The following is a 259,801-nucleotide window of genomic DNA, read 5'->3' as shown; positions in this document are numbered from 1 at the left end:
TAATGCTGATGCCCAACCCCATTCTGAATAGGTTGAAAAGTTATTACTGCTTTACTGTCTCCCATTCAGTTATCATTTTATAAAATCAAGGTAGTAGGAATGAGGAATAATTACTGTCCTATGTTAACACTGTTTCTTTCATGTACATTCTTCAGGGCCTCTCTATAGTTGCCCATTGTCCAAGAAGACCATTTCATCAGGACTGTGCCGGGCCGGGTAGCTGAGAGCAGACTGGAGCGGAGAATTCACTCAGATGGAGGTGGCATCCTGAAGAGGGTGGGAAGTGTTGCAGAAGCAGCTTTGCCCCCTACTTTAGTCCATCCTGCCCCAGCTTTGTGGGAAAGATGTGGAAAACAGCCGCATCAGGGAGCACTGTGCTCTTTCCTCGCTAAGGGACACGCCATACTTCTACAAGTACTTACAGGATCATTTCTCTCTTGAGAATAAGGGGGAGAGGCCAGCTGAAAGAAGAGAGGAAAAGCTAACACTTGTGTGTGAGGACAGGAAAGTGAAGACACCTTGGGGACATTTTGTAGGCTCACAAGGGTCTCCTCACCCACAAGGGGAGCTGGAGAGGTGGTGTACATTACCACAAGAGCCTGTGGGGTCAGGCAGTGACTCTCCACAGTTGTGAACGGTATCTGGCACTTGTGATTTTTCTGAGAAAAACCAACAGATTTCAAAAGATTCTCATGGAATTCATGATTCATATTCATCCTGTCTCTCTGTCTTTCTCTCTTTCCCTCTCTTCCTCTCTCTCCCCCCTCTGACTTTCTAGGGTCTTATGTAACCCAGGCTGATTTTAAATTTACAAAGTGCCCAAGGATGACCTTACACTTCGAATCCCCCTGCCTCCTGTCCCCTGAGAGGTAGGATTACAGACACATGCTACCATGTCCACTTTACATGATTCTGAAGATTCAACTTGGGACTTCCTGCATACGAGGCAAGCACCCTACCAAAAGTAGCAACACCATCAGCTTCGGCACCCTTTTCGCCCTTTTCGCTTATGATGGGCTCCAACTTGTTCCCAGAGTGAATCTTCAGAGTTCTAAGCTTCGAGCCAGTTTATATCAAGTGCAAGCTACACAATTCAGAGAGTCAGCAATCACTTAGAGTCACTTTCTACAAGAGGCAAAAGAGACAACGGCTACCATCAACCCTCCTTTTCTACACACACTAGCCGAGCGGCACTAAAATCACGTGACTCCTCTTAAGGCCCAGCAGTTTGAAAGCTGAGTCCATCTGAGAACCCAAGCCTCCTGATCCTCCGAGGGCAGGTCTGCACAGGGAGAGGCCACTGCTAGCCAGCAATTGCCTGGGAAAAGCAAGACATTTGCAGCTACAGCGTCAAGAGCTCGGCTGGTTATTTCTAGCTTGCTGAATGTCAAAAATCCAGGCTGTTCCTCAAAGCAGCCTCCACTTGTCAGACCCAATCAAGGCATCAGAGCATCAAGCAGCCAAATCAGCTGCCCCAAGCGCCAGCCTGCAGGCGCCAGTCCAGCCTCTTGCAGTGCACCTGACCCGGGCCCCCGCGGTGCACCTGACTTAATGGAGCTCGCTGCCCAGTTTGCTGTGAGCCCTCTGCCCACGCTCTTGGGGCGCGGCTCCCACCTGCAGCGGGGCGCCTGGTGCTTGAGCAGGCTCAAGTGAAGTCTTGTGCAGCTGTCTGGGTTTCCCCGTGTTGGGGCCAGCTGGAAGTCAGCCCGGAGAGAATGTGACCAGGGGAGCTGGGCTCTGATGCTGAGCCCTGACCCCAGTGAACAGATTACCCTGTCTTTCCTCTGGTCTCTTTTGGAATCGCTTGGCACCTTCCTTTGCTTTGCTTTGTTTTCTTAGAATTGCTCTCATCCCGGACCTCAACCCCCTCAGCTCAAGTTCTTCCCCAGCTCTAAATCACCCAGAATGTTTGTTTCTCCGTACAAATAAAAGCAATACCAAGAGCCACCGAAACCGGAACACTACAAGCTGACTGATACCCTCAGGAGGCTGATAGGTTCCTGGGTGAAGGGCAGACCATGTTTTCCTGTGTTCATTCGCTAATTCGATGGTCATGTTGGACTTTGCTAGGTAATATGGAGTTTCCCTGGGTCGGTCAGCGAATGAATTTTGCAGGTGGAGGGCGATGAGGTTTTCAGGAGAAACACAGCATCTTGTAAGGCCTGCAAGAAGGCAGGGAGGTCAGTGCAAGAGATGAGCTGAGGAGGAGGCCAAGGGGAGTACTTGAGCCAGAGGCAGTGTTGACTGATCCGAAGTGATGCAGGGCTTAGAAGGGAAGCAAGCCACTGGGTATACTTTTCTAGAAGGGACTGGAGGTAGAAGTCCAGGAGGTCCTAGCAGAGAGGCGCCCACTCACTGCTGCAAGCCACCTTCACAAGGGCATGTGCTCTGTTGTCCAGTGACGATTCAAACCATCCGGTTCCCTTTGGCTCACTCCCGTCCTTGTCCTGCTGCCTGATTAGGACTCTTCACCTGGCTGCTCTTGGTTTGGCCTGTGGCGTTGCGTTGGTCTTTGCAAGCTTGCAGGTAGCAGGCAAGGTTGACTGCACTTTCAAGAATTCATTTGCCCATTGACTCAATAAATATTTATGAAGTGTTTGTGTAGAGCCAGGTGGTGTGCTAGTCATCCTAGGCTTACAAATGGGAGCACACACGTGCTTCCTGTTCCCAGTATTTGTGTCTGGCAGTTCCCAACTTAATATTGCATGAAAATTATCAGGAAAGGTTTTTTTGTTTTTGTTTTTAAATATAGCCGACTGGGCTATCCCCCAGTCTGACCGAATCTGAACATTTGACAGTATGCTATTTGAAACTTTACACTGTATCATTAAAACTCTGCCCCAGGTAATTTTATTGGGTCAGAACCACCCATCTTTAGAGGAGTGCTGTTTACTTTCCTGTTGCAGAACAGATAAAGGAGAACAAACCCAGGGTCTGGCCACCCTCTGAGGGACCCCAGGCAGGGTCAGTCCTCCATACCTGGAGGTCTTCCTGGAGTTTGAGGATTCCCATTTCAGTTCCTTGTTAAAGACTATTCCTCCAAATTTGATCAAGTATTTATCAGATAAGAATGAGATGAGCTATACAGGCCAGTACTGTTGACACACACACACACACACACACACACACACACACACACACACACTCTTCAGGCAGTACCTGATCTGAAGAAGCCCAGGTTAGATCTACCCATATAGTTGAGCATATTCAGCAAGGAGAATAATTAGGCAGTCTGAGCTAAATGAAGCCCTTAGACTAGGGCTAATCAACCTCAGAGGCTTAACATTTTTCAGCATGTTCCTCTTGTAGAGTAGGAAGTAGAGAGTCCATGACCTAAGTGACTTGACAGGGGTGTATGTGCAGAGGTGACCACACCACTGCCTCCTCTAGTTTTCCTGGCATGGCCATGGTAGAGCTAAGGAGAAAGTCAGGATTCTGTGAAGTCCACAGGCTGACTGGCCGAGGGGCAGCAGGGGGTTCTCGAACCCTTTAGCTGCCAACACAACTGCTTGGAGGTCAAGGCAAGCAGGGACCGGCTGGTCCCAGTCCCGAGGTACTGCCTGAGTAGGCTAGAATGGAGTCTGACCGTTTACAGTTCTAATGTTTCCAGGTCTGGCTGATGAGGGATGCTGAGTGGGCCTCACCTCAACAGCCAAAAGTAGACGAGGATATGCAGTGAGCACAGGCAGGCTGGAGGGAGGGCAAGGTTCAGGACAGTGGTTCTCAACCTTCCATCTGCTGCGACCCTTTAGTACAGTTCCTCATACTGGGGTGACCCCCAACCATAAAGGTTTCTTTATTGCTACTCCATAGCTGTCATTTTGCTACTGTTACAAGTCATAATGTAAATATCTGTGTTTACCCGTGGTCTTAGGTGACTCCTGCAAAAGGACAGGTTGACCCCAAAGGGGTCACGATCTACAGGTTGAGAACAGCCGGTTAACGGTGACACTGGTGTAGGCTCTTCAGAGGTTCTTTTTCCTCTACTTCCATCTCCTCTAACCTTGGGCTTCTTAGATGGTTCCTCGTACCATTTATATTCTTACGTTTTCTGGGGAAATGCGGGTTCTGACCCATAGCTCAGGCCAAAGTTAGCGGTTTCAGGGTCTTCTCTGGGTCTGACATTAAGAGGAAGCCAGAGTCAGTCCCTCTTGCTCGTGCTCTTGGTCTGTGTGTCCCTTGTTCAGACTGCAGCAGGACATGTAGAGCAGGCCAGCAGTTCCAGGGGAACACAAATGGCTACCTCATCAGGAGACCAACTTAAAGGCGTCTCAGACCTTTCTGGCTCTGCAGGTACAGGGTGGAGTCACAGTGAACCTAGTACCAATGTTGCTCTCTCATCTGTGGAGACTTCCATCTGTTTTTACTGTTTCAACCTCCAGACAAGGGAGTTACCAACCCCATGATTTTCTCTATCAAAAGCTGGAAAATATTTCTAAGAGCCCCAGGTGGAGCCTGAAACCTAGAGGCTCCTCCTTCCGATCCCTTTCCTGCTCCCTAGTTGTGGGCTTAGAATATCTGCAAGGAGTCTCTGCATCCCTTCCAGTAAAGCCTGTACGTGGCTGGCACATGGACCTCTCCCTGGAGAGGACATGGGTGAGGCCGTGGACACGCTTCCTGAAGCCACAAGAAAGAGAAGGCTGCTGATTCATCAGCAGCTGCTTCCTGGAATTACAATGCCAGGCTGCACTGAATAGTATTTTTCCAAAGTGATGTGAGCTGTTGCAACATTCCTGCTGGTCCCCATTGGACCTTCCTGTAACTCAAACCAGAGAGTTACCCAAGCCAGAATTCCTGAGCAGCAGAGCACAGGACTCCTGACACGATGTTTCCAGCCTTCAGATTCCTCTTGGGAGCAGGAGTTCATCTCTTCCAGAGCCTCTGCATATCATCGTCCAGGGCCAGGCGTTTGTCTGGTAGGCCACAGAGTCATGAGGAAGTGGTATGAGGCATGGAGACGGCTGGGACACTGGCCTTTGCAGATTCTCTTAACAGAAGGGTCAGCTGAGGAAGGAGCAAGCCCCACGTGTCACAAAGATGCTTTCTCAGTTCCTATCCTACTCTTGACTCTCGTCTGACACAGAAAGCTACCGTGACCTACACTGAACCAGTCCGGGCTCTTCTCCGAGATATGGCCCTGGTTTGGAAATGCCTCTGTTTTATCTTGGTATCTATGTATCTCCATGCAGAGCCTGCTGCCTCTGTGGGATAGTGGTTTTCATTAAAACCTCATGGATGGCAGTGAGAAGTGTGCAGGGAGCAAGAACGAATTCCAGATTTTTCCTGATGCCCCTCCCATACAAAAATGAGCATAAAAAGAAAACAGACACATAAAAGAGGTTCTAAAATGCTTTTGTTTTTTGAGACATGTTCTCAGATAGCCCAGGCTAGCCTTGGGCTGATTATTTGGTCAAGGATGATCATCCTGCCTCCACTCCTGGAGGGCTGGAATTATAGGTATGCATTACAGCACCCAGTTTTATACTGTGCTGGGATAAAAAAAAAAAAAAAAAAACAAGGGTTTTTGTTTGTAATAGACAACTAGGCTACCCCACAGTTCCTGGTTTTTCATACATTATTCTTTTCTAGCAAGTAAAAAAATTAATGGGAGTAGAGGATTCTGGGAATAAAGCAGATGGAACCAAGAGATGGGGCCTGCTCTTAGAAGCACTGATTAGACTCTGCCCTAATCTAATGATAAAGAAAAATTACCACCCCTTCCCTTTCTCCTTCCCTCTCTTCCTCCTTCCTTGATTGATGCTTTTAGTTTCTTCAGACAGAGAAACACTAAGCTGAGGCCCTGCTTTGGGAGATACCAAGAAGGCTCATTGGGTAAAGGCCTTGTCTTCAAGCCTGAAGACCTGAGTTTGATACTTGGTATCCACATGGTAAAATGAGATAACAGATTTCTGCAAGAGGCCTTCTCACCTTCTCACATGAGCAAGCAATGACATGTATACACACACACACACACACACACACACACACACTTTTTTAAGAAATAAAACTTCTAAAAAATCCTTCATGCAAAAATTAACTACAATTTGTAATGAGAGTTAGAGGTTTACAACCTCTAACAGTCTTATCGTCTTCAGTCTTATTTTTCCTCTTCACAGTCTTATCAGGTGGTTGATAATATCCCCACTCCCTGGACATTAAGTACTGTTGGCCTCATGGATTTTGTGTAAGAAACATTCAATCTATTTTATCATTTAAATGATGAGGGTAAAGGTTAGGATACAGCAGGGCAAAAGCACAGTGAGGTTTTATACCTATGTCTCCTGACTCTCAAGTTCATATTCTTTAGAGCCCATAGCATGCACTTGGCAGCTGCCCCTGGCAGTCCCTGAAATCAAGGCCATCTCCAGAAGCAAGCCCTTGGAATTCCGATTGCACACTAGCATTCTGAGAAGGCAGTGAGCCAGCAGAGAGGTCTGTTGTGCCCGTGACTCTGCAGAGCTTATCTGCAGCACATGATGCTCCTCACAGGGCCTGGTCTGGTGCTTTAATGGGGTGCAAGATGAAGAGAGAAGCTCCCTTAGGCCATGTCTTACCTTGAGGTGGGTGGTGAAATCTTTAACTCTCTCCTTCCCACCCTTTACTTCAGAACAATTTCCTCAATGCTTCATCCAAGACCTCATCCCAAACAGCTGGGTGTCTTACCTCTAAGAACACCCCCTTTTTAATTTTAGTTGTGTTGAGAATTTCTTCTGTAAGTACTATATTTACATCTTCCTCCCCTCCCTCTCCTCCTGCCAACTTGTTCTGTGTCCCCACCCCAGTTCATAATCTCTTCTTCTATAACTATTATTACTACACACACACACACACACACACACACACACACACTTTACTGAGTCCATTTAGTGTTACTCTTACATATGTGTATGTTTAGGGTTGACCACTTGAAATTGGAAAACCCACTTCCAGGAGCTTGTCCCTGGAGAAACCTCTTTCATCTTCTCTTAGAAGACATTGGTTGCCTGTAACTCTTCATCTTGTGGTGATGCCTTGTAAAATTTACCTCATCCCCACTGGCATCTCCACTGAGATTGTCAACATGTAGGTATTCAAGGCAGCCATTAGTATTGGGACTCCATGACTATCCCTGTCATGTTTAAAAGACCCAGTCTAGCAGAGGACTTTCTGGTCCCTGTGGTTCTTAGAATCGTTTTGTTCCCTCCTCTGCAATGTCTCTGGAGTCTCGGGTACAGGATTGCATTGTAGATATACTTATTGGGCAAGGCACCCCCTAAGGCCACTGATTCTCTGCATTTGACCAGTGTGCATCTTTGTAATGGTCGACATTGGCTGCAAGAGAAAGCTTCTTCAGTGAGGCTGGGAGGCACACATATCATGCCACCAACTCTGCAGCAAGTCTAACTAGTAGCTGCAAATGTAGACCATGGGCAATGCTCCTGACACGGTTCCGTCATCTCTTCACACTCTGCCATCTTTGACTTGGTTCCATCCTTGTTCTCTGGAAGAAAGAGCCCCTGGAGCCAGCTCCAGGAAGCTAAGCCATAATTTATCCAAGATTTAGTCTTGAAGTCTCCAGTTCTAGGTTGTGGCTGCACACTGGAACCATTTGGAGAACTTTCGTAATCTCACATTCCGGGTCAGGAGCTCCCTGAAATGCTATGACTTGCTCTCATTTTTTCTGTCTAATAATTAGTGTTAGGTAGGTCTTGTGGTGATAAACTGGCCATGGGCCATGAGGACAAAGCAGGAAGATGTGTGATTCAAAAGGAATGCTCTTTGCCTCTGGTACTTGTTGAAATGTGTACCCAGGAGAGGGAGTTTAGTTCAGTAAGTAATGAAGGCATTATCTCATTTGGTCCTCACAGTATCCTCTCAGGAGATTAGTACTTTCATTTTATAAACAAGGAAACAAAGGTCCCCAGTGGTTTCCATATCTAGTCTCTGCCAGGCCCACTGGCAACAGCTGGTAAAGTGGAGCCAGGCTAAACCCAGTTCTGCCTGGGATGTAAATGCCTTTTATTTGACCATAGTGCCTCTGTTCATTGCTGCTTACCAGAGCATAATTTTCTCACTACTTGATTTCCAGAGATGTGCTGTTGGGCTTTCTCAAGCTAGAGTGGGGCAAGTGCACACCCCGGACCTTTAATGCTAAAATCCATGTTTTCCTTCAGTCCCAGAAAAGGATTTTCTTCCAACATACACCTCCTCAAACGGATCTTTACCCTGGAGTTCTGCACCGGCTGGAAGGTGCTTAACTCTTATTCCTAGAAGTCAGACAAGCACCATAATCAACAAACAAATGGGTGTGGACCTCAGGAGTTTCCTAACATCCATAGAAGGCTAATTCTGTGAACAGAATCCCAGGAGACACCTCGTTCACTCTGGGGGCTGGGAGCCCTTGCTGTGTGCTTGATTTCTTTGCTGAGAATTTCATATACACTTGCTGAGCTCCTTCACAGTGCTGAGTCTGGACTCATGACTTGTGGTACAGTGTAGCAGCAGGGTTTGGACACACGGCCAGCGAAAACATGATGTAGAGCCAATTCCAGGCTCGCCTGGGTAGACAGTGCAGTTGTGGTGTGTTTGCAAAGCCTATTTCAGACTGTGGCATGCTAGTTTCTAAGAGACTGGGAAAGTGTTCCTGTCTGTCATTGTCATCCAGGACACAGACTGCACATGCCTACTGATGACAAACTCCTTATCTCAGAAGGATGCCCATCAGACATTTGGGCATCTCTTTGTGAAAACACTCACTTTTTGTATGAATGCAAACTCCATCACCCTTATTGTATCCTAATGTGCTCCAGTTCTAAGTCCAGGGTTTATATCATTAAGCCAGTCTCTTTTGTGTGTCAATCATCTTTCTGTTGACATGACGAAAACCCTGAGATAAATCAAAGTCCTAAAGAGGAAAAGTTTGTTTTTATTCATATTTTCAGAAGTTCCGATCCATGGTCTCTCGGCCTGCTGCTCTGCTTGGTATATCACAGCCAAAGTCCATGGTAGACGAGTCCTGGAAGCAAGGAACAAAGAGAGGTGGGAAGGAACTAGGGTCCCAATGCTCACATTAAGAGCATATTATCAATAATCTAACTTCCTTTCATGGGCCTCACCTCCTCATGTCCCAACAGCACCAACTTGGGGACAGATCGTGGGAAAACCACAGAGCCAGGCTGAGCGTCCCATGAATGCAGTACCAGCATCTCAAGAGGAAAGGTAAGAGGATCCTAATCTTGGGCTACCTAGTAAGACACTGTCAGAAATAGCCAAAACACAGCGGGCAGATAACGTTATAGAAACAAAAGCTGGTCATAGTCTCTGTAGCATTAAAAAAATTAGTAACAACAATAGCAATTATTCCTAGCTTACTGAAAATACACTTCAAGGGGTGTCTGTGAGCTCATGCTAATCACCCAGGAGTCTGTCATCTACTGTCATTAACACTCACTGGGGAAAAGGACCTGCTGCCAGCACAGAAGCTGTTCCTGCTTGCAAGCATTTTAACACCATTGTGCTCTCTGGTCCTGGTCTCTTAAGGACTCTCCTGAAACTTTCCCCATCCAGATGGTCCTGAGTCCCCAAAGGGGTCACTTGAGATTTTAGGCCTTAAGGTGGTAGGGAAATGATACCCACACAACAGAAACTGTAACTGGACTTTTGAATTTTAGTCCTTTCACAAGCATGTAGCACATTTTCATCTGACTCTGAGCCATGGCAGTGAGCCGCACTTGTCAGCCGTGTGGCCAGCCAGTGCAGAGTGTGAAGCTGTGACGTTTGGGAGGTTAGGTGGCTTAAATGCCCTTCGGACTTAGAGTATTTTCAATCTATAATGGACTTATTCGTGACCAGCCCCTTCCTAAGTCAAGCATTTGTATGTGGTTGTGACATCAGCCTGTCCCTCTTCTGAGGCTATCCCTAGAAAGTGCTCACTTAGGTTTTGTGCCCTTTGCTCCTGCCTTCAACCAGATCACTTTCCTGGATCATGATGCAGCTTCTTCCTCCACTATGGTACCTCGTGTGGAATTCACATTCCTCGACATAGTCAAACCAAAGCAACGCTCAGTGGGCTCTGCCTTCGGGTTCACTTGAGACACGATACTTGCCCCTCAGGAGGATGGCGTGCTAGTCTTTAGCTGGTACCCACAGACTCCTGTTGCATTTTTATTAGGACTCACATTTGTAGTAACAATGACTATCTTTCCCTTGCTGTGTCCCTATAATTTAGAAAGAGGTAAATATTAGTAATATCTGACGAATATATTTTTGTTCCGACTAATTATCTTGTCTGTTCTTTCAAGCCTTAGAGTTACCATCTTCTCCTAACACAAGGAACTGTCTCTGATCCAAATGTCATTTGCTTACTAGTTAGATTTTTCCCAGCACAGATGATAACCTGCATTTGTATCTGAAAAAGCTTATTAGATAAGGACAAGGTGGAAGCAATAATCTTAACAAAGATGCCTTGCTGTCCAGTAGGCTTGGGTAGAAAATATAAATTAGAAGCTGAAGGCCTGACTCAGTGGGAAAAGCACACGCTGCTTTTACTGTTGGAACTGTTCAGTTCCCCACACCCATATTAGGTGGCTTACAGGTAACTCCAGCTCCTGGGAAATGCATTGCTCTCTTCTGGCCTCTGTGGATAGCTGCACACATGTGCACATAAATACATGCAGACATGTGCCTATAAAGGAAAAGAATATAAAATCTTAAAAATATTATGTTATATCCAGGACATTCCAGGAATACAGGATTTATTTACTTACCTTACTTAGAGTCATTCAAAGTCTTCCAAGAACTAGAATATGTCTGGGATATAGTAATTACTCAGTGAATCCCAGTTAAATGCTACACTCTCCTTCAGGATGCCCATGGTAAGGAGGCTCCATGACCCTCTGGGCTCACTGGCTCTTATTTATATTATGTTTAGTTATTGTTAGAACTTAAAGTGGCACGTGTCTGGAAAGGGTCTGCCATGAGATTACTCCCCAGAGGTGCTTTACTGGAATAAAGAGCCTCATGACACTGACTTGGGGGATCATTAAAAACACAGGGCATTGTGCCATAGGCCACACGATCGGGCCTTTATCAGAAAGAGAGTGCACTCCTTTCAGTTTCCCAGAAGGAACCTCCTTACCACGGGCATCCTGAAGCAGAGCATAGCATGACAGGCATCCCGAAGGAACAGGTTTCCAAATCCCTGGGACAAGGTGGGTTTCGTTTCCCGACTGAGAGGCGGACAGCCTTCCCATCGCATCCAGCCTAACTTGTCTTACCAGCATGGACTATAAACTTATCTGCAAGGGGGAAGGGCTGTAAACCAGAGCTCAACATGTCTTTTTTTTTGGCATCAACACTATCTGTGTTCTGAGGGAGGGAGGGAGGGAGGAAGGAAGAGAGAGAGAGAGAGAGAGAGAGAGAGAGAGAGAGAGAGAGAGAGAGAGAGAAAGATTGTAATTTAACAGATCTAACAGTCATGATATTGAAAGCGTGAAGTCTCAAGTAGGATTAAAGGGAGGATTAAAATTTGTTTTAATCCAAGGATGGCAGCGCTATCTCAGGCCTAAAGGCTCACTGTCATAAACTGATCTTAACCTGTTAACTGCCACACCCTGGTACCGTTGCTCTTTTAACCCACGTTTACCACAAAGAAATGAGTTGAGACTTGGTTATTTATGTTATTAAAATTCACCTACAGAAAGCATACCATCCATCCTTGACAAACCAGTCCAGGGATCATCAAAGAAAAACAGAAATGAGATTAGGATCAGGGGCATGTCCCAGTGGTTTCAAATGTCTGGTGCCAGTCCTGATGAGTCTGATCCTCAGAGCCCACATGGTGGAAGGAGAGAACCAACCTCCCCAAGCTGTCCTCAGATCTCCACACTTGAACCATGGAAAGCATCAGACCCACCTCTCCACCACAATGATGAAATATGTAAATGTAGCTTTTGAAATCCTACTGATCAAGATCTCTTCCAGCTTTTCAGTAACATTGATGAAATAATTCTTATCTTTCGAATTCTTAGCAACATTCATCTGAATGCCTCCTAGCACCCTGTCCCTGGGCTACAGGTCACCTTATCAACGGATACCTCACCTTAGAGCTGTAGTTCTCTACCTTCCTAAAGCTGCAACCCTTTAACACAGTCCATCAATGCGGTGACCCCCAACCATAAGTTATTTTTGTTGCTACTCCGTTATCTTGATTTTGCTACTGTGATGGACTATAATGGAAGCATCTGCTATGCAGGATATCTGACCTGTGACCCCTGTGAAAGGGTCGTTTGAGAACTGCTGTCGGAGAGGAAGGGCAGGCACACTGGAGTCCCTGCTCTCCTGGCAACCACTCCGCTTGTATCTGCTCCTGAGAGAGCTTGGGTTTGTTGTGATCATCTTAAGCCTGTCAGTCCCCTTTCCCTTCTGTGCATGGGGGATCCTGAGGAATAGAAAAAGCAGCTATGAGCTTCTGGTGAGTGTGTGGCTAAGGGAATGAGTGATTTGTGTGTGTCTAAAAAAGAACCTTGAGACCAGGAGAGCACAGAGTGCATGTGGAGACAAGATAAGGCACAATGATTGCCCAGAGGTGGACAAAGAGCAAATCTGAGCGGGGGTTCAACCTGTGACAGGGACATTATCAGTAAGGGTAGAGAGGTTCATTGAGCACAGCCACCTGCTTACTCTTAGCCAGCAGAGCACAAGGCTGGAAGACCTTGAGAGCTCATTCAGGGTATTTTTGGCACTGTCCGGTCAAATGACTACTAGACTGTCCCTGGTTTCTAAATTTGAAATGCCTCTAAAGATTGTTTCCCTTTTGGCAACCCACTCGAACACGTCCACACTTGGTACTGACACAACTTTCCCTTTGTCTCACCCAAATTCTTCTTCTAGCTGCGGCTCAAGCCACAGGAAGAATAAAGTCTCTGTCAGGTAATAACTGCCTTGGTGGCAGAAGGCAGGCAACTGTAGGGATGTGGAATAGCTGTGGCATGTGGTAGGGACACCCAGGGCTGTATAAAGAATCTCCAGAGAGCCTGCTTTAAAGAGAAGTGGGTATAGGTACTGCCATTGGCTTCAGGCCCCTGGATATGTCAAGAGTTACCGAGCATCTTGGATATCTGGGCTTCTGGACACTGGTTGCACATCATGCTGAATGACCATCATAGGGTGCCCAGTCAGTACCAAGGATGAGTGTGGTCCTCATGCTAATTGGTCAGAAGTGAACGAAATGAAATCTTGTAGCTAAGCCTCAAGGACAAATGAATTCCTATCATGTTGGAGAGAAAGGCCACTTAGAAAAACCATGGGAATTTTTTGTTCTGGTTGTTTTAGAGTGAGCTGTGTTTCAAACTTAATAGTAATCCTGCTTGGCAACTGGGCTTGACTCAAAACTCCCCAGAAGGCTTAGTCAATTGAGGAGGCTCTGGAGCCAAGAAAAAGGCATTGGAGGTGGCTCAGCATCCTTGAGATGGGCATCAAGTCTGTGGCCATCTCTCTTGACCATTGTCTGGACCAGCTGGCAGTGACCATAGCCAGCACTGAGCACACTGATGCTTTAATCTGCCCCTGAGGCACTAACACAGGGCAGGCAGCCATTGTCATCCCGACTTCACTGACAAGAACACAAAACTGGGAAACAACTCCCTCTGCTTATGAACACTGAGTGAGTATGGGCTCACCCCATATGTCTGTTCCCCACTAAGCATGCCCTCTTAACTCGGGGGCCTTTTGCCTCACACAGCAGAGAGAAGTGGCTATTCGATGTGTGGGCAGGAGCCCGCCCATAGGGCAATAATGGAAGCAGAAATACGTGGGTAAGGTGGCTGACTTTTCTGAGCCTCAAAGGAAACTCCAGAATAAACACAATGATTTTAAGTCATTTTGATTGGAAAACTGCTCTGAAAACCAAGTTGGGGGAGGCAGAGGAGATAGGAAATGAGAAAGACAGCTGACCAGGAGTAGGAACAGGACAAAAATAGGACGAAACCCAGGGGCACCCTCAGCTTTGGTTTGAAGACAACAGAGTTCTGTTCATAGCTGTGCTCTGGTTTGTACCAGTAAACCTGCTACCCTGCCCAGAGGAACCTGTGACCACAGGGCTCATTTCCAGAAGAACCTATGATGAGTAGACTCATTTCCTGCACAAATGTCTGAGGCTGAATCACACTCTTATCTTCAGATGATATAAAAGGAGGAATATATAACCCAGTGTGCCCATAAAGCCAGGGCATCACAGCCGCTGGTTGCTGTAGGTCAACATTACCAGATGAAGCAATCCAGATAGCCAAGACAAAGAAAGGGGAAAGGTCTTGGGCAGTTGGCTTGGGACGTGGTGAAGAACAAATGTGTAACTGGAATACTGAAGGCACTGCACACCCAATGAAAAGCCACATGTGGCAGACAGTGTTTCAATCCCTACTCTTCTCCTTGCAGGAAAGTCACACTGGATTTGTGGCTATAATTGTGCAGCTGATGCCACCGGCTGCCTGCTGGCTGTACACACCTACCTGCTTCCCACTGCAGCTGTGGCTTTTGCCCCAGCCCATTCAGTGAGAAGGAGGCTGGGAGTTACCAAAAGACAGACCTCCAGGAGGAGGAAACGATTGAAAACTAAAGCTCAGAGGTGAGCCCCAGGAGTTTGAGTGGAGTTTATGGGACCCAATGTGACCCAGACTATTTTCTCTTTCTCCCCTTTTCTGAAAGATGAGGAAACTGAAGTCACTATTGCGTCACCTGGGCCTGCCCCAGTTCCCTGAATCAGGGGTGAGAAGCACCGCCTTTGATTGCAGATTGAGCCATCTCTCCAGGCAGATCTATAGTTCTTCACAGGGGTGAGGATGACGGGGTAAGGATGACTAAGGCCTTCCTGCAGACTGGCAGCTTATTTCCTGCTCCTGTGAACCCCGGACTACACCCTTTTAACTGCTCTCAGAACCCCACAAAGGTAGGGAAATAGAATTCATTAGGGCTAAAAGCAAAGACTCTGGAAATAAAATACTTGGTTCCTATCTCAGCCCTAATGCTTTTATTGTGTAACTTTGGACAAACTATTAAAAAAATGCTTCAGTTTCTCCATCTCTACAACGAACATTGGAGAACTTGATTCATAGGAGCATTGAATAAATAAATGTGCTTAAAATTTGTACAACTGATTTTTACATAAAACAAGCATAAAGACCAAGAAGCCCCACGTCAGAAAGGATTTCCCCCTTTCCCAGCAGACTCTGGGATTAGAATGTGTAGCTTCAGACTTTATACCTAGGTCTGCCCCTTATCCAGGTCAAGACTTTTGGAAACAAATAACTTCAAGTTCTCGGAGCATTTCTGATCTCTGCTGTAGCATTTACTCCAGCTTGCCACACAGACATGGCATGAAGAGCTCCTGAAATGTGCTTAAAAGACCTGCAGGAAGGCTTATAGCTTTTCTATTAACTTAAAGGTGTATTTTTCAACTTTGAACACCCCCAAAGAACTGATGCTGGAGACTGCTACTGCTCAGCTGTCTTCTAATTCCCCTGGGCTGTCTGCATCTTTAGGGATGCCACGATCTGGCCAATCAAATGGCAAGAGAGGTTGCACGTGTTCCTCCGAGGACATGATTAAGAAGCAAACAAGTACCTCCTCTGGCTCTCTTCTTGCTCCATGCACCTTAGGAGTTCTACTTTATAGATGGCACAATTATCAATTATCAATTATCACACAGAAGGCCACAGATATGCACTGTATGTGAAAGATCAATGAATGTTTTGAAGATCTGTTAAGGACCGGCCTGCTACAGCAATACCCAGAAGTCACTGCTCCGATTCAGGGTAAAAGTATGGATCAATGAGGCTGACCACACCCTCCTCAGGGATACAAAGACTTATGCCAACCCTCCTCCTCTCAGGAGTCTGCCTGCAGTTCTGAGTTCTAATAACTGTGAAAAAAGTGTTTCAGTGTGATTAGAAATCTATCCCCTGAGTTGGGCAAGAGAACAAATCATTCTTTTCACAAAAATCTCCTTTTGCTACAAAATGCCTTTATTTCCAGCCAGATAAAATTTTTCAACTGTATATATGGTTACACATGAAAAGGTACACCTTTGTCGTCGGCCTTGTTTAGAAGACCCGTTGTTAATTATTAATGTGTGTATTAAACAACCTTCTTTGTCTCTGGAAACATAAATAGACTGCCAGTGGATCAGCCACACACGTGTTCTCGGATGGGAATGGCGTGGTGTTCTTCACCAAGGAGTCAGCCTGGGATGAAGAATGTGGAGGTGACTCGATTCCACCGGTCAGCAGGTGGCATGCAACGGAAGCCTGCCTGCTGGCTGCACTGCTGTGGTGGTGGCCCTTCTATGAATAGGAGACAAAGAAGGCAGCCCTAGGCCATGTGGAGAGGTCTTTCACAGAATGCAAACGCCACTGGGTGGACCCCAGAGTAAGAGCATCATGGAGGTGACTGTACTGTGTACACTACTCAAGATTATGGCACCTTTTCATTTGACACTCAATAAATATCTAGTTACTGAAAGAAAGAGGAAGAGAGCGGACACTGTCATGGCGTCCAACCTCTGTTCTCAACACTGGGTTTAGGTTGGGAGCTTGAAGGATGCCCACTGTCATCCCTCGAAGCCAGTCAGTCTACTAACAATGCCATTCGTTTCCCTAGAGAGACCTGTAACTTCTTCATCAGCATTTAATCTTTTGCAGACTGCAGTGTTGGCTTAAAGAAGAGTGTAGAGTGCTCTACAGAAAGTCTAGATTTGTCTCTTGAAGTTTAAAAAAAAAAGAAGGCCGTTTGGCTCATAATCTCTAGGACCTCCTGTATTATTCCCAGCATCTCTTCTTTTGGCTTCTGACCTTGACTCCAAGCCTGAATGAGCTGTGGAGACTCGTGGGTTGAGCAGTGCACATCTTTGTAACATTTCATCTCAGTGCCGACGACTGAAATGTACCATGGCTCCCCAGGATTGAGGGGGGCATGAATCTCCTGAGGCTCTGCCCTTCACAGAGTTGTGAACATCTGCTCCGTAAAGGTGGAGGTGCTGTTCTAAGGCCGGTCCTAGGGAATTCCCATAGAAGAAATTTCTGGAAAAAAGAAATCCACCTTCCCCTTTGATTCTCGCTCCCCATAAGGCTATGGTTGCAATTCCGGTGACACATAGGAAAAGTTTCTAAACTCATCCTGGTTAATCATAGGAAGATGTCCCTCATCAATCGGAGTTAAAACTGGCTCTTCTTTTATGAAGTCTGGGTCAAAATTGCTGACATCTTCTCGGGATTTCTGTTAAAGAAAAATGGAAACTGTGGTCAACTTGCATGTACTTGGGGCTTTGGACTCTGGCATGGGACTCAGCCCAGTCTCAAGAGTTCAGAGATCTGCCCTGTAGCCTTGGTCAGTAGCAGCATCTCTGATTCTGATCCCGGCGATTAAGCGATACTTCCTGGCCACTCCACCACGTGTATTATTATGGCCTTTGCCAACTGCCAAGTCACTCATCCCGTGCCCTGCCCTCTAGTCACTGTGTCCTGGAAGTGGGACAGCCTTGGACTGTGAGGCTAAAGAATTAATGTGGCCACCCAGACTTACTTATTACTCACTTGCCCATTAGCCTCCATTTCACTGAGCTGCGGTTTCCCAGCAGGCCTTGCTGAGGGGCAAGCCCACTCACATCTGGCCAGAGGTCGAGTAAACTCATGCTCAGCTCACTTAGTGTTTGCACACATTCTGCACATGTGAGAAGAGGTTCCTGAGTCATTTTCCGGTGTCGTGGGGCTTAGAGCTAAAGTACATAACCTGTTACTGGTCAGAAGCAATGCACCCCACTGGGCTGGAGCTGGTGGGATTCCCTCTGGCTGCAGGACATCCAAGGTCTTACAGGCTGCCAAAGACTAGGCTCCCTCTGTTCGAAAGAGCTGTGTAAACAAAGTCTTTACAAACATACTAAAGAGTTCCTCTGATCTACTTTTAGCCTGCCTTCTTTGTCCTTCTGCTCTGGATCCATTGATGCTCAAAGTCTGTGAGCCGGGCCACTCTCAGGCTTGGTGGCTTAGATTGCTACCGTTGCTGTCCTCTGCACTTCTCCAAAGGGCCTGAGTCCTCTGTCACCGTAGCTATGCCAAGATGTGTAGGACAAAAAGCCAGGCTCAGTGAAGGAGCACCTGGCATCTTCTCTACTATCTTAGGGTGTGGGAGAGGCACAAATGGTGCCCCCAAGAATATGGGAAAACTGAGAGGGATAATGACATCATTTATTAGAATCTTCTAGGGAAACTTAAAGCAGATTAGGTGTATTAGATGCTGGGGTATTTTTATTATTCAGTTTCAGGGAGGGCAGAGCTAGCACAAGTGAGAGGGAAAAAACTTTGTGATAAATAGTCAACACATGGAGAGACACTGTCTCGGGTCCAACCTGCCCAGTCTCACTCTGCAGCAGGGGCTGGCCAACCTTCACTCGGACATTGCATAGGAGATACCAGCTTTCCTATGGACTTTGGTCATCTGGAGAAAGGGGAGAGTCTGTTACAGTAATCGTGTTCCACTTACGATTCTGGGTCGGAACGGTGGTTCTAGCTGGCGATGGTTCAGCTGGACCCAGTCGATCTCCTTAAAGAAAGGATGTCTCAAGATCTCCTTCTCGCCTCCCTGAGTCAGGCTGCCCAAGCGCATGGTGGGGTTCTTGGTCATAAACTGTGAGAGTGGAGGAGAGAGAGAGACCATTATTCATCCATCCATCTATCCATCCATTCTTTCTCTCTCTCTCATTCATTCATTCATTCATTCATTCATATACAGCTGTCTCCCAGGACAGCAGGCACCAGCCCTGGCAAAGACCCTTCTGGGAGGTTTTTTGGCTGATCTTGCTTCACACGCTGGATTTTCCATCCTGGGCAGTGTGAATCATGCCTTAACACAGACTGACTGGGTGGATTTTTGGCCTTCCTCACTGCCATTTCAGGAACGGCCACTAAAGGAGGCTGAAGGGTCCAATTTTCTTTTCTGTAAATTGATATTTTTCTTTCCTCTCCAGAGAAAGGAACTGGTGTGCCTTTCCCCAGCACGGCAGCTGTGGACAGCAAGCAGACTGACTAGGGGCTGCTTTGGGGAACAGCTGCACCATTGTTCCAGCTGCGCAGCTGGCCAGGGTTCCTGCGTGCTCCTAAGACCACAGACAAGAGAGAGTCGTTGTCCAGAGCTCTATAAAATGTCAGCAGGGTGAAAAACTCTAGAAACTTTGGTGTCCTGTTCCAGGAAAAATGAAAGTTGGTTGCTTGTCTTTCTATGGCTACAATATTAGAGTTCATGATGAACCTTTTCTGCCTTCAAGATGCCCTTCTTCCATTTTGGAACCGGCTCCTGGGGTGAGAATGTGTGTCCACACAGACCAGAGCTAAAACAAAATGCTGACATTCAAGTGCTGTTCGTACACAAATATTCCATCTTCATATAAATCGGAAGACATTCTTTGTGCTCAGCTCCTAGGCATTTCGGGCTAACTCCCCTTATTACAAGCAGTCTCAATGTTTTAATTATTTACTAATGGAGGACCCAGGATATTTCACTTTTCAGAGCCAGAATATCATTTTAATTTCAAGTGATTTTTCATTTTTTCAAAGAGCTAAGTATGAATAAAGAGATTTGTTTGGATTGGGCAGAGTAGTAGCCCAACCATAATGTCTATAATCCCTTTGAAGCTGAGGCAGGAGGATGGTGGATTCTAAGTCAGCCTGGGCTATAATAATGTAAGGCCTTGTCTCAAAAACAAAGCAATAAAACAGGCAGCTTTGCTACAGTTTAGAGAGAGTGCTTACCTAGCACAAAGGGGTGCTGAATTTTACCCCAGAATCATGTGAAACCAACAAAGCAAAAAGGTTGTTGTGTACTTTTAAAAAAATATTTATTTTATGTACATGAATACCCTGTAGTTTTTTCAGAGACACCAGAAGAAGGCATCGGATCCCATTACAGATGGTTGTGAACCACCATGTGGTTGCTGGGAATTGAACTCAGGACCTTTGGAAGAGCCGTTGGTGCTCTTAACCACTGAGCCATCTCTCCAGCCTGCTTGTTGTGGTTTTAATTAAACCAAGTTACTTTTAAGTTTCTTTGTGCATTTCCAAGCTCAATGTCCAGTGCTGGGGATTAAACCCAGGGCCTTGTGGGCGAGAGGTGAGTACCACACCTCTGAGCCACACCTCTGGACTCTAAATCAAGTCATCTGTAAAGAGACCAATGACAACTTTTGACAGTCACCAAATATCTTTTTCAAGTTGTGACTTGTGAGCATAAAACAAAAGTAATTTTGCATTTATAGAAACTGTTTGGAGCTGAATTTACTGAGAAAATTTAATGATTTTTTTTTTTTCAAAGACAATCTTGTTGCTGATGAAGACGCAGAAGGACAGTGACACCTGGGTCATTCCAGGAAGCCAGAGGTATGACGGTCCCAGCGTTGGTTCAATAGGGCTCAAAATAAAACAAGCATTTGAAGAGGCACAGGTCCAACACAGCCGTAGGATACAATCCCTGATTGACAGGTATCTGCGATTTGAAGGGCTCATTAAGAATTAATAATGAAATTAAAAAAAAAAAAACTTGAGAAAGAAGGACCACAGAAAAAGACCCAGGTGGCTTGTGGGAAACTCCCACACCTACCTGCCAGTGAGGAGAGCAGACACTCTCTTGTGAATGTGTAGGTACCACTTGCTCTCGTAGGAAAGAGGGACAGTGCGGAACTTCAGATGCCAGTGTGGCAGAGGCACTCTTGTCTGACTTTGCTCCGTTTTCCCTGCTCCTGCCACTAACAGTGAGCCTCTCTGGGGCAGAAGCACCATCTAAGGAGGAGCCACCAAAAGTCACAGCAGTGACCTTTCTGAAGAGCACACTTCTAGAACTGGGTCAGGATGAACCGTGGTTGGTAGATACCGTCTTTTGAGGTTCTGATCAAGCCTTTTGAATAATCTTGATTTAATGTTTTAAAAGATTTATTTTATCTTTAATTATGTGCATGTGTGTTTATCTCTGTGTACCTAAGTGTACATAAATTGAGGTGCCAATAGAGGTCAGAGGCATCAGATGCCCCGGAGCTGCAGTTACAGGTGTTGTTGGCTGCCTACATGGGTGCTGGGAACACTCTTAACTGCTGAGCCATCTCTCCAGCACCATAACCCTGTGGGTTTTTTTTAACACCTTGACTGAAGTACCACAACTGTGACAGAAGACTCTGCTACAATCACATTTCTTTGCACACATGCCACCACAACCTTACTCAGAAAACACTTCTGCAACGCTGTCTGCCCAACAAGTGCCTAGTTTTGTTAACACCCTTGTTATTGATTATAAAGCCTGGGATTATGGTTTCTGGAACGCTCCTCATTTGGCCTTTAAGGATTCCCCCAGTGTCAACCTCCCACCATATGCTCATGGTTTACATCCTGGCATGCATGATACCACTGCCATGCCAGATTCTGACTAAGCGCAGGAATCTTTGGAGAGCATCTGTTTATTGTTTGGTTTAATTAAGGGCTTTAGCATCTTGCCAAATCTGGGTGGTTGACATGCTCAGTTTTGTATATGAGATATAAAGCACCCACTCAGGAACAACTAAGCATGTCTACATGGGGTACAAGCTGGGGTTAGATCTCTCAGTGATATGTGAGGGTAAAGAGCTGAAGCTGGGAAGGCAGGCAAGACTGAAGAAAGAGGAAGAGGGAGAGAGAGAGAGAGAGAGAGAGAGAGAGAGAGAGAGAGAGAGAGAGAGAGAGAGAGAGAGAGAGAGAGAGAGAGAGAGAGAGAGAGAGAGAGAGAGAGAGAGAGAGAAGGGGAGGTGGAATGAAAATAACTGAGACCATTTTTCTTAACCCACATTGTGTGGTTGAAAACAATTTCAATTATTTATCACTTAAAATGATAAATAATTCATTTAATTTATCCACTTAAAATGCTGAATTACATGACAGTTACGTTTGGATATGGGACACCTTCCACATTGAGCTTCGACTCTTTCAGAGGAGTGACCTGGGTTTGACTAGTGATGGGCATGGGATTCCCAGGTGGCCATATATACTGCCACCCCCTATTGTCTCATACAGGGCTGGTGTCACTTGCCAACTTTCATGACTTCTGACCTCTGGAACAGAGGAAGAAAGAAGTTCTACCTGGGCATGATGACCAATACCAATAATTCTTAGCATTCAGGAGGCCTAGGCAGTGTGTGTGTGTGTGTGTGTGTGTGTGTGTGTGTGTGTGATATCTAAGATAACTGGAGACATAAATGGGACACAAAGAAACCAGAAACTCTAGAGGGCTGACTATTAAGGCAGGCACCACTGTAAGGAGGGGGTAAGGGGTGTGACTAAGAGTAAGACTTTTTCGGGGAGTAGATCACACTCCTCATATAACTACTCTCTCCAGACATGCAGAGATAAGAGCTAAGAAGATGTTATCAGGCTTCCAGTTTCTGCCTGCTCCAGAGGCTGACCACTCTACCCAGACCACACTGAAAGAGAGTTGGTCTCATGTGAGCGCTGACACATCAGAGAGCAGAGGAGGGTGAAGCCACTGTCAGAATCACCAACACCAGCTAAAACCAGAGATAAGCACACGGCGAGAGGTAAGTCCAAGAACCTAAGCAACAGAAATCAAAGCCACTTGGCATCATCAGAACCTAATTCCCCCACCACAGCAAGTCAGTCCTGGATACACCAACACACTGGAAAAGCAAGATTCTGATTTAAAATCAGAACTCATGATGATGTTAGGGGACTTTAAGAAGGTCATAAATAATTTCCTTAAAGAAATAAAGGACAATACAGGTAAACAGGTAGAAGAGGCCCTTAAAAGGGAAACACGAAAGACAAGAAAACTGGTGAAGAAATTGAACAAAGCCATCCAGGATCTAAATATAAAAATAGAAACAATAAAGAAATAAAAAGGAAGACAACCCTAGAGATAGAAAACTTAGGAAAGAGATCAAGAGTCATAGACACAAGCATCACCAACAGAATACAAGAGATCGAAGAGAGAATCTTGGGCGTAGAAGATACCATAGAAAACACTGACACAACAGTCAAAGAAAATGCAAAATGCAAAAAGCTTCCAACCTAAAACATTCAGAAAATCCAGGACACAATGAGATCAAACCTGATGATAATAGGCATAGAAGAGAGTGAAGATTCCCAACCTAAAGGGCCAGTAAATATCTTCAACAGAAATATAGAAGAAAACTTCCCTAACTTAATGAAAGAGATGCCCGTAAACATACAAGAAGCCTGCAGAACTCCAAATAGATTGTTCCAAATAGATTGCAAGAATTCCAAATAAATTACTCCCATCACATAATAGTCAAAACACCAAATGCACAAAATAAAGAATATTGAAAGCAGTAAGAGAAAAAGGTAAAGTAACCCATGAAGGCTGGCCTATCAGTATCACACCAGACTTCTCAACAGGAACTATGAAAGCTAGATGATGCTGGGCATATGTCATACAGATCCTAAGAGAACACAAATGACAGCCCAGGCTACTGTATCCAGCAAACCTCTCAATTAACATAGATGGAAAAACCAAGATATTCCGTGACAAAACCAAATTTACACAATATCTTTCCACAAATCCTGTACTACAAAGGATATTAAATAGAAAACTCTAACATAAGGAGGAAACTTACACCCTAGGAAAAGCAAGAAAGTAGTCTTCTTTCATCTAGCCCAAAAGAAGATAGCCACACAAACATAATTTCACTTAAAACAATACAAATAACAGGAAACAACAATCATTGGTCCCTAGTATCTCTCAACATCAACAGAGCCAATTACCCAATAAAAAGACATAGACTAACAGGCTGGATATGTAAAGAGGACCCAGCATTTTGATTCATACAAGAAACATACCTCAGTGATAAAGATAGACACTACATCAGAGTAGAAGGCAGGAAAACAATTTTCCAAGCAAATGGTCCCAAGAAACAAGCTGAATAAAATAGATTTTTCAACCAAAAGTTATTAAAAACGATAAGAAAGGACACTTCATACTTGTCAAAGGAAAAATCCACCAAGATGAACTTTCAATTTTGAATATCTATGCTCCCATTGCAAGGGCACCTACATTCATGAAAGAAACCTTACTAAAGCTCAGAGCACACATTGCACTTCACACAATAATAGTGGAAAACTCCAAAACTGCACTCTCATCAATGAACAGATCATGGAAACAGAAATTAAACAGAGACACAGTGAAACTAACAGAAGTTATGAACCAAATGGATTTAACAGACATCTATAGAACATTTCATCCTAAAAGAAAAGCATATACCTTCTTCTCAGCACCTCATAGTATGTTCTCCAAAATTGACCATATAATCAGTCACAAAACAGGCCTCAACAGATACAAGAAGACTAAAACAATCTCATGCATCCTATCAGATCACCATGGACTAAGGCCGGTTTTCAATAACAAAAACGACAGAACGCCCACATACAAATGGAAGCTGAACAACACTCTACTCAACAATAACTTGGTTAAGGAAGAAATAAAGAAAGAAATTGAAGACTTTTTAGAATTTAATGAAAATGAAGGCACAGCATACCCAAACTTATGGGATACAATGAAAACAGTACTAAGAGAAAAACTCGTATCTCTGAGTGCCTCCAAAAAGAAACTGGAGAGAGCATAAAGAAACAGCTTGACAGCACAGCTGAAAGCTCTAGGACAAAAAGAAGCAGATACATCCAAGAGGAGTAGACAGCAGGAAATAAGCAAACTGAGGGCAGAAACTAACCAAGTAGAAACAAAAAGAACTATACAAAGAATCAACAAAACCAGGAGTTGATTCTTTGAGAAAATCAACAAGATAGATAAACCCTTAGCCAGACTAGCTAGAGGGTACAGAGAGAGTATCCAAATTAACAAAATCAGAAATAAAAGAGAGAGATAGTAACAGAAACTGAGGAAATTCAAGAAATCATCAGATCCTACTACAAAGGAGCCTATACTCAACAAAACTGGAAAATCTGGATAAAATGGACAATTTTCTAGACAGATACCAGGTACCAAAGTTAAAATAGGATCAGATAAACTGTCTAAACAGTCCTATAACCCCTAAAGAAATAAAAGCAGTCATTAAAAGCCTCCCAACCAACAAAAGCCCAGAACCAGATGGGTTTAGTGCAGAATTCTATCAGACCTTCATAGAAGACCTAATATCAATGCTCTCCAAACTATTCTACAAAATAGAAAAAAAGGAACACTACCCAATTCCTTCTATGAAGCCACAATTATGCTTCTACCTAAAACACACAAAGACAGAACATAGAAAGAAAACTTCAGATCAATTTCTCTTATGAATATCAATACAAAAATACTCAATAAAATTCTCGAAAACCGAATCTAAGAACACATCAAAATGATCATCCATCACGGTCAAGTAGGCTTTATCCTAGGGATACAGGGATGGTTCAATATACGAAAATCCATCAATGTAATCCACTACATAAACAAACTCCAAGGGGGGGGAACATTATCATCTCATTAGATGCTGAGAAAGTGTTTGACAAAATTTGACACCCCTTCATGTTAAAAGTCTTGGAAAGATTAGGAATTCAAGCCCCAGACCTAAACATAGTAAAAGCATTATACAGCAAACCAGTAGCCAAGATCAAACTAAATGTCATTAAAATCAGGGACTAGAAAAAGATGCCTACTCTCTCCCTACCTATTCAATATAGTACTTGAAGTTCTAGCCAGAGCAATTAGACAACGAAAGTCAGTCAAAGAGGCACAAATTTGAAAGGAAGAAGTCAAACTATCAGTATTTGCAAATGATATGATAATATACTTATATGACCCCAAAAACTCCACCAGAGAACTCCTACAGCTGTTAAACATATTCAGCAAAGTGGCTGGTTATAAAATTAACTCAAACAAATCAGTAGACTTCCTCTATTCAAAGGATAAACAGGCTGAGAAAGAAATTAGGGAATTGACACCCTTCAGAATAGTCCTAAATAATATAAACTATCTTGGTGTGACTTTGACCAAGCAAGTGAAAGATCTGTCTGACAAGAACTTCAAGTGTCTTAAGAAAGAAATTGAAAAAGATCTCAGAAGATGGAAAGATCTCCCATGCTCATGGATTGGAAGAATCAACATTGTAAAAATGGCCATCTTGCCAAAAGCAATCTACAGATTTAATACAATCTTCATCAAAATTTTAATTCAATTCTTCATAGAGTTAGAAAGAGCAATTTGCAAATTCATTTGGAATAACAAAACTCATGACATCGAAAACTATTCTCAACAAAGAACTTCTGGAGGAATCACCATTCCTGGTCTCAAGCTGTGTTACAGAGCAATAGTCATAAAAACTGTTTGGTATTGGTACAGAGACAGGAAGGTAGATCAATGAAATAGAACTGAATATCCAGAAATGAACCCACACACTATGTCAGAAATGACACTATGGTCACTCTATCTTTGACAAAGGAGCTGAAATAATCCAGTGGGGAAAAAAAGAGCATTTTCAACAAATGATGCTGGTCCAAACTGTGATCAGTATGTAGAAGAATGCAAATCAATTCATACGTATCTCCCTGTACAAAGATCAAGTCCAAATAGATCAAGGATCTCCACATAAAACCAGATACACTCAAACTAACAGAAGAAAAAGTGGGGAAGAGCCTTGAATACATTGGCACTGGAGAAAATTTCCTGAACCAAACACCAATGGCTTATGCTCTAAGATCAAGAATTGACAAATGGGACCTCATAAAATTGCAAAGCTCTGTAAGGCAAAGGACATTGTCATTAGGACAAAACAGCAACCAATAAATTTTGAAAAGATCCAGAGATTGCCACCAAACCCAGACAAAATTGCTGATGTCAAGAAGTGCATGCTGACAGGAGCCTAATAAAACTGGCTCCTGAGAGGCTCTGCCAGATCCTGACAAATACAGAGGCAGATGCTTGCAACCAACCAATGAACTGAAAACAGGGTCCTTAATGAAAAAGTTAGAGAAAGAATGGAAGGAGTTGAAGGAGTTTGCAACCCCATATGAACCAAAATATCACCAACTAGAGCTCCCAGGGACTAAAACGCTATTCAAAGAGTACACATGGACAGACCCATGGCTCCAGCTGCACATGTAGCAGAGGATGGCCTTGTTGGGCACGATGAGAGGAGAAGCCCTTGGTCTTGCCAAGGCTCGATGCCCCAGTGTAGAAGAATGTGAGGACAGGGTGATGGGAGGGGGTGGGAAGGTGGTGAACAGGGGAAGGGGGATTCGATAGGGGGTATGGAAGGGAATCCGAGAAAGGGGTAACATCTGAAATGTAAATAAAATATAGCCAATAAGAAAATAAAAAGAAAGAAAAAGAAAAAATGTTATCAGTCTTAGGCCTGACATTGTTCCTAGCACACATCCTACAGGAGGCAGAGCTGGAAGCTTCAGGGAATTGCTATCCCAGACTGCAAACAGCTCTCTCTGTTTCAACTGGTCCTCTCCTCTAAATCATGGCCCAAATGCTTTTGCAGAAAATGTCCTCAATGTGTTCATGTCTCTAATGGACTCAGATGTTAACTCAAGTTAACAGTTCACATCTAAGGTCATTCTTAAAATATACTTACCTCCACGAACCTCTCTGACGAAGGTCCACATGGGAAAGCAAGTCAAGAAGGGAAAGCATGTGCCTGCAGGAGACTGAACACATCCATCAAAGGAAGGAGATGGTTCACAGGGCCAACAAAAGCACTTGATAAAATGGGGAGAGTAAGTGAGTGGCCTTGGAGACCTGGTTCCATCCCAAATGTAAATCTCACTAGAGAGTGGGGGTTGGGGAGCAGGAGAGAGAGAGGCTGGTGTCTCAGATCCGTTCTGCATCTCCCTAAGGAAAGTGGAGCTCACATAGAGAATGCTGAAGGAGAGGCCCACCTGCCTTTGAGATTGGGAAGATCCAAGGCCACCAACAAAGTCTACAGAGAGAACAGTTCCATGGTGAGGAGCAGTGGACAATGCTGGCCGTGTTTGTTAAGGCGTGTCCTGAGAGCACGCCTGCAGAACGGGAAGGATACTTGAAGTAGGTTGGATCCATACACATATGTGGAGGTGTGAGTGTGGGGCTGTTCTACAGAAGAGTCTGAACTTCCCCAGTATAACGTTGAGTCCTAAGACAACAGGATTCAACTCTACTCTGAAATTTAAACAGTGTCAAGAATTTGAAAGAATCCTCTTCTAAAACGCCCGATTTCTTAGGACGAGGACTAGTTCCGTAAACTGGACAATTAGACAATAACGTTTTCTCCCGGGAGTCAGAAAACACTGTGTGTTCTAGTTAATAGTTGGATTTGGCTGTTGGGCAAACAGAATGACCTTCTCCTTTCATTTCATTTCAGACCTTAAACAAAAGGCAGACAGACTTGGCAGCTCTTGCTGCCAGGCCAGAAAGGAAGGAAATCTAGCCACAAGACTCTCCCATTAGTGTTCCAGGGAGCCACTCCAAAACAGGAGGAAGGCATTTCATGGCTCTAAAGAGAGTTCTAGGGAAGGAAGACGGAGGAAGATCACAGAATTTAAAACAGTGCTGGCTCCCTGCCATGATGCCCACCTCATTATGGACACATAGCATGAAGGTCACCAAGAGGCTGACAAAATGTGCCCCGTGTGTATACACTGCAGGCACCAACCTTCTGCTTCTGGCCCTACAAGAGTCTGACCCAGTTGAGAAGTTATGGCTGCCAACTTTGACCTTTCACTTCCCTTCATGGTGGGGAAGCTTGGGGACACACAACTTGGAATGACCCGTGCCCAAAGCACTCTCCACTTCAGAGCTGTGGTCACAGAGGAACAGGCTGTGTGTGCGAGTTTGCTGACGAGGAGGTAGGAGGGAGAACAGACACGAAGGTGACCTGGTTTTGATGGTAGTTTTGTACAGGACAAGGCAGAGGCAGATGTTCGCCCAAGATGATGGTGAAGTACAGAGAAGGAAGAGGGCAGCGGGATGGAGAGAACGCAGAGTGGACCCTCACGATGTCTCTGGGGAAGCTGGTGCAGAAGGGAGTCACTCTGGCTTGCTTACCTTGGACCTGCATGGGTTTTACTGATAAGGCTGAGACTAGTAATCCACAGACGGCAAAGGACAACCCTGCCAGATGTCCATGCTTGCTTAGGAAAGGGCAGCTGAAGGAGGGGGGAGCATGGAGAAAAGAGAGTAGAGTCGCTGCCTTGCTCTTGCTTACTGAATAGCAGACATTTTTATACGGGCATGCTACCATTTTTACTGCACTTGGCAGTGAGGTAAATGCTTCAAGTTCATAGCTTCAAGTCCATAACCCCTAGAACACCCACAGTTATCCCTATCTTATGGATCGTTGTAGAGAAAATCTTTTATATACTGTATAGTTGCACTTGTCAATAAAGAACAAACAAACCTTTGGCCTATAGGAAACGGTAGAATAGAAGGTGGGACATCTGGTAGGCAGAAGGTTCTGGGAATCACCAGGCAACACGGAGGACAGAAGCAGGAGAGCTGAGCAGAGGTAACCAGACCAGTGCAGAGCTTAGAATAGGATGACAGGATGAGGAACAGTCAAAGCTACGGCCAAGGTATTTGTAAATACAGTTTGAATCTTGAAGTCATTATTTTGGGAGCCTGGTGATGAGAGGGAAAAGTCCCACTTCTACAATTGTAAAACTGAGCAAGAGGCTCATTTGTAATCTATTCAAAGCCATATGGTTTGGAAGTGGTAGAGCTGGGATTCGAACCCAGGCACACGTGACACTGGAAACCTTTGCTCTGGATCACCGTGTCCCCTCATCTGGAGGCAAAACAGCATGTCTCCCTTGGATTCTGGATTGGAGAGGAGTATGGGGACTAGTAGGATTCAAGGCCTTGAACTTCACTGAATGCAAATAGACAATGCCTGGTATGTGTCCTGTCTGGGTCCATATGACACTCTTGCTGCCACCAATGATGTGTGTGTGTGTGTGTGTGTGTATGTGTGTATCTGTGTGTACAGTACTGGATAGGAAACAAGGCTTGTATCCTATGGTTGGTATCAATAATAAAGTCTATAATCTTCACCTTTCTCTCTTTTCTTCTTACATTTGTCATTGGCATTCTGGAAGAAAGAAGCTGGCACTGTGAACATGACTATAGGGTGGGACCTTTATTTTATCAAACAGAGAGGGGGGAGGAATGGAGGGAGGGGGAGAGAGAGAAAAGAAAAAGAATAGAAAAAAGAAAAAAATTCTGATTCAGCAAAATTCTCCAATCTTGCTGTTGAAGGCGAGGGCACCCCCAGGTAACACCTCACCTGGCGGATTACAACTGACTGGCCTACCAGGATTTTGTGAACTCTCCCCAGAGGCACAGTACACTCTGTTTCATTTTTCTGTTATCAAAATCCAGTACAATCAGTGCCCTGTGTTCTTCCCGTCCCCACAATGGGGCAGGAATTGTGCTAGATCTGCAGCAGAAGGCTGGCTGTGCCTCCAGCCCTCGATCACCATCAGAACCCAGTAGCCTCTGCCTACACACTTACAATATATATTGAACTGCAAAAAAATTAGATCTTTGGTAGGTGGCAAGGAATATACACAGGAGAAAAATCCTGCTTATGCTCAGGATTTTCCCAGCTAAGACAGTACTTGTGGTGCACAGAGGCTGGCTCACGAAAGTCACATATCGTCTTTACTCTCATGTCCTGGAACATTTGATTAGCTCTATTTTTCTAGTCAGAGAGCTGGAGGTGGAGATTAAAGAGACTTGTGGTGTGAAAAGTCCTGCTGAAAACAAACAAAAAAAAGGGGGGGGGGACAGGAAATCCTTCACACCACTTCCTGTAAATAAAATCCAAGAGGCCCTGCTCTCAGGAAATGAATGTTCTATGAAGTAGTAGGAAGGTGAGAAAAAACAGCTTTAATAAAACAAAGGCTAAAAACTCATCAAATACCAAGTGTCTGGGAAGATGTGTACTTTTCTGTTGCCTCCCATGCTATCCTTGATGTGAGCCAATGGGTTGCTTCTAGAAGGCGTTGATCCCACCAGAAGCTTCCATGAGAGGCTGCAGACATTTCATTTCCTCATTTAGGAACTCCAGTCCTGAAAAAGAGCTTGTCTGGCTTCATGCTCTCTTTTTGGACAGCCATTATTTTTGGGACATTCCCCATAGCAGTATTTGAAAACTAAACCTGGCCTAGAGTCCCTGTAAGCCTTCAGCCCCACCTTCTTTCTTTCCCTCTCTTAGCTGATCCCCTTTTAGCCACCCCCTTGAGCTGAGGTGTCCAACCTCCATCAAGAGAGGCATGGGAAAGGGAGAAGGTAACTGTTCCTGCTCCCCACACAGCTTCCTGACCACAGACAGGGTTTCACTCATTGCTGGGGAGGGTACCAGAATTCACCGTGGCTCTCCTCTTTGTAGCAGGGATTCTGTACACAATGCTCAGGTGGTGAAACCTGATCATTTCAGTGACAGATAAGCCCACAAGCGTGCATACGCTGTAATTTCTGCAAAGCTTGGGAACAAAAGCACTTTATAAGCTCCTGTTGATGCCAAGACTATGATGCCTCCAGAACTGGCAAGAGGTGACTCAGGAGACGCTAAGTCCTTTCAGCACTTAGCAAACACCTGTGTGAGCTCAGTGGCAAGATGCTGACCTCATCTGAGTTCGTTAGCATGCCACCAGGGGATCCCTTGCAGGTGCTGACTCGGTACCTCTGAGCTGGGCATCCTCCCTTCTAAGTTCTGGGACTCCTTGAGGATGTCCTTAAGCCTTCCTTTCTAGAGGTAAACACCCAAAGCTCAGGCGAACCTTCAGCGTTCAATGCAAACAATGCATCTTTTGTTTGCATCATGTCTATTAGCGTTTTGGCACAAATCAGAGTGAGTGTAGGGAACTTGGTAACATGGTGGCCATGATACTTATTTCAAAAGCAAGGGCAAACTTCAACAGCAGCAGCATTCTGGAAAGCCTCTATTTTTCTTATAAAAATGAGAATTGTTGAATATCTCCTGTTAACTTTGGGAGCTACTGCCAGTGTAACAATCTATTTGTTAAGGAAGGGGGGTGGAATGAGATGTTTGGAGCATGAATGTGTATTTAACAGATACGTTTTTAATTTACTACATTTACTTAATTGTGCATGTATGTATATAAGCACTTGTGTATATCATGGTGGTATGTATAGCAATCAGAGGACAACTTATGGGACATGGTTCTATCTTTCCACTGTGTGGGTCCTGGGGTGTTGAACTCAAGTCATCAGGTTTGGAGGTCTCTACTGGCTAAGTCATCTCACAAGCCCAATGGGTACAGTTTAGACAAAATGAAACCAAATGAGAAGGGCAAGAAAGAGAATTGTGTGCCCATAAGGTATTTTCAACGCAGAGATCGGTGGTCTTTTTCTCTTTTCTTCTCGAGTAGATTGTCCGGCTACACTTTGTGTCTTCTACAAGAGATGTTCCGGCAGAGAGGTGTGCTGTCCTAGTCCCTTGTCTGTATTATACTTTTAGATGACATACACAAGGGTTTCAAATGTCCACCATTTGATGGTGGCCAAGGTTAGGAGGGAGTCGAAGAGGCAACAGTGAGAAGAGAAGGGGCAGGAAGTGGTGTTGGGTTACAAGCCATAAGAGGCTGAGACAAGTTCTGCCAACATTCAGTCTCAAAGGGACAATGAGCCAGGACTGCCCCTTCTCCACTGGTAAAGCGTTAGAGTCCCTGACTCTAATATGCAGATAAAACACTGGCTGAAGTCCTTAACAATTTTCTGGAAGCTACACAAATGAGACTCGAAGTTTGGATAATACTAATGATACCTTTCACTTTTAAAAGAGGGAATTCAGATAGCCTTTTATTTTGAAGTAAATTTATTTAGTGGCAAGCAAAAATATTTAGTGGACACTAATTCCAGGAACAGCCCTCTTTTAAAAAAAAATGAAAGAAAAGAAAAGGAAAGAAATCATCAGGGAATCTCGGGAAGCCATAAAAAGTTTGACCTTCAATATGATGCGAAATGTTCTAAAGAGACTCACATCTCTCAATCTGGCTATCAGAGTATAGAAACAATGCACTCCCAAAGAAATGGGGATTTCCCTAACAATGTCACAATGGAAGAAGGAAAGGGCACCAGACAGAGCATGTGTTGTATGGTGGTAACAGCTTGTCAGACCAACGTAGAGAATGAAGCCTGAACAGTGGTAGGTCAGTGGTCGGCAGAACCATACCTTCAGCTGGGACTATTTAGATGTTTTGACCCTCTGTTTAAATTCTAAACTCACTTCAGGACCCTGAAGACAGATTTGGGGGCATTTACTTGGTCACCTGTCATCTTCCCAATGTGCCTACACTGAAGAAGTGACCTTGATCCTGAGCCCCTGGGAAAGGGGCATGAGGGCTGTCTTGGAGATCATCCTATCTCTCCAGCAGGACAAGCTGGCCTAGCTGGGCAGAAAGGACTTCACGGCAGCAGGGAAGTGCAGTGTGTCCCTGCACTCTCCACTGATCTCTCTTCAGTTGCTGAAAAGGCTTCTTGGGGGCGTAGGGAGTTGACTTTGGGCTGAGCACTTCTTGAGACGGCGAGACAATTTTTAAGAAATGTGAAAGAAGCGAATGAGTATCTTATATGCATCAGAAAACACGATGGAGTGATGCTGAGTCCAAGACTAGGGTCCTTTGACTCTTGCTTGGACTAGGGATGGGGTTTAGTGGTGCTCACATTGTATGCTATTTCTGTAGATTTATGAGTTGAAACCTCTTTCCTTCACTCTTTCATGAAGGCTGAGTTCATTTCTCTCACATAGACACCCACAGAGATTGCAGAAGACTCTCATTCACATGTTCTACGTTAGGAACTTTCAGATATATAATTGGGGGGGGGGCAATGAAATTGCCTTGATCAGCCCAGCACTCAGACTTGACTGATGTGTGCCTGCCTTTGTTTTCTCCTCTATCCTGAATTGGTTTGAAAGGGATCTTTTTGTGTACAGATGTTCTGCCGGTTGGTCCACTCTTCAGCACTACCACAGCCTGGGTCATCTTTTAAACATAAGACATGATGTGGTCATGCATGCTTGTCTGAAATGCTTCAGACTCAGCTTGGCATTTCAAATTCCAAACACCTTTCTCAGCTCACCATGTCCCCTGGGCTTTTAATGCATTTTCAAGCCTTTCTTTTGCATCCCTCATTGTCTTGCCCTTGGTTTAAGATACCCCAGCTACCTGCCAGTTAGTTACTCAAAGGGGCTTCTTTTTCTCAGGATCTTTAACATACTTTAAGCCTGATTCCATAAGGTAGAAAACACAAAATGAGTAAGTAGCATCTTGCTCAGATGCCAAGCATACAGACATACATACATCCATATACAAATACAGGCAGCACACATACATGCATACACACACATGTGCAAACACACACACATTTCACATACATCTATTTGGCATATATAGTACAATACCTATTTGGCTCTTTGAACCCTACCTATGTGTCTTTAGTTTAGACTCGATGGTATTAGACAAACAAACCCACACAATTCTTTCAAAAAGAAAAATCACCTCGCATAGACTCATTTGTCACTAAGTACTTAATATCACAAGGATGTTTCTAGGCTGCTCAGGAATGGGATGAGGGTAATGACGCCTTAACTGCATTGTGGAACTACTACTTATAACTTACCAATGCTAATAACTTGCTTTCTGTTGGGTGTGACACTTTGGGAACACTTCCATTCGTGTTGCCTCATTGAGACGAACAACATAGCCATCACTGACGCTTCCCAGTTACAATGGGAAAATAGTCACAGAGCAGGTCTCCAGACTCTACGGTTGGAGTGCGCTCACATCGTTCTAACATAGGACATCCCAGGAACTTGGAGAAACCTGCTCTAAAGGATCTTCATCCCTGAACCTCTGTGTTTATATTTCTGGTAATTGCAGTGTTTTATGACATGAAAAGCAAAGAAGACTGGATACCGTTCAAACCTTAGCACTCATATTATGCCTACTGCTTTTAGGACCATGCAGGACACCATCCAATAGATCTGATCATTTAGCACTGGGAGCTCTTGAAGTCACCATCCTCCTATGAGGCCTAATCATGGGTTTCAAGAGTTCATCAATCAGGAGACCAGAACTTCACCTGGAGACAAAAATCTTGTTCTGTCCTAAAACTGTTTCATCTTAATTAACTGCCAACACAGATTCATTCCTTCATATCAGGTTACTAGATATGTATTGCCAGCACCTTCCAGCAGGCACCAGCTTCTAACTGGTTATTTCAGTAGACATTGCAGCTGTTCATGCTTATGCGGTCTGAAGTCTCCTTTCCCAGCTTCCTTACTGTATCTTCTTCAATGCCTTGGGGCCACCCCCTCCCCATCCCTCCTCAGTTCTTTATTTCTCTCCAGTTCAGCACCTATCCTGCTTAGAGTTTATACTGAGAATCTCTAACCAAGTATGCTGAGGTCCAGAGGCATGTGACACTCACAGCCGAGTTTTCAAACATCTCCTGGACCCACCAAAGTCTGCACAGCATCTCCTCAGAATCCTGATGCTCTATACTCCGCACATGCCGCTCCAATGGCAAAGAACTAGTAACTACCGTTCCTGGAGCATCCTCTCTGCTTCCTGCCTGAGGCTTTGCACACACTGTTTCCTTTACCTTTACCTTCTTCTCACTCTGTCCACTCGAGTAAACCCCATTTGTCACTCCATCTTATTTTTTTGTCACCGCCCCTCCTTGCCTCAAGAGAGGAAATGCCCTCAAAGATGATTCCCCTTGATAATGAATGAATGATGTGAAGCGCTTGCTGACCTGTTCCCAACTCCTCCTTGATGACGGGTGACAGAAAGAGGTCAGGTCTTGTCACCTTCACATCCCTAGCACTTCACACTACGCATGCAAAGGGATAACCTGACAGGGATTGCTGAATTGAACTGAACACGAATTTTGATTGGCTAACAGATAGGCTTCTCCTTTCAGGGTGTTAAATACTCTCCTCGGCAGACTGGTCCCCATGTCTGTTATCATGGCAGTGTTCAGATTCGCAGTCTAAGGAACTCTTACTGATTCCTACCCTCTGTGTTATGGTATTACTTTACAGAGAAGTGAGGAGAAGCAGGGTTCGTGCTTATGTGAGTACCAACTACACCCTGACATGTCTTCCAGTGGCGTACGTTCCTGGTAAAGCTTGACAAGAATGCTATCAGGTAGTAATTTGGTGCTGGAATCAAGGGACTCTAAGAGGAGAAGATAATCATTAATAGGAAATAGAAAAAATAGGCACGAACAGATGTGCTCTGGGTTGATGTCTTAGAATAACGGGAATTAGAAAAATCTGGATGCTGAGTCTAGACGTTTGTGTATTTCTCCTCAGATTTTGAGAACTGCAACAAATAGATCTAACCTCAAACCTAGCATTTTAGCTATTGCTCAGTGAAAAAGTCAGTGTAGTTAAGCATGTTTACATTCACATCATGTTACAGCCTTCTCCCAAATGCCTACTTCTCAGAAACACCGGTAACATCTCTCCGTGAGTCGCCCACCCTTCCTTCCTCAACTCCTTGGGACCATCACCTCCCTGCTCCTTCTGTGACCTGTGCTATATTAGGAGCCTTGTGTCAATGGAGCTTCATAATCTTTGTCCTTTCATTTTGGGCTTATCTCACTCATCGTAATTTATTCAAGACTTTTTCCAGGTTACAGAATGTATCAAACATCAGTTTTTAAGTGAATAATATTCCACTGCATGGATATACTGCATTTTTATTGTCTACTGATGAACATCTGGGCTCGCTTAACTTTTTACTATTGTGATTATTGCTGCCATGAAGAAGTCCCAGCGTCCAGTGCTTTTGGGTATGTGCTCAGAAGGCCGATCTCTGAATCAAATGTTAATTCTACCTTGACATTTTTTGAGGAACTGCCTACCATTATTTTGACAATGGCTGTCTCTCTTTATACCCTCATCTGCAATCCAGAAAGGTTTCATCTTATGTGAGTGATGTGCTTTGTGGCATCTAGTGGAGTGGATTTCTCTGGGATTCTCTCTCTTATCAACAAAATAAGGCACCAGAACGTGACAATCTCTAAAGTTCTGTCCAGCAATCAAAGAGCTATCTTGGCTGAATTAAATCAAGATGTGACACAAGTCAAAAAGCTGTTGAGATGGTTTCTGGCATTTCAGTTGATTCTCAGGCAGGTTCTTCTATTGCAGCAAAGTTGTAGCCTTTCCAAAGTCTAAAATCATTTTGTGGATGCACTGGTCAAAAGAGTGGAGATCGTTTCCTGGGCACACCTTCTGCTGAGCACGATCCAAGCATCCCCACAGGATCTTAGAGGGCAAAGTTCCCAGGTCTCATGATCTTAGAGGACAAACACCCCAATGTCACAGGTGGGGAAACTGAGGACCTACAGTTATACCCTTTGCCCAAGGTTACACAGCAGTCATGAGAAGAGCCCAGATCTGCCCTCAGACAGACCTCTCCTTTTTCCTTCCTCTTCCTCCCCCTCTTTTAATTTTTCAACAGGATATCTCTATGAAACCTAGAAAACATATAAATCAACCTGGCCTTGACCTTTACAGTGATCCTCCTGCCTCTGCCTCCAGAATGCTAGGATTACAGGTATGGGTGCTCTGTCCAGCTTTCATGATTAGCATTTCCCAATTTGTTGGTTACTTTTCCCATCTAAACACTTCAGCTCTCTGTAAAGTCTACCTCAGTGTGGTGGTTTGAATGTTCTTGGACCAGAGAGTGACACTATCACGAGGTATGGCCTTGTTGGAGAAGGTGTGGCCTTGGTGTGTCACTGTCAGGGTGGACTTTGAGACCCTCTTCCTTGCTGCCTGAGGACAGTCTGCTCTGGCTTCCTTTGGATAAGGAGATAGAACTCTCAGCTTCTCCAGTGCCATGCCTGCCTGGATGCCACCTTGTTCCCGCCTTGATAATAATGGACTGAATTTCTGAACCTATAAGCCAGCCACAATTAAATGTTTTTTATAAGAGCTATCTGGTTCATGTTATCTGTTCACAGCAGTAACACCTAACTAAGACACCCAGTATTCTCAACTATAGCATTTATGTTTCACACTTTCAGGCAGGAAGACTAAAATATGCAAAACTGCCCCAGAAATTCTCCCAGGGAATTTTTTATAGTAATTTTTGTCTGGCAACTTTCAAGTGTTTTCGCAGTTATTTTGACGTCAGATTCTTTGAAGGTATGACTAGGAGGATGCCCGCTGTGTGCCTGGAAGTTTTCCATATAGTACAGAAGTCAACCCTAGCAGAAACCCCAGGGCTCTAATTCATCAGTTCTTACACCTATGGGATCAGAGACCACAAAAGGAAAGAGATTCCCCAAAGTCACATCACCCCAAGGAAACAGTGGGGAAGCATGCCCGCCACTGTCACTCTGGAAGCCTGCTCCTTCCTATAGAGATGACACCCCAGCGAGGGAATAGATTTGGTCTAAGGTGCTGCTTATAGCCAAAGGAGTAGCTGGTGTTAGAGTGAAACCAAGGAGAAGGAGTGACAAGGCACACAGTCTTGTGGGCTATAGCTCTGCATAGAGCAGGGACACCCCAGTCTTCACTGAAGCTGGTCACATGATCACTGGGGGTCTTCTGTTTCCTTTCAGAAGGACTCTGTGGAGATCTTCCTGCATGGCAAAGGCTTGTTACTGAAAACATTTGCTATCTACTTGTATTGAGATTTTCTTCTTAAGGAGAAACTGTCTTAATAATTCCACAGGACTCTTAGCCTCACTCAGTGAGGGGTCTCCAGATGCCCCTGGTCATGTGACTTTTGTCTCCTTCCTTTGGTGGTAGCACAGTGGTCTTTATAGCTTGCACTTGTAATTTGTTGCATTACAAATGCTGAGATATTTCTTTTATTAAGTAGAAGTGTCAACGCAGATGCAGTAATCGGACATGACGCCTGCTCCGTGAAAAGCCATTAGGATGTCGATGGTAGCTATAGGTCACCCGACACAGAATGTCTTGCACAGAAAGCTGACATGGTAGCCCAGAGGCCTAGCAAGGTTTTGAAGAGCTCTCTCCTCTTTCAGTACTGAGAGGAAGTCTACTCTGTCTTGCTCCTTGGACATCGTCAACAGAAACAAAATGTTATCACAAGCGGTGACTGACTCTTGCTTGACCTGTGTGTGGCCTGGCTACACAAAGGGAACGTCTTATCTCACTGAGAGCCATCTGTACGTGCTAGGAGTGCCTGACTTTTCGCAGTGACTCCCCTATTGCCAGCTGATATGAAAGGTGTCCCAGAAATGACAATGGTGAAGGAGGAAAACAGCCTAGGATAAATCCTTGATTCTTCAGACTGAAACACAAATTTTAGTTGCTGGTGGCAACCATACTAACAGAAGACATTTTAAAACAAAGACACAAGAGGCCTATGAGGCAAGCTTATTTGTAACAGGTTGGGGGCAGGTTGGGTAAGTCAGACTTACAGATTTGAGGATCCCTGTGGCATCTTCGTGGAGCCAGGTAGGGTAGACAACCTCATCATTCAGTATGGCCTCAAAAAGGTCATCTTCATTCTCAGCCTCAAAGGGCGCATGTCCGCACAGCATCTCATAAAGTAAGACGCCCATGGCCCACCAGTCTACTGCAGGTCCATACAACATCTCCTGAAGGATCTGTACAAAGGGGCGGTGTGAGAGACGCCTCGAGTATATGCTTAGCAAAAATGTTCTTCATGACTAGGGATCAGGAGACAGCAAAACTAGAAAGCACAAGTCCCTCTTGGTGAAATGTATGTTTCATTCATCTCTACAGAGCATGTGCTTAGGTGCCTTCTCTGCTAAGTGGTGCAGCATTAGGTCATTGCTTAGGCCAATACAATGATAAACATATTGAAACAGGAATGGCTTGGAAATATCTAATGTGGAAGGGGAAGCACACTGGGTTCTTTCATCCATAGGGAAGAGATCTGATTACTTTGTTTAGATTTGCTACAGGGGCTAGAATTAAATCACCAAGTAGAGATTAAAGGAGAATGACCCTGGAGTGAACAAGTCACACACTGTGATGTCTCTTAACCTCTGATTTAGACAGATTCTCGGCATTCATTCATTACCAATCATTCAGCGAGCTATATGTGAGTCTGGAAGTGTTGGTGTGGGTGGAGCCCATAGAGCCCGTAATGAGACCTGGCTGTGTTTTCATTCGGGGCTAAGCAGAGCTCAGCTTTAAAAGCCACACCTAGCAGGTTCACTCACCTCTGGGGCAATGTAGTCGGGGGTGCCGCAGAAGGTGGCTGTGGTGACTCCATTACAAATTCCCTCCTTGCACATTCCAAAGTCTGCCAGTTTACAGTGACCTTCGTGGTCCAATAGTACGTTGTCCAGCTTCAGGTCTCTGAAAGAAACCGGGAACAGCATGTGATAGGCAGTCAGATCACAGTGGTGACATGGGCTTTCTAGATATACTCTGCACAAACTTCTTTGAGCTACTGGGATTAAAACACAAATAGTGTACACCAGCTCTCAGAACTTGCTCCAGGGACCATGAAGATGAGTGGGCTAACCACATAAAGAAAGAGGTTCTCAGTACAAGAGCAAGCTGTGACTTCTCTAGACTTTCCAGGTACTTTGTACCCATCTGAAACCCACCTACCAACACTCTATTTTCCACATTAGTACCCATGTCTGCCCATCAGGGTCCACTCAGTGAACAAGCAGCAGCCATTTAGAGTTTGGACGATCATAGCCAGGTGTGGTGACTGCCTGGCATGCCTGTACTCTGAAGGAAAGGCAGAACAGTTCTGAGTTTGACGCCAGGTTAGGTAATGTAGTGAATTCACTGTCAGCCTGGGTTACAGAGTGAGAACACGGATGTCTCAAAGGAAATGTTCTCAAGGAGCTCCCACCGTAACAGGAGCACAAATATGTGACTGACCTTCAGACAGGAAGCTGGCTATCTTGGTTTACTATTATGCCTAGCACTGGGTCCTTAATAAACATATCAAAGTAGGGGAGAGAGGGAGGGAGGGAAAAGAGGTGGAGCACGGGAGAGAGGAAGAGGAAGAGGAAGGGACAGAGAGGGCATATCACTTGCTTTGTAATATCAGGGACACAACAGAATTAAAAGCTCAGTATTGTGAGAGAAACAAGTCAGAAAATGAATTTCTTCCAACAGGGGGAGAGAGGGAAAGCTTCTCTGTGGAAGGAACTGAGCCAGGGTCCCCAGCTAAGACGAGGATGTGAGAAGATGGATCGAACAGGAGCCCCAAGGCAGGCAAAGAGGTATGGATGTGCAGGTGGACTCAGACCGCACACCGGAGTGGAGCCGGCACAGGAGCACAGAGCTGTGAAGAAAACACGGGGCCAGAGAGAGAAGCAGGGTCTTTGAAGCTATGGATGGCAGCCTAGTGCCACACAACGGGATTTTGGTATTTAATTCCTATCTCAGAGGGAAGCAGCAGCCTAGTTAGAGCAAACCATGTTCCCTGCAGAAGACGGACATCAGTGAGGGGCACTGGGTGAGTGTGGACAAGGTCTGTGTGAGTATGCTCCAGGCCGCTGAAGGTCTAGGGACTTGGCATCTCAGACAAGGCTCTTTCGACCCCTCTCCCAACACCTTAGAGAAGCTACTGGCAGGATGAGGATTCTTCAGTAAAACAAAACAGGACTCCTCAGTGCAGGCAGGCACACATCTCATCTGCAGATTGACAACAGTTATCAGCAAGCCAAAGGCAATAGTGTTCGAACACAACTTCTGGTATAAGTTCTAGCGTCCAGCTGCCAATCACTAGCCACAGCCTGGACACTGTTACAAAGGAAGGCTGCAATGAGCTCAGGGTTGGAAGGAGTCCTGTCAGTCACCATGGGTTCCACCCATACAGGCATGGCAGAGAGCATTCGGGAGACGTCTCTGCTTCACTTGTTAAAGGAATGATGTGCTCAGAGGCAAACCACAGTCCTATCGATAGGTAGTGCGCCATGTAGGGATGCTGGGTGACCCAGAGATTCCCAACAGCTGCAGAAAGGTAGCTAACTGCCAATCAGAGCAACTTCTCTAGCTTTGGGCCACTTAGTTGGAAGCCTTGGTGTCCCCCTTACTGTAGTATGTTAAGTATATGGTGCTGGTGGCTGGTCAAAGTACTCATGGGCCTGTTTTTCTAGCCCTGGTCTAAGAATAAACGGCGGCCACTGGGCTGTGAGGACCAAGGGAGAGGCTGTTTCTGTCCAGCTAAGATCATGCTGTGGCTGAGGATGGAGGGAATTCAGAAGTGCCATGGCCAACCATGAGAAGTTGGGACAACCCAGTTGCTAGGTCTCACAACAGTGGTTACTGGATAATGCCCAGAAATGAAAATGAAGCCCCATTTTCCAAAAATGCTTTGTGGGCATGTGTAGTGGAACTTGCTTGGCACAGGCTTTCTTCCGCTCCTGGGTTCTTGATGGCTGTCTCGAGGGTCGGGGACGTGAGATCCAGGTGAGTTGACTACCTGGTGCTCACCTTAGCAAGGCGGGCTTCCTCCGTCTCTCAGCCAGGACCACTCCTGTTCCCGCTAACAACCCCTTCCACAGAAGCCACTGTTTTCAGTGGGCTGTGCTTATGAATGCCATCTCCTCCCTGTCCCCTCCCCCACCTCCAAAGCCCTAAGACATGAGCACAGAAAACTGCATAGAGAACTCACAGGAGCCCTAATGGGGCATGAGGAATGAGGCTGATTACTTTCGTCACACGGAAGGTCTCTCTAATACCTGTCACTTGGCTCCTGCGGGATCAATGACAAAATTCTAGGAAGGCGTGCACTGGCTAATGGGAGATCTGAGAGGACCCGCAAGGCTAGCCTTAGCCATGGCCTGGCCCAGCTGTGTGGCCCAACAGTGCGGGCCTGTTTGGGCCTGAGCTCAGAACACCCTGGCATTCCCAAACAAGGTTACTGGGTTTCTGAACTCTGCTGAAGCCGTTATGCCTGCTCAAGTCTCAGAAAGGATCTTGGGCAACAGCAACAAGCACCAACATAGCCCCACAACGGTCTTTGCAGCTCCCCGGTTGCTCAAGAGGGCTAGTGACTAGCGTACCAGGTAGGAGGAGGCTTCTCCATTATTACTCAGCAGCTGCCGTGGGGAGCAGGATTGTTTAAGGAGAGAAAAGTGCTTTGTCATCAGTTTGCCAGCCCTCAATGGCAATATCCTCTGCACAGCAAAGTCTTGGGACAGCTCTTGGGCGGCACACCTGAGCAGCACAGAGGATGTGACTCATTCTGGTCATAGGATACCTGAGGCCACAAAGGCAGGTTCCACAGCTTGAACTTGACTTTTCAGTCTAATTTTAGGCCTTCTCAGAACCGTGTGAGTCCGGGGGTGGGGGAGAAGGCTGTAGTGGTTTTCTCTATCAGATGCTAATAATGCAAAGGCCTCGCACTGGGATTCTAAGACCATTCAATGAATAGCATAATACAAAACCAGGCTATCAGCTCTGCTCTGATCTTAAACACCTCACGTCTCCACTCTGAAGTCTGTGTTGGTACCCTAAATCAGACACCCTAGTGTTAACTCTGTCTGCCTTTAGAACACCCAGTTCAGACTTTCGTGGTAGCATCCCTGCACTGGCTTCTGGAAGGCTCTGGCATGCACCCCCCTTTCCTTCAACAAGACCTGAACTGCAGCCTTGGCTGCAGGTGTCCAGAGAGAAACGGATAGATTTTGGATGTCTAACGCTGGCTGTCCTGAACAGTTCAGAGCCCAAGTTATTTTTAGGAGAAGAAAAGATGGTTCACAAAACTCACTGAAACCCTTGTTCTGAAGTGACCCAGCTACGTGGCCGTGTATCACACACCTTGAGGTAAATAAGAAACCTGAAAGGGAAGTTCAAATTCTTAGCTTGAGTGAAACTGGAGAAAGGAAATTGATCGGGAAGGGGAATCTCAGGACCAGGAGGCCAAGCAAATCCATTGTCTCTCCGCTGGCTCCCATCCAGAAGGAAGAGTTGACCGTAAGAAGGCAGACAAACAAACCCACCACAGCCAGCTTCAACACCGGGGGAGGGTCAACCATGAGGGGACCAAATGTAGAAAAACACTAGTCTATATTTTCTGACTTACACTTGTAACCTACAGAGGTCAGGGTTTTGCCTCTGTACCTTCCTCTGCTCCGTAAGGCAACACGTAACACAACAGTCAAATGAAACACAGCTACACAGTGCAGATCACAAGTTCACACACGACAGAGGCTGAGATCCTAAGATGCCAAACACAATGCCAGCTCACCAGTCACTAGCTCATTGAGCACTGGCATTTAATAGCTAAAGCCTTTGTCTGGCCTGCAAAAGCAGAGAGGCAGAGTTATTTTATCCCCTCAGCTTGCCTGAAAGGTACATTGTTCTTGCTGGGTGAGCGGAGTTACTTAAAATGCCCACAGTAGTTTCAGAGAGAATTCCCAAGCGGTCGAGGACAAAGAAGATTCAGAAATTGGATTTATTTTGTTTCCACCCGAGGTGTCCCCAGAGAAATAAAACAGAATGGTGCTGAGTCCTTAGTTCACTAAATTCAGTTGTTCCTCCAAAAGAAATAAAGGGGGTGAAATGGGAACGGGCTCCTGAATAAGACTGGATCTAGCAAGCTAGTCACAGACAATGTACACTCATGACCTATTATTTATTGATGAAATTGTCAAGTACAGTCAAAAATACAGGGGATAACATAAGCCCAGCCTCCTCGTTTGCCAGCAGCTGCTCTTGGTGGCACGTCCCTTCTTGTCCTGTCTACATATCTTCCCACTACCCTGCTGACCCATCACTTTTCATATTATTTTGAATGAAATCCAACACATGAACGCAGCTCATCTGCACTCTATTATGTCAATCCAACAGATGATTATTTAATAAAATAAAGCATTGAGGCCAGTTATCAACTATTAAAATAGTTGATAATGAACCATTGAGAGAGAGAGAGAGAGAGAGAGAGAGAGAGAGAGAGAGAGAGAGAGAGAGAGTTCCTGAAAAGGTGTTTTGTGGATAATCAAAATAACAGTGTTGTCAGTAAGAACATAAATGTTCATCAAATGTTATATATTTTATATTCCTAACTAACTTTATCCTCAAAACTACCTTTTGAATTGCCTCATAGTAGTTTTACCCCATAGTAGTTCCTCTAGCTAGCCAGTGTCAAGGGCAGGACTAGACCTCAGGATCACCCCTTCTGTGCAGTGGGGCTGCTGGTCTCCTCCTGGGTGATGTTCCTCGAGACTTCGAGTATTGAAATTAAGAGCCTTCTGAGGGAGTCGGTCAACATCCTGAGTTAACAGAGGCTGTTTTATTTACACTAGTGTAAAATGTGCCATTAACACTTCTGCCTTTGGCTTTGCACTGGGAAAGAACTCAATGGGTTTCAGGTCATCCAAGCTTGAGGATGCACAGCAGTATCTCCTTACTGTTCAATATTCAGAAGACGATCCGGTATCGTCTTCTGAGGAGGAGAGGTTGACATGCAGATGTTAACAGATGGTGTTTGCCAAGAGCGTAATTTTGGATTCTTATTTTAATTTCAAAACAAAGTTAGGGTGGCTGAGGTTTGAGTGTCTGGCTTTATATTTGAAAAAAAAAATTTCAGACAGATTATTGTGCTAACTTGGCGAGTGCTTTTCAAAATGTCACTAAAATGGCAAAAGAGCAAATCTTTGTTTCATCTTGCATTAGATAGGCATGTCTGAGCACTGGCCAGAAGTCAAGCGCTCTGCAAGGGGCTCTGAAGACAGGAACAAGCAAAGAGCGCTGCAGGAGGAGAGAGGCAGGCCGTCAGATAACCAGCAGCAAAGATTCTAATTGTGAAGTGTCATGTGAGCCGAGAACCGAGGAGTGTGGAAGGGGAGGAACGGAGCGCTGGGCAGAGCTGTGACAGTTTCTCAACAAGCAAGGAGAGAGGCAGGGCAAGGGAGGAGCTCCATATAGTCAGAGAAAGATGGGTGGGCCTGGAGTCTTGGGAAGGGCCTGGGAGAGAAGGAACGAAGAGGTTCAGGAGCCAGATGAGGTAGGGTCCAGAGAGGGTTTGACTCTTCACCCAAGAGAGAAGAGAGACTGCACAAAGCCTGACACTGAACTCGGGGGAGGGGTGGGGGGTGCAGGAGGGAAGGAGTGGGATTGGTGATGTTACAATCTCAAATTTGGATTACAGTCTCAAGTGTAGATTGGGAGCAGGGGAGCAAACTTGAAGAGATCGAGAAGAAAGGGTCGGGGTGTCAAAAGGAAGAAAAGTAATGATGGTGCAGGTTACGATCGGGGTATTGGGCACAGAGAGCTGAGTGAGCTTCAAACACCCGGGTACGTCGAAGAGAAGTGGGGTCCGCACTGCACTAGAGTTAAAGGCAGAGAGGTGGTACAACTTCTGACTCACAGACTTTGTTTTGGAAATGGTTACTATTTCATTTTTAGACCCAAAAGTTGAAATGTTTAATGGCATCTGAATACACATGGCTAACAGCTGGAGGAAAGAGTTTGCCACTGTCTCTAAGGGAGCTGATGGAGTCAGGAAAGGGGGGGGGGAGGGAAGGAGAGAAGGAGGAAGTGAGGGAGGGAAAGAGGGAGGGAGGGAGGGAGAGAGGGAAGGAGATGGGGGGTAAGAGGACATAGGAGAACTACAGAAAACACTCTCAGTGGGAATGCCCACCCTCTTACACTGAGATCACTAATACTAGTGAAATGTTAGGGCTAGTGGGAGGACATGGGAGTGTGGGGCCCAAGTCTCTGCCTCTATGCAGCTGTTTAAAGTCCTGTTAGGATGCCAGCAGGCTTGGTGGCACACATCTATAATCCTCTCACTTGGGCTGTGATGGCAAGAATGTCTGGAATTTGAAGCTGGCCTCAAAAAACAATAGCAAAAAGTCAAAACAAAACCAAAACACACAAAATGAACAAATGAAGACAAACAACAAGATTTATAGATCTACATTCGCAGTCAAGCCGGCTCCAGCAAGTTCTCAGTCGTACTGTATGCTTTGCCTGCTCAGCGAAACCACAAACCAACAGACTTGATTTTTCAAAAATGTTTGCTACTCCATCTTGTACGATAACGATGCTCAGGGAAAAAAAGCTAATTTATTGTATACCATTAGTAGAATGGCTAAATTATATTTTTATTACATAATTTAGTGAAAATTAACAAAGTGTTACAAGACTAAAAATGTAGAGAAATACTTGTAGTAGAATTTCTATGCCCTTTGAAAATGTTTATGATTATGAAATATTTCTATTCCTGAAAAATCATGGGGGAAGGATGATGGCTTCATAGTTCTGCAGTCTCTTCCTTCCCAGGCTTCCTTAATGTGGTACCATGAAGTGGCCTGTTTTCCCATCAGCAACGTCTGGGAGGGAGTCACACAGCCCTGGGTTTGCCTCATGATCCATGATAGGTTACCATTATCTCTTCTACAGAGAAACCACAGTGCAACTTGTCTCTTCTCTCTACAAGTTTGAACTGTTTAAATTTTATTCTGTTTATTTTGCTTCTGGAAACTGTGGTGCTAAGGACATCACTTATACACTTACAGAGTATTTAAAATAATGCTTTCTGACAGAGATGATATGTTCAGGTACAAAAGTTTAGATGGGCATCTAACGGGTGCTCATGGTTTTCCCACTTATCCACGTTCTACTTATTTTAGAACTTGGGCTATTTATCTTTTGAATTATTTCAAGATGCTGTTTACATATTGTGGATAGTGATAATGGGTTACACAGTGTTAGATACCATTGTCTAGTTTGTCTTTAGGTTTATGCATAACTTTCCCGTCTCTCTCTCTCTCTCTCTCTCTCTCTCTCTCTCTCTCTCTCTCTCTCTGTGTGTGTGTGTGTGTGTGTGTGTGTGTGTGTGTAGATCTATGAGCGTCTCATTCGTAGCTTCTGGGCTCTATAAAATGTTTACATTCTGATGTAAGTGTGAGAGCAGGACATAAAATTACACTTTCAACAACCTCTTAATTATGTTATGATGTGGGCGTTAAAGGAAGGAAGGAGAGAGAGGCAGGGACAACGAAAGAGAAGGGTTAAGACCTACTCCCTATATGCTCAAGAATGTGTGCTTTCCTGTATTCTGGGTTCTGTATCACGGCCACAGCATATTCTGTCCTTCATCTTCTTCCCTCCCCTCTGTGCCACTGAGGGCAGTATTTCTAGTACAGAAGTAAAGGGAAAATAACTCCCACCAGGGAGTTAAGGGTCTCTCTGGGAAAAGAATGCAAATGAATATGTGAGAAAATTGTTATTTCCTTAGAGGACATGAAGCCTCGTGGTTCTCAGAATTCGGAACCTCCTGTCCTAGATTCATTCTTTTACCACTGGCACTGCCTGGTGCCTTCAGTCATCACGGGTGCTGATATTTTCAATAACTCCTCAATGTGTCTGTGCAGCCTGAACTAAATAAAAGGCGAGGACTGAGGCCCCTCAGGATCAACAGTCCTACTCACAAGGGCCCATGCTAATCCTGGCGTTTTTAGGCTCCATCTAGGGAACATCTCCTGAAAGAGAGCCTGAGATCTGAGCAAGCATCACTATGAATGCAAAGCTCTTTTTCTAGTGAATGACTTTAGACGCTACACCAGCTCTGTTCTCTTCCTCCTGCCCCTTCCCACCTCCATCCAACAGCTGCACGGGATGGGAACTTATCAAAGTGACTTCTGTGTGAGTCGGGTTTCTACACCCTCCTTTAAACAGGGTCAGGGATTCAAAATGATTTCCCAGAGACTCAGTACTGGTCTCCATCCGGTCCAGAGAGCCTAGCATTGCTGACAGGTAGGCGTCGTGTCACCACCTTTACCGCTGTGCCCACAGGGAACCGACTTTAAACTTGATCGTAAGATGGAGAAGTTTCTCCCACGCCTTATCCCGAAGTAGGAAAAAGGCAACCACCAAAACAAATACAAAAGGACATGAGCGTTATGAACATGTACAGACACAGATTTTCTCAGGTTAGAGAGTGAAGGAGCCATCAGGCAGACAGTTGAGACACAGAAAATGTTTTTAGCGTTCAACATTCCTCCACACCTCCAAGTCCCCTAGGGCTGAACCAACACGAATTTATTTAGTAGCTCTACAGCACTAGTATTTTGGACTTGCCAGAAAACCTCCTTCTCCACTCTCCTTGCCAAGATGCCCCTTAGTGACGCCTGGCAGTGTTTAATCGGTAGGCAAGCTCAGTGAGAAGCAGGTGGCAGGTCAGGGCTCAGGAATGGCAGAGGTCTCCAGGCTGCTGAGCCTAGCTCTAACAACCCGAAAGAGCAGGTCTAATTCCACACTTGGGCTTGACAGTTTAGGGAAGATCAAGAAGCTCACAAGCCCCAATTCCTCAGGCTCTCCTTGTATATGGAAAGCCAAGGGCAGTTGATTCACAGAAAACCACATATGTGTGGCTCTACTTTCTGGCTACAGAAATTCAACAAAGGAAAAAAAAAAATCTTACAGAGAATTTTCCAAAAGACAGGGCACAAATGGAATGAAAAACATGGGGTGGGGGATTCTGAGAGTCTACGGAGAAGACAGGGTGGAGGGCCAGTTACCAGGACAGTATGAATGGCTGCTCGAAGGGCTGGGAGAAGATGTGTCCTTTGAGGTACAATCAGAACTAGGTTCCTCCAGTTAGTAAAAACCCTCCTAATCCCAATCAAAGCTTAGGAGTAGGGGTGGTCAGGGGCAGGGATGTGGGGCTCTCCAGTTCACACTGGAAACCCAGCATCCATACTGAGAAAATCATCCACAGAGTGAACTCTGTGGCAGAACAGGGTTGAAAGACTGAGACCAGAGGACCATAAGTTCAAGGCTTAAGACTACAAAGCAAGTTTAAGGTCAACCTAGGCACCTCAATGAGACCCTGTCTCCAAGTGAAATGTAGAAGAAGGTCAGGGGATGCAGCTCAGTGGTAGAGACTTACCTAGCATGCGCAGGACCCTGAGAAACTCCATTCCCAGTACTGAAAACAAGACAAGATAATGTGTGTACGTGTGTGTGTTCCTGTTCACACGGATGGGTATGTGTGTGGAGGCCAGCCATTGTCAACCCCAAGGCTAACTCCTCAGGGAGCTTTGCTTTATTGAGACAAGGTCTCTCACTGGTGCTTCCTGACTCCACATCTCCCAGAACCTATATTACAAGCACAAGCCAACAACACACCTGGCTATTTCTGTGGTGGTGGGAGGAATCGAACTCAGGCCCACATGCTTGGACAGTATACCCATTACCAACTCAACTCAGGCCTAACAAGAACTACAAATGTTGGAGGGCTCTATAGGTTAATGCTAGAATAAGCAGTCCTACTAATATTATTATCAGGTGGGCAGATGTGGCTTTCTTAGTGGCTGGAATGAACCACATACTTGGACCGCTGATAAAAGAACATAGATATATACACAGGGTGGGCAGAATGAGATCTACAGCTAAGGAAAGTGGATTGGTAGGACATCGTTCAAGAACTAGACATTAGCTGTTCTTATTTTTAAGAGTTCATTTTGCTGTTCATAAGCATCCTATCACAGCCTGTTGGCAAGTATTAAATACACACAGTAACATTTATTTCAAAATAAATAAAATGAAGGGTGAGGTCTTGGCCTGTCTCCCCACAGCTTGTTCCTTCCAACAGACTCACAGGGTTCGTCCTAGAGGATGTTCAGTTGATGTGAATGGCCAGTGTAAGAACTTCTCTCTGGCTAAGAGAAAGCAAGTAGAAGAAGCACAGCCTCTTGCTGTCTAGTCATGTGGCCTTATATGGTGTGAAAAGGAGTGTATGTCCTATGGGGAGAGGGGAGTCTACAGGGCTAGCCCTTGGGGGGAATATACTGGCTGCTATTGGCAATGAGATAAATATAATCCCTTGCCAGCATTAATGTTGGCTTATGTAATGTAGGAAAGGAAGGGAAGACATCCTTCCAACTTGCACCACACTTAACACTGCTTCAACAGGTCTCTTCTGGTTAGAGGTTATTCCCATCAAACTAATCCTGCACCATCTAAACAGAAGTCTGAAGCACCCAAGAGGAAATACGTAGTTCAGGGCCATTCCCACATCCTGGGAATTAAATACCTCACAGTTTAATTCTGGATTATAGTCAGTATTCCTTTGTCCTCTGTGTTTTGCCTAAAAATAAAAAGCCTTGCTTACTCTAAGTGGATTACAGACTTCAAGAACACCTTTCAGTGTCTCTGTTTTTCTCAGGGCATCTGTAGAATAAGGACACACGAGGGGAGGGCACATTTAAGACATTGGCTATGGGAGTCTCCCATCAAAGGCAAAATGCATAGAAGACACTCACTGAATTTCCCCCCAAGAAATTCCCTCCAGGAAATCTTGCTAACATTTTCTGAGTCACTCTGCTTCCAACACTTGCTTCTGCAAAGAGTCCAGTTTTTCCAAAAGAGCCAGTTAGTTCTTTAAATATCTGAGTTTTTTTATGTGAAGCAACTACTCAAAGAATATGTCCAATTCTGCCAAAAAAAAAAAAAAAACCTCTGTGAAAACAATACAGGAAATGCCTACACATGAGTTGTCATAATTTCCCACACCTTAGAAGCACATAGAAATCAGAGAACAGCAGTTCTTAGCTTACACCTTAGCTTTAGGGCAGAGTACACTGCCTGCCTCTATGTGGGCAAAGAGGCCTTTTGAAAAAAAGAATGATGTCTTTCTTGCCTGCGCGCTGAAAAGATCTTCGCCCAGTAAGAACAGCTATTTGAGTGTGGTCAGTCTCCCCAGTAGATCAATTTCTTTTTAAAGTACCAAGGTTGCAAGGCTGTGACCTAAACAGTCAACACCCAGAGAGTCACCTACACAGAGACACTACTGGTCCACATGTGTACTACTGAGGAAGGCGACACCTACGTTCTATTGAACTTTAACACAGGCAGCTTTAGTCTTGGACAGCTTCTCCATGTGTGCTGTGAGGCTTGGTTATTTTCAGCCCATTGCATATTTTAATGCGTAACACAATGGGCTTTATCATATTTTACACTTAAATCTTTGGCCTCGCTCACATTGCTCCTCTGTCATCTCCCTTCCCAGTGGTTCCCTTCCACCCCCTGAAACAATCCCCCCTCTCCTTTCATATCATAAATGCATATGCTATACACAGGCACATACGGTTAAGTCTGGTTCCACATGTGAGGGAAAATGTGTCGATTGTCCCTTCTACCCCATTACCTTCTTTTGTTCCTTTTCCCCACCAGATGCCTCTCTCACCAATAATCCCTCGTATACTTTCACCTATTAATGTTTATATTTAAATCTAGATTCTGCATGACAGGAACCAGGATACATATCTTTCTGAGTCAGGCTTATTTCGGTTAATGTGTGCATTTCCGGTTTCACCCCATCTTCTGTAAATAGCAGCATCTCACTCCCAACCACACCTGAGTAACTCTATCATGTAGACAGACCATATTTTCTTCAACTGCTCATCTATCCAGGCTAGCTCCTTGTCTGGGCTGTGTGAATCACATACTGACTTAGCTTCCCTCTGTGTTTACCAGGAGAGGTGCAGCTGGATCACATGGCAGGTTTGTTTTTAAGTTTAGCTGAAACATTTTCACACTGATTTTCATTGTGGCTAGACCAGTTCATCTTTCTATCAGCCTCGGCTCATCTATCCCCGAGTTCTACCAGCGTTTGTTGACATTTATTTTCTTGAGGGTGGCTGTTCTGACAGTGGTATGAAGGGATAAGCACAGTGTAGTGTCATTTGGTATTTTCCTGATGACTAAAAATGTTAAAGCCTTTTTTCAAGTAATAATTTATTTTCCCCTTCTCTTTCCGTCCCCTCCCTCCCTCTCTACTAACTTCCTTCCTCCTTTCCCTCCCTCCCTCCCTCAGGGTGTCATGTGACCCAGGCTAGCCTCAAACACACTATATGTAGCTGAGAATGACTTTGAAGCCCAAGGCTTCTTGCATACTAGACAAGCACTCTATCAACTGAGCTACATCTCCTTCAACTCATTAGCTCTCTTACTGACTGAGTGATTTGAAGGCTTGGGCTGCTTAATTTTTTAAAGAGTGTTTTGTAGATCCTAAACATTAGTCTCTTACCATGTTACAGGCAAAGACACTCTTCTAACCTAAAGAACAGAACTCGGTCATCCAGGCATGGGATGTTTCTTATACACAGAGGTGCTATAAGAGGATGTGTACACTTCTCACAGTATGTGTACATCCTCTGACACACGTCGAGATTCGTATCTTAAGACTTCAATTCACTGTGGCCCGAGCTGCTGCTCTTAGCTCAATTCCTCTTGCAGATTCAAGTTTTCGTTTTCCTATCTGTCTCCTTTAGAAAGACTTCCTAAATGACCCCACTCAGAGGCATCACTGTTAAGGAGAGGAGATTTACTACTTGGGAACTACCCACCCACCCCAGCACCACACTCTTTCTCTTTGTGACATGGGCCTTATCTGTCTGCACAGACAGTAAGTGGCTCTCTATGCTCTGCTTCTGCGGGTGTCCCCCAAGTTCCTACCACACATAGGTGCTTGGCCCAGGCCAGCTGGCTTGACCTGGACAGTGATCTCTAAGTAGCAGATCCCTGCTCGTCCATCTGAGTCCAAAGATCCCTTTAGCTGAGGGAGGAAGGCTCAGGACTATTGACCCAGGACATTCTTGGCTCTGTATGAATGCTTTGTTTTTAAAAAGAAAGTTCTGTTTTGTTTTTTTGTCCAGTGCATTAAGGAGACAAAGCCCCAATGTCAGCATATTTCAGAAATGGCTAAATCCCACCAAGCAGCCACAAAACCTTTGTCCTCATGAGCACTGAGGCAGAATTGTGAAGTATTAAGAAAGGAATTAAAGTCTCCATTCCAGTTGGTGAGGTGCCCAGGGTGCACTTAGCTCATCCTGAGCTGTTGGAGAACAGCTAGTAACCACCAGGTGACCTGTTCTTTTAGGCGGAGTAAGCTGCTGAAGGGCAAGGAGGGACTTCACTGGCTTCTGTTGCTATCCCAAGAACACTGAGACAGGACAGATTTCTTTCTACTCTGCAGAAAGAATAGTTCTGCAATGTTTAAGCACCTACTTTCCAGGACGTGTATTTCAGGACACTTCTTGTATTTGCACATCCCAAAGTAAGCAAATCAAGTTAACCTCTAACACCCAACTCTTATCACCTGCCCTCTGTGCCTAATTGATTTAGGACATAAATCAGTTTAGGACAGTAGATACCAGCTGTACTGACTCAGAGGAGCCATGAACCCCTTCAAAGGCGACCTCCTTTGTTACATGTTGCCTAGCCTTTGCTGTTTAGACACTCAGGCACGTCCTAACCTGTTAATATGGTCAATTGTGTCTTTTCACACGGTCGGTGTTTGTGTTTCTTTACCAGGAAAAGCCGTAGAGTGCATGGGGTCTGAAGAGGGGGCAGAAGTTCCAAAATTCCATCTTAGGCTGTTTTTATGAGAATTCTTTTTTTTCCATTTGGGGCTCCCTCTGGAGCCTAACAATGTTCTACACATGTAGGCAACCAATCAGTAGCCATTCACCAAATGGCAGCTCTTTCCTCTTGGGAATGATTTAACCTAAGACCCCAGGTGAGGCTGAATAGGGAAGGCGTGGGAACTGTTGGGTGGGCTCAAGCTCTGTTAGGTCACCTGACTACAGGTACACTGTCAAGCAGCCATTGCTTACTGGGGTCCGTCCCTTCCTTTAGTGATGGCCTATGAGAGGGACAGCACCACAGGGCTCTTTTAAAGCTTTGAACACATTCTCAAGCCTTTCCCACTCCAGACATCAATATTTCATGACCAGTGTCTACAGCCAACTCAGTATCCAGAGACCAGATCTTTGTTCTTTTAAAAGAAGGGTATTAAAATTCCATCACACTGCCTAAACAGGATTAATGTGAATTTAACTGGTTCTTGCTCAATGCAGCGAACTCTTGGAGTGGCTTCTATTACTGAGACATCGACCACGGCCGAGGGCAGAGAGAAGCCAGGCAGGCTGTCGCGGTGGCACCAGGGCAGACCAACTGGAGTGGGTGGGTTATATATAGTGTAATGTCTCTTGATAGCCAAGGGACCAGAAATCAGAGGATCTGGCCACAGCTCTGCTGCATCTCTGGGCCTGTTTGCTCGCCTGGGAAATGGAGGGTGATCTCCCCTCCCACTTCTCACATCCAGCCAATCATTAAGAACTGAGTTATCCTCAGCTAAACTTAGAATCAGATACCCTCTCCCCACTGAGTGGCCAGGCCCCCATTTAACCCCATCACATCCCATCTGCCTCACCCCTTCTTTATGCTCTGCCAGCAGGCTGTCTGTGGTTTCCGTTTTTGGTTTTTTGTTTGTTTGTTTGTTTTTTAAACACAGTTCTGACCTTCTCCCTAAATGGCTGGGACTATGAGGCAGCTGTGGAGTTCCCAGTTCCCTATCACTAGCCATGGCTGTCACTCTGGCCTTGTCTTTATCTCAAAGGCTCTATGGTCTGATCTCAGTGACCTTGAAGAGCAGCATGCACAGTCTCCCAGGAGCCCTGTGTCCTGTCATGCTTTGTCCTTGCCAAAGAACCTTACTCAAACGTGTGGGCCATGGATTGTCTGCAAACTGGTTCTGGCCAGTGGTGAGATCAGGGAAACACAGAACGTGTTGAGACTTTTGCAACTATTTGCCAGTGATAGATAGCTATTTAATCTAAAGATTTGGGCTTCTATTTTAAGATATGCCATTAGGTTTTTTAAATTATTATTATTATTTTAAATCCCCTCCTCTTTCTCCCTCCCTCCCCCCACCTCTCTCTCTCTCTGTGTGTGTGTGTGTGTATATACAAGGGCAGGCCAGCAGGCACCCACAGAAACCAGATGAGTCAGTCCCCCCCCCCCCCGGAGCTGGCGTTAAAGACAACTGTGAGCCTCCTGACTTGGGAATCAAACTTATATCCCCTGGAAAAACAGTACTGCTCTTAACTATCAATCCATCTCTCCAGCCCTTGGCCTCTATTTAATGCCTCATTTTGAGGTTTCATTTCCCTAGTAATTTACTCACATTTTATAAAAAGTACTAATGCCAGCCCACCGTGGAAGGGCTTTGGCTTAGCCTCCCTCCCGTCTCTCCCCTGGAATGACAAATTCTGACCTCACACTTGCTCCTCTGCTTCTGAAGCCTCTCGTGCCCTTTGGTGTACAAACCTGCTGTCTCTCCTCTTAGCACCAACATTTCCTGGTGCATTTCTTCTCCTTTCTCAAGCTTACTTTTCAACCCTCTGGTCTCCAAACAATGCAATGGTCTAGGTAAGCTGAACAGGTGTTAATTTTCTTAGTCCAAAAATGTGCTCGGGTCCCTTTTCCTTAGAAGTTCTTGTGTGTGAAGTCCTTAGAGCCTGTGAATATCCCCTAACATCTCACCAGTGCTCTTTGCACAGTGGCACGGAAATGGTCCGAGCGCTCTCCGTGTCTGCTGCACCCACCAGACACACTGTTCTCTCTCTGGTTCTCCAGTTAATGTAAGAAAGATTGAGCTGGTGCATACAACCGCCAGTGACTCATGTGTGTGCCCGGTGATTAACCATCCTCGTATCAATGTGCTATTAGGCCCAGACAAGACAAATTGCCCCTGTGCATTCTGTATAAAATTAAAAGGTCAGTTCAGGAAGAAAAGGAGTAATGACAATCCTGGATCCTTCATTAAGTTGAAAGGCTCATTTGGTGAAATTTGCTAAGGCATTTCATGGAAAACTCCAAAGTGATGGAATAGTACATTAAAAACCATTTAGAAGAACAGAAAAATCCCCTAAATCCAAACCAAAGAACACGATTCTCAGCATATGGAATTAATTCCTTGTTTCAGTTAATAGATAAATTCCCTTGGAAATCATCAAGTTTCCTAACTTTTCCGGAGATAGCTTTCTGGGAACAAAGCTCCAGAACATGGGAGGGTTTCTCTCCTCGGTTTCCCCTACAAGGTGATAGAGAATTTATTGTGCTTTAGAATCCGAATCCTTTCTTTAAGAAGAGGCCATGGGGTCTGGAAAGATGGCTCAGCCATCAAAGGGTCTGTGCATAAACATGAGCCCTGAGCTTGGATCCGTAGTGCCCAGTTTATAAAAGGGGGCAGATGTCTGTGACCCCAGTGCTGTTGGGCTGGAGCAGACATAGGTGGCTCCCCAGCTCACTGACCATGCAGCTAAGCAGAATCAGGGAGCTCCAGGTTCAGATAAGGGGGAGAGACTTTATCTCAAATAAAATAAAATAAAAAATAAAAGGCTAGCAAGATTGTTCAGTGGAAAAAAGAGTTCAAGTCTAATAATACGAGTCCAGTCTCCAAACCCACACCGGGTAGAAGGAGGGCACCAGCTCTGTAAGTTTGCCCTCTGACCTCCATATATACTCCATGGCATGCACACTCACATATGCACACACCATATTCACACATACGGATACTGTTGATTTTAAAAATGAGGTCACGTTCACACATAATAATATTTTTATTAAAAAAATAATGTAGAGAAGCTACATGCCCCCCCCACACACACAAACACAACCACCTGTTAACTTTTGGTCTCTTCACATATGTGTATCGTGCACATACATGTGCACTCGAGCACACACACACACACACACACACACACACACACCATAACACACAAAACACACAACAACGTATCACCAGCCCACTTAGAGTGTAAATTCTAGGAGATCCCCTCTCAGAGCTCCTGCAAGGCTTCCTGTCAACACAGCCAGGAAAGTCCACACTCTACAAGGTCTACAAGACCACAACACAACACAACAACAACAACGAAAACTACCACCAACACCACCCACCCACCCACACACACACACAGAGGAAAGAGACTCAGTTTCTTACTCAAATTTAGCATAGAGCCAACTCTGAATCTCATATTTTGGAATATTTCACAGGCAAAGCCTGCCTGACTTAGGAAACCAACATGGTGGTTCCCTACCCATTCCGCTCGACGTGTTCCACTGAGGTGCACCGTCATTCTGATGTCCCTGGACTGGCCTGGATCCTGCTGACACACAGTGATCTGGGTCAGGTGGCACATTCCTGGCCAAAAAGGTGTTGCTGTCACCCCTCCTCCATCCTGTAACTTTCCACCCATGCAAATGAAGTCAGAACTGACAGGCAGTTGGGACAGGACTGCGTGGGCAGATAATCATGTGCCCGGACAGAGCATACTTTCTCTTCTGCAAGAAACATTTCTAGCGTCTCCACCAACACAAAGGCTGTGAGCCTTTGTAGTTAAGCCACGAGGGATACAGGCCAGCTTCCAAGCCATTGTTCTGGGGAGATCTGTTCCTTCTCTATGCAGCTGTCAGGGCAAGAACTCTCCCCAACTCTGCCTAGCCCAAAGAAGGTAGGATCTGAGGGTGCCCAAGGTTTCTCCTGCTCTGGGCTGCTGCTTGTCCCTGCTTGAATCTTGGCTGCCTAGAGCCTGGTTGTGACCAGATGAGCCACAAGGGCAGAGAGCACATCTTTCTCTGCTCTGCCAGCAGGCACAACCACCATCACTGAGCAGAGACAGCTATTTACTAGGATGGTGGTCACTTGCCTAGCACTGACTTTCAGGAGCACATACAGCCACAAGTGTGATAGTTCTGAAACTTAACCCAGTAGAGATAGGTCACCAGTAAACCTGGCTGGCCTAGGAAAGGAGGTAATGCTATAAAATGGTGGTACTGGGGGTATAGTTGCACCCGAGTCATAAAACCAGAGGCAGGTGAGAGATCTCTGTGGTGACCAAGGAAGCAAGCAAACACAAGAATCCTAGGTAACTCTCCATTCACTTCTAGGTGTCTCCTTTGCAGCTCCTCCTCCCTGCCCTCCCTGGAAGGGTGGGTGGTTCCCTAGGAGGCTCTGTTCTGGGTCCTTGCTTTCATCAACATCTATCATTCCTGCTAGACCACACGGAGCCTTTGTGCAAATCTGAAAAAGGCACCTCTTTCTCAAGTCATGCAACAGCCATCTGCTAGAAGACTGGAAGCCATTATGCACATATAAGCTGAGCATGATGGGGTGACACTCCTCAGGCTGTCCTGAGCAGGATCCACCCTCCCACACACACTCACCGTGTGCTCTACTTGTGTAATTGAATCCCATGAGGTTAAACATCACTTGGTCAGGTGGCTCTTGAATGTAAATCTCTACCCTGGCACCTCTCTTGGGAGATGCTGGTCTGTATTTTTAACTGCACTCTGGGCATAGCTACTTCAGCTGTCTTGACTTCCCAAATGCTGAAAGATCGAAAGTTAAAAGTCACCCTTTGCTGTGGTGACTCGGGGTGGGGAGAGTTAAAAGTTCGTCTCTGGAAATCTTGGGCCATCTTTCATGACTACAGGGTCTCCCATCCATGTTCTGTCCGCTCTCGCTTTACTGTGTACCAACTCCATCCCTCTTCTCTTCCCACTGGCTTGCTTCCGGCTGGGATTGCTTCCTGTCTGGACCATGACAAAGAATTCTGAATTCTTGTGTTCTAAGCTGGCCCCTATCGGTCTGTTCCCCAAATGTATTATGGTTTCCACTGACAGACAAGGAAAACTGAAACCTTGTAGCCTCATTTCAAAACTGCCTTTGCTCTCACCTCGACCTCATTTAGATGTCCCCTCATCCCAACCATTTCCCAGGCTCTGATCCTGCTCACGGTGAGTCACATGGAGTGTCCATGATTTCTTAGTTTCCATACCTCTGTCCTTCCTGGTCTACCCGTTGGTAGATGCTTCCTACATTAAAACTGGCTCAACAGGTGTTTCTTCCTCAAGACCCCCCCATCAAAACAATCACCTTTTCTGTACTCTTGTTGTATTGCCTGCATTGAGCCTTTAGGGTACTGTGTGTGTGTGTGTGTGTGTGTATGTGCTCCAGTGCTTCAAAGCCCCAACAGACAAAATTCTAGTGACCTTGTCCTATCTCATTTGTCTTGAGCTTTAAAAACTAACACAGCAGGTGCTCAGGGCTTATTCATCCTCATAATGGCATGGTAGAGAAACTTCCTGCGTGGTTGAACAAGACCATGACTGACCAAACCACGTCTGCATTTGTGTGAAGCATCAGCCAAAAAGGGACAAACGAGAACACTGGTGTGCAAAGCCCAAGAAGACGGGTCCAAACTGAGAGTAGTCAAACCACAAACGTACTTATTCCATAACTCACTGCCCTCCTCAAACACAATAGATGGAAACTATATCCTGGTACCTTGGGAGAGGATCAGTCAAGGAGCATCTTTCCAGACTCTCTTCTGTCTATCCAGCTCCACAGATCTTGAATTTGCACAGCCTACCTCCCATGCTAAGGTCTCATGTGTCATAATATATCCATATGGTAATCCTTAGGCAAAACAAGCTGTTACTAGTATTTTCCTCTTTACCTCTGCAACATTGGAAAAACTAAGCCCACTTTTATCTTCGATAAAATTTCCCAGTTTCTGGGAAGGAAAGGACCCTGAATACAAGCAGAAGTGGCTTCCTGAAGCAGTGACAAAGGCTGCTAGACACCAGTAGCTATTAGCTTCCTCCTGCACAGACTGACATCTCATCCAAAGGGGAAGTGTATACATCCCGCCTGTCAGATACTTTACTGACCAGAGTCTACCTTCTCTTTCTCTTCTGCTGTTGCTTGGATTGTCGTGATAATGCCAGTGGCCAGTCTAACTGTACCTCGAGAGGAGACAGTTCCTGTATTATTGCTACCTATGTAGAAACATGAGTCCAGTCTGTGCTGCTTTCTCCCTTCTGCATTTATCCCTCTCCTGTAGTGCCTCGGAAACAGGGAAGTTCAAAAGGTCGTGTCAGCCAGTGTTAGTGTTCAGAATAAGTTAAAAACCATCAGCATTGGTGATTTGGTTTCTTGGAATCAGAGACACTGTTTTTTCAACACATTCCTCTTTTCAATAACTGTGGTAAAAGACAAAGGACCAAACAGATTTTTTTTTCAGTTACTGAGGTATGACTGACACCAAAAGATGCAAATACATGGTGCAAACAATTTGATATGTTTGGATAAGTACCCAGCCATGTAACCATCACTACAACTGATGCATCAAACACCCATTGTCTCCTAAATTTCCTGCATTTCCCCTCCTTCTGTGCTTAGAGAACTCAATACCAAGATGCTCCCTCTTAAGCAAACTGAGAATTTTATCACATGTTGTTCGTTATAAATCCCCGTGTTGTAGGATGAACTTCTAGAACTTATTTATCTCTCATAACTGAAACTTTCAACTCGTTGTGCAGAGCCTCCCTCTAGATGCTAGCACCCACGATGCTACCCTGCCTCTGTGAGCCTGACTCTCTTGGGATCACACAGTTAAATGAAAGCATGCTATTTGTCTTCCTTTGTCCGGTTTGTTTAATTGAGTGCCATGTCCCTTAGGACCATCTTCACTGCTATAAATGACAGTGTTTCCTTCCTCTTAAAAAGCTAAGTCATGTCCCAAGGCAAATTTCCTTTACCCACTTGTTGATGGACATTTAGGTAATTTTAATATTTTGGTTGTCGTGAATTCTGCTATAATACACATAAGGGTCCAGATGTTTTAGTCTATCTTTTGTTGTTATAACAGAACACCTGAGACTAGGCAGTCTATAAAAGAAAAGAGTTTATTCAGCTTGTGATTTTATGAAGCTGAAAGTCTAATGCTACCAGGACACAGCAGAAAGCTGAAGGCAGATGCCAGGTGCAGAAGAGAAAGAGAACAAGGGACCACTTTGTGCTCCTGCAACAACTAATTCAGTCTGTTAAGAACTCTATCAACCTCTCTTTATGTCCTAACGCCCTCCCCTGTCTCTTTGAAACAAGGTCTTACTGTGTAACCCTGGCCAGACTAGTGCTCTCTGTGTAGGTCAGCTACCTTAGAACTCATTTGCCTCTGCCTCCTGAGTGCCAGGACTCAAGGCTTGGTTGCCACACCTAGCCTAATCATTTCTTAGAGTCTTCCCACACTGTTACATCAGAGACTGGATTCCAAGAGAAGTTTAGGAGGGGACAAGTCACATCTACCTTGTGCTGTACAGAGCCCTTTAGTCTGCTGTAGTCCTTTCTGTTATCTATCTATCTCTCTATCTCTATCTATCTATCTATCTATCTATCTATCTATCTATCTATCTGCCTGCGTTCCTGGTGTAACAGGAAAGAAGACCTTAGCAGGGAAATATAGGCAGTGCACAGGAGTGAGTGAGTGAGTGAGTGAGTATGGGGGAGGGGGTAAGGAGGGAGGGAGGAAGGGAAGCAAGGAGGGAGGGAGGGAGGGAGGGATCTTCAAAGCAAACAGAGGTGGAGTTCCATTTGAACAGTGCTTTGTGAGAGGCCTCTCAGAAGGCTGAGTGTAGGAAGAGAGTTACTACTATTTCATCAAATGCCCACTGAGCAAGATCCACTGTGTGAAAGATGGAAGGCTCCTCTTTCTTATAGCTTCTTTCCTCTTAGTCTGGAAATAAGGGATGTCAGCCAGTTAACAAAGCCTTTTTTCTGCTTCACAGGGGCTGTGAAGAGGATGGGATCCCCATCTCTGTGAAAACAAGCTTCCTGGGAGGGTGGTAGGGCACAGATTGACTAAGGACGAGTGGAAGAAGAGCTTTTCTGGAGAAGGCTCACACAGAAATTGCAAAGTTAGTTGGAGCAGGGGTAGCACTTCGGGTTAGGAATTCAAGTGCATGGTGACAGCACTATTCCTGACCTAGTACATGAAGCCACTCACACATAGAAATGCCACGAGGAAAGACAGGATCCTGCCATTTCCCCAAGTGCTCAGATTAACCACTGGCTCTCCTTGAGCACAGTCTTTCTGTCCAGACACAAAGGGAGAGAGAGTTCAAGGTTTCCAACTAGGTGGAAAAAACTCACTACAGTTGGAAAATTCTAGCACTGCCCTAGTTTCTGAGAAACCCCCAGGAGATCTACTGAAATTCAAAAAATCATTACATTTATTTATTTTGTGCGTCTATGCATATATGCATGTGTACTGGACGTGTGCTCTCCCAGAGTCCCCTCCTTATCAGGGGGACTATGGAGGGAAGGCACACCGGCTGCTTCATTCCTACACACCAGAAAGAAGTTCCCACAAGGCATCAGTACACTAGAATCTTGATCTTAAACTTCCCACACTTTAGACTTGTGAGAAGTCAGTTTCTGTTGCGTACACATCAGACTGTGGTATTTTATTGTAGCAGTCTGAATAAACTAAGAAATACTTTAGATGTTCAATACTTGAGAATGAATATTCCCAAGTGCATGGTAGGTTTTGATACAGTAGGATGAATGGGTGGATGGATAGATAAATAAATGGATTCAAAGTTATGAGCACAGATGAGTTTATGCCTCATGAAAATATAGTTGAGCCTCTGTACCAGTGGATTTGTAGACATGTAATGAACACAGATAGACCTTTTTTCTGGCCTTTAGAAACACCATGTAGAGATGCCTTAAAGTAAATGGGAGGATGTATATAGGGTTATATGCACATACTTTATGCATGGCACTTGATACTGATAGACTCCGGCAAAGGACTAAACCAACTTCTAATTGGGGAAGAATAGTCCAAGAAAGAGATACTGAGGGGAGCTTCCCCCACTCAGGGGACCCCCTCATCTGGAAGAATCCTTTTTCCTTTGGTTTTGTATTTTGGGGGTGGTGAGTAGAAGACAGGCACTGTCATAGCTGGTGGCAAATGTTCCACCTAAAATGAGCCTCCGAGAATGGAATGGGAACTGCTCGGGATAAACGACAGCACAGAGTCTGGGCTGTCTCTTCCCTGGGTAAGCTCATCCACGCTCTTTCAATACTAAAACAACTGTCAGATTCTTCTACTGAATAGACTGGTGTGTTACTTATGTCTCATCTTGAGCTCTGATGCATTTTTTGTCCTTACAAAACATAGTACTTTGAACTTCTAACAGTAAGTTTTTTGTTTCAGAATTATAAAAGCCAATGTCACAGGCTAAGTATAGTTCAGTGGAGGAGCACATTCTCAGTACTCGTGAGGTCTTAGGTTTGAATCCCAGCACCTAAGCGATAGAGACAAAGCCACAAAGTATAGCACAGGCCACCCTTCCTGGCTGATGATGCTGACAGTATCCTGGATGGTGAACCCAGTGCACCCCCCTCCCTCCATTCCTCCCTCCCTCCCTGTCTCCCTCTCTCCCTCCCCTTTCCCTCTCTCCCTCTCTCTCATTATAAAACCAGAATATCAACATAGACAGTCACTGCGGCAGACTGAAGGAAACTCAGCATCCCCCAGACGCACTGCGAGACAAAGCACACAGCCTCATGCTTCAGTCTCCCCGGCCATAAAACATTTCAGTTTTCCCAAGCCTGCTGCCAATGCTGAGATTGCCAGGAAATGCTGGGAACCTGGCCTGTGAAGATAAACTTCCTAGTTTACAGGAATAAGCTGTGGAGAACAGGGTTTTACTTCTTCAATGTTGGTGGAACCCAACTCCAAATGTAGGCTTCTTGGAGTGGCTGAGGACCTGCAGAGGGAGAAACAAAGACCTCATAGAGGTCTCCAGCCTGTGGGCAACTTCCTGGCAGAGGTGGAGGACCTCAGCTAACGTCTCTCACTTATTTCTGCTGTGTTATTTTTTAACCTTCTGAATCATACAACCAGACTCTTGTAGGGGGAAGAAGAACCGTGAACACACACGTAAATCAGTCAGAAGGAAATGTGGATAGCCTTTGGCAGGTTTGAACCTGTCCACAGAGAAGACAGTAAACCCTCAATGTTCCTGAGGCCAACCTTGTGTTCCTGACTCTCAGTAGCTGAAGGAGGTGAAGGACCCCACAGCAGTCTGTTACAATTCATGCTTGTTGACATTTTCCTAGCTTTGGAAGCTGAGTCCACGCCAGTGTCTCTCAAGCCCAGCTGTGTAGGACTTTTTCTTTAAATAAAGGCCTGTTTCTCTGCCTGGTGTGTTGTCTCCTTTCTCTATTTCTAACTGTCTCTGTCTCTCTCCTTTTAATCAACATAAGAGCCCTGGGTCCCTCAGGAAGGACTCCATAGGAGGACCTGACTCTCGAAAGAAAGAATTTTGAGATTCAGTGTCACCTGGCTCCTTCTACTCCTTGCTCCCATTTCATCATCAAGGGAGTGCTAAAATCCTCACCGGGTGACTTGGGAGGGGCAAATATCTCACTTTTGGAATCATCTGAAATTGTTATACCCTTCCTTGCTTCACTGAAAAATCTGGGGCTGGGCTGGGACTTCAGACTGCTCCCACCTTTTCTCAGAAAACAGGAGATACTCTTGATGTTCTCCCTTGACAGGATTTGGTTAGACAAGATTTGGCTTCGCTGTCTTGCCAACATAGGTGTCCCACTGCCGCACGCACTGCCCACCACAGGGAAGTGCATACTATTCTGAAGCCCTGTTAGAAATGGCTATCGATCGATCAATTGATCGATCGATGCTCCCCCTCCCCACATGGGAGACAGCTTTGTTACTATGCAGCTAAAATAAGATTTTTATAAGCCTGCTACTGAAAAAAAAACCCTGCAGTTTCTCCAACACAAACAGCAAAAGTCTTCCAGTGCTCGGATACCGGGAGACCCTTAAGAGAGAAGAGGTGGCTCGGCTCACCTCTTTGTAAAAGTTTAGGTGGCATCTCTTTAGAGACCAAGGACAATTCTGTACATGTAGGATAGGCCACCATTTGCTTCTCAACAACATTCAGACTCAGCCTGTACACACACAGAACACTACCAGGAGCACACGCAGGCACGAGGAAAAGGAACTGGGGATCCCGGACAGGAATATGAAGGAGATTTAGCTCTCACTATATTCCCGTTACAGCAGCTAACAACTGTTCCCTTTTTGGTCATGTCTATGCATAATGTGATTTCAACATTATATTAAAAGTTATTTTATTAAAGGGTTCTTTTACCTCTACTAGGCGGACTCCTAATCCATTAAAACTTTCTCTTTTAATTGTGGAGCAGGGTCTCCTTACATTATGTAGGCTAGCCTTGAACTCTCCCTGTAGCTAGGGGCTAGCCTTACATTTGCACCCTTCCTATTTCAGCCTCCTGCAAAGCTGGGTTTACAGGCCTGCACCCCCAGCCTGACTGATGCTGCTCTGCAATCAATATCTGCACCATGTCACTATGTCACTATTGATCTTCCTGTCACACACACACACACACACACACACACACACACAGAAAGAGAGTTAATTCTGATGGATGAATGCAGAATTAACATTTACAGAGGTAAAGCAGAAATGAAGACATGTCACTGTGCCCCGTGCCATCAACTAAAGGTACCCGATACTGAATGAAAATGAGCAGGGAAGAAAGAGGCTGGGACGCAGTCTTACATCACCGAGACAGTGGGAAGCAGCGTGAGGGCTTTCTGCCTGCCTTCCCTGGACATGCCCACTCTGTCTGCCCAGCCTGTGCACCTGACCGTCTAGTCCCATTCCAGGCTTTAAGAAAATAGCTAACATATTTCCGTCACACTCAGTGAGTAAATATAATGATACAAAATCATTCACTCCATCCCAAGCTGTTGGATTTTCCTTCTGCTTTTCTACATGTTTCTACACACACACACACACACACACACACACACACACACACACACACACACACAAATATGCTGCTCATCTCTTTTCTAGGATTAAAATGAGCACAGAGTGCCTTTTAACTTTCTTTCTCCCCCTCATAATTGTCAGAGAGAACTCACTTAGATGAACAACTGTGTATTGGTTCTCTTATGCTCGGCAATCATTCTTTTAGTAGTTACGTGATACTTCACGTGGGTGCACCATCTCGAACACTGACTGACATTAGAACAAACAGGCGTCAGTTTTCACGGTAGCCCACGGGGTAGGATGCACTCGAAGGCCCATGTTGCAAATAATGAAGTTGTAAATTGAGGTTTTATCTGGTATCATAAAACAATGTGGGAGTTTCACACTCAAGGTTTGTCCCAGAGCTTTATTCTCATGTCAACATTCCTCTGCACACTAGTGTTCACTATCAAATAGCTGAAAAGCACAAAAACAAAAAGCTTAAGACAACACACCCGTGGTGTCTCAATGCTCAGACTCCCACAGCTGATGGGCAGGGCGTGATCCTTGCTGTCTGGTTCCATTGTAGAAAGTACACTTAAGAAGAGGGCTCTTGCCTTGTGTGGTTTCCTCTGTTCACAACCACTGTTGCAATATCCATTTAAACACCCATCCTTGTGAGTCTGGGGAGCCAGAGGTGGTCTCAACAAAGAAACTGAGCATATGCAGTTTGTTCAAGACCCCACCACTGGGAAGTCTCAGAGCCAAGACCAACTGAAACCCAGGTCCTACCTACCCACCTCTGCCTGCCTTAGACCTCCAGCGACTCTATGCGCCCCTGTGCTCATGGTAGGCTCTCTGGGGTTCTGTTCTACAGAAGAAATCACTTCCAGACCCAAATCCATGTGTTCAAGAACAAACGCCTCAGGATGATAGCAGTCTCTTTGAATACACTGTAGCATACAGAGGCTCACATGATAAACTATACCACATCACTCAATGTTGGCTTAAAAGATGATGTATATAACTTTTTGATAAAGCAAACGTCTGTGATACAAAAAGGGAAGAATGGTTAAAGTTTCTTGTCATACACCACTTTAAGAAAGAGACACAGGATTGGAGGTGTATCATTCAGTGATGTCATCGCTGCCTAGACACCACAGTCCTTACACAAACTAAGGTACTGTCACCAGTTGCTAGAATACTCTAGGTTTACTTTATGTTCAGTTTACTGCTGACCACAGTAATGTCATGGCCTAGAAGGCTATATTTTCTTTTTAAATGGCCCCATTTAAAAGAGCAGATCCATTATGGTTCGGTTAGAAGCCTTGATCAGGTCTATGAACACTTATAGACATCTAAGTTTCTTGTTATTATGTTAGGTATCGTTGCCTATACTTCGGTGGCGCAGTTAGGGGCTGCTGGAGAGACTGCTCAGAAGTTAAAGAGCACTGGCTTTTCTTCTAGATGAGCAGAGGGTCAATTCCCAGCACCTACACGATGGCTCACAACTGTCAATTAACTCCAGTGTCAGGGTTCCAATGCCCATCTCTGGCCTCCTTGGGTACCAGGCACACCATATGCTGCACAGACTACATGGAGGCAAAACACCCATACATATAAAACTAAAAGTAAATGAATCTTTAAAGGAAAACTGAAGTGCCGTATGTGCTGAGGGGCACGGTGCACAGGAAGGACGCCTAACCCAGAGGACAACTCAGTGTTGGTGACATCGAAGCTGAAATGGGAACGACTGTAGGCTTGAGGAAAGACAGAGGAGAAAGCAAATCCATACCCAGGGCCCATAGGCCCAGGGAACTCATGCAGACAGGATTCAAGTGTCATTATGGAGGCCGGCAGAGTTCTGACAAATCTTCTATAACTCTGAACAATCGACCTATTTACTTCCCCCAGCCTGAAACCCCCTTCTCTGGTGGAAAAGGATGGCCTCACTTACCTTGTACAGCAGTTATAGAAATTAGACTCAAAGAGGTAAAAAAACACCCTACAGGGAAGGTTCTCCTTACAAGAGGAGTAATGGATAGCACACTGCTCCATCTCTGCTGTGGCAGCACCCCAACCATGCCCAGCTCCTCCCTCCCAGGCTTTACCCCGAATCTGCTTCCAAAAGACATACACATAGAACCTCCTTCTTAGACCTGCTCTTCTTTCTGCTCAAAGGTCCGTTGTTGGAGAAGTTTGATTTGATTCTCCCTGTAAAAACCAACATCATCAACTTTATCCTCTGTCATCCAACCTTTTCTTCATAGAATTTATCATTCCAACATCTGGCATCCACACTTTTGGTTGGTTTGCTTGAGCTAGATTTTATGCTCCCTGAGGGTAAGACAGACTTGTCTATCTTATTTCCTGTATTTCTCCAGGGCTTAGAGCCTTATGTGGAACACAGGAGTTACTTATCAAGTATCAGGCTAAGGGCTTGAACAAGCTCCCAGCTTGAGGGCAGGGCACATCTCTGTCCTCCTTTGATCCCCGGCAGTCAGACACAAAGCTGAGTGGAGGGGCAGTTCAGACATTTGCTGAACTGTCCAGTTCAATTGCTTTTAACAAATGGCGGCATTCAGCCATTACAGAAAGGTCAACCTGATGCATTTTTATTGCTCAGCAAATAAATCCAAGTTGTCACTAACTACAATGAAAAACAGGTTTTGTGGTCAATTTGGTAGGAAAAAGAGCCAAACTGGTGGTCTGATTTCATTATCTAGGAAAACCGATTAGCACATTTATCAATGAGCTACAAATAACCACAGCTTTTGTTGACACTAAAGCCAGGCACGGACACGGTATGCCAGGACGGCTACTCTGATTTAATAAATGAAGTACACAAAACAATTAAGTATCCCGGGGCTTATGTTTGTTCTGACACTAAGCTGGGTCCTTTGAGAAAAAACATTAGTGGGGTTCAGTCTTCAGGATACTCAGTCCACCAATGGTCTAGAAAGACCCTTAAATCTCCCTTCAAATTAACCACCTCAAATTTTGTTTCACTACACTAGAGGTAAACAAAGAAACAAAGAGTCCAACTGTTCCTTCTGAGACAAGATTAGAGCCAGGGTCTTCTGCAACCTGTCCTCCAGACCCAACAGCCTCGCCAAAAACTCACTTCAGAGGTTTGTAACAAATATCTGACAAGAAGATAAATAATCATCATTCCAAAGGAGAACTGAAATACAAAGAAAAGAATTCTAGAGGAAAGAAAAAAGCGCTGCTCTTCAGCAAATCCTACAGATGTGTGCCACCACAGCCAGCGTGTGCCACCATGGCCAGCGTGTGCCACCACGGCCGGCAAGCACTGCTCTTCAAAGGGCTGAATTTCATAAGATAAAGCCCCGTCTGTCTGAAGAACCTTATCTCAGCAGCAGTGTCCTGGGCATAATTTCAACCTAAGTCAAAGGAACCAAGGTCACTTGATGACTAGGACGAGGAAAAAAAGAATGTGCTTCCTGACATGTCAGGCCTGAGACTGCCAGACAGCAGGCTTCCACGCCATCCTACAGACAACTGGCTGTGTGTGTGTGGTGGGTGAAAAGGCTCAGGGGCCTTTGGCAACATGTCCAGTTCTCCAGAACCAGGATCGGCTTTGCTGCTCAGCTTCACAGAAAATCTCCCAAACTATTAGCATTAAGAAAACAGAAAGAAGGCCTACAGAACGTCTGAAAAGGAGGTTCAGGCACTAGGATTGAGCAGAGACTAAGGGAGTAGGCATCTGATGGCTGGCCTAACCTGAGACCTATCCCATGGGCAAGAACCAATCCTTGACATTGTGCTCTGCTGTGCTTGCAGACAGGAGCCTAGCATTCCTGTTCTCTGAGAGAGGCTCCGCCCAACAGCTGACCGCGGTGGTGCAGAGACCCATAGTAAGACATTGGACAGAGCTCAGCAAGTCTCGTGGAGGAAGAAAGGTTGAAGGACTCAAGGGGATAGGAAAAAAAGACCAAGAGCCAACTAACCTGGACCCTTCGGGTCTCCTAGAGTCTTAACGACCAGCCAAAGAACACACACAGACTGGACCTAGGCCATCCACACACATGTAGCAGATGTGCAGCTTGATTTTCATGTGTGTTTTCCAGCTACTGGAATGGGGGTTGTCCCCTGACTCTGCTCTATGCCTATGGATCCTGTTCCCCTAACTGGGTGCCTAATCTAACCTCAGTGGGAGAGGAGAGAGGCTCCCCCTTCTCAGAGGGAAAGGGGCGGGGGAGCTGTGGGCTGGGGGACTGGAAGGTCAGGGGGTCTGCAATAGGGATATAAAGTGAATAAATTAATTCATGTTTTGTATTAACGTTACAATAAAACTCTAGTCAGCTCATCATTATCTTCTCAGCAGGAAGACTGCAACCGCCTCAGACAGAAACCTAGTCAGGTCATAAGACTGTAAGTAACTGTCTCAGATAGAAACCCCGTGGGCTGCCACCCACCATGCACATGTTCATGTAGGTCACCGTCCCCTGATACACACAAAATGAAAATGGACTTCTATCACACAGACTGCTCAACCTAAACTTCCTGGAAGAGACTGACCATACTGTTTCTCACCACATAACTATGGTCTCCCTTCTTAACAACAGAGGCTGGACTTCAACTGGAAATGAGCCCTTGGAATGGTCCATCGTATTCTCAGGCTGTATTGCAGCTAAGGGCAGTCCTATGACCAAATTCCAGCAAACTCCATGATCTACAGTATCTATACTGTCAAAAAGGAAACTTACCCAGTTGGGAATCATGCCCTTCAGCCCTTCTGACCACCTGGATTCAAATTCAGAAACGGTCCCAGGATTTTTAGCCAAGGTCTTAGACTGAGAGACGGCCGTGAAGGGGTCAAAACTGGAAACAGACCTCCGGGTCCCATAGGGCTCTGCCCAGCTTCCCTGGAAAAGCTTGAGTCTGACCCTAAGTGTTTACAAGACAATCATGTATATGATTTGTATATGCATTTGTATGTGGCTTAAGTAATTGGCATTTTTAGGGGTCCTATGACTGGTAATGGTGCTGGATCCTAAATGGCGCAGAAGACAAACATTTCAAGCCTTTTAAAGTGCCATTCCTGCCGTCTCCAGGGGGACCTTGTCTTCCCTGTATCTCAACCTTTAGGCTTTGGCACTACCACAGTTCCTGTAGTTTTGTTGCTACCTATCTGGTCACCGTCTACGTTCGTGCTCCTCCCTTTCCACAGAACTCTCCTTGTCCTTGTTCAGCTCAACAGTCCGTACTCTGCTCAGATGTTGCTTCCTCCAAGAAGTCTGCCGGTATGTCTCACGTTGAATGTCCATTCTCTGTATTCTCAAGATACCTTGGGTACTCTGTGAAGGAAAATGCGAACTGCCCCCCAGTAGACTCATGCATTGCATGGACCACTTGGTCCCTAGCTGGTGGCATTATCTTGAGGGGCTGTGGGACCTCTAGGAATGTGACCTAGCTTACAAAAGTGGCTCATGGGAGGTGGGTGTCGTCGCCTACCGCTCTCTGCTCCCTTATCTGCTGCAATAGGAACAAGTCACGTGGCAAGCCACCGCCACCCAGACAAAGCTGCTGTGAATTCCACAGCGCTTCCTCTACCGTGATGGCCAAAAGCTAGCCATGAACTCAAATTCGTCTCCTCTTGCGTCCTTTTTGTTAGGTTTTTCACCACTGCAATATGACATGGAACTGGTTCATTGGGCATGCTCCAGTTTGGGGCTCTATCTGCTATTAGTGGTCTGGGGATCATCCATCCCACCCTACAGACAAAGCCTCCAAGGACAGAGTCCCACCACACTGGTTGTAGATCGTAACCTCTTCACACAGTGCTTGGCACACTGTGTTACTGCTCTGCTCTTGCCTTGACTGGATTTCCCTTGACGAAATGGAGCCCCAGTGAATGCCTCAAAATGCCCGATTAATTCTTCAATCATCGGGAAGTTAAAAATTAATCATACATTCAGTTTTCTGAACATAGGACTACACATTGCAGAGGAGCAGTCCTGACAGAGCCTCTGCTGCGCGAAACAACTTGCTGGTTGGATGTTTGGGACCTGAGTTTCCTCGCCTGTAAAAACAACGCTGGCCTTCGGTAATCTGTGAGGTGTCTGCTGTTTCTAAAATGGAAGGATCCTAGTGTTGGGTATCATGAATGCAAGAAACTCACAGTGACTTGATGGTTCCTCCAGGGACTGGCAACATGACCAGCTTACCTAACTCGCAAATAAGTTATTTATGAGGTATGTCTAATAAAAAATTAAAGTCATCAGATGACTATGAATACTCTGGGATAATGGAGTGCTCACTGTGAGAAAGTTTGCCTCACTGGTTCCAAATACATGTCTCTTAAAAGCCTTGGAACTTGCCACTACTCTTCCTGCTACTGGGCATCCGCATTTGCTGTTCTTTCGGCCTTGAAGGTTCCTTTCTTCTCTCCTCAGTAGTGGCGTGAGCCTAAAAGTTACTTCCTTAAGAAGACCATCCTTCTGTCTCTAGCCAGACCCTTCACCCTGTGGAAACTCTCAACCATGGCACTGCATTTCCCCACGTCACAGCATTGGTCAGACTTGCCATTTCTGCTTATGTGCTCACTTGACTGACAACCATCTCCACCACTGTACCATGTTCTCCGCCAAGGAATATTATTGGTTTTGCTCATCATTACGTTCGTCCTTGGCAGTGAGCCAATGGCTACTGAACACAAAGTGGTCTCTGGGGGGCTGCTCAGGAGAAGTGCAAAGGCCGAGTGTTTTCCCGAGGGAAAGAGGAGATGGCGTACAGGCTCTGTGTCAGGTAAGCCCACGTAGCTGGAAACCTTGAGTTCTCTATGCATTTTTGGAGAAAGAATACAGAACAACGGTCACTGTCCGGTGACCATGGAGGAGTAGGCTCTAAATGAGCAAAATATGGCAAGAAAGGAAGCAGGAATGGGACTTAAACGTTCTGGGAAGGGTCAAAATTTCCCGTGAAAGTTACTCAGGGTCTGAGCACCTCTGTGTCTGGCCCTCTCTGTCATCAGAATGTTGACAGATGGCAGCAGGCGGCCATCCTCGCTGTGCAGCAAGTGAGGTAGGAGTGAGGCTGCCTCTCAGTAGGAAGGAAGACGCCATTGGAAGACCGGGGGAAACAATGCTCCCGAGTCGGACTCTGTCCTTTCTCCAGAGATTCTTCTTACTGTACACAGAGGAAAAACTCACACACAGAAATGCATCCGAAAACCAGTGAGGTGAGATTATAAAACGCTAGGCTCAAATGAAAGATATTTGGGGAGTCTGAAAATCTGCTCATAAGAGATGGTGAGGAGAAAGGGAGGCACAGGAGACGGGAATCAGAGACACTGACCCAGTTTTCCAGAAGGGGAGAATTGTGGAGCAGAATGACTCAGGCATGAAACATCTGTCACTAATCCAACACAGAACTGATTTGCAAGCAAATTCCTCGTAAATCTCTAGCCAAGGAAGCAACAACGTTCCTCAGAGTGATCTCACCATGGGTTTGCTGAGCAAAGCCACACCCAATTAAGTTCAGATCACATAAGTATCTGAACCAACCAGGCCCCAACACCCTTGACCCTGCCCTTGAGAAAAGAGGTAGGCAATGTGTGAGGAGGGCTATCTTCACAGAGAGTCCGCTGTTGTATTCAGGGCCTAGTTTAGCAGAACCTTCCCTGTGGGGATAGAGTTGTCCTTCCTAAACTGTGAGTTTAGGAAAGGGTTGGGAATGTTAGAGTGCTTCATCCTGCCCAAGAGCTAAAAATCAAAAAGACAACCAAGGCAGGGGCAGGTTTTTCTCTCCATCTGAAGAGAAGTCAAAGGTGATTCTCAGGAAAGGTCAAAGGTTAATGCCGTACTCTTGAGTGTAAGAGAAGTCAGCATGCCAGTCTCTGACTGTTAGCCTCTGTGGGCTGGCTCACATCTGGAAAGTGAAACAACACAGGCCCTTTAAGGCGTGAACACCGATGGCCTTACATACAGCCCGCCAAGGGCTGCAGAAGGCCTGATGCATTCGGGCTCGCCAGTGGTCTAACAAGTGCTGCGATGCACTCGTGTTGGAGTGGGACATGGTCAGCGGGCACCAGCATCTAAGACTGCAACTCCTCTTTACGGTTTATCACAAATCCATCCCAGACTTGGTTAGAGACAGCACAGCAGATGCGTGGTGTAGAGAACTGAGTGATTTGCAGCTGACATGTTAGAGATGGCCGGGTTCTCCTTACATACAGTTTATGGAACACGGTAGAAAAGGGCTCCTGCACTGCTCTAAGTGGTGGCCTGTGTGCTTTTTATTTCTCTAGCTTTTCTCTTTGATGTCGGAGAAGCATCCAAGCTACACAGAAGGTATTCATGCACCTTCTGGATTCCTGGCAACCCAGGATGTTTCTTCTCCTTTGTCAAAGCTGACTCCATGGCTGCCTTCTGACTCCTGACTGCCCGCTCTCTAGCTCACTTTGGTTTTGAGGTCAGGGCTCTGGACAATCACAGACTCTACCAAAAGCATAAGGGCAGGGCCCTCTACAGCTGCATCTCCCAGAACATAAGCTTTGTTTTCTCTGCACAAGAGCTGTAAAACACAGAAGTACGACCAGCCTGTCTTCTGATCTCCCCCATGGGTTTTGCCAATGAAGAGAGAGAAATTCATGTCGGAGAGAGTTCTTCCCCTTTCTCTGAAATTCTACTTGATGAAGACTTGCCAACTCTTTATGACCTGCTGAGAAATAAGCTACACACACCCAGGAAGAAAAGCCTCCAAAACAACCAACTAACCAACCAACAACTTTATTTAGCCAGCTAAGAAGAATCTTCTACAGAGAGCATTTCAGTTCTTATAAAGGCCATCTTGGGACACTCATGATAAATAGGGCTGTCTCAAGTTCCTTAGTTTCTTATTAATCCCTGCATGCATCTAATTCACACTCTCTGTGACCCAGATATGCCCTTGACTGTGTATAAATTCCAAGGACTTGGCCTTCAGAGCCTCATCTTTTAAGACTCTGGTCCCAGTCAGGAGCCTGATGGACTTAAAGTATCCCCGGAAACAAATCCACAAACAAAAATAGCACTTTAATCTATCCTGATTAAGTGTTCTCCCTTCAAAGTCGGACATATCAGTTAGACTATGAACACGGGGATCTGATTTCAAGAATAAGAGATATAAATGAAAATCAGAATTGATTTGGAAGTTAGAATTGAGCCACAGATAGAAGAAACTGATAAGAAGCTTCAGTACAGAGATCAATACTGCCTCACCAGAAACAGCATCCACTACAATGACTCTGTTCCGTAGAACAACAGTCACATGGCAGAAGGAAGTATGGCATTCGACCCAGAAGAGCAAGCTTTCACTTTCATCAGCACAGGGTTCTGAGGAAGGAAAGGCCCCAAGGGGTCAGGCCACATGAGCCTTTAAGCCTCACCCCCCCCCCCAACCAGGTTCATGATTAAGTTACTCTAACACCATAAGGAGAATAAGACAGCAGCCATCTGGTAGTATCACCAACTTTCAATTTTCTCCTGAACAGAGGAGGTATTAGAACAGTTAGGCAGGGTTTGAACCCTCACATCACCAGCCATTAGCAACCTGACTAGTACATCTCTCTAAGAATTACTTATCTAATCAGTGGTAATAACCATGATATTAAGGAGAACTTGGGGACAAATGTAGGTAAAGTGTTGATCTTGGAATGTGTATACAGTGCAGTTGTTGTGAGGCTGGTAATAATTAATTTGATTTACAGCAGAAGTCATTACAAGTAGGGAGGTCATTGTTCTTAAAAAGTTAATGTTGGAAAAGTCTCTCTTTGGGGTAAACAGGGTAGAGATGGGAAACTCATGGATGGTAAATTTCAGGCAGAAAACTCTTTATTTTATTATTTAGGACTGTACCATAAACAAAGTCTATGCTTCATAGTGTAGGTTAATACAGCAAGAGCTGTCTTTATCACCAGAGAACAGGTGCATTTCTGGGTTCATCTCTGTTCCTGGGATAAAATGAAGAAACATTGACTTAGGGGAGAGAGGGTTATGTTAGCACACAGTACTAGGTTAGGGAGAGAAGGTTATGTTAGCACACAGTGCTAGGTTAGGGAGAGAGGGTTATGTTAGAGCACAGTGCTAGGTTAGGGAGAGAGGGTTATGTTAGAGCACAGTACTAGGTTAGGGAGAGAGGGTTATATTAGCTCACAGTACTAGGTTAGGGAGAAAGGGTTATGTTAGCGCACAGTGCTAGGTTAGGGAGAGAGGGTTATGTTAGCGCACAGTGCTAGGTTAGGGGAGAAAGGGTTATGTTAGCGCATAGTGCTAGGTTAGGGAGAGAGGGTTATGTTAGAGCACAGTGCTAGGTTAGGGAGAGAGGGTTATATTAGCTCACAGTACTAGGTTAGGGAGAGAGGGTTATATTAGCGCACAGTGCTAGGTTAGGGAGAGAGGGTTATGTTAGCGCACAGTGCTAGGTTAGGGAGAGAGGGTTATGTTAGCGCATAGTGCTAGGTTAGGGAGAGAGGGTTATGTTAGCACACAGTGCTAGGTTAGGGAGAGAGGGTTATATTAGCGCACAGTGCTAGGCTGCAGTTCATTTCTTACTCTTCTGCTGCTGTGAAGAGACACAGAAGAAAGCACTCAATTGGGGACTTGTTTATAGTTTCAGAGAGTGACTCCATGGCAGAGAAACCAGTGGGCATATCCCTAGAGCAGTAGCTGAGAGCTTACATCCTGATCCAAAGACAGAAGAAAGGGAGGGAGGAAGGAAGGGAGGGAGGGAGGGAGAGAGAGAGAAACACAAAGAAAGACAGTGAGAGACAAAGACAGAGAGACAGAGAGAGTGAGATACAGAGACAAAGAGAGACAAAGAGAGACAGAGGGAGAGGGAGAGAGAGGGAGGGAGAGAGAGGGAGGGAGGGAGGGAGGGAGGGGGGGGGAGGGAGAGAACTGTTAAAGCCCATCCCCAGTGACACACATCTCCCAACAAGGCCACACCTCCGAGTTCTTCCTAAGCAGTTCCATCAACCAACTAGGAACCAAGCATTCAAATATATGAGCCCAGGGGGCCATTCTTATTCAAAGCACCACAGTTTGGGCTCACCAGAGCAGGGAAGATGAGGTAACAGGTACTTAAAATATGTAATCCCTCACACCCACAGCCAAGAGCAGGGGAAATGGATGCATGTACGTTCATCTGTGCTCATTTCACTTTCTCCTCTCTGTTCCAGCTGGGACCCAAATCCAGAGAACAGTGCCTCCCACTTTCGGGCCAAGCCTCCCCACATCAATTAATGTGACTGAGACAATTCCCCCCAAGGACATGCCCAAGGCTAACCCGAACTAGACAATGTTTCATTGACAGTCCTTTTTAAGGTGGCTCATCACGTGTGGTAACTAGGGTATAACATGATTTACAGAGTGGGAGGACTCTGACCACATGTCAACACGACCCTCTCTAGCCACTCCGTTCACACACTGTCTGCCATCGCTCTGATTAATGCTTCACCAGATCTCTATTGAGAACACCAATCAGATGTTGAGTCCATTCAAATTACAGCCTGCTAAGATCAAAAGATTGTGTTATGACAGGTAATTTAATACTGTTGTGAGGCCACACGTGAGAAACACCGTCAAGCCCATTCCTAGGTGCAGCTGTGGCCTGGCGAACCAGCCTCATCTGACCTTAGCACCATTACAGATGTGGCCAGCAACAGTCAAGACACAGACTTTGGCTCAGCTGCCAGCTCTCAAAATAGAATGAGTTCACCACATTAACCCACTCATTTCAAGTGTTCAGTAACGAATCCAGCGCTTTCCGGGGCGTGGCTACCACAGCAAGTGTGAGTGGAACCAATCCATAAATATTAATCTTTCTGCAACCCAGACTGTACATTTTAGTTTGGAGACAAGAGTTCATCTCTGTGTTAACTTTAATGAATACATGGGCCTTCTGTGAATTGCTAAAGACTTGAGTCAATGATCGTGAGAAATGGAAGGCTGGGCTAAGTGGGGAGCCAGGCAGGGTGACTCAAAAGAGGTGCCCAGCACACAAACCCACCTGTAGATGATGCCTTTCTCATGTAGGAACATGAGTGCAGAAATGATCTCTGCGGCGTAGAAACGAGCTCGGGCTTCATCAAAACGACGGGACTTTTGGATGTGGAACATCAGATCACCTCCGTTCACAAACTCCATGACGAAGAACAGCCGGTCCTAAAGGAAACATGTGAAAACAGATTAGCCCTTCGCTTGTTCATCAGCTGGGAGCAGTGACTGGCCCGGTGTGGGGTCGGGTCTGTGGTCTCTCAGGGAGGCGTGGCATGGATGTTCCACACAACCTTGACTTTTTATATCACTAACTACAGGGAAGGCATCAGGAGACCTTGGTTCTCATTCCAGTCCAAACGTTAAGAGGAGAGAACATGGGCGCTAAGTCCTAGGCAAATGTCTTTAGTGGAACACATTAACAGGGTTAATCCCAGAGTAGAGGACACTGGGAAGGGCGCTCTGTTCCTCACACATGAGCAGAAAACATAGAACAGGTAAAGCACCTTAGAGAACTCAGACAAATAGAAGCCCAACTGACAGTCTCTGGTAGAAAGTCCTCTGGTCCATCAAAAGATTATGAGTTAGAAGTGCATGTGAAACACACTGGAGGCCTCCACACTTGGAGCAGGCATGCTCACTGGGCAGGGAGAATGGACTCCTGACAAGCTCCCTCTGTAGAAACCTGGGGCCTGTGTGAGCAATGCACAGAGAACTCAAAAAACGGTGACACAATGGCAGAAAAGTCCGTCAGCAAGCAACTGCCCCAAGACATACAGACCTCGGGCATCAGTGGACTTCCTCACTTTCTCACTTCCCTGAGCACTGAATGGGGTGCTGGGGACCCAACAAAGAGGTCCCCACACAAAGCAGATTGGTTTCCACCCCAGAAAGACCAGTGCAAGAAAATAGAATATAGGTTCTTAAAATAGAAACCGCAAATCTAGACGTCTGGTAAAGCCCTGAAGAAAGCGAAGAAGAAATGGGACATGTGACACCTGCATGGGGCTCAGGGAGGTGCCGGATCTCTGTGAGTCAAGGCCTGCAGGTGAGCGCCACCCTTCAGTGTCACGCTGCCCTTTCTGGAGGTGGGAGTGTGTGTGGTCACTGTGTGGGCAAACTGGCGTTTTATCAAAGGATGCATGCAAGCAAGAACAGGGCTTTCTTAGAGTTTGAAATGTTACCAATTTTGCTGGGGGAGGAAGGGGGGCTGAACAATGGCTGGGAGTCTGGCTGTGGCTCAGTTTCCAGTGCACCATAGCATCAAGAGGATCTCAGTCGGGGAAGAGCGACCTGTGACACCTCCTACTTCCAATAGTAAGCGAAACCTCAACCAAAGGGGAATGGAATCATCCCTGTATGCATAGACACACAGACAGGATACATACAGGATACTCAGAGTCAGTGCTGTTCTTTCTGGGGTTGGAAATGACTGTGTGGGCAAAGTAATGCTTCATCAAAGGGCGTACATGCAATCTGATGTTTTATCGAAGGACGTATGTAAGCAAGAACCTACCCTTTCCTGGTGTTTGAAATTACACACACACACACACACACACACATACACACACACACACACACACACACACATTTTATAGAAGCATGAATTTATTTAAGAGTGGGAAAAAGTGGCAGAGTTTATATAAACAAGACTACCACCAACTCAACTCTTCAGGTCGCCCCATAGCCCGAGGGAAAACTATACAAATATCGCAGAGTTTGTGACTAAGCTAAAGACCCTCATTTCAGTTCAAATGGCAAAGGAAGGACAGAACTGGGTGGCTGGGTTCACATGAGCAGTAGCTAGCCTATATTCCAAGGGCAGGAGTCTGGTGGGTGGAGCATATTAGCAAATGGCTTATGTGGCAGGTTAGCACTCCTGGGACAACTAGCAAAGCAATCCATGCACGGGAAGTTGTTATGCTAACATAGAACTCATCTGAAGGGGTATCCCCAGGGTGTGAGGAAGACTTGGGTGGAAAAGCCATGGTGCAGCATTCCTGTTTAAGTAGCACAGCCTCACACCTCGTGAACCAGACTGTTCACCTTCTTCATGGATGTTAACCTCACAGAAGCAGCCAGCCACTCAAGTTCCCATTTAAGTGAGTATCCCTTACTGGAAGTCAGGTCATAGGTAAGTGGCCATTCTGAGGTTGCTGTCAGGGTGCTGAGCAAGAGTTTCCAAGGCAGCTGGGGTTGTGAGAGGGTAAGGTGCTTAGAAGGAATTCTCTTCCACATACAATGTCTTTTTCATATCCACATTCTAAAAAGCCTGGTCCTGGTCTAAACTGCAGAACTGCAGGTGTGAGGCTAGAATATGCTATCTTCATATGTCTTCTCTTTCTCCTTCATCTTGCTATGGCCGTGGTGTGTGTGTGTGTGTGTGTGTGTGTGTGTGTGTGTTCACGCACTCAAACGCGCAGCGGGGGAAGGGGAAATCTTGACCTACAGAATCTGGCACTTCCTCCTTTGCTCTATCTAGAGAGAAAGCGGATATTTAGATTTAAAACTAAGGATGTTATGTTCAATGCTCTTCCTTCTTTCCATCCAGAGTCTCACTTCTATTATGGGCCTGGAGCTAAGCTAGAATACTGGGTACCATTCACGGCACCTCAGCTGTTACCAGCACCAACATCAGGAATAGAGGAAAATTTAGAGTGAGGAAAGACAACCAGGACGAAATGAAGACAAGACCTAATTTATGAAAGTCATGTGACGAGGTACAAACTAAAATTATGTTTATAAATCAGCAACATGTTTTATTTTTTAATTGCAAAGAAACTTCTAGAGACCTAAACTTTTATTGACCCTGTTCTAAAATGTCTGCTAAAGAGGGTGTCTTAGTTTGAGTTTATTCCTGTGAAAAGACACCGTGACCAATGCGACTCATAAAGGGCAACATTTAATTGGGGCTGGCTCACAGTTTCAGAGGTTCAGTCCACTATCATTATAATGGAAAGCATGGCAGCGTCTAGGCAGACATGGTGCTGGAGAGAAGGAGCTGAGAGTTCTACATCTTGGCAGCTAGGAGGATTCCCTCAAAGCCCTCCTCCTGATGGTTACTTGCCCAGCCCACACTACTGTAAAATAAGATGAAGCCCTTTGAGGGAAATCCTGCATTATTAGGGAGGGACTGTGTAAAGGATTAAGGTGGCTGTGAGCAACTTTTAGGGCGGGGAGGGCTCTGCTGATCCTACCTTGGCAGAGACAGCCAGAGGATTCTCCCTGTACTTAAAATCTGTATACGCAACCATTTCAGGATTCCTACCGTTCAGTTTCCAAGAAGATGAGCTCAAGTGTCTGCTGAGCGTCACCTGTGGCTTTGGCTCTTTTAAGGCAGATCTGCCCTGACCTGTGTGGTGGGAAACCCAATGTCCAGGAGACGGGTTGAGCTTCAGCTTCAAAGCCAAGCCCTTTGTCTATCTGGTGTGCCTCTCGCTGGCCTCTGATTCAACTAACCACAAATGCAAGCCATCAGCACGGGATGATGAACACCTGAGGGAATAAAAGCAACTCAGAAATCCCTTTGTCCCCACGCCCTGTATTAGTTACAGGAACAGAGTTCAGGGAGTTAGTGCATGGCAGTAATAAAATTCCTGTTGTCACCTGCCCTGGTTCCTTTAACCCACTGAGGCCTGTGCCAGCTTTCTGCCGAGGTTCTCAGGCAACAGGAGATAAACATGTCTCCCGAGCAGGAGACACTTCTCAACATTCCCAGGTTGCTCCTGGGAGTTGAAAGTGATACACAGCTAGATGAAGCAAAGCCTGCCTGTGTATTAAAGCTCTGCTAAGAGGGGACAAGTGACAAAATCTTTCTAAGATTGCAAGGAGGCTTTGGAGGACATCTTCAGAGGTATCTGTTCAGGGCTATGCAGACAATGGCTGTGTCTCCAGCACACAACTGACTGGAACAAGCATCTTTCCCAGTCTCTTTCCCCAGAACATTCAAACTGAGATAAAGAATTTTAATTCAGTCTGAGCTGTAACAACTGAGCGAACAGAACTCCGGGAGCTGGGGCTGTCTCTATGGGCAGAAACACATGAAATTCTTTAGTGTAATAGAATGGTGCATGGACGGATGGATGGACGGACAGACGGATCAATGCAAGGTTAAGAATGAAACAGAAAATATGGAAAGGAGCAGAAATGAGGCCCCAAACTGGAATTAGAAGACCTCACCAGGGTCCCTTGTACCCTTCCACTTTTATATTTTCTGGGAGGTCTGGTCAATTCCTAGCCTCAGGTACCACAATGCCTCTTATATTTATGAATCTTTATTTTTTTTTTCTTGTATAACCTCAGGTAAGCTTTCTGTGACTTCCAGGAAATTTTTAAGTAAACTACATACTTTTTTTTTAAGAAGTGAAGAGCTTCCTGCTTTAAAATCTAGGACAAAATGCCTATAGCAACAGTGATCACGGGATGATAACAGAAGCAAAGGGCCTCAGAGTGCCAGGATTCAACAGAATCCCAACAAATGGAACTTATTAGGAGATGATAAAGGAGACACTGTGTCCGACACCAAGTCCTTGGTATCTTTCTGATAATACCTGAGCTGTGGACCCAAAATTCTCAGCAGATACAGGCAACTTCTGCTAGACTTTGTTCAAATTTTCTCTCTCTCTTTCTTTCTCTTTTTTCCTCCCTCTCTTCCCTTCCCATTTTACAAATCACCATAAAAAATGGGGGTGTCAAAATGACTACATTCAAGGTTCACAGGACTGACTCAGTTAAGCAAAGGGTCTGACCAGTGTTTGGCCAGCAGAATGTGCTCGAAGCACAAAAGCAGTTGTCATTACCATCACTCTGTCTGCGTAACTTTGCACTGGAGCTTCAGCCAGTGTGGCCACGTGACTAGAACTGCAGCCCATCCAACAGCTATCCATTACATACAACACACACACACACACACACACACACACACACACACACACAGGGGCAAGGAGAGAGACAGACAGACAGACACACACACACACACATAGGGCGGGGGGCAACGAGAGAGAGAGACAGACATAGATATACACAGGTACACACATATACACAAGGAGAGACAGACAAACACACACACACACACACACACACACACAGGGGCAGGGGGTAAAGAGAGAGAGACATATACATGTACACACAAACACACACACAGGAAGGGATCAAGGAGAGAGACAGACATAGATATACACAGGCACACACACATAACATATATACACAAGGAGAGACAGACATAGACAGATAGACATACATATACCCACAGACACACAGACAGATGGCCCTGACTACATAGCTAGTTTAAGGTCAACCCAAAGTAGCAGGTCCAAGGAGATGAGAGTCCCCCTACCCCAAGCCTAGCTGTTAAAGTACAGAAGCATTTTTAATGCCACACGGCAGTGAGCTTGACTAGGTAAGGACTCTCAATCTAGGAAGTATTTTTAAACGTCACAAAACTATGCTGATAACCAAGATGATGCTGACCACGCACTCAATTCCATTCAGCTTCACAATTTTCTAACACCGAAAAAAGATTCCGATTCTCAGCTTTACGGATTTTAAAACATTATTCTTGCAAAACCGATGTGCTGCCCGGCAGACAGCAATATGCTGGCAAAGACTTTGTATGATGGTCCTTTCCCCTCTGGAGCACTGACTCATTCTTATAGCCACTTGAAGAAACATTTTTCTTTGTTTAAAACTAGACTACATAATCATTTTGATTTACAAATATGTCTCATTTGCAGATATGTTGCTTTGGGAATGAAACATTTTGAGTAAGAAACAGTCACGGCACATTGGCCACAGTGAAGATGGAGGGGAAAAAAATCAAAAGAATAGCAATTACATTTATGGTTATGAATAATTTAGATAGTGACTCAAGGCACTGTTGAACTGGAAGGCCTATCTACACTCATCAAACTCTAAGAGCTGCAGGGAGTGTTTCTGTATGCAGTGCAAGCCCTACACTGAAAGCTGCAGAGAGGTATTAAGAGCTATGAGGGAGAAGAGTCTCCGGGGACAGACAGCCCCATGCTGAATGTCCCCAAGCCTCGGGGTTTCATTATGTTCGCTGACCGCATCGTCAGCTGGGCTAACAGAGCTAGAGTTCACATCAACAGGAAGCAGTTACTGACGTCAAAGAGGTCACGGTGGAAAGCACCCTTGTGAGGAAATCTGATTGCACCATGCCCCAACTGGAAACCACTTGATTTTAACCACATTAAGGATGATTGCAAAGGCCTCACAGAAGAAACGGTGAAATGGAGTCTAATGGCTTTGTTTTTCGTCACCCTGCACACCCTATAAGATGATCAAAGATGATCATTCAATCACCTAGCAACCCTTGTATTAAGCCTGGGGCCAAGGAAATTTTGAACCGGAAGGGATGTTCTCATTCTCATTCTCTCTCTCTCTCTACACACACACACACACACACACACACACACACACACACACACACACACACACGGCAAGTGTGTTCTGGTGGCCAGAACTTGTTCTGGGAGAGGGCTGTTCTTTGAGAGCCTTGTCTTATAATGAGTCCTGACCAGCTTATGTACCAGACAAGGGAAACAACTTGACAGGATCTCTGACCACCTAGGAGACAAATTTGTGAGCTACTTTCTAAATTAAGCTAATTGGCATGGAAAGACTCCCCCTAAATGTGGGTAGTACCATCCCATGGTCTGGGGTCCCCAACTGTATAAAAAAAGAGGAAGCAAGCTGACTCCTAGTAGCTTTCACCTGTCTACTGAGTACAGATGTGACCAGCTGCTTCTAGCTCCTGCTGTTATGGCTCCCATGTCAGGATAGACTGTACCTTCAAACTGTGAGCCCAAACAAACCCTCCCTTCTCTTGCCTTCATCAGGTAGTTTGTCACAGCAAGGGTGGGAGATAAGTAAGTGGGAGAGATAATAATGTCCCTCATGTGATGAAGGACAGTTGGTAGAGACACATTAGAAGGGCTGTTCTGGGAGAGGACACAGTTAATTTTGTAGTGAAACTCCAGATAGTTACTGGAGCAGAGAGACTGGCCCTGCAAACGCTGCAAAATGAAGAAAGGACACCCACCACTTTCTTCAGATCCAAGAAATACCTCCAACTTTTTTGGTGACTTGACTTCCTAGCAGTTGAGTCTCTTCTTGTGAAATGCCCTTCCAAGTCTTCTGTCTACCCACTCACCACCCATCTCTGACCTCCTGTGGACTTCCCTTTGTAGCCCTCCTCTTCTCTGTCTCCCCAAAATAGGCAGTGAAGAATTTTATATTTCAGCTTCTTCTAGATCAAGAGGCCGTGGAGACCCACTCTCCCACCTGACCTGTTTTCTGCATCTCCCCACCCCACCCCACCCCAGCGCAGGCCTATAGAATCCACTCCTCCAGGCTCCCCAGAGGCTGGAGCTACAGCTGCCACTCCTGGGATCACTGCCTTGGGCCAGGAGGTCAAAGGCCACTGGTTCAACTTCCTCACCTACTCATTTGCCTCCTTCCTCTCCAGACAGCAACCGGAAGGCCTTCTAGAGCTATTGTCTTAGGCTGCTCTCCACTTGGAGGGTTTTTACTGACTCCTTGAACATTCACAATTATGGCTAAACTCCTTAGCAAAGGTGTGAAACTGCACTTCCTCTCCTAGCCCCCGCTGCATCTAGTTCCAGTGATTTGTTTGGTGACTCTGCTGTCTTGTGTCTTAGACCATGGCCTCCCCTATAACCAACGGCTTCCTTTCTACCCCCTCAGGGCAGGGTGGAGACAGCCCTTCTTCTGGGAAGACTGTCCAAGCCTCTTCAAGATCATTCCTTGCCTTCTGTCACACAGAGATACCTTTAACTTCAGGTAGTTAGGATGTGGGTCCACTATCTTCTTTTTCCATAGATTTTTAGTTCCCAGTTACTAATTAGCGCTTACATACTAAACTGAAAACACAGAGCAAGCTCAAAAATATCATTCTGCCTTGAAGCAACAGGTCTGTGTCTGGGCTGATGAGGTCTGCTCTCACATTTAGAGACCACTTGGTTTTGAAGATATAGTTTACAATATTACTATCTTTCAAAAGACATGGTCTTATTCCTTAGACCTAGCTGGCCTTGAACTGACACCACAAAGACCCACTTGCCTTTTCCTAAAGCCCATATGCCTAGCCTCCATGTATGGTTTTTTTAAGGTGAAATGATGTTCCCATATATGAAAAACAACCACAGGTTTTCTCAAAGCACACTCACGTTATCATTAGCAGATATTTCCAAACCAGTTGGGAAACCTTTCCAAAGGTTTGATTATCCATTTGTGAAATCTAGCCTTGTATACTCTGTAAAGGAAGGTCAGGGTTCCAACTCACAGGCCTCCCTGTGGCTTCTCAATGGTGGTGACAATGGCTTTCATAAAAAGCACCAATTTGATGTCTTGTTGATAAAGTGAAAGGACGATTATTAAATATCAAACAAGAGCAGCTATGAACTTCTCCCACTCTGTGTTTGACACATCCACTTAAACCACATCTAGTGAACTCACACCTGACTCACTGGGGCCCTCTGCCTTGTTGTGCAGCAGAACACTAGGCTAAAGAGAGCCAGCGGGGACCTAGCCAGGTCCTCACCCACACTGAACAAACTCTACACCCTCGCTGTCACCCAGTTCAGGGGCCCTGTCCCAGTAAGTGCCACAGAGCAGACACTGACAGTACTAACAGCCCTTCCATAAACCCAGACAATTGTGATCATACACATACTTTTTAATATTTTATAAAATATATTATATATATTTCTGTGTGCATTTGCATGTGTATGGGCAGGTACATGCCATGGAGCACATGTGGAGGTCAGAGGTCCACTTGTAGGAGTCAGTTCTCTCCTTTACCATGTGGGTTCCAAGACTCAGGCAGCTGGCTTGGTAGTCAACACCTTTACCCACTGTGCCATCTTGCTGGCTCATGTACATTCTTATAAGGACAATCTTTCACACTTTGATTTCTCTGTAAGAAACAGTCCTTTAGCTCTTGAGACTAGACACTGAGGACAGATCTCTGGATGGTCATGCATTGTCAGTTTTCAGCCTAGGTAGATTCCTCCGGGAATAATACATGGTAATAACTCAAGGGCACAAATGATACTTAATGTGTTGATATCTAGGATGCTCCTGGATAGCCTACAATGCACAGGACAGCCCTCCAAGAGAGGCATATCCCGCTATTGTTAAAAGAGGGCCCACAACATGGCACCATGTGGGCATCTTATCTATGGTTCATTGCAACTATAACAGTTCATCAGCCCTGAGATGGATCATGTGATAGAAATAATGTTCTGAGTAGTTCTGAGTTGTTCTGAGTAGTCTAAGGAACTTTCTCTGCAGATGTGTCCTGAAGACCAAATAAAGAGGAATCAGTAGAGTGAACGGCAGGCCCATATTCTTCAGACTTCCAGAAAAGAAATTTAATGGGGCTGTAGGCCAACTCTGCCATACAGGCTGCCTGTGTTTCCTGATTATGCCCAACCCACACCATGCCGCTTTCACCATTAGCATATGGATGTTTATATAGAAGTTGTGGACAGTGGCTCATCCCTACTCCATGTCTCCTCAGAGAATACCAAAGGGAGCATGGTTCTGTGCTCCCCAGAAAGAGAGGAAGTTGACAGAGCAGCAAAATGCCACAGTAGATTCTCAAGCTGAAGCTTCGAAGAAATGGAAAAGAACGGATGGATGGAAGGGAAGGTAGCCAACTGGCACTCCTGTTTTGACGGGCAATTATATTCTACCTCATTGTAACATTTAAAATGTCATGAACCTCGAGGATGATGACATGAAGAGATTCTGGGAAGAGTTCCAGCACGCCCTTCCCAAGTCCTGAGAGATCCTCGGTGGCAGAGCAGAGCTGAGTAGGGACGAGCTCACAATATGGTGGGCTCTTGTGCTGAATGAACATACTACAAGCAGGAACACCCCGGGTGGCCCTACAGGGAAGGAAGGGCCTACTGACCTCTCCACAACAGGAATATAGAGCAGTGAGACAGGACCAGGGCAGTGCTGACTGACAATAGAAAGCAGGAAAGGGAGTCTCACGATAGAGCGGTACGATGGGTCTTGATGGCTCATTGGTGTGGGCAGGCAGGTAGACAAATGTCCCTGCGGCCTGGAGCAGGAGATGCTGGTGCAAGAGGACAGATATCGAGGTGTGCAGGGAAGCAAGCTGGGGCTGCTACTCTTCCCGTTCTGCCTCCTCCTGACATAGGACTGTCAATTACGGAATCAATATAATACCGATCACCAGCTAGAGGTGATGTGGGGTTTGGACCAACCCTTCCTAATAATCTTCAGCAGATCCCAAATCCACTCCACTACATAAAAATAAGAGTGTATTGGATACGCATACAGAGCTTCAAGACCAGCCTCCCCAGCCCCACGCCTTTCCGAGCATGTGGCTGTACTGAGCCTGACCAAAGTGGAAATCCAAGAACAGCCTTCCAGGGATGGCTGGTCACCTGCTGAGTCTACCCACAGAGGACAGCGTCAGACCTATGGCTTCCTAGAGCAGCTACACAAGGCAGAGCTTGCTCTTCTTTTCCTCTGCTGTGTTCTCTGGATGGGCTTCATGTCACAGATACTCCATGTACATGGGCACCAATCACTTGCTAGAGGAGATGTGAGGTTTGGATCAACCCTTCCTATCGAATAAACTCTTTCCTGCCTTGTGCTGCAAGCTGAGCCTTGCCACAAGGCTGTTTCTACTTATGACGGTCACTGGCTATTTCTGGGGCCCACGAGAAACTGTCTTAACCCAGTTCTAACCAGTGATGAAGCACTTACAAGAAACTCAAGTATTTCAAAACTAGAACACATTAAAGCCCATGGTTGCTGCCCAAGAAAGTCTGGTTTTTACAACTGCATAACTGTCTACAGGGTGGGGTCGACTCCTTCCACCTACAGACTTGTAGATTCAGATCATGCCTGGATAACCATGTCAGTCAGGGTGGAACTTACCCTTACCCAGCCTCCCAGGGACTACCTGTCAGCACTGCAGAAAGCTACCGTGTTAGTTGGTTGGGGACTTAACTTGCCATGTTGAAGTGCAGAAGGCCTGACATATGGAATGGAGCTTCCACAGGATCCGGACCTCAAGGACAACTATCATTCCCACCGTGGTGTAAGAGGCTCAACCCCACACTATCACTTCATGCATGCCAGACTTCCTTTAGAGGAAGGATGGACATGTCACCAGTGTCCCCTTCTCAGCTAAAACAGCAGGCAGTCTTGGACTTAAACTTCTAAGGACAGAAGATTGGCAACTTGACCCACTGTAGTGAGCAAAACCCATAACTATGCAACCACCAGTTCCAACACTTCCAGTCACTGTGAGCACACATGGCTGAGGCTAAACCTAGTGAAGACTGGGGGCCTCAAAGGAAATGACACCCTGGCACCACAAAACATCTGTCTAGATGTGAATGTGCAGGGACTGCTTAACCTCCAGGTTGCCAGTGGTGGTCACAGGTGTACACAAGCCAGTTATAGTTAAACAACTTGAGGACAATGATTTTCAACTCCAGACACACCAAATCCGATGGACCTGTACAGACACAGGGGCAGAGGAACAGTCTGACCTTCTGACACCCCCCTCCATTCCTATTCAAGACCCTGTGACCCGGTAGCCCCAAGAGAACAGTAACCAAAATCCTGTGTCCGGAGATGGTCCTCTGTACACCGTCCCCAGGGTGAAGAAGTAAGCCCACACAACGTGGTTCAGACATCCTAATCTCATCATGTGGACCTATGTCCAACCCGAAAGAAAGATGGAGCATGCTGAGAGGCTGGAAGCAAGCAGAGATGGGAAACACCAGTACCATGTTCTAGTTTGCTTTCTATTTCCATCGGAGCCAAAGGCAAACTAGAACAAATGACCCATGAGCAGAGCACAAGGCATGAGACGTAGTCATAGCTCAAGGAAAGGAGGAAACCTCGTTCCAGAGAGATCACAGGAAATGTCCTTAGGTGTTTCCGAAAGGGCAGGAAACACATATGGTACAAAGGAACAGTTTTTTCTAACAACCCCTTTCCTCTCAGATGGGCTACACGGAGCAGAGATGTCTTACTACAGTGAACAAACCTAGCACAGAACTGCATAACCCAGCCAAGAAGCCGCATACTGCCTCTTCTGTATGATGCAGGAGACCTTGTTTAACCTCTCTGGACCTCAGCTGTCCAAACTGTTACAAGGAGGATGCAAATATCGTCACCTTCTGAAATTGTTTGGAGTATTGCGAAACATTTTGCCCAACAGGTATTTATTGAATAACAGGATGTACTTTCTGAGGGAGCAATAACAAGTAGAAGCTTCCAGAACGCACCTCAGTGAACTTCCAGCTTCTGCACTTGCCCATCCTGCAGAACCGGCAGTTAAGACTCCAAGAATCAATCAGGCACACTGATCCTGACAGAGGCCTCTTCAGGTCCTCATCTCCTGGTCTTCTCTCCTCTCCTAACCTGCAGCCTTGGTGCCTCTTCTCCTTGATTAGGATGGCACAGTATCAGCACGGGAAGCAGATGCTATGATGGGAACCTCCTTCCCAATCCAGCTGATGGTAGCACCTCAGGATGCACTTGGGTGCCTGGCCATGCTGCCTAAAGCTCAGTATTCCGTGGAGTGTGGGCTGTGGCTAATGTGTCCCTGCCCTGTGCATGCAGCCCCTCCCCACTCAGGACTCCTTCTAGGGGCTCCTTGCCCTTGCCCACTAGGGAAAAAGGAGGTATTTTTTGACTAGAGGTGCATAACTAGGCAAAATAGGAAATAAGGAACATCTTAAAGACACTGGGTGCTAAGAAAGCGAGGGCCTAAAATTTAACTCAAGGTTCTGTTGTTATTACCTGCCCAGGGGGTGGGGGATGGAAGAATCACCCCTTTCTCACATTTATACATTCTGCTTTACTAATTATTAATACGACAATAATGGAGAGAAAAATACAGAGGAAGCAATGCTCTCTTGCCCTTGTGTTACCAAGTGACTTCCCTCACATCCTTAGCGTCTGCTGAGAGTATCTTGTGCCTGTGTGCACAAACTCTGAATAATCTCACCTTCAGCAAATGGGGCTTGGCTGTACAGCTACTCCTCTGTGGGGGGGGGGGGGGGGGCGGGCGGGGGAGCAGCAGATCCCTCTGGCCTGCCTGGAGCTCCATCTTCAGGGCTAACCCAGTAAGTCTTGCAGCCCAGGCTCTGAGGAAACCTACAGCAAGGGACCAGTCCTGTCCTTCCTGTCCCTGGGAGCCTCTGTGATCTATAGCCATCAGAGAAGCAGATGTAAACAGAGCTAGATCCCTAAGGAGTGAGGAGGGACCGCGGTGCAGCCCTCTTCCAGGTTCTGGGCACAGGATGTCCTGTGTTTTCCAAGCAGAAGCCCTGCTCAGATAAACTGGGGCTCTGAACAAAGACTGGAGCATCCGACCAATATTGACTCTGACAGTCCCGCTTCCTGGGAGGCCTGCTTTCTGTCTTTGTTCCTTTCTCCCTCCCCCAGTCTCTCCCTCTCCCTGGCCTCTTACCCCACCTATCTGCCTCTCTGCTGCTCAGTTCTCTCTGCGTGGCCTCAGCTGAAATCTCCTACTCAAGCAGTAAGCCCGTGGAAGGAAGGCTGCGGGGTCTCCATTTCAAGCCATAAATGCCAAGAGGCTGACAAGCCCCTAATGAAGATGAAAGGGACCGGAAGAGAGTTAGCTTCAAAGCACTAAGGAGTGCAGCACGTACTAGATTTGTGACCCGGGTCCCTAGTAACCAAGTGCCCTGGCTAAATGATGCGTATTCTCACTATCTCTGTTTTTAAAAACAAAACAGAGCACACATTTGAAAACTGCACCACCCCAGCACCCCCCCACCCCCATCTACTGCCCTGATGAGGTTTTCGTCATTGCCTGCTGCTGGGGCATGAAGAGCCAGTTGGCTCTCTTGATCAGAACTTGATATAGATACAAACTATTCATATTTGTAAGGTCCGTATTCTTCCCTGGAACCTTCTAGTTCTACAGTTTCTTAAAAGTGCTGGGCTTAAGGGCATGTTTGAGTATTTCCATGTTTCCCTGCACTACAGACAAAAGCAAAGATCATAACTGAATCTGCCTTATGTAGTGGCGACATGTCATATATCATACACGACAGGCCTTGTGACAATGTCTGGTATACGGTTGACTCTTTTTTTTAATGACCCCGTGGGTCTGGAACTCATGGACTTGAGTGACTCTACCCCTCATGGCCTGTCTGGGACTACAGGTGTGTGTAATCATACCTGAGAGCAAGCTCTCTTCAATCGATACATTAAATGTTTTCCCTTTGCTGAAAGCTCAGGTTGTTTTAACTTAACTCAGATGACAAGAAAATAAATAACTCCGAAATCTAAAACAAAGAAAAAGACCTAAATCTGTATTTCTCAAAAAAAAAAAAAAAAAAAAAAAAAAAAAAAAGAAGTATAAATGGCCAACAGACACGTTTAAAAGAAATGACTGCCACTAACCATCAGAAAAATGCAAACTGAAGCTGCCCTGAGGTATCGGCTCGTCCCTGCTGGAACTGTCACTAAAAGAATCAGGGAGGAAAGAAGGCCCATGTTCACTGACACCAGAGCTGTGAGTCCGTCAAACTTAAAATGGAATATGCATGTGATCCGACCAACAGCTCTATGAGCTTCTATCCCAGAGGCCTGAAGTCAGCAGACGGAAGAGAGAACTACATGCCCCGTTCACTGCAGCAGTAATCACAGTGTGGACGGATGGACAGAGATAGGGATGGACGGACGCAGAAAATGTGGGGTAGATATACAATGAACCATCAGTCAACCTTAAATCGGGAGTAAAACCCTGTCATTTGTGACAACACAGATGGATCTGGAGATTAAGTGACCTAAACCAGGCACAGAAAGTCAAATCTGAGAGAATGCCCATGAGCAGAGAAAACGGGGATGGATTCCAGGGCTGAGGTGGGAGGTGAGGAGCTGTCAATCAAAGCCTATTAGCAATGGACGAATATATATTAACCATCTTCAAAACTGAAGCATCTACAAAAAACATTTATTTGTGTGTGCATGCGTGTGTGCATCTTTATGTGTGGATGCATGCAATCAGAAGACAACTTTAGGGAATCAGTTCTTCCCGTAGGTCCCAGGGATCAAATTCAGCTCATTAGGCGCCGAGGCTAGCACCCTTACCTACGACACCTCACCATCCCCAAACCAAGCATCTTTCCATATTATATTGTTATTCCTGACGCTATCAGGAGAGGTTTGAGATCTCTCACTCATTTCTACCCTTGTAAACAGTAATAGTTAAGGAGAGATTTGGGCCAAAGAGTTTAATGGATTCTCAAATCTATGCCTAAAACCTGAAAAAGTATCTAGTATTTGAAATTTGCTTATTGTTTCCTTTTTGGTAGGAACAGAAGGAGCTCCTGAATTCCCATTTTATGGTTTCTGTGAGGGGAGCTCTGGGACGGTTGCTCTTGGTGTGAGAAGTGGGTTTGTCACAGAGCAGCCTTAGGTTTAAAAAGAATTTTTATTCCTTGAAAATTCCATAGATGTGTGCAATGAATTTTAATCTTAAGTTTCCATTCCCTCTAACAAGGCCCCTCAATATATCTTCCTTCCAGCTTCAAATCCCTACCCCCTTTTCCAAATAACCCATTAAGTCCAGTGGCGTGCCCATAATGAACACGGCTGTCACGTCATCCACTGGGGCTTAGGCAGCCTGCCAGTCAGCCTTGCTGCAGACCTGTGAGCAGTCCCTTTACCCTCCCCCTGGATCCTCACAGAGGTCTCACTTCCATCCTGTGACCAGGACTTGGAGACAGAAAAGGCTTTTACAGCACACTCAGTATTTAGACCGAGGGACACCAGGGAGAACTTGGATGGATAGTCAGTCCTGAGGGCAATGTTTTTCCATCTCTCCAGGCAGATGCTTCAGTAGCTGATGTGAGACTGCACATGACCCTTGGGCTAGTCAGCCTGGCCTATACCTGAACCCTATCTCCAACACTACCAGACCAAGAGGCTCTTAGAGAGTTCCTCCCATCTCTGAGCTTAAGCAACAGGGATTCCACTGGGCCAGATATGACAGAGGTCACATTATTGAACAAGGACCCTCCCAATGGAATGGCATTTGGCAGGCCATTTGGGGAAAACTCCAGTGCCCTAACTGGATGAGGTCCTCAGAGGACAGAGGCCAAAGTGAGCACCCAACTTCTCATTAGAGGAGCCATGGCTTGCAGAAATTTGCCATTCCTCACAGTGACTAGCATCTCCAGTCCTTTATAGCTGGCTTTACAGTGGACACAGGGCATTTCCAGATGGAAGTATAGCACTGAGTCCCATAGTCCCCAGAGGGTGAAATGGAGGCCCTGTCTCCACTTAGCCATGTGAAGAGCAGCTCATTTGCTCCTTGGCTCCCATCACTTTTTCCATCCTCTAACATCGAGGTCGGAAACATTCCCCTTTGGTCTTTGTTTGGAAGACAGCACTGTGTAACCTACAATCTTTAAAAATGCTCCAGAGTGTCACTGGTGGTGAGAAATCAAGACCACTTTGCTTTGCAGTCACGACTGCCACCCTGTGGACAAACGTCAGACCTTCAATGGGAGGGAAAAACAGATGCTGACAGGCGCCTGATATAGCTGCCTCCTGAGAGGCTCTGCCAGAGCCTGACTAATACAGAGGCGGGTGCTCACAGCCAAACATTGGACTGAGAACAGGGTCCCCAAAGGAGCTGTTAGACAAAGGACTGAAGGAGTTGAAGGAGTTTGCAACCCTGTAAGAAGAACAGTATCAACCAACCAGACACCCCCCCCCACACACACACATCCTGAGAGCTCCCAGGGACTAAACCACTGTGTTTTAAAAAATGAGTGCAATCCTAGTCAAAGCATAGTCTTGTTTGTGTCTTTATTTTTCTAATTATTTCGTGTGTGTGGATGTCCTGCTTTCATTTACATCTGTGCACTGCATGCATGCTATTAGCTTGCTGGGTCCTAAGAGGGCATCAGTATCCCTGGAAGTGGAGTTACAGACCATGTTAGGCACCATGTGGCCACTGAGAATCGAACCTGGTTCCTCTAGGAGAGCAACCAGTGCTCTCAACTGCTCAATAGGCACTGCAGAACTTTCCAGAATTTGTAGTTTTTAAAGGGTGATATTCATCACCCTTTAATGCATCAAAAATTCCTCGAGAGGCTTCCCGTGACAGTGAGAACAAAGACACGTGGAGGACGCATATGCTGTCTACTAAAGAAGTTGGCTTTCTGGGATCAAACCTGGCCTGTCCCTTCTCTTCATCAGTTTCTTCTCAGGTTTGCTGCTGCATTCCACAGCCTGGCCTTTGAAGTTACAGCCCTGAGCAGTCACAGTCCAGCTGGCCTCATCTTTGAGTCTCACACCTACTGATCTTTGCTCACAATGGATGCTCTGCCTCAGCCCAGCTCTGCGGGAGCTGTTTACACACCGTGGGGAGCATTCTCTTTGCCAGCAATTTTGAAGTCTCACTTACGGCCTCAGCTTAGCTGTTCGTTTCCATCACCAGTATGATGGCAACACAGCAGAAGGGTATGATCAGGGTTCAGTCTACCAAAGAGCAGAAAAACCTGACCCGTCTGTGGGAACCTGGGTGCTTTCTTCGAGGTCACTTCCGTCTTTGCCCAATTATGGACCCAATTCTAGAAAGGCAGCAGAGCGACAGCCCAGAGAATGGACCAGAGTTAGTGTAAGATGGTTTGGATTCACTGGCTCATCTTGGTGAGATACCTCCTCTCTCAGCTCCTGCTGCTATAAAAGATGACCTAATAGACCAAGGAAAGGATACTGGCCCATGCTACCCCATACCCTCCGTTTTGGATGCTGTCCTGTGAAAGTGTATAGGTTTACCCAATACTGTGAGCCACCAAGTAGAAGATACAGCCAATGACTCTGGGCAATGGGTCCAATCTGAGTGATCACCACCCAACTTTATACTGCGTTGATTAACATGAACTACTGTCCAAATGAACCAAGAGCACCATGATTTTTGCTTAAACTATCATTAGCTCAGTATTCTACTGACTGCAACAACAACAAAAAAGGACTCTATATTGCTTCTCTTGACATCACAGCCATCAAGTCCCAAGACTAGTAAAGGTGCCAGGCAGAGTCTTTACGGCTAGGAACAAGGTCTTGGGATGAATCAAACCACGGTGCTCTTTCTAGGTCCTTCAAGATGCAGTTCTCAACCCTTTTCCTTCGGGTTCAAGCCTGTCCAGAACTTAGATAAGAATCATAGCCAAATTCACCAAGGTAAGTCATGACATTTACTCTACCCCCAGACTTCTGTAACCTCTCTGCTGTAGGGGACTTATGTACAAAGACCTTTTCAGTATCAGGGAACACAACCCTCGAGGTGAGCCTTCCATGGGGTTAATGCACTAGTTCCTATCACCTGTGTCCAGGTTGTCAGAGATGGCCAGTGCCCTGAGGGCCTATTCCAGACAACTCCCTGACATCCTCAACATCTCACTATTATCTCATCTCTGTGAGATAGGAGGTTGTGAGGCAGGGAGCACCATCACAGTCACCGGGGTTGAGGGAGAGCACCTGGCGTGCTCTTAGTGGGGGGGTACCCGCCATACTCACGGGAGTCTGAAAGCAGCAGAAGAGCTGGGTGAGGAACGGGTGGTTGCGGGCCAAGGACAGGATCCTCTTCTCAGTCATGGTGCATTCCACATCATCATCCTGCAGGATCACGTCCTTCTTCAGCACCTTCACAGCATACAGTTCTCCCGTTTCCTTTATTCTGGCAAGCATTACCTAGGGCACAGCAGGAGGGAGCATGAGGGAGACTGGAGGGCTGAGGGCGTGGGTACACGTGAGAAGGTTCGGTGTGCACCCACATACATACATGCATGTACACAAACAGCGCACACACACACACAACACACATGTTACTTCAATCCAGCCGGCCAAAGCCCAGACTCACCTTCCCGAAGCTCCCCTTCCCCAACACCCGGATGAACTCAAAGTTGTCGATGCCGAATCTGCTGGAAGAATTAACACCGATCCCATTTCCTTCTTTGGAGCCCTCCTTCCCCTGTCGTCTTAGTGTAGACCTGGAAATGAGTTTCTACAAGAGGAGGAATGCATAAATTATGCTGTGACCTCAAGGTGGGTAGGAATGGGGGGACCTTCCTAGTCTGAGCAGCCCCAGCCTCCACCCAGCATGTGAGGAGGCCAGTCCTGGGCAGATGTTCAGCTTCTTTAACTGAAAACTACCTCACCACTCACTTCTGGTCTGTATGCACTGCTGTGTGGAAGATGTCAATGCCTTAGGCTGGCCACTGTGGTTTCTGCTGCAATAGCTTCACCACAGAGCAGTCCATCCTAGGAGGGTCACCTAGTGACCACTTTATACAAAGGGTGGTTTTCATGCTTGCTCAGAATCTTGGCAGCAAGACAGGGATATGGTTTGTTTGTTTTTTTTAATACAAAAACTTAAATTATATAAATAAAATTCAATGCAAAATAGAATGATAATTATGATAGGTAAATGTTAAGTACTTAAAATCCCAGCAGTATACATATTTAAAACAATGTACAAAGATACATATTTTCATAAATTATTGTCTTTTTGTACACAGTATTATTTTAAGATGGTCTCACTGGCTTTTTACATCTTTAAATGTTTTTTTTTTTCCCCAGGGAACTCAAGGCTACTTCTAAAAATATTTGTTTTTATTTGTGTGTGTGTATGTGTGTGTGTGTGTGTGTGTGTTTGTGTGTGTGTGTGTGTGCTCCCATGGGCATCTGCAGATGTGTGCCTGAGTCACAGAGGCCAGAAAAGCCTGCAGCTGAAGGTAGACGTCTGTGGACCACCTGACATAGATGCTGAAAACTGGTCTCTCAACAGCAGAACTCTCTATTAACTGATGAGCTATCTTTCCAGCCTCCAGGAGGCTGTTTTTGTTTGCGTTTGCCCTCTGAGGTGATATGAATGGATCCCGAGGCCCCATACACGCTAGACAAGCACTCGACTTCTAAGCTGTTCCCCAGCACGAATTCTGAAGTTCTCACGTATCTAGTTAAGGAGGATGTGTCTAGACTTCAGGCCCTACAGAAACTTACCAGCAATGCTGAAAATAAGCCAGCTGCGCCACAGCCTAAACCTTCAAGGATCTTGTATATTTAACCCCACAAAACAGTCATAGCAAAACAATAAAATGGCTTATATTTAAAACACAGCAGTTTTTATGGATCTTCCCCCCCTAATGTACTGTACACTTTTCAAAGATAGAAAAGTGGTCCCAGCTAAATTTTACTTCCTTAACCTGCATTCTTGGTTAGAGCTGAAAACTCAAAGCCATAGTCCCCTAATCTTTTTCTTTTCTTTCTTTATTTCTTCCCTTTTTTAGCCCATTTTTCTCTTTGGTTACTTATAATTCTCTTTTTTAAAAAATGTGCTGTGGACAGGTAGGTCCATTTTCCCCACTATTAAATATCATAACACTAAAGAACTTGGTTTTAAAGAGAAGGAGGCACTGCCCATTCTGGAATTGTCACATAGCCTGCCTCCAGATCCCACAGCCATCCAGACCTGGCTACTTTCCAGCCTCCAGGGATATGGACCAGAAAGACAACACTAGGAATTAAGTAGCATTCAGGGCTCTGATGAACAGCATCAGTTGGATGTCACTTAGGAAGGCTGCAGGACAAAACACAGCCAGGGCAACCAAACCACTCCACCCACTCCCAGGTGTCCTGAGGAAGGAGCTGACTGAACTCATAAGCCTGGACACATGCTGCGGTCCAGGGAAGTGGAGAACCTCAGACACGGGCACCTTCAATCCCATTGGAGATAAGGAAGCTGAGTCCTGTGGTTACTAGCCAGCTGTCCAGATTGGCCACCAGCCAGGGGTGGGTCCTAGACATCTGGATTCTGAGTTTTTTACCAGGCCAGATTGATGGGAAGCTAACTTTAAAGGGGGAGGGGGTGGGTCCTTCCTCTTCCTTCATGATATACATACATCTCACTGTTTCCTGCCATAACTATTTAGACCCTAGTTTGTGAGACAAAATTATTATTATTATTAGCACAATGGACTTGCTTAGCGTATTTGCTGAGATTATGTTTCCCTGGACTTTTATTTAAGGTCACCACACCTGAATACCTTTCAACCTACAACACATAACCAGAGGTAAAGGGCTCACCGAGGTTGGAGAAATATTCCCGGGTTGGAGACCCATTCCCGCCAGAGTCTTGGCAAGCTCCACCGCATTCACCCCACAGTTTGGGGCCACGTTCGCCTGACACCGAATATGTACATTCATTTTACATACTGGAGGGAAAGAAAACAGAATCCAGATTCACCAAAGAACCGAGACACCAGGTGCTCTCAGGGAACATCGGTAGCTTAAGAACTGTGACAGGAAAAGACGACAGCCTGACCTCCAAGATTAAACTCGCGCTTCGAACAAATCCTGGCCTTCTGTCTACTTCTGATCTGTGCAGAGGCAGAAACCCCAGAACATTAAGGAGTAACAGGCGTCGAATAATAGATTTCTACTCTCTTCACCACAGTTTGAAGGGGATGGACTCATCTAAATCATGCATAACAGTCGCTGCTGCCGAGACTACAGAGACGAAGATGCTCAGCACGTGACAGTCACGGGCGATGAGATTACAAAGAATCATGCTAACTGACTTCACTCCCTCTCCCCAGTGAAATAAAGGCAGCGGTCTCCAGGCTGCAGCTTGGGCACTGTTAAACAAGGTGAAACTGGGTTTCAGAAGGGCCGGAGCAGCTTCTTTTCGGGTTCTGCTGCGGCGGGCGGTACTCCTAGCATTTCTGGGAGGGCTGTGGTTCTAACTTATAGGGATGGAAAAAAAGAAAGAGCAAACTTTAAAGTGTTTGAAGATCAGGGTGAATGACATTTGGAGAAGTGAGCAAGGCAAGCTGCATTTCTTGTACGTGCGAAGCTCCCATGACAATGACGGCCCCAAGGTTTAATCGGCACAAATAAATGACTATCATGTTTCTTCAAGTGGGTCCCGCTGATGGAAGGCCATGTGGGACAAATGTCTCTTTGATGGGGTCACTCCGTCGTTGGAGGCACAGAACAATCCAGACGTTATGGGGATTGAGTCTGTCATTCGGGAAGCTTTCTTTATGAAAAAGACATCACGTGAAGCAGAGAGACGCCCTAAGGCTTAAGCTCCATTAGCTTCTGGGGGAAACTGATCGGTCCAGAGAGATACAAACTACAAAGGCCTTTCAGGAAAACCCTGTGACAATAAAAACAAAAGCTACAGGAGCCAAGTCACTGCAGCTCCGCTGCTCTTGGGTATCTGAGGACAGAGGGACACAGATGAGCCTCCCGTGTGGATCTGTATCCTTGCCAGTAATACAAGAAAACTGAAGTGGCCCACTCGGGTGAGCCTGACACAGGTAACAAGCAACACCTCCAGCTAAGGCGCTGCTTGACCTGCGCTTGCTGCTGTGGCGGGTGAATGAAAAAACAATGCTACAGGGGCAGAGAGATGTGCTGTTTACGTTGGTTTTCTTCTTACTCTGCACCGCAGGCTGCTCTGGACCTCACTATATATAGATCAACCCTCGACGATCCTCCTAGAATGCTGGGATTAGAGGCATGAGTCACTGCGCCTTGCTAGAATTTGGTTCTTTTTGTTGATACAGTTTGACTGTCCCAGACAGCCAATGAAAGTTGTCATCTTAGTGTGCATCACACAAGGCTTCAGGTGCACCCCAAGACAGCCATAATCACATATTAATGGGAAATGACTCCGGGCCAATAGCTCCACAACCCCTAACAAAACAGGTGTTGGCCTTCACCGCCCTCAGCCTTTGAAAAGGGAAGAGCTCTGAGCAGCACTGGCTGCAGTTGGTGAGCTGCCAGCCACCATCAAAGCTTCAGCTCACGCTCTTTGCCCTCCCAGCGTCTTCAGTCACATCACAGGACTCTTGCAGACAACCCACGCAGCTCCTGCTAATGTGACAACTCAAACTGCTGCCTACTTCTGGTGAGAGCCCAAACCTTCCTTAGAACCCAAACCTCCTCTCCTGGCCATTCACCCGAATCCCCTCCCACCTTCTCTCTCTGAGAGCCCATTTTCAAACCCCTCTTTCAAATGCATCTTAAAACATACACTCAGCTAACAACTAGCACCGTAGATCTTCAGATTTAACATCCAATTTAATCTGTATTATTTTAGGGATCTGACACAGTTCTCTTTACAAGTACTCCAGCCCAACCAACGATACTTAGATACTTAAATAACCGCAATGCAGCTATGGATATGCAAATCATCAGCCCCAGGTCGGATTATAAACCCACAGAGCTTCAAAGGCTTATCTATCCCATGATGCTGTCAGGGAGAAGGAGGAAGCCAGGGCTCCTTACTTTTACACTGGAGTCCTTGTCGCATTATCCCCCAGAGCAGGGAGCCACAGTGGTCGCAGAACGTAGGCACCTTGTAGTTGTGAACGTTGAACTTGTGTGGGATGTTGATGCCGAACCTCTGCTCTGCGATCTGGGAGAACAGGAGGACACCTCAGCTCTAGACGCAATGACTTTTGTGATGAGCACAGTGGCAGTGTGGCAATGGTGAGGATTATGATGACACATGAGCTGGGTATATTATTGTACTATGCTCAGATCCTACTAGTCTGGTCTTAGCACATTTTGTTAATGAATAAGACGGGGGGGGGGGGGGACTAAGATAAAGGTATGTGTTGGACCATTCGCCATTTGAAGACAGAAGGTGAAATTAACATGCCCGTCATCTTTTATATCTGGATCTCAATACTCTCTGCGTCACGCAGAAAACCTGGTGTCACTGAATGAAGCCATTCCACGGTGACCTGGCAGTGGCCAGCTCACTCAGCCTTTCCAGCCTTTATCTGGCATCTGCATATAGATGATGTTAGTGTGGATGAAATGGTCTCTTATGAGTGATTTCTCAGGTTCCTCCTCACCGTATACTCTCTGGTCAGCCTCACGAATTGAAGCAAAACCTACAGGTGCAGCTCGAGGAGAGGTAAGACAATGACTGCCCCTCTCTGGACTTTCCTTGGCCTCTCTCCTTTATGAGCCTTGGTGCATGTCTTTCTGTGTGTTTCCCTATCGTTCATGCTTACTGTCACGAGTCCCCAAACTGGACTTTCCCAAGCATTTGCAAGTCCATTACATGTCAACAGCACTTCCCTTGCTTGGTCCCTCTTGAATTCTGAACATGTGCCCATCCCAGGGAAATGCAACCGAAACTTACACACATGGACATTTCCCGGAGTCCCTACAAGGCTGAAGGAGGCCTGGTGTCTCTTTGCTTAGCAAGCATTATGTACAGTTGAATACTTGACAATTCTATTTAACTGCTGCTAATATACATGAGTGAGGAACAGATGTTTCAGATTGATGCAGAGGCTGTGATCAGGCCCAAGGTGACAGAAGATCATTAATGGAGGCCACAGCACTAGAAAATCCAGATCCTGCACAAGTTCAGGCCTCCTTCCCCCAACTAGAACCTTCTCTAGAGCAGTGCAAACGGTATACACAGCTGTGCTCAGCTCAACACTGACTGGATCCTTGCAAGGTGTTATGCTTTGAGTGCTAAATGTCTCACGAGCTTGTGTTCAGAATTCAAGGGTCCCTAGCCACTAAACATGTCTACAGAGTCACTGAGCGGTGGCACCCAGTTTTTTTTTTTTAAAGTCCATTCATAGTGACAGAACTTGGCAGGTCATACTTTGCCCTAAGTCTCGGGCTTAGCTTCTTCCTGATCCTGCTGGAAATGGTTCTGCTCTCCCCTTTCTGACAGCCTGAAGCATCTAAAACCAGAAGATGAAGCGGAACCCTTTTCTCCTGTTAGTACGGGTTACAATGGGTAGTTATGAGTTACTATCCATATACTATGTTAGTATGGGTAGTTATGGTTATGCATTCTGTCAAAGTAAGGCAAAGTCACTACTATGTAAAGTGAGGTCATACTACAAAAGAACAGAAATACAATTTCAGCAGCACCATTGTCCTAAGGACTATGGGAGGGCCGGTGGGGGGCGGGGTAGGGAGAAGCAGAGAGGAAGGGAGGGAAGGAGAGAGAAAGTGAATAATGCTTAATCAGCAGAACAGCACTCTTACCTTGGCATCCACTTTGTTAATATTGTTTTGGCAAGTGCAGGCTGTAACAATTAGATGATGGCAGCGTTTATGGACGACGCAGGTGCACACTGGGAAATTAAATCCAGCAATTATGCATTTATCAGAGGCTCCCAGGACAGCCAGTTGCAGCCGTCAACGAAAGCTGCTCATGCCAGAAACTTGGCTTGGATGTCTGGTCACATCCTTCCTGACACCATCCTAACAAGGCCTTTGTTTACGCTCAAGCGGTCTGCCGTCCTGTCCTAAGCTGTCCTCAGCTTCTTGACTGCACCCCTTCCTGTACCCACCTTCAGAGGGAGCCTTCCACAGATGGCCTTGGTCATTATCTGTTCCATATCTCAACCCTTCTATCGACAGTGTCCAGACCCCTCACGATTTTCCTATGGGACCTATTTGATTTAATCAAAACTAACCATATGGTCTTTTTCTGCCTCTCTATCTGAGACAGCCCGCTCGCCTGGTAATGGTATCTAACACTTAGGACAAGAGAAAACCTAAAGAATATCCCACCCAAGAAAATATCCTGTATCTGCTCCTTTCTGAACCCAAAACTGCCTCTCCTCCTCTGACATCCTACAGCCCCCCAGACTGCCTCCTACTTCAAATCTTCCACTTGTGGCTGAGGCCTGCCCAGAATTCCTAGCATGATACTTGGTGCTGAATGGGCAATTGAGTACACATGTGCAGAATGGCTCAGCCAGCTGCCTGAATATTTAGAACTCTGACACTGTGCTTTCCCATTTCCAGCCATATAAGGGCGTAGTTTATACAGAATGAGCCAGTAGCTGGACATGGTAGCATGTGGATTTAATCCCAGCACTCGGGAGGCAGAGGCAGCTGGAGATCTGTGAGTTCAAGGTCTCTGTGTATCTGGATATCCCCTGCCACCTAGTGGGATCCAGGGTTCAACTCCAGGTTCTCGGGCTGCACAGGAACAATCCTTCTACATGCTGAGCCGCTGGCTGGCTGGACAGCATGAGTCATGTGCTTTCTGGTTTGTGTGTTTGTTTTCATGCTTGTTAACAATAGTTTAAAGTCCAGCATGTATTTTCTGCTGGTAAATGTTCCATGTGAGCTTAGGAAGAATGTGTTGTCTGTTGCTGCTGACTGGTGCGTTCCACCAATGTCAGTCTGATCACACTGTGACAGTGCTGTTCAGATCAACCAAAGCCTTACAGTTTTTCTGTCTGCCAAAGCTAGCAATGATCAACAGAGCTGCTACAGCAGTAGGCCTGTCTACTCTCCTCATGGTCTGAGGGCCTAGTTCTCACATACTTTCCCACCTGTTAGGTATGTATTTATCAACCACATTCATGTCTTTCTGGAGAACTGGCCCTGTTACTACCACACAGTGGCCTTTCTAGCTCTGACCATTTCTTCGGCCTCAAGTCTGCTCTGTCTAAATCACCACCCTGTGTTTCTGATGAGGGTGGACCCTGCATACTTCTCTCCTACAGGCATTTGGTTTTATGTCCTTCGGTGAGATGTAAACAAAACCTTCTCATGCCTCCTAACTAATTTTCTTTCCTGTTCTTTAAAAAGCAGGTGCTGCTGGAAGTCAGCTGTAAAAAGGCCCAGCACTACACTGAGAGAAAAAAAAACACGACAGACTTCCCTTGAAATCATATATTTTAATCTGTCAATCATAACCAAGAATATCCAGAGCTTCTCAACCTATATAAGAATGTATACAGTGGATGTATCACTAGAGGGCACACACCTGTATTAGACAGGTCCACGCTAAAAACTGTTATCGACCTACCTTGTGAGCTATCTTCTCACTTGGGGCTGAATTTGCATTTGTAAGTCAGTTACAATTGCTATATTAATTTACATGCTCTTTCTCTAACTTTGAGAACTCAGTGGAATTTTTCATACTTAAAAGTAAAAAAAAAAATTAGATTCAAGAGTGTGTCTCAATCAGTTCCCCTAAGTGGAAAAAAAGCACATTGCATTGCTTCCTCCAAAACAGAAGGAAGATTTCCCTTATTCACATGTGGACTAGCTTGTAGAATGCGTGGTGCTGTTAGCAGTTACCTGTAGAGTAAAAGTCAGGCTGCTCAGCACTGCGTGTACAGACCACACTCAGGCCAACGGAAGGAGCCCCATGAAGGGCCAAGTGGACCCAGCCCAGCCCACACAACCACACAGAAGGAAGCTGCTTACACACTGGTTTTACTTAATTTGAAATCTTCAAGAATGCTACTAAGTTGATTTTACCTTAGAATTATGAAAATGAACCTTATTTAATTATGAAGTTTTCCTCACATTCATTCAATCATTCATTCATTCATTCATTGGGCTAGGGATAAAACCATGCATGGCCTGGTACATGCTAATATCTCGTTTTAAAAAATGTATTTAATTTGTATTTTATGTTTATGGTGTTCGGCCTGCAACTATATTTTTGCACCATAAGCATGTAATGCCCCTGGAGACCAGAAGAGGACATCCTATCCTCTAAACTGCAGCTGCACATAGTGCGAGCGGCTCAGGAGTCAACCCTGCATCCTCTACAAGAGCAACAGTGCTCTTAACCACTGAGCCAAATCTCCAGTCCCTTGTTTTCTGAGTTTGTTTTGTTTTGTCTTTGTTTTTCTAAAACCAGAAAGCTAAGAAGATAAAGCTAACTTGGACAACAGCCTCCATTCCCTATGCATGAGCACAGCTTGAGACGTCTCTGTCTACGGTGCACTGTGAAAACCAAGACTAGGCACGCGCACCCTTGTACACCTTGGTCCTCCTTCTTAGCCCTCTCAGATTACTAAAGATCCAATGTTAAGCTGCAAAGCTCTTCTGGGTGTCCTGACTTTTAGAAATGAACAAATTCCCTCTATACTGTCAAAAACATCCAGGGTCTGGTGAGAACTAGAGTTTCCCCCACGGGTGCCGTGTGACTTGTGGAGAGTTATCCCAGTATTGATGGGAGGCAGCCTGGCCTGCTTTCTGTTGGTATCATATTTTCACCAAGAAATACAATTAAACATGTTCTTACCTTGGCATTGATAACCCTGTTTCCCAAATACTCCCCTGTTCAAGACAAAAGGAAAAAAAAATATTACTGTCAGTCAAATGGTTCAGTAATAACATTTATAATTATAATTCTCGAGAATAAGTGTGTTCCCTGGTCCCTTATGAAAAACATCTCTTCAGGGAAGAGGCATGGACAGCGTGCTGTTCCGAGCCCTTGTTTATTAACGGGAGGCACAAAGAACACCGGCTGATGGATTAGACTGCTCCCGGTGATATAAACAGGAGAGGGGGTGGATGAAGGTTCCCATTCCTCCTACTTTCAGCTGTTTCCTAAATCCTTGGTGAAAAGCAATCCATGTAGATGAGGCTCAACTCAGCCAGGAGCTCCTCCATTGCTCCCCTACACACACACACACACACACACACACACACACACTCACTCACTCACATGCTGTAGCTACTGGCTGCAGCCCTGTCCCTTGTCTTATCTCTACATCTCCCGCTGACGTCCACAGGGGGGCAGACGTGGCACCACCAGTTCCTTTCTGCCCATAGCTTGATTTATGACTCACCTTGATGTGTTTTATGGTAATATGGTGTGTGTGTGTGTGTGTGTGTGTGTGTGTGTGTGTGTTGGGAGCGGGGGTTGTAATTCTGTTTACAAATGCCCTAAGTATGCTTAACCTTGACTCTTTTTGAAGGTAATTATTGCTTACATTTATTTTCTGCTATAGACTTGCCACTGCTTGTTCAGACTTAAATCTTGTAAGACATTGCCCCAAGTCTTTAGAATTTCTCAACCTTTAATTACAGTAGTTCCTAATTGCTGGAGGTTAGATTGTGGTAGAGGACCATTAGACACTATGGCTTTCCATAGCTGATCACACGGATCCCTGCCTTCTGCAAAGCAATTCTGTTAATCTTCCTTTCTCTTCAGCCAGTTTTTCTAATTTTTCAATTGATTGGCTTCTCTCTCTCTCTCTCTCTCTCTCTCTCTCTCTCATTCATGCTTATGCATCCATTAGCATCTTCAACGAAGTAACCAGTGAATGAAATAATCTCTAACCTTTGGGTCAGTAAATTACTTAGTTTTGCTGTCACTATTTTAGTAGTGAGATTAAACCTGAATGACATATCGACCAAGGAGGCAAAAGACAGATCTGAAGAATAGGCCTACTTATCTATATGTTTTCTCCTGAAATGCATGAGCCAAAGAAGCCTCTTACAGCAAGACCAGGGCTGGGGATGGGGGGGGAGGGGTAGGGTACGGAGATGTCTCACCAGATGAATTCTCGGCAGTGAGAGCAGTAGGTGGGCTGCCTCAGGTATGTGGCCATAAACTTATGTCCGTTGACTTGATGGACTCGTCTCCGCATAGCCCTTTGGCGCTTCCTGGTAAAATGTTTGAAGATGCGGTCTCTCTGGAGAGTGGCTGTACATCACAAGAAAGAAAAACATGGGCTGAGGATATGACTTATAAAGTACTCACCACACAAGCATCAGGACCTGAGTTCAAATCCCCTGAGCTCTCCTAAAAAGCATTGCTAACACAGTTCTGTAATCTGAGTTCTGGAGGTGTAGTGTTAAAGACAGGAGGAACTCCGGGGTTCCCTGGCTAGCCAATTTACTCTGCATTTCTGCCATCCTCACAACCAGGATGAGGGGGGTTATCCAAACACAGTTGGCACAGACCCTCCGATGTTAACCCGGGTCAGGTGAAAGTAACCTATGGTGGGTTCAAATGTTTTTAGTCTGACAGATGAAAATAGTGGCTCCTAAAGTGAAGTCCTTGCAAACTGCAGCATCTAAGGAGAGTGGACATTTTCTATGTTGTTATACTAGGTTTCACCAGCATGTGCAGATATGACAAATAAAGCCAGCTTATGTCCTCAGGACGCATGAAATAAACCACTGGTATAAAGAAAATGCAAGAAACTATGTGAGAATAAATTAATCATAATTTTTGAACCTAGAGTAGAGGATTGACAGAGAATAACTGTGAGCAACTCTATGGAACCACCTTCAATATAGTTGTTTATTCCTGACAAGCTGCTCCACATGGTATGCATAGATTACCCATCATCTCAAACAGCATCCACTTCTTCATGATGAGAACACTCAAAACCCTTTCTTACAGCTGTGATTAATATGACACACGATTATGAATTACATCACACTCTGTAGCAAAACACCAGAGTTTGCTATCTGGCTGTAACTGAAAACACGCACACACACACACACACACACACACACACACACACACACAATATTTTAGTTAGGGTGTCTATTGGTGTGATGAAACACCAGGCCCAAAACCAACTTGAGGAGAAAATGGTTCACTTCACCTTGACACTCTCAGGTCACACTCTGTCACTGAGGGAAGCCAGGGCAGAAACTCAAGGGAAGAACCTGGAGGCAGGAGCTGAAGCAAAAGCCATGAGGTGTGCTACTTACTGGCTTGTTCCTCATGGCTTACTCAGTCCACTTTCTAATACCATCAAAAACCATCTGCCCAAGAATGGCCCTACCCCCAATGGGCTGGGCCTCCCACATCAATCATTAATCAAGAAAATGCTCTGTAAACTTGCCTTGTAGGGGCATTTTATTTCAAATTCTCTCTTCCTCGATAAGTCTAGGTTTGTGTCAAAGTCACAAAAACCAATCTGAGTCCATCTCAAATAAATGTTATTGAGGAATTGTAAAAAATGTAAGAAAACATAGAAAATATTATACTTCTATGACGGAAGAAAGGTAGCCAACCCCTCATGCCTTAAAAGATGAACAGATTCACAATTAGAAATATAGAGTTCTGCTTGGCAAAACACACCAAGCTAATAGTTGATAGAAACCAACTAAAGAGAAAAGTGGTCTGTAGTACAGGGAGAGGGTTATTGCATAAGACATGCAGAAACCAGCCTGTTAGAGTGGCACAGGCCTGGAATGGAGCCAGGCGGGTCACAAGTTCAAGACCAGCCTAGGGTATAGGGTGAATTCAGACCTAATCTGGGCTGTTTAAAAAAGGACTAGAGATACAGCTTGATGGGAAAGTACTGGGTTAGAATACCCCAGACCCTAGGAAATGGGGGGGGGATGGGGTAAATAAGTGAACACTCTTGTAAAACTAAGGCAGAGATTATAAAAGACAATTTTAAAACTATGCAGATAGCCAATAAGCATGTCAAGATGTCGAATCCTATGTGTGACAGGCACTTAAGAACAAAACTAAATCATGTTCTACCTTTTAAATTCATAAAAATGAAGAGACTTGTGTGTACTGACAAGAGGCTGGTAGGAGGATAACTGGGGTCCTGAACTGTCTTGGTACGAAGTCTCAGTGCACCTACGTACCAAACAGGCAGCACTGCCTTCTAGCTCTGTCCAGGAAGGGGTAAGGAAGAACACGTTCAAAACACTCAACACAAAGCAACAGTCTATAGCATTAAAAATGGAAGTTATTTCAGAAATAGTTGGGGATGAGGACTAATATCTTTCAAAGCTTAAATGTATATTTTCTTACATTCAGCTATTCACTTGAGGGATTTTTGGTTTTATATAAAAGAAAAATGCCAGTAAGCAAGAACAGATAGTCTATCTTGGTATAATACCACAATCTTTTCCAAGAGAAGCTGGGTCAGCTAGGTGCTAGGGGACACCTATGCTCCCAGGTACCCAGGAGGCTGAAGCAAGAGGACTACGTGAGCCCAGAGCACTGAGGACCATCTGGGTAACAAAGCGAGACCTTAGAATTTTAAAAGTTCTTACATTTAAAACAATCTAAAAATACATGGTCGCAGAAAGGAAGTCCATCCCAAGTTTCTTATATTCACGCATGAAATGGTATAAGGGACCTCCTATTTTGTGCACTAACATGCACTAGGAAAAGATACAGGGCAAGTATAGTCTACATTAGGAAACCTGAAGAAAATTCAGGAAGAGTCAGAATGAATTTGGATAAAAGGCCACTGAGTTCCGAGGCGCGCACACAGGTAAAATTACAGCTGTCTCACCCTTTCGGTGAGGAGTTTGCAGTCTCTGTCATTCTACCTCATTTATTTCTCTCATGTCTTCTGTCTCAGGAAGATAAAATGTAGCACTATCCTGTGCCCTGTGAGGGTAATGCATTACAGAATCAGTATTTCTGCCAGGTTCTACATCTACAGTATCCACAATGGCTACATGAGGACAGAAGTCACCTTACTGCCCCTCCCTTCCCTACTACACTACCAAAGTCTCTCAGGACCCCCCACGTGAACACACTCTAAGGTTCCCTGGGGGACAGATGACAACAGTGAGGCTGAAGGCACCACCACCCGTGTAGTCATGTGATCATCAGCCTGAGACACAGCTCAGTTGTCGCCAAAGCAGGATGTGCATTGAATTACTAAACACTTACCATACCTACACACAAATTAAATTCTCTGTAGGAGCCTAATTACCAAGAGCCTAATCATTTACTCCTTTAATACTACAAAGATGGGCTCAAAGGTCAGCTCGCCTGCATTTTTAATATTTCATGAATTAAATCCTTTTTGTTTGCTTGCTGGCTGTCTGCAGAGCTGTAGCATGAACTATGAACTTTCCAGATTCCTTCCAACCAGGAAATCTAGGCAGAAGCTGTGGCTGTTCTCTATGCTGCCCTGGTCTTCCATCCTTCCTAGAATACCTCTCTTTGTTTTCCAACTAGACTTACCTTTCTTTATCCTACCTGCTCCAGAACTCACTCTCTCTCTCTCTCTCTCTCTCACACACACACACACACACATACACACACACACACACACACACACACACACACACGCCAAACCCTCAGGCAGGTAAAATACTCCCCCACCGAACCACAGCAGCCTAGGAGTGCACCCCAGTTTCTTCTAAGCTTCAGTCTTCTGCAGGTCCTGACTAAACAGGGACTCGGCCTGCATACCACTCACTGCTCCCTACATTCTTTCCTATGTGCACCGTTTTATTTCAAAAGCCAATGTGCACATGCACACGCATGCATGCATACACACATACACAGCTCACATATACACCCGGGAATCTGCAAGACCTTTGGACACAAAAACTTTGGGGTCTGCATTCCCCCCGAACGGCATCCTCTTGACTGATGCTATGAACAAGAAGGGGAGAAGGAGCCATCCCACTTCAGACCTGCACCCCTACTTCACAAACTGAGGACAGAGCGGGGCTTCCTCTTTGCCTGGACTGCCTTTCTGTTTACTTAGGTCAGAATTTAAAGGCTAATAAAAGACTACCTAGCCCTGACTGCGGCTCACAGCCACCGGGGCTTTGAGGAATCTTTCAAATCATATTTTAGTCAGACACGTTGAGCAACCCTAACATGCTTTGCAGCTAAAACTTGCATCACAAGTTCTGCTTGGCTCCCAAGCGCCCAGGGCCTCTTAAATAAATAGGAAGCTGGCTCTGAGCCACAGCAAGGAAATGCGCATTCCAGTCTCCAGGGGTCAGCAACCTTGCAGCCCGGATATGTCCCTCCCAGAGTTGACTATGAGCAGCCATTACCTGGAGGTGCAAACCTGTCAGTGTTGTGAAAAGGAAACTTTCTTGACAAAATTTCAGTGGTGCAAACCTGACTGCTAACCCGCACACAGGTGTGAGAACCGTCGGGTGCTCACACCTAGGAACCACCACGCAGTCCCACGGTAAGGGCTCATTTGCAAAATGCTGTTCTTCACTAAAACGTCCATATATGAGGCTTCAAGGAGGCAACATGGAGTTCGGATATCTCTTTAAATCAGCTTTAACTTTACCCCAAAAAAGGTAAGGCCTGCACCCCCCAGAAGCTGTTTGTCTAGCTAACCTGATGTGAGGTTGCATTTGAAAATGATTTTGGGGCGTTCTGCTATGGGGCAAGAGCAATGCGCACAGTTCCTAACGTCCTTACTCCGTGTGCCCTTCACTCACAGAGTTTCCTGGTATGGGGCAAGAGCAATGCGCACAGTTCCTAACGTCCTTACTCCGTGTGCCCTTCATTCACAGAGCTTCCTAGTATCTCTTGGAAATAATACATTTTCTGGAAACTCAGAAGCTAGCAGGAAGGTTAAATGGGGTCAAGCAGCCAATGACATCAGAGAAGAGGCCAGATTCTGGTCACTGCTGAGTGACACCAACCTGTGTCTTTTTTTTTTTTTCTATCGAGAGAGTTGTTTTATCATTTGTAGTATACGGGAGGAAACAATATGGGTGAAACAAAACAGGAAACCTTAGGGTGGACCAATTAACCAACTTATTAATCATGACAAAACCAAAATGCATCATATGCTCCCAAGACACATCTCTGGAGGGGAATGGGACAAAATAGGAGAATTTTCCTCCAGGTTTGTAAACTCACAGGGCTGTTCACAGGAAGCATGATGTGCGTCAAGATGGATGATCCCTGGTTGAGGCAACACTGACAGAGACAGACTAGATGTGTCCAAAGCACACACTTAAGTGAGTCTTTACCAGTACCCACCACCGTGGGTGGAATTCGGCAGGAGCTAAGTGACGAAGAACTGTGGGCGGTGCCTATCTTGCCCTCTGGTGAGTGCTACAAAGACGTGCTGAGACCAGCAGTTGCTTAGAGGAGAGAAATGAGAATCTGCTGAATAAAGATAGTGCCCAGGTTCCAGGAACTTTTGTCACTGCCAATGCCCAAGTTGGCATGGAGGTCTATGCCTCTCTAAATGGAAGCAAAGCCCCAGCAGAGGTATAGAAAAGCACAGCGTCTTCTAAGTTTTCTAAAGGAGTTTAACCGTATGAGCGACGGCAAATTCTAAGTTCAGATGATGCCATTTAATGCCAATTCGACTCATTTGATGCTGGCTCTCAGAGAGCTGCATCCGGGTTTCCCAAGGATCTGGCTCCCTCCTAGGAAGACTAATCCATACAGAGACCCAGCATCCTGAGAGCTGGACAAGACAGCTACCAATGCACATGGAGGATGGAGAAGCAGCTTGTTACTAGACTGTCTCTCCTGAGTTGGACTAGCCGTGGTGTGTCCCACTAACCATGAAGGGTGAGTGGACTTACTGTCACTTCAGCATTCCTTGGTAGCAGGAAGCAACCGTGACACCGAAATAGCACCAAATCTCCATTAAAAACCATGGGAAAAACCTCTCACCAGGATGGAGAAGACACCCTTCCCTCCTATGTCCTCCTCATCCCCTTTCCTTTCTCACCTCAGGGCTCTAATACAACTCCAAAGTGCAAGCCCTTGCTTCTCAGAACTTCTAGAAGAAGCTCTGCTCCATCCCCACCCCCAGTTCCTCTTATTCTGCAAGTCTCAGTTTCTTTCATTTGTTCTTATCTCCCACCCAATGGGAGATAAGACTTCTCGACTTTCTAGATGCCCGTTCATCACTGTAGCAGCTCATACTTTCTCCGTTCCCTTAGCTCCTCACAGTTGCCTGTAGACTGACAATTTCCAAATGTACGTTCCTAACTACATCTTCTCTGTGGCTATGTAGTGTCCCTCAATATATCTCTAAGTGGCCTAAAACTTGACATTTACCAGAACTTTCCTCAACACTGTCATTGTCCTCAGCAGTAACAGTTCCTTAGAGTCACCTAAAGATCCGGTGGTGTCTTCAGAGCCTTCGCTGGCTGTTTGATTGTCCCAGCTCCATTCTGTTGGTACCCACCATCACAGGCACAGGGCTCGAGACAAGGATTTAAATGCCAAGTGTCATCAGCCCTGTGTATCTGTATTTCCAAATCCTCAAATTCAAGCAATCTCAGATCCAGAAGACTTCCTTAAATGAATCTCTACTTAACAAGCACATACTCTTTTATCATGGCGTAACAAGTACATTATATTTGCACTGCATTTAGTATTGTGAGTAGTCTAGAGATTATTTAAAATATATATGATATGCAAATACTATGCATTTCATAAACATAGACTTAGTTGTCACCTAAACTTTGATATCTGTGAGGGATCCTAATACCAATAACCTCTTGCAAGTATCAAGAGTCAACTGCAGGTCACTTAAGAAAGAATTCCCAGAACAACAGAAGATCGCAGGAGCAAGAGAAAGAAAGAAAGGGAGCCCACAAAGTGTATACTACTAACAGGTTTCCATCTTGGGCAACTGAGGCTCAACACATTGTGGGGAATCACAATGTACAAGCAAAGCTCGAGGAAGGGATGAAGAAACTAGGTTTCTTCCCTCTTGCTGGCATGTGCCATTGGAAGTTCATTAACTGAATAGCAGTTCTAGTTTCTTTCTGATAAGAAGGAGGATGGCCAGAAAACCCAGGAACAAACTGCAAGCCTGGTCCTGATTGCTTTATATTTTTCTATTATATATTCATAGAGATGTTCATGTATATTCATGTACACAGTCATACATATCATAGGCATATTATCATATATTAGTTATATATTATAGAAATTATACATATGCAGTATATTTTTATATATATACATACAGTATGTATATTTATGTACATATTCTATGCTTCTCTAAACTCTTGTGAAATTGAGTTTCGCAGAACATTTTCCCAATAACTTTCAATTATTATTTTACACACTGCTTCTGCACAAATGATTTAACCACATACATTTCCTTCTTTTATTATCAGGTGTAAGAATCCTATGGTTTTTGTCATTAAAAAATGTTAAGATTTTCCACCTACTTGTTGTGATTCTATAAATACTTCATTTTTCCTGAATTGATTTCACCCATAACTAAATCTGCCATTACCCCTTCTCTGGCCTTCTTATTTAAAAAGAAAGTTCTTCTCGGGATTACCACTAGGTTGCAGAATGATGGGGGAAAGTTTCTCCTCTCTCAAGTCTGGGGTGGCTCAGTTAGGGGCCACCTTACTGTTACTCTCAGTATTCCTTCATCTCAAACGTTTCTCAAAAGAGCACAGAACGGGTCATCTTGGGCTCAAGTCAGATTACTGTGTGCTGGTTTTATTTGTTCAAAATGTAAGCGTTTTTCAATTATCTGGGTATTTTTTCTTGTCTTTTGTTACAAAACTTCATTGCAAGAAGATGACCCTACACAACCTCCTGTCCTGACAACTTTGTAAACATTTTATTAAAGTGAATCATGCTTTGTTCATTGTTGCTGTTCTTGTTTGGAAAGCTATCACTATGGGAAATGCGTGTGATTCAGAGACTTTTAAAAAGTTAACCTAAAGCCAGGCTTGGTGGCACACATATTTAATCCCAGCACTAGGGAGGCAGTGGCATGCAGATCCCTCTGAGTTCCAAGCCAGTCTGATTTACACAGTGAATTCCAGGACAGACAGAGCTACATAGTAAGACACTGTCTTTAAAAAAGGAGGGGTGGAGAGATTGCCTAAACACCTGTGGGGCTGGAGATTCCCAGCGCCCACACAGCGGCTTACAGCCTTCTGTAAGTCCTATTAAAAGGGATCTGATCCCCTCTTCTGCCCTATACAGGGACCAGGCACACACTAGACAAACAGACACACATGCAAGCAAACATAAAGTGAAAACAGATAAAAATACAAAATTTTAAAAAGTAAAGTCATCCTAATCCTTACTGTGTAGTCACCAAATGCCTTGGCAGACATGCCAAATACATATATGACATAGACACAGCCTTAAATTAATGGTGTCACACACGCCCTGAGGTGCTTTGTCAACTACTTTTTAGCCTCCACCCAATCTCTCCACATCTTTTTTCTTTTTTATGGCTGATATTTCTACTGAAAGAACCTCCGATTTGTCATCTCTCATACAACAAATACATATCCCAGCTGAAAAGATTCAAGAGTAGGAACACACCCCTCCCCACGGGAGCTAGGATTCTCACCGCCTGGAATCTGTTTTTCTCTTTGACTTGAGGCTTGGGGACTCACTCCACCCCCACCTCAGCCTCCAACCCCAGGTTGTTCTTCCTTCCTCACACACAAAAAAGATTCTTACACAAACAAAGTATCCAACCAAAATCTTTTCCAGATAAACATGTGTTTCCTGCCTGTTCGTTTGGCTTATTCCATTTCCCTTTCAATGGCCCCCCTTTCCACGTTTCCACTTGCAGCTTCCTAAGGTCCTTTCAAAGCTCTCAAGTTCTGGATAGACGGTTTAGAAAACCCTACTGGGCATTAGCCATAGAGACAGCTGCCCATTCGCTTCCTTCTCCCATCCCACTGCTGGACCACCTCCCATGGCTGACCCACCTCCCATGGCTGACCCACCAAGACTTAAAAATATCTACCCTGTTCACCAGAATCAGACTGATACAAAGCCTGACATTGAAAGTAAGGTTATCTCACAGTCAATCCCCTGCATCACTCCTGAGAGAATTAAGAAGTTACCTTTTTTTTTTTTTAAATAGTTAAAAAAAAAAAACCAGATACTTCCTTTAATCTAATGTCATTTATATTATTTGGTCACTCCCTCTGAGAAGCTAAAAAATTAAAAGCATACATCTTAGCTGCCAAGCTGGGGCTTTTGCTATTGCTTAGCAATTATATTATCCCTTGAATTAAACAATAACCAAATTAAATTTAAAAGATTTTAAGAATTAATCATGCTTGAATTTCGGGTCTGTGGTATAAATAAAGGTTTGACAGGGACATTTAACTTCTAATGAAAATAGGTGTTTGGATAATATTCCCTCCTCTGTGAACCAGTGTCCTTTGGCCGGTGCTACCAGAAATGGATCTTACTCACGTTCATTCAAAGGGGTCTTTCTCTATTGTCACTTTAACTTCAACTATGGCATTGAGTAGAAGCGTTGAGAACTTTAGCTCTCAAAGTATCTGAAGCAGCTGTACAAGCTGCCAAAGGAGACACACAGTGAATACTCCTCCTCATCTGTAGAGCCTATGACCAGAGCAACTGGCCCGACAGGATATCCCCAGAGGTGCAATAGTGGCACCTTGGGTGTAACCATCAGCTGTCTGCATTGGACTTAAGTAAGGTCCAAGGGAACTCATTCCCAGTCCTTAACCTAGACAGCTACTGAAGGCTGGAGAGAACCTTCAGTAGAACCTGGATATATTACATCCTATTTGGAAAAACAAACTATGCAAGAGACAAGAAGCACCTTGCATGCTCAAAGCTCAGTGCCACCTCCAAGTGTAAGAGATTAGTGTGGGTGGGCCCAACTCACTGGCAGCAGTGCTACCCCTTGGGAAGGTGTAGTGGACAGCATACAAAAGCAGGCTGGGCAAGTCCTGAGGATCAAGTCAGTAAGCAGCACTCCTCCATGGCCTCTGCTGCAGTCCCTGACTCACGGTTACTGCTTTGAGTTCCTGCCCCGACTTCCCTGGATGAAATAAACCCTTTTCCTCCTCAGGTCACTTTTAGTCAGGGTGTTTTTATCACAATAGAAACCCTAGGACGTAATCCCATTGGACAATGGGACAAATGTTGAGAGTCCTGGTATGAAGTTATAACTCTGAACAGAGGCAATACTCTGGATGAAACTATGTTGTGGGCAAAAAGGAACCTATGCATGTCACATGATGCCTCCAAGCTGAGTGACAAAGTTCCCTAGAAACAGAAAAGACTGAACTAAGTGATCAGCAGGGTTTGTTTGGTTTTTTTTTCCTCATTCTTAAGAGTCTGTGTAACAAGCAAAACTAGCTTCTATGAATGAGGGCAAAGTAAAGATGGCTCATGACCACATACCTTCACTATGCAACACTTCAAAATGTGGGAGATAGACCTAGTTTATGCTCCCTAAAAAATGTTGATCTCAAATTATAAATATGTAGGTAGATATAAACGAACATAGAGAAAGGTAGCAATGATATCTAATGAGATTTCCAAAGACAAAAATTCAGAACTAAAATACCAAACACTTGCATGTAAGCCAGGAGAAAGAGGCACACTAACAAAGCTCATTAAATTGCTTCAAGTGGAGCCTGCAGCCCTGAACTTTAGAATTTATTGTAGACATATTAAGATTCCATGGATAACCTCTCACAGAGGTTCTATTTTACAAACCAGTAGAGACAAGGGAAATGAAATTAGTAAAATATACTGGCAGGAAGGTTCTCGATCTAATTCCAAGCACAAGCACTAAGCACAAGAAATGTGGAGCACCTGAACACCAGAAACTACTACAAGGGTGGACCAGATGTCTGTTTCACCAGAAGAATATACTGGTGTCTGTATTTATTGTATAGCAGGGTTTTAAAAATAAACTGATGAACATTTACTTATGATGTAATCGTGTTTAGTGCAGAGGGTCTGAGAAGGGGGGGTTCGCATGCTATCTCAGCACCCACCCGGAACCCCTCTGAAGAAACTGCTGCAGATGCTGAGCTCGCAGGCATTCTCATTCCAAAGTGCACGCAGCTTGGCAGGTCCCAATTCAAGGAGGTTTGCTTTCACTCCTCTAGGACCAGAACTGCCATCAGGCAGACCTCTGCTTGCTTCTGGAGGGACCAGGTCACTCTCTTTCGGTGGTGGTACCATTTCTGCAACCTCACTGTGAAAAGGTCTAGCACGTCCCTGTCTCAGGAAGACTTGGTGCCGTATTTTCAGCGTCTGTGTTACGCCCCTGTGATAGTATGTTCTTAATTAGTACCTCCCTAATTCCTAAGCGCACTGAGCAATCACTCATGCGTTCAGTAGTTCTCTGTCGGACAAAAATGTCTGTTCAAATCTATAGAAACAATTCTCTTTCATTTGAGCCATGACTTACATGGGAACCTTTTTTTTCCTTCTCCTATTGAGAGGAGAAACATGTCTTTATGTTGGTCCCATAGAACTTAGCCGAATACTCCCTGGCTAAGACACACAGACTGATGTAAAGGTGGAGAAGAGTAAGAGAACAGGTCCACTTTTCACTTATGCATGGAAGGGAAGCAAAAGCCTAGATTGAGTTTTAAAACCCCATGAATATAAGATTACTTAGGCCAAAATATATAGGGGGGGAAATGGGGGTTTTTTTAGTAAAACTTTTCATTAAGTAACAGTGTAAGAAGTAAAATTTCCATGTATTAAAAACTGATCTGAATGACAGCGATCCTTCCCATTGACAGTTCCAGCACATGAGTAAAGCCTTTTTATTTTCCTGGCCTCTTGGATGAATCTTCTTAGCCTCCTTATTAACTTCCTAATTAACTGACACAGACTGATGGTGGCAACTGTCACTGAAGCTAGTCCACTGTGGCAGTTAAGGGGACACACATTCCAGGACCCCAGAGGCTCTGGATGTGACCACTTGCCGTTGTTTCGGAAGAAGGCACTAAGCTATTGTACAGACTGACTTAAGAAGATGTTCAACTTCATCTTTGATGACAGAGATCAAAACCAACAGAGGAACTCAGGCCCTGTGAATGTCACCCGTTTACAGCCGGTCACCATGTGCCGTGAGAAGCAGAGTTGACTCCGTTCTACAAGCTGCTATCTGAGCTGTCACTCAAAGCTTGCAGACTTCGTGTAAACAGAGTCACCCGATGCAAGGACACAGAAACCACGGTGCTCTTCCTGGCCCCCAACCTTGCCTTCGGTTTCGTATTTGTACTCCACAAGAAAATAGGAGCGGCTTCACGTGATGAACAAGGAATGGAGTCTTTTGTGTTTCTGTCTATTCCCCAGACTAACTGGAAACTCCTGTAAAACTTGGGGGGGGGGGTTCTAAAATAATTAAGAGGTAATTCCATCTTGCTCTAGCTCTGCTTGCTTTAAGAACCATGTTTTAGTCGAGCATCGTGGCACAGGCCTTCTTGAATCCTGGTTCCTCGGGCCGTTGGGGCGGGCATCCATGCATACCCCAAACGCTTGCACACATTCAGCTGCCTGTGTATTTTGTGTGCCTTTTGCTCTTAAAGGTGTTTTTTAAAATGTCTTGCAGGTCAGAACTAAGTTTTGTGGTTTTGTATCCTCTCAATCTGTTATAATGAGCGAGAGTTCAAGGCCTACCTGAGCAATACAGGGAGTTCAAGGGCAGCAGAGGCCATTTAGCCAGACCTGTGTCAAAAGAAGAGGTAAAAGGAGGGCAGGAATGCATCCCAGTGGGAGAGCTCTGCTTAGCCTGTATGAGGTCCTGTGTTTAAAAGTAAAAAGATCACAGTTTTAACCTCTGACCTTGAATACCATGTGGGACATGGACCACTCTATTCAGGGTCCCTTAAAATATCTAAGCAATAAAAAGATGAAACCGGGGCTTCTGAAATCTGATCTGCCTCGTTCTCCAAAAAGAGGTTTAAAGGCATATAGAAAAAGCAAGGTAGAAAAAGAAGGGGGAAAAACATTTTTAACAAGGTCATGTAGGCAACCACTGACTCTCAGAACCACACCAGTAGGGACTAGACTATCTTCTGCCCCTTACAGACATAGAACTGTCTCATTTATCCAACCTGAGACCTGCCACTGAAGATATAGTATGTCAAGGCAAAGTTAGAGATGAACACAGATGGCAGAATTGAGCTGATGATGTATCAAATGACCTTTGGAAAGAGTCAGCCACAAACAGCACTGTCTGCTCAAATAGAGCAAAGGTGGGCTCGATAGTCTGGTGATACGAGACTCCAGGGGGAAGCTACCTCTGCTCTTGACAAGGACCCACACGTCTCCAACATGGGCCTGCACGTCCCCAACAAGGACCCACACGTCCCCAACATGGGCCTGCACATCCCTACTTCCTCATCCACTTCCATTAGGAGCGTGTCCTGACTCATGAAAGGGGAAAGAATCCAATCCTGTAACACGGCAATTTTCCATGTTTTCTTCTGATAAAATTCCTCGGTAAACAAACATATGGGCTGTCTTGCTTCACACTGCCACTCAAGAGAAGACATTCCGAACACAAACTACTGTAAAATAAGCTACAGCCTCTCCACCTAGCAGGGTGAATGACAGGGGACTGTCACCCTTCCCTATCTGAAGCAAACACAAAACACAACTGGGCTCCTCACAGAATAAGCTACTGTGTGAAGCAACAAAAGGCTTTTCCCTGTTGAAGGGCCATTCAGAGGGGACCCCCTCATGTAGACAGTGTGGGTGAAGGAACCTGTCCAGTCTTGTTCCCGCAGCCTTGGGTGCAATCTGTAAGCTTTACCTCGAGCTCCTTGCAGCTTGAGCACTGTCACTAGAATCACTAAGTGAAGCGATTACAGTCTCGTCTGTTTGGATGTTTTCATGGAAGGTGCTGGCACAGGCAGACACAACAGGGACTGTGTCAGAGTGACAGTTGTGTGCATGCAGAGGCAGGGACATGGAAACATTTCCCTGAACAACAGCAGGAGCACACAAAGGAAACTGGCCCAGTCACTCCATGGGCTGCTTTCCAGGGGCACATGATGACTGCCTTAGATGAAAAATCCCTCAATTTTGCTAAGTGCCTGAACCTGGAACCAAGGATAATAGGCTTAAACTCCTGAATACAGTACATGTGACCTTTCAGTTAAGACCCGTGGTGGTTCAAATGGGAATCTTATAAGTGCCTAATGATTATTAGGTCCCTGGATGATAGAACTGTTTGGGAAGGATTAGAACGTGTGGCCTTGTTGAAAGAGGTTTGTCAGTAGGTACGGATTTTGATATCTCTCTCTCTCTCTCTCTCTCTCTCTCTCTCTCTCTCTCTCTCTCTCTCTCTCTCTCTCTCTGTCTGTCTCTGTCTCATGGTTATGTCTCAACTCTCTCAGCTCCTGCTCCAGGACCATGCCTACCTGCCTGCTGTCATGCTCCCCACCATAATTGTATATGCTTGGCCCAGGGAGTGGCACTATTAGAAGGTATGGCCTTGTTAGAGTTGGTCTGTCGCTGTAGGCATAGGCTTAAATTAAGACTCTTATCCTAGCTGCCTGGAAGCCAGTATTCTGTTAGCAGCCTTCAGATGAAGATGTAGAACTCTCAGCTCCTCCTGTGCCATGCCTGCCTGAATGCTTCCATGTTCCTGCCTTGATGATACTGGACTGAACCTCTGAACCTGTAAGTCAGCCCCAGTTAAATGTTGTCCTTATAAGAGTTGCCTTGGTCATGGTGTCTGTTCACAGCAGTGAAACCCTAAGACAGACTCTAATCCTCTGAAGCTGTAAGCCCCAAATAAACAATTTGTTCTCTAAGCTGCTTTCACACCAGCATCTTATCACAGCAATGGAAAATTGACTAAGACAAGGAAGCCGATCCAAACCTAGTGCAGCATCACCTTCTGAAAGACAGCCTCAAACTTATGGTGTGCTCGTTGCTTAATGCATATCTCCTGCTGAGCTTCTACTCACCTCACACTCACCTGCCGTGGCTTCTCACCTTTCCAAAACCAAACCTCACAAAAGTACTTCCTCACCCTCAGGTCTCTGCAGAGCTTCACAGCCAGCAGCACTCTCTCCCGCTCCTCCTGTGTCTCTCCTCAGCTCCGCTGCTCTCCTGTGCTGAGCAGGAGCTCTGTGCAGCCTTCATACTTTGTGTATGTGTGCATTCAGTTACCTGTGTATTTTTGCCTTTAGCCCTGCAAGAGGACAATACTCTTGCAGGCAAGACCTAAGTGATAATAGTGTCTCTGTAGATTCTACTGAGGTGCTATTAAAAACTATAAAATGTAATTTCAAGAGCTCTTATCTCATTCCTGTGTCCCTGGATGCTACACTCCAGAGGGATTTCTTGCTTCTCATGGGCCATCTTGACAGGCCACAATGACATAGTGATGCTGAGGAGCCTGCCACTAGAGCCATCTGTGAGCTTTAGCTTTTAGCTCTAACACACTTTCTCCCAGAGATGTAGGCAACTTCACACCAGCATCCTTTGTAGCCTGGAAAACCAATACCTGGTGCATACATGCCTTGTACATCAGAAATGTGTGTGAAGTGTGAATAAGAGAAAGCATATGAGCTCCTGTGAGCTTGTGCACAAGCTTATGTGTGCACACCTATATGTAAAGAAGCAGGGCCTTCAATAAGCTCCCAGTTTACTGTAATGTGCCTTCCAGTGACCAGAGATGATGACACTCAACCTCTCACTGAGCCATAATGGTTGAGGTGTAAACCGAGTCTCTGCATGCTTAGGCCTGAGAACCAGCAGTCGAGGAAGGACACACAAGTCAGTAAACATCGAAAGCAACTGTTGTCTTATCTCCAGTCTATGTGGCCAGGGTGCTAGCAGACATGAGAGGCCCAAGGATTGTCCAGGAATCTTCAACACATTTAGAGCTGATGATGCCTGAGTTGGATATAAAGTTTGGGGCGCCAATAGGAACAGGAACATCCCAGAGGGTTTTTCAGCGACCTGCACCCTGCCAAACTCCTACACCAAATGGCTGCCTTTTAGGACTTGGGCAAACTCTTCAAAACTGTATCTGGAGCATGCCGTGTTATAATCAAACCTTATTGCTTACCCAGCCTAGCCAGGTTGGGGTCCACATCAGCTGTGATCACTGCTCTCCTTACCTCTCCATACTCTTCCACCCTGCTTGCTAATCAAATGACCAGCTTCAGAGAGGCCTCAGGGTTTGATGCTTTCAGTCAGAGTTTGATTGCCATCCTCACAGCTCCTACAGAAGCAAGGTCACCAACCTTCTCTGCGGCGCTCTTCCCTGCCTAGACTAGAAGCAGCGGGCAGACAGTTGCATCCCTGGAGTCCACAGTACACGTGGGTGTGACTGAGTGGGTGAATGGATGTGTGCTTGCATGAGACAGTAAGTGGGAGTGGGAGTGTTAAAGAGCTTGGCACACTCAGTTCCTTACATGCCTTTTGCACTGACTGACTGCAGCATGTATTACAGACAAGTAGTGTAAGATTTTTCACAGAAGAATCAGTGAAAACCTTTTCACAGTTTCAGGATGGGACCAGACAGAGAAGCGTAAGGCTTCACAGGTCACAGGGAGGCTCTGACAGGTCTCTACAGCAAACTTGCCTTGTTCTCCAAGTTCTCGCAAGATGAAGGAGGCCAAGGAAAGACCATTATCAAAGGGCTGGTTAGAAAAGACTAGGCAAGATCATGGGTAACTGTTGAAATGTATATTGAGTTAAGAAAAAAAAAAGAGTAGGTATATTCTCTGCAACTACAACCAAATCCATTCAATCCCTGTTTTATTTTTTTTGTGTGTCTGTCTTGATTTTTTGTTTGTCTGTTTTGTGCTGTGTTTTAAGGTTTCACTATGTGGCCTGGCTGCCTGGAACTCACAGCACAGACCAGGCTGGCCTCAAACACAGAGATCCACCTGCCACTGCTTCCCCAGTGGGATTAAAGGTGAGTCCCACCAAACCCAGCTCAATGATTTTTATACAAAGCCTCATTATGTAGCCCAGGCTGACTTGAGACTTCCGGTCCTTCTGCCGCAGCCTCTCAAATCCCGGGGCTATGCCGCTGAGATTTAATTTATTTTAACAATGTACTGATTGTATTGATAGCACCTAAACCTAGCTGCATATTTTGATCATAAGAAGTGACCAATATGCAGAGTTTAGGAAATGCCATCCCTTACAGGGAACCGTGGGAGAAACAAGTACTCCCCGGAACTCCACTCGTCTTTCCAAACAAACCGACTGTATACTCGGCCATTCAGAAACCTAACTGCGAGATAATGATTACTAAAAACTAACAGGAGCAGTGGTAACCGTTGCCGAATCCCGCTTCAGTTTGCCCGGTTCGGTAATTCGTCTCATAGCAACAATCCACACCAGAGATGTAAGCCAATCAAATGCCTTCGAAACTCAGAGCAGGTTTTTGTTTTGTACTCACAGATATCTCCTTCCATCAAGGGCCAGAGGGAGCTGTGGCTGGAGGTGAGGGAGGTCAGGTCTTTTGCCCGGGATCCAACACAAACCATACATGTGAGCTCCTTTCTGGCAATCTAAGACACCAGGAAGGGACTGCCAATACCGGAGGCACGCTACCACAGGCTCTTCCAGGAATGGGAAGCCTCTGCGGGACCCAAGGGAGTGGGTTTCTCAGCAGAGCCACAGATGGCCACACAGTCTGTGAGCGCTGCCCACTCCCTTGTTCCCCATTCCCAGGTCACTGCTGTAGTCATGAGGTCTTTCGGAAAACTGAAACACCGCTCTCCCAAGGAGAGACCTTCACCTGCAGCCGAACTAATCATTAGGTTGAGGGGCACATCCTTAAGACACACAGCAGCTAGCCACCGATTTAATGCCACATTCATGCTGCCAAGTAGGGTTAGATTGAGTTTGCTAGGGAGACAGATTGGCCGAGATCCTCTTAGCAGCCGATTCCCTCCCTTCCTTCTTTTCCCGGCCTGTCTTTTCAAGGTGACAAGTGGCTCACTTAGTGGAATTGGTTGTGGATTTTGCAAGGCCCGGTTTCTGTATGGAGAAGCGATCATAACAATGCTTTCTCAGCCTTAGTTTAGAGCAGGGGTGGAGCACTATGTGCCAAATTCCCAGGGTTCCTGAGACCCATGCTCAAAGTGGCTGGGAGAAAACAGCACCTAGCTTCAGGAGCAGCGAGTAGTTGTCAATCTGTGTGGGTCACAACCCCCATAGAGGGTGCATATCAGGTATTTACACCATGACCCATAACATTACTGAGATTACAGTTATGAAGCAGCAATGAAACAATTTTATTTGTGGTTGGGTGTCTCCACAACCTGAGGAACCATATCAAAGGGTCGCAGCATTAGAAAGGTTGAGAACCACTGTTCTAGACCTAGCCTAGACCTAGCCCATACACACAAGAACGTGTCACTTGTAACCCATGTAATGATTTGGAACAAGTCTGGTCCAATCTGAAATCTAGAGAGACTAACCGAAAGAGGCCACAGAAGATGGACCCTGTGAGTAGAACCAGTTCTGCTAAACCTCATGGGAGGTGGAGTTTGATGCCACTTAAGCCAACTGTATTCACGTGTGCTGAGAGCCATGCGTTCGAGGCTGACATGCATGGCAGAGCAGGGCAAACTGGGGTCTGGTGAGGGCGTTCAGTGGGCAAGAGCACTTGCTGAGCAAGCACAAGGACCGGAATTTAAATGCCTGGTACACATTTAATGACAAAAAGCAAACTATGGCCATGCACACCCGGAAGCCCAGTGCAGGGGAGGAGGGGAAGATGGGAGGCTCTCTGGTGCTTGCTGGCTGCCTGTGTAACAGGGAAGCAAAAAGTTCCAGGTTCAGCAAAAGACACAGTCTCAAGGGAACAAGGTGGACCACGATAGAGGAAGAAACCAAAGTCTTCCTATAGTCTCTGAAAGTGCACATGAGCACACACTCACACACACACACACACACACACACACACACACACACACACACACACACACTGCATACATAAGATGGAAAGGCAGGGGCAGGGCAAACTGTGGTAGCTAAACCACACCGCTATGGAGCCTGACACATATCACCCAGTGACCTTTTTCCTTTATTAATTCTACCCAGGTACACATGTAAAGTACATACATAACAAGTGTCTAATGTACAGGGGTTCGAGATACCTATGTATCTGCCTAGTTCAGTCGCTTCTCTTTTTGGCAACAAGCTCTCTGTGCCCTAGGGTTTAACGGTTGTCATCTGCCCTGCTCTGGGACACTCAGATATCTCTACATCATCCATCAGGGGACCCTGGGCAGAGCTCTCAGATGGGGTCTAATCCCAGCACTAATACACGAATTCCTTCTTTTTGAAAATCAGTGTCACAAACCATATTGTATTGGGCCTCAAGCAAGAACGACTTTGTAATTCCTCTGGGGACATTTTATCATATTTAGAGACATTTTTCTGATTGTCACAATAATAGAGCATGCATGTGACTGGCATCTGGTGGGCTGAGGCCAGGGAAGCTGGTAGACAGCCTACTGTGCAGAGCACAGTCCCATCGGCCGTGAGCTATCCTGCCCCTAACACTGAGCATGGCGAACGTGAGAAGCCCCACAGCATCTGTGTTCTACAGACCTCGCTTTGTTGCTTAAAAATAAATGAAAACGTCTGCTCTATAGGACACCTGCCTGGACTGAAACCATTCAACCACATGTTGGCCCTTTGTGATGGGTTTTAAAGTCCAGAAATAGCACGGTTTTCACATCAGACACTTGCTTTTAAAGGTGAATCAAAAGCTGTTATAAAGAACTAAGAGTCTGTCTTTTCCCCCCCTGAATTCACCGTAGTCCCCCACGAAGCGCACAGCAGCAGACCTCCAGCTGAGCCCCTTGATATCAACCGATGCAGGGAAGGCAGACAGGGCAGCCTGCTTGGGCGGGTGGGGAGCCACGGGTGTGGTTCATAGAGCCCAGTTTTCTGTCAGTCTGGCCAAGAGTCAGAAGTTAAATATATTGCTTCTTTTAGGAAGGAAGGTGAACAATGGCCTCTTCGTTTGAAACCACAATGAGAATTTAGGAAGGGGTGGAGCCCTAGTCTCAAGATGGAACATTGCCTGGGCTTCAGTGCTAACGTCCTTGCTCCTCTCCAAGACACTTTTCCAGTCACTGCTATTCACTGTTTGCTAATTCTAGTTAATCCCAGGGATTAACCGGCACCTTTTGGTACCAAAAATAAACTTTCAAGAGGAATTTTGATTCTGGGGTCAAGGGGAGGAATGCAGCAGGCCCTCTCCTTCACAGATGCTTCCTGCTACCCTGAGATTCTTCGAGATACCTCTTGGCAAAAGGAAGTAACACCCACCCATGGTTAGGCTGGCCTTACAGAACGATGCACAGTTCCACAGCATGCTCCTAGAATCCCCCCTTCATCTCCCATCCCTGGATCCTTCCAAGGACCACCCAGACCCTCATGCACTGTCATTATCCACCACATGGAGCATATTTAATGAGCTTCCTCTGGAGACTGGGCGTTTTTGAGATGAGAATGCTGACCCATTTGCTCCTTTGTCAGGAGGATATAGGCTGATGCCCAGATCATGGGGAATAAAAGGCTGATCTCTCAGACACAAAATATGCTTCAGAGTATCATCTACCAAGTCTGCAGTGCAGCCTGAGCCTCCGTTCACACTGTATGTAAAGGCTGCATTGTAGGAACACAAGCCCAGAAGTCACTGCAGTAAACACAATCACAGAACAGGACAGACCTGTGCAACTGTTAGGTCTTCCTCCAGGAAGCTTTCCATATGTAAAACAATCACAGGGTGGGGAATTCAATAAACAGCGGCCTCTGAGGCGGCAGAAGGCACACTCTCCCTCTTCAAGTTTAATCAGCAGGTCAAACGGCCTTGACTTCACCTATTCAGCCGGGATGCAAGACTGCCGCCGTGGTCTCCACATCAGTCTTTAGAAGTACGAACATGAAACACAAGCTGCAGTCACAAAGCCCTTCCAACCTTCCAACTAGACGCCAGTCACGGTGTCTGTCAAGGCTACGGCCACACTCCAGGCATAGTAACCATTACATGGCATGCACAGTATTCACGTGACTTTGTGAGAATACGAGTACTGTCCCATTCATTCTTTTAGTACCAGGACACAAGCTGGTCCCATAATGTGGGGTACAATATTGGGTGGATGAATGATCACGGCCTAGGAGACACAAGATAGCGATTCACTTCCTCCTCTGCCTTTTCCTCACTGGCCCTATTTTTTTTTTTTAATCTTTCCTCCTCCCTTCCTTTGCTCCTCCAGAACTTCTGAGGCAGAGGGAGACCTCCTTATAAAAGTATCTGACTATCCCAGTCAATCAAGCCCCACTTTCATTACTTAAAAACAAAATCACCCATAAAACGCATGGGTGTTCCGCTTGCATGCAGATCTGCACACCACATGCATGGCTGGTGCCCACAGAGGCTAAAAGATGGCACTAGAGTTACAGATGACTGTGAGTTATGACTGTGGGCTGGGAATCAAACCCAGGACCTCTTACTCACTGAACCACTCTCCAGACCCACTTGGACCTTTTTTTTTTTTTTAAGCCTCATGAATTTCCTTCCTCAATCATCTCAATTCTGTTACTAGGTCATGCTATTGGTAACAAAGAAAGATGCAAAGTTAAATACTTGTGAGGGGTGTGGGGAATTTAGTGGTGGTCTTCCTAATCAAAGGGTTAAAACCTCGAAGCCATTTCGAGTGGATCATTTCCTCTGCCTCAGAAATGAGGCACTTTCCATTCAGGGAGAAGGAGAAATCAGGGAAGACTGCCCAAAGGGAGAGTAATAAAGATTCTATTTGGTAAAGCAATGTGGAGTTCAGATAGCCTGAAGCAAACTCTTTCAAAGAAGCCCATGTATAAGGAAGAGGCTGGCATCTGTGGAGAATGATGTCACCTGCAGAGATTAATAAAGGGTTTAAAATCCCAGCATCTTGTTTTCAAGTATGATGGACATGGAAGGGGGAAAGGGAGAAAGACAGAATTTCTAGGCAAACCCTATATAGGGCTTAGGAGGCTACTAGGTCCTTTATAATTTAATTGTAGCAGGATATTGGGTGGATTTTTCCTCTTGTCCCAGAACTTCAGGGCCCCCCACAATAAAGCTCTCAGAGCCTTCTCCTATTTCTGCTCCTTGTCTTCAAAGTCAGAATAGGCCAGAGAAGGGAAGGGGTGTCAGTTCCGGAAGTGTGCAGTGCTTTCGGTAAGAAATTACTCTAAGTGGGAAATGCTAAGAAAATTCTTCAGGGACAAGTCGGGAGGGAACAGAAGAAAGAAAATGAGGAGAGATGGGAAGGGGAACCGGATCTCAGGACAAGACCACGCCCTCTTCACATTAAGCAGCTGAGCCAAGTTAGAGGCAGCAAGCTAAGGAAGTGTCCTCTTAGTCTGAGGCAAATTTTCAAAATGCACAAGGTTCAGTCTTAGTAATATGCACATATTTTAAAACCGGAGGTGAGAAAACGGTACACACTGGCAGAAGACTCGGTTAGCAAATTATAGAGAGATGGTGAGGATCTTTGGATAATGTGGATGACTTTTGAGTATACCGTGTGGAGGGAAAAGAAGCCTGGGAAGAATGATCAGATATTGTAAGACGGCTCTTGAATAGTGAGAGTCTAAGTCAGAAAGCCACATGGTGGCTGTCAGGGGACAGAGGAACTGGTGTTGAATGGAATGATCACTCAGATGCAACTTTGCAGTAGGAAAAGTTCTCAGAATATGGATAGCGAGCGCCGTGGCAGTTTCACACGGAGCAACTGGTACCTAATACCACGGAGCCTGACATCGGTGAGGTGGCAACCTTCATGTTGTGTGCGTTCTATTGCGATCAAAGTCATTTTATTTCCTCTGAGGATGATGAGAAAGTAATAAAGCTGACCCAGTATGGCATTAAGGTATCTGGTAGCCAAAGAGAGAGAAAGAGTCCGTACAAGCAGTCAAAAGAGTCATATAAACACTCCAGTTCAAGTCCTTCCTGGCTGGTTACAGGTTGCACACCCCCGTTCAAGACCAACTGTCTTCCTCAGCATTTATCTAGCTGAGAACGGATAAGATACCCAAATACACCTTTGAGAGGATGGATGGGGGGGTGAGGACTGCGGCAGCTACTGAAGGAGGAATGACAGGAGCCCTTGCTCCCTCCCCTTCTCTGTGTCTCCTTTAGGCACATGCTAGGGAAAGGAGGGGTACAGGGCACTCAATCAGTGCCCACCTCAGGCTGCTATTAACTTAGCTGGAAATACAAGACACTGGGTGGGGAAATACTTGGTTTCAAGCTTTGGCATCCCAGAAGGAAGCAGTGACAGAAACAGGGTGGCTAGGAGGAGCCTGCGGTGATGAAACCAAGGTCACAGGGAGAGCAGAAGTGGAATGTGGTACCTCAGAAGTGCCCTGAGAAGAGAGGCAGGGCACGTCAGACAGAGAGATGGGTAGGGACAGGAAGGAAGCAGAAAAGCTAGTCACGGAGACAGAGCAGTGTCTGGGGAGAGAGACCTGGAATGTGTAGGAGATACTTTCACCCACCATATGCTGCATTTTATACTCACAAAAACATAGGGACAGGAGATGTGTGCTAAATGAAAGGATGGACGCCAGGGAGGAGTGTGCAGCCCATAACTAGACACATGGCTAACTCAGGAGAGCAGGGCCACAGATACAGATGAAGGAGTGGGGAGCAGTACAATCCCGGGTCACAGCAGAGCCCGCGCATGCGCTCAGAGGGACTGGGCGGAGCTGAGATCAGACCCCTGAAGGGCGCAGGCTCCCACAGGCAAAAGCAAGAGAGAGCCACGGACCTCCGGAGGGCCCTTAGATTTCAGGGTGTAGATGTCAGAGGGCAGGGCTCTAAGAGGACAGGAAGAAGAGCATCATCAGTGAGAAGGTGGGTGGCCACGAAACCTACAGGATCAGGAAGTAGAATGGTCCTTAGGACCTTGTCAACAGCTCCCTCGGGGATGGTTTGAGATACAATTGGGAACTTTAAAAAAAACAAAAAACAAACAAAAAAAAACCAACAACAACAAAAAAAAAACAAAAACTCCCACATTTACAACTAACCTTAAACATGGGCAATATAGGTATAATTGTGTTAGCCATCTTGTCTGTCAGTCTGCATTCTGGGTCCATTTCAAACGAACTGCTCTCAGTGCGGGTCACACGTTCCTGCCCCTTTGCCTGGTAAGTTTTTGGTTGGATGCCAGACAATGTGAATTTTTTGCCGACTGAGTGCTAGATGGTTTTAGCGTACATTTTCAGTTTCATCTGTGACCCAGTTAAAGTACTTGGAAATAGCTTGATACCATCAGATCTGTCTTTTAAGATTTGCTAGGTAGACCAGGGCAGGTTCACTGGGGTAGTTATCCTCCACCAGGGAGGCAAGACCTGTCCGTTTTCTGCGTGCCCTGCCCTGAGCTCCACAGCCTCTTTCCTCGGGTTTGCAGTCTTGGTGGTAGGTATACGTATCATTTCTGGTCCTGTGTGGGCACCACACAAAATTATTTCTGGTCCTTTTGGATGATCCCCCTCCCCCACTTGTCTCTAGCAGTTCTTTACCCTACTCAGAACTCAGAAACTTCAGGGGGTATTTTGTAAATCTCCAGCTTCTGGGTAGAGATGTAGCTCCGCCCCAAAAAGCCATGTCTAACATGCACAACGCTGGGATTCAATCCCTAGTGTTGCATAAAGCCAGGTGTGGTGGAATACTCTGCTAATCCCAGCACTTGGGAGGCAGACGTAATTCACTGTCATATTGAGCTACATAGTGAACAAGAGGTCAGCCAGGGCTACTTGTGAGAATTTTTCAATAACAGATGGGAGTGAGGCGAGGAAAAGAAAGAGGGGGGTGGGAGGAAAGAGGAGAGGAGGAAAAAAGAGGCTCTGAAATTCTCTCTGTGTCTGTCTCTCTGTGTCTGTCTCCCCCCCCTCGCTCCCCCCTTCAGTCTTATCTTGTGTCCCTGAACACAGGCACCCAGGTACCTAACCTTTCTTCTTATAACCTGAAAACTCTCAGTGCAGGTTCATGACCCCTGCTGGATAATCAATGGCCCTATATCTGGATTTATTTCCTTTTGATCTGTTCGTGTTTCTGGGGATCAAACCTACAGCCTAATACATTCTAGGCAAGCAATGTGCCCACGTGCTTCATACCTAGCACAAGAAGCTCTCTTGGTTTTGCTTTCATTTTTGGTTGTTGTTTTTCAAAACGGGGTTTCTCAGTGCAGCACTGACTGCCTGCTTCTGCCTCCTGAATGCTGGGATTCTTCACTGCCACTCAGTTCAAGGCATTTTTAATATATAGATTTCATATGTCTTGTCTCCCATTTCTCTTATCTGGTATCTAGTGTATTGAAAACCCTTCTTTCATTTATCTTATGCATATTTTATTTATGTTCGAGCTGAGTATGCTCTATTCTGGTCAGAAAATCTTGAGGAACTGTAAAAGCCCCCTTAGGTATTCTGAGAACTACCTATCCCACCAGCTTCAAAGGCTTGATAAATCCATGTGTTTTATTGGTTGAAAGAGGCCTCCTGAGTTGTTAACTCTCTAGGTTTATCCACTGGTCATTCAGAAGAGAGTCCACAAGATGTCTCTCTGTCTGTCTGTCTGTCTGTGTCTGTGTCTGTGCATGTGTGTGTGTGTGTGTTCTGTGTTGTATGTGGTATGTGTGTGTGTGTATGTGGTGTGTTGTGTGTCGTATGCGTGTGGTGTGGTATATGTATGTGTGTGTGTGTGTGTGTGTGTGTGTGTATAAGAGATGGGGGAGAAAGAAAGGGAAAGGAGTTACTCTATCTCCTACTTCACAACCGTTGACAACTGCAATGTTGGCCACTTAAGAAGGCACAGGATATGAGAAAAGAGCAATACATAAAACAAGGGCACAAGGATGGCAGGCCCAGGGTGGCTCAGCTCCTTGCTTAGAAAAAATAAAAGATACCCTTTGTCACATGGTGTCTAAGAGGTCTCTAGGAAGCTGTCCCTGCTGGGCTCTGCTGCTCTTGGCTCCAGGAGACTTAAGACACTCAACTGATAGGAGGGGAAAGATGGCGCCCATCACACTCCATTCTCTTCCTTCTATCTCTGCATCACTCTCCACTGAAATGCATCCAGTCTTCCGGGCATCAGGACACCCTGTGAGTTAGAATTAGCCAGGTATACCAGTCAGTGTCACAGGTGCAAGCTGGCGAAAGCAATGAGGACAAGGGTGACCTCTAAGAGAGCTGGCCCTGATGGCACCTGTGTCTTCCACAGCCAGAAGAAAAAGTCGGGCACATAGACCACAGATGACTCTTTCCTTTGAACTTCGAACTAGCAAACAGAAGGTCTTGTTTTGTTTTTTTTAAAAAAACATGGCTCCTAAGAATTCAATGGGGAGATGAAAGCCAACCTCTCACATACTCCACAAGCTGGAAATGGTGTTGTAAACATGAAACAACGTGAGACTAACTCCATTCTCTCCAGGCAGCAGGACTTCCTAGCAGCCCTCGATGAAAAGAGCCTTGAATACACATTCGTGAGATGTGTACACTGCAGCAAATAAGCCCCCCACCGTCCCACACACATCACCCCACCCCCACACAACCACACCCTCACACCTCACACCCACACACCCATAAAGCACAGAGCAGATTAGAACAAAAAAAAAAAAAAAACTTGTCAGGAATCTTTCCCCTTCTACATGTAATAAAATTATAATTTAACCTACAAAACTTGCATGGTGTGTTTTAATCAACTGTGCAAGTGCTGGATTCTTCAATGCATTTTCACTTGAGCATATTACCACCTTTAATTTACAAAGGACCTGGAGGTGGTTAAGCCTGAAACAAAACAATCCAGCAAGCAAACAAAACCAGTGTGTGGACTCAAGCTAAAGATGTTATCTGGCAACTCAAAGGCAACAAAGCCTGTCAGGTTAAAACCACAAACTCTGCATACTTAACTTAAAAAATGAGAACTACTTTAATAAAAGAAGGCAAATATTTGGGGAAAGACCAAGGCCATAAAAAAAAAAAAAAAAAAAAAAAAAAAAATCCAAAGAATGAGCCAATCCCATTTATTGTGATCAATAGTGAAGTAAACGACCACTCCCTTGATCAGGTCAGAGCCAATCTCTTAATCTGAGTCTTGTTTCTGGGCCTTAGAAATGTCCTGTAAAAATTGATGAATGTATTCATTTTAACAGAGCGCCGAGGGAGAAGGTGTTCCTTCACTCTGAACGATGCAGCTAGTGTGGGGATGCTTTGCAAAGAGACCCCAAACAGCGACTCCCTGGGAGGGACAACACTGATTCTCGATCACCCTAAAGCTAAAGTCTGAAGAACACTCCCTCAGAACAGCACTGGGAATACCTACAGCTAGGGTTAGTCTATACATCTCTGCTAACACTCAAAATAGAGCTGCTCCTCAGAAGCTATTCAGCGGCTTGGCATTAGCCGGACCCTAGGGCGGTGCCTCAGGGAAGGAGAGACTAATGGGTGGATCTAGGGACAATACTCGGTCCAGCTGGAGAGCTGAAAACCGTCTATGAGGCAGACGGAGAATGAATCCTTCCGGCACCATCCCCACCGCGCTCTGACATACAACCTGTGACATTCAGTTGCTGCCTAGAATTTGAGACAATGGCTGAGAGACAGGGCTTATGTCATCATATTGTTTCCCAGTGCCTTTGACATGATTCACCAGGAACCTAGAAGCAAATGGGTTACGGATTTCCTTACAAGTGGGTGGGGTCCGTAAACTGCATCAGACCCTAATGTAACACTGTGGGTGTGTGCTTCTGTGCATAATCTCCCGAAACCTTCGCAGCAATCCTAGGGGTAGGGATCACTAGGCACATGGTCCATACACAAGGCAACCATTGCTCAAAGTCACTCAGCAACTTGCATGTGGCAGGACTGGTTTATCTGATCTAAAGCTAATGGCTTCTAGCCACCCACCCCACATATCCAGCATAGTAGACACACCCCCCAAACAGCAACCCATGAAGGGGGTTGTCATTATTAAGTAAAAGCCTGGTAATTAGCTCTTTTGACCTGTCATATTATTGGGATCATTAATACACCTAAAAGCAAACCCATTTAAAAAGACCCACCTGAAAGCAGGACTTATCTTCTGGAATCAAACAAAAGAATGAAAGAGATTTCTTTATCAATTCTCCCCGCCAAAAGCCCCTCAGAATTGTAAAACTGTGTTATCTCAAACTGTAGATGAGGCCACTTCTGAGCACCAAGCAGGCAAAGAATAAGAATGTAGAAATCAAATATTTCAAAGAACACTTGGCAGAGAAGTCTAGAAAATACTGACCAACCAGATACTCGGAGTGTGTCTCTTCTGCAACACAGGCTGAGTGTCCCCTCCGCTCTCCCCAAGAGGCAGAGATATCAGTCCTACCGAGTCTTTACAAACAGTATGGCTCCCTCCCGGTGTAAACTCCAGTCTTTATGCATGAATTGTCCAGAAAGCCCATGACGACAGAGAATATTATCATCTGCTCTAGGAACTACCATATGCTTCTTTGGCTCAAGGGATCCTTAGTATCTAGGAGATGAGATGGGGGTGCCCGGGTATGTACTTCCTCCCACAGAAAACATACTACACCCTTACAACTTAGTTAAGAGTCAGTATGTTATCATAGACACCTAAACTCCTGGTCTAAGTATTCAAAACCAAAATGTCTCCAACAGGGAGATCTAAATATGCAAATTACACAATCAGAGCATAAAAAGGGTCACTGAAGAACATGCTGACGGTTTTCGGCCTCCCTATCCTGGCCCACCATCACTGTTCCCCTGTTCTCAGTATGAGATATATCCCATAATAGTCTCTACAGGCGAGATCTTTACAGTCTGGTGCAGGAGGTCAGAAAACTGACGGGAAAGCACTCAAACCATAGCAAAGCCTAAACAAAGCAGCTCTGGGGCACTGGCCCATCAACAGGAAGGAATAGATCAACACTTACAGAACTGGAAACGCTGACCTTCTGAGATGATCCTGCCAACCTCACTTTCCCCAGGACAGTGCTGAGAAAGCCAGCTTGGTGTCATCATGCTTCCAAGTCAGGCCAAGAGGTACACACTGAGATATTTGATCCTCTCTGGCTTCTAAGAATTAGTACCTGGGTGACATTGTTATCAGAGCACTGATGAATACAGGGTGGGAAAAGAATGTGGCTGTTATCAAACCTATTCTTAGCGTATGTACTATAAAAAAATGTGGCGGAGTGGGGGGACTATTTTAACTCTAATGACTTAACATTGCCTTCACCTGCCTGGTTCTGTTCCTTGTAGACTGTCTCTGGTCTAACCTCGGACAGAAGCCGAGCCAGAACTCATGCCTGGACTGTATCACTTTCAAGGCTGGACTGAGTCCCTCCTCCACCCCCCCATTCCCCCCATCAGTACTAAGACCTTGCAGGCATTTCCACAGCTGTTAGAGACAGAGTCAGTTCTTTCCACCATATGGGTCTCAGGGATTGAACCCAGGTCTTCGGGCTTTACCCACGGAACCATCTGGCTGGTCTGTTCATCAGCTCTTAAGGACTACACAAAGCAATCCACTCCTCTGTGCATTTTCTCCCACGTGGTTTTCAACTGGCAGCTCTCCCAGTAGTCAAGACCTCCCCTCGATCAAATGAGATGTCTTAGTATACAACAAAGGCAAAAAAAAAAAGGTCAAGAGTCAGCCAAGCGGACACCTTGTTCAAACTGGCTGCTTCTGCCTCTTATTCAAAGAATTGGGACTCAGTCTGAGGCCTGAGAACCTACCTTTTCCCCCAAATTTTAAAATGAACCCATCACTTTGAAACATGTTTTTTCCTCTTGCCATTTCAGACTTTGGAAGTTCCTCTTCTCAGTGCTTGGTAAACTGTGTGCGGGAGGACTCGGAAGGTGATGGCACCTATCCACAGGGAAGCAGTAAGCTTCGTCAGCATGCAGGAAGAGTCAAACTTCTCAAAGGTCAAAGGTGCATACGGAGTCTCCCCACACCAGGCTCCCACCTGTTTACAGCTGTAGAGCTTCAGGGGAAAGATGCGCCACCAACATCTATTAACGCCACACAACAAATGACGGTTCGCTGGGAGGTAAGAACAGAGGCTCCGGCCTCCATCTTCTGACCCATGTTTTTTGAACAGTGGAGTGCATAAATATAAAGTCATTTTTTAATGAGCCATAATTCAAACTAAATTATAGCTAATTACCCAGAGCAGTGCACAGACTTGTTACATATCAGATTCAAGTTCCATGCAAACTGAACTGTGAATGGTTAGGAAGCTGCAGTAAGGTCAGTAACGTGGAATGGTTAGAAGCATACATGGAATCATGGTAAGCGGGGAACATGTTCTGCTCCCTGGGCCTCCATCCAGAGTTATAAGAGGACGTTCACGTGGCCCAGTGGGAAGCTGCACTGTGCTGTAGTGAGCTACATTTAAGTGACATGAGGACTTAAGGTGGAAGTAGCACTAACACAGTGCTGATCTTGTGCCAACAACCAGGACACACAAAGCATCCCAGGCCTCAGGTCCTCGCTACAACCACTCCTACTGCAAGCCCCACTCAGCTCCATTTTTCTTCTAAGGGTATGGGTTTCTTGTTCTCCGAGTCCCTTCCCGCAGACCACTCCCTGCATCTTCCCGTCAGTGGTTCAAGGGACACTCTGTGCCCTCCCTAGCCACCTGAACAGAAAAGCACACGCACACCATCCCCATCGCTGCGTCCTACGGCTTTCCAAGGCGTAAGGAAAGCGCATCATCTTAAAAAGTCTAATTGTTTGAGTCTCTGCCCACACACCAAAGTTGGAATTCTATGAGAAGAAAACAGGGTCATTATAAAGTATATTACACCTATGTGTGCAAACGCATACCTCCATTACATAATTTTTTATGTAAGTGCTCTGTGCATGGATGGATAGATGGAGAGATGGGCCGGGAGATAAGCAGACCTCCTCCTGATGAACAAGGCTGGAGCGGTAGTCATTTGCAAGTATTGCTCGATCGCAATCCCACATACTGTGCAGCCAGCCAGATACAAATGCAGAGGCAGCAACTGTTTTCTCCTAGAAAAAATGAGCACTGAAGTGCCATACATACCATATAAGACACACACACACACACACACACACAGAAACACACACACACACACACGAACACACACGCAATCTCACATACACATACATGCACACATACAATGTTTTATAACCCTAGGCCACTACACCAATGTCCTGCTAGGAGCACTTACTTGAGACCCAGAACACAAGTCTCAGAAGCCATGATAATGCTATGATGCTGACAATCAGGATAAGAGGAGGAGGGGAGAGAGGGACATGGAATGTGTCCTTCTGCCCTCTGTCTGCCACCTGACACAAGGTGTTTGCTAGGGAAACCTCAGAACGAGAACATCACACCCACACCACCAGCCGAGAAAAATGGAGAGCCTTCTGTCTCGTTCCCTTGAACAAAATGAGCAGAAAGAAAAGATCTCCTGGAGATAACGCTGAAATATAATTAGAAAAAAAATGCTGAAGAAATAATTGTTTTCTATCAAAAACATTAAATAACTTCTATTCTACTCAACTCTTTTTCCACTGGGAGAATGTGACATCGGTGTAATTTCAATATGGAAAGGTGAGCCTCAACACCCACCTGAAACTAGCTGGACTGTTTTTGAAAAGAGCTTTGTTTCCAAAGCAGCGTGTAGTTGACAGGTGGGTGGCCCACACGCACGAGGAGCAAGGTTCTTGATCTCTCCCAGGTTTCTCAGGGCAGCTTAAGAGCTCACAGACCTGACCACCTGCTCAGAAGCAACCAGGATATGTGGATCTGCCCAAACTAAACAGTCAGCACCCTACCTGTGCCCAAACTAAGCAGTCAGCACTCTATACCTGTGCCCACCGGAAGCTTGCAGTTGTTTTGGTATCACTTCCTGAGCTTATTTTTCTGAAAGCAGGCTTGTAAGCATGTCTGACTGACAGATATGCCTTGGAGTGGTAGCAGTAACAAGAGTGTTATAGTTTTAAAAACTCAACAAGTTCGCGCCCACCCAAGGACACTGAAAACAAATGAACAAACACCAGACAAACAAACATGACTAAATTATTTCGGGTGCTGACAGCACCAAATGGTCCTTAGTCCTCAGTAGAGCCTAAATGTACATCTGTCAGCACCTTCTCGAAGTTGTCACTAAATGGTGAGCTTTAGAGACAATGACCTATAAATTATAAAAGTTTTCCTCTTTTACGTCTGAGGACTCCTTTCTACACTTTAAAGCTACAGGCGCTGCAAGAGTTATAGAGTTTCTGGTTGCATAGATTTTACTAATATGGCCACATGAGAGATTGAAATGTCAAAGTGTAAGCATTTCTTCCTTGACTTAAAGCAGTAATGAGGAATCCATCCCACAGTAGCATGACATTTCAAAAGGCAAACTATGTGCTGCGAAATGAAGCAAGTTAGATGATCACATTGTTTTATAATTTAAATGATGCCTGACTTCAAAGCATCAGCTTCTTCCTTCCCTCTTTCCTTATCCACGACAGTGTTTTTTCCAGTTAAAGAAAAAGACCCAGCCTCACACATACAGTAGCTTAAAGAGGAAGCTCTTTAACAGCCCTTTGCAGTAACCATGACTATCTTCCTTCAATCCATCAAAGCTCAACAAATGCTAGTCTTGAAACTGAGCTCCGATGTGGGAGATAAAGCTTCAGATACTTTTACACTAAAATTCATGAACAGTTTCATCGTGGTAATGGCATTGGAACATCTTCTATTTGTCATTTTGAAAATATGTGTTTACTGAGTCTGTGCTCCTCCAAAACCTGATATATTCCATTACATAATTTCAAAAATCACCATTTTGAATTAATACAAACAGTATACTCACAAAAAATGTCAGAGATAAATTTTTCAAATGCCCAATTATGGTGGAAAGGTTTTGTTTTGATGGCTGGCACACAACATCTGCAATAGTCTCTCTGAGGGCTGGAAAGATGGCTCAGCGGTTAAGAGCACTGACTTCCAGAGGTCCTGAGTTCAATTCCCAGCACTCACATGGTGGCTCACAACCATCTGTAATGGAATCTGATGACCTCTTCTGTTGTGTCTGGAGACAGCTACAGTGTACTCACATACAGTAAATAAATGAATAAATAAATAAAATTTTAAAAAATTGAAATAAATAAAGTATCAATAACTGACTCAATCCTTCCCCCTCTCTCTCTAGGGAATATTTCACAAATTGCCAAGTTTCATTGCTACAGTTTGCCTGTCACTCTTCCAAGGTAGAAAAGCTGTCCCATGCACAAAATGGCGAGCTCATTCTTCCCAAGTGAATGTTGTTCTTAGAGTCAAAGGAGGAACCCATAGGAAACCTTGCAAAATGAAAGTATCACAAGATGGGAGACTCTGGGAGGGTGGCCCTATGTCACCACCAAAGCCAGCTGTCCTCGGTGGAGTAAAGCATACTGTGTATGGTATGCCGCGCTGGGGTGTTGGTGTGCTCCCTGAAGCTCGTATGTGGGAAATGCTGGCACAGGGAGCTCAGTAATAAGGTCGTGAGGGCTGTGTCCTTAACTGACTGTCATTATCAAGGCTGTTATCATGGTGAGCCCCCTCCTTTATACAATCCTATTACAAAGCAGCAAGATGACCCATTATGTGCAACCCCTCAATCTAGGCTTCCCTGTTCTGGACAGGTGGATACTCAGAAAAGATCTTGGACTGGCTCTGGTCGGAGCTCAGCTCTGACATTAATTTTCCAGTGGGTGGTAGAGAATCGCTGTTCCCGGACTGCCTAGCCTTTTTTTGCACACTGAGAATCACATCAGCCACACAAGTTTGTTGTAAGCAAAGGGGCTAATGTATAGGAGGGCAGGGACTCCATGATTCCAGTAAGAGGCCATCCTGCCTGCAGAAGGAATGAGGCAGGGCTGCGTTCTGATGTGACTGTGGTACTTCCCCAGTCCCTAAAAGGTGCTCCATAAATATGCTAGATGCCAAGAAGAGAAACAAGTATCACCTCTTCCTTTTCTAGTTCCTCTCCTCTGCTTCCCCTGCCCTGTCTTCACTTGACAGCCATTTCCAATGCCAATCACAAGAATTACTCAGGCTTGCAAGAACACTAAAGGATCCACTCATCCCTACAACTAACGCAATACACGAGATGAATACATTTTAAAGCTGATTTAAAAAACAAAAAAGTCAAGAAGTTGTCAGTAGGGCTTCAAAGGTGACAAAGAAACGCCATAAATCAACTGTCAGCAGAGGTAACTGCTTTGCTTTTTAAAATGGCAGGTGGGGGAAGTATAGCTGGAGCATGAAACTGGGTTGCAGCTTTGCAGCAGTCTCGCCTGCTTCTCCGTCCACGTGGCCACGCTGTCTGAGCTTCACAAGCATGCAGCAGTGGTCTGAGACAGGAAACATGAGCTTAAAACTGAGGCAAGAGTGCAGAAACGCTCACCCTGCACTCTAACTCACTGCTGCAGAGGTTGCTAACATCCGGGGTCTTCTCTGCACTGCCTCCGAGAAACGGGTCAGTTCTGAGTGGCGTCAAAGGGACACGTGGCACCCAAAGGTGGATAATATCGCCGCCCACCACCCCTTTCCCCTGGACAAGATTCAAACCCCAAAGCAAATAAGTGTTTTGTGTGCTTGTTTTCTTTGTCTTCCAGAGACTGTCACAGGGAAGAGATGAGTCCTGCAGGACCTCTGTCATTCTGTCTTTATAAAGACACTTCTGTGTCATTATTAATTCTTTTGATTTACTCAATTAGCTCAGAAAATTCTCTTAACAAGGAGCTTTGCAACCGTGGACTGTTATGTAACTGTAGGAGCCAATTCACCTGTCACTCATGATGCATGAGAACTTCATGGCAGATGGAAAGGAATTATCTCCCTCACCCCGTCCTACCTGCAGCTTTTGACTCACAACTTACGTGGGCATATTAAACATCTCTCTCGGGTCCTTTAGACGTTTAAATTTTTAATACACCTCTTTAGAATACATGAAAATCTAGAAGTAAGAAAAAAATAGCCTCCCCCAAAATACCATTTCCTAGCTTCAATTTTTAAAGCAGGAACAGTACGTGTATTCAGAGTTACAGCATGATCCTGACATCATACAAGCAGCCCAGATTCCGGCTTTTGTTTTCTCCATTTCATTTTTCTTCTCGATTTCTCATTAAAGACTACTCCAAAACCATGCAAAATTGGACTGGGCAGCCTAAGAAACTCATGGCCGACATATGATTATCATGTAGACTCAGTAGTCAATTCCTGGGGGTTGGGTTGTTGGCTCTGGTGACAAAGTGCTTTTAGGTCATGATGAAGCCCTGGGTTCAGATCCTAAGCTCCCACCTAAAAGGCCAGCTGTGGTGATGCACATAAGCAATCCTCAGGGGAAGGTCGAAGCAGGGACACTGGTGTCCCTACATAGGTGTCTTACTGAACTGGTGAGCTCTAGATTTGGTGAGAGTCTAACTAAAAAAAAAAAAAAACAAAAAAGGAAGACACTCAACACCGACCTCTAATCTCTACAGGCATGAGTGCACACACACACACACACACACACACACACACACATACACACACAATCATTTGGCCAACCAAGTCATGGTTAACCCTATCTATAAACCACAGCTGTTGTATCATTTTGTTGGTAAATAGATGTTCATTTTATCTTAAAGAGCCATAATGCCACAATCACACCTAAATAATGTTGACAATTCCATATAATTGCCACCTATAAGAATGTTCCATACATTATAGCTGGCTAAAAGGTCTCTTTCCTACTATCTTGACTTCTTTTTCTTTTTTTTTTTCTTTTTCAAATTGTGGTCAAAGGAACCAAACCTCTCTTCCTGCAAAATGTCCCCACTATGGATTTTGCTGATGACATCACCGGGTGGTGTTTGAGATGTTCCCCTGTCCTCTGATACTCATGGTTGGATCTGGAAGCCTGGCTAGCCTCAAGACCAGCCTCCCTCTTCACTGGCATAGGCTTTTCCGACAGGTGGCATGCCAGGTGAAATTTTCACGCTATGAGCCAAACACCTCAGCTTGAGGAACCCTGAGTCCAGACAAATCCACATTCTCTCCAAATCTTATAACATCACTCTGTATTTTCCAATAACATTACAATACAGCAACATCTTCTTGACCTGTTTTTAAGTGAAGGTATATCATACTTTATTTCTGTTGGTTCCTTTCCAAGTCAAAGGATTATGTATTTAATTTAATACCTTTCTGTACCCTCAACATTTTTCCCTCATTTCTAAGTGAAACCCAGCCCAACACAGTGATAACCAGAGGCAGCCACAACGCCAGTGTCCAAGTCTACTAAGACCCAGGATTGTTTCACCGCTGTTATAAATCCCAACTAGATTAGACCATGGGCCGCAGAAATAGTTGGCCAAAGAAGAACAGACTGACATAAAACAGTCTTTTCAAACTAACTATGGGCCAGCCATGTACTACAGCACTACAGGACTCTGCTCCTGACCTAAGGGCTGAGACCTTTCTCACTCATGAGCTGTCTCTGTCCCAGGTCTGGGCTAGTGATTTCCACAAAGCAATGGTTTCTAGAGTTTTCTGAATCTGTCCTAATGAAGAAATCACTTTTACCTCCAATGCAAACACTGTTTTATAAAGTCTTTTATGTGACAGTCTTTGTTCAGTCTTCATTATTACACATTCTCATGCCAACCTGGAACATGTCACGAGTACTCAGGGAGGCTTCTGAGCACAGTCAGCATTCCAGTATTGTTATCTCAGTGATGCATATGCCCATAAGTCAAGCGCTCATTAAGTAAGTCCACAAGAGACTTTGAGTTGGTATGACACACTACAAGCTAAACTCTTTAGGTGTTGGTAGCAGTTGTAGTTGGTAGTAGTTGGTTGTAGTTCCACAGAGCTACAACACTGTTCAGCTCTGGCTCTCTACCGCTTCTCGGTGTCCATCCAGCCATGCTTCTGGGCTCTACCTGGCACTTAGACCTCGATCCCAGAAGAAACATTCGGCCAGAGTCCAGACTTTCATTTCGGGGTCAACTTGGACATCTCTTCCCAAACTTCTCACAAATATCCCGAATTCCCTTGCCCAAGCCTACAGTCATTGCCATTCACGCAGTGCTGCGACCCTAGCCATAGCCCGAGATACCATCCTCCGCCCTGGTACTGAGTGGATGGCCAAGTCCATTGGTTGTGCGTCCGTATGTCTGTCAGTGCTGCCCTTTCTTCTCTGGCCCTTCATGTTCCAACTCTGCTCGGGCCCACCAGTTTCCCCTATAATCTCCTAATGGCTCTCCATACTCTGAGCTCTTACGATCTAACACTCTCCTCCCAAGCCTTAAAACCAACTGACACCAAGTCAGATCATGCTTCTCTCTGCTTAAATTCCTCCCCAGGGGCAACGTACTGAATGCACAAGCACAAGGAGCTGAATTCCACCCCTATCATCCATGATTTAAAAAAAAAAAAAAACCCTGATGCAGTGGTGCATGCTGGGAATCCCTGAGCTGGAGATGATGACTGAAGAATCCTTGGGCTTGCTGGCCGGCCAGTCTAGATGAATCAGTGAGCTCCAGCTTCAGTAAGAGACTGTCTCACAAAAACAAGGTGGAGAGTGTTTGAAAAAGGCAACCTTCATCAACCTCTGGCCTCCCCATGCGTGTGCACACCCACGCATGCATGCACATTATGTTGCACACACAGAAGAAGAATCTTCCCTGGTCCCTTATCATCAACTCCAATTCGAGAAGTAGTGTGTGCTCTGCAATTTACTAACGTGGCACCCTTCAGAGACTAAAGGACGGTGCTGTTTAGCAGCTATGAATGGGACTGTCCATTCTCAAGTCTTTTTATGTCCTCTGTCAGCATGCCTCTAAATTCAGCACCTCCACACTATGTGTGTCAAGCTACCCCTGTGATAATATGAGGGGCTGCTGGGAGCAAGCCCAAGCCAGAGATATTCTCTAAGAGGCAAGTCCAGGCTCTTGCCACAGCTGTGGCTAGTGCTTTGCCTGGGAGAGGGGCATAAGAGAGGAGATAGGAAGAGGGTTAGAGGAAGAAAGGAAGGGATGGAGAGGGGGAGAGATGAAGAATATGAATTCCATCCTCTGCATTGACAAGAGAACTGCATTTAGACTAAAACCACATGTGAGCTGAAGTTGAGTCCCAGTCTAGAATCCAAACTGAAAAGACAATGGTCTCATAGAGACATCACAGGTCTAAGGTTCCTAAAATAAGTCCCACACATAGATGCCTCTGCTCCCAATGTCCAACATTAAAGTCCATTTCTTGTATGCAAAATAGATTATGTAATATTTTTTAAAATATGCAAACACACCTAGGATACAGTGCTAGAACCTTAAACACTGTTAGTGCAGTGTTGTTAGTCTGTGAACTCACTGTCTTCCTCAGCAGCAGCTAGCTGGATTCTTACCAGAGTCGGGAAGAAAGAACTGGCTTAGAGGGAGAATATAGTTGTCAAAGGTGAACTCGGCCTGTCACACAGGGCCAGCTCCAGACAGAATTCAGTTGCTATGACCTAAGAGAACTCACCCCCAAATAACCTGTCATTTCTCCCTTCTTATCACTAAAATTGAGAGATAAATACAAAGACAAGATCCAGGTATTTTCCTACAAAAGCACATGTTAGGAAGGAAGATACATCTTAGGAATTTCTAGTCCAAAAGGGCCAGCCCGCCCACAATGTCTGCAGCACAGTCAGGCCGGCCATAGGGTGACCATACATCACTGGTCCCTGCAGGAACCTCACCTCCTCCTCTTCTGGCCTCTTTCCCAACTGCTGGGTTCCCCTATACCATGGTTGGTACATGTAATACCACATTAATCTTATTCCACCAAGCAAAGAGTAAATTCATCTGTCTGTCCCCAGATTCTCCATGTTCAAGATAACATAACAAGCAAAAGAAAATGGCTGAGAGAGAGAGAGAGAGAGAGAGAGAGAGAGAGAGAGAGAGAGAGAGAGAGAGAGAGAGAGCGAGAGCAGGAAGCCTTCAAACTAACCCGGGCAGTTTTCGTATGTCTGAGGAGACCAGATTTTCTGCTAAGTTCAGTACTTCACAAAAGGCATCATTGAATGGACAGAGATAAAACAGTACAAACCTTAACACTGAAACCACTTCCTGTATGAATAAGGCTAGTTGGGAGAGAGGAAGGGAGAACACTAGTTCTCAAAGGAACTGTAACCAATTTGCCGAATATACAAACAGACTGCATGGTTTAAAATCTCCATCAGATTTTAACAATGGTAGAAAAGCCCATAAGGAACTAATCTTCACACTGAATACTTAAACTGTCTGGACAATATTTTTAAAATATCTCGTTGAAAATAGAAGAACTAAAATGATCAATCAAAATCAGGCCCGAACTTGAGAGAATAAGACATCCGAGAGAAGAAACTGTAGTGGGCAAGAGCCATATTTATAAGCATTTCTTTAGATTATTCTCCCGAGCTACAAAGGAAGCCATAGTTGTACCTATTTCAGGAGCAGAATGGCTTAGTTCACGACCACAGATGAGCAGACACTGAGGAAATCACAGAAAGGACAAGGCCACAGAGAGAATGTCTAACATGGCACCTCCTTCAACCCATGCATCTTCCTTAACTGTACTTGCACAAGGGAGACCCAATTGTCCTGAAAATGTGGGAGCTAAAACAGTAAAAAGTTAAAAGGACTTAAAGTCCTCAGGATTTACAATGAACCACCAGACTGCCCAGGCTTGCTGAGTACGCATTGTGCCCCAGGACTAGGGAATTTGTCCTGAACGAAGTGAAACAGTCCCATTCTTGAAAGGTTCCAGGGGGGAACGGCAATTATGTGAGTACTTGCTAGAAAAATAAAGAGGAATGCAAGAAGACTTGTCTGGGAGACTCACAGTAAGAGATAGCACTAGCCACAGTGTACCAGCCGCTCCTAACATTGTCTTTAAAAAGAGCTGAGAGGTAAGCCAGAGCCAGAAAAGGCTTTATTTGATAAAGTCAAAGCTAAAGAGCCTGGTGCTTAAAGTTTTGCATCAAGAACAGAATGCTATGATAATGATGGTGCATGCCTGTAACTACAGCTACTCCATAGGCTGAGGCAGGAGGATGGCAAGATCTTCCTTCTTAAAAAGGGTAGGTATGAGATAAGGATTTAGTCAAAGTGGCCTCAGGATACAATGAGGGCATGTAAAAGGGCATAAGCATATGAAATTGTCTTTATTCACAGTCACAGATGGTCTGGTTACAGTACAAGCAAACATATTGGAAATAGTAATGAAGTTAACAGTTAGGCCATAGCACATAAAGCTAATGTACAAAAACAAACACAAAAGAAAGCCAATTTCCATATACTAATTTTACAATGAAATTCTCATAATTCCATTTCCAACATCACAAACCTTAAAGTACTTAGCAATTGAAAAAAAAAATCTATGCTCAACATCCCTAGTCATCCAGCAGGGAAATGCAAATCAAAACAACCCTGAGATCCCACCTCACACCAGTAGGAATGGCTAAGATCAAAATCTCAGGTGACAGTAGATATTGGCAAGGATGTGGAGAAAGAGGAACACTCCATTGTTGGTGGAATTGCAGGCTGGTACAAGCACTCTGGAAATCAGTCTGGCAGTTCCTCAGAAAATTGGACATAGTACTACCTGAGGACCCAGCTATACCACTCTTGGGCATATAATCAAAAGACACTCCAACATATAACAAGGTCACATGCTCCACCATGTTCATAGCAGCATTATTTATAATAGCCAGAAGCTGGAAAGAACCCAGATGTCCTTCAACAGAATGGATACAGAAATTGTGGTACATTTACACAATGGATTACTACTCAGCTATTAGAAACAATGACTTCATAAAATCCCTAGGCAAATGGATGGAACTAGAAGCTATCATCCTGAGTGAAGTAACCCAGTCACAAAAGAACACACATGGTATGCACTCACCAATAAGCAGATACTAGCCCAAAAAGCTTGGAATACCCAAGAAACAATTCACAGACCTTATGAAGCTCAAAAAGAAGGAAGGTCAGAATGTGGATGCCTCAGTCCTTCTTAGAAGGGAGAACAAAACACTCACAGGAGTAAATACAAAGACAAATAGAGGATCAGGGATTGAAGAAAAGATCACTCAGAGACTACCTCACCTGGGGATCCACCCTATATGCAGCCACCAAACTCAAGCACTATTGCTGATGCCAAGAAGTACTTATTGGCAGGAGTCAGATATGGATGCCTCCTCAGGGGCTCTGCCAGCGTCACACAAATACAGTTGAGAATGCTTGCAGCTAACCATCGGACTGAACACGGGGACCCCAATGAAGGAGGTAGAGAAAGGCTTGAAGGAGCTGAAAGGGTTTGCAACCCTATGGGACGAGCAACATTATCAACAACCAAACCCTCCAGAGCTCCCAGGGACTAAAACACCAACCAATGAGCACACATTGAGAGTCCTATTGCTCCAGTTGCATATGTAACTGAAGATAGCAGTGTCTGGCATCAATGGGAGAAGAGGCCTTTGGTCCAGTGAAGGCACGTTTTCCCCGAGTAGGGGAATGCCAACCCACTGAGGTAGAGAGGGTGGTTGTGAGCGAGAGCACCTTTATGGAAGCAAGGAGAGGGGGAGGGGGAATAAGAGTGGAGGGAGAGGGGTTAACATTTGAGATGTAAAATACAGATAATATCTAATAAAACAACTAAAGCACAGCAAGCTTTATATAAAACTATATAATACCAATAATACTAATTACACTGCCAAGCCAATGCAAAGCCATTGTGTGGAGAGATGTGCCATGTTGAAGACACTTACAAATAAGCTGCCGATCCTGCTCAAACTGATCTGGACAGCCATCCCAAATTCATTTCAAAATTCAGAAGGCCCTTGTGTGGGAATGATAAACTGAAGCTAAAACTGAAATCAAAGTTCAAAATATGGAGAATAGCTAACATAACCTTTACCAAAAGGAAGCACTAGCAGAGGTGGGACCCACACGACTTAAGCTTAACTTGCTACAGATGGACAGTGGGCAACAGGAGTGACCAATGGGAAGTACAGGGACCCCCTGAAGAACTGAAACGTTCTGCTTCTTGGGTTGCAGAGCTGAGTCATTGGGTGATTTGCTGAAATTCAAATTATTCACATTTGATCTTTCGTTTCACTATGTATAATTTTTGAAATGGCTTTTGGTTTGTGGGGGACAGTTTGGTATAGCTCTCTACCACACACTAAAGCACAAAACTGGTTAAAAGAATAAGAAAGTGGAGGTTGGGAAAAAGAGAAAACGATCCGCAAATGTCTTTTAGAGGCAAACTAAAAGCCTGGCATAAGACTCTAGAGCGGAATAAAATAGGCGGAAGTCAAAAGAAACAAAACAATCCAGCAGTTCAGCGAGGATGGCGATGGGTAAGCAGAGGCTCAGTGCGTTCGATAACTAACTGTCCACAACGTTAACCTGGCCTTCTGAACCAGTAGCCTGTGGGGCCCCAGAGCTCACACAGCTCAAGTTACACCTGTGGCTTTAACACATCTTTCAGGAAATGCTCCTGTTGTAATTCCCATCGATAGACATTCCTCTTAATCATGTACTGAGACTACACACACACCAGAAAGTGCTCAAAACTCGCTCTTACCTTCAGTGAAACTCCCTGTTAGGGTTATTACCACAAACACTTTCCCCTCAGGCTCCAGATCCACCTAGAAAGAGAGAGAGGGAAAAAAAAGCACATTATATTTTAATATTGAATTCGTTTTTGTGGCTCTTAAATAATTCTTTACAAGGCGGCCTAAATGCATAAATCACAGCCACACAAACTGAACCCAAATCTTTCATTGCACAGTAGAGACAAAGAAGTGAAGACTTGAGGAACTCTCAGGCTTGGAAATTTCATACTCAGCTCCCTCCCTCTTGGATTGACTTCTCTTCCTCCTTTACCTCACTTGATGCGCAAAAGTAGGCACATATTTGCTTCTTGTTTTAGAGCCGCAATACCTTGGGTGCATCTCTAGTTAGGAGCCTTGTGAAACTAAACCATGTGGCAAGTGAGCTGGAGGAACAACGCAAACACATACCAAGTGGCTCATTTAACTTTAAAGGTCTAGTTTCATGGGGTAAATGGTATGAAGAGTCTCTGTCTTTTTCTACCCGTCTAGTCCATGACAAGGATTAGTTACTCTTGAATGCTCAACAGCCACTGAAGTTATCTATTAGCTGAGACATCAAGATGTGTACTCTAAAAACCCTCACACAGCAGAGTACCCAGAATGGAACTACAGCATTCCCATATACATTCTATATGTATATAGATGTATACATATATACAGGATGCTAAAACTCTCTGTCCACCCACATTCCAAAATCCTTCAACATGAGATGTTTGTGGATTTAAATGCATGCATTTAAAAATGTCCTCAAATAGATCCTTCAGATTCAGCTCACAGTTCCACTCCTGCCTCTGACCTTTCACCTATAGTAAGTCAGGCTAAGTACAGGCATGATGTCCTATGGGGGCAGCATAGCACTTTAAATAAGCTACAAATTGCATGCTAAACCAGAGGACCCCTTACTGGGGGACCTGCCTGACTCTACTGAAGGTGGCACTGGAGTGACCCCAGTCCTCCACCTCCAGAGCTTCCCTGTCCTCTGAGAGTTTGGGGGAACAGCAGCAGGCATTTCTGGCCTGGCTTCCATCACAGAACTTAACAGTGCCACCCATTGCTTTTATTGTACCTACAAGTAAACAAAGACCTCCTTCAAAGTGGACTGGTCTTTCTCTAGTTCACTACCATATATATTTTATTCTTGCATCACACTCCAATCAGATCCCTTTCATAATACAATGTGTTTTCTACTCTCTGAAGGTTTTACCTCTCTAGTGTGGCAGCCAGTTCTTAAACTCTGCCTTTCTCTGCACAGAATCTATGTCCAGGAAGATTGCCACCCTGCAGATCACTTTCATGCTCAACTCAACCTGCAGGTCTCATACCGAATGCTAACTTACAATGTCATGTTAACTACCTTGACACCACTTGCAAACCTCTATTGAGTGGCTCTGAAAATAGTCTCTCTGGAGAGATGACTAAACAGGATGTCAGTGTCTAATTGTCTTCTCTCTCTGCCTTGACTTGCTTCAAGTCAAAAAGATGTTATTTTTAAAAGCCACTCCCTCACCTTCAGCAAAGAGGCCTCGCAGAGACCACATACACACACTCAACCTCACAGCACAAACTGCTGCTACTGCTGCTACAGCCACTGACAGCCTGCAGACAGACAGACAGACTGCCAAGCCACCTCTGCCATCCTACACCCACAACCAGCAAGTGAACCTTCGCCAACAATGCCCAGAGGGCCCACAAAGATGGGTACCTCATCTCAAAGGGCTAGGAGCTCTCTGGCAGTGTCAGAAGACCACACCACCTAGAATCAGGTGCTCACACACATAGAATGGACTTGCCTCCTCATTTTTCTCCATCATCATCATTATCATCATCATCATGAGAGGACAGATTTAAGCCCCATCTTTAAGCTTTGTACATGGGAAGCAGATGTTAAAACAGGGGACCTAAGTATGAGGTTTCAAACTGTAAGTCAAAACCTAATCACAGGGATGGGGAAACAAGTAAGTAGAAGGTATATTGCAGGGATTTTAAATAGAATCAAAGAGATCAGAAAATATAAACACAAGTGTTAAAGAAAAGTACTGTTTTGTAAAACCTTGTGTATACATGTCCCTTTGTGTATACACATGTGCCTATGGATACACATATATTGTGTAGATATGTAGATCAGAGAACACTATGGGGAGCCTTCCTGCTCTCTCACTTTTGAGACAAGGAGCTCATACCTAGCCAATATGCTTTAAGAACCCACCTGTCTGCCCCCTACAGATGCACCCCGCTATCTCCTACAACCCTTCCTTCCCCTCTTCTGCAGGATAAAGATGCCTCCTTTACTGTGTTCTAGAGAATGAGAGATCATAGAGCTGAAAAGACAGATGGGCTATTGTCACTTCATTCCTGGTGTTTGCTTTGATATCTCCATTGCTAGCTGACTGCCTACATCAATGACAGGCTGGCTTTATTACAGTACTCCACAGGAAGCTCTCTCTCTAAGAGCAGAAACGTACTGAAATCAATAATTTCCACGCACTGACTCCAGTTCTGTCCACCACATTATTAATGGAAACTGTCTCTCTAGATCATGATACGCACCGCAACACCTAGAGCAGCTCTTGATCTTTGGTCCAAATGGCTCAGTTAAGACCCCATTCAAATGACATAGTGCACATGTGACCTAGAATTAATTAACCAAAGCACAAGTCCCTACAACCAGAACGACAGACTGATGTTTAGCAATGTAAACAGAATTGAGAATCACTAAAGGGAACAAGCCTATGGGCACAGCTGTGAAGAACGATATCTAGACTAGGTTAACTGATGCAGGAAGAGCGCCATAACTGTGGGCAACACCATCCAGTTGGCTGATGCTTTGGACCAAAGAAAGAGGAAAAAGCAAGCTAACAACAAATGCTCAACACTTTCTGCCTCGCGACTACAGATACAATAAAACATACAACTAGGAATTCTTAGATCTGCAAGAAAGAGACAAGGTCTCGCTTCTGCTTAACTTCATGCTAGGATGACAACTTGAAGAATTTGGTACCTCTGATGTCACAGAAAACTAAAAGATGAGGCAAAGATGAGAAAGATACTGTGATATAATTTCAACCTATAGCCCCTGTCATGCTCTACTCTCGAGTTTTCAATTATTCAATCTCATAAACTCTTCCTTCTTGATTCAGCCACGTTGAATAGGATTTTTCCATCACTCATACACAACACTCATATAATAATAAAAAGAGAATGAACTAAAAATTAAATGTACACGTTCCTTGAGCATGCTATCTCCTAAAATCTGATGCTCTGCTTCCCTCCTTCACTTAAACAGCTCCTGCAGACTCATCTCATCCTCCCATCAAATTCAATGACTGGTCCATTTCTATCCCAAAGTCAAATGTGTTCAGCTGATTTCTCTGTAACATTTTACCTCATTGGCGGTTTCCTTCCCCACCTCCTCTTGGACCAATGCAGCTGGACATTCCTCTTTCATGGCTTTCTACTATCTTCTATCTTTCTTGAGCTCCTAGGAGCTCTCTTTCTCTCTTTGTCTCTGTCCCCCTGCTTCTGTCTCTATCATCTATCTGTCCATTTACAATTAATCCATCTATCTATCTAGCTGGAAAAATGGGAGATGGGAGTCTGTTGTTTTTCAAAACTCTGACACAGCCAGACCTTGAACCACCACTATGAGTTAGGTGATCTCTCAGACCTCAGATGAGAGTTTCTTGGTGTAGCCCTGGCTGTCCTGAAACTCACTTTGTAGACAAGGCTGGTCTTACACTCAAAAATCCACCTGCCTTTGCCACTTTGGTGCTGGGATTAAAGGTGTGCGCCACCAAACCCAGATCCCTGAGAACTTTAATGGTTCTGATTCCAAGCTAAATTTCCAGTTAGGAACAGAATCACTGGATCAGTGATTCCTGTAACTTCTGAGACTAAATATCCTGAAGCCACTGTAGCCTGAGAATGTCTTCCCCAGCAGCACTAAAGCATCCTGTTCCCAGGGATTCTTTGTCTCCCAGATGTGACACACCCAAGCAAGAAGAACGTGTACACTTCCTCTCCGAGGACCCTTCCCAGCATGCCACTCTCATCCCCCCTGCCCCCACCTTCCCAGGACCTTCAGAATAAAACACCCTCCTTTACAGACTCTCAAGAATGCACAGGCTCTCCTTGGGTTGCCGGTCACTAACCTACCCAAACCTCTTTGCAAATTCCATCCTGGGACCAGACTCTTCAGCCACACCTTTGCTCCTGCTGTGTGAGACTTGGGACTCACCTAACCATCCATCCATTCACACCTTCCCAGAAAGCCTCCCAGCATGGGGCCATCACTGGAGCTCAGGATTTCCCAGAGTAGGGTTGTAAGTGGGATGGCCCACCAGGCACACCTGTGGAACAGGCAACAGCCCAGGGGCAGGGGAAAGACCAGCGCTCTGGTTCCCACAGAGAACCTGACATCCACTCTGATCCCAGTGATCTTAAAATCGGTTCACCACTGCTATCTTAATACTCTTCCATATTCCTGGGTAATTTACTAAATTTTCAAACATCTATATCTCAGCACTTGCGATGATTCAAGTTCCATCCAGGGCGCTCCCGACACTTATGTAGTATTTTATATTTAAGATCTCAGCCCGGGGCTTCTACCCTGCTTGGTCATTGTCTAAGTCTCATTTATTTGTAGGCTAGTTGAAGATAAGCTTAAATTGTACTACACACCCTATTCTTCCAAAAGCTCAGCAAAATTCCTCGAACCAAGTACCTACTCAACAAATACGGATTGATTGGGTGTAAGAAGATCAAAAGGAAGGCTACTTGGCCTCACCTATAAAATAAGAATGATAATCTTTATTGCAGAGTCTTGCTTAAAAAAAAAAAAAAAAAGGCAACAGGGCCAGCCATATTGCCTAGAGGGTAAAGGCACGTGATCAAGCCTAACAATGGGAGTTTGATCTCCACATCCAAATGGCGGGAGGAGAACACCAACTTCTGCAAGTTGTCCTCTTACCTCTATATGCATGCCACCCCACACATGCTCACCCACTGATGACAGTAACAGTACTTCAGACACGTTAGGGTATCCGGCCCACCTTTTTGTAATTACCCTCCTCCACACGCCAGCCCGAAGCTGTGTCCCAGTGACGTCACTTTGCAGAAATTGCCCAAGTCCCTTTCACCGCTGGCTCAGCCTCCCTGAGGTGTTTTCTCAGGACCCTTCACCTGCATTAATGCCCCATGATTCTAAGCAGGCTTTAATAAAAGCCCATGCACACGACTCAAGGGAAATACTCATTTAATTTGCTGATAATAACCTATAATAATTTCCTTTCACAAAAGGCATTAGAATTGATCACAGGCAGGAAATGGCCATCTCCGAAATATTCATCTTGGCCTGAAGTAAGCAGAGGAATGTGGCATGTTAAAAGGGAAAAAGCTTTGATTTGAGTCAAAGGTGCAGGTGCCTGTGGGCTGTACAAGAAATATCTGTGAGAAAAAGTTCCACGCACCTTAAACTACAGGCTAGGTGGGCCTTTGTTATTGCCTTTTGGAGTCTTGCATTTAAAGACAAAGGAACCTGAGAACGTGATAAAGTGTGTGTGTGTGTGTGTGTGTGTGTGTGTGTGTGTGTGTATCATCATTCTTTGAATATGAACCTATCAAGCTTATGATGAACACACAGGTTCTTACAGGACTCTACCAGGGACCTGTAAGGAGATAGGCACCTGCAATCTGTAATAACGTCCTCTTGACCTCCGCCAATGTGCTGAGTCCCTACTAAATCTCTGCCTTTCATTATCTCTCAAACTTCCTATCTGCAGATTAAACACCACTGTGCCCATTAAACCAGTGGAAAGATGGAGTCACCGTGGGGTTTCTGAACGAGCCAAAGTCATATATAAGCACGGAAGGCCCAGTCAAGATTTCAATTCTGGGAAGATCCCCAGCTTCTGTCTTACCAATGTCTCTCCAAGCTACTCTAGCATGGTGCCCACAAGTCTGCATGCTTGCCTGCTTGCTCAACCCAACACCAGCCTGCACATGAGGTTGCCACATGACTCTGGAAGTCCTAGCAAGATTTATTTTATCATCACATGAGGGTGCTTGTCACCCTTTCCCCACCGGGTCTTGTCTCCTCAATGCCAAGGACTGTGGGACTGGAGTCAAGCTGACAGCTCTGTTCTGTGGCTCCTGACATCAACAGGAGCTGGGAAGAAGGTACATCCTTCCTGGGATTCTTGGGATGTGGTGAGTAGTTCAGGTATTGTGGTGTTTTCTGTAATTTTAAACCAGTCAGTTTTTCCAGTCATTTTCTAGTAGCTTCTCAGCCGTGGGTCTCTGTGTACTTTCAGTGCATAAAACTAAACCGCCATCCAAAGAGTACACATGGACAGACCTATGGCTCCAGCTACACATGTAGCAGAGGATGCCTAGCTGGACATCAATGGGAGGAGAAACCCTTGGTCCTGCCAAGGTTCAATGCCCTAGTCAGGGCAGGGAGGTGGGAGAGGATGGGTAGGTAGGAGGGAAAGCACCCTCATAGAAACAGGGGGAGAGGGGATGTGATGGGAGTTTCTGTAAGGGAAACCAGGAAAAAAGATAACAGTTGAAATGTAAATTTTTAAAAATCCAAAACAAATAAAAACCCAAAAACCCAAACCCCGAGTCTGAGCACTACTGAGGCAAAAGTGTGCAGGCTCAGAGTGTTTACCTTGTCTGCCCCCTTCCCTTCTGAAAGTTCTGCTGGAGGAATGTGTCCTAGACTTGCCACATGTGGAGCTGACTCAGGCTCCCCTGCCGCTAAGTAATGGCACCTGGACAGGCATTGCTTATGATGAAGTGCCACAAAGATGGGCCATGTTCTAAAGAAAGCCCTCTCCACTCCCAGATTCAGAAAAAGTGTCAGGTTGATATTATGCTCCAGTTAGACACTCCAAGAGCTCACTCCAGAGCAGATGCTGAAGTGGGAAAGGGAGAACCCCTCTTGCTTTATGCATACTCCATACTGTGGATCTCCTACAAAGAGCAGTTCTGCATGAGTCTTTCTCCTTCCTGGTAGGTAGGGCCTCCCCAAATGGGATGGGAGAGGGAAGGGATGCCTCTGTGACCCTGATGGGAGGAGCACTGCACCCATGCTTCCTCATCCTTTCCCAGGAACCCACAGTGCACCCCGTTTCTACTACACCTGTACTGGCTGGTTTTGTGTGTTAGCCTGACACAAGCTGGAGTTACCACAGAGAAAGGAGCCTCCCTTGAGGAAATGCCTCCATGAGATCCAGCTGTAAGGCATTTTCTCAACTAGTGATCAAAGGTGGGAGGGTCTATTGCGGTTGGTTCCAATCCTGGGCTGGTAGACCTGGGTTCTATAAGAAAGCAGGCTGAGCAAGCCAGGGGAAGCAAGCCAGTAAGCAACATCCCTCCATGGCCTCTGCATCAGCTCCTGCTTCCTTATCTGCTTGGGTTCCAGATCTGACTTCCTTTGGTGATGAACAGCAATGTGGAAGTGTAAGCTGAATAAATCCTTTCCTCCCCAACTTGCTTCTTGGTCATGATGTTTGTGCAGGAATAGAAACCCTGACAAGATACCACATTTATGGGTTCAGGACTGGACCTCTTTTGTTTTGTTTTACTGAACTTGCTACAGTAGTATTAGAAATATTAGACTAAGAAAACTTTAGTTAAGATGCATTTGCAGAACAGAAGTATCTTTGTCACAATGAAATAATTATTCCTTTGTGCCCTGGCCCACTCTGGTTTAATCTGAAGATGTTGGGTACTTTAAATTGATACAAATAATCCCAGAATTATTCTATATGTTGATTTTCATCACCTGTTTATAATGAAGGAAGAAGAAGGTGAAGGCCCCAGTAAAATCAAACAAGTACTAAATTCAAACTATACAGAGAAAACTCTAAGCTTCCAAGGTACTTTACATACCTGTCTTGTTAATGGCTCACTTGATAGGTTGGTTATCTTTGGAAGACTTGATCTGAGGTTCAATATAAAGGGCATCAAACTCAAGCATCTATCTCAATGTCAATTTTATGACATCCTTACTCCCTTTGATCTTCCAGAGGGAGAGATGAAAACTCTACAAGAGATGGGAGCATGTCTAGAAATTCTGCCAGCTCTTGTCAAGTTGGCTGAGGAAGAGCAAGCAGGAACAGTGCAGCGGCCCAGGTGACTCATGGTTAAATGCAGCCTGTTCAAGTGAGGTCAGAAACGGGGCTGAGGACCAATATGACCTGGTGACATGCTGGAGGCTGTTCCTGACCTTGGGGTGACAGGACATACTGGGAGGCTTCAACCAACAAAGTCACAGCATCATCCTTACGTGTCTAACCCTTACATAAAGAATTGGGTGTGGAAAGTAGACAGAATGGTGGCGATGGATACACATTAAAGAACTTTTCTAGTGTGTGAAGGAAGGAAGTCTGCATCAGAATGGGAGTTTGGGAAGAAAGAATATCCAGGAAGGAGAAGCAGCCAGATGTACCAGGTAAAAATGATGGCATGTCCAAGATTAAGGACCAATTCTTAGACCTGAGTTCACTAGACACTGACTGAGCTCCTTGGGAATGAACAGGGCTAGAAGAAAGAATTTGATTGTCTCTGTCATCTGAGTATCCACTGGGTGCTCCTAAGCCACTCTGGAAGCTTGGGTGAAGGGGGAGGGGACAAAGATCACAGTGCTACCCAAACCAAGAGGATGAAGCACAGTTGGCCAAGGGAATGCTCTCCCTGAGAAGTGGCACCTACACTGAGACCCAAAGGCACATTATGAGTGGAAGGTGAGACCACTCTGAGTCAGCGGCCTGTGGTGAGAAGACAGAACCAACATGAGAGCATTCAGTAGAGTGGGAGGTTGGAAGGGCATTCACAGAGAAGGAACAGAAACAGTAGGAACAGCTTCATCCAGGTGACTCTTTCAGCACCAGGTAAAATGATAAAGACTTAACAGAGGGGCAGGTTGTCTACTAAACTAGGGAATGGCAAGTTACAGTCTAGAATTATGAATGGTTTTGGAATAGTCTAATTAATGAAAACCATCTGACGAGAACAAAGAAAGAAAGTCAAAGGGATGTCGCCTTAGGTTGAGTGACTCAGATGAAAAGTCAGTAAACAGTACCCCAGAACCAATTTCAACAGGCTGCCCTTTTTTTTTTGTAAGTAAAGTTTTACTGAAACACAGTCATGCCTTTGTAAGTCTCAGATTATCTAAAAGGAGCCATCATTATAGTCGGGGGCCATATGATGACAATTCTCCAGGGACAGACTACAGCTATAACAGTGGTCCTATCAGATGATACTGAGGCTAAGAGTTCCTATCAATCAGTTGTATCTTAGGGATGGTGATGTCTGTGCATATGGAATTATGGGTCTGTGGCAATGCTGGTGTAAACAGCCCCACCGTGCTGTCAGGAATATGAGAGTGTAGCATCTGCAATTATGTATATATGTTATAACTCGTAATAACAGACAGTGAGTACTGGACTGAGAATCTCTATAGTATGCTTGTCATTATTTGGAAGCACAGCCCTATTTACCAAAAGCAACCTCACTGTACCACAGCATGCCATGTTACAGCTGTTACACAGCTCACCTGTACTTGGGTCTCCTGATAGCATCAGAACAGGCTAAGTGATAAAACCCCACCACCTGGATCTGTGTAACTGCCTTTTATGACCTTCTATGACCAAAGTGCATGACAACAGATTTCTCAGGATATATCCCATCATTAGGTACCATATGACTATAGTTAGGACAAAGATAATGTGGTCCACAGGACCAAAAACATTTATCTTCTGCCTTTTATAGAAAACAGACAAAAAAATTGAAGCAAGCAAGCAAACAAACAAACAGAAACCCTTCCCAAATTCTGTTTCAATTAACCACAAGGGGAGCTCTGAGGGAAAGAGCAGGTTTCGGAGGGAAGGAAATGAATCTAAGTTTAGACACAGAACTCCCGAAATAGAAACAACTGGTAAGAAGTTAGAAATAAAGACAACATGTGGGGCAAAGATAAGGCTGGGTGACTATTTGGGAAAAGGTAATCACTCACATACATAAAACTCCTCAGGAGGGGTGACAGGAAAGTAAGGGAAAACAGACCCAGAGAGGAGGAAGAAGAGAGAACAGGAGGAGAGGTCACTTGAGAGGTGGGAAGTCTGTGTTGGAGAAAGTTCAGTAGAGGGAGCACCAAGTGCCACAGTGGAGAAAGAAGATGACTTTTAAGTTTAGACTTGGGAACTGGAGGCAAAAGACAGACTCCATTCATCATCCCTGCCTCATCTCCGGCAGGCCTGGGGAAGAGGTTTCTTCATGCAGCAAGGAATATTAAACTATGTAGTTTAATGATGTCAGAAGATAAATTTAGAAGTGTTGGGCTAAAGGTTTCTGACACCAGGTTAAGAGTTGAAAAGTCAATTTTCAAAAAATTAGCCTAGCACAAATCCTTAAGCAACTGTTTAGAGAACAAGGGGCGTAGACTGGACTGAAGGAGATCAGAGTCTGTGCTGAAGGGAAAACCAAGAGCACTGGATGGCAGAGGGCGGGAGGCTTGAGAAAGCTCCGGTATCTGAAAGGTTATAAAGTTTACCTGGAAGATTCTAGAAGGAGAGCTAGTCTGGGATGACTCTGGTTTTCAAATATACTGTCTGTATTAGGAGGATGTTCCCTCGGAAATGCTTGGCAGAGAGGGAAATGAGGCTTCAAACTTCAAACCAAGTCAGGCTGAAGGGAGGAAGCTGTGAGAGCCATCCACAGGACAGCCAAACTGCCAAACAGTTGACTCAGACAACAGATCCTACAGTTCAAAGAACAATGGCTCAGGGACCACGAAAAATGGGTGCGAGAGGCCCTGCAGGAGAGAAAGAAAGATGTCTGAAGGGTTCCGTGTCTCTCGTGGGTCACAAGATGCTCACACATAACTTTTTCTCTTATTGTTACAACCACCTTCAGAATGAAGTAGTGTGTCATCTCCTGACAGCACAGCCATCCACACGTGAGTGACCGAGTAGGCTGGTGTCAGGTTGAACTAGTTTGGGTTTTAAGGCCTCAATACCATCCCTGCCACCCTGTGACTGGAACCCAAACATGTCAACCGTGTCATTTAATGTTTGTCACACAGGAAGATCCTCAAGCTTCCCTGTCTCATTTATTTTCTTCTTATACCGACTCTGACCTGTTTCAGGGAAGCTGTTTCCACAACCACAGCTGCAACCCCACTCGCTTTTCAGCCAGCTTTCTGACTGACATCACGGAAGTTTCTAAAAACTGGTTGGCAGTGTAACCAGAACTGCTTTCAGATGCGGTTGTCTGGCAGGACTCAGCTAGACAGCTAAACCGAAGGATGAGCTGAGACCATTGTGCAGAGACATTTTGGTTTCTTTCTTTCGTTCTCTTTCTTTCTTTTCTTCCTCTCTCCATCCCTCCTTCCTTCCTTCCTTTCTTCCTTCTTTCTTTCATTTTTGGAAGAGAAGCTATGCCAAATGATACTATAAGTATTGATATAGTTAACATTAACAATTTTCAAAATCTGTACAACTTATCAACACCAAGAAATAAAATGTGGTCAATGAAAATTAAATCTGGGAAGACCTGTGAGAAGAGTCGGTGAGTAAAGATGCTTTCTACACAAGCCTGATGACCTGCCTCGATCCCCAGCACCTTCATAAGGTGGAACGAGACAGCCAACTCCTCATGACACTGGCCTCCACGTGAGCACCATGGAAGATACATACCACACACACATACATAACACACACACACATATATACCACACACACACATACACACACACACATACCACACACACACACACACACAAACACACATACATACCACACACACACACATACATGCCACACACACACATACCACACACACACACACATACATACCACACACACACACACACATACCACACACACACACACACACACACAAACACACATACATACCACACACACACACACATACATACCACACACACACATACCACACACACACACACACACACATACCACACACACACACATACATACCACACACAAGCATACATACACACACATACATAACACACACACAAGCATACATGCACATGCATACATACACACACATACACTCACATGCACACACATGTGTACACACACACATTTACCCTTTTTTGTTTGTTTGTTTGTTTGTTTTAATAATTAATTCCATGGCACCAAGAGCCCCTGGGTAGCATGCAGAAGGCAGAGTCTAAATGAAAACCAATTACTAAAAAGTATGAGTAGCGTCACCGAGCAAGGGAGGACAGCTAGCCGGCCTAAGCAGTTTTAGGACACCGTGGAGGCTCAGAGTAAAACTAAGAGAACCTTGGTGCAAGTTCTGAACAATAGCTGGTGAGTTCTTTCTTGAAAAATACTTCTTAGCAATTTTGGAAGTGACTAGATGAGGGGTAATGAGAGCCAGGAAGAAGAATCTTCTGCCAGACATGGGAAGAAACATCTGTATGAACTCACACTGAACACAATCCATACAAAAGGACACACACAGACATTCTCAATAGATAAGCACATACGAACAGGTTAGGAAACATCAATTTCCTTAGTGTATTAGATGAGAAAAATTACAAGCAGGATTCCTCAATAACAATACGACACTTAGAATCCTGAATTTGATTTCTTTTTTCTTTCCTTTTTTTTCATTTGTTTGTTTGTTTGTTTTGAGACAGAGTTTCTCCTTATATCCCTGGCTGTCCTGGAACTCACTATGTATCTGTAGATTAGGCTGGCCTCGAACTCACAGAGATCTTCCTGCTTCTGCCTCCCAAGTGCTTGAATTAACGGTATGTGACACCACCGCCTGGGCCTTGGTTTCTAATACCACTCTCCAATAAAGGAAACCAAGGCTCCTTGAAGAAACAGATAATTAAGATGACGCGAAACTCAAGTCAACTTGAAGCATCTGATGACCTGACTTTATCGGCAGCATCTACACAAAGATGGAAGCAGAGAAAATAAACAAGTGCTTTATAAACAAACTACAGCAGCACTCCCACAGTGATGACGGACAGACGGAGCATGTCACTAAGGAAGCTGTCTGGCAAAGCTCCCCGGGCCAACACCGGCAGAGGGTAAGACTGGACGTCTGTTATGATACACGTGTCTGCATAAGGGCTGCAGAGATGGCTGGCCGGGTAAACCGCTTGCCAGACAAGCATGAGGACAGGAGTTCAGGTTCCTAGCACCCACAAATGCCTGGTGGGCATGGAGCACATGTGTAATCCCAGCATTCAAGAGCCAGAGCTGGCATTCCCTGCAACCAGAGAGCCAGGTAGACTATATGAATTGGTGAGCTCAGAGTTTAGGAGAGGTCTGCCTCAATATGTAAGATGGATGAAGGAAGACATGTTACACCAATCTCTAGGTTCCACATGTATGTGTATACATATGCACGCACGCGCACACACACACACACACACACACACACACACACACGCTCAAAAGTGCCGAGTGGATAAAAAAGGAAATGAGATTAGAATTCTAAATAACTTATTTCTAAACACCCCTTCAAGGAAGTGAAGCATAATTTCCACAGCTCAGTGTGTGCGGAGCCTAGTGACTTCCTTTCAAAGACTACAGTATAGATGTGGGGGGCGGGGTTAACTATAAAAACTGCCTGACAAACCTCACCTCAGCCAGGGGAGCAAGACTTCCATCTGCTGCGACCTGTGTGCACTCACCATATGTGTGTTCGTATGTACAGGGTAATACATTAATCAGCACACTGTGATGCCGTCAGATTGTTACTCGGCACCGGAAGTCTTTCTCCCCAAGCCCTAGGTCCAAAAGACACACGCGACACACCAAATCAAGTCATTGTGCAAAATGCCCAGCTAGTATTTCGTGAGTTGGAAAGCACTCAAACCAAGAAAAGCCTGAGAAACTGTAGTATCCTCTGGGGATTCCGACACAGAAAAAAGATGTTAAAGTGAAATGTAAGAAAGCAGAGAAACTATGGAATTTAATTAGTGCAAGGGCCATTAATGGTTCATAAACCGTGAGGCACACCACAGAAGACACTAGCCCTGGAGGAAACAGTGTGACGGTGCGAAATTCTGTGTGACCTTTCCAACCTTTCTGTAATTCCAAACCTATTCTAAAATGTGCATTTATATAAGAAATGTGGCCTTTAAAGGAAAATTGAGTTTTACACTGAGTTCTACACCCAAGGTAATCTCAGAGAGACGTAACTCTCAGTTACTTATCAGTTACTACAGATGTTCAATCTGACTCCATCACCAGGTGTGTGAAAAGAAAGCCAGGAACAGGAATGCAAAGGGAAGCCGGACCCTCCCAGGCTGTACAGGGCACCCAGCTCATCTTCCTGCCCAACTTCCCACAGCTGGCCAGGTGTCAGCATCCCAGGCTGAGCAAAGGTGCTAAGGTCATGGGAACTGTTAGCTACTTCACAGACCTGAGCAAAGACGGCCTCAGGGAGAGCCCGACACATTTTTCAAAATAAACTTTTCTCCAAAAGACACAGAGGAGGAGGAGGGGAGAAGTGAAGCCAGGCGGGGTTAGGGGGTGGGGCTGAGGGACTATGGGATACCTAACATCATGAGGAACTTTCTGCAGCTAAGGCTGACTAACATGGATGACACCATGTACATTACGCTACTAGATTTCTGCAAACTCGGTGGAAAAATCTGAACAAGGAAGTTTCCAACACAGCCCCAGCCTTTTATTCTTGTCCCCAACATTTAGGAATTAGGAACTGCCAAAACGCTGCCAGCGCAGCTCCCCCAGGCCAGATTCTCCCAGGAGACAGTAAGCATGAGAACCCTCCCACCCCCACCTCATCCCCCCCCATCCCACCCCAACACCAAGCCTCAGAAACCAGCATCTCTGTTAACAAACTCCTCAGATGACTCCCATGCCTCCCGAGTTTGGCAACCACTGCGGTTAGTTTCTTCTTCATATCATCACCACCCCTTCCCTTCCTTTGCCATCAACAGCCAAAGGTTCCTTGTACATATAGGGTTGTCTGTTCAGGAAAATATGCAGGTCAAATAATTCCGCTCAGAAAGGCTGAGGACCAAAAAGTATTTTAAATGCCGGCAGAGTTTTTCAGATGTTGGAATATTTGCATATACTTAATAAGATGTTTTGGGTCTGGGACCCAAGTCTAAACATAAATTTCATTTATGCTCCAAACAGACCTTGAAACATATAGCCTGGAGGTAATTGTGTACAAGAATTTGAGCACACCTGTATTTCAACTATAACCCATCACATGAAGTTGGGTGGAATCTTTTCAACTTGTGGAATCATGTTAGCATTCAAAACACTTCAAATCTTAGAGAAATTTTCATTCTGGAGGAGGGAGGGGGAAGGGAGGGAGGGAGGGAGTTAAAGAATATGATATATGTGTGTGTGAAGATATGTTTTCCTGTATGTAGATCATATGACCTATGTGACTTTTTAAAATAAGTTCTATGCTTCTAAGAGATTTATCTCTTTTCACAGTATTTGTCTTTTCCATTCTTTTACTAATTACTTGCTATTTATAATCCAGCTCTTCTGAGGAAACTGTTGCCCATAGTTAATCCAACAGTCCAAAACATTCAAGAATCTAGTGTTAATGTAAACCCTAAATGCTCTGGGAAAGAACGCTGTCTGAAGTAGCATTTATTATCAACTACTAGATTCCACAAACAGACTCAACATCCAGGAGTGTGCAAAATAAAATTACAATAAGCACATGGGAATCATAATGGGGGCAATGAAACAGGAGAACAGGTTAAAGCGTAATCAGTGTATGTTGTGTTAAAGTCAAGTTTTGAAGCAACGGGAGAGGGATCCGGACTCAGCAACAGAATTCACGCCAGTCATGCCGATGCTGCGCCCATTCCGCAGAAGAATTCTCTCCAAGGCCCCTCAGTCAAGGAAGCTGTTTCCAGTGCTGTGATTCCTTCAAGGCCAGCAGCACCAGCATCAGCACCTCATGCTACCTGCTAAAAATAAGGTCAGAGCTCCAGATGAGCCCCGCCCACCTGTGTAGCAGACCCTGCAGTGACAGTCACACCTGAGTCTGAGGACCCCTCCCTTGCTGTGTCTTCACACACCTTACACACCTGCTCAGAAACATCCCAATACTCAACCCCAAGGGTTTTCCTCAGGGCAGAATGAGGGCAAAGCTGATCCACAAAGCCCGAAAACATGGTGCCCAGCGGACAGCCGGGGGTAAGTAAAGAAAGGGGCAGGCTGTGTGACCCAACACTTATCAAACATGCCTCCGAACATCTTCAGGATAATGGATACATGTGCCACTATTTGGGCAATAAGTACCTATAAGCAAATACACAATGACATTTTCAAAGGCTATGAAAGTGTTTCCATGAATTTGTTATAGTTTAAAGAAAAGTACCAGTTATAAGCAAGCATCTTCTTGTCTTAAACTAAAAAAATAAAAATCTGCACGAAGCCTTCCACAGAAGCACTGCAGTTTTAGCTCCACACTCTAGTACCAGCCCAGCTTTACACCCACGGGAGAGCACGCAGTCAGAGGGCTCTTCACCCTCGTCCTCTGATCCTTGGCCTAGTTGTTCCTTTGGCCTTAAGTATCAGTGTCTGCTGAACCACAAAAAAGCACCGGCAGCTCTACCCTCCACCACTTTCCTGACAGTTGGGCCTGGGCAAGCGTGCCTGTGTCGGGCATGAAACAGGGTCCCACAGCCATCACAGATCAGGCCTCTGCTGAGAACAGGCTCAAAGGCCAGACCATCTTGAGAGCCCATTTCTCTCTTTCTAGAGGAAGTGATAGTAATGGGTAAGAAGAGGCTAGATGTGGACTGCGAGGGTCCAAAATCTGCAGCAGAAATTGCCTTAGAGATGGCTGTCATGCTCAGTGGCACAGGCAGCAGGGGAGAACTGAGCCCAACCGATGTAATACTTTTCATCTGACTTCTCTCCCTAGGCAATGCTAACTGGACATACCATTTCACAGGATACACACACACCTGGAAGCTCTTCCAAGCATCCCAGGTCAAGGGCCCTGTTGTCTATCTGGGAAGACAGTATTTATTGTCATTATAAGAAAGTTACAAGCAGGGCATACATCATCTGGAAGTCACACTCTTTTTAGAATGATTCTGGGTCATAGGTCCTTTAACGAGGCCAGAGTTAAGGAGTTGTCACCAACACTTATCCATCCAGCTATGCATCCATAAACATTTATCAGACATCATTATGCACCAGATGCCACGCTGGGTGCCAGAACTAGGGAAATGTGTGGAGGAGAACAGAACCAAGCTGGGTGTGTCCCTTGAACTGTGATCTCACCCATTTGACCTCACCATGGTGAACCTCACCATCGTTACACCATAGCCAACATCTGATGCATGGGGTCTCTACCTCTCTTTGAGCAGCAGCATCCCCTACTGACACTTTCTTCTTATCTCATGTCCCCTGAATACACTGTCAACTGAATAGTTTAGACTGGGGTAGAGGTGGGCATAGGTCCCTTTGTCATGAGCTACTAGCTGGTTCTACACTTCTCCACAGATACAATTCACACTGTCTTCACCTTTCTGTCTCCTCTTACCGCCATATCTTTGCTGTCTCTTGTTTTGTTTTGTTTTTTAAACTCTTCTTTTAAAGATTTTTTAATGTATGCGAGTACACTGTAGCTGTCTTCAGACACACCAGAAGAGGACACTGGATCTCATTACAGATGGTTGTGAGCCACCATGTGGCTACTGGGAATTAAACTTAGGACCTCTGGAAGAGCAGGTAATGATGAGTCATCTCTCTGGCCCCTTCTGCTGTCTCTTAAACTCTTGATCTCTACTACACTGAGGTGGGGGAAAGGCCTCCCTGTTCCAGAAGGGATGAGGCCCATAGGAAAGTGGACACATTCAAGAAAACAGGGTTCTTTACAATCAAAAACATTGTTCCCCATTCATCCCACACCACAGGAAAAGTAACTTGCTGGTATCTGACAGCAGAGAAGGTGCCAGGAGCAAGAGTTCTGACAGGAATTCTCAGCAGGTTCAAGGCTGGGGAGACTAAGGTCCTCTAGTCTAACTTCCATTAGCATTCGAGAGCTTCAGGAACCACAAGTGCCTCAGAACCTTCGGCATCTGAGGCAAGTAAACACACACACACACACACACACACACACACACATACACATACACACACACACACGTACCCAAGCACCATGAAACATGGGATGGTGAAGGGCATTGCACCCATAAGAAATTGCATTAATTACCAAGTCTGGATTACAAGCTTCCTTGCTTAATGAACACCATTCATATTCTCAGAGAATCAAAGTAAGGTTGCAATGACTAGCTCCGATTTCCACACCTCCTCCCGGTGAACTCTGACCTATTTCTTCCAAAGTTACCTCATGACAACCTGGGCTTCCCCCAAAGTGGTCATCAATCAACCTACAATGTATTCCCACTGACCTTCCCGAAGGAAGCGTGGGTCACCAGGTAGAGTCAAGGAATACTTTCCTTGGAAGTTTGGATTTTCTTTCTGAGGTGGTTTCTTACTCTCTGAGATCTTCTCTCAACAAAATAAATACAAAAGGACACAAAGTCATGAAAATGATCTTCCTAATCTAAAGTTTGCCGAAAGTTTCTTCAGTTCTCATTAGGAAGGAGTTGGGGGGGGGGGTGCTAATATGTGTCCATGTGGTTGTTTTTACATCTTACTTGGTAAACCTGAACAACAGAAATAAAACCTTATTAAACTAAATCTCTACACACCTTCAAAGTGTGTGACTGTTACTCCCACACACCTCGGGAGGACCAGACCTCATTTGCAAAGAGCTTTGCCATCAGTTTCCTCTGCTGACAGAACAGGTGGAAACACAGACCGCCTTTTTAGGTTGGGAAACTGAGGCAAAAGGCAAGACAAGAGCTGTAGCATGAGGGTGTGACGATGCCCAAGCTGTTGACTCTGTTATTTTCCTCTTGACTGTTTTCGTGTAAGACATTAGCACTTCCCTGTGCTGCCAAGTGCCACAAAGGGCCCCCATCCTCGGGCCCCCTGCTGTGTCTTTTTGTCCTGTTACTTGCTTAAACCCCATATGATCCCTACATGGTCTTGTGCTTGCATGCTGTTTCTTCAGCTGGAGGGACGCTCTCTGAGAGTAAGAAACCTGGTGATTTACTTATATCCTTTCTACATGATACATCACAGGAGATAATGATTCTGTGTTTCTTTTCACTCTTCATCTTAGAAGACACAGGGCGCCCTCAGTTTAAAGTAAAAAGAGAAACATGTATCATGGCAAATGAAACTTTAAGTGGAAATATACCAAAATGCACAGAACCCGAGCCCATCTCCACTGCTTTCCTCAGCCCGGGAAATGCTAAAATAGACTTTACAATGTTTAGTTGCTTTTGTTACTACTCCATTATCTAGAGAAAAGTGTAACATCCACATTCCTTCCTATTGCCTTAAAGAAACTAAAAGAAGGATTTAAATACACTGCCTAGCCAGGTGTGGTGGCACAAACCTTTAATCCCAACACTGGGGAAGCAGGGGCAGGTGGATTTGTGAGTTCAAGACCAGCCTGGACTACACAGAGAGAGTCTTGAAAAGCCCAAAAGATGGTGATCATCATCCTGATGATCTTGATGATGACGATGATGATGATGACGATGATGATGATGACGATGATGATGATGAAGACATTCCCGAGAACCAATACACCAAACTAAACTGTGAACAATAAAATAACTAAAAAGTAAAATACAAACAAATGAAACATTACCATAAATTATACCCACTGTCTAAGCTCCTACATCCTTAAACAAATGGACAGGAGTCTGCCAAGATGCTGTCCCACACCCTCCTCTGTATCCCACAGAACAGCTCAAAGTAATTAGACTCTATGGAAACGAACTAGCCAAAGTCATAATGTCGGAAAGGAGAACAGAGGTCTACTCCCATCATTTTACCTGGTTCTTTCCTCCACTCATGGGCCTTCCCTGACAGGCCACTCTGCCATCTGTCCCCAGGCTACATCCTGGAGCATCTCTGCCCTGAAATCTACATCACTTAACAGCCTCCTGCCCTTCTCCTGTGACACCTGACTTATCTGGGTTGAGAAACTGTGTTCTGTTAGCTCTTCAGGCCCCTTTGACGCATTTTCTTCTTTGTTTTTAACATCCCTCCCACACACCCACTCCGCCCTGCCTTCTCTCGAGTCTTACTTTTCAACCACATCTAACTGACCAAATTCTACCAAAGGCAATCTCATCATCATCTGCGTGGGCATACACATATGTTAGTGTGTCTGTGTGCATGCAGATTTGTGTATATGTATGTGTGAGTGCACCCATGTCCATGTGTGCATACAGTGTGGACTGGTATGCAGACAGATGTACACTTATCACTGCAGAGGCCAGAGGTCAACCTCTGGTGTCTTTCCTAGTCGATCCTCTCTGCCGTTATGTTTTCTTTCTGAGACAGGGCACTTACTTTTACCTAGAGCTTGTTAAACTTGGCCAGACTGTTAGCCAGCAAACCTCAGGTTTACCCTGCTTCCACTCCTCAGCATGCACCACTACACCTTTTTTTAATGTGGGTTCTTGGGATGGGACTCGAGTCTTCAATGTACCCATTATGCTGACTGTGTATACCATCTCTCTAGCCCCAAACTCACAATCCCAACTCTCCACTGGTCTCAGCATTTCTTCAGATCTCTTACACTTTGCTCATCTCTTCTCCTTCCTCCTTCCAGACTATCCGACTCCAGACACTGCCTTTGAGACCTCAATCCCATTATACTCTGCTAAGAAGCACTAAAGCTGACTTAGGAACTGCTTATCCCATTGGTTTTGTCCTTGTTCAGGTCATGTCTAGGCAGCCATGATGGTTAGAGTAGCTTCTCAAGACTTACTGGTGTAGCTTCCCTGACACTTCTTGGAGACACAATCTCGCCGAAAACTTCCTGTTCCTCTGGCTCTTACAGCCTTTCTGCCTCCTTGTCTGCAATGGTTCCTGAGCCTTAGGTGCAAGAGTTGTGTTATCAGGTGGACCTTGACTCCACAATTCTGCATTTTGATTGGCTGAGGTTTCTGTAATGGTCCCTGTTATAGAGGTCAGCGTTCTTGATGAGGCTGAGGTGGTATGAGGTTAAGGATTTAGAATGTCATTAGAAATTGTGCTGCCGAGTAAAGGAACCGTTGTAAGTTCTCCTTCAAGACCCATGACTTCACTAACCCTCACAGGAGTAGCTGGCTAGGTTATCAGTACCAGGCATGATTTCCTTCTTGTTGAGTGTGCCTTAAGTTTGATTAGATGGCTGTTAAAGGTTATCATGCCGCCACGCTGGTCATTGTGTTGTGGTGACATCATAGCTGATCCTTGGGTGCTCCCCTCCTTTAGAAGCCTACACAGCACCTTCTGGTACCACTAACACTAGTTCTGGGGAAGGGGGCTTTCAGGTCAGATCCAGTTCAGGTCCTCTGGCCCTGTGTCTGAAATGCACGGCGTCTTGAATAAAAGGGACTTACCTTCCACTTCTAGGTGGTCAACAAGGGCAATAGCAAGAACCTATGTTTTGAAAGACCCCTGGACAACCCTAACAACAGCTCAAACAAGGACTTCTCATGGTGACACAAGGATCTCTGTGGGTTTGAGGTTATATAGTAAGCTCCAGGCCAGCCAGCCAAAGGTAAAAGTGAGACCCTGTTTTAAGTTAAAAAAAAAAAAAAATAGGGAGTGAGTAGGCTTCTATGCCTCCTACTGTAGACAATGACTCTTGGGGTCAGCATTGTCAGCTCAGATGAGAATTTTTCACTTAAACTATCTATGTAAACATATACATCGATTTATGTGTGCTATAGATATTTATATGTGCTATAGATATTTTAGGTAGTTAATAGTATGCTTCTTTGTGGTTTTTTTTTTTTTTTTTTTTTGATACCCTTATCACTGTTTTACCCTCATTTCTCCTTATTCTGTGTTTATCTCCCCCTGTTCTCACTAATTAGAACTCCCCCCCCCCCATTTTCCCATAATGAGCCTGTGATCCAAACCAAGAGTTCTCAAAAAAGAAACAAAAATGGTTACAAAATATCAAAACAAAGCAAAAAACAAACAAACAAACAAAACTGCCACCCCTAGCATTTAGAGAAATGCAAATCAGAACATCTTTGTTACTTCATCTTACCTCAGTCAGAATGGCAGAGATCAAAGGAACAACCAACATCAAATGCCGGAGGATGGGGGTGGGGGGTGGGGTGGGGGGGCGCCCTCATTTACTGTCCCTAACTGGTGCAGCCACTTTGGAAATCAGTGTGGAGAATTCTTAAAAAACTAAAAGCAAATCCACCAGACAACCCAGCTATAGCATTCCTTGGCCTATACCCCAAGGATGTGGCCCCAGAAACTTGCACATCCGCATTCATTGTTCTCACAAGAGCTAGGAAATGGGAAGGAACTAACAAAATGCCCTCCCACGGATGACTGCACCGCAGAATACTAGTCAGTTAAAATAAATGAAGCCATGGACTTTGCAGGTAAATAAATGGAACTAGGAAAGATCTTATTAAGTGAGGTAACCCAGACTCTGGAAGACAACGCTCTCCTGTTCTTTCTGGTTGGAGGCTCCCACAGATGTGGGTGTATATCCTGGAGTAACCACAGAAATCAAGAAAGTAAAATGGGACCATTGCTGCCAGGGGACGGTGGGCTAGACAGGAAAATGGCAGGGTATGCATGGGTGGATGTCTTCTCCTCATCAGGACCCAGCCATATTCATTAGCCAACACTCCAGCAAGCTGACTCCTCCCGACAGCTTTGTTCTGGATGCTCTTCTCTTCACAAGGGACAAGGGCTCTGCCTTGGCAATGTCCCTTAAGGACACTGTCACACTAAGGTGACACTGGCATCACCTGTGCAGAGGTTTCTCATTATAGGTGACCTGCTTCCCTGAAACTGACGCTACTCCTCACTCATCCCTCGCTCAGGGATTAACCCAGTATCAGATGAGAGTCGGCTGCTATCGGTGAATTGTGGAGCTCTGACAAAACCTGTGCCTTCCATTACACTGGCCCAAGTGGCACAGGCATTCAAGAAGAAGGAACCTCGTTTTTTTTTTTTTTTTTTTTTTTTGTCTTCCTTGTTATGATGGTTGCAAAGTGATCTAGAGAGAAGTGTTTGACTATCCCTGCGACAGTGCCACATGAAACATGATATGCACAAATATGTAGTAAACAAGCATTCAAACAAAAATGAATTTGTGATTTCTCAAATCAGGCATGAATGAATTCAGTGGCTAATGTTACCAAAACAGTACAAGCATTTAAATAATCAAAGGTCTTGTTGTCTTGCAAGCAATCCTCCAAGGGACTGGCAAGATGGCTCCATAGGTAAAAACATTACTGACACAAGCCAGACCCTGAGTTTAATCCCAGGAACACAGGACAGTGTTGGATGTGGCAGTGGCATCTGGAACCCCAGCACCCATGGCAAAACAGAAGGCAGAGACAGACATGGAGCTAGCCTGGAGTATTCAGCCAAAGCAACAAGCGAGAACCAACCTTAACTATGTGCAAGGTGAGAGGCAACTCCTGAAAGCTGACCTCTGACCTCCACAGATCTGCCTGTAGATCCTCCAGGAACACACATCAAGCAAGTCAGTATGCACATGAGTGTGGGCACACACACACACACACACACACGCACAAATAAATCATTGTTTTAAAATAATCCTTTTAGTACCCTAGATTCTTCATTAACCTTGGCTTCTTCACTTTTTCCTAAGTCAACAATATAGGTGAATCTTCATGTGTATGCATGTTCATGTGCCTGTGAGTGAACGTGAACGTGTGTGTGTGTGTGTGTGTGTGTGTGTGTGTATGAGCTGAGCTGGATGGGTGGCTCTGCCATTCCTATGCTGAATGTTCCAATCCCTCCTGTCCCTCTCAGGCACTGATACCCAAGATACTTAGAGTGGGGAAAAATGGCTGCCTACAGTGAAAGACTTATGGCATGTCCATGATACTGTTCAATTCCTATGCAAGAACATCCTGGTTCCAGTCGCAATAAACCTTTGCTTTGCTTCTTGATCCTTGGGTCCTGGAATCCACAGAAGGCAACTGGGCAGGCAAGGAAGTTAAAGCTTTTGCCTTTCTTTTGATGTTAATTTGTAAAGAAGTGTTTCAACAATACAAATCATTTTGTCCAAAGAAAATACAAATGGACTTTTAAAAAAGAAATGTCCATGTTTAGTTCCAGGCATCATTTTAGACTCTGAGTTTTATATGATAATATAAAACAGAGAGAAACAATACTGTTTGCTAGACTTGTGTTCCTCTCTTTCCCCTCCAGGTTATACAAGGAGGGGGTTTCCAAGCAGACAATACTACATGATAAATGCCATGTTTACTATTCTCTGAACATGACGGTCCCCAAAGATGGTCACAAGACTCAGTGACACAATGCTATGCTCTATATATAATGATTTAGTAACCCTGTGGTGTTCCCAAAAAGAATTCCTAGGCCATGACTCTGAATACCTCCCTCTAAGATAAGGTGGTTGCAGAATTATCTATCAGGATTCTCAAATCCTAAACTGATGCTAACTGAACACTCTGCACCGCAGGAAAGTTTTACCTCTGAAACATCCATTTGTTCTCCCACTACCCAGGAGCCTGAGGAGGTCTTGTGATGGGCTGCCAATTCCGGGGGACTGAGCTCTTCATTTTGCTTCATTTTAATTCAATTCAAACTGAAATAGCCACATGTGGTCACAATACTGAGCAATACAGCTATAAAATGTTGGCTGCGTTTTGGGGTTCATTCTTTACCTTTTAAAATAGAAAATTAGGGTCCAGGCAGTCTTTCACATAAATCAGTCTAGATCGAATCTCACATAAGTCCCAGGAAAGTGGTTCCACCACAGTTTAACACTAGTTAGAAAAAAAATCACCCGTGGGACCTATCATGGAAGTTCTTATACAAATAGAACATGCTGACATGGCCAGAGGTTCTAAAATAGTGTCCTAAAGGAAAAAAAAAAAACACTAAAAACCTAAAAATATTTTATTTTGCTTATGGATAATTCTCAGGGTCACAATGACATCACTGAATTGACAATCTGAGTGCCAGGCCTTAGAACTGAAGAGGCAATAAAAGGAATATTGGAGTATCAACTTCAGTTATAGATGCCCTGGGCACAGCTCAAAACTCCAGCCCTGCCTCAAAAACCAATGTCACCCAGAGGTTTGTTCATTGTTGAACTCAGTAATCCATCTACCAATCATTTTATTGGTGCCTACTACATGTCAATCATAAGGCTGGACATATTAAGTTAAAGGAACTCACTCTCTGTCTTTTTGGACTGAAATGTTGGGGGGAAGGACATATAAACACATCATGATGCAAGGTAGTAAGCTCATGCTGAGCCCAGAAGGCAACATATCTCCACAGGGGATGATGTGACCTCTCCCACAGGGATGAGAGAGGAAGGAGGCACCATCTGAACTGAGAGTTCAGAATTAGGAATTCCTATGGTGAAAGCAGGAAGGGGCATTCCAAGCCCTGTGGCTCAGGAAGGTGGGAAGCAGGCTGAAGAGCCTGCTGGGAAATGCAGGAAGTGTTGCTCAAGTAGGAATCTGGAGTCAGGGAGTGGCAAGAAGAGAAGCTCAAATGGCGCCTGGTCCGGGAACTTGGTCTTCAGCGTGTGTGCAATGGGGAGTATGCCTCGCAGAGGCAAGAGGAAGCAGGAGACTGGCCTCATCTTAGAGATTGGTAATGAAGGCCTGCACACAGGCTGCCATGATGAGAATCCAGAGAAGGGAGACCTCAGAAATTTCCAGATCTAGGCGATAAGCAGTAATTAGAATCTGTCAGCCCAGGTGACCGGATGAATGTGGGAGCTAAAGCAAACAGGTATTCGGGATGACTCCCAGATTATTAGCTTTGATGACTTCAGGAGTGGGGCTAACTTCGAAAGAACACAGCCAGAAGCCACTCTCAAATATTATACTCTGACTCTACAAATACTTTCCAGCTACCTCAGAAAGACTCTTGTGAGGAAGACATTGTTATCTACGATTCAAAAGGAAGCTGAGGACAGGCCTCAGTGGGTAAAGGCACTTGCCAGCTGACCTGAGAGTTTTACTCCAGAACCCAGGTGAAATTGGAAGGAGAGAATCTTCTCCACAGATCTGTGCTCTGACCTACACACACGTCACGACACACATACAATCCCATACGTGCACATAGCCTCCTACCCAAATATCACACATAAGCCACTAATAAGAATTTTTTTTTTTTAGTGTAAGACCCTGAAGCTTCGAAAATGAATGACTTGCTCAAGATCAAAACATCCAGTAAGAGTGACAGGCCCAATTCAGATCCATTTCTGGTTCCAATGCAGTCTCAACACAGCAGACCAGGCAGGGCTGAGAGGAATGACGGTGCAGCCCAGGCCGGAAGAGTTTCGGAAACTTTTCAGATACGTACACAGTAACCAGCAGTTGGCTGGACTCCAGGCCTCGGAGCCAGGCAGAGACACGGTGCCATCAGCCTTTGCATGGCAATGGAGACAGAGGGAGCAGGTGACGCTCCAAAGCCAGGGTGCAGGAGCAAAGCAGCTCTCCCTGAACTAAACTCCGAAAAATGATGGATGGGCAAAGAATGAGAAGCCCACTAAGGCAATGTAAGGCAGAGAAGCAGCAAAAAAAGAAGAAGACCATTGACGGGGCCAAAGCCTCTTCAAGAGCCAACAGTCGGCAGACTGTGTTGAATGCTACAGCAGTGGGCTGATCATATCCACTGGGTCAGGCAAGCCAGTATGGTCTAAGAGAAAGCAGAGCAGATGGGCAGACCTGGTGAAAGCAAGCAGCCGAGTACTAAGATTACCCTTAAGGCTAGAGGCACCAAACGGGCACTGGTGGCCATCCCACCCAACCATTGTTACATTTCTTAATAAAGTTGGATACAAAGTCATCTGTGAAGACTCACGGAGGGAAAACAAAGGGAAGCAGAGACAACACCCTCCTGCCCAGTGCCTCTGACACCCTGACTTCAGCATGGGGCCCAAGGATGTCAGGTGTGCTGGAATGTCACAGTATCTGAGGTACTGATCATGTATGGAGGATTCTCCACTTTACAGACTGCTCAGCACTGACTGCCCACCAATACCTCCCCTCTACTCAGAGAAGTCTCCAGCCATAGAAACAAAGAATCTGGGAAGACAGTATCCTTTTCCCCTAGAGATCTTCCTGGACAGCCTTACAAGGTACTGTACCAGCCCCGCTGTGTTGGTTAAATACTCTGACACTTGCTATGTGAGCCTCTGAGACAGAAAAATAATAAATTATAAATAATTTTTAGAAATTAAAAATTAATAAAATAAAATAAATAAAAATATAAATAAATATAAACTAAAATTAAAAATTAATAAGAAAATAAACTGACCCACAAAACGTGTCAGTGGTGGGCTGGTAAAAAGGCTCAGAGAGTGAAGGTGTGTGCCTGTGAGCTGAACAGCCTGAACTCAAACCTACACTGAAAGAGAAAGCCAACTCCTACCAGTTGTCCTCTGATCTCCCCATGTACACAATAAATGTCTGTGTGTGTGTGTGTGTGTGAGAGAGAGAGAGAGAGAGAGAGAGAGAGAGAGAGAGAGAGAGAGAGAGAGAGAGAGAGAGAGAGAGAGCATGAAGTATGTCAAGATAAACCTACAAAAGGCCTGGAAATGCCTGTCTGTGGCTTTCATACAGAAATCAGCATCCAAGAATCCTGATTCCTAAAAGTGAGCCCAGCACTGTGAGGGAAATGCCAACAATCACAAGTAATCTGGAACATGGAGACATGCAAGGGTAGGATGGGTACCAGGCCCTCCCCCTTGGAAGGCCAACAGGACATCCACATGGGGACCAGTTACAATGGAAATTTGTGACTCCAGACTCCGGTTTCTCCCAGCCCCCCTAACAACCCACCTCACAAGACTGCAGCCCACAGAACAATGGAAACACTCCTGTTCCATGCCCCCCAGCTGCCCTCCTGCTTCCTCTTTCACCCAGTATGAGCTGTCATCTTTCCATGAAGGAATGCCAAGCTCTCAGGCCCTGTCTGACTGGTACTTCCTGCTCTTCAAGCTCTCTGCCTGTTTCAAAAGGGAGGCTAGCAATGTGCTACAGGAGAGACCGCCCTCCCCAAGGGCTGAGCTCCGGGTGTCCGCCCCCTGTGAGTCACTGCCAGTTTCTATCCTATAGAGCAAGATCTATGATTTCAGGAGACTTCATGCAAGCACTGTGGGCTGTAGACAGCCTCTCTCACAAGTGGCCCTTCTAAACTCAGACCCGGTTAAGCAAGTGTTTTGCCTAGATTTCTAGTTAACAAAAACACAAAGGCAAACAAAAATTAAAATTAGGATGTAGCAATACATTATAACAATGTTGTCCCTGAGCTGGCTGGTGGCAAGAAATGTATGCTAAAGACACACAGGAAACAGTTTGTAAGTCAGAGGTTTTTCATCTTAAATAAGCCCACAAAATCTTCCCTTATATGCTTTAGGTTAAAAAAAAGAAAGAAAGAAAGAAAACAGTTTGGGTCAGATTATTTAAATACTTAATTGATAAGTATCTTTTAAAAGGGAAAGTTCTCCCTTTGATTTAAGAAAGATGGTACATAATATATAAGAAAACGGATTTCAAAGGATCCTCCCGAGGTTTTAGCATCCCTCTGTAGCAGACACACTGCAGGACATCAATCTTTCCTTCTGAGTTAAGATTTTAAAGGGTCATGAAGACAGACTAGGTCTAGCAGGAAGAGTAGAAAAAATAGATCTGTATAGTAAAAGACAAAACACTAGGTATCAAAAGCCAACAGTGGTGAGTGTTCACGGCACATGGTGTGAACTGGCCACTCGCAGCGACTCAGAGATGGATTTACACAGGAAAGCCACATCTATGATACGAAAAGAATTGGCTTCAGGTGAGCTGCTCTTCCTGATCTGTCTGTCATAAGGCCTGACACAGCATGCTGGAATGGGACCCTCCAGGGACCTCACTGTAAAGAAAGAAATGGAATAGCAAGGAAAAATAAGCTTGTTTCTGTTTACTATAAGTCACATATGCAAAACTGATATTGTCAACCCAGCCTACTGTTCACCTCTGACCTTCAAAGCATCTCAGACCAGGAATCACATTCAAACGCGTGTTCATTTAATTCACGGCCTGCTTTGCACGACATGCTGGGCATTGAAGGGGCAAGAAATCTGACACATGCCTCCTCTTAGCATTGAGAGTCTAATGAGGAAGGCAAGGCTGGGGTGAGAGATCCTAGAGAGCCGTGAAAAAAAACTGCCATAATGCTTTGAAGGCCGTGGGGACTCCACTGGTAAAATAGAAATTAGGGGGAGAATCAGGTAACTGGAGGGAAAAGGAGAGGGTTCCTGGACACACACACAGCTTGTGCATCTGGGTCCTAAAATTCATCTCTGTACTTCCAGAACCCAGAACACCGAAGATGTTCAATTAATTCTCATGAAAAAAGTGTGGAAGTTCTTAATGGAGTCAGACAATCTTTCTTAAGAAAATGACCCTAGCTGCAGAAACAAAAGAGAAAAGCAAAGGGAGAATACTAGGTTCAAGGAGGTGTTATTTGTAACACAGAGAACTATCCCGAGTGGCTCTGTCAGAGCCGGACCAATACAGATTCGGATATATGCAACCAAACATCGGACTAAGCCTGGGGACCCCAATGGAGAAGTTATGGCAAGGACTGAAGGAGCTGAAGGGGTTTGCAACCTCATAGGAAGAACAACAATATCAACCAACCAGACCCCCCCACAACGCTCTCAGGGACGAAACCACGAACCAAAGAGTAAACAGGGGGACCCATTGCTCCAGCTGGGTATGTAGAAATAGCCTTATCTGGCACCACTGAGAGGAGACCCCCTTGGTCCTGTGGAGGCTTGATGCCCCAGGATAGGGGAAAGCTAGGCTGCTGGGGTAGGAGTGGGTGGGCAGGTGGGGGAGCACCGTCACAGAAACAGGGTGGAGGGAGAAGGATGTGGGGGGCTTGTGGAAGGGAAACTGGAAAAGGGATAACATTTGAAATGTAAATAAAATAAAATAACCAATTAGAAGAAGAAAGAAAAAAAATTAGAAGCAGTAGCAAAAATAACAAGTTACGTAAAGCACTGTGAAATGTATGTGCCTGCCATGCAAAACAGTGACATTACAGTTACAGGGATAAGGGAACAGGTGGGTTACGATGAGAAGTGTGAGAAAGCGTAAAGGTGAGCACGCTTCACATCCCTAAGTACTGACCTATAAAATTACACAACCAACTGTCTCATTTATAGTACGAACATAAAATGTCTGGCGCCTCCCACTTTAAGGGTGATAATCCATCCAAAGTCTCAGAAAGCTTGTCCAGCCTACCTACACTCATGGCAGATCCCGCTAGAACTGTAACACTGGGGCTGGAGAGATGGCTCAACAACCAAAAGCCCTTGGCTGCTCTTGCAGAAGACCTGAGGTTGGTTCCCAGCTTACACTCACCTTTAACTCCAGTCCCAGAGGATCTGATGTCTTCTTCTGCCCCCCACAGGCACCGGGCACACACGGAGTACCGATACATACAAGCAGGCAAACACACACACACATGAAATAAGTGACTACATCTTTAAAATCATTTCTAAAGATACGTGCAACATCACTTCAAGGACCTCTTACAGTTACTAGTCTCCTTGTGTTATTTTGACAGCTGTCTCAGTCTTCTTGCCGATGATCCTGAATGGACCAGGTTATCCTGAGAACAAGCACAGAGAGGCTTCTAGCAGCAGGTATCCCAGATGTAACAGGCAAGGCTATCAGTCAGCAAAGAGCATCACGAGGGGGGGGAGGGGGTACGTACATCTGAGAGACGTTTTTCTGCCTCTGACATTCTAACTTGCTGCCAGACCTTTTTCCCCTAATGCGATCAAGAAAAATAAAATCCAATCAAATATAATTTTATCACAAAATTCTAAAAAGTTGAGAAAATAGTCTTGATAGCCTGAAATAAACACCACTATAGATTTGTTAAATATAATCCTGCATAGACGTTTTTGTTTGTTTGTTGTTGTTTTGGTTTGGTTTGGTTTGGTTTTTTTGGTTTTCTGGCAGTGTCATGTTCCCTAGCTGTGGTTGGTCTGGAACTCTCTATGTAAACCAGCCTGGCCTTGAATTTGTAACAATACTTTTGCGTCCTTGGTGCTGGGATGAAAACAGGTTCCCCTTCGCCTGTTTAAAAGGGCCTTTATTTATTTGGTCTGTTTGTGTGTCATACCAGAGAACCAAGTACTTATGCCTGCCACACACCAGGTAAGTGACCAGCTGAGCTGTGTCTCATCCCTCCCAAAACACCGCATAGGTCTATCTTGACCAATTTTGTCATTATGAAATTGCAGATTCTTATTGGAAAAAAAAAAATGTGCTTAAAAAAATCAAAATCCCTATACCCATTATACCTCTACAACTGGTCCCCAGAGGTTAGAGGGATCTATCTTCCCATCTTTCCAGGGCTACATAGGCCACGCTCTCTTAGCCACAGTGGTGAGGTTCAACCAGCTCTAAAACCAAAACAGAATTTAAAGTACTGGTCAAAATGTGCCCCAAAGTGACAATGTATAATCTTTGTTCATCCTACTTTGAGTGACATCCGTGTGTCACTGCAGAAATGTTGATGCTTTCAATTAAAGGTGCCACCCTACTCTCCACTAGAGACGTTGTTATTAATAGTCAGAGTAATTAATACCTGGCCAGATGCAAGCCTAAGGTAGCTCTAGCGCCCAGACCCGTGGCTGACCCCAACACTTTCAAATAAAAAAAAAAAAAAACTTGTTTATTTTAGAAATGGGTCAAAGCTTGCAAAGCTTGCTTACTTCTCTTCAAGTAGATTTTTTTGAATGTATCAAGGGCATCTTTCCACATCAACTCCTATCTTAACAGCCACAAGGGTATACGGGAACACAAAACAAAACACAAACAGAAGGAGAAGCCTGAACATAAGACAGAGATAAATGGAGTACATAATTTAAAAGATTAGACTTCTTAATGATTAAGAAGGAACAGATACCGCAGACCTCGGAGATACCTCGGAGGTAGGAGAACCTTAGATAAAGGCCTGATTCATCTCGTGGGGGACAGAGACAGTGACTCCCAGAGATCCCAGGGCCTCTTGGCAGCAGATCTAAGGCTGCAGGAGCCTCATCTCCCAACTCCTGCCTCCATTCTGCAGATGCTCTCCGACACTATGGTCTGACAGCAACGGTCACCAAGGGTAACTGTGGAAAATGCAACAGCAGCTTTCCCTGTGAGGCAGCCATGACTTACCAAGCTGTTATTGGAAAAGTCAGTCCAACTGGTCTGGGGAGCAACAGTCTCCCCAGACTTTGACAGCTTAACTGAAAGTAGGAGAGGCCATGACCAATTACCTTGAGTTGTGTTTAGGGTACCAAAGAGCTATCCTTACACGAGTAAACATTCCCATTATTCCACCACCTGGAGAACAACCAATGCCCAAAAGTGTCCCACAGGGTCCCCTACCCCTCACTACCTCCACACCCAGTACATTCACCCACGTATGTCCCTCTAGCAAGCCAATGTGTTTTCATTCATGTACATTAAGTCTCATGGACATCCAAGTCCCACAATTAAGAATGTGGAAAATCAAAGGAGACGAACAGTGATGAGAGTCGAGGAGGCTGTCCCTGTCCTTCCCAGGGCTGTGCTCTCCTCCCCAAGAATCTCGTTCTTGTCTTTCCCTGATAGCCCTGCTTCTTCCAAAACCAGCATGGCATAAAGTGTGCAACTAGTAGGCAAAGAGGTGAAGACCACACCTTAGGACCCCACTATGCCAACCCAAGTGGTGCTGCAGCCAGCAGCAGGAGGAAGAAGTGGTATGTCTCTGTGTCTCATGTCATGTGAGAGAGAACTGGCTGACACACGGAGGGCCAAAATAACCTATAGCCCTCACAGAAACTGTTGCCAGTCTCGAATCCCAAAGACCAGATCCCATGCGCCATGTGAGCCAAAGCAACGCCATTACTGGAGATTCGTAACACATGTCTGGGATGGCTGAGCGTCTAAATGGGAGGGAGGCATTTTAAAGAGGTGACACAACCCTTTTGATACCCCCATCCCCTATCTTGTCCCATGAACAAGAACTGGAAAGCCTCCTTCTTGTCACTCTCTGAGGCTCACCCCAGCATTGCCAAGCACATTGTAGACCTGACCTCACAGGTGTAGATGGATAATGGCGACATCACCCAAATCTGTACCCACAGAAGGGACACTTGTTTAGTGGGCTGCTGGGGAGCTGGTGAGGGGAGTAGAATCCAGCTGCAGAATTGGTTCTTCCATTTAACGAGATGGTCTGGGTGTCTTGAGCAGCATGGAGTAGGCATAGCAGCTGACCCCCGCAGGCCAACTGGGGCTCATCTAGACAAACGCCTGCACACCTAAGGACCTGTCAGTTCCCGCCTCTGCATTTTTGTGTGTCGAGTACACAGAGAGGCAAGACAGTCACAGATGCTGGTGCTCTTCCAGATGAGTGGCCGGCAGCTGGTGGCCTTTGGACAGGTTAGCATCTCACCCTGAGCCCTGGAGAGGCTGGGGTAGAAGAGGAAGGGGAGATAAGAACGAAAGAATGGGAAAGAGCAGTACAGACAGAAGTGACTCTGAAAGGAACGCGCCAATGTGCATAAGCTTCTCACAAACGCTGCCTGTGCCTCCGCAGTATCCGACACAAACACTGTGGGCACATGTCAGACACGCTATTGTGCACCCTAAAAATGCTACCCTCCGAGTAAACACAAAGATGATCGTATCCACCACAACAAGGTTAGTGGGAGATAAAAATAGCAAATATTAAAGATGGGCACACAGTAGGTGCTCAACAAGTTTGGCAGGTAGCATAAGACAGTGAGAGGCTTAGAGAATCTGGAGTTTGAAATCGTTCACCAGGTACCAGCTACGTTCTTATGTGAACAACATCACGGATCTCCAAGCACGGCCAGTGATGTAATTAGAGAAGAACTGGGGGGCTATAAAAGGCTAAGCTAACTATTTCCTGAGGGAACTCAGTATACACTTTCAAGAGCACCTCTCAGGAAGATTGGCATTTAAACTAAGTCCCAGCTCCAGAAGGAAACACTGTCAGTCACTCACAGAGACAAGAAATACTGAGTATGTACTGTGGGCCAATCACTATGTTGGAAACGCGGGTACCATGCCCTGACAAAGCTGACAATCATAGGATGGGATGAGTAACTAGTTGTAAGAAATCACATCCAAATGCTACAAAGCAGCAAAAGAGCCCGTTGCTAGAGAACCACACTAAGGTGGAGGAAGCAGAGGTTGATCCTGACTGAGCCAGAGAATGGTGAGCACTAAGGAAAGGTCAGAAGTTGCATACCAGAGCTGGTGCCCAGCCCGTCACCTCATGGCCAGCTACAATTAAAAAGCTGCCAGTAAAACTTCTGCCTTTTTTATGGGGTCCAAAAAGAACTGAAGAAGCCTCCCTCCATCTTAATCCGGCCCTCTGTACCCACACCGCCCAATCATCAGAAACAGAGGCACTGTCATTGTCCCCTCCATTAGTGACCAGACGCTGTCAGGTCTCCAATCTCTCCAGACTCCACGTGCGGTTGAGATGCCCTGTTTCTTACCCACCCAACCCTTTCTGGTCATTCTCCCCAGCAACAGACCCCAAGAGCATGTAAACCTGGGCCATACAGGCAGTCAGATGCCTCATCCTGGCTGTGACACATGGGGAGATGTCCCTTCCCCTGAAGACACAGCCTCATAGGAGGCTCTAAGAAGGAATGGCACTGTCAGAGCCAGAGGGGTGCCAATCGAATGAACTATGGTGGGTCCTTCTCTGAGGGAGGAACAGGAAGGACCTGGGCATTCCCCTGCGGGCTCCTTAGCTCTCTTGGCCTTAGATGAATCAACTTGAGAAACAAGGGTAACACCCTTCTCCAAGGGCATATTAACTTCCTCCCCTCATTCTACTGTCTCAGCCACGCTCATTAAAGAGGTCATTCACCTGTTCCCTGGAAACCTGGGTCCCTTCTTCCTTTCTATCCCAGCAAAAGTACCTGGCTCCTCCCTCGCAGGCTGAATGAGCAACACCAGAGGTACAAAGCAGTTTTAACGTCCAGCACCTTAGATCTGCCCGTCTGTGCTGCTGGAGAAGCCATTAGTGCTATTGTTAGGCTTCCGGTATATAAATCAGAGAGAGGCATGGGGGCCTGGACATAATGACAGGGACCCATGTCAGGTGTCTTCTCTCTCATCTTCTGCTTGGCACTAACCACTTCTACCAGGTCATTGAGCCTCAGGCAGAGTACAGAGCTCCACAAAACTGAGGCTTTGGGGGATTAAACTATAGATGCTCCAAGTGCATCAGCCCCAGAAACAGCACAGGAAACCATTGTAAGAGCCACCGGGGGATTCCAGGACAACCAGAGGAGCCACAGAAGCACGCACTGGCCACACCATCCTCCACAGAGCCTTGAAGGGAAGCAAAAAAGCATCACAACACACAGACTGTTTAGAACCACAGCAGCCCAGCCCCCACCCCAAGGAAAACAATGAAATAAAAATAAAACACATTTTGTAATCACACCAGGGTTTATTTCCCCTTTTAGTCTGGCCCAAAGGCAACAAGATGACATTTTCATCCAAACTGCCAGAACAAAATCTCCCCCTAGTTTTCAGGATGTCTACCCTTAGTTTCTCTTTCCATCAGTTCCTGGTCCTCGGGTCCATACTGCCCATCCTCAGAAAGACACAACCAATCATCTGTGAACAGGTTTCAAAGAAAGGAGCAGCCAAAGAAAAGAGGCAGCTAAATTCCCAAGCCACTCCTAGACAACGCTGAAAATGACTTGTGGACCAGCAGCTAAGGTTCGGAAGGGAAGAAGACCGATGAAAAGAAGTCACTTAAACATCCAACGTCATACTGGCTGATCGGGGGACAACCAGGACTGTGGGAAGACTTTAAATCAAGCCCAAGATAATAGAACAGGTTCATGAGCCACAGGCAGACAGAGGTAGACAGAGAGTTCTTACTTCTCACCACTGTTGTTGAGAAAGCCCTCCTCCCTCACGTGTTCAGCATGAAACTCTGGAATACACACAGATGTAAATCTCTGGGCCACCAGAATGGGCATGCATCCGCTTCTGCTGTAAGACAAGCTCCCTTGCACTTCCTCGTGTCTGTGGTTAGCATAACACCAGACAGCTACCTGCTACAGCCAACTGCTGAATCTAGACTTGGTTGTAGTAAGGCAGAGCTGGGATGTGGGTTTAGCATGTTCAAAGCCCTAGTTTTGGTATCTAGCACCAAACAACGGCAGACGGGGTGAACTTCATGGCAAAGTGACAGTTAATTTTGAAATATTTCCAATGAGGATAAAACAGCTCAGTCCCGCAGGTGGGGAAATTCCACACCACATCAAGTCACCGAGCCGCTCACCCCACACTCCACACAACCGCCCTTGCCAATAGTCAATCATGCCTACTTCTTCACTGTCTGGCAAAAAAGAATAAAATCAAGCCAGAAGCAGTAACATACACCTGTAATCCCAACACTTGAGAAGCTAAGACCTGAGGATGAACTAAGACAGAGAAGTTCGAAGGGACTCTGGGACTGCCAGTGAGCTCAAGGCCAGCTTAGACTGCACGGCCATACTTTGTCTCACAAAAAATTAAAAGTAGAAATATTGCTCGGGGTGGATATGCAAACCTTTAATCCTAGCACTGAGGAGGCAACAGCAGGTGGATGATTGTGAGTTCAAGACCAGCCTGATCTATGTATCTCATCCAGGCCAGGCAGGAATGAGACTCTGACTCAAAATGAGATAAAAGGAAGGAAGGAAGGAAGGAAGGAAGAAAGAAAAGGTAAGAGGAAAAGAAAGAAGGAAAGAAAAGGTAAGAGGAAAAGAGGAAGAGAACATAAAAAGTGGGTAAGTATAGGGTGCAGCTGGCACAGTATTAAGAGGATATAAATCCCAAGTCAATTTAACTTGTGTTATACCCCCATTTACTGTTTGAAAGTGTTAAGGAACCCCGGGTGCCACTGTGCCAAGCTCTTCTTGAACAAAGCAGCCATGTGAATCCCAGAACCTACCACCATTGTAAAGGCATATATACAAAGCGTATACCAGGTCCTTCCTCTCCTGGGAGCCATCCTACAAACTAACCCTGGGGTATGACTTTAAAAGGCAACTGATTCAGCATTCTGCCTCCAAGTTATCCATCTTGCCCTAGAGCCACACCTGAGGCCCGCAGAGCTAGCACAGTCCTGGAGCAGGGATCTTCTCATTTGTTTATGTGGAGAGAGACTGAGGGAGGGATTGGAAGCTCACCCACACTGTAACTTGGAGCTCACTGGTTCTGCTAGACTGGCTCGTGAGCCTTCAGAATATGCCTGTCTTGGTCCCCAACTCAGGATTACAGACAGACACCAGCACACCTGGTTTGGTTTTTATAAGACTACTGGGAACTCAAAACTTGGGTCCTGCTCTCAGCAGGCATTTTATCCACTGAGCCATCTCTCCAGTCCTGGGGGCAAGAATCCTACCCTCCCTGGGCCTCAGCTACCTTGTGGACAGGGGGATATAATCTATAGGTCTCCGAGGAACCACGAGGATCAGCTGAGTTAATGCATGTGAAGCACTTAGCCTGACACCTAATTAATCTTCCCCAAGAAGCCACCACCATGGCCTCCCACCCTTCCCCCTCCATTCATCTCTTTTCCCCTCCCTCCTGACACTGCAGGCCTTCAAGGCAGAGGCCACCACACTCCCGGATGCCACTGCTCTTCAATATGCAGAGTTTGCAGTGATTTCTCCACCGAGGTCCATTAATCTGTGGCTTGCCCTTACCCATGTACTGAAAGGTGTGCTCTCTACAGGGAGAAAGGCTACAATGATACATTTCTCTCCCTCCTCTGTCTAAGCGTACGCAGCCCAGACAAACCAAGTACAGTATGGCTGTGGAGCTGACTATAAGCCACTTAGGAAAAAGTCACAGAGACCCCTGGGGACTGTCACTAAACGAGCGTCCTGGAAGGACATTTGAAGGGAGACCATTTCTGTGTGAATAATGCAGCACATGCTACCCTAGAAATAGTGGACAGAGGGAAATGATTAGTTAGAAAACAGCACAGAAACGGGAACTGGGGGCACATGAGCATAGGACCTCTGCTGTGACAGAAATAGAAAGATGCCCTCTTAGCAAGCTTCTTAAGGCCCCTGAAGTTGGATACTGAAAAACCAGCCTGTGGGGCTGGACACCCTGGAGTCTAGCCTCGGCTATTCCCCCGTGAGCTCAGAGCTATCACTATACTTAAAACAAGGACAACTTCGTCCTGAATGACCAGCAAGGTTCCTTCGGCTTGCAGAGCCAGCAAGCTGGGCCCAGGGAAAGAAGACGGCCACACAAGCCGTGGGAGGAAGAAGACTCACCCCAGCAAAGGCCAGCAAATCAGGTCATGGGTCATAGCCTGTGACCATCCTATCCGTCTCCTTCACAAGCAAACCTGCACTGTGCAGACCCGCCAGCTGCCCCAGCTGTGCCTACAGCTGTCAGATGGTCCTGTGGCCTGAAAGGAACAGGTCTGCTCACAGGCATCTGCCTAGCACTCACTCCATGACACCCACTTGCTTTTGGTATCTTTAATGATCATAATCATTAAGCACGTGAACAGATGAAGGGGGGAGAATAAATGTGTCACTAGGATCTGTTTTCAGTTTGTCACACCAGTGGTTAGGGTCATTTCATACGCACACGTGCACAGTGAACGTCCAGCTTGCCTTCTGTGCCAATATGGCTGAAAAACTACCAGGTATCATCTAGCTCAAATCTCATCCTGCTTCCCATGGGTTTGGTCACACTAGGTGACATTTATTTCCGTATCTTGCTACAAATCCAGCCTCACACACAGCAAATGTGTCCATGTCTATAGATGTCATTTGATCTTTTAACACCAAGAGAATTTATGATCAGCCAGCTCACTGCCTGTGTGAAACCTTCTATCTTGAGCACCCAAGTTATCACCCTTCAATTCCAGGTTCCATGCATGGTACTGGGGTGGTATGCTCACCATTTCAGGACAGGGGGCTAGAGCTTGATGGAAAACCCCACTGGATCAACATCCAACAGAACATGCACTACAGCACGCAGAACCTGTTTAGTATAATGTCAAGGTTCTGGGAGCACAGGGCTCACACTTCAGAACCGCCCATTAAGGTTCTGGACCTCACAAAAGCCAGTCGCCCCAACTACACGTTTCACACACAAGATGCACACCTAGAAACCATTTGTTCTGAATATCCCAACTGAGTTCCTTAAGCTAAAGGCAATTCTACCCATTCCAACTGGACAAAGTTATAGACAGAACTCTTCTAACTTCCCTGTATTCACACACACACACACACACACATATTCTACACAGTTTTACATTTTTGCAGAATGTCGCAGGACGTTATATAACAAAACATTACTCAAAAATATTGCCTAGAGACAAGAAGTTAGATTTTTACTTCTCACATGAAGTCTGATATAAGATAAGGGTAGGAAGGAATCTGCCATCCACCCTGCATACTCTGCTCCAGCCCAAGAACAAATGAGGCTCTTCTGCTAACAGTCTAATCCTTTCATTGTTTGAGAGGATCAGCTGGTAAGTCTCCTCTGTCCAGTCCAGTGTCATGATTGTTGGTCACGGTCCTAGTTTGGTCCTTCCTGCTGTGATAAACACCATGGCAAAAGCAACATAGGGAGGAACCAGTTTATTTCATCTGATGCTTTCCTGTCAGTCAGTCACCGAGGGAAGTCGGTGAAGGAACTAAGGCAGGAGCCTAGAGGCGGAACTGGAGCAAAAGCTGTGGAGGAGCACTTCCCTGGCTTGCCGCCCTGGCTCCCGTCTCCTTCACAAACAAACCTGTACTATACAGACCCGACAGCTGCCCCAGCTGCGCCTACAGCTGTCAGATGGTCCCACAGCAGTCTTCATGGACTCTCCAGTAGCCTGGGCCCTCCCACACCAATCATTAATCAAGAAAATGTCCCCACAGACATGCCCACAGACAATCTGATAGAGGCATTTTCTAAACTGAGGTCTCCTCCTTTCCAGCTGTACCTGTGTGGAGTTTATAAGACTAGCACAGTCCCCATTACTCCATAGGCTGAACCGTGGTAAGATGTGATCTCTTGCTTGGGTTACGTTTGTCTGAGAGTCGTTCATTTCTTAATTGAAGTTGCATTAAGCCCCTTCTGGCAGCACCCTAGGCTCCTGGCCAGATCTTTGATTAATCAACCCCCAAACCAGGTCCTTTTGGCAAGTGCTTCACTGAAATTGCTGGTAAATAGGAAATCCAGGCATAGGGCCTGAGACCTGCAATCCCAACAGCTGGGAGGCTGAAACAGGACAATTACAAGTTGTAGGCCAGTCTGCACATGGGAGAGCCTACCAGAAAAATATCTACCACCACCACAGAGGGTTGGCTAGAATCCAGCCACCTTGTATGTAATGAATAGAGTAAATGCGTATAAAGAAGATCAGAGGGGAAAAAAAACCTTCACTGAGAACAATGTCTGATCCCCAAAGAAAAAGGGACAAGAATCACTTTCTCCATAGCTAATGATCCCTGGCTGGGTTGAGGATAATACCACACGGTCCTCAGGCTTCGGTGCCTCACTGTCCTTTATATTCCCTGAGCGGGAAACACAAAGCCATTTTTTTCCAGATGCCAACCTTCGACGAATCAGTAAGGACCTCTTATTATCAGTTCTCCTGTAAACCCTGGGGTTCAAGACACCCCAGTGTTCCCAGAACCCACTGGAAAATTCACACTGAGGGATGGAAAGATCTGTTGTATTTTCAACGGGGACAGTGACACCTCCGCCCTGTGGGTTCTGTGCGCAGCCACCACAGTGACACAGACAAAGGGCAGAGTTCCTGTGGAAACACTTACGGGTGCGATGCTTCTGATCAAGTCGGGTCTTTGAAAAAACACAAAGGATTCGTTCACCCCAACAGTAGGGAGAAATGAAGCCCAGTGGAAAGACGGGTCTAGAGCCAGTAAGTCAGATTCCAGCTAAGTCAAACATTGACTGCCCTTAGGCAGAGATTTAAAAAAAGAAGAAGAAAGAAAAAAGAAAAACTCTCATTAACTGAAAGATAAAGGCTGAAGGCAGATAGGTAGGATACATTCTGGCATCTTCAGACCTCTAGAGAGGTGCTTACTGATTAACTCATCATCAAGGGTATCTCTCCAAGCCTTATCTAATGCTAGAAAATGGCAAGACTTGTACAACCATTCTTATGAATAAGGAGAGCACCATTGTATGATTTTTAAAATGTGATCCACTTTCGCTGTCTTTCTAGGTGCACTGAATTAGTAGCTTAGGCATAAACAGGGCCTTCTCTTCACTTGCAAATCAGTTTGGCAGTCCAGTTCAGAACCAATGGATACCGAGAACCCTCTCAGCCCTTCCTGTAAGGTACCAGAGCTGTACTACAGAGGTAGGTATCAGGGTTTATAAGGATATCCCCACAAGGGTACCCACATGTCTCCCAAGTACCCCAGAGACATTTGCCAACTCCAGGGGAAAAAAAAGAATCCTTCCTCATGCCTCTCTCCAAGGTGTCCAATCCAATCATCCCTTCAGCACAGCTGTGGGGCAGCTGTGTCAGGGTCTGAAACATGCCATCAACTGTATGACCTAGGCACATTTTCTTCCTAAAAGCACTCAGCTAGTAAAAAGCACTCTGCCTGGTGAAAAGAAAAACAGGTACAGGGAAAACTCCAGGTGACAAATTAAAATCCTCAGGATGAAGAGGAGGATGTACATGTCACCTTCAACCTGGTTAATACCAACATCCCCTGGACTCCAGGACCCACTTCCTACAAAAAGTGACCCTGCATGCTCAGAGATACAATCCCCTAGTTCCCTACTGACATTTCTACCCTGAACTCAGTCATCTATAATGACATCATGGGTCGGTTCTGCCCTCCAACCATAGGACAACCTCCATGAGCTCCTCCAAAGGGCACCTGATCCACTCTCCTGTCGTAGGAGAACCTAAAGCAAGTGTTGAGATGTGTGTGCTCGGCTTGTTTGTGGGTGTGACATAGAGAGAGACATGAGGAGGTTGAGCGTGGAGAAGACTGAAGTGCACCAGTTCCCTGGGGTGGTTTCTCCCTTTTGACATGATCCCCACGGACACACAGCTCTTCGGAACTACATCGGAGGACCACTGGTTACAAAACTCAGTGGGTTAAAAACACCTCCACCAGGCCTAACAACCTGGATTCAATCCTCAGACCCAGACGACGTAAGGAGAGAATGTATTCCCACAAATTGTCATCTGACATCCGTGTGCGCTGTGACACACAGGTATGTAGATGTGAATACACTCACATATAAGATAAACACATGAACGTACGTTTTGAAATATAGTGGCAACAGAAAGAATGCTGTTGAAAAGGATCGTGTGATATCCTGACAGAAATTACTTTCCAGGATCATTACTCTTTTCTAATTTAAAGCAAAACCGTGAGTCACAATGAGTGACTCACGGCTGTATTCCCAGCACTCGGGACGCTAAGATAGGACATGGGCTGTACATGGGAGACCCACCTAGAAGTCGCATAATCAGTATACAGACAGCCAGTGCTTTCGAGCAGGACCCTGCCTAAAAGAATACCCTAATACTGTGAAAAAGTAATGAGTCAAAATATTAGATGCATAAGTCCTACAGAGTCAAATTATAACAAATGGCGTCAGAATGGCCCCTGAAAAACTCAGTTCTGAAGGGAAATGCAAACCAGTGGACTGAGGCAACAACTTCAGGATATCTCCTGAGAAAGGGGCAGCCATCCCTTCACGGCTGTACCCTGTGGACTTTGTGCCTGTTCTCATGAGGCCTCTTAATATATTCTGAGCTACGGACAGTGTTTAACCTCTCAACTTTTCCTATTTTGAAATCTACATCCTATCACCTAAACTAAAGTTATTAACATTTTATGGGAGTCCGGAAAATCATTTCTTGCACTTAAACAGTCAAGGAACAAAATCCATTCTGGAACCACTCTCTATGAACCATTCCTGGGGCTTCTCCAGACCTCACACATGCGCCACCCCCCAAAACGTGCTCTCTCCATCGGAAAGATGCATTCTAAGGGAACCTTTCAGCTCCCCATTCTGACTCAAGAACCAAGATCAGTGAAAAATTTCTTCCTTCTACAATTCTTTCCAAAAACCTTACCACATAAGGGCAGGCACTTCACCGGATGTCAAGATGAGCCTGAGGGTCCTGGTGTTCACACAGAGAACACTTCTCGGGGCTGAAAATAGCAAGGTCATCACCAAAGCCAGGGCAAAGAGCCATACACACATTCTCATTCATTCCAGACATCTGCCCAAGCAGCGGCACAGCAAATCAATATATCTGAAATCCAGGTACAGGGCATGCATGACAAGGAGGAGAAGAGGCCCAGCAGGGACTCAAACAAACACAAGCTCCCTCACTGAGAGGAGACTTCTACACAACTCCAACCTAGTACAAGCCTTACTATGTACTGGAGAGCTAATGGATGTTTGTTCTGAGATTTTAATGTTAATGTAAAGTCAACTGAAGCCCTGAAAACCCAAAACGAGTGTCTGGCTGATAGAAAAAAGTACAGATAATCCTATTCAAAATGAGGGCAAAAAGCATTTCTATTTTCTGAGAACCAATCAGAACTCTTGGCACCCTTGATTTCATCCATAAACCCAGGTGCAAAATGGCCCACCTTTTGGAGTTTCCCTCTTTGAGAGCAGGATAGAACAACTCAGCCCAATAAATATTAATTATAGTTAAATAATTAATCAACAGAAACATCTTTTATTGTCTATGGGAAGGGGCTGTTTACATTCACCCCCTTAACTGCAACATTAAAATGTTCACTTCAGCTTTTCAAAGGACTCCTTCAGCCTTTTTGCAGCTAAACACTACAATTTTATTTCTTCCTGGTTTGTCGATTTGCACTACCTCTGAGCCCAAAAGATACCACTGACAACTTTCATCAGCTATTCTTGGCCAGCATTGTAACTATATATACAACAGGAACTTTGTTTTCCAACATTCCTTGCAAGATCTCTAAGCGAACACGTGCAGAAATTATCCCCAATCCCTAGAAACCCATCTTCCCATCTAGGGGTGGCTACAAGTGGTCTATTGATTTCCATTACTCCACCTCAAAGATAAAGCAAAAGAAGAAAGCTGCACTCCAATCTCCCTTCTAACTCCAAAATTCTCTGTAAATAAATGCCCTAGCAGTACCTTGAGAATGCCCTCAGCTTTAGATGTGCTGAGGGACAGGAGTAGCCATGGCTGTGACTATAACATTAAGCTTTGTTTTTTATGCAGTATCTATGACCACATTAATGGTTTACATAAGTCCATCCTCAATTCTCCCATGACCCTGTGAGGTAGATGCTGATAGGGACAGAAAGCTGAGGCTAGGGGCTGGGGAGAGGGTTCAGTGGGGAAGATGCTTGCCCACCATGGGGATCTGGGTTTGGATCCTCAACACACAGGTAAAAGGCTGGGGTGTGGCAGTACACATGTAATTCAAGGGCTGGGAGCCAGAAATAGAAGATTCCATAGCTCCTAGACCAGCCTAGCCAATCAGTGAGTTCCAGGTTCAGTGACGGACTAGCTCCAAAAAAAGGGGGGGAGGGAAGGGAAGGGAGGGAGGGAGGGAGGGAGGGAGGGAGGGAGAAAAAAAAGAAAGAAAGAAAGAAAGAAAGAAAGAAAGAAAGAAAGAAAGAAAGAAAACCATAGAGGAAGATATCAAGGTCAAATCTTGTCCTCTCCTCTACAGAAGACCCACACATGCATGTTCATGTGCATGCACATGTGTGCACACACACACCACACATACACACATATACAGACAAACACCACATAGACAGACAGACCGATAGATAGATAGATAGATAGATAGATAGATAGATAGATAGATAGATAGATACACACAAAAAACACACAGATACAGTACATAAAAACACAGCAACACAACTACACATCAAGAAAAAGAAAGGAAGAACGGTGAACAAATGGGTGGACAGACAGATGGACAGGCAGGCAGACTGACTTGCAAGAGTTAGACAGCTAACAGGAGGCAAAACTAACTGTGAAGCTAGCATCTTGCGGAAATCCAGGCATCACACCACGATGAACTGGAACAGACATGGTACAGAAGGCAGCTGTCTGACAGGGCCCTGGAAGCCTGCATCTGTGTTACTGGTCCACAACTATAGATTCTGTGCCCCAACTTGTAAGACTTAGGCAAATGCTCATGTGCCTTTCTATACTCAACACAGGCTAAATGGATGTTTCCGTGGGGAGGGGGATCAGAAATATAAAGGGAAAAATTATTGCAAAATCGACCTTATCCAAAACTATTTTAAATTGTCAAGAACTAACTCATAAAATTGTCACCAACCAAGCAAGTGAATTCCCCAAAGTAAGCAAGAATAAACTGTATGTAGTTTTCTTAATAAGAACCTTATTTATGTCAACTACTTAATTTTCATCTCTAAGTTTATATTTTTATTAAGAACAACTGCCTTTGCACCCTATTAACTGTGCCACTGCAATACAAGTATTCTATCCCTTTAAATTATTAAAGCTTTCCATTAATACTTAGGAGTTTACAGAAACAGATGAGAAAATGTAAAAGCTAGAACACAGTTCAGACTCTGGTTTCTTTCTCCACCGCAGTTCTAGGCCGTCAGCCAACAATCATGGTCCTGAAGCTGGCAGACAGAATCAGATCCTCAAGTTCGATAAGCAGAAGTTTCTCTGATGTCATCTGAGGAACAACCACAAGGCTGCCCCTCCCCCGCCCTGAGAAACTTTCCCATGGCCACCTTGAAGCGCTGGTGTCCTAAACACCATCTTCTAAGAGACTTTTGTTGGCCACTATGATCCTTTTCTGAACGTCACTGTCAACAAAGCATCCGTAGTTATTCTTTCTTGAGGGCCTACTGTGTGCTGGGCATATTAAGGTATGACATGACATCTAACCACGATCCCCCAGAAATGGAAGGTACTTGTCACTAGCAGTGTTGAGATAGTAGCCCTGAGCTGGCTGGCTCCCACTCTCCCCTCTTGCCACCATCCTGACCTGGGTCTCACACACCAGGCTGCTCTGTCTCTGCCTGAGCACCTTGCTCTAACCTTCCCACAGCCGTGTGCTTCTTCTGTGCACTCTCCTCTGCAGTTCTGGACAAAGCAGCTTTGGTTCTTTCGATTAGCACCACGGTTTGACCTTGCAGCAAATCTCTGTGTAATTTGTTATATTCTCTTCATCACTTGACGTTTAGTATTTTTTTTTTTTGACACTCCATCTCTTGTAGCCCAGACTTGCCATGTGTTTGCTATACAGCTGAAGATGACTTCGAATTTCCAATCCTTCTGACTCTCCCTCCCGAGGACTGGCATTACAGGCATGCCCCCACCATACCCAGTTTATGCTGTGTTTGGCATCCAATCTGGGGCCACCTGCTTGCTAGGTCAGCTTCTGCCAACTGGTCATTTCCCCACCCTCTCCTTTATTGACCTATCTGTGCAGGCAACAGCTCCATGAGGTTACGGCTCTGGGTCACGGACCCCCCTTGAACACACCTAGGCACGCAGTAGCACCTGACAAGCACCTGTGAAAGGCTGGTATTTACACTACCCCACTTCGGGGTGCAGTGGAGAGAGAATGTTGGCCTAAAGTGCATGACCCAAGCTATAGGAGACCGGCAACTCCAAAGATAAGAGAAATGCAGAACTGCTACCCATGTCAGGAATCTGTCTTGCACTGACAGCCATACACCACAAAGCTATTACATCTCCCAAAAATGGCAAAGGGTTTTTAGCGGAAGTTACAGAACAGACAAACCCTATTCCATCTCCAGGGGAAAGTTTAGATCTTCAGAAGATACCAAACCAAGGTCACTCAACGTGCCCCAGTTTTGAATTTTCTTTTTGTCTGCTGCAAACCTCAAAGCTCCTGTTCAAATACAGAGGCTTTTGAATGAACCTACCTAAATAACACGACCAAATGGTCCTAAAGCCAGCCAGGGTCTACTGTGTTCCACCAGGAGCCAGAACTAAAAAGAAAAATCAGAGCTTTTAAAGCACAACCTCAAAATGCATAGCTTCTCTCTTTTTGTAACTGGCCAACTGTCTCCTAAGATTAATGGGGGGGGGAAGGTGTCTTCCAACACAAGGGACAAAGACTAGAACCACACTATGTGAGAAACAAAAGCCTGAACTCCCACATGTTTCAAGCAGGCATTTTTACCTGATACTCTATATCATCCAAAGTCAGGAGTCAGGATACCACTAATCAGGTGACTCCCAGAATATGGTCAGAAAAAAAAAAAAAAAAACACATGCACAGGTCCATAGTTTTTACCAGTCAGGACACTGAAATGGTTTCTGAGCCATCTGCTTAGCCTGAACCCTGCTCTCAACTCTTCCAGCCACACGAAACACAGACAAGCATGTCAACATGTCCAAGAGACTCGCAGTTGATGAACAAATGAACACATTTCCATTTAGAAAACCATGCTAATGCATACATGACTTAAAGTCAGAGGCCACACAATTCCACAGGTTAAGTACTGCAGACATGTAGGGATGGCATTGTGCCTGTACATGGGATAAATATGACTTAAAAAAATTAAAATGCAGCCTGTGGTTTTAGCAGAGAATGAAGCCTAGGTCTGAAATTAGGTTCGCAGGGCCGGATAGAACATGCTCACACAGGCCCCAAATGACCTGGTTTATTAACGCAATTATGAGGGGCTCAGGTTGACCATGGTTCTATGCTCTGGCAAATTTCTTCAAGCACAAACCAAACACCACTGCTATCCCATTAAGCATTCCTCTGCCTGTGAGGTTGAGGTACAAGGGTAAGACAGGAAACCAAAGGACCTTTCTGAGAAGGCAGCAAACAGTAAACACCTTCTGATGAGTGGCCTGTAGGGTCTCTCTACCACACCAGTCTCTTGTGACTTGACGGTCAGGGCTCTGATTCACAGGGTCCTACAGAAGCAGACTGGCATCATACCTGTGATGGAACCTTCTGGATGGTACTCAGCAAGACGTTCTGCCTTACAAGACTCTTCAGCACAGCCTTGCAGGGCTGTGAAAGCCAGTCCCCTTGGGCTCCTTCCTCTATCTAATTAAAACATCTGTCCTGCAAGTTGATTTATTGTATTGTCACCGCCTAGGGTGGAGATGTAGACTGGTGGCTACAGACACTTCCAGACTACAAAGCTTTAATTACCCTGCTAATGAGAATCTATCAAAAGCTTAAACAGTGGGCTAGTCAGTCTCTGTCAGTCTCTCTCTCTCCCCCTCTGACACGAGGTACGAGGGATATAACTTACAAGTGCCCTATAGAAGAATAAGTGAACTAATGTAAATTAAGAACTACGACCACCTGGCTTAAAATGAGGCTGTACCATAATTACTTCAGTCTGATTTTTTTAAGCCAAAGAAATAACACCAACATCACTGTTGGTGCCGGACAACTCATTTGGACACAGGCTAACTACTCTCCAAGCCTGAGCAATTTAGATTTGGGGCCAATTCAGTTCCTAGGAGTCACTAACTCTGATGAGACATAACTCACATTGACTGCTTTACCAACCCAGCTACTTCCAAAGGAAGGAAATGACAGTCACCTAGAGCAGGAAATGACATATATAGTCACCTACAGGATCGAGGCAGAGGCTATACAAATGGAAGGGTCCTTAGGGATATTCTGGTGTGATACTTTGGTGATAAAAGCCAGAAAGCTGAGACTCTCAGAAGTGAAGATTTCCCTAAGATCCCAGCTAACGGGACAAAGTCACACGCCAAGTCCAGTTCTCCTGAGTTACAGCACAGCCCTCAGATACGCTGTAAGTTGTGGACTACAAAACAAAGTGAGGCTCACCTCATCTATGCAAGCACTGGATTCAAACCTTAGCACTATCATAAAATAAGATACAAAGGGTCTTCTTCTAATGGGATAGTTAATAAACACTAATTTCCAGGAAAAGTTAACTCCCCAACATAATTATTGGGACATCCGCTTCTCTGAATAGGACACACCTCGACAGAGCTAAACTGGAATCTAGATAAATATTGATTTGTATATTTCTAAGTTAATAAGTGTCTTGTGTGCATGGTATACAGATCTTGAATGCATTCATGTTTGTGTGTCACACTTCCTGTGAGCACGGCAACAATAATGCTTGGGCTGGAATTTTAGTTCCCACATTCCGAAAATGAAGGCTATGGTGTTACCAGCTTGAACCCTCCCAGGACTGAGAAGGCACTGAGTCAAAGGGTCTGCTTTTGTAACAGGGAGTGGTGGAGCCCGTGGCAAACTGGAGTGTCACCGTACTAAATGGCTCCTGGTTCTGTGTAACAGGCATTTGTGCCAAGTATGTCCACCTCCAGGCTGTGTGCAGGCACAGGTACTGTCAGACTTACTGTGGTGCTTCGGAGTTAGGTTGATATTTTTCAGCTCAACCTCTACAACTCTCCTAAGATACACATCTGAGGTGCTGTATGAGTCAAATACAGTGTTAACCGCTTTCTTGCCTATGGAAGTCACAAGTATTTGCAGGCTATTTACAGATATCAAAACTTAATTCCTTCCCATAGTTTCCAAAGCCTCTGGGGGCAGGGGGATCAGAGACACAGGAAAGCCTTTCTCACCTGTGATGTCTCCTGGAGAGCTTCATCAGGTCAGAAGTTCCTGTTCCTCTTGAGGAAGGATCTTTCCGTCATTTAAGCATAGCAGGCCACCCAGGCTTCTATGTAAGAGCATTATAAAGCAGCTCCCTGCGCCTCCAGGAAAACGTTCCGTATTTTCCCCAAACCAGTTGCTTACCAATACCTGACAACGGCCTCTGTGCTGTAATTTCCTGGCTGGTTTTGTTTATGGGTTTTCCATCCCCAATTTATCTCCTCATTGGAACTATGAGACCTGCAAAGGAACAGGCTGAATCTATTTCACCCACGGACTCTCAAGGGTACAACCTCAAACCTGGCCCACGGTTCACTCTGCCAAGATGGGCATTCATAGCTAGGCATTTCGGACAGAAATGTATGTTACACTAGTGACCTCCAACCAAAAAAAAGGCTTAGTCACTTGCCCACTGTTATGTTCCGAACGGCTGCAGAGCAGTTCCACAAATGTATGTGAGAGACAACCCTGTCACACTCCATTCCTTCGGGTTGGAGATGTTGAAGCCAAGAGAGATTGAAGGAGTGGCAAACCACAACCGGGTAGTTCAGAGAAGCTTCTCTGGGCTCGTACTCTCTGTTACAAAGCCTGTAGGTAGGAATAACACTATGCTTGGCCTGTGAGGAACTGGACTAGAGATCGGGGAGATTTACGTCTCAAGAGGAAACCAGCAGCAGAACAAAGGAGAACATCCCTAACCAAATTAGAGCCTGTAGGTTTCTCTGATTAGGCCTGAGAAACGGAGGAAGAGTTGAAGTTTCTGGCTAGCAACTGAAAAAAGCCACTTTGGGTTTTATAATAACACGAGTGGAACTATGCAGGCTCCATCTTTTATTACATCCTAATAAAGGGGAACTTAGCCATCAATACACAACGAGGTATACGATAACCAACTGTTGCATAAAATAGGAAAAAAAACCTGCAGAAGACCTCACAGACTTCCCTCCCTAACTGCTACCCACCTCATACAAATTTGTTTACCTCCATCGCCATAAGGTATCTTTTCAGATGCACTCTAGATAACCACGCTGCACAAGGGAGATGATCAGACTTCACCCACCAACCTCAGTAGCTCTCCAAGGCGAAAGATATGCTGTTCTTGCATACGCCTCCAGACTTAACGTGGGGCTCAAAACTGAAGGAACGGGCCAGGTGTTACCAATGCAGAAACCCATAGACTTTTAGAATGAATAAAGCCAGGAATGTTCCATCTGTGTTAGTTTGCTTGCTATTGCTGTCGTAGAGACCATGACTGGGGAACCTGGGAAATAAAAGGTCATAGTCCTTTATTGAGAAAACTCAAGGCAGGAGTCCGGAGGTGGAAACTGAGGCAGAGGCCATGGAGGAACTCTGTTTGCTGGTTTATTTTTTTTTTTATACAACCCACGAGCACCTTCCCAGGGTTGACAGGGCCCTCCTGCCCCAGGAAACTAACCAGCCCACCTCGCATAGCATTTTCCATCTGCTAATATACTTAATGGACATAAACATCCAACCCAGTCTTTCAAGTTTACATGGCCACTGACAAACAGATACAGCACTGATTGGCTCAGAAGATGATTGAAGTGTTTAAAGAAAAATACATACACTTTATTTGCCCCAACATCACATAAAACTTCTTTGTTTTATTTATTTAGGGTTTTTTGTTTGTTTTTGTATTTCTTTGCTTGTTTTAGCAAATATCTAATGTCACATACCACAGACTGTTCACAGTGCTGAGGTCAGAATAGTACCCTGCTCCCAGAGACCTTACACTCTATAGAAGGAAGATGTGAGGACTATACAGGTACCTCAGTGATGGAGAGACCGGCTAGCACGGGTGAAGCCCTGGGTTCAATCACCAAGGCTGAAAAAAAAAATAGGAGAGGTACAATAAAGAAATTGATTAGCAGAGTGATCTCAGAGAGTGATAAGAAGAGAAATTCAAGTGGCAAAACAAGATTGTGGGACGATGTTCCTATGGTGCAACGTGACAAGAAGGACTGCTCCTGAGGGGGGCAGAGTCCATCCCAGCCATAACCTATATGACAAAGCAACCAGCTCTCCCAGAGCAAAATCCATCTCCCGATGAAATGGAAGGACTAGATAGCTCATTCAGACAGCAGAACAGACCTCCCTAGAGAGTCTAAATCACATTCCCCTAAAACACTGCAAGCTAGCCAGCTTCTTACAGCTGGCTGGGGAGGGGGGGATTGAAAAATCAATCATGAGAATTAATAACCACTACAGAGTACAAAAGACAATAAGCCAAGTGATAGGAAATAGAGAATTTGGGTGTAAAAAAAGCTCATGTCCTTGTGTTCAGGTCAAAAGACAGTCACTGACTGGGCACAGGGCACCAGAAGGCTTCACTTGACAGGACTATCAAACCGGTATCTCAGAGAGAAACTGAGAGAGCTGCTCCCAATGGCCACACAGAACAGAATGTCTTCAGGAGTTGAACAGGAAGAGAGCCTGGGACCCCGCCAAGCAGGTCCTTCCTTCCTGAGGGGCGCCAAGGTCTTTCCGTGACGCAACCTCCAGCTCCTCCTGCCTCCTTAGTGTCCCCTACACCCAGCATCGAGTTCTAAATACCAGGCTCCACTTGAAAAGTCAAAAAACAAAGGCAAATACCAGGGGAAAAACAGAAACAGGGCCTTAAGCAAACTCTGGATATTCTGAAGTCCAAGAAATTATACAAAACAAACAAGTTCTAGAAGAAGAAGAATTTAAAAAAAAAAAAAAAAACATAAGTGATAATCTAGATAAGAACGTGTCCAGGAATTAATTTAAAAGGTTTGCTCTCTTAGGCTTTGGTTTTCTAGGATCCTGCTCTGAGGGAGCAACCCCGTTTCTCAGAGGCAGTGCCGATTCAAACCTGTCTTTATTAGCACCCTTTTCACACTTCCGGTAAAAAAAAGATGATACGCCTTGCCTGTTTGTCTACAACCTTCTTGAAGAGTGGCTGAAGTGGAACACAAGGCTATCCAGTGGTACTTGGTGAGCTCTTGGTGCCATCAGTGTGAGCCATCATCACTGTCAAAATACTAAATAATTCACCTGTCCCCAAAATGCCCAGGAGCCTCCATTATGTTCTATCTTTTCCCCATTTCCAGACACCCACGAACGTGCTTCCTGTCACCATGGGCTTAATTTCATTTTCCAGAACTTTTCATGAATTGAATCACACAGTTATGCTCCTTGTGTGGGGGGGGGAGGGGAGGGTATAAGAAAGAAATGGCTGTAGCCAACCCACAGGGCAGATTTCCTTTGCGATTCACCCACATTGCTGCATATATCACTAATTCATCTGCTCTGACCGGCATGGCTATAAAACACAATTATTTACACATTCCTGTTTGCTGCACACGAGTTTCCGGTTTGGGAGCCGTCACAGTTGAAACCACTGTAAACGATCATGCACAGGCCATGGTGTGAATGGTTTGATCTCTCTTGGTAAGCACACGGGTAGATAAATCATACAGTAAGTACATGTTCAGTTTTCCAAGAGGACTGCAGCATGTGACCTTCCTAAGAGCTGTGTGGGCGAGTTACAGCTGCACCCTTCCCAACCTGCACTTGTGACGGGCAGGGCGCTGACTCTGGCCTTTCCAGGGGGGATACAGTGATATTCTGTTTTGTTTTTATCTGTATTTCCTGCGTGGTTGAGATTATGGGGTCTATTTCAATATGCTATTTACCACAAAGGTAGCATGACCTGCTTTTAAACTGCACAGATCGGGTGTTTTCTCGTTGCTACTGAAATCTTAAGAGTTATTTTATTTGTGTTGCTAGTACTTTGCCTGACTTTGTATTACGCAGTTGTCTGCTCTTAGGCATTGGCTTGTGTAAGTGGTTTTATACTGTTGGTCGTCTTTTAAGAAGTAAGTTTTAAATCTGACAAAGCCCAATCTTTTTAATACTTGGGGCTTTGGGATTGCTATGTTTTCTTCCTTTATTATTTATTTATTTATTTATTTATTAGCTGAACTCAAAATTATTACAATTTTCTGCTATAATTTCTTACAGAAATCTTATAGGCTCTTTTTGAAGGCCTATAGCATTTTGAATTAACTTTGTACATGGTGTGGGGCAGAAGTCAACGCCTCAACCACTTGTTGAGAAGGTCAACTCATTCCCCACTGAACTAACTTCCGGGCTCTTTTGTCAGACGTATAACTGGTGGTTCATGTGCAGATCTGTTTCTGGGTTCTTCTGCTCCACTGGCCTATGGTAACACTACAAGAAACTCTAAAATACCAGATAGTGCAAATCCTTCCATGTGTTCTTTTTAAAAATAATTCTTAGACCAATCCAGGCCCTTTGTGTCCATCTCTATATAATTAGTATCCGTCCGTCAATTTCTATGACTTACTGAGCTGTACTGAGATCCTGACTGAGACTGCTTTACATCTACTGAATATTTTGGAAGAACAGGGTTCTTAATAATTCAGAATCCTCTCAGCCTGAATACATCATAGTCCCCGTTTCCTTGCCTCACTATTTCAGCAAAGTTTTATCATTTCCACTGGGAAAGTCTCACATCTATTTTGTCCAATTCTTCCAATTTCATTCTCAGTTTTCTTACAAGTGACATATTAAAAATAATTCCAGTTCTCAATAGTTCACTGATAATGATATCGAAACACAGTTGACTTTTGTATATTAGTTATTAGTTTGGATCCTGCAAACCAGCTAAATTTGACTGTTGGTCTTTTTTCTTCTTCTTTAGATAAAGACAATTTTACTTCTTCCTCTGTGATCTATGGGCATTTTGTTTCTGGAAACTTTTTTATTGCACTCTTGAACAGTGCGGGGAAAGTAGGAAGAGCAGCACCCCTGCCTCCTGCCTGATCAGTGGAATATTATTCAACCCTGCCTCCTGCCTGATCAGTGGAATATTATTCACCTGTCACCAAGATCTTCCTGCACATTAGCACAGACGGGCCTCTATGCTAAGAAGGTTCTCTCTGTTTCTAACTTGCTTAGAAACTTTATCCTGAATGGATCGTTCATTTTCTCAATTGTTTTTTTTTTTTTCTGAATCTGTTAAGGTGATCATGCAAGCATTCATTCTGACCCTGTCCACAAGAGGTGCACACTGGCAGTTCTACAAACATTAAATCCATCTTAGAGTCCTGAGTACAGCCCTCACTAACTTATGGTGTACTCTCTACTGGCTACGGCATTGGATTTAACTGACGAAAATTCAAAGCTTTTGCACCTAAGATCATGAAGGATGATATCTGCCTGCAGGTATTTTGTCTTGCTTTGTGATGTCTTCGTTGTGTTTTGGTATCATTTCAAATAATGAAGTAATCTGTTTCACTGCCTCCTGTTTTCTGAAAGAATCTGTACAAAGCAGGTAATCATTCATCTTTAAGCACATAAGTCATCAGTGAAGCCATCTGGGACACTGAGTTGTGTTGTTGCAGACTCCTAACTATAAACTCAATCAGTTTAATGATCACAAAACTATCTGAGTTACTTGAGGGGAAGTGGGCAGTTTGTCTTTTCGAGCTATATGTGCATTTGGTCTGAGACATAGAGCTCACTGGCCTGACACTGTGACATTCCTGTGCCCCCCTCTGTAGTGTTGGTAGGCTCTGGAGCACTTCTGATTCCAAACACTGGTAATGAGCATCATGCCTCCCCTTACATCATAACTCAAGCTCGGGGCTTATCAATCGAAAAACGGAAAGGCTCTGCTTTTTCTTTGTGAAGTTCCTGTTTTCTGCTTGGCTGCATCCTGTTATCTCTACGAACTTCCTTATTCTTGGCTCCCTTTGCTCTTCAGGTTCAAGGTGAAAACACAGATCTTTGACTTGAGGTCTTAATCAATTTCAGAGTAAGATGTGATCAGTTTCCATTTAAGAAAACTTTTAACCTGCATCCCACCACCTTCGTTTCTCTTATATATACTGAATAAGGTGAGTGCACAGTGAATAAGAACGTAAGGTGCCGGACCTGGCACCAGATAAACATTTTGTTAAAATAGCTCTTTACACTTCTCCCACCAAGGAACACCAAAAAACTATCGTATTAAAGCCAGAATAGCTGGTTACCATCTTCATTCTTGGAAAGTGTCCCAGGCAACGAAGCATAGAGAGGTTTGCGGTCTAGTCTAATGAGGAAAAAAGGCTGGTTTATAATGAACTCATAGTTACATCCCTTTCTTATGCTCCAGCAGTTGCTAGTTTTTCTTCTTTTTTAGGTCAGCAATTTGTAGTTCTACTAGCAAGCAGAGTAATTTTTACTCTTGCACTTGAACTGTGAACAAATTACGCATTTGAGTTTGATATGCAAATACATTTCTACAGACTATAAAATATAATTTTGAAGAATATTCTTAACAAGAAAACATTCTAGTCATACTATCCTCGGTTTCAAAACACTTAGAACTATATATACTTATACATACACATTATACATATACATACACATACACACATATATAGACAGACATCTATATGCCATCTAAGTGAATATAAATTGATGACAAATCACTGGCTCCAATGTCATTTAAATGCTGGCCCCTATCCTGCCATTAAAGTTTTCCAAAATGCCACTGGTGGGTCCTATCAAACATCTAGGCATAACGTTAAACAACATAGATCTTTGAACTGCAGTTCACATCTAAATCTTCACTCATACCCTGCAACAATACGAAGCTCCACGCCCTCCCCAGCTGGTCAACCCTCCGCTAAGCTTTTTTTCTTTTAAATCATAACTCATGTCTAGGTCTTCCTTTATGCTCCATGCTCTCAATCCTATTTTTTTTCTCTGTCACCAAGGAAGTCTCTAAGTACTGATGCTGGAGGCCCACAGCCAGAGGCTCCTATCTAGTTTATTTAAAAGTGAGGTGTTTAAAAGCTCCCATGGGATTCAAATCTTCAAGCTAATCTAGGCTGTCTCCAGGATGACGTGCTTGTCATGGCCGACGGCCAGCCTGCACCACCATACCCCAGTACCTAATACCGATAGAGACGGCCAGCCTGCACCACCATACCCCAGTACCTAATACCGATAGAGATGGCCAGCCTGCACCACCATACCCCAGTACCTAATACCGAGACGGCCAGCCTGCACCACCATACCCCAGTACCTAATACCGCTAGAGACTTGCCCAGCCTAACTTCTAACCAAACACTACTTCAAATTCCTCATGCTCAGTTCCATTCCATGTCTGGACATTCACAGAAAACTTGGAAACTTATTTGGGGAAACTGAGGCAAAAGGTTTGTCCCAAAGTCATGCCAGCCTGGACTACTGAGTGAGACCCTGCCTCAAACAAACAACAAAATTAATTTTTAACTGTATTTAATCAGACCCCATCTGGCCCACTACTAAATTCCAAAAAGAAAAAGAGAGTTAGGCCAAGGTGAATAAAATTAACTGCATAATATGAGAACCAAAGTTAACAGTCATGGATTTTTTTTTTTTAATTTTCTATTTAAAAGGTGAATTTTTACAAGCCTTCTGTACTATTATAGAATATATGGTGAAAATAACACTCCAAAGCATAAAATACATAGCAAATCTTTGTCACTATTCATCTGGTTCTACCACTTGTGAATTTCAAACAGACTCTGCATAACGATGTACCTCGGGTTCCAAACTCGCTCCTGTCAGAGCCTAGACCATTATTAAACTCTAGAGTCTTTACCGCACACTACACTTTGCCAAACCACTTCGTTGTAATTATCGTTTCAGCGTCTCAGAGTGAGCACAATAACCCCAGCATCACAAAGGCACAGTGAGGATTAAGACGTAAGGGCATTCTGGCGCTGTGTGAGGCACTCTAGAAATTTACAGTAGAAACTCTATCTCTAGGGAACTATGGGAACGGCGGCAACGTATAGGAAGTTGTGGGCAACTATAAGTCAACGCAGAGGGAGGACATCCAAACCTAAGGTGTCCTGGCCACCTCTTCTCAGAGCAATAGTTTGGAAACACTACTGCAGCACCCACACACTCCAGGCTGACTGAACTTAAGAGCAAACATAGAGAAGTTTTAGTCACCACCGCCACCATCACCAATACCGCCACAGCCGCCCGCCCCACCCCCCACCCCCTCCACCCCCGCCCCAATCCCCAAGGGAAAAGCTAAACAAAACTGCCTGGGTGCAAAGCCATGCATGTATTCACTCTGATCCCTGCCGGTGTAGCTTTTGTACCTCTGGGAAGTAATGGATGTGCATGCTGAAACACGTGTGCACGTCTGTGTAGCTGAACCAACATGCATCCATAAACACTATGAATAATATTCGCGAGAATGTATGGCTTTCTCCTAAGAAGTCTTCGAAGCACTTGACTGAAACCATATCCCTTTCATATCGCCCCTTCTCTGCTTTTCTTTATCTACCAGTGGGCTGAGAGTTGAGATTCCTAAACCCCCTACCCTGAGAGGAGGGGGATGGAGCTCTGTATCGCCACGGGGCTTCCCCTACGTGCAAAGTCCAGGTCCACAAAGAGGACGGCTTCCCAGAGTCACACCTGCGCCCGCATACACCCACAGCTGTCGCGTCAACAGTGCAGGCCACCTGGAAAGGACCAAAGTCTAGAGGGAATTCCTATCCCTGCAGGGCGATGAGAAAGCGGGACCCTGCCGAGTTTCGAAAATTAAAAGGAGAAAAGGTCCAGCAGACCTGAAGGGGCGAGGCGATCGCAACTTACCCAGCCCTCGAAGGTGTCCGAGGTGCCCGCCGTGCGCAACAGCTCCTGGAACTGCAGCGTGCAGTTGGCCACAAAGTGGTCGTAGCCCAGGGGCGTCTCGTGGAAGACGGCTAGCTCCAGGTGGCCGCCGTCGGTGACATTGGCGCAGAACTCCTCGTTGTAGGTAGGTTTGTTGGTCTTCTGCTTTGTGCTGGTCTGGCCCACGCGTACCTGGTCTACGCTCACCGTCAGGTAGGGGTCCAGCAGCTGGTGGCCCTTTTTGAAGAGCGAGTGCCGCAGGGACCAGCGGGTGGGCTGCAGCCCCACAGCCTCTCCGATGCGGACCCTCAGATAGCCATTGAACTTCATCGTGCCGGACGACATGCCGGCGCTGCTGCCGGAGCCCCGAGGGGGCCGCGGAGGCTGGCACCAGGGAGCTGGGAGCCCGGGCTCAGAGCAGTCCTCTCCGCAGCCACGGGCGTGGAGACAGCTCCGGGGAGAAGAGCCCCCTGCGACCGGCCATTCCGCCTCCTCCAAGGGACCTTCCCCTCCCCTCCTTCCCTCCCGCCCTTTCTCCCGAGGTGGAAAGGAGGGGAGCCGGGCTCCGAGCCCTCGGCGGGCTGCTGGGCTCCCGATCGTCCTTCCGGAGAGCGCGGGGCTCGCCCCTTCTCCGGGGCCGGATAGATAGTCGCCCCGGAGAGCAGGAGCGACCCGTCCGGCTAGCTCCAGCTTTGGCGTCTCTGCCCCCGCCTCCGCCCGCTCCTCCTGCCCCCGCCTCCGCGGGCTCACGCTCTCCCCCACTCGGCGAGCTGAGAACCAGGAAGCAGCAGCAGCCGCCGCATCCCGGGCTGGAGCCGCGCGCCACCAGGCTCCAAGTTCTCAGAAACCCGGCTCGGGCTGCCACGCCTTCCGGACCCCGGGGGCGTGTCGCGCCGCCCGCAGCCTGGCCTTGCGGGGTGGGTGCCGGGACGCACTCGGTGGAGGGGGCCCGCACTCCCCACCCACCCCGAGGGCGGTTCCCGCCCGGAGTGCTCGCCGATCCCAGCTCCTGGCGGCCGGGTTGGGGGTGCGGTTTGGGCCAGAGGCTGCCCTAAGGGGGGTTGAACAAAAAGAAAGGATTCCAGGCCCACCGCCAGCAAACACCTGAGGCGTGGGAGACAGCCTGGGAGAGAGTTGGCAGGACTGGTGGATGCGGAAGATCAGCAGCAAGGAGCCCTATCTCCCACCCTAAGCGGTGGCCCGAAGACCCTGCCGGAGGGTAGCAGAGCCCGAGGCAGAGGCGGATGCTCAGTGAGGAAGGGGAGGTTCCTTTCCTAATCTTTGCCAGGATGGCTCATCCCAGATTCAGCTTAGACTCATCCTGTTTATGTGCCTTTCCTGCAGAGAGTAATTAGTTGTTTTGTTTGTGTATTTTTTAATAGGGCAATGGTAATGATGGAAATCCTGTGCTCCTCCTTCCTCAGAGAGGTGTGTCACTGCACAAAGAGCAGGAAAGATTGGTTCTGCTGGAGACAGACAAGGCCACGATGTAATAAGTCCCTTCCTCCGCGAGAGGTAGTAGTAACTGGTCCACCTAGTCCTGAATTATAAGGGCAGAAAAGAGTTCACATGCGCCACCCTGACACACAGAGGCTTAGGAGCTACCTCTACTAGGAACACTGTAGGTTGTTCTTGTCAGAGTGGGCAGACTCTGAATTTACCCATCTCATGGCTTCTGCAGATTTTGTCCCCTAGGAACGCTTTTTGGTCTAATCCATCCTACCATAAAGCTTGCTCCCTGAGGTGCCAGCCACAACCAATATGTCTCCCATAAAGTCCAAGCCATTCTTAAGATTCTTAAGGACACTCGCCATACTGGTTCTTACTAAACAGGTTGGTTGGTCATCTGTCCCCTTTCTAGAACCTGGATTGGCTCTCTGAGAAGGTTCTGGGCAATTTCACATTAGTGAATTGAGGCCTCGGCCAGTAACTGCTTCACACTATAGGATGAAATGGAGAACAATGGGGCTGGCCGGATGGGCCTCTCTTGGAAATACCAAAGCTTCCTGAAAGAGTGGGGCAAGGAAGTAGATAGAGGGTCACTTCAGTTCAGGCAGAGCTCTCTAAAGTATGCCAGCAAATGCTGGAGGAACAGAGAAGAGTCCGCTGGGTGAAATCAACTCCATCTGCTTCCCTAAAGAGCTGGGCCTGGCTCCTCCAAAGAGCTGCTGGCTCACCTTAAAAAATTCTGAGGGATGCCTGCTCAGCTAAGAAGACTGTCCCCGGATAAACAGGGGCCACACAGCTGACCTGGGTTTGGGGAACGCCAGATATTTTATGTTCACCTTACCAGGCACCAGGATGGACAGCTGCAGGACAGCCAAGTGCCCAATACCCTTGTGGGACCGAGAAACATCACGTGTGGCGAGTGTAGAGAAGGAAAATGTCAGGGGTCCTGACACATGTAATCCCTGTGAATGAGTAGAGATGAGTCCTCTGAGGAAGTAAGCGGCAGCAGGGAAAGGTCAGACTACCAGAGACGCGGCACGGTTTAACCTGTCTGGAGAAAGGACTGGGTAGCTGGAGACAGAATATGGGAGTCAGATGGGTTAGAGGATGCTGAATAGGTAGCCACACATTCTATGAGCCATCTTAGCAGCCCAGGAAGCTGTTAAGCAGAGCCAAGGCAGAATGAGATTTATGTATTTAAAGGTATTTCTTGGGCCATGTGGCCAGTCTATTGAAAGAAGAAGTGGAAAGGGCCCTGTGAGGAGGCTGCTGTTGACTGGGATTTCCGGTGTTAATGGAGATGAAGAAAAATGGGTTGATTTGAGAACTGTTAAGGAGGGAGAATTAACAGGTCGGGAGGCTGGATCGAACGGGAAGGAACGAGGAAAGGAAAGATTGAGCGTGACTTGCAGAACGCAGCTTAAGCAACTGGGTCCGCTGGGGAGCCGTTAAGGAGTTCAGAAACATTGCTGGAGAAGAGATTTGTGGGAGGAGATGAAGAGTTCAATTTGAAACCTGTCGGGTTTGATGTATGTTTGATACATTTAAGTGGAAATCTGAAACTGGGCAATTGGCTGGGTGATTGTGACAGTGTTAGGGACAGTCTGGGCTAGAGGCATAAATTTAGGAGCCAAGGTATACAATTAATAATGGAAGCCAGAAGAGTGGGTGAAGCTCTGCTGGAGGAGAGGAAAAAAAGACAAAGGCAGTGCAGCGTGAGATAAAAAGAACAAAGACAGAGCTACTCAGAAGCCCTAACAGTCATGGGTGGAGAAGACGAAGACGGGGTACTGAGAAGCACCCATGGAAGGAAGAGGAAGGCTAAGAAGGTGCCGTGCACAGATACTGTGGAAGGCAAAAGAAAAAGGGTTCAAGCAGAGAGGAGTTCAGCTGGGCCAGATGATGCTGAGGTTACATAAGCACACAGCAAAGGTACCCTGTAGTTTGGGCAATGAATAAGGCTTTTGGGGGCAGTAGATGACCACCCAGAGTGAGCTGAGCTGAAAAAATAAAGAAGTAAAGATTGTAAGATAAAAACCACAAGGTTTGGTCAGAACAAAGAGAGTGTGTACCAAAGAGGAGACAACACTGGAAGGGGCTCTCAAGAGAGACTGCACACGGCCCTGACAATACGGGAGCAGTAAAGGGAAGGGCCCGGCTTTAAAAGAAGCATCTACCTGAGCTCATGTGGTCGAGTGTGCTCTAGACTTAGCTTACTGGGAAGTCTGAGGTAGGATGACCTAAACCCAAATTCAAGTTCAGCCTGGGCAACACAGCCAGATACTGGTTCCAGGGTGAGAGAAACATCTGTTTGTGTTTTAGTCTGCCTGCTAAGGCTATCTGGTTAAAGTCACACATTACAGTGAGATAGTTAGATACCCCAAAATGCCACAGGCAAAGTACAGCTCACCGCTGGTATCAGTCAAACTATTTCTTAGGGCAACTCACGAGCTTTCTTACCCTCTCTGCCCCTTCCGTCACAGGCTGGTCCTTTTCATTATTTCTCGCCCACATTTTTACACAGGGTTTCTCTGTGCAGCCTGGGATGCTGTCATGCTGGCCTCAAACTTACAGACAGCCAGGGCTGTCTCAACACAAAGAAATGACAGGGAAAATGAGAGACCTGGAGCCAAAGGTATGCATCTGTAATCCCAGCAGGGAGGCAAAGGCTGGTGGATCTGTGTAGCCCTGGCTATCCTGGGACTCTACATAGACCAGACTGGCCTCAGACTCACAGAGACTCATTCAACCTGCCTCTGCCTCCTGAGTGCTGAGATAAAAGGCATGAACTACTTGGCAGCTTTTTCTTCTCTCATTGCTTTTCTGCTTTTCTCCTCTAGTAGCTGACTCTTTCTAGACAGCCAAAGGAGAAAGCCACAGGCAGCTCCAGATCCCCAGGTCCCCAGCTTAGCGCCCTGGCAGAGCAAAGATTCACCCTACCAGCATCTTCAAGCCAACATCCAGGAAGATGAGTAGCTTCCAGGAGACACTAGACAAATATGAGCCTGTTGCAGAAGAAAGGCAAATGGTCAAGAAGTTCCTTATGTCTGTGCACCCTTCCCAGCTCACTAGATGTATGAGATACAACAAAGCAACCAATGGAATAGGGTCAGATCTGTGCCGCCACTGTGAAATCTGTGCTACTGATTTTTTTTCTAGTGCTTCTCAGCCTCACAGTCAGTAAGTGAGCTTCTCTGTATGTGATTCCTAGCACATTTTTGAGACATCATAATTATCATCATTGGGGACAGGAGAGAGGGCTCAGTGGTTAAGAGCACCGAATGCTCTTCCAGAGGTCCCAGCAACCACATGGTGGCTCACAACCATCTATAATGAGATCTGATGCCCTCTTCTGGTGTATCTGAAGACAGCTACAGTGTACTGTATAATAAATAAATAAATAAATAAATAAATAAATAAATAAATAAATAAATAAATCTTTAAAAAAATTCATCATCAGCCGCAGCATATTGGGTTGACTGAATCACTGCCAATTTTCTGATTTCTTAAGGACCGTTTCATGCAATGTTCATTCCCCTTTTAAAATAGAATTAGAGAATGTAGCAAGTGTCACGGGCCAGGTCAAAACTTACTTCTTGTAACTATGTCACACACAGCCTTTGAGGAGCAAGCTGACAGTGGACATCAACGGACCCAAAGCTTATACTGGAAACATCTAGTAAAACTTGGATGTGTAAGTAAACCTGGGAGTAGCAACTCAATGGACTACTATATAGTCATTAAAAGTACATATAATTAACAGCAAAGGAAAACACAGAGTAAATAACACTTAAACTAGACTATTAAATTTAAATATGTTATAAAGTACACAACATACATTTAATAAAATATTACATTACAAAATAAATGAAAACAAGTGTTAAATTGTTGTGCTTGTGAACAAACCATAAGCTTACTTATCTCAAAAGGTTCTTTAGATAACCAGGTTACAAAGACCGTGAGATCCATTTTTGGATGGGTAGTGTACTTTGGTCATGATGTTGGCTGCCATATTACAGTGTAATGAGCATCCACCATTGTAACAAGACACTTGACAAACTATTTGTTTGAGCCCCATGACAACAATACAATTTTTTATTGGACTCCATGCTTTACAAGTAAGGGAACCCAGGGTCAAAAGATTTGTATGAATTTGATCAGAGTTAATACATAGTTAAGCTGGGTTTGGCCCATTTCTTTTTAAAAACATGCCCCATGCTGGAGTGATTCCAATCCTTAATATGTCAGGAAAGGACGGCTGGTTCTGAGTAGAAGGCAAAGAAGGACACAGTGGCATGCAGGGAGGGTTCTGTTCCATATCTGCGGCTAAGCATGCAGAGGAACATCTAAACAGGAGGGGCCACGATGTCCTACTTCCAAGGGTTCCGAAAAGAACAGAAAATGCTAGATGCTTCACAGAAACTAAGATTTCTCAGAATGGAAGAAGCATATTACAGGGAAGGAGGAAAAGGACCCATGCCCAGGCGTGTCATCACGAAGCCTCTGAAGGGAACAGGGAATACAGGAAGTGCTTCAACCTCTTCAGAGGAAGAGCTAAGCAAAGCGGGGCCTGGGAAGAACAATGAGATCAGAGAGGTTTGTCAGCCCAGGATCCTGACACAACAACCAGCTAGGTGTCTGTAGGAAAGACAGCCCCCGAGGAAAAAAGGAAGGGAGGTGTAAAGAAAAATTCCGACTGTTTCTGTGTCCTCTGAAGACACAAGAAAGACAGACAGGTTCCCCAGACCGAGGGCAGAACAGACCATGAAAACAGTGTCCATAAAGAACAGTCATCTGGTGACTCTGTACTGTCCCCAGCCCAGTGATCAGGGGCAGCAGCTCTGTAAAACACTTCAGCCGCTGTTTTCTAACAGGAAAATCGAGGGAGGCTAAATAGTTGATGTGCCTAAAAGAACAAATGCAAATCTCTTCCATGGCATAACTCACTGGCTGAATCTACCTAGCTTAGAGTGTTACAGTCCGATCGTCTGCATGTGAGGTTGGGTGTCACCCCTAGAAAACCTATGACAGTCTATTAGGAAGCAGACTCAAAAGGCCTGATTATAGTTTTGTCAATTAAGAAAACACATTTTGTATGTAATAAAAAGATAAATCATTTATGGGAGTCAAAAGTAATTGCACGTAGTCACCCCAAACTTCTTGTCTCCAAGTGTACAATAACAACTGGAAATTTAACCGTGTCACACGAGGCAAGACGCTCACTTCAGATTAAAATATAAAATGTACTATGTATCTTCATTGCTAATATTTTTTCTTGGCACATAAAAAGGCATTTGTGAAAGAAGCACGTGAACATGGCTTAAAATAGTAATCATTTTTCTCTAAACCTATTATTAGTACTGCCCATAGTCAGTTTATCCCATCAATTTGTCCGGTTTGGTTCTGATCCATTAGCAAGTCAAGTGATTATTAACTACAAATATCAACCAAGTTATTAGCTAGTGTCACTTGTGTGAGAAATCCCATTCCGGATGATGCCATCATACTTGGATTATTAAGATCCTCCACAATTACCTTTAGGTCATTTAAAAGAACCTTTGTACGCAGATATACCACTCAACACACACACACACACACACACACACACACACACACACACACCACAGCCTTTGAGTAAATCATTTGGTAATGATAAAATTTAATACACAAAATGCTTTTTCATCAGGTCACATGGGTTTGGGTGGGGAAGATTCCCGTGAAAACATCACTGGGATAAAGCTGCACCCGATTACTCACTATTCTGCCCATCCTACTTTTTTCATGATACAGAGTGAACAAAACAGCGGTTCGGTTGACCAGAGGATCCTGTCATGTATAAGTACTGTATTTTGTAAATTTGGAAGGGTGTACCCCTAAATGTGAACAGCGTTTGTCATGGGTCGTGAGTAGATTCATGGATGGATAGGCAGCCCATCCTAATGGCAGGAATTTATGCCCTATGACCCTTACTGCACTTCACGGTCCTTACCTACTCTACAAGTTCTTCCACCTGATTGGAGCAGTGCCTACTGAGTAGAAAGCAACTTTATGTGCGCTTCTGTTGCTGTGGGTTCTTCTCCAGTTATCCCTATTTTGTACTTTTTCCACAGTGAAAACTTAAGCAGTATAATAAAGGGTTTTGAGGTCATATTAGAATTTCTAAAACTATACACAAATCAGAGTAAAGCCAGCTTTGATCATTTTAAATGTTAACCATTCCCTGTATTCTCTCTGGTGAGATGTGAACTGGTTGGTTGGTTGGCTGGTAGTTGAAGACCCAAACTAAGCCCTGTACCCAGAGCTTGTAGCTTTTAAGAATCCACAACAGACTTCTGTCCTTGACATTCTGCCTAAAACCTCGATCATTCTTATCATGGAAGAAGATAAAGCAGAAGGAGGAGGAGGAAGAGGAGGAAGAAGAAGAGGAAGAAGAGGAGGAGGAATAAGGGGAGAAGGAAGAAGAAAAGGAAAGTGAAGAAAAGGAGGAGGAAGAAGAGGAAGAAGAGGAGGAAGGGGAGAAGGAAGAAGAGAAGGAGGGTGAAGAAGAGGAAGAGGAAGAAGAGGAGGAGGAAGAAGAGGAGGAGGAAGAGGAGGGGAAGAGGAGGAGGAAGAAGAAGAGGAGGAGGGGGAAGAATAGGAAGAGAAAGAGGGGAAAGAGGAGGAGAAGGAGAAGGAAACAATGACAAAGACAACAACGTTGTCTATATAACTGGCTAAGACATACTTCTACATTGAAATCTTCCAAATCCCTTCGTCTCCTGTCTCCTCTTGTAGAACTCTCACTTGGGTAGCTGGCAGGATGGCTCAATGGTTAAGAGCACCTGCTGCTCTCCTCCAGAGGACCACATGTTTCCCAGAAGCACACTAAATAGCTTCATCTCCAGAAAAACACACACACACTAAAACAAGCAGAGCTGGCTGTAGTGGCACATGCCTTTAATCCCAACATTCATGAGGCAGAAGCAGGTGGATCTGAGTTCCTGTCTAACCTAGTCTAGATAGTGAAATGTTGTCTAAAAAAAAAAAAAATAAAAAAAAAAAATAAACAAGCAAGCAAACACCAACCAAAGAAAAAACCCTGACCAAACATAAATAAATAGATAAAATTCAGAACTGAGGCTTTTGTCCTTTGGGGTTTTGTGGGTAGTGACTCCCTAAGAGGTCACATATTAGGAATCCTGCATATCAGATATTTACTTTACAATTTATAAGAGTAACAAGATTACAATTATGAATTATCAATTACATAATTTTATAATTGATTTTATATTATCGATGAAATATCAATTTTATAATTGGGGTCACTACAACATGAGAAGCTGTACTAAAGAGTACTCAGAGGGTATTTCTGACAACACTTTCAGAGTAGCCTGGGGAGTTAGATGACCCAGTACCTGGAATCTCCGACAGTGTTTAACGAGTCAACGTGATCTTTCTGGAGGAAATGGCATTCAAGCATGTAGACTCACATCCTCGAAAGCTATTGGCCACTGGACAAATCATACCTTTTACATTTGTGAGCAACTGGAGTTAATCTAAAGGAGGCAGCCTGAGGAAATGCACCACGAGAGCACGCTGCCCTGCGGCTCACCTCATCCCTCCTACAGCATGCTCCATACCATGTGCCTGCCGACTGAAAGCCAGTAAGAGATCTAGGCAGAGGGACGCGCTGAGATCTCCAATGCTCTCGGTCCAAACACACTCACCAGCTGTGAGTCCAGGGCAAATCCCAGAGACAACACACGGTGCAATGACGGGATGCACGGGGTGGGGGGGGGGGGGAAGACTGGTGAAAATCACAAGAAAGGAACCCAGCAAGCTCAATGGCAGCACGGCACGGGATGCAGTATCCCCCAGCACGCAAGAATGAAACTCGGGCTCCATACTCAGAACGGAAGTCCACAAAGGAATTCTCCACGTTTCCCTAGGTTACTCATTTTTTTTCAGGGTCTGAACAACTGAAATCAGGAAACACCTGGGGTTTTTAACATTAGTTAGGAAATGACTTTAAAAACTTGGGCTCCGTTTGCGATAACGGGTGTCAGGCTGTGATGGGGCCCTTGTGTCTGTGATCTCATAAAAACGCACACGCTGTTTCTCTTCCTTTGGATCCATTTTCATAACAACAACTAAAAAGTCAATGTGTTTATGTTTTAAGTTTTAAAATTGCCTGGTATTTAGCTGCATTTTTTGTCTATATTTATAATCATATAAAGATGTTGTTTTAAGTGATGTGAAAATAAATGCATGGAATAATAGACTTAAGATAAAATATTTTTAATAATGGGGCTGGAGAGCTAGCTTGGTGGTTAAGAGCACGGGCTGCTCTTCCAGGGGACTTGGGTTAAAATCCCAGCAACCTCATGGGCGGTTCACAGCTGCAGGAGACCCAATGCTCTCTTACTGGTAAAAGCTCCAATGCACATTAAATAAACAGGAATAATTTAAATCTTATGTGTATGCTGTTTTTAAGAGGAAGATGGGCTAGAAAGTAGAATTCAGGACACACAGAAAGGTGGATTGTGTGGGAAGGCTTGCTAACAGAACTCCAGATGGGACCTGTTTTAGCGCCCAGGAGCTGGGCTGGGAAGGCGAGCCCTTGTCAGGCTGTTTGTTAAGTTTTCCCTGAGTTGGAGGGACTTGGAGCCCTAGCTCTCCAGTTTCACTCTCAAGTAAACGGCTGACTAGCAGGCATTATGGCCGACTGGTGTATAGAAGCAACATTGTTACTTACATTGGGATGTGCTTTGTTAAACGGTGGGGGAAACACACACCTCACAGTGCAATTCTTTCTATCGGTGTTCTTAGAAAACACCGAGCCAGGCAAGTTTGTTTCCTGCACTTTCCTTTCATACGTCATTTAGATTATTAGTTATGAAAAATGGTTATTTTGTTATTTTTTAAAAAGCAACAGATTGGTCTTTTTCTTAGAGAATAAAATATATACAGAACATTTGTCTTATAATTTTATCATGTTTCACTTTTGAACACGTATGTGTTCCTGTACATGCAGGTTCGTGTGTGTGTGTGTGTGTGTGTGTGTGTGTGTGTGTGTGTGTGTGTGTGTGTGTAGACCAGAGACTGACATTTGGGTGTCTTCCTCTCTCGTTCTCCATGATGGTTGGTTGAAACAGGTCTCTCACTAAACGAGGAACTTACACAGTCCTCTACCACTTTCCGTTGTCGCCTCTGGTTCACCCGTAGGTGTCATTCACTGCTCTGGCACTATGCCTGCCTACCGGCTACTACACCACCACCATCATGGGCATGACCGCTCACCCCCTAGAACGGTGAGCCCTCAAATGAACTTTTATAAGTTGACCAGACCATGGTGTTTGGTCATAGCGACAGTAAAGTAACTAAGACATGTTATAAATATTATATGTTAACATGTTACAGATATGTAGAGCAAAGCCTGGCTGTTTACACAGCTGCTGCAGGTGCAAATTCAGGGCCTTATATTTCATAGCAAGCCTTTTACCAGCTGAGCTATCCCCTGCACCTCAGCTCTTAGAGAGACACATACTAGAAACACACTGTTCCACACGAATTTGTACTAAACTCTTGACAAACGTGTTCCAGTGTTTGGTTAAATAAATGTTATTAATCATTATCATTTATACAAATTAGTTGCAATCATTTACGTGAACTCCAGTAAGCTACTTGTTTTAGTCCTGAGAGATGAACCCTAGGCCTACATGTGCTGGGCCAGCATTTGCCAGGGAGTGGTGTCCTATATTTAAACTAATGATCACTAAGAACTAAGATCAGATTAAGAATACAAAATGATCATCAAGAACGACAGTCTGACACAGAAGTGAAACACAGATCTGTCATGTCAGGATGTGGCTCGGTGGTAGACGTGGGGGGGGCTAAGCATGCACTGGGCCTTTCATTAAACCCTAGAATGTGTGTCAGGGGAGGGAAGGAGCAAGAGAAGGATGAGAAAGGGGAGGGGAAGGGGGAGTGATAATGAATGAGAATAGAGGAAGATGAGGAAGAAGTAGATAACAAGGATGAGGAAGAAGTAGATAAGGAGAAAGAGATAGAGGAGATGGGGGGAAGGATAAGAGTAGGAAGAGGATGGGGAATCCCAGGCTTCATGAGGCGAGGCAGAAGGATCTGAAGTTTAAAGCTAGCCTGGGCTACATATGAAACTTTGTCTCCAAAACAAAGCAAAAACAAAAACCTAAAATAGAGCTGCCCAAACAGGTAATTTTTTTAAAGCCTCGTAATATTCTGAGGAGTTTTTAGTAACCCAAACGCCTGGTAGAGTAAATGCTGACAATTTAACAGAGAATCCAGTTGTTACACAATATAATTATACATTACACAGTCCTTTACAGTGCTGTCCAGCATGGTGGGAAGGGCCTGTAGAACCAATTACATGAGAAGCTGGAGTCAAGTCCAGAAACTCTCAAGCAGAATAAATACAAACTCACAATAACACAGAAATGTCAACCTAAATGTATTACTGTCAAAAGTCGAAAACACAAAGATGAAGTGTCAGCCTTGAGATCAGAAGAGCACTTACTTCCAGGGGAGGACAATGTCATGAATGACAGTTTTCATCTCCTTAGAAAGGGGGAAAGTGGATGGAATGGAACAGCCGCTGGCCCAGAATTCCACTCAGAAGTGAAAACAGGGCTGGAGAGATGGTTCAGAGGTTAGGACCACAGATCACATACTCATCTTTCAGAGGACCTAAGTTCTGTTCCCAGCACCACATCAGGTGGTTCACAACATCCCTTCACTCCCAATTCAGGGGATTCAGTGGCTCAGCACCTCTTCTGAGGACACCTGAACTAATGCATGAGTGCATGTACAAGCACACACACAAATACACACACACACAAATATGCACAACACACAAATACACACATATGCACACACACATGCACATACACATGCAAATATACACACATGCACATACACATGCAAATACACACACATGCACATACACATGCAAACACACACACACAGAGACATATTACAAGTGACTTGAAGTGAAAAACCATAACAGATAACTTTGGATAAATGATTCAGAGAGAATTCATAACAGAAGAAAAATGAATAGCGGGGAATTATTTAGCATGACGTGCTGGCAGGGAGAAATCAAAGCCACAGAAATAAACAGCACCACAGATAAACTTTTCATATAAACATTTATAAATATGTATGTTTACTACAACCAATTGTTTAAAGATAGTTCATTTTTATGTTTATTTAGTGTACCTGTGTGTCTGTGTGTGTGCCCGTGCACATGCCCATGGTGCACATATGGATGGCGGAGGACACCCTGAAGGTTGGTTCTCTCCTTCTACTATGTTGATTCCAGGCATCAAACTTACACCTATAGACTTGGAGGAGCATGCTTCATCTGCTGAACCATCTCACCAACCCCAGGTAAAATTCTCATATTTTTTACATAGAGTGGTCCAATTGGTCCAATATGCTACTAACTTAAATAGATTAACTAATAAAAATTTACTATCCAATTAAAAAATCTAGCCAAACATGACCACATTTAAACTTAAATTGATAGAAAATAAATAAACAGAAATTTAAATTTCAGCCCTTTGGTGGTATTTTCTTCCAAGTTACTGGGATGAACTGTTATCATGAAGTAAAGTGTAAGATTGAGAAACTCTTTCTTTCCAAAGTTATTTTGGTCATTGTACTGGCTTGTTTTCTGTGTCAACTTGATACAAGCTGGAGTTATCACAGAGAAAGGAGCCCCAGTTGAGGAAATGCCTCCATGAGATCCAGCTGTAAGGCATTTTCTCAACTAGTGATCAAGGGGAGAGGGCCCAGCCCATTGTGGGTGGTTCCATCCCTATGCTAGTAGTGTTGGATTCTACAAGAAAACAAACTGAGCAAGCCAGGGGAAGCAAGCCAGCAAGTAACATCCCTCCATGTCCTCTGCATCAGCCTCTGCTTCCTGACCTGCTTGGGTTCCAGTCCTGACTTCCTTTGGTGATGAACAGCAATCCCTTTCCTCCCCAACTTGCTTCTTGGTCATGATGTTTGTGCAGGAATAGAAACCCTGACTAAAACAGTTATGGTGTTTAATCACAGCAATATAAATCCTAACTAAAGCACACCCTTAAAGAAAACTATCTACCCCCCCGCCAGAAGCTATCAAGTGACAATTGCTTCTTAGCTATGGGTGTCATTTTGTGCCCATCTGCACTGCCCTGCTGCGATCCTGTGTGTCATGAACTTGTGCACCTCTTGTGTATGTGGTAATATTTTTAGGATAATAAAAGAGGAAATGAGAAAATAAAACAAACAAAAAATGAATATCAGGTGGTATACAAGTCCAGCATGATAATAATATATTAAATATAAATGAACTAAAGCAAAGGAAAGGACTCTAAGGTTAAAATTAGGATTTAACTAAATGCTTCTGTATAAAACATTCTCCAAAGACTCAATTAACATGTCTAGTGCACCTCACTTATCATCAATGGAATAAATATTGTTTTCAGGAGAATATGGGATGGTTACCAAAGCCACATGCTGAGACATAAGTACAGAACAGAGGGGATGTATGCTCTGAGCCTCTGATGAACCTGAAAAATAAAATACTGAAACACTTCCTAAACTTTTGAAATTTCCCCAACATGATTGTAAGTCTTGAAGAAAAAAAAGTCACAAATGATTTTGAACAAAACACAAAAATTTGAGATATAGATAACATATTGCTTAAAAGGAAATTTAAATATTTATGCTTACATTGAAGAAAAAGAATGCTTTTAAAAGGTAGAAAAAAGGAGCAAATTAAACCCAAAATAAGTAGAAGCACGTAAGTAAGAGCAGAAACTGATGAAATAAAAGACAGACAAAGATCAGGTAAAAACTTGGCTCTTTGAAAGATTAATAAATTTTCCAACACCCCAGCAAAGTCAGCCAGTATAATTTTCCAAAAATTACCAAGAGGGTGGAAGTTCTTCTTCTCTATTCTCTTTCCAGTGTATGCACACACACACACACACACACACACACACACACACACACACACACACACTTCCATGTAGTAGTTTGAAAGAAAATAGCCCCATAAGGTCACAGGGACTGACACTATTAGGAGTGTTCTCACTGGGGTAGCTGTGTCTTTGTTGGAAAAGGTGTGTCACTGAGGGAGAGCTTTGAGATTTTAGAAGCTCAAGCCAGGGCTAGTGGCTCACTGTCTGATGGCTGACCCCAAGCCAAGCTCCTCCCCTCATCAGTGGGTGAGTTAAGAAACATCTTTGTACCTTGATTTTCTTGTCTCTAAAATGGGAGTGACAACTGTGGTACCAGCTTCAAGAGCTCTCTTGTAGAATGAGTTGGTGTGTGCAAATTGCTTATAAAGCATGTACTTGCACGCTGAAGTGTTTATGCTTGCTGTCAAAAAATGGATTCAAGCACTTGGAGTTTTGTTGTTTTTGTTTTTTTTTTTTTAAGGAGGCCTATGTGCCCACCTGAAAGTCCAGCAAATGCATCGAGACACTCTCAAGTGATAGGGTAGTTGCTGTTTTCCCAAGTAAATGTTTGAAATGTTCAAACCCTTAAATTTTAAATAAGATCATTTTAAGCGCTGAAAAATTTGGGTCAGAAAACTAAAACGAGGCTTAAACCTTCAAATCAAGTGAAAACTTTATTCTGCCTTAGTCACAATTGGCAGCATGATTCTTAGAAACAGGAAAATTGTTCTGTGAACAGCAGCACAGTGTAGCTGAGGAGGAGGCGGTGCACAGGCCAAAGGAAGGGCTCACAGGTTGTCCACAGAAACGTCATGTTCTCATTGGGTCCACAGAAAATACCACAGATGTGGCCTTGTCTCCGGATCAGCCAAGACACATGACCTAGCATGTAAGGACTGGTCATGTAACAGACTGGGAGTGTAGCTCAATGGTAGGGTACTTGAATAGTGCATGCAATGCCCTGTGTTCTCAGAAGTGCAAATGTAAACCAAAATGTAACATAAAATATTTTTAATGAGTAGAAAGGAGACTGTGGTCTGGGGTGGTGTAAGCAAGCCTTCAGTCATGCAACAAGTATTTATTGAGCACCTACTGTATGTGCAACACTAGAGTGGACCAGTAGAGATTTGGTAAGTAGGATAGATGTACAACTCTAATCAGAAGAATGAACAGACCACACGAGCTGCAATCCAGTTAAGAAGGGCCCCAAGGCCTTCTGAGAACCCACCTTAAGTAGAGATGGCTGTGTGAGGCTCCTCCCCCTACAAGAAACGGAGGAGGATGGGGAGAGGTAGGAATTGACAACTAATAAGACATTTGCAGAGGTTGAAGAGAGCAAACCGCCCTAAACGCCCGTCCTACGACAGATACAGAGGCAGAAGAGATGGGGCTGAAGATAAAGCTGGCCCAGGCCCTTCTGGTTAGAGTTTAGATCTGTCTTCAGGAAGGCGAGAGGCCATCGGGGGTTCTCATCAGGTACCAGACAGACATGCGTTATATCAGGATCACACTGGCTATAGTTCTAGTGGGTCGTGAAACCAAAACCTAACAGATGTTTGATCAGCTGGTATCCAAGTGACCTAATCCATGACCTGGTGGCACAGAGTGAACGCCAACAACTGGGGCATTGGAGAGTAGGTGGGCAGTGGGGGGCAGCCCTGGGGTGGATGAGAAGGTCCAACTTACCTCTCAGCTCTTACCTAAGGGTTAGGGTTAGGGTTAGGGCATGGGAAACACCAGCACTCCCCCAAAAGACAGGAGCATGAGTGGGCCACGGCACAGAAGTCTCATTTCAGAGGATTTAACCTGGAAAATACCCAGGGACTTCCGTGTGAAGACAGGAACACTCGGACTGAAGACAGAGCAGGAAACATCAAGGAGGGAGTTGTGCAGGCCACGCTCTAGACTGTTGAGAGAGCTGTCGAAGGAGAGGCCATGTCCCAGGTACAGGGGTTAAAACCATACATGAATTTGGACGCTCTTCGCAAGTTCATGCTTTGAATGGCGATAAGCCTCAGAATGGCAAGATTTGGTTAAATTATCACAAACTATAAACCTCTGTAAAAAGATACACGCACACGCACGCACACGCTCAGAAGAGGAGGGAAAGTGGCAGGGAGACGTGAGAGGGAGGCGCTGTTCTAGCGTCACAGCGGAGATTTTCCACACAGGTCAGCCTCGTTTGAGACTGTGGGGCTGATCTGGATTTCTGTTCAATATGCCATGACATACTGGAAATTTCATATTAAAATATTTACAACGCTTGTGACTCCTGTACAGCCTAGAATTTCCAGAGCTTTTCTTATTTGGAAACGCATAGCGCCATCTAATGGTCACGAGCCATAAAGAAAAAGAGGAAGAAAAAAACTGATAAAATCTAATACATTTCACATTTCAAAGTTATTCAGTCAACTGGCTTTGTAAACAATAATTTCATCTTTTCCAGATTTCCTGCCAAGTTGGGTGACAGATCACCCTCCACACAGAGTAGCTTTGTGTGGTATTTAAGTATTTCCAAAAAAAAGTCATATCATTTGTACATTTTTTAAATCATAAAACCATTCTAAATACCTTGGATAAAGTAGCATGTTCAACTAGAGTCATTTAATTTTTAAAAGTATTATTAAGTTGAAAAGCTCAGTAGAAGCCTTATCTTTGTTTTTGTAAGATTAAAAAGTGGCCCATCTCTAAAGACCATAATTATTACCACCACCGTCTGTGCAGCCCCTCGGGACCGCGGGAGGCCTGCGTGGTTTGATGAAGCTTATCTCTTCTGATTCTGTCTTGAAAAGTGGCAGCCTGTGGCATGGCCCTTGCACAGCTCAGCTCTGGGGTCAAGGGGATCATGCCGTTTAACCTGGGGCACGAGTGAGAGAGATGACACCAACCTCAGAAGAGGGTGGGGAGGGCGTGGGTGCTCAGTTTTCCTGGATCTGCCCTGAAGAACAGCTTGCTTTGCTCCCCCAAGAACAGAACCCTACAAACGTTCCAGCCTAGCCAGGTGACTTCCTCAGAGCGTTCATCTCTGTCCCTTCCACCACAGTTTGAGTCAGACTGTACGAATTGATGGCTCCACATAAGAACTGACTTTAAAATTGTTATTGCTCTAGGAGAGTTAATAAAAAGGGTAAAGGTGGGTGAAATCTGGCCAGAATACATTCTATACGTGTAAGAAACTGTCCAGAAGTAATACAAATTACTAATTTTGATTTAAAAATTAGAAGAATTTTCAAAAATTAAGTAGACCATTTGACTCCCCTTCGTGATATAAGGTATATTGAGCAACAAAAAACCCCTACTATATGACGCTGTGCAAAACTGGTATTTTTACCGGCCGTTTATCCCTGACTGTGTTTGCAGAGTGCAGATCATAGATCATGTGTTGCCCAGCAGATTGCTTGTGCACAACTGAAGATACGTCTTGACTTAACATCTGGGTCTACCAGACTTGTGGGGGAGCTTCCATGACCGGAAGAAAACAAACAAACAAACAAACACAGAAGTAAACCAACAATCAAGAGAAGAAAAGGAGGAGTGGGTGGGAGAGGAGAAGGAACAGCAAAGAATTTAAGTTAAAAGTTATTTATTGAGGATTTTGCCATTTGCCCACTGAGTGTTAGAAACAATGATTTTTACAGATTGGAAATTATGGTCACAGCCACACCAAATTATTGCTTTATTTCTTCTTTAGGGGTTAGAACGTGTTGCACATGGAAATGGGTGGCCACGTGTGGCGGAGGACGGGGGATAGGGCTGAGAACGTAGCTGCACGCAGTGGAGACCACACACTCACCACTAGGGCTTTCCTGGGCTCAGCACACAGTGAGCTGCTGTAGCCGTACATGAAATGTTGCTGTGGTCCTCCAATGTGTTTGAATACTCAGGTGATCTTCTGCTGACTGCTTTGAAAGGTTGTGGAACCTCTGAAAACCCAGCCTCTGTATTCTTTTGTTTTTCTGGCTGAAGACACTATGTAACCAGACACCTTGAGGTCCTGTAGCCGGGCCTTTCCTTCACAGTTTCCCTTCTAACTGACCAAAGCAAGCCTTGCCTCCCAGAGATGCTCCCTGTCTATCATCTGGTCGCATACACAAGAACAGTAACAAATGCACATGTGCTGCCTTGCCTAAGCCTCACTAACATTCTGTAAGGGAGTTATTGACACTCTGTTGAGCAGCTTTGAAGATTTTCCTTCTCGAGTCCCCTGAGGTTCCATCTTAGGCTAGTGTCTTAGGGTTTTATTGCTGTGAAGAGACACCATGACCAAGGCAACTCTTATAAGGGCATCATTTAGTTGGAGCTGGCTTACATGTTCAGAGGTTCCGTCTATTATCATCCAGGTGGGAGCATGGCAGCATCCAGGCAGACATGGTGCAGGAGGAGCTGAGAGTTTCACATCTTCATCTGAAGGCTGCAAGCAGAATACTGACTTCCAGGCAGCTAGTCTGAAGGTCTTAAAGCCCACACCCACAGTGACACACCTCCTCTAACAAGGCCATACCTTCTAATAGTGCCACGCCCTGGGCCAAGCATATTCAAACCATCACAGCTGGAGATACAGTGCAACTGGTAGATGCATGCATAGGTGCGTGCACCAGTACACGCATGGATGGATACATGGATGTGTGCATGCATGAATCTGTACATTGTCCCGTCCCGCGGGACCCAGTTATTTGTGGGGTCGAGGAGGACCAAGCCTGGAAGAGAAACAGACGAAAAAGAGGAGCGAGACTAAACAGAGTTAATGTTTCTCGGGGCTTGTGTTTTAAGCAAGGAAATGGAATGAAGGCGTGTTGCACACAAAGTTATCTTCTCAGTTGTTTGCTAGGACATTCCATGGTTAGGGTTCAATTAGTCCTCAGAACACCTGGGCACAGTCATTTCTCGGAGCTCCGGAGTATAGCTAATCTTATGTAAATATCAGGGGCTTGGGTGAAGTTCATGATCTCACGTAGGGGGAAATGGGGGGAGGAGATCATTGTGTGGACTCCGGCTCCCAACTGTACATAGGTGCAGGAAGTTCTTGGGTTGATCTTCGGCTCCACACAAACCAGGGATGGCATTGCACACCTGTCATCCCAGCATCCACATGGTAGAAGCAGGAGGATCAGAAATTCAGGGGTTAGCTCTGGCTACACAGTGAGTTTAAGGCTATCCTGGGATATAGAAGACCCTGTATCCACGAGGGAAGGGGTTGGAATGACTAAGTGGCATCATAATTAAGCAGATCCATCCTCTACCTGACCAAGAATGAGCTGCGAATGACACCACAGCTTTCCCAGGGGAGGTTCTTATTTATGTATTTATTCAGTCATTTATTATTTTAGTGTATGCATATGATGTGTGTGTAAAGCGCATACATGTGCATATGTGCATGTGGGCATCTGTGTGCCATAGTATGTATGCAGAAGTCAGGAGACTTTAGGACTTGGTCCTTACCTGATGGGGTTTCTTGTTCACTATCACACCTACCAGGCTGTCGGGCCCAGGAGCTTCCGGAAATTGTCTTCATCTGCCAACTCTTGATAGGCATGTGCCACCTCATCAGCTTTATTTGGGATCTTGGAATCTAAATCTGTTTTAGATTCCTGGTGTGTGTGGGGTGGGGGAAGGTAGGTAAATCTTTCTCAGGAACTCCCAAGCAGAGGCTACTCTGTCAAGCAGGAGAGGTCTTTAAGAGTATGCCGTGGATGAGCTTTCATCTCGTGTGAATTTTTCTTAAAACACATAAGTGTTTATTATGTCCCCGTCCCTGGAGAGAATTCATGTTTATTGGGTTATTTCTAAGAACATACAGACAGATATTAAAAGAGGAAATTGTTGGTAGTGTGATCACATAAAGAGAAATACTGACGTGTTTGATATATTTCTTTGTAAACCTTTTTCTATGTTTATACACTCCCAAATGCTGTGTAGCAACACAATCAAGATATAGACATTCAGTAGGGCAATTCAAGTAAATAAAACCGGATGTGGCCACCTGGGTCTATGCAAAATTTTAAACTCACTAGCAACATATCGAGACCTCCAGGGAAGGAGTTTGCTCTACTAGCAGGCAGCTTCCAAGGCAGCTGTCTTGGGAAGGTTGTCCCAGGAGTGAACAACAGTTCCGAAGGAGGCTGCTGCGTGGCGTGGTGCCTTCACACATCAGACAACCAAAGGCGGGCTGCTCTGTAGACCAGACTTGGAGAGTTGGATGAGCTGCTACTTGGCATGTTCTGAAAACTGATCTAAATAAAACTCGGGAAAGATTATCACCCACAAAGTCACTTCTGAGAAAGAACTAGAAACTTAGCTAATTTACAAAATTGATTACATTTGTCCTTGGTTGTTTTTGTTTGTTTGTTTTTGTCTTCAGGTGTTGGGGTGGGGGGACTGGTCTTCTGGTCCCTTTGGCAAGTGGTACGTGTTTCTACAGGCCAGCAGAGGGTGCTATGCTTGCCCCCATATTAGGATGGAAAAACCAAGAATAACCAGAGGTGGGATCTGTAGAGGAGCAATGGGGGAAGGAGGGACTTCCTTCACTTCTGAAGCGGGGTGGGGTGGGAGGGAGTGTTCAAGACCAGCCTTTCACAAACCTGGTCTTTGTTGTTTTTTTAGGGGTTGTTGTTGTTCCTGTTGTGTTTGTTTCCAAGCCTGCCAGACTGCTAGACTTTGGTGTGCTATTGTCCTTGTCATTTAGGATGGGGTGTGAAGGGCCGGTGAGATTCACGAGTTTCTGTCTGGGGCAACACTGACAGGCTCTCTGCAATGATGAGCAAGCCGGTCCACACAGATCAGCCATTGATTTATGATGCGCATGTGATGTGTGTGTGTGATGTGCCCATGTGTGATCTCCCTCTGCCGTCCTCTGAGAGCATTGCTTCTCTTCACAACCTTCCAGTCTCCTACTTCAGTCACAACTTTAACAACTACAACTCCACAGACACACAAAGCCCTCCTACCCAACTTCTGGCACAAAGCGTGAGACATCAGTGGCTTTGTAAATTGACAGGGAAGGTGAGTATCTATCTTGGTGTTTGTGTTTTTAATGAGAACATCCTCCTTGACTAGACAGGAGTTTTGTCTACCCCACTTTTCCTACTCTATGGCCCAGTGAAAATTATTGTTTTCCCGATAACTTATTAGTTCCTGGACTCTGGGGCCAGTGTTCTACATGAGGCTAGCCCAAACACGAGGCTAGCCTGACACAGCTACTCTACCACTCATTACTACATCCTTCTCATCCTTGTACAGCAATCTAGTAAGAAAAAAAATCTAAGGATGGCTGTGGCTTAATGGCTCTTTCCATAACCTTTGATTCTGGGAAGTGAAGTCCGTTACAGGCCAAGATACATAAGCTCAATTTAGATTTCTCAGCCCCACCCGCACTCCTAGCCTCAGTGACTTATAAAAGTCATCCATTTATTACAACTGTGGTTCAAGGTCCAGAATAACAGTCCACAGACGGATCGAATATGGTGCTAACTCCAATTACAAGAAATAGTGACATGAGCCTTCTCTGGTTTATTTTTCACAAAGAAGGGTCAGTTCTAAATGTAATTAACTTCTTCCTTTTCTTCTCTCTCTCTCTCTCTCTCTCTCTCTCTCTCTCTCTCTCTCTCTCACACACACACACACACACACACACATACAAACACACACACACACACACACACACATCTCTTAGGTATAGTCTTATTCTATGGGTGGTTTTACCAAGATAAGTTTATGGATTAAACAGGCAATTGGCTATATGAAAGACTTAAGATTTTTCAGGCTGAAATCATTAAGGCTTTACATTGCATACTACCTTGCTAGAATACCAAATCACTCTTTGTGAAGAACCCAAGCGTGCCAGACCTTCCATAGCCTTCTGTCCACCATATGCCTTTGCTGGGTAACTCAGATTGAATAAGAACTTGTCAGGAGCTCCCTGGCTCGCTTGCTTATTGAATATACAACTGCAGATCTAGCCGACCACACGGCAGCACTATGCCCCCAGAAGCCTATCAGATTTTTAATCTTGAAACTCATGGCTGCTCCCCCGTGTTTAATATCTTTGGAAAGTAGGGTTTGGAATGGAGGCTTGGCAGTTAAGAGCACTTGCTGTTCTTACAGAGGAACCAGATTTAGTTTCTAGGAACCATATGTTGGGTGTTTCACAACTGACTATACATAACTCTAGTCCCACAGAACCAGTGTTCTCCTCTGGCTTCCATTGGCACCAGAGATCATGTGATACACATTTATATATACACAGGGAAAACACCCATAAGTCAACACATAAAACAAAAATAAATACATCTTCCTTAAAAGCTTTGAGAGGTAAACTGCAGGCTCACCTCACCCTCTCCACAGATGTGAGGACCAAGTCTAGATCACAGGAACTCCATGGAATGGCCTCCTTCCTGACTGTAGTGGCTATACCTAGTGGTCAACTTGACTATATCTAGAATGAACCACAGTCCAGAATTGGGAGGCTTCCTGTGATCCTGATCCTGAGGTACAGAGGCGAGGAGATTCTGAGTTCAAGGTCGTCTGGGACAAAGCAAGTCCCAGATCCAGGCATGGTGGTACACACCTTTAACCTGGGACACACCTTCTGCTGGAGACCTAGATAAGGACATTGGAAGAAGGAAGGCTCTCTTCACCTGCTTGCCTCATGGGACTGAGCATCTGCTACATCCTTGGACTTCCATTAACAGCTGCTGCCAATCATTGTTGGGGAGTTGGACGACAGACTGCAAGTCACCAACAAATACCTTACTATACAGAAACGACCATAAGTTCTGTGACTCTCAAGAGCCCTGACCACACGCCATCTTCTCTCTCCGGATTGCTGAAATGGGAGTTGCTACAGCACTTACTGCAGGTCTTACAGTTTAGGGGTATTTTAGTTGTTTTTTAAACACCTATATCACATCCTTTCATAAAGAATTCTAAGGAGGTTTTTCCTGTTGTTTGTAGCAGAAATTAATGTTCCTCGAAGCTACTGTTTTGTTTTCTCTTTGGAATGCAGTGATTCACCTTCCCTTTTCCCCACTCAGCTAAGAAAGCAACCCAGTAGCTGCCACCAGAAAGGTCTCTCACCACTCAGCTGTTATCCTAACAGTCAGCTGCCCTGGGCCTTCATTCCTGTGCTCCGAAGTGTTAGTATCAAGTTGTTTAAGGTCACCAGCATTTGTTCTGAAACACTACTGAATACTAGTAAGCAATTTTAAATTATCTTAAGAATAGGATCTGCCAGCTAAAGGGAATCAGAGTTACAAGGTCTAGATGCAAAAAGCAATGGGGGGGAATTAATCAGAGCTGAACTGGCCATAAAACTCTTGGGGTGACAGCCTCTGGAGACTAGGCAGACACTAGGTAGGACCTGTTGGTCCAGAACCTCACCTGAACTTCAAGGAGTCATTGCTGGAGAGGGTTTCTCACTCTGCAGAAATATAGGCAGTGATCCAGGCTACAGCCAGAAGCCACATTGTGCACAGAGGGCCACACCCATCACACCCTGGAGATGCTACAGAAACTGAACATCTGTTCTACTCTCCGCTTAGCGAGGCCATCAGCACTGCTGCGTCTGTGGGAACTGGTCGCAGGGCCCTGGACCACTCCCTCACCCTCCCAGATGCATCCTACAGAGAACCAACGACTCCTCCACGTGACCCTTGACCCTTCTGCTCTCCAGTCCCACCCTGCCTCCCACGCTCTCAGATCCCCTCGAAAGGCAGCTGGAACCCACCATCGTCACCCAACATGCTCATTCCATACTGTGGCATCTGCAGGAATGGCTCTCCTTCAGCGCTGAACTTGAAGCTCCAGGGTATTTTACTTACACAAAAATTTAAAAATAAAAGAATGGTCTCTCATCCTGAGGAGATACCATTTAACTCTGTAACACTTAAGCAGGTGTGTCTCTGAGTCTAAAAAAATGGTTGGAGTAACTCAGAAGGAAGAAATCAGTATATTGAGTTTTCTTCTTTCTAGCACCAAACAATAACATTCAATGTTCAGGAAACAGAGGCAAGGAGAGTGTCAGAAGTTCAAGGCCAGACTAAGCTACAAGACAGGGTGGGGGAGGTACAGGGAGATAGAGGAAGAGGAGAAGATACCAGAGAGAAAACAATTTACAATAGAAACTAAATTGTATCATAATAATATCAGGTGTTTTGGAATAGTGTCATGTATTCACAATCAAAACACCAGCAAGATCTTTTAAACATTAAACAATTAAAGCCTATCTGAAAGAATAAATGCCCCACAGAAACATTTAAGAAACATATTCTTAAGGAAGTGTAAAAATGAGAAATTCCTCTTGGCGTCTTTGACAGTAAAGTTGTTCTGTGCTTATTAAAGTAGCACATACCAGGATAAGAATAGTGAATTCATGAAAAAAGCAGTATCTAGAAAGGAAATGAATAAATAAAAGTTTAATGTGGCAAAAGAATACCCAGAAGCTAGTGATGACAAAATAAGCCATTAATGAATGACATCAGGACAATGGCTGATTACTTAAACATAGAGTTGGGATTAAAATCCCCCCTGCCAAATATCCAACATTATATTTCATTTTTTAAAGATTTTTTAAATTTTATATCTGTGACTACACTGTAGCTGCCTTCAGACACACCAGAAGAGGGCATCAGATCCCATTACAGATGGATGTGAGCCACCATGTGGTTGCTGGGATTTGAACTCAGGACCTCAGGAAGAGCAGTCAGTGCTCTCAACCACTGAGCCATGTCTCCAGCCCCAACATTCCCCTTTTTAATCAAAGTAACTTGCAAAATAAGGCCCTAAAAGTAGTAGACACAACACAGGGGCGCACTGCCTTGGACTGGGAAATGGCTGCCATGTTTTAAATACTGTGAGTGAGACGTAAGTAACAAGCAGAACGATCTGTGGCAAAGTGAACATCTCAACCCACAGAGAGTTATTCCGTGTCAAGTGAAGGACAGGACACACACCAGTGGGAAGTGTAAGGAAGGGTGTAATTCAAGCGCATCAGAAAGAGCATCAGCTGGCTGAGTAATGCCCAACACCCCACTAATAACGAAGCCAGTCCAAAACTCAAGTGTGAGACACTGTCCCCTGTCAACTTGGCAAAGAGTTTTAAATAATGAAAGTAATAAATGCTTCTGAGCAAAAGTCGCTGGGTTGGCTCAAGCATCAGAAAGACGGCCTTTCGGCCAGCAATTCTGTTTGTAGCCATCAACTCTGATCGGTAACTCTGGATGCTCAGGGACTAGTCTGCAGGAATAGTCACCAAAGGCATTTTTTCTAGGCATCTACCACACCAATGCCAGAATAGCTGAAGGACTGTGTTCCAGTACATGTCGGCAGTCATTTGGTAAAATGTGGCTCAGTTATTAGAAACTGTACTGGAGGGCTTGGGGGGAAAAGCACTTGCTGCCTCCGTATGAGAATCTGAGTCCATACCTGTACAATCCTTGTAAGTAAACAAGACTTGCACAACACATTTGTAGCAGACACACCGCTTGGCTTCACATGGGTCCCCTAACAATTGGAGCGAGGCTGTCTGTGACTCTGCTGTCCGCCAGTGGGTCCTTCCCCTAACCGCACTGCCTGGTTGGACCTCAGAGGGAAAGGATGCGATAAGTCCTGCTGTAGCTTAATGTCCCAGCGCAGGGTGGTACCCAAGGGGGGGCTCCCCCTTCCCCTCCCCAGTTTACAGAGCATAGCTGTGTGCTAGTATTTACTTTATGCTATTTCAAATTCTGATAATGTTGTGATGCAGTGTGGTATATGGCCTTGCTGGCCTCAGACTGTGACTCTGCCTTCTAAGTGCAAGGATTACGAGCACGTGTCACAGCTATGGGTGTCACGGCACCCAGTTAAACTTCCTGAATAGTCATAAAATGTTTACTTTCTTTATTCCTGACACATAAGTAAGAAATTCCTAAAGTTTCTAATAGCTTCTGTAACCGAGTAGTCAGGAGGTGATGTCTTCCCTAAATTAGCAAGTTTTACTAATCAGGGACAGCCCGGCCAAGGAGTCCGCCTTTGTCTGCAGATTGTCTGACTCTACAGATGCTGTTTTAGCTTCGTGTTCCCTTACCATTTTCAATCCTTGCCTTGGGTGGCCAGTCCCCCTTACCTGATACCCAGGACTGCGCACTTCAGTTTGGATTCAATTCCATTTCCTCTTTCCTGAGGTAGCTTTCCCTGTCTTTATGCTGTCTCGAAACTTGCCCCTCCCTTATTCGGAGTCTCCACTACCCACTCACCAACAGTATCTCTGTAAGCAAATTCTCCACAGTTGAGACCAGTCCCATCCTTGTGGGCTAAACTACTGCCTTTTAATCTGGCCATTCTATATGCCTCTGATATTTACAACCTATTGGTGCCTAGCTCAATCCCATTTTCACCTTACACTGCCCCCTGCTGGTCAGCCTACGCAACTGTACTCACTGTTCACTGACCTCCACTGTTCACAGTACACCAGCAACAAAGAGCTACAAGGGAGGTGGGCTCACTTCGCCTCTGCTAGTTGGGTTTTGGTTCTCAGTATTTTCAAACGCTAAGCAATTTTGTTCGGAGCTAGTCTTTGAGGCTTCGGCCCACCGCCGTGGAGGAGCCATCAGAGAAAGTCGACCTAGTTGTAGACTCAGAAACTCCTCAGACCAGAAGCACTAGTGAAGGTCATGGAAAAGCTAACCCTAAGCCCCAGCGCCAAGCGGCCAGCACGTTGCCCCAGCCTCCGTCGCCGAACTGAGAGCAGACCTGTGGAGAACGGAAGTGAGAAAATCTTGAGGGATGTTCAAAGAACCTTTCCCAAGAGAAAGGTCCACACATTGCACAGCGCTGAAGGATCCCGTAGCTGGGATGAGACTTGTTCGGATTGAGCAGAGACAAAACAGGTTTGAAGGAAATGAGTTTGAAGGGAACAGTGAACCCTTCAGCGGTCTCTGCACTTTCTGCCATTATCAAAGATGGATCCTTCTGAGAATGCTAAAATCAGCAAAAATTTAGAATGTCATTCCTGTTTGTGATGCCACACAGCAGATGCGAAAGCTGATTTTTGCTTTTTGTTTAAGATTAAACTTTTTTTGATGTTGGTGAATCTTGAGAGAGAGAGAGAGAGAGAGAGAGAGAGAGAGAGAGAGAGAGAGAGAGAGAGAGAGAGAGAGAGAGAGAGAGAGAGAGAAAGAGAGAGAGAGAGAAAGAAAGAACTACAAAGGAAAAGAAATTGTGTCTGGAACCTCTTTGCTTCAGTGCAGGTAAACTGAAATTTCTGTAGAATGTCCACTAGGGGGCACCACCCCATAACTTTTGAAACAGGAAGGCTGCTGAATGCAGTTCTTAATGAAAATTGAGGTCCAGACACACGGAATTTTTAGAAACTTTTCTGAACACATGCTGTAATTTTACGAAGCAATTTAACTTGACTCTTTTAAAATAAAAGCTGCCCCGTGGGCAGAGCAATAGGCAGCAATCTTAAGCAGTATAAATCTATATAGGGGAACACCAATTAAAAACCCAGACTCCATTACTGTGACATAAATAGTCATGAATTACATAAAATACAGGCAAGACCTTAGTCCAGCCAGACAAGTGAAGTTATTTTTACCTTAGCAAGAGAAATAGATATTCATGGGCTGGCTTTAAAACAAAGGCTTTGCAAAAACAAAAATTAAGGGAAGCTTTAACGTTCTGGGGTTCCTTGCACAGGAACTACAATGGAATATTGTCTCTGGGGTATAAAAAGTCACCTACAATACTACAAACTGGTTCAAATTTGGAGCCTTTTGAGTTCTTTTAGGGAAAAAACTGTGAAAAGGTACAATAGGGTAGTGGTTGAAATAGGTTGACTTTTGAACCCTTCATCTCTCCCTTACTACTGTGAGAACGTGGGGACTCTTTTAGGGACTTTCTTAGTCAAAATCCTGACTCTGCATCCCTTCATCGGGAGTGATGACTGGACCCACCTCACTGGTTTGTGCTCTGAAGTAGGTGAAATAATTAACTGATGTACAGAAGACTCCCAACCAATGGTTGCTTTTATTCAGTGATTGTAATGAAGGCCTTTGAAGATGCTGTCTTAGTTGGGGTTACTGTTGCTGTGATGAGCACCATGACCAAATGCAACCTGGGGAGGAAAATTCCACATAACAGTTCCATTATCAAAAGCATGGAGCTGATTCAGAGGCCGTGGAGGGTGAGGCTCACCGGCTTACTTCCTATGGCTTGCAGAACCTGCTTTCTTACAGAACCATCCCAGGACCTCCAGCCCAGGTATAACACCACCACATGGGCTGGGCACTTCCACATTAATAACCAAAGGGCCCTATGGGCCTGCCTCTAGCCAGGTCTTTTGGAGGTGTTTTCTTGATTGAGGTTCTCTCCCTCAGATGACTTAAGCTTGCTTTTTTTTTTTTTTTTTTTTTTTTAGTTGACTTCAGTTTTAAGTACAGTTGACATAAAACTAGTTCAGATAGATGACTAGGAGCAGAAATATGTACAGAAAGAGATATTGTCATTTTTAAAGATTTAAAAATTTTTATTTTGTGTTCATTGGTGTTTTTTGACTGTGTGAGGGAGTTAGATTCCCTGGAACTGGAGTTACAGACAATTGTGAGCCACCATGTGGTGGCTGGGGAATGAACCCAGGACCTCTGGAAGAGCAGAGGTCTTAACTGCTGAGCCATCTCTCCAGCCCCCATCATTTTAATAAACACATTTATACAGGTGAGAAGTTATAAAGATAGAAAAAAATTAAGCTTGGCCACAGTCACACAGTTGTTCCCTCACCTTAAAGTCTGAACTTAATGCCAGACCAGCGCCCTTTCCTGGCGTCAAAAGCCTCTTCCGGCATTCGATAACTAACGTGGACTAAATATATCCCTTGGCTAAAATAGATTTTTTTCGGACAAACTTTTGCTAAAGTAACAAAATGCATTGTGTGACAGTTTGAAAGAAGCTCCTTGCACATATCCAAGAGTTTGAATTTTGCTGGGCTGTGGTGGTGCATGCCTTTAGTCTTAGCACTTGGGAGGCACAGGCAGGCAGATCTCTGTAAGTTCAAAGCCAGCCTGATCTACAGAGCGACTTCTGGGATAGCCAAGGCTGCTCAGAGAAACCCTGTCTCTAAACGACAACAACAATAACAAGAGTTTGAAATTTAAGCTCATTTCTTGCCTTAGAAAATGTATCTTTGGGAAATAATCTAAAAGGAAATTCTATGTAAGACCAGTCACTACCACATACCTTGGAATGCTGAAAAGGTGAACCCGCTCAATCAGTGGCAGGAGGACAGTTAAAGATGGCGGACCTGTGCATGGAACTGCCAGCGAACGACAGAGAAGCCCGGGCTGCATCCCCAGCTCTGAGGGAAAAAAGAAGTTGGAAAATGGGTTGTTAGAAGGAAAGAATAAAAGAAGAAAATGAGAAAGAAGAAGAAAGACAAAAAAAAAAAAAAAAAAAAAACAAAAAAAAAAACAAGGGAACATAGAAAATATTTATTTATTTCATTCCAAAAGGCAGTGACCTTGGGAAGTAGAGTAAGAGTCTATTTTTATCCGAATTATAACCAATTAAAATTAATGCTTACTTGGTTAAAAACCTAGAGAATAGAAAGACAGCGTGAGGTAATTTTAGAAGGATGTAAACAAGAAGGTTTTTTTTTTCCCCTTTGAGTGTTGTTTAAGAGTGACAATAAAGGACGCAGAATGAATGCATTTCTTCATGTGACGGTTACTAGAGAGCTCCCATGATCCAAGCACCCTTCAGTGCATGATGATAATATGTACAATAACAAGGAAAGGCTGGGGCTGGAGAGATGGCTCAGTGGTTAAGAGCACTGACTGCTCTTCCAGAGGTCCTGAGTTCAAATCCCAGCAACCACATGTTGGCTCACAACCATCTGTAATGAGATCTGATGCCCTCTTCTGGTGTGTCTGAAGTCAGCTACAGTGTACTCATATAAAATAAATGTTAAAAAAAAAAAAAAAAAAAAAAAAAAAAAAAAAAGGAAAGACTAAAACTTTGGGTTTTGGTCATGCAGTCAGTTCTGGGGGGTATGTACCATATATACCATGGTACATATCAGTCCCCAGGTTTTCAGAATTCGAGAGCTGGTATGAGAAATACACTACCATCCCTTCAGATCCTAGGCATATTGATTACAGGAACCCTGAAGGATGCCAAGATCTAAAGATGCTCAAATCTCTGTCATAAACTGGTGTAGCGTTTGCATGTAACCTACACATACAGCTGCCCGAATACTGCAAACCACCTCTAGATTTCTTGCAATAAGAGAAATGTTCTTTACTGTCTAGAAAAGGACGCAAGAAATGTCTGTGCATATTTAGTTCAGGCAATTTTTTTTTCTTAAATGTTTTCTGTTGAATCTGCAGACATGGATCTCAGCATCACTTTACCTCAGCATCAATACCCCATCTCAGACAGGTAGGTGCTCTTTCCCACCTTCCTGCCAACAGCCCATGAATTTCACCAGAGCTGCCAGCCTGCTGGAATCTTCGTCTTCCTCTGGACCGCCAGCTTGGCTTGACTTATTTTCTTTTCCGCTGTTTTTCTGAAATACTAAGATTCATCACATCAGCTGCCTCTCCACAGGGATTAGAAGATGTTAAACGTTTTCTTTGGATTCATTTGTCCAGAAAGCCCCCTAAGGTGGGGTTATTCTGAGCTGAGTTCCACAGTTCTCTGGAACTCCTTAAGTATTTGTGACAGGGACTTCCTTCCCATCCCTCAACCCTTCCTCAGCCCACTCACACCGATACTGCCTTTCCTTGTACAGAAGGGAATCCTGGGCTCAGGAGTTTATTAGGCACCAGCTTCTCCAGTGACACAGTGAGTCACTGTGACAGGCCAGAAAGAATTCCTTAATGAAACCTTGCTGTGCTCCGTTGTAGTTTTCTGTTCCTAACTTCCCACCCTCTGGTTTCAGAGATAACAAGGCACTTGCTCTCTGGCCCCAGGGCCTTCAGCCTACTCCAGTCTTGGTGTAACCTTGTCTATGACATTATCTGCCCTGCCCCTATTGCATGCCCCTGCCACCTAGAAACAGGTCCTTCCCTTAGGGTACAAGTTCTTCTACATCATTACCACTAGCTTTTCTCCTCCCTACAACGTTCTAAAGAGCTCTTTTCCCAATGCCCACCTCCCCTCTCTCCAGCTCCTGACTTCCGCTGACTCCTCCCACTCGGACACTGAGGTAACCTCAGTGGTTCCTGTCCACTTTCATTTAGGTTTCAACCCTGGGACAATGGCTGAGGTGCTTCTTTAACACATCAAAGCAGACTCGGCCACCAGGTTCTCTCTGCAATTGCTCAACTCTTACTGGTTCCTGGCCCTCCTCACTGGCCACCCTGCCCCCTACCCTGACTCTCTAGCCCAAGGGGCTGTAGTTCCCAGGGGAAGGCAAGAGAGTTAGGAGAGAACAGGGAGAAAAGGCCCAGACCCAGACAGGGGTAGCAGGCCAGACTGATAAATTTGAGGAGCTGAGGTGGGTAAAGTGTTCTGGTGACAAAAATTCCCATCCCGGTGTCCCCTAGCATAATGAGAAACTTGTCAGAGAGAAAAATGTTCCAAAAAAACAGAGGAAAGGTGTCTCTTGTCCCTTAGAATAGAGCCCAGTGGGGTTGAGAGGGACTTCCTGGCATGGTGTGTCTTCTGTAGTAACAGTAAACAAAGCAGGCTGCTCTGACGCTTACCCGGTAGAGAAGTGTATACAAAAATCTATATAAATCAATACAAATATTTTGGAAACTAGTTGTTGCTTCCTATATATAGCGAGACTATCTCAGACCTGCCGGCTGTATAAATAACAACACAGAGGCTTATTAATATTTTAAAGCGTAGGCCTTCTGCTGGACAGGAGAGTCATCTAACCCTGGCACTCTGCCCACCCCCTGGCCAGGTCTCCCTCTGCTCCTCTCTGGTTAGCCTGTTCACCTCCTTGTCAGCTGGCTGACTCTCCCAACCTCTCCTGTTCTTCCTGGCTGTCAGCTCTTTATTAAACCCAGTCAGATACAACTCTAGATTGCCTTAGGCAGGTGAGGAAGGAACAACTATTTAACAAACATGAGATGGGGGAGATACAAAGATAAACTAAGGGCTTGGGAGGATTGAGACGGTTTAGAATTGTTGCTTTAAGCCATGTGGTCATCTAAAGATGGTGGAGTCACACGGCATGTGCCCTTTAACCTTAGTAGAGATGGCTGCCAGCCATGTGGCTACTTTATGTCTTGTTGAGGTTATTTGCCAAGATGGAGGAGAACCAGATGATGGTTGCTATTTAAAAACACATATTTACATAAACAAGAGTTGAATCACAAATATAGGATGTTGTAACAAATTAAAGTTCTTATGTATAGGTTTTAACTATAAACCTTTTGTTATAAAGTTTTAAGCCAAATTCTGTTACAGATTCTTTAACCATACCCAGTGAGTTTACAAATCTTGAGATAAGAGTTTACAGCATAGCCTTAAGAGGTTGGGGTTCTTCGGTTTGTTTGTTTTGTTTTTGAGAACACATTGCAAAGAAATCATAGAGATACAGGATTTAAGAACAAATTTTTTTAAAAGTTCTTTTTAAAAAAGAACAGAAAGTTGTAGAACTATTGAGATAAGAGACTTAGGGATCATTTGTTTGTTCGGTGGCAGAAGTTGCAATAATCTGGGAGAATTTGAAAAGCGGGTATCATTGATCTGTATTGAGAAGTGGTAGCCTGTGGAGGAAGCTGTACCCCGTGGAGGAAGCTTGTACCCCATGAAGGAAGCTATAGCCTGTGGAGGACAGCATGGGAAAGAAAGCCAGGAAGGGTCTTTTGTAGAGACCCAGAAGATTGTCCACATGGTGGGTGGCCCTAAAGGGAGGAATGGGAGGCTGCAGGAGACAGAGAGGTACTTCTGGAGCTCCAAGGGAGAGGGGGGAGAAAGGAAGAGTCCCAGGCTGCCATAGACAAAACTGCAGCTCCTGAGAGAGACCAGACAGTGCAGCAGGAAGAGAGAGCTGTACAGACGACAGGCATAACAGGCTGTAAGAACCAGTGCCCGCCTGCAAAAGGCTGAGCCCAGAGAGACTGGGAGCAGCGGTTAGAAAGCAGCTGGAGGAAGCAAGAGCTGGAGAATCGGACTTGAGAATCTGGAATCAAAACCTGCGGGAGGCAGAAGCCAGCAGACACAAACGATCCGTACTTAACTTACAGAGTCAGATCAGCAGCTCGGTCTGGAACGGCCACGTTCCCCAGAAGGGAGCTCACTGACGTCATTCCTGTGGTTTCGGCACAAAATAAACAAGTACAAGAAATAAGAAGTAAAATAAAGGAAAGATGACGACTCATAGGTATATGGTAAAGGAGGTTTATTGTAGTTACATTACAGTTATATTACAGTTATATTATAGTTATTATTACAGCCAGAGGCAGGAATCTCTGGCAAAGGCCAGAGTGACCATAACCAAACTCAGGAGAGGGGAGAGAGGGAAACCAGGGACAGTAGCCAGGAGGCCAAAGGCTCAAAGAGAGAATGAGTAACCAAATGGTTGGATTATATAGGCAAGAGCAGCCCCACCCCCTGGGATGGAGAGTTCAGGGTAAGGAGTAGGGTATAGCAGCCAGGAGGGTCCTGGACCAGGTAGGAACTGCAGCATTGCAGGGAGAATCTGGTGTCCAGACCTGCACTGATGTGTTTAGTGGGCACCAGTCAGCCTTGTCCTGGGTTCGAGTCCTATGTGCTTAATCCTATTGACCATCTTAAGCTGAAATATCCACCTCCTTTTGCTCGTGTTTCCTTCTCAGTGGAATGAGTGCACTGTTGCCTTTCGACCGTCAGGGAAAGCTCTGAGTCTCACGGGAGAGTTTGCAGAGGGTGTGGCAGCCATGTGACTGTAGACTTAAGATCCATTAGATAAAGCCCTGGGAAATGGGTTCCTTCCTGCAGCCAGAATCATACAGAGGGTGATTCAGAGACACTGGGTGGATGGAACTCTCCAGAAGGGTAAAGAGCCTTGTTTACTATTTATTAAAAACTAAAAGTGTAAGGGAAACCTTTGACCCTTCGGATTAAAGCAGATCTGAAGAGAGCAGGGTCTTCTGCAGCATTCTCTACGGGCTAGCACTTCCAAGCTGCATTCCTTCAATGGAACCAAATCAACTTAGTGTCACTCTTGTACAACTCCACATGAGATCATATGCCAGCTACTGGCTGTTTTGATTCTTCTTCCCACGTCGTACGTGCCTGCCTAAAGTTTCTAGTCCTGTGATAAAATACCATGACCAAAATCAACAGAGAAGGAAAGGGCTTATTTCAGACTTACACGTTTCCACCGAAGAACTCAGGGAGGGAACCCGGAGGAGAAACTGATGCGGATTTCATGGAGAAACTGCTGACTGGCTTGCTTCCCATGGCTTGCTTTCTTAAAGCCTCCAGGACCACCTGCCCAGAGGTGGCCCCACCCACATTAATCATGAATCAGAACAATACCCCTCGGGCTTGCCCACAAGCCCGGCTTATGGAGACATCTTCCTGGTGGTTCCTTCTTCTCAGATAATTCTAGTACAAACAACAACCCACACAGGGCTGTAAGAGACAACTAAGATTCCAGTTTGGTCTAATTGCCCTTTCCCTTCTTTTGTTCAGCACAGGGCTGAAGACATGGAAGACAACATTAAAACTTGAGTACCGAGTACAGTACAGGAACAGGTATGTAAGAACAGAGAACGCATTACATTTGCTTACACTTTATGGGCTGGAGTGTGTACTTCAGTACCTACGGAGATTTGACACATAGTCCCCTAGGCTCTGTGTACTCTAACCAATCAAGAAACAAACAAAACCAACAAACAATCCAACCTCAAATTCCAGGCTAATTAGAGTTCTTATACAGCCTATAAAGCCTTGTAGTACAATCTGGGCCAAACATGCAAATGTCTTTGACTATGAATGTCAGCTAGGTCTCCAACCCCACCCCCACACACCTTGGATCAGGTCTTTCTCTAGACAAGCAAAAGATCTGAAAAGAACATCACATGGCAGTCCACAGCATTTTTTTTCTCTCACTGGTGGTTTCTCCCACGAGCTAGAGAAGACATTCAAAGGCTGCAAACTCTCGAAGTCTTTGATTCTTCTTAAAAGATCATTTTGTTTTCACAGAGCTCTCCACCTTGGGTAGTTATTAAGGCAGACTGGAGCATCTGGCTAAAAAATAACCCCCCCCCCCTTAAATAAGAAGGGGAGAATAAGAACTCCCTGTTGAAATTGATACAGTTACCATAATGTAACTCCCAGGGCGCTATAATTTGTGCTCGAAAACCTTAAGTGAAACCCTACTTAAGACTCCCCCTTTTCCTTAAATGACGAGGATTAACAGCCTTAACAAGGTAATAAATAATCAAGCCAGCGGAACCCCACCCTGGAGCATGCGGAACTCTGGGGTGGAACTTTCTTGTTTAAGTCGGGCTTGTGATTTGGGGGGAGTTGCTCAGGCCCTGTAGAAGGAGAAAGGAAGCTGAGCAAAAGGTATCACTCACCCACGGAGGAGTGGGAGAAGTGTGAGGAGGGGAGGAGGAGAAAGGGGAGGGGAAGGAGGAGGAGAAGGAGGAGTCAGACGGGGAGGATCGAGGAGCCAGCGCCTGGTGAGGTGAGGAGCCTCGCCCTGCTCACCTGGGAAGGGCACCATGCAGGGGCGGAGCCAGTCCCAGGTCACCTGGGCGGAGGCGGAACTGAGCAATCCGGGCCTCACCTGCGTGGGGGCGGGGCTGGCGCACCTGCGCGGGCGGGAGGCGGGGCCGGGGAGCAGCCGTCGAGCTGAGACGGCGAGCGGAGGCGGGAGGCCTGCCGCTGAGCCGGGTTGAGTGCCAGCCGCAGGCCTCGGCTGAGACCCCGCCATGACCTGGAGCGCCTCGGCGCGGGGCGCGCAGCAGCCCGACAACACCGCCTTCACGCAGCAGCGCCTCCCCGCCTGGCAGCCGCTGCTGTCGGCCGGCATCACGCTGCCGCTCTTCTTCTGCGCCGGCCTGGCGTTTATCGGCCTGGGACTGGGCCTCTTCTACTCCTCCAACGGCATCAAGGAGCTGGAGTACGACTACACCGGCAACCCCGGCACCGGCAACTGCTCGGGGTGCGCCGTCAAGGACCAGGGCCGCGCGCCGCCGCCCAGCTGCCGGTGCTTCTGGAGCTTCACGCTGTCCGAGCTCTTCCCGGGCCCCGTGTATCTCTACTACGAGCTGTCGAACTTCTACCAGAACAACCGGCGCTACGGCGTGTCCCGCGACGACGCGCAGCTCAGCGGCCTGGCCAGCGCGCTGCGCCACCCGGCCAACGAGTGCGCCCCCTACCAGTTCAGTTCCCACGGCCTGCCCATCGCGCCGTGCGGCGCCATCGCCAACAGCCTCTTCAACGACTCCTTCTCGCTGTGGCACCAGCGCCAGCCCTCGGACCCCTTCGTCGAGGTGCCGCTCGACCGCACCGCCATCGCCTGGTGGACCGACTACCACGTCAAGTACCGCAACCCGCCGCTGGTGAACGGCAGCCTGGCGCTGGCCTTCAGCGGCACGGCGCCGCCGCCCAACTGGCACCAGCCGGTTTATAAGCTCAGCCCGGATCCCAACAACACCGGCTTCATCAACCAGGACTTCGTGGTGTGGATGCGCACCGCGGCGCTGCCCACCTTCCGCAAGCTGTACGCTCGCATCCGCCAGGGCAACTACTCGGCCGGTCTGCCCCGGGGCACCTACCGGATCAACATCACCTACAACTACCCGGTGCGCGCCTTCGGCGGCCACAAGCTCATCATCCTTAGCAACATCTCATGGATGGGTGGCAAGAACCCTTTCCTGGGCATCGCCTACCTGGTCGTCGGCTCCCTCTGCATCCTTATGGGCTTTGTCATGCTGGTCGTCTACATTCGCTACCAGGACCAGGACGAGGACGACAACGATGACGAGTGATCCTGCTTCCCAAGAACCCTTTCCTGCCTTCCTGGCCAAGCCGCTTTTCGCGGTGACTCTTTGCGCCTAGCACAGCTTCAGGCTCACTGACCTATTGTGACCAAGGGCCTGGAGAAGGGAATTACTTACCCGCTACCTCTTAAGAGATTCGGGGCTGTTCTCAGGGTTTGGACTGCAGCGTGACACATCTTGCTATTTCTCCCTATCTCTTACCGAGTTGCCATGCCAGGTCCTTAAAGTCTGCAGCATTCCAGGGCCAAGGACATGGAAGATTCCTAGATTGGAACTCATTAAGACCAACAGCCAGCAGTTGGATTCTGATTCTGAGTCTAAGCTTTTGTTTCTTCCTCTAAGCTTTCTGGGAGGGAGAGATCAGATGGTGGGGGGAGTGTTGGGTTGGAGAATGATACCCACTGATGGCCTACAGAAGCTTGGGGGAGCGGCAAAAGCATGTTTGTTAAAATTTAAGCGATGAAGAGACCCAAGGCCTCTCAGGTTCTGACACTATAAGGCCAGGATGAGCAGGCTTCTCTGGAGTCCCTGTGTCCGTGAATTTGGGACTCTTGAGCTCAGTTTTTGCTGTAATAATTTGGTCCCATGAACGGTGACAATGATAGTGTTCGTGTTTGCTCTTAAACTTGGGAAAGAAGCTTGCAATTTGTGGAATGAATGAGGAAAAATTGCTAGGTGTAGGAAACTGCAGATCTGCAGGGCAGAAGCGCATCATTCAGTGTAAAAGCAAACTTTACAAGACTGTGTAAAAATTGGAAAATGCAAGTGCAGTTTGCATGGCTCAGGGGTAAGTGTTTTAACCGGAGAACCCGGGCTGCAAACGATCTTAGCGGGAAACTGTGGAACTGTGAGGGACCGAGCCCTGCCTGCCTTCTCACCCCGTTTTGAATCATCATGATCTTTTTTTTTTTTTTTATGCTGAAGGGAATAATTTAATTCATCTGTATTATTTTCACAAAGAACTATCTTAAGTCCAGTTTCAACTCTCAAATGAAACCCATTTCTAGTGATCATGTTTAAGAATGATGAGGAATATATTCTTAGACGCAAAAATTGACTCGGGATTATTTTAGCCTTTAGGATAATGTTAAAATTACTCAGCTGATTTTATTTGATTGCATACAATTGATATAAAGCTAGTCTCAGAGGCAATTTGTACATTTTTATTTTTAAACCCCCGTTTTTATGGAATGGTGATCTAAAAGAAAATTAAAAATGAATTTTCCCATGATACTGCCTTCCAGGTTTCCTGAAGAAATGTTACTTGGCATTTTTCAGGGTCTGGGCTGGCTTCTTAGTGCAGTTATAAAAAGCTGAATGTGACATGTACTTTAGAACGTTTTATTTATTAGGAATGCTTGGTTGATCAGCTCTCTTCTGTGTCAGTTGAGGATAACTATATCTTACTATCATTTTGTAGAACATTAAACTTTTGTTATAAGTTTTTATGTGAGACCATGAAACTTAAAGTCCTGTGACTGAATTGTAGTTCTGGGCTTTGTTTTCAAGGTTTTTGAGAGAGAATAAAGGTTGTGTTTGCCTTTCTCTGCTATCGCACTGCTTAGTTCTTTTGAACTATGATCTTAAAGGCACAACAGTGCCCGCCATTACCTCATGGTAGTGGCACGTTTATATTGTAGCCAAAGCACCACCATTCCGGATGGTGTTCAGTCACCGTGAACTCACTCCTTTATTGCTAACTTCCTAAAACTTGTACCAACATCCTGTGTGCAATCCTCAATTATTTTTTAAATTTGATAAATGACCCTGTCTTTTAAATTTTTAGCGTGAAAGGTTATTAAAGAACGTGATCATGGCAGCTACTCTGCATTTTACTCGGACTGTAAACCACAGTTATCTTTTGGTATTTGAGGCTCCCGTGAGCAGGAAGTTGAAGATGAAAGTGTCAGACCTTTGCTTTGGTGACCCCTGTGCTGTGTAGTATTTTTGTCCAGTATCTGGATAGTCATATCCTTGTGTTTTCCAACTGGAGGTGTGACTTCTAGGAGGGAGAAGAAGAGTGAACCTCAGCAGCTGGACTAGAAATCAACTTTGAACCAGAAGTACTCAGTGAAATGCCCACCACCAAAAAACAAAACGAAACCAGAAAAAACAAACAAACAAACAGACAAAACCAAGCTGAGTTTCTTGCATCTCCTCAACTGAAATGGCTCAACAGTCTGCTTACTAAGCAACTGTTTAAAAAATATAAGAACAGGGCTGGAGAGATGGTTCAGTGGTTAAGAGCACTGACTTTTCTTCCAGAGGTCCTGAGTTCAATTCCCAGCAACCACATGGTGGCTCACAACCATCTGTAATAGGATCTCTGTAATAGCCCTCTTCTGGTGTGTCTAAAGACAGCTACAGTGTATAAATAAATAAATCTTTAAAAAAATAACAACCTAAGAAGAGACTTTTCTTTGGAACAAGTGTTACTCAGTAAGATATAACCAAATCTCCTTCTGACACACCAGGAAGCTGATGGTGAATATTAGTGTTCACAACCAGCTCTTTATATGGACTTGTGTGGAAATCATCAGTCATTATCAATAAAATTAAATTCTCTTTTTTAGTTCGCACTGGACATTCTTTGCAACCTACATTTTTGCCATAGGCAAAATCTGGTTAATTTTAATTGGCAATTAAAAAACAAATTCCTCCCCCCCCCCAGGAGAATTCTCTTAATTACCTCTCCAACAAACTGAAGAGTCACTTAAAGGACCCTACCAAATATGACTGGAACTCATTAAGGGCCTGAAGAGATATCACAAGATAGCTTCACTCTGTAGAGAACGTGGCTAAGTTGTTGAGCTGTTTTTCAGTTGCTGATGTGGTAAACCAGCATCTCCAATAAGTTTTCCAATAAAAAAATGGCACTGCCTTGGGGAAAACTGCTCACACTGCTGTATCACCCTGTGCTAAGATAGTCATCGTTAATCCTTGTAAGATCTCTAGAGCATGTCGGCCTTCCTTCAGCTAACATTCCTGACTGCTTAGCTTGCAAGGCACAGAGAGAATTAGGCAATGAGACCAAACAGGAAGTTGAAAGGGAAACACGCACCAGACAGGGTACGCAGAGGGCAAGGGGTCTGCTGCAAGGGAAGCTGTGGAGAAGGCAGGGTTGGCTCAGCCACAGAACCCACTAATGAGGGGCTTTGGGGGAGATGTAATGAGTGAGGAATAGTTCACCCCCTTCTGCTCCCCTTAGCTTGATTTGTTGATCATTTGAATGCAATTTACCTTTAAGTTAGGAGCATAGGTTTTGCCACGAGGAGCGTTCATAGTCCCGCCCTCCACACTGCCTCTGAACCAAGCTCCCATAGTAGATGACGCATTAAATCGCCAGTGAAAACTGTACACCATGTATCCTTAGTAAAGATTGTTTTATTATTCTAAAGGGGCTTTGTTCCAGAAGCCCCAGGTGCTTAACACTGTGTGGTCTCATTAACCTTATCCATCAAAACGTATGAGCTTCTAGAAAGTCATCAAGACCAAAGAGGCAGGAATATATTCACTTTGATTTTGTTCAGAACTCCATGTAACAATAGCAGTTCAGCCTGGGCAATGCCTCAGTAGGTAAAGGCATTTCCTGCCATCCCTGACAACCCCAGTTCTCTTCCCCAGATCTACCCTAGTGAGAGCAGGGAGCCCACTCTGAAAGCTATTCCCAAACCTGCACCCTGGAGCTCTTTCACATATACCCACACACATGCACAAGCCACTGGATAAACAAGTGTAGTAATAGTTGAGTTCCTTAGAAACAAAAGAAAAAAGCCTAATATTGAATGAAGTGACAGACACTGAAGTGGATTGCTTAATTATTTTTTAATTACTACATTCATTTATTTGCTTTGTGTGTGTGTGTGTGTGTGTGTGTGTGTGTGTGCGCGCGAGTGTGTATGTGCACACACGCACATGCTTGATTCATGCTCAAGAGCAAGTGTTCACAATCTGTAACACATGTGGAAGTCAGAGGGCAACTTTCAGGAGTCGTTTTTTTCTCAGATTTCTGTTTCATGTGTATGAGTGCTTTGCCTGCATGTATGCATGTGTGTGTGTGTGTGGCTGGTGCCCGAGGTCAGGAGAAGGCACTGGGTCCCCTGGAGCTGGAGTAATTGGTGATTGAGAGCTGCCATACGAGTGCTAGGAGTCACTCGCTGGTCCTCTGCTAGAACTGCAAGTCCTCTCGACTGCTGAACAGTCTCCAGTCTCTCCGGAGTCTCTGCTGTCTTTCTACCATGTGGGGCCTCGGCTCAAACACAGCATCAAGTTTAGTGGGCAGCATCCTTGTCTGCTGAGTTATCTTCCTGTTCCTGCTTCAATATTTAAAAGAATTAATTTCATTGTGAGGCAGTTCTATGTCTCTCTGTGTGTTGTGCTGTGTGTATGCTGTGCTGTGTATGTGTGTATGCATGTGTGTGTGTGTGGTTTGTGAGCATGTGTGTGTCTGTGTGAGTATGTGTGTACGGTGTGTGTTTGTGTGTGTTGTGCTGTGTGTCTGTATCTGTGTTTGTATTTTATCACTTTCTCCAGCATCCTTTCATTCTTTCCCATCCCCATCACAGACGCCCCCTCCCCCATCCCTAGCAGAACTTTCCCTATGCTCAGGACTTGTAGTTCTGCTTGGTTACCTATTTAATTTAGCCAGGCCCTCAGGTATTGAATTGAAAGTGCATATTGGAGCTTAAGGCGGTCATCAGTGGGTGGACAACTGAAGGCAACAGGTGCTCACTTCCTGAATCCATCAGTAGCAAATCGATGAGTCGGGACCCCAGACCTCTCCTCCATCCAAGCCTGAGGGTTGATATCTGCTTTGCTTTGTTTTGTTTTCCAGACCTGGTGTTCCTGTGAGTTTGTCTTGCCCAGAAAATGACATCTCCTAGCTCTTCTCTTTATATTCTGGCTCTTACATTCTTTCTACCCCCTCTTCCGCAGTGTTCCCTGAGCCTTAGATGGGATGATGTAAATGTTGTAACTGTATAAATGATACCGATGAGGGCTGAGCAGTCATCTGTCACTTACACAGCACTCTGTGCAGCCATGCGGTTCTGTTGGGAGACTTCATCTACTTCATCTACTCTTCCCTGAGGCAGGCATTCTCAATCAAACTCAGAGCTCACTGATACATCAAGTCCTGATAGCCAGCTTGCATCTGGGATTCCTTGTGTTTTCTTTCTGGCTCTGACATTTCAGGCAGGCTGTCGTACCACCTGGGATTTGTCTGGGTTCTCTTGCTTTCAGAAAGTGCTTTAATCACTGAGCCCATGTTTACCATTTCTGTCAACACATCTAAAATAGGAGATACAACACTTCCCACTCAGACTGAGGAATAGAATTGGAAACTCTAATCTTTTCATTTTGTTGTGCAAGTATTTAAAACTTAAGATTTATCAGTCACTTCAACACAATGTCCAAACTCCCGAATATGGTATCTGTCAAGTTTTCCTTAAAGAAGTCAACTGGTGCTTGTGTTTGCTTGCATGAATCTTTAAAACATCACAGGACTGATATATAAATGTCAACTCTCCTGCCTCCACTACTATCTTCTCTCCTGACTCACACTTCCTGTCACCTCTTAGATACACCTGAAGGTCCCCCAGATGCCACCTGCTGTGTGGTCAGAGCCAAGTCTCCTGCAGGCCTTGTACTTCTGTCTTAATTACTATTCTCTTGCTAGGAAGAAACACCACAGCCAAGGGAACTTCTAAAAGAAAGTATTTAGTTAGGGGCTGGCTTCCAGTTCCAGAAGATTAGTCTATGACCATTATGGTGGGGACCATGGAAGCAGGCAGGTGGGTAGACATGGCTCTGGAGTAGTAGCTCAGAGCTTGCATCCTGATTAAAAGGCAGCAGGCGGGGGGGGGGGGGGGGGGGGGAGGAGGGAGGGAGGGAGGGAGGAAGGGAGAGAGAGAGAGAGAGAGAGAGAGAGAGAGAGAGAGAGAGAGAGAGCAAGCGCATGGGCTTTTGAAACCTCAAAGCCCACTCCCAGTAATACACCTTCTTCAACAATGCCACACCTCCTAATCCTTTCCAGAAAATTCCATTACCAAGACCAAGCATTTGAACATGTGGGTCTATAGATGCCAATCTCACTCAAACCACCACACCTTTCTGGGTAATTCCTGGTCTTAACCTGACTTATTCCTGAACTGCCTGATTGGCTGGTCTGTGTCTGTTTTCTCTTGCTTCCACCTGTTGTCAGGCACGGTAGCATCTGTATCCCAAGGGTGTTATTCATCAAACCCATCTTTACCGGTACCCTGGTCTTGCTTTATTCTTCCTCACCTGGAAGTGGGAGGAGCCTCCTGACCAGGAGTCCAATTGACTTTCCACATTACAACCACAACCCAAATAGCAAACCTCAGGTGTTAGCTCCCAACTTACAACCACTATGATTCATACATCCCACAGGAGGGGGTCTAGATCCCCAGGTGCATCTCCATGGTCGGCTTTGCTCTGGGTCTTCAGGCACCTTTCTTGCAATACCTCCACACAATTCCATCTCTTTTGCCTCCTCCGAGTCCTGTCTTCAGCCTGGTCCTCCTTTGAATCCATTCCAGTCTTCTTTTAGGGTGTTTGCCATGTTGCCTAGACACCTGTTGTTCCCCTCTCTGTCTTCACTCTCAGTTTGTTTACTCTGCAGGAGCTGAGAACCGGTTCCCTCCTTTGTTTTTTTCATTGCCAATCCTTAGTACCTGAAACAGTACAGAGACCCTTAAATAGTCGTTGAATGACAACCAGGAAACTGATAATGCTGATACTTAACTACCACGGCACATCTCATTTCCTGTAATTGAATGTGTTGGAGACAGTTCAAGAAGAAAATGAGATGCAGGAATGACACAGTAAAAAATTACAAATTTTAGGGTTGAGGGTGCTGTGAACACACGTATATTCTGAAAGGCACACAAACCCTGAACTTGGAGTTTCCAGCTGGAGAACTTAAATGTTCAGTTGGGGCTTCCTCCATAAAGTAATTTGCAGAAATGAATGGCAGATGGATTACATTAGCCCTAGATGGCGGGATGGCTCCTTTATGCTCACAGGGAATCCATGTCCCTGCTGGTAAACTGCAGTATGTTAATGGAATATTTACATTTCTGTGGTGCTTCTTTACAGAGGAGAATTCTTTACTCACTGAAGTATTTTATAATAAAGTGTAGAATGCACATTGTTTTCCTCTGCTGGGCAATTACCTCAGACTCCATTTAAACGAAAATAGAACTACCCAAAGAGGAAGGAAAGGAAAGATACCATGGTAGCTGCCCCTCTTGCTGCCTGGCGTTTGGTTTATAACACTTGGCACATCTTGTTATCTCCACAAGAGCAATTTGAGAACTATAAAGGATACTTTACAGAGGTCACTCCGTCGTTATTTAAGTTCAGGGCTTGATTTCCCTGAACACTGAGTAGTCATGAATGAATTATGTTTAGCTTGATCTGCCACAAAAGAGTCATAAACCTCCAAGTCAGTGCAAACCATCAGATAGCTCTTCAATACGTCAGGAAAATTGCACATGGAAAAGAATAATGCAGGGCAAGGGAAAATGTGTTTATGTTTTTAAAGTAATTTATGTTGCCGGGAAGAAGTTATAAAAAATTATGTCGCATTGGACTTCCCTCTTTCTGGAAAACAAGTTAAGAAATGGCTTTGGATTTGCTCTTAGCCACGGAGGAACCAGAAAAATGAATCAGAAAGGAGCCTTGGCCCCAGAATAAGGTATGGCTTCTCCTCCTGAGTTCATCAAAAAGAGAAAAACAAAGAGAAGCCTCAAGATCCCACAGTGACTTCACAAGCATCTCAGGGTTCTTTTCCAGTGGCTCCTGGCAAGTATTTCTGTGGCCGCTAAGAACTGAGTGTAGGGAAGTGGTCAGCAAGAAGCTATAATTCACTTTTAAAGTTAAGCCCAGTTAAACAGCTTACACTGAAATGCTTCCAGATGACACCCTAGGTGAATTATCTTGGCTTTTAGCTTCATCTTGACAAGTTCAGAGTTTTTTCTATTTTGCTAGTTCGAAAACAAAACTTTGGAGAAAGAAACTGGCCCAGGCTTGAAGCTCTTTGAGAGACAGCAGGGATTCCGGCTAGCCCAGATTCCAGCTCACCCAGTGAGACTACAGAAATAGTCTGGCTCCTGGGAGTCCATTAGCTGGTGTTTGCCATGAGGTTCCCGGGGAACCTGCCAAGCACATCGGCTGTCTTGTCACGTTGTCATGCCTGTATTGATCCTGGAAAGCAGGTACTGATCTTGTCTTCACTGCACCTAGGAAGGAGCTGAAGTTAAACACCTAACTTGGGGCTGTTTAGACCCAGAGCCAGGATTTAAATTAGGCCCGTGGGCTGAGGGGATGGTGAAGTGACTGAAGGTCTCACTGTCTATTTTCCTTTTAATTTTTATGCTCATAGTGATGATTGGTTACAAATGTCGAGATTAAATCAGCGAAATTAAAAAACAAAGACTCCCACTGGGGGAGGGGCTGGTAGTGAGGGGTAGGAAGACTCTGATTGGGCCTACCCAGAAGAAGACTTACTAAATAGCCTCAGTAACTTGGGCAGGGTGGCTTTAGCACAGTGACAGGCAGCTAGGCCAATGGAATAGATCCAGATCAGAAGGAAAGGACTCAGAGGCATCCGGTGTGCGAGGCAGGTACTTGGCTCTCTGTTCTGCCCCTTTCTTCTGAACAATACTGGCTGGAGTATTTACTCAGTGCTAATGACAAACTCATTGAGCTTCTAAAACTACACTCTTGGGATATGTTCAGGTATCTTTCAGTGTTAAGAACACAAGTCAGATACGAGGTTTAAGCCCGCCATAATTCATCTATAAGCATTTGGTGCCTTGTTAAAGGACTTGGAAAAAACAAACAACCCTAATTCAGCATTTTCTTTAAATGGAATAACAAAAACAACCAGTGAATTACTGCCCAGGGCACTCGAATGGAAAGTTGGGGCTCCCAGTCCCCAACAATTCTAGTGAGGCTGCCAAGTCCAAATTGTATAAAGGAAGCAAAGTCTTGGGCAGTGCTCTTGTGGGAGGAAACTTTTCTTTTGTGCACAGCGCACAGCCTTGCAGTTTTTGCTCCTAAGCACATCACAAACTTTGGAAGAAAAGTCTTCGGCTTCTCATCAGGTCTCTTCTAGCTAGCTGATCTGGTCAAGAACTGAGATGAAACCGAACTGACAAATCCTAGTTTAAGGTTTCTAGGGCCGGTTTAATGCCATAGTAGGATCCTGTTCCAAAGGCGCACACTACTGCCCTCTACTGGAAGTAGAGAGAATCGCCGGCACTTGCTGTCCAGAGGGGAGGAGAAAGCACTGCTTGTTAGATTGTGGAAGAACAAATGAAACATTAGCAATACAAACAAAAGCCGCACTGAATGTGATCGTCCAACTTGTAATCTCAACACTTTGGACATTAAGGAAGAAAGACTGCTCTGCGTTCCAGGTCAGCCTGGGCTAACGTGAGAGCCTGTCTCAAAAGATAGGACGGGCTATCGAGATGGCCATGCCAGCCTGGGACCTGAGTTTGATCCCTACTTTTGTAAGGGTGGAAGGAAAGAGCTAATTCCACAAAGTGGTCCTCTTACTCCATCTGTGCTCTGTGGAGCAGGCATGCCTCTCTGGTCAAAACAGACAAAAGAATAAAATAAACAATAAGTATATTGATAGGTAAGCAAAACTCTTGATAGTAAATGAAATAAGTACTAACAAATTACATGATAATTATGCATGTTATACATTTAATTAAATGAATGAGAAGGATGCTGACGTGTTTATGTTTAAGTTTATTCCAATATAGACCATTTCTTCAATAGATTTCCAATGGTTGCTATCTTTTTTTTTTAAACCTAAAACATTTTTTAATGGAATAGGTAACATTCGGAGCTGTGTCATGAAGAAGGGATTTGTACTCTAATGCTAGGGAGGCATCAGTCCTTTGAGATTTGATTGTCATCATAAACATTAACTAAACAATGACAGTCACTACGGGTGTTCTTTTACCAGACAATTCTGAAAACTAAGTATCTCTTTCCTGTTTCTTCCCCTACACCCCAGGAGTGGGATTCTAGGCCATGCACATGCTAAACAATACTCTGCACTAATCTATAGTCTGCTGCCCCCGGATTTTTGAGACACAGTCTCACTTTATAGCCAAGGCTGGCCTTGAGTAGCAATTTTTCTGCTTCATCCTCCTGAGCACTGGGTATGACAAACACCATGCCTGACTCTAGTTATTTTTACATTAGCTTCCAGGATCAGATGAGCTTGGGCGTTCAGGGAGGTATGGCTATAGTTTTTTTAAAAAAATATTTATTTATTGTATTTAATGTATGTGAGTGCTCTCTGTCTGCATGTACCACTGCATGACAGAAGAGGGCGCCAGATCCCATTACGGATGGTTGTGAGTCGCCATGTGGTTGCTGGGATTTGAACTTAGGACCTCTAGAAGCCCCGCTAGTGTTCTTAACAACTGAGCCATCTCTCTAGCCCAAATCTTTTCATGTTAGAAACTGCAATTTTAAAATAAAAAAAAAAAAAACTGACAATATTGGTAGATGTTCTTCCCAGGAGCTGGATGAAGTTGCTTCCCTGCCTGATGGACTAACCGATAAACCTATTGATAGCCATTTCTCTCACAGATGAAATTCTGGCACCTTTTACTATAGGCAATGTGAGTTTACTCGATGGGGGGTAGTGATAGGATCCCTAGAAACTGCTAACACTAAAATAACCAAAACAAACTGTTTCTGTTGAGAGTGATTTTAAACCTTGCGTACTTTACTGAGGTCGGAATTATAAGAAAAGAAATAGAGTTTTTAAAAAAAAAACACTTTGGATTTTTGTGTAAGGGAACCACCCACCATGATCTAACACCCAAATAAAACATGCAAACTGCACACTCCCAGACACATTTTAACATCTCTAAAATCAAGGCGTATTCAGTTCTTGGCTTCATCTCACACTTGAGGGACTGGAGCCCAGACTCGCTGTCAGTCAGGTGACCACCATGATATAGCTGTCCATCACGCGCGGGGGCAAAACCTTGACTTATGTTCAGTAAAATGGACGCCGAGGCTTTCTTCACTGAAACAGTTCAGAACATTTAGCCCAGTACAAAGAAACTTCAGGAAAACTTGATCCAATTGACTCTGCACAGTTTTCTTCTGAGATGATCTCGTATATCCTGGACCAGCCTTGAGTTTGCTATTTGGTCAAGGATGAACTCCTGATTCTCCTGCCTCTGTGGTGTTTGCCACCACGTTGGATTATTTTTTCCTTTCTCTGTCTTCAAAGCATGATAATACATAAGTTGTATAATTTAAAAGAGCCCTTTAAGAAGGGAAATGTACAGAAGTTTAAGAAATGACTGGGCCACATTCTTAACGTTTTTGTTAACGTTTTTGTTCTTAGTGGTACATACAGCTAAGGCAGATCTTATGATTAATGCCGTCTTCAATCTCATAGCATCATGGCAGGGCCATGGGAAGAATGCTTCTGAATTTAAAAGCAGATGACGTACCACAGCAGGACACCGCTCAATTTGCACTGCCCGAAACATTGATCAATTTTGAGAACATGGGATTTTCAGAACCCTCACGCTCCTCCTAGATATTGGGAGCATAAAATAACGCACCAGATGCCAACACGGATAAACCCCGCAGCAGGCAGCATCTCATTGTAACCGCTGGGTGCAAGCCAGCCAATGTGTACATCATGGAACAGGAAGGGGAGGGACTGGGAGATCAAAGCTGACACGGAGCTCAGCTGAAGCCCTGGTAATGTACCTCACTAAAAAGATGCACAGGGGGATCGAGTGTCGGCAGAACGAGAACACCAAAGTGTCTTTTTCAGTCCCCGAGGTCTCTTTAGGACTGGGAAACATTGCTGGAAAGGCATACATCATGGGCCCGACTGTTACATCTCTCTCTGTGTTCTCAATCTGAGTGGAGTAAGAGTGTGTGAAGTTGATGACTGAATATAAATCAGAGTCATTTCTGTTGACAGGAAATAAAGTTAGGCTATCAGACATACTCAGAGCCAATATCTGCCTTCATGTTTTTCACGTTATGAGGGAAAGATGTCTTCCATTATGCTAAGCGTGTCAGAGCCGATGCTGAGCCAGGCTATGGCTTGTAGCTTCCTTTCTCCGCCAAGACTGGAAACCACATTGAGATAAAATATCGCTGGAGGGAAGGTTCCAAGTAAAGCATCCTCTTCAGACTGGCCTGGCTAAAACCTCCTTCCAGTCACCAACTGTCTCCCAGCTTAAGAAACTGGGCTTAAGTTTGGTCATCAAACATAATTTGTCATTTCCTACCTCCTGCCCCAGGCCTCATTTTAACAGGGCACAAGGAATCAGAGTTTCTTCAACTGCACACAGTCTTAATGACACGTACAAATAGCGAGAAAGCAGGCTTTTGCACAACCAACATTCATACAGAGCAGTTTACAGGCCCACATTCTTATGAGACTTATTTTGGCCTTTCATAAAGCAAATGTCCGTGTGTCTTCACTTGAGTTCTACCACCAACTTCAAGAGGTTCATGAAGGACTCTTCCTGCAGGTCCCCCTGAAGTGTCTGCTACTGTCCCTAGCAATGGTCAACCCCACCTCTCACCCCTACTCCCCATCTCCCACCCCCATTCCCCACCTTCCATTCCCCACCCCCACCCCCATTTCCCACCCTCCACCCTCACCCCCACCCCCACTCCTCACCCCCACTCCCCATCCCCCACCCCATCCCCCACCTTCTGAAAACATCCTGTTTTCTTCCTACAGCTGCAGGGTCTGATCATCTCTGCATAAGTAACTCACGGTCCAGTTTAGTGTTTCCACAGCACAGGCAAGCACCAGCACAGAGCAACCGTGTGGCAGCATGTCTACTTTCACAGATAATTTGGGATGGGGTGTTGTTAGAGGTACAGAGTGTGGCCTCCTGCACTGACTCAGGAGGTGGCGTGAGTCTAAAGGTGACTCACTTTGTCACCCTGTGCTCTACTTAAGCTGTTTGCTGTTCTATGCTTCCTCCTCTGTAAGTGTGGAGGCTCCGTCTAGCCCACTGGGTTTCTTTCTAGTGGTAGAATTGTGTGCCTCAGGCTTTGGCACACAATTTGTCTAAAGTTTAGACAGAAGCTCTTATAGTTGGTTCTAGTGGTTTAAATAAAATGGTCCCCGTAGGCCCATAGGGAGTGGCTTTGTTGGATGAAGTGTGTCAATGGGCCAGTCGAAGTCTCTCTCTCTCTCTCTCTCTCTCTCTTTTCCTGCTGCCTACTAATCCAGATGTAGACCTCTCAGCTCCTTCTCCAGCACCAAGTCTGCCTGCATGCCACCAGGCTTCCCATCATGATGATAATGGACTAAACCTCTAAACTGTAAGCCTGCCTCAGTTAGATGTTTTATAAGAGTTCAGGATCCACCCCCACCTACCCCACCCCACCTCTCTCCTGTGCCTATTGCTGTAGTGCCACGCCCAGCTTTTTGTGACTGATGAAGAGTAAAACTCAGGTCCTCGCTTCACTTCTCACTCTTACCCAGTAAGCTATGTCCCGCACCCTTCCACTGAGGACTTTTTAAAAGTTACATTGAAGTTTGACATGAAAAAAAAAAAAAAAAAAAAAAAAAAGACATGCTT

At 45.2% G+C, this 259,801-nt stretch overlaps 2 protein-coding genes across 2 annotated transcripts; one reads left to right on the top strand and one right to left on the bottom strand.

Annotated features, from left to right (window-relative positions):
* Positions 1-16,364: 16,364 nt before the first annotated feature.
* Positions 16,365-209,449, bottom strand: PRKCH (protein kinase C eta). The gene is made up of 14 exons (XM_080927265.1): positions 208,808-209,449; positions 150,343-150,406; positions 107,791-107,941; positions 106,532-106,566; positions 103,516-103,604; positions 101,779-101,908; positions 99,568-99,695; positions 97,343-97,486; positions 97,000-97,173; positions 78,407-78,561; positions 40,192-40,330; positions 39,421-39,609; positions 18,511-18,654; positions 16,365-17,247 (listed from the first exon to the last, which is right to left on the bottom strand). Exons 1-14 carry the CDS (start codon positions 209,168-209,170, stop codon positions 17,101-17,103), a joined length of 2,052 nt encoding a protein of 683 aa, XP_080783391.1. The 5' UTR covers positions 209,171-209,449; the 3' UTR covers positions 16,365-17,100.
* A 35,644-nt stretch (positions 209,450-245,093) lies between these two features.
* Positions 245,094-246,155, top strand: TMEM30B (transmembrane protein 30B; the record flags this gene model as incomplete). The annotated part of the gene is made up of 1 exon (XM_080927338.1): positions 245,094-246,155. The coding sequence occupies one exon, from the start codon at positions 245,094-245,096 to the stop codon at positions 246,153-246,155; it is 1,062 nt and encodes a 353-aa protein (XP_080783464.1).
* Positions 246,156-259,801: the final 13,646 nt, after the last annotated feature.

This window comes from Micromys minutus (assembly GCF_963924665.1).
Source record: "Micromys minutus genome assembly, chromosome: 1".
Classification (NCBI taxonomy): Eukaryota; Metazoa; Chordata; class Mammalia; order Rodentia; family Muridae; genus Micromys; species Micromys minutus.
Note: the sequence above shows the minus strand (reverse complement) of the source record. Positions and strands in the feature narration are given on the sequence as shown.

Bases quoted from the DNA above. Each gene is read 5' to 3' on its own strand.
- PRKCH (XM_080927265.1), bottom strand. From the start codon at position 209,170: ATGTCGTCCGGCACGATGAAGTTCAATGGCTATCTGAGGGTCCGCATC. The intron at 97,487-99,567 runs GTGAGCCCTTTA...CTCCTCTTGTAG, and splicing joins GGAATATTTCTCCAACCTCG to AAACTCATTTCCAGGTCTAC. The intron at 17,248-18,510 runs GTAAGTGGAACA...TTTCTTTAACAG, and splicing joins CACCGTTCCGACCCAGAATC to AAATCCCGAGAAGATGTCAG.